This window comes from Pelmatolapia mariae, linkage group LG9, assembly GCF_036321145.2.
Source record: "Pelmatolapia mariae isolate MD_Pm_ZW linkage group LG9, Pm_UMD_F_2, whole genome shotgun sequence".
Taxonomy (NCBI): Eukaryota; Metazoa; Chordata; class Actinopteri; order Cichliformes; family Cichlidae; genus Pelmatolapia; species Pelmatolapia mariae.
Window position 1 is genome coordinate 15104098 of NC_086235.1, and position 288358 is coordinate 15392455.

Genomic DNA, 288358 nt, shown 5'->3' on the forward strand with positions numbered 1-288358 from the left:
GGAATGACAGGGGCGACTGTACTGTTCACTGCAAAATGGAGAAGTTGTATTAAGATTACAGAGTATCTGAAGTGTTTTTGGCTGTAGACAAACACAGGCGGAAAGTAGTGAGGAGCTGAATGTGAGTAAAGTTGTCAGTAAGTTTTTACTAAGCAACCAAATCTCTGCTGATCTCTGCCTACACATGACACAAAGTGCAGGTTATTAAATCCCTTTATGCTCTCAAATTAGTATTTTAATCTTCTCTAATGGAAATAAGGGCTAGCAGTTCTTTTGGAACTAGCCCATCTATATTAAAGGAAAACATTTTAACACTAAACTCCAAGACTTAGGCATTTGGTGGCTACTTGGTTACAAAACTTACAATTCAGTTCTTGACTCCATGCCCAGGCTCTCCCAGGGGTTTATGTCTTTATCATGTTGTACCTAATATAAGAAAATAATCACAAAAAGAGTGAAATTTAAAAATATACATATTATAAAACATGTTGATATTAACCAGTCAAACATCAGTTTTTGCCCATTTTATCATTATAAGAAGAGAACACTGCACTTTCTTGAAAAATATTTAATTGCAGATATTAAAGGGAAAGCAATAAGCCATTAGCAGTGTAGTTTAAGACAAACATCATTCACAGTATATAGTGCCAGCTATTGGGTATGCTATAGGTCCTTTAAAGTATTAGAGTTCAGTGCACTGTTATTCTGTATTGAGGAGCCATATATATCTCAAAAATATAAGCGTATAAAAGCGAAATGTGTGTGTATGGATGCGTACCTTAACTTACAAATGAGCAAAAACACAGATTTCCTTTGCTTTGAGTGGCCTGACCTTTTAACCCGTGACTCCAGAAGCTTAGGATAGTTTGATAAAATCCTGCAAAAATGTTCAAAACTTCTAAAAACTCCCAGAAGAGAAAATCGATCTTGCTTCAGAGTTCCTTTAACAACTCATTTGACTTTGCACAAGATTTTTTTGTAACAAGAAACAGAAAAAGAAGACTTTTTAATCTGTAAACATGAATACCTTATCCCTCATGACTTAATAATTACACATATTTCATTAGTTAAAGGTTAAATTAAAGGTTTGTTTGCCCATATATTTCCTGCCTCGTGTTCCTTCCCTGTGTAGTGTCTGTCTAATAAAGGCCCTAATGGATTTAGTCAAAGTGTTTGCTTTCCTCAAGACCACAAATGTGCCGAACCACAAACGACAGGAGCAATCTGACATCTGCTCTGTTTGCCTGGGAAGATCTGGGGGCCGCAAAGGAGAGCGCCAGCAGCCTCTAATCTAGCGTCAGGAGCATGTTAGTTTGTTCAGAAGTCTCCGCTTTCAGTCGCTCTTTGTGTTGTTGTTTTTCCTGCATTCAGTTTCCTCACATGTCCTGTGCCTGTGCACACTTGTACACTTAGCACACACTTAAATGCAGCACTCCCAAACCCCCCCCACCCTCACACCCATCTTCTCCTCTCAGCATCCCTCCTTTTTCCCCCCTGCCGGAAGGTATCGGGTGGCTTGAGTGGGCCATTAGTGTGAATGACTGATAAGACTCTTAGGCCCCCAATAATCAGGGGGAAAAAAATGATATTTGCAGTTATTTTGAATCCGTCAGAAATAATAAACCCAAAACTATATCCACTTGGGCTACTTAAGCAATTTCCCTGTGATAACATCCCGTGGGGATTTCATGTGGATTCCAAATGACGACATAATAAAACCACGACGCCTGCACCCCCTTATCAGGCTGGATTAAAAGGGAATAATGAAACAGAGAGAGGTTTTTGAGCCTTGTGTGGTATGAATATGATTATCTAATGGACTCCAATGGAAAGGCATGTTAATGCTACTTTAACGCGAGACCTTTCCCAGACTATCTCCTGCCCCTGGCTCCTCCTAAGACCCTGTCTCCCCCCCCCACCCTCCTCTTCCTTTAAGTTTAAATAATCGTTCTGCTATTTCCACAGAAGTCATTATGCCCCGCCGTCTATCTGTGCATGGACGTAGGCATGGGAGTGATAAATCCTCGTTTTTCACACTCTTTTCCAGGCTGATTGGGCTTCGTTGGCCTCTTAACTTTCAGACAAAAGCACTCTAGGCAATTTATCAACATTCCGATTTTTTCCTTTTTTCCTGACGTTGTTGCTTGAAGAATATGGGTCACTTTCATACGAGCTTATAGCAAACTTTCCGAGCATCCAGTCGGATATTACACGATGCTTGCTTTGAATAAGTATTTGAATGCTAGGCCAAAACAGCCTTAGTGTGAATAATCCCCGGCTATTTACAAACAGTTTTCCAACACCGTTATTCAGTTTTAATTGTGCGCTCACTGCATGCACATCTGAAGCTGTTGCACCTTTATTTCAAGGGCAAACAATTACCCATCCATCACCAAATGAAGATTTGCGTTGTGCAGGTTTGCTGTCAAGCTTCTGTTTAGATGTCAGACACATATCAGCGGTGTATGTATTTTGCAATGGGTGCTGACTGATTAAATGCACCTGTTCTTTTGATCAGTAGAAGAAGCCCCTGACCAATTCAGGCCCAGAGTGGGGGGTCATCATCGGGCCCATTAGGGCCGATAACACTCCTTGAGCTCCACGGTCAAGTCTGTTCTCATACAGCCGAGCACGCAGCAGTATTGTGGATCAGTGCACACATCCTGAGAGCAGACTGAGCTCCCACAGGACACAGTTAAAAAAAAGCATCAATATTTCATCAAACTACTCTCTCTTTCTGGTCCAGATCAAAGCCTCGACTCCCACAGTCCTACAGGTAGAGATGGCTCTTTTGTTTTTGCTCCTCAGGTAGAGCAGCAGTCAGACTCTGTTCGCTTTTGGAAATCTTGCAACGCTCAGCCCATCCATCTCGCCGCTTGCTGCCTCGCTTTTGGAAGAGGCGGTAAAAGGCACGAGTAGAGACTGTGAGGGTGAAAACATGTTCCTGAGATGTCCAGAGATTGAACTTCTTGGCCTTGTAGTGCTTTATTATTTCCTGTTTTTTTCCTTTTTCCATTTTTGCCCATAGTGAGACTAATAGTAAAAACAATGCTGTTGTAATTCATCTTTTGGAAAGGCTTCCCAGCTTCGGTACTCACTGATACCTGAACCACCATCCTTTCCACTGTTTTAGTGCATGATTCCTATTGAAAACGCTATAATTACAGGGCTGGCATTTGTAATAAATTACAAAGTTATGCATAACTAATCACATTGGTCCAAAATGCAGTAATGTAACAAGTTACTGTCCTTACTCTTACTTCTCTTTTATTTTTGAGATATATTATAAAGTGCTGCCAGTGCTGGCTTCATTCTCACCAAAATATTTTTATGCAATATTCTCCTTTCTGTTGGATTTGTACAAATTCTTGATTAAAGAGTGCAGCAGAAACATCTTTTGCATGCCCGCCATATGAATATAGAGATTAGTGCTGCTATTTAGGCATGTGTACGGTTTAAAGCTACATAACTGATAATATATCTTCCATAATTTTGGTTTATAGCAAACATAGTTTTACAATCAGATCAGATCAGATGTTTTCAATCAGATGTTTTCCAGATGTTATTGCATGGTGGATCAAAACCGGATGGTGCATTTCTGTATTTATACATCCATCAGTTTTTATCTACTGATGATCTACAACACCGCTGGCTGAAATCCGAACCATGACAGAGCCCCCACCATGTTTTACAGATGGCTCCACAAACACCGATGACAAGTGGAATCCAAATTTTTTCCATAAGACTTGTTGCCACTGATTTTTAGCGCGGTTCTTGTGTAGTTTTGCACACTTCAGCCTTTTCTCCCTGCTCCTCTTCCTTAAGAATGGCTTCCTGACAGCCACCCTCTCACTGAGACGATTTGTTATGAGGCTTCAGTGAACAGCAGATGGATCAACTGAAGAGCCAGATGCATCTCTCAGGTCCTGTGTCAGGTCTTTGCTGGATTTTTCCTCCCTGTTACTTAAGGACATGACTTTCAGATGCTTGTCATCTGCTGCAGATAGTTTTTTTTTAAGGACAGACATTTTTCTTTTGTCTTCCATTTGTCCAATTTCCTCAAACATTTTAAGGACAAACTGCACACCATGCAGAGATATGCCAAGCCTGGGAATCCCCTTATGGGCATTCTTCATGGATTGAGCTAAGGCGATGTGTTTTTCTAACACACTGTCAGTAACAAAATGCCCAAAATACATTTTTTTGTTTCTTTTACTCATCTATTGGTTCATTTGTTGAGTGTAATGCTTTTGTTGTGCTCAAAAGACTCACAACTCAGTGTTGAGTGGTTTAGCAAGGACTGGACTTAAAATGAGATTGCCCAAAGAAAAATGTTGAAGGACTCAGAAAGCCTGGAGAACTACTCCTTAAAAATGACAAGAAAGCCTGAAATGAAAATGAAATATAAAGAAATGAGGGTGGCTCAAGCTAGATGTTTGCACAGCACTGCAGTAATCAAGCATACATGTGCACAAAGTAAAAACTACAAAACGGTTAACTGTACAATTTTATATTTCGACTTTTCTTTTTGTTTAAGACTCAAATGAGACACAAATCGTTGGGTTTGTGTCAGGAAGGTTATACGGCGTAAAAAGCCAAAACAAACATTCAGAGCTACCCCGAGTCATGACTCCTTTGTAAATAAGAGAGCAGTCAAAGTAGCAGCTAAAGTCAGCAGATTCTGATGATAAAGCAAAGAAGTTCACAATTGCACTTGCTGTACTAAATTCTAACCAAACTACAACCTATTTTGTTCTTCAGGGCTAACCCATTACAGTCTGTGTTCATTTTTAATATACATATTCCCCCTGTCCGCAAAAAGAGTGCAAGAGTGAATATTAAAGTGGCAGCTGTTAGAAATGATGTGAAACAGAATCAATGTGTAAAAAAAATGCGTTGGGTTCACACCCAGCACTCTCACAGCAGGCAGCTCTTTTCAGTGAAAATGCTCCAAAACTGTGCTGTTCACCACAGAGGCATCAAACAGCACGCACAGTAGCTAGATAGCTAGATTCTAAATAAAAGCTGTTGTTGTCGCACAAGCGCTTGAAGTTTAAATGAGCACCTGGTTGCTAAGTTCAACACAAAAAGCATTAAATATGTCAATTTTCTGCTTTCAATTTGCACCTGCTGCCTCCAAAAACCCACTTTCAGCTAAACTGGGCCTAAAAAGGTAAACAAAACAGACATGTAAGAGCTGTACTCACTGTATAGTGAGTTTGCCATTCGATAGTATTATCCAAATGTTTAATATTATTAACCTATAAAGTGCACTCAAAGTACCCAACAATGCTTTAAAAAAAGAAGTGTGCTACTAATGGTTACCACCTAAGCACGGTATAGTATCATGTATAACAGAATAAGAAGGAAGAGCGCAGAGCATTACAACACAACCTGCTAGTAAGGAGGTTTTCTTTAATAACTCGAGAAAATATGATTGTTATAATATGTATTTTTTCAATAATTAATGGATATAAGGATATAATATAAGGATAAGTGCAAGAAAATAGAAGGATGAATGTTAGTATTTACTGCTTTTGTCTGTCAGCTTTAAACTGTGTGACAGCAACAATGTTATGAATGGCAAATGCTGGAAAATGACCTCAGTACTGTCTAAAAGTGCTGTTTTTCTTATTTTTCTAATGAGCTCACAGCCATGGTAAAAAGAAACAACATTATTTTTCAATTATAAGATTTTAAGAATATAGGACATAATAAAAAAAATTATTCTGGTCCTTAAAAGGTCTTAAAATGAATGAAATACAACCTCAGATCAACTACAAAACGTTGCATGTGCCTAAATTAAAGCCTCCAAACGCCAAATAAAAGCAAAGTTGTGAAGACTAGTAGGCCAAAAATCCTCCACAATCCTCCATAATGTGAGAGACTGATAAAGTCATACAGACAATCATCGCTTCTTCTGCTAAAGGTGGTTCTACAAGATACTGAATCATGAGCCGTACTGTATGTAGCATGGTTTTTACCATGACTGCTGAAGTCCCTTTATAAGCAGTAGTGAACAATAATTTTTTAAAAAAAACAACTTATTTCAACAAATTCACCTCAGCAAACACAGAAAATGCAACAATTTCAGGCATGAATGCTGGGGCTAGTTGTTATTTATCTAAACAGAAAACAGTTTTTTCAGGGGACACAGCAGATCTGTGTTCTGCGTTTTTTGGTTAACGTCAGATCTTCTGTGCTGTCGCACGTGCTCTTCAGTAGTGGTGAGATCAGAGCTGTGAAATGTACCTAAACACAACTCATCTCTCTCCATACTACCTTTGCTGTGGCAGGTGTTTCGACGTAGACTTGAGCCCAGGTGTAGACACTTACCACATCCTCACTCCATCACTTACACCTTCTGCACGGCAGTGGCCAGCAGCACATGAGCTAGTAACTAAAACGATGACCGAAATGCGTTTATTTTATTCGTGAAATGTCAAATTGCACGTGAAGATGAGGATGTAGGTGTTACCACTGTATATATATAACATATAAAATAAAAGAAGAAGGAAAAGAAAACCTGTCTTTGTTGCACTACAAAATTAGATGTTTATTCCCAGACGCTAAACAGCGGCATGCATTTACACTACAATTTCATTTGTGAGATACTTCTATTATTATTTGAGGAACAGTGGATAGGGTTTCCTCTCCACACAGTGGATAATATCAGAACTTATGTGGTAACAACAACTGGCATGTGCATGAGCCCTCAATATAGACAATCATAAAAATTTACATAGGTGAAGCATTATGACAAAAAAGCTCATTTCTGCAATAACAGGGTGCTAAATATTTTTTGCTGCAGGGCCAGATTTGTTTCCCGCCCCAATGTGGACATAAAATGTTGATTAGAAATCACTATAATAAGGTTCCAGTTGCATTTTATCCTGTAACAACCTTTGCAGCAAGCAAGAGTAATAAAGGAGTCGATACTTAGAGTTAATGCAGAATTTGTTGGATTGTTCCTCCACAGGATTCTGTAAATTTAGGGTGGAAAATATTTAAAATGCACTTAATTAGAAAAATTGGATGTTTATCTCTAAAAACTGAAAATTAACTGTATTTTCTTTCTTAAACCGAAATTTCACTGGTAAAAAAAGAGAGCTTTGTCTTTCCTATTCCTGCATTTTATGTCAGATTATCTGTAAATTAAAATTTTCTCTAGAAAATTAAAATGCTACCAAACAGGTAGATCAGTTATTAAATCGATACATCTAATTTATTATAATAAACAAGTGTAACTGATAGTAATTGTTCACCATTAAAAAGAATGGCAGCTTTTATTTATGAGAGCCAAGAATTATGCAAAGCTTGATTTTGCAAATAAATACACCTTGTTGTGCACTGAATGTCTACACATGGCTTTGTGTTCATCATTATAAGTGTGCAAATGTCTTTCCTCCCCTCCACCCACTCCCACCCCTGCATCAACCCCGGTTTTTCTGTCGTCCCTGAACACACCGGGCCCTCTCCTCCTCTCATCATCAGCGTCAATCTGTGGCTGTCACTCGGAGCCGGACAGTGACTAACGACACTCCCAGTCAGTCAAACACTTATCACCACACAGGTAACACACAGGCCTGGAAATGACTGACATGAAATGGAAACGTCTCTCATTCTGTGGGCCTGGGAGCTGAAGTGAAATATTAGCTGTGGGAGAGATGGCGGATGATAAGCGGCTCCCTGTTTGGGCTGGAATTGCGGAGGTCCAAGTTCTATTACATTTCTTCTTCTTCTTCTTCTTTTTTTCAGAGGTGTGTGAAGCTGCTTCTTGCTTTCCTCATGAACCAGTTTACAGCAACAAGCTTCGAATTTAACAATGAACCTAACTTCCAGCATAAGCTTATTTGTGACTTTCTCTAGCAGTAAATGGAGCTCAGAGCCGGTGGGTCACTGCCGATATGTAAGCCATTGTCCCTGCAGCTTTCGGATGTCCACAAGAAACAGACCGCAGTCTGCTCAGTGTCAGTGGGTCACATATGTTTCCACTGTCTCTCCTATTACTCACAGACTCCACAGTATCCTCCCTCCATCCCTCTTTTTTCTTTCTCACTCACCTCTCCTTTATGCACACACGCACGCAATTCCCCCCTGTGCAGAAAGATGGATGGGATGTTCCCAACCACAGGTGCTGCTCTACTTGTGAGTCTTTTTGCATTCTTCACTGCACGATCCAGTCCTGCTTTTAGAGTTATGTATGGCAGTGCGTTCAGTCTGTTTGTAGCTCAGTGGGAATGGACTGATGTTCAAAAACAAAGAAAAACTCACTGACTTCATATTTAACCCTGCTTTCCCAGACTTGGTCTCCCAACCAAAATCGCCACTAGATGGGGTTGATTTCTTTTCCAACTTGTCTGTTTGCTGTTGACCCTACTGAAACCTAAACTAGGAGCTTTCTGCTGTGCACATCACACCACCTTGTGGCTGAAATTAGTAGCAGTCTGTAATAAAGCAATATAGCAAACCTTTTGCTGTATACACTAGCAGTTTGGTACTTTTATGGCAGTAATTCCCAACAAAAGGCCTGTCCATATAAAGAGTTGAGGGTGTTGTAGTGTTTAGTGTGTTTGTAAGACAAATATATGCACAAATGGGAATATAAATTAGTGTTATTCAGTAGTTCAGTAGGTTTAAGATAACTTAAGATAACTTTTTTCTCTTCTCACACTAACTGGGTGACCCTCTCAGATATATCAGTAAACCATTGGAAGATCAGGGTTTTGCAACATCAACTGGTAAGAATGTGTGAACGCTATGAAGGAAAAAAAGACATGAAGCCTAAAAACATGCAAATCCCTGACAGGCACTCACCAGCTACTTTGTTAGGTACAGCTGTTCAGCTGCTTGTTGACACAAATGTCTAATCATCCATCACATGGCAGCAACTCAGAGTATGTACATATGTAGATGTGGTCGAGACGAGCTGCTGAAACTAAGCTTGAGAATGGGGAAGAAACGTGATTTAAATTACTTTCAGTGTGCTGTGGTTGTTGGTGACAAACTGGTTTATTTCAGAAACTGTTAATCTGCTGGGATTTTCCCACAAAACCATCTCTAGGGTTTAGAGAGAATGGTCCGAAAAAGAGGAAATATCCAGCGACAATTCTCTGGTTGAAAATATCAGGAGAGAGTGATTAGATGACATTGAGCTGATAGGAAGGTAGCAGTAACTCAAATAATCACCTGTTACAACCAAGGTACGCAGAAGAGCATCTTTGAACGCACAACATATAAAACACTGAAGTAGATCGGCTACAGCTGCAGAAGGCCACACCAGGTGCTACTCCTGTCAGCTAAAAACAGGAAACCAAGGCTACAGCAACACAGCCTCAACAAAACTGGACAATGGAAGATTGGAAAAATGTTGCCTGGCCTGTTGAGCCTTGAATTCTGCTACAATATTCAGATGGTGATGGGTTAGAATTTGCTATAAACAACATGCAAGCATGCCTTGCATGAGTAGTTCAGGTGGTGGTGTAATGGTATTGGGGGAAATATTTTCTTTGCACATTTTGACCCCATAGTGTCCACATCTTCTGTTGGCTGTTTCCTCTGGGATAAAGCAGCATGTCACAAAGTTCAAATAATCTCAAACTGGTTTCTGCAACATGACAGTGTGATAACTGGCCTCCAGAGCCATCACAGGTCAATCCAATAGAGCATCTTTGAGATGTGGTGGATCGGGTGATTCACATCATGGATGTGCGGCACCTTTATGAATCTGTGCCAGAATAACCTTACCTTGCAGGGTGTACGTAATAAAGTGGATAGTGAGGGTTGACTAACATGTACAGTCAGCACATCCTATGTTAGCTCTGCAGTTATGTTTAAACCAGTAACAGGAAACTAACACAGGGCATTTAAGCCCATCTAATGCCATTTAATTGTGCGTGTGTATGCATTAAGGGGAGGTTGCTGTTAGATGTTAGCTTAATAAGCCATAACAACTATTTTTCCTTGTAATCCAAAGCCCAATGTAATTTTTCACTGGATCAGTTATGAAATAAAAACACTGATGCAAAAAATCTTCACTTCTCCTTCTAAGACAAACCGTGGGACTGACCCCGACTTGAGAGCAAGAGACTGAAAAACCTATAACGAACCACTTCATCTTACCACAGTGCTGTGCGCCCCTTCGGTTATTGCGTAACATTCCTTTCCCTTGAATTCATATGACCGGGACATTGAGGACATCTGTAGGGAGGCCTCAGCTCTGCATTTAAGCGGGAACATCTTGTTGTTGACTTGACTGATGGTTTCCTGTCGTGAGATGAAGAAACAGCACAAAAGAGGCACTTGAAAGAACGTGTCTGTGGTCTCACCTGAATCCAGCAGGTATGTAACTATGCAGCAGTCTTTGTGGTCACCTTGGTGACCACAAAAACACCTCATATTTTGTTTCCTGCAGCTAACAGGTACTTTGTGGTGTGCTTTGCTTCTACCACCTGTCTCTTGTTTTTGTCTTCCAGCACAGGAATTTGTATTGTATTGGTTTAAAATCGAATTTAAGATCAGGTTATCTGACATCTGCTGCTTCTGATTGTGGTTGCCGGGAAGAGTAAACAAACTTCTCGAAGCTCATCAACAGCAAATTTAAATGCCAGCTTACTGATACTTGAATGACTTGATGTTTTCAGGCCAGATAAGTTAGAAACAAGCACTACTATGCAGGGATTGACTTGCACGTGTCATTAAAAACTACGCATATGTGTATTTAGTGCACCCTGCTGAAACGTTACCGATTGCATGAGAGTAGAGCTGCAGTAGAATTGGGAAGTTTTTCAAGCTGTGACACCTGCCTGCACGGATGTCTGTCACCTGTCTGAGCTACAGCCGTTGTGAGACCGCTGTGGGAAATGTCTTTCATGGCAGTATGAATGGCTAACGTTAGCTTTCACTGTGAAACTGCCAAGTCATACCCAAACAAGGTTCAATCATAAAACAGTGTCAGCAGACAGGATGGCATAGACTTTTAATATGAGGATGTGTACTCAGATCGAAAACAGTGAACTTGCCACATTTAAGTATGTTTTCCACCACACTAAATACGTTATACTAGTGAAAGCATTCAAATACTTCCCCAGGTATAAACTGCTGATCTCATCACTTAGCCCCTGCAGACAGGGGTACTTGAACCGACCGTTGAAGACTCATCCTGTTTGTTATTGTGCGGTGAAGTATTGAACATAAGCAGCATAAACTGGAGTATGAATCATTTTTTTAATGTTTCGTAGTCATTTAAAGCAGTACAGCAAATACATGATGGAACAAATGTTTAAAAAAAATGCAAACAGTATTTACAGTAATGTACAGTTTTTACAGTAAATTCAGATAAAAATGTGCCTGTGACTGTCAGTATGTGGTTGAAATTAATGTAAAGGCTTTTAAAAAAAAATGTTGTTGCTTTTGAAGTTGTATATGCTATTGTTGCTCCTCTAGTGTGGAGTAATGCATGAAGAACATAGTGGAAAACATGAATTGGGCTCAGATCTCAGGTACGGTTAGGGAAAATGGGCAGTTATATGGAAAGGGCAGGAGTAGTATCAGTGTCTGACATGACAGAGGGGCGTTTGGGAACTGCCTGGACTTTACTGAGCCCTCCTTTGCTCACACCTCCAATGCAAGTCCTCACCATCCTGTGCAGGTCCTGTCTGAACCGAACTCCAATGAAGACGTAGAGGAAGGGGTTGAGGCAAGCGTGTGTATATGCCAAACTTTTAGCAATCTGTCCAGCTATATCAAAATTAATTACAGTGCTACAATCTGTGTAAGTCATATTAGTTGCCTGTCTGGCTTCCACAATCAGCAGGCTATTGTAAGGCAGTTGAGAGAGGACAAAAACAAACACCACAGCAAGGATGACACGGAGGGCCTTGTGCTTTTCAAAGCTCTTGGCCTGCATAAGTGTGCGAATGATGACAGAATAACAAAAGAACATGACTAGTAGAGGAATGCAGAAGCCCATGCAAATCTGCAGGGACAGCACGAGGATCTTTGTATGATTGTTTACATTGTTCCAGTAGACCATAGTACAAAATTGCATTTCTTGAGATGTCTTCACCTCGGCGAAGATAAACTCAGGGAGTGTGAGGAGAGCAGAGACAAACCAGACACCAAGGCAAGCAAGTTTGCTGTAGAACAGCCTCTTTTTCTTTAGATTTTGGGCCTTAATAACTTGAACAATAGCAATGTATCGGTCCACACTAATGCAGGTGAGAAGGAACATGCTGCTGAAGAAGTTGATCTTATAGACAGCGGACACTATTTTGCAGAGAGTGATGCCAAAATCCCAGCCTTTAATGGCATCGACTGCCCAGAATGGAAGCATGCACAGGAAAAGGAGATCAGCCACTGCCAGATTTAGCAGATACACATCGGTCATTGTTTTCAGGCGGTTGCGCACAGTGGTGTAGATCCAAACCACCAGCAGGTTACCCACAGCACCCAGGATGAAGATGATCCAGAAGAGCGGCGGCTCGTACTGCCCACGAAACTCCCTGACCCAGGTTCTGTCACACATGCCTGATTCGTCAGTTGGCAGAGAATAGTCCTCGGTCTGCAATCAGAAAGCAGGTTGTCTCGTGAGGTATTAAAGACAACTGTTTGCAACAGATGCACTGTCTTTTTGTCTTGCTTTGAGTTTCCTGTCATGCATTTCTTTTTTCTATCTCTCTCTCTCGTTGAAACCCAACTCACTCTCTCTTGGTTACTCGTTGGCGGTTACATAAGATAACATGTTTACAATGGGAATACAGTGAAATTACATCAAACACTGTCTGTGACATGCAAGCTAACCAGAGTATGCAAAAAAAAAAAAACTGCCGTCAGGTGCAGGTGCCGTGTCTGTACTGGAGAAACCACACTACTGCACAGTTTCCTGCTGCTATCCAACCCTGAGGCGAAGGGGGGGTGCGAACGATCCCGAGGGGCTCCAGAAAGGGGCCCCCTGCAGAACCCAGTACCCCCAGAAGCATGGCATTTAGATATAGGGCAGAGATAAACAGCGGCGTCTTGGTTTTGAGATACAATGGAAAATTTGATGCGAACTACAGCCGTGGCTCTCTGTGGTAATTTAGTATTCTAGAGATGTCTGCTTTAGATAAATCGACTACACTTGGGTCACTAAATGGATTCTTTTACACTTTCATTAAAGATACATAATAGCAAATAAGCAAACTCAGGTCATAAGCGTTATCCTTTTATGTACATACAGATTTTTAAACAGCATCTCAAATTAAGTTTTACAGTATTTTTGAATACTTTAAATACTGCAAAACAATACAAAATGTCACTTAAGCACTCCATGTGTAAGCAGGCAATACTAAGAGTAGCAATTCTACTATATATAGAATACAGACATTAGTGTTTATGAGTTATGTCAAAGAAATACTCACTGGAGAATATGTTGTTTCATTGAAATCACTGTAATCCTCCATGATTGCTACAAAGGAACCAGAAAATGTTCAAATTAAAAACAAGATTCAAAAATAGATTGCAAAAATAAAATAAAAAGTAAAAAAAAATTAAATAAAATAAACATTAAATAGAACAAACTAAATATAACCTGGAGCTGAACTAAATGTTAAATGGAAACCTCCTTTCAGCAGACCAACAAATTACTTACCCACTCAGTGAGGACGTAGTAAGCAACTTCACAGTCACAGGGCTGTCACTTTTACCAAGCCCGACTCATCTTCACTAACTTATATGGTTTCTCTGTAACCACAGAATCACGTGACGATATCAGTTCATTTCCCCTCATTCGACAAGGCCTTTGTTGATGCACGCGCATGTCTATATTACAGCTAGCAGTACTTCAAAAACTAGCATCAGACATGCATGGTTTCAAACACTGACAACGTTGCACCAGTTTAAAGGAGAAGTTGTGATTTTTAGGCTGCACCATCTGAACCCTGACCATCAGGCTGGAACCAAAGCACATTCTCTCCACAGCTGATTAGGTTTGATCGAGTCGTGGCCCATTTTGTACACACAGGTGTGGAGCACTTAGAGCAGGAGATGAGTGATGCGTGAAACTGAAAACCAAAGTGCGATTAAAGCCTAAAGCTAAAAGATCGTCGGCGCTGCTGTTTCTTTGCAGTTTCAATGGTCTGAAATTCAGACGATGTGGGCTTGTGTCAAAATAACAGTATATGTAAGCCTTCTTGTTTCTTATTAAAATGTGCTCTTACTCAGTAAACATCTCAATGTCTGCATGAGAGAAACCGTGATTTCCCTTTGAAGTATGAGGAAATCAAATCTGGGAAGTAAAAAGTTCGTTTAGTAATGCCTGGACTAGGCTAAAGGGAGTTTAATAAAAACATGGTCATGCTGGACGCTGACCACAGTGGTGCAAAACAAATGAAGAAGAAAGTCCCTGACATACCACCTGACATCCAAACAAAACTGAAAACACAAAAAGTCATCTTGTGACCCGGGATGGAAGATGATGATCACACTGTGTCACGAATGAGGCAATACACGCTCACCAACAAGAGCCTGACACACTTTAAATTATTGAAATAGTTCATCTGTTTTTGCTTCCTTATAGCGTTCTCTTCTGGGGCTATTTTGACCTCTCAGAAGGCCCTCCGTATGACTGAGTGTGTTGTATTCTCAAAGTTTCACTTCCTGGCCTGGATCTTTAGCTCTTGAATCAAGAGGATGAGCGTGCGAGCCATTACCTCTTCAAATTTCTACCAATTGCTCACTGGTTGCGTTTCTCGGTTTTGATCGTAGTGAGGCACGAGGAAATGAATATGTCATGATCAGTATTTACCTTCTGGGAACAGACTGTTGAAAGTGTAGCAGCCTGAGAGGTTTCACTCACTACTTGCCATCTACCAACTGCCAAAGTGCGGCTAATTGCATGGCTTTGATCTGTGGGAATGAAAAGCACAATAGCAAAGAGACCATTACATACTGTCAAACAGAAAGTTTCGTTGGTAGGCATCGGTTGATGACAGTGCCACATCAGGTTCCAAATTGAAGATGAGATCACCTTTCTAATCTTTGATGCAGTGGCTTTATTGGGAACTTTCTATGAAAAACAAACCAGTGGGCATAATAAGTGTGTAATCAAAGTTTACTGCCCTTTCAGTATCAGTATCAGGGTCAAAATGGCAAAGTCATACATCGCAATCCATCAATCTCCAATAGCTGTCATAGAGTGAGAGACAGGGTACAGGTAAGGTCAACACAAAGACGCAGACAACCATTAACAAGTGCAGTCAACTTAGCATTGCTAGTTGACCTAACCTACGCGTGTTTTTGGACTGCGGGAGGAAGTGGGAGTAAACAGAGAGAACCCATGTAGATGCATGAAGAACACGTAAACTCTGTGTCATAAATGTTGTTTGACTCAAACTCGGGACCTTTCTGCCTTGATGCAAAACTGCTAACCACTGCGCCACCATATGAACCACAAATCACATACATGAATAATAAAAACAAAAAACTTGCTTTGAGAGTCTTTTCACTCCCCCCAAAAAATGCTGCATAGAATGACAACGCAATCATGTAATGTTTCATGTAGCAAGCTGTTGTAGATTGTAACCACAGTAATGCATATTTAAAGGTGACTAAACGAGGTAATTTACCCAACACGACTCCAGACTGCCGCCTGAATGACACACTTTAAGGCTTCATGCATCTCATGACATCTTATGACATAGCTCTCACTGCTGCTGTAGCCATGGGCGTGCTTTGTGCTTTCGTTGTTGTGTAACACGTGTGTGTGGTGAAGGTTTTGTTCACTGAGGCCCATGCTCTTCAACCTTTGTGGTGTATTGATAGTGATGTCTGTCATAAAGGTACTGTGTGCTGAGCCGTTAGCTGAGGATTACAAGAGCCTTTTAAAATAATAAATGCATCACAGCAAGTTTCCTGATTAATTTAACTGTATTTGTATTTTTTGTGTTTGGACTGAACCAATAAATCAAACTATGTAATGTACATGAAATGCAAAGGAGATTTTTTTTAAAGTCCAGGAAAAAACAATAAAACTAACAGATCTGTTTCTGAACATTAACGATGAATTTCAATGGCACAAAAAATCCAAATTTTATTGTAATAAGAATTATGAACCTTCTCCATGCTCTGTTTTCAGGCTTTAGAAAATCTAACCCGTGACAGCACACTTCGCCCAATCACACATCTTTTCAGCCGTATCAGGTGTGATGTGGTGGCACTGTGGTTCAGGCAGAGGTCTTCCAGCTGTCTGTGTGTGGTGGGGTTTGTTCAGGCCAACCGTCAGTACTGACCTGCTTTTGAAACACACACAAATGGAAAGGAGAAACCTCCAAGGCTGACTTTCAGTGGTGTGCTGAATATAGAAGGAGCAACCAGCAGCTGCCAGCTCAGCCTTACCTGTGCCAATCTGAGCCACTGAGCTGGATTTCTCATCCATGTTTTCACTTGCGGAGCATTTTATCCAAAATGATCAGAGAAACATTTGTGCTTTAGTTTTAGTGAGTGATAAAACTGAAGTTATTCTACTGGGCCCTAAAAATCAGCTTCCAGGCCCCTCTCTTTGGAACCAGCTCCCAGACTGGATTTCAGAGACAGACACTTCTCGACTTTTAAGGCCCAGTCTGCTGGGGGGTTCCCATGAGGCACTGAGTGTTTCTTCTTCACTTACCTTTTTCACTTTCTATTTGTTTACACATTACTCTGCATTTCCTCATTAGTTATTATCCATCTCTGGCTCTCTTCCACAGTGTGCCTTTTTTTCTGTCTTCCTTCCATCACCCCAACTGCTCATGGCTGCCCCTCCTTGGGTCTGGTTCTGCTGGAGGTTTCTTCCAGTTAAAAAGGAGCTTTTACTTCTCACTGTCACCATGCGTTTGCTCATGTGTCTGCGTATTGCACCAATACAGCGCATCACTTCCTCATTCATATGTGGTCACTTGCAATTCCAAACAACAAAAAACCCACATGCCAAAACGCTGAGGCTCTGAGATGTGCCTAGAAGTCAACTGCTGATGTCATGCTGCAGTCTGTGGGATATTCCCATCATCATCTGGCAGGAGAGGCGTAGAACAGAAAACCACACGTTGCATATTCTGCTACCTTTTCTAAATCTCCAACTCTGAAGTTTAAACTTAGATTCTGAAGAATATAAAGCAGGGAAAACACCCTGGAATGACCATGTATACAACCTGAAACAGAAAGATACTAGATCTCTCAACCCAATCATCCCTTGTGGGAATAAAAGACTTTGAACATGTTGTTTTGATACCTATTCATGTCAACATAACAAAAAGGCATGAAAAATCACAGAAAGTCCAGAAACAAAGGATTGTCCCATTTGTAAAAGCAAAGTAAACAGTGTAGTTTCTGTGTTAAGTTTTGTAGTGTGAAATGAATTTCCACTGTGATAGACGAAATCACAAAACATAAGCAACAGATTCATATGACAACCTGACTTCTCTCTGAATGATGGGGGTAGATTAATCACCAGAATGAATAAGAGGGGAAAAAACCTCCCAATCACTTCAGCTAAACCAGGATTATGTGTGTTACACTTACAACTGGAGATCCTCGTAGCACAGAGAGGCAAACTTTGAGTCGTTTTGTGAACTCAGCATGTATGTGCCATTTTATTTCACAGAAAAAGCAAGATAAAAAACAACTGCGTTAAGCAATTATTCTCAGAAGTGACTAAAAGCTGCTTCCAGTATCTCTTTGTCGTCATCTGTGTCATCTCTTAGCAACTGCCAGTTACTGAGTGACATCGAGCAGTCCCGGGAAGCTGAGATATGCAGGCCTAACCTTTTTTACAACAATGTTCCCACAGTGACAGTGAGGCAGCCGGCGTCACAGAGATAAAGGCAGAGACAAAGGATATGAGAGAAGGGAACCAACCTGGAAGCAGCAGTTGATGTAACAATGTCAAATAAAACATACCTACTAGTTCCACGGTGTTATGATTCTGCCACATTATGGTTACTGGGGTGATTCAGAAATCTTGAGAGATGGCAGCGTTGTTGAGTTTGTCTTTTTTTTTTTTAACAAATCCAAGCAACTTGGATGGATTAATGGAGAAATGTAATATCTCAGCTATCAATACACTGCCATACACCTAGGAGAAATAGTGATCAAATATGGCTTGTGATACGTGACTGCTAAATCACACTAGTACAAGTTCAGGGCAAGATTGAACAGGAATGTTACACTGCTCTCTAGTTACTGAATACCATGTGGGTGTAAATATGCCAGCACTAACATCGAAACCCGAGATTAGCGTAGATTGCCGCAGTCTTTTCTTCCCCTAAAAGTCCAACCATCTTTGTTTTAGGACATTTACAGTCTGAAACTCTCCCCACCAGCAACACCAGCACCAGCAAATGCCTGCTTCATGATTCTGTAGAAAACCAGAAGCTTCTGCGTTACTAGTGAAACTGAGAAAACCCCTTTGATGCCTTGTCAGTGAGCAGGAAGCTGTTCTTCACCAGCTTCACTACTCTGAATTTACTATTGCCCCATACTGTGGGAAAGTGCTGTGACTTCTCTCAGCAGCGCAAGAGACTGCTTGGTACATACAAGTCACCACTTCCTGTGCCTGCTGCTGTGATTTATTGTCAGTCTGTTGTACAGCAGCTTAGCTTGTGCATCCTATCCGAACCAACCAGCAGTTCTTAATCCCCGTCTTGTTTACTCTTTAGCTACACCACAAGCACGCAACTACATGCAAATATAGGGCAAGGATTTATTTATTTTTTGCTAAACTCAACTTTCATTCGTTGGTGGAGAAGAAATAATGTGGATGCCATCTTTCTGAATCAGAACACAGCTAATAGGTTTTAAAGCGTCATCACTGTTATGAGTTTACAGCACATATAAGCACGTAGTGTGTTTCTCACCTACTCCCTCCTTCAACACGTATAAAAGGAGGACCACCTCATGTGCATAAGTTCTGTGCAAGATGCATAACTCACATGAGTTTAATTCAGGACACTGTGGCTTTTAAGGGTTTCAGTGAAAACAAAAAGGGTTTGACGGTTGACTTGCTGGTGACCACTGTTTCTTATTTTGGTGCTATCTCGGTCTACTTTGGTTAGGAAAAAAAGGGAAACAAAACACATGTTTCTCAAGATAAGGAAAGCAGATTAGATATGGTAAACTCTACAACAACAGCAATTCTTTTGTGCAAATAATACCAGTCAGCACTATTATTACGAGTATCATCAGAGAGATTTATCTCATGGTCATTTTAACCGAATTAGCATCTAGTCCTACTTACTGGCCTGAAAAAAAATACATGGGTCAACACACAAAACACAATTGCATCTGTAACTTGGAGGAAAAAAAAGAAAGGAAAAAAAATATTTTAAGTACTTGTGAGTAACCAGTGCAGTGACAACAGGCTGCAAAGTCACTGACATCAAGCACCTGTTGCCCAAACTGAGTTTTTTCAAGGTTATGAGATACATTTATTTGTGCATGTTTATTTTTGTATTATAGCATTGTGGCGCCCCCTGGTACAGATTACACAAACGTGCCATGTGTGTGCCACGGCATTCACTACATCGACGTTTTTTAAGTTTTAAATGAATAGTGTGAGTACTTTTAATCAAATACACTCAACTCCCACTTTGTTAGGTGGACCTGTTCAACAGTTTGTTAAGGGGAATCTCTAATCATCAAATCTGATTTTCAGAAACTGTTGATTTACTGGGATTTTTCCACTCAACAATTTTAGAGTTTACAAAGACAAAAACATAACAAGAGAAAATATACAGTGAGCACCAGTCAGACGAAAATTCCCAGATGCCCTTGAGCTGATAGAAGGGCAACAGTTACTCAAATAACCACTTGTTATAACCAAGGTATGTAGAAGAGCATTTCTGAATGCAGCACACATCAAACAACGAAGCAAATGGGCTAAAGTTGGCATTCCTGTTAGCTAAATAACAGAACACCGAGGCTGTAACTGACATAGGCCGACCAAGATTGGACCGCAGAAGAACAGAAAAATGTTGCCTGGTCGGATGATCCTCTACAATATTCGGATGGTGGGGTCATAATTTAACATAAACAACATGAAAGCATGGATCTGACCTACTTGTATCAGTGGTTCAGGCTTCTGGTGGTGGTGTAATGGTGTGGGCGATATTGAATTGGCACACTTTGGGGTCCCTAATATCAACTGAGCATCACTTAGATGCCACAGCCTACCTGAGTATTGTTGCTGACCATGTCGATCCTTTTACGACCACAGACATCAGTGTACCACAAAGCTCCAGCGATCTTAAACTGGTTTATTAAGCGTGACACTGAATTTACTGTCCTTAAATGATTTCCACAGTCACCGGATTTCAATCCAGTGGAGCATCTTTGGGATGTGGTGGAACCAGAAAGTCACATCATGGATATGAACCAAAATCTCTGAGGAATGTTTCCAGCATTGTGCTGAATCTGTGCCATGAAGAATTAGCGCAGTTCTGAAGACGAAAAGAGGGTCAGGTTACTAGTGCACTAGAAACATGTTCATGCAGTAAAGTGTCTGTTTAGTGTATGATATCAGCTGAAGTTGAATGTGAAGAAAAAACTTTCATAAAACCGACGACATATTTTAGTACCAGCTTTTATTACCCCATACTTTGCACAATACAAACAAACGCACATCTAGTGTAATATAGGGTAGATGTGTCATACTCTACAAGAGCATTACTTCATGAACATCATGTAAATAAATTTTTTTTTCCTCTTACACTCCATCGCCCACAGCAATACGAAAAGTACATGGATAAAGATTCCACACAAAAATATTCTATGCAATTTTGAAGGGGAAGTAGGGAAATCACTCTAAATCATTATTTATGTCATTTAATAGGCAAGAGCAGAAAAATAAAAGCTCCGGGTTTTCACAGGAAAAAAACAAACCAAAAAAAAAAACAACACTGTAGGTATTTGGTGTGAAATACTATTAAATGCTTAGGTAACAAATCAGATGAACCGCAACAGATCAAAAAACTTTTTTTTGTGGCTTGGATTTGCTTGAAACTGCATGTAACTCAACAGCGATGCCAAGTTCACTAGAAAATGGGGCTGCTGAGATTAAGACTAATCAGCAGGATATCAGTAATCAATCACCTGATGCATGAATGCCAAATATTTTGACCTATGATCACACAATAATAAGACTGCAAAGCTTCCGGCAGACAAAAACGTATCTGTCAAATTCAGCAAACAGACAAGGCCTCTTCAAACTGGGACGTGTTGGTAATTGCATAGAGCACAGAGGGAAGTCTGCTAGCTACTGTAAGTGAGCTCTGAACTGAGACATGGAAAAAGAAAGCTCGGCCATCACTACTACATTTGTGTGTGTGTGTGTGCTTCCAGCTTCCCGCTCCTACTCTTTACTAAAGCCGATTACTAGTGAAAATGCCAGACAAAGCGTGAATAAAAGTTTCCTTGTGGAAGAGCTTTTTTTTTCTGTCTCTCTTGTCTTACAGCAAAAGATCAGATGGTTTCGTATCCAAACCACAGTCATAAATCTTGGTCCCACTTTATACCCGCAAACATCTGTTAAACCAGCTGTCCGGGGTGGAGCTCACTCATTAGGTTCATATCTGAAACAGAGAGCAAAATCTGAAATTAGTCAAACATAAACAAGAGAAGGAAAATCTCACAGTTGGCTTATTAGTATTATATATTATGACTACACTGGGATGCCGTATGATTTTATTTTCAAGGGTGTTGATTCATTTTTACCTACTAGATTTGGATAATTTCACAATCATCGACTCACCTCTGCAATCGTTTCCTAATCTCTTTGATCTGCTCGTTCTTCTTGGTTAGAATCTCCTTCATATTGCGGTAGGCCGCAGTTTGCTGGAACTTCTTCTCCAGCTCCTGCGCGCAACACACACACACACACACACACACACACACACACACACACACACACACACACACACACACACACACATTCAAACGTGAGAAAAACAGCACAGATTGCTCAGTGCACCTGACCAACTGTCCCAATGGCATCAGGCGGCGAGTACAACATTCAATTGCATGACCTTTTGCTTAGAAACTCATGACAGGAAAGTGAACATGAAAAAACGTTTGCTTCCGCAGTGCCACTTGAAAAATAGGAACTGGCTGGTGAAGAGCAAGGAGAGATTCGTAAACAGCAAGAAAGGCCTTTTGCGTTCGCAGACTTCATGACACCCTCATTGTCTCACAACTTCAATAATAACTGGGTAGAACAGCAACAACAACACTTGACATTTTGTGGGTGTTAACTATATGTTTGCTCGTTACTTTCAATTCCTGGAAGAGACCAAAGTTGCTCACTTTCTCTGCCAAGGCCAGCTGCTCTTGCACTCGCAGAAGCTCATGTTTGGAAGAGATCAGGTTGTCCTGCAAATCTTTCTGGGTTGCCACGTTGGCGCTGAGAGACCTTTCGTAGTCCTCTTTCAGAGCTGCCACTGTGTCCTCTACACTGCTGATTTCCTTGGATTGAGCAGCCACCTTAAAGGGAACGGCAACACCATTACCTCACTTTTTTGAATGAGTTGTGACATCAAGACTAAAAAATCTATTTCTAACGACGACAAAATACACACTTTGACCATGTGGATACATACCATTTAGGTCCAAGTTGGCAGATAAAAGCAAATGGCAGAAAACATTTATATGAAAACGAAAAACTGTAAAGTTAAACAAACGAAAGTAGCGAAATGGAACACAAACCAAGACCCAAAAAAAAAGAAAAAGTGAGAAGATGACACTTGCTGACTGTAAGCCACATTTGGAAACATACCTGCTGTTCACCTTGCACTCTCTGAAGGTCTTTCAGAGCTCTCTCTGCCCTGGATTTCTCATCTAGTGCACTCATGGCCTAAACAATCAAGCAGGAAGAGAATTAACAACACAACTATCGTTATAGAGTACGAGTAAGATAGCACGTTGTTTAAAATGTTATTTGTGTACCTGGGATTCTAAAGTCCGTAGCCTCGCTCTCAGTTTGTCATTTTCCTCTTGTAGTCTCACTATCTCCTGAAGAAGTATTGAAGATACAGTAGCTGTGGTTTACTATGTAAACATACGGACAATCCAACATCCCAGTGAATCTATGGAAGCAATCCATATAATGTACCACATTTCTTTACCTTGTTGAGAAGTTCAGACACTCCACTTTCATTCAGAGGGGCCAACTTGGGTTTGCTTGTTTCTTTGTTTATCTGGGGGATATTTTTAAATAACAAAGATTAGATGGTCAATTGTTCTTTATCTAACAGGTATGTAACTGTAAAAAAAAACAAACAAAAAAAAATCAACACCATTTAGGCAAGTCTTTCACTTTCCCATAAATCTGATGAAGACTAGTGTCATGAAAGAGCAGTTAATTTGTTTGTCATAAAACGGTATGTGATAAAACCACTTGTCAACCTCAGTGATGTGTGAGTAAGTAACCACCAGGCTACTATTGACAGGTACATAAAACTATTTAAAATGCACAGAAGCAGCTGCACGCCTCTCTAGTTACTAACTGTGGGTACAAATACGCTAGGGACACATGATCAATGACGAATATATCAGCGGTAATATTTGAAGCTCTCACACGTGCCAAAACTGCACCTTATGCTCACCTTATCGGTGGTTTTAAAGTCAGTCTTCTCAAATTCAGCTACTTGCTCCAACAGCTCCCTGTACGGGTCAGACGATAACAAAGCATTAGACGATAGAAGCAACATTTATTTATATAGCACTTTTCACAGACATAACAGTCACAAAGTGCTGAACAACAGTAAAGACATGATATTACATAATAAGACCGTGTGTTACATGCAGAGAAAAATTATGAGTTTTGTAAAATGTGACAAATGTAGGGTTACTGTAAACAGCACTTAAATGCTATACTGGGTGCACTGATATGACAATCTGTGTGATCTCCTCACATCAGCTATCTTGTCACCACAATTTCGATGTTTATGTTTTTGAACATTACAGCAATCTACCATCTAAATGTTTGGCAGGGAAACTTAACACCCTGTTTCTTGGTGGCAGTTTAGCACTCATGTTTTAAGATGCACGCTTGTGGTGAGCAGATCAGGCTTCTGAAAAGCTGTAATGTGGTTTTAAATAGCAGATGAAGACACGTAGCCTGTGATATGGGGCGTATTCCTAGCTTTAGACATCGTATAAGTCACGTACAGCTGAGCCCTGTGAAAAAAAGGCTTTGGAGGTTATTCATCCACCCACTGCGCGCATATTACAAAACTACTTTTCCAAAGAACACACACAGTGTGTTAACAAGGTGAAAGGTGAGAAGAGGTCACATTCATTTATGAAGTTCATCAGAGTGTCACAGAAAACAGGCGGTGCGTTTATACTTGTGTATGAGCCATGGGGCGCTGCACTGAGCAACCTGGACCCCGGGTCTCGGTCATTAGGTCATCGTAAGTAGGACATTTGGACAGCAAGCTGATGTTATCTGACTGAGGTAAAGAAAAAAAGTTGCTTTCATATCCTCACTCGTGAAAAAAAGGACCGGTCGACGTGCGATTTGGGCTTAAGCGTGACCATGAAATTTGAATTTTAAATCAAGAGCTTGCTCATTTCAGAAGTGAAGCCTACAACCTGTGGCACTGTCAGTTTTTGCTATCTGAACTTTTTTTTGTTTGTTTGTTTTTTATTTTTTGGAGAGGGATGGAGTGAGGGATGATGGGTGAAGGTTGGGGCCTCTACGGAGGCCCGCAAGGGACATTGGACAAAAAAAAATGAAGATGAACTTTTGCAAGATTTGCAAAAGGTTTTGCGAGATCCCGAGTTACTTTTGTGGTATCTCACAAAAGTAACTCGGGATCTCCCTCGGGAGTAGACATGGAGGAAGATTTAGAGCGTTTCCTGCGGTTAAGAGAGGTCCCACAAGAGGACATCATGCACATGCAACAAGACAAAGTTACGGAGCCCCGCAAGGGACGCTGGAGAAAAAAAAAAATGAAGATGAACTTTTGCGAGGTCTCATAAAAGTTCATCCTTATATCCTTTTTTTTTTTTCTCCAGCGTCCCTTGCGGGGCTCCGTACCATTGTGCACCCTTCATATACCCAATTCTGTTGCTCTGAGATATAGGCATACTTGAGCCAGAAAGCCCTGATACCTTTGTGCCAAAGAGTGCAATATTCTGACTACAGTTCACATGTGATGTAGCTTTGTTTCTGGTATCACATGTGCATGCCCTCATTTCTCCATGTTTGGGCTTGTAATATGAAAAAAAAAAACCATTCTCTGAAGAACATCTGGCACACTTGTTAAAGAAGAACACAAGAATTATCTTTCAGATTTAATTAATACATATGTTATTGTAAGCAAATGGCTTTGTGCCACTTGCTAATGATTATTACTGTCAATAAATATTAACGTTGTAATTTTTGTGAAATTAAAGTAGCAGACTTAAGTAATTCACCAAATCTTTTGGAAATAGTTTCACAGTTTTAAAAAAAAACCCTACAAATATATCTGTATTTGTTTCTGATACTAAACATATCCAGAAATAGCCTTGGAAAAAAGTTTAAATGTTAAAAGGCCTAACGGTCTCCTCTGCAAATTATATAAAAAAAAAAAGTCATGCACTTTTCTGAGGTTGTACGTTTCCATTATGCTTTTTAATATTACTTTTAATGCTAAGGCTTATCTAAATTCACAGCTCAGTTTACCCATACTGCATCGTGCGTGTGCATGTTGTGGTTTTCAGGCTAACTGAACATCCCTGCAAAAAAAACAAACAAAAAAGTGAGAAACAAGCGTAATGGAAAAAAAAGGGTTAAACTGACAGCGAGGGCTGGCAGTGACCTTTTTACCTGGCATGTAACATGTACACGATCTAAATCTGAGCAGCACTGAAAAGGAAGTGGTCTATGATACAGTGTGGTGGAACCTTTCTCTTTAACATGAAGCTTACTTTTTACATTGCTGTGACATGACCCCTATCACATCATTTTAACTACCTCCCGTCTATGTAAAAAGGCCTAACAGCTGAGAGGCTTGTGCAGATAAGCCCGCCACTCAGCACGCAATGATAAATAATCCCACAATAAACATAATAAAAATGTAGACATTAAAAATGTCACAAAGACTATTCTTCCACTATTCTTCTTTTTTTTTTTTAAATTCTCATCTGGTAAATCTAGTCCATTTACTTGAAGAGGGCGTTGTATGTTATCTGTTAGAGAAATCAATTATCAGACAATATATTCAAATTGCTAAAAAAAAATTTTAAAAAAAAGCTGAATTTTTTTGTATCTACTAAGATTTTACTTTTTTTTTAGGCATCTTTCCATTGATGCCTAAAAAAAATGCCATGATCAGGAAGGTTGGCACTGGGAACTACTCTGCTGCCCCCACAGTTAGTGTATGAGAGGAGGGTGTTGAACAAAGACCTCAGAATAATGAATAACATTTCACATCCCCTGCACAACCTAGTGGTCAGACAGAAGAGTGCTTTAAATTAGGAGGCTCTTTCAGCTTCAGTGTAACAAATTTTGGCCCACTGTTCTTTGCAGAATTACTTTAGTTCATCCACACTGGAGAGTTTACCAGCATGGATGACATGTTTAAAGTCATGCAAAAGCATTTCAGTTTGATTTAAGTCCAAACGCTGACTTGGCCAAACCAAGTCGGCGTGTTTGGGATCACTGTCCTGTCGCGTAACTTAAATGTGCTTAAGATTCAGGGCATGAACTGATGGCCAGATATTCTTCTTAAGGATTTTCTGGTAGACAACAGAATTCCATCAATTACAGCAAGTCATGCAGGTCCTGAAGCAGCAAAGCAGCTCCAGACCACCACCACCACTAACATTTTTGACTGTTTGTACAGGTATGATGTTCTTTTTATGAAATGCTGTGTTACTTTTATGCCACACATAATGGCACTCAAACCTTCCAAAAAGTTCAGTTTTTGTCTAATCAGTCCACAGAATGTTGTCATAAATCATCAAGATGTTTTTGGTAAATGTAAGACAAGCCTTTGTTTTTTGGTTGGGTTTTTTTTGGTCAGCGGTGGTTTTCACCTCGGAACTCTCCCATGGATGCCATTTTTGCCCAGCATCTTTCTTATTGTTTAGTAATGAACACTGACCTTAACTGAGGCAAGTAAGGCCTGCAGTACATTTTGTAATTATTCAGGTTATCTTTGTCTAGTATTACAGTTTGTTTGATGATCTGAAACATATAAGTGTGAACAAAAAAAAAAAGAAATCAGGAAGGGGGCAAATATTTTCTCACAGCACTGTATGTCTGTTTGTCTATATATATCTGATAAGCAATTTCTAGATAGACCACCTGTTTTCCAGCTCCGAGATATCACTCTGTAGTCGTAGGTAAAACTTTTCAGCCTGGGAGAAAAGCTGCCTAAGCAGCAGCACATTGGTGTGGGCTGTGTTGATGAGCTCCATCTCTACCTCCCCACGCACCACCGCCTGCAGCTCGTCCAGCATCTCCTTCACCTCGTCCACTGTGAAGGTTTCCTCCACCAGCCTTCACAAAAATGCACGTAAATTGGAAATGTTTCAGGTACATCTGAACCGAAAAGCACTTCATTTTTCCTGCATATCTACTTTACATAGACAACTGCGCGGAAGTAACGTGAGAAAAGAGAAGAAATGACCAGTCACCTGCTATCTTTGAGCTCCTCGAAGCATGAGTCGATAGCTTTGAGCCTTAGAACTCTCTTTGAACGTGCAAATCGCATATAATTGATGATTTCATTCTGATGGTGTTCATTAAATCCAAATTCAGCCTACACGAAGATAAGAGAAATTTGATTTTAAGCAAAGATCGGCACACAGAATAAAAAATGAACACAAATAAGGTGTACATAAACAAGCAGATAATTAGCTAACTTGAAGAGGATTTTCTCTTGCTAATATGCAGCAGGGCCTTTTCACATGGGCTTGCACATCCAGCGTACTATTTATGTATGTAAAGGGTTGCTCGCTAACATTAGCGGTTCACTCGTCTTTTGATTCAGCTTTAGAGCACAGGGCTAGGCGTTTAGCATGCTAAACTCCTAAAAGCGAACAGGTGGCCTGTACAGCAAATCATTTCAGCTACTTACCATGATGGCTGTGCAGCTAACGTTAACGTAACTAAGTTAGCTAGCTTGAAGACTGAGCTGCTCCAAAAGAGGAAAAAATGGGTGTTTCTGGCTCTAATTTAGATCATTCAGTGAGCAGACTGAAAACCAGCGGTGAAATGCTGGAATCGAGTGTTCTTGAAAATCTCTTATAATTACATTCGACGAGGCTAAACAAAGGTTATATGACAGCTATAAGACTATCAAGCAGATTTGCTAGCCTCCTAGCAGCTAGTGTTTGCACTGAGAATGCCTTGGTAACGGAAAAGAGCGTCATCACCTTGGTTACCAGAGGTGCATTCAATGACGCTACGTAAAGATTTGAAACAAAAAGTGAATCCCCAATCAACATTAACTGCCTCATCTTAACAACATTTCATATACACACGTGTGTGATATTCACTATAAGATGTTTTTTTAACTGGTTTTAATTTAAGGGTAATTGTTTAGTCTTGTTGTTGTTCTACGTTAATTCGATCTCAACATAGAACACGCTACCTGCCTTTAACTGCCTCAAAAGTAGTCGATAATCAAGTCATTCAGTTGTCTGCTTTGCAATTCAGTGTTTTGACAAGATTCATCCCAGTCAAAATTCCAGCCCCACTAAAGAACTAGCCCATTTGTGAAAGCCTATAAACACATGAGAAGCAGAGTTTTGGTGTGTGTTCCATATACATATACATCCAGTATACATTCAATTAATGCATGTATACTGTGTCTTAATGTCTTTCTTGGACACACATACACATAATGCACCTCTTATTTTTGGTGCTACTGAATCTAGAGCAGTATTTAGATATCAAACATCTCCCGATCAGGATGATTTTCTAAATGGATGACTATTGACTATCAGACTATTCAGTTTCACCATTTTTTTTGACATCCACATTTCTACCCTTGCTAGTTGCAGACGGGTTTGCACTGAATGTGACTGATGGTCAGTCATAAACTCATTATAAGACTCTGAATTGACAGCGCTACTGTAGCACACCTGATTGAGCACCGGTGTGCTTAGAGTCCTCACTGCAGGGGTCTGAATCTGATCCAGGCCATTCCCTGTGTCATTCCCCTTCACTCTCTCCCTGCCTTGCTGTCTATTGTCTGCACTGTCCTATAAAGGGGAGAGAATGGATTTATGTTCTAACAACTCTCCCCCTTCATCTTTCAAATCTTCTCTCTCATTGAGATTCTCTGAGTAGATAGTATATTCACCATCTTGCTACTTGTGTCTCATCACTGATTTGCAGCTGTGAGAAAATATAGGGTGATTCCCAGAAAACAGAGGATAAAATGTGTGGGACTGTGGGAACAGACAGATGTATGTCATAGAAATGTTGCAATAGTGAAGCCTTATGCTGGAAAAATAGGAACAGAATCACATTACTTCCCCCCCCCCCCCCCCACCCCCACGCGCGCGTGCACACACACACACACACACACACACACACACACACACACACACACACAGAATAAAAGCAGACCATGTAAGAGGAGGACAGTGTGAAGAGACACAGCACCTTCACACTTTTATGAGCCAAACACTACATATGTAGTATAAAAAGTTTTGGAGGCGTTGCACTGAGAACTGAAAATGTCTGACTAACATAAAATTCGCCAGGAAAGCAAGTAAGAGTTTGAAATGCTAATTAATCATTTCAATCATTACATGCAATTTGTTTTTTCCTTTCATTTACTCTCAACTTTATTTTTCTGTCTCTTGTCTTGTGATTGCAAAAAGCCTAAATCGTCATCTTCTGGTTTTTTCCTTTAGGGATCACCACACCGCATTACCTGCCTCCATCTCCACTTATCCCTAGCACACACCCATTAATCCTCTATGTGGACTTCCCGGCAGCTCCATCTTCAACACCCTTTCCCTAGTATATCCACAATCCCTCCTCTGCACATGCCCTAACCATCTGAGCCTTTCTTCTCTAACTTTGTCTCCAAAGCACTCAACCTGAGCTGTCCCTGTGATGTACTCATTTTGCCCAATGAAAATCTTAACATCTTCAATTCTGTCACCTCCAGTTTGGCCTCCTGCCTTTTTGTCAGTGCCACCATATCCAAATCACACATAATATCAGGTCTCACTACCAAAGTAGTTATTATGCAGCAAGTACCTGGCTGAGCTCATTCATTGCACAGTATACAGCAGTAGGTGGCACCATCTGGCTAGAAAAAAAAGTATGACAGGAGCACAAACCACTGCTCCCCTCAGCAATTACCACAGGAACCCTCTCCAGTCTAACCCAGAGGGTTGTAACAACAAAGCCAAACTCTCAGCTATACATTTTTTAAAGACTATTAAAGTTCTAAATATCAGATTTTAATATTTTCAGCAACAGATTGCAGTGCTTTTAATTTTGCATTTACTAGACAGTTAGTCTTTTTGTAGTCTTTCAGATTCAGTTGATCGTCTGGTCTGTTTCTCCATCAGTCAAATGCAGTGGCCATCATGTGAGCCAAATAAAAGCGTCACTGATTGGCACTGTCTTCTCATCCTCAAGAACTTCACCCTCCATTTGACTCCATGGAAAAAGACGGAAATGTTTTTTTTCTCCCCCTCATGTCTCTCTAGCTCTAATTAAATTAGACTAACGGGCAGCGCATGGTTAGTCACCTAATCAGATGGCTTATAACGTGACTGCTGCTCTGCTCAAGTTTAGTTTGCAACATCTGTCAGTAACAGTCAGTAACAGAGGCAAAGATGTTTCCGCTTTACCTGCAGTCACGGTGAGTCACTTAAAAATTCAGACAGGAGTTGAAAAACAGTAAAGTTACACACTAAAGAGTAACAAATTGTTACTTTTTGTTACAGGCCTTTATGATGGTCCTGTTATACATCTCAGTTGTTTCTTTGTAGGCTATTCACAGTTAACAGTGTATTCAGGTAGTTTACTTTGATGGGCAGCTGAAATATGAACAATGTGTCAAAAAGAAATGTAATATTATACGAATGTGAGTCATTTCAAGACCAAATGCATAGAAAGAGAATGGAAAGAGAAAAAAATGAATATGAATGCAAAAAAGTAATGAAATATAATGAGCAATAAAATACGTAAAATGATGTAAAAATAACACAGTGCAGTAGGCAGTATGTAGATTCATGTTAGGATTACTGGGGAAGGATGAAATATACTGTTTTCTACGTGTTTATTTAAAGTTGTTTGAGTGTGCCTGACATATCTGTGTCCTTTATTATGCTCTGGAACTTCTCTGTCAGACACCGATTCAGTCTAGTGTTTTTAAGTGGAGATCCTCATTTAATGTTTCTTCTACTTTAGGAACAGGCTTAACCCATGTGCGGGAAACTGGCTGTATGAATACTATGCCTGAACAAAAGGAATTGCTGCATTGATGGAAAAGTGTCCCTAGGGGGCAGAATAGTTGTATTTATCCCAGGAGTTGCGTTTTATTGAACAGGCTACTGTTCAGAAATATGTTCTTTCCAGCTATTTCTCCTCTCTTTCTGCAAAAAAAAATGTAAGATTAAGAGGTAAATAGTAAAATATAAAGGAATCAGCGAGGTTTAATCTACTGTCCAGTTTACCAAGCATCCCGTCGTCTATCCATCTATTTTCGTCATACATAACTTTGATGAAAAATAAGCAGACACTTTTAGTCATGAAGGTTATTTGGAGTAATAATTATACAACAGGCTACTTGCAAGTAGAGGAGCTTTACTCCGTTTTCATTCCCTGATCATGCATAATTTTGCAAACTACTTATTCTTATTTATACCTCTATACTTGAATTTTCGAGATGTATCTTCACTTCTTTACGTGTGTAATCTGTCTGTGCTCGACTGTTTGGTGAAAAGGGAAACGTAAGTATTATTATGTCTGTGGTCGCATATTCGGTCATTTCTTCTCTAAAAGAAACTAGAGATTTCCAGTAATAAACCCCTTCCGCAGTATATAACATCGCTGAACTGTTCCGAGGTCAGTTTCGAAGGTATGTACCAATTGAAAAATAGAATGATTCAACGTAATAACCGATCTGGTATCAGGTATCTTCACAATGTTGGTTCCTGACAAACCAATCAGCTGACAGCCGCATGACAGGCAGGCCCCACGCTTGCGCAGTAGCACACTTTTGGTATGAGGAATATGGCAGCGTCCTGAGTCAAGTTGGGGGGAATACGGCGTAACTGAGCACCTTCAGCATCACACTGGGAAAACTGAGACGCACCGGGCACAGTCAGAGGAGGGTGGGGGGCTGAGGGACGGCTACGAATAACACCCGTTAGCGATTTTACAGGTAAACGGGGCCGTTAGCGCCTGCCACTGTCTGCTTCTCCAATGTTTGCTTGATTGAACCCCGCCGCTAATGCGACTAGCTAGTTCGTCCATAAAACCTGAGTGATGTGCTAGTTAGCCGTTAGCTGGTGGCTAACCCAAGCACTGGCCTGCCACAGCCCCTTTTTCTGCATTTGTCAAACAGACGCTGATAACAAAGTATATCGGCTGGTCACTGTAGTTAAGTGGAACAGCAAGTGTCGACGTCGCAAAACTATGCCGCCGTGCTTAGCCTGACAGTGAACCGCGTAGGCCTGCTGAAATGAACCAGTCTGGCTAGCTGCTTGGTAACGTTAATGCTGTTTGTCATGGATTTACTTGACAGATCAGGAGCCAGCCACAACCTCCACACAATTTAAGAATTGCTGTTTGCCATTTCAGCCTCTTTCGTGTAACTGTTAGTTTTATATTTCTAGTTAGCTGTTTTTAAAAAAAGAGAGAAGAAATTATATTTTTTGAGAAGGTATTTGCATAAAATCCTTGCACATCCACAGAAGATAATGCAAACTAAGTTCCCGTCTCGGTTTAGAGATTGCTTCATATAGTTGGCTAATGTCGGTGTGTGTTGCAATATATCTGCAGGGCACAAAAAACAAAACAAGTGAAAATAAGATTATTAAACTCATATTATGTGTTTTGCCTGGCCTGGACTAGATGTAAGATTTTATGTGGTTCTGAAGGTCTGCATCCTTCATGTGTTTCCCTACTCGAGCATTGCGCCTTTTAATTTACTTGAGCTTCACTAATATCATTGCAGAGAAGAGAATTTAAACTAAAGGTATTAAAAAACCTGTTAGAGCCATATAGTGATGTCATAGCACATGATATTTTGACCCTTGCACCCACCCTGATGCTAAAGTTTTTCAGCCATCTGCTTTCCAAAGGAAACAGGTGACCTAGTGTTGTAAACTAAATAGTATTTTTATAGTATGTAGAGTACTGAGAGTTACCTGATCAAATTGTTGTGATGGATACAACCTGTGGCTGCAGTCTAGTTGGGTAGTTCCTTGTGAGTAACATGGTATTAGATAAAGATATTTGGTAAAAAGGACACCCCAGTATCCTCTGTGGGATTGCGGAAATTGTTACAGACATCCACATAACAAGACCTTTGATTATTAAAAACTGTATTTGTTAAAGGAAAAGTTGTAAAAATCTGTTTGCATCAAGTTGTCATGTTGAATATGTGCTTTGCTTGCAGTGTGCTGGGTTCGCCTGTCTCATATTTCTTTTTCCTGTTTTGTTAACATGTGTTTGAGGACTGTCCAGGAATAATTTGCTGTTGATAAGGGCAAAAAGGGACAGATGGGTACAGGGAGGGGTAAATCACATGACCCAGCCCTGGAATCTACCTTTTTTTTTTTTTTCTTTTCCACAGTCGTAGCAGCACACTCATCCCAGTAATGTAATAAAACTGCTCTGCTCTGTGCTGCAGCAAAGCACAGTCTATGCAGTCCCTCATGCTAACATCTGCCTGTATGAGATTATACAGTTACATGACTGTATATTTGGAGGGAAATAAATTATTTCTTTATTCCTCCTGAAACAGCGATGTCAAACCTTTAAAACTTTGGAAGATCCTCATCCTGTGTTGCCATACTTAAAATTTGCCTAATATTGTGCCTGGTCCTCGGTAAAAAACAAGAAACTGTGATAAATGCATAGATGAATAATTTTGCTGCTCCCTGCTTTGATTGCACTCCGATCTGGAGAGGAAGGAAAACTGGAGTCAGATTTTTTTTTTCCAGGATCCTGGCAGAGTGCTGACACAGGTTCCCCTTGTCACATTGCAGCCGCTTACAATTTACTGCACTAAGGATAGCAGAGGCAGTTTTTCCCACCTTTTCTCTGTGTTCTGGTGACTGGTTTATCGTTAAACTGTTCGCTACTTAAAGTAATGTTCTGTTTTGTTTTTTTGTCAGCTGGAAAAGCAAATCTGTTAATCCTTGTGCACCTGTCCTGATAGCAGCTAGTCTGGAAGTAAAATTACAGTGATTTATTTTTTCTTCCTATTGTAAATTCAAATTGGGAGCCTGGCCAAAACCCTAAGACACCATCTAACTTCTGTATATTTACATAGCCTCAATTATCCATGCTGGCTTCATGCCAGACTTTATTGACACATGCTCAGTTCGTGAATTGCTGTATTGTTTTTGCACCTATGGTTATCAGCATGGAATGGAGACATTTGCTTCCCCTTTGTTTATGCTGAGCAAGCTGTAATATCCCAGTTGGTTCCTTGGGAGTGTCACTTTTCAAAGCGAATCTGCAAGAATGCAACTATAGAGGTAGAGCATGAAGAGACAGGGTTGTCATAATTTTGAATGTCCCTGCTGTAGCTTATAACCGAAGTAAGAACAGTGAAGAATGACTCAGTCATGGACTCCCAGCTGCGGAAGACTCTTCCCTGTTAATGGATAATCACTGTTTGCACTGTATTAGTTCAGTAGCTGGTGGAAATCTCAGTTAAATCTCAGTCAAAATATGTTCAGAGACTGTGTGACATGTGTGTCACAGTATACTGGAATGTGTGTTATGTAAACATGGTTGTGATTTACAAAAGTCTAGGTTAAGGATTTTGGTAACAGCTGATATGACAACTGGAAATATAATACTTACCCTAAAGAAATGCTTAAACGAACATCTTTAAAACATGTTTTTCCTTGACCTTTGTATTTGTTGAAGTTGAAGAACTTGCTTTTTAAAAAATTCCAGTCATGTTAACTTTCCTTCTGTGTTTTAGGTCCTGTGAAAAGATGAATGTCGTCAAAGAAAACAGAGACCTGGCCTGTTTCTATACTACCAAACACTCCTGGAGGGGAAAGTAAGAATGCAACTTTTGTTTTTCTTTTTTTAGACTCACAAATAGTATTTCAGTGCCTTCGGTATATTTTGTTTCAGATGTTATGCGTATAACTTCACAAAACAGTGGATCTAAAGCGGAAATGTCCCCAAATTATCACTTAGATCTTTCTTTATTTTTGGCTTCTTTATCTTGGGAAAATATAGGGGGTCATGCATGAAAAGCTGCTTTACTAAATGATAGAGCTAGTGTTCCTTTTCTGTCAAACACATTGTAGGTGGTAATGAGTGCCTATCAGGAGATTAAACAACAGTAAACACTGTATTATATCTTGGGTGGGACAAGACATCAAACATTTTTGGTTATGTCAAGAGCCTATTGGAATGGGGAAACATGCCTTCTTTCATGTTTACTACCTACCTTATAAAAATTATAAGCTAATATGTTTTATGTGTGTAGGAAAGTTAAGATACCCAACTGATTTTTATCCTAATTACGCCTTTAGGAAGTAACTGAGCCACTGTATGTTAATGCATTTTTAAAAGGAGATCAAAAACTGTTATGATGTAATACAATACAATGAAGCCAACATACTTATCTGTGAACATGTATCTGATTAGCCCTCGAGTCCATCATACACTGATTTATGGGACATTATATAGCGTATAAGTTCTGTCAGTGTGCAAATTAAACCCTTAAACCGCCAAATGTCTAAAACTAGTAGCTGCCCTGTACTTGGAAGCCCTCAAAGCTAATAGAAAGGACAAGTCCTAGTCTGAGCAGTCAGGAGGTGGGATCACATTACCAATACTTGCTTTCTAAATGCCTTTGTCCCATTAAGGCCTGCTATTGACTTGGGAAACTTAAGCAGGGCTGCAAAGCATTAGCCATCGTCAGAGGTTCATCCGCTAATGCTTCTTGAAGTGTCCGGCAGAAACGCGCGTTGATGTACGATGACCCCTACAGTGAACACATCCAGTGGCTCTTTTATGCTCTATGAGGAATCTTGCTGGTGTGGGAAGGATAATTGAATATCCTATGATTGAGCATTTCTATCCTCATAGTCTCTTCCCATCCTTTTGGGAATGGTTTTCTGAGCAGGGAAAATTTGAATCGTATGTAATGGCCTTTTCATTCATCCCATCTTAGCTGAACATCTATAGGAGACTTGGGACGAATATGTTTGCTAGTGCTCTACACCGCCATCATGAGAAAGCCAGAGCTCAATTTCCCAGACATGATTTAAACCCAGTCCTAGACCAGAGGTCAGCAGCTCTTCTTCTAATAGAAGAATCTGTTAGAAGAGGCTTTTTTTTAAAAGAAAATATTGCCCAGAAAAATTATTTGTGACTGGCCTGTTATGATTATTTGGTACTTTTCATCGCAGCTATGAAATCATAGAAATTTAATAAAATAAGATGTTTACTTTTCTTATGAAACAATTTTGAAGTTGTGGTAAAAAATAAATATGATCATGTTTGGGATTATTTTGAAACGGAGTAACTGTGAAGTTAGGCAGGGCATTTCATGCAAAATGAATGAAATGTATTTGTACTACTCCAATTTGACAGTAAATGCAACATATAGTAGCCAAATTGCTTTAAAACAAAAAATAAAAATAAAAGATGTTTTAGATTTCATATAATTTTGTCAAGCTGCAACTAAAGCATACCAGTGAGCCATAAGCATTGTTGGTTTAAAAAAAATCTGTTTACATGTTCTTAAATGTGTTTTTTTTCCCCTGATTTCACACTTCTTTATGCCTGAGCAACACGAGGATGCAATTTAGGGTCCTTTTAGTGGTTTATCGGACTTGCAAGGCTCACGTCACGACCCTCCTGACCCAAGTTAAATGCAGGTCATTAGGTCAATGCTTTAGTGAACAGGAATTTCTATCCTTATAGTCTCTTCCCATCCATAGGGGAATGGTTTTCTGAGCAGGAAAAGTATGTGAATCACATGTAATGGCATTTGTAAACATAAATTATTGCCGTCAACATTTGAAGGTCACTTTACTGACTCACTGAGGAGAGCGAGAGAAAGTGACAGAAAGTTAAGAGTAGGGCGGCAGAGAATTATGCGAGTGGGTGATCGCAGAGAAATGAAAATGAAACTTGAGCTGGTGCTTGTGTAACCTATTTCCGTGCCTCAGACAGAAAACGTAGACAACCAGAGATTGAGTTGAGCAGTCTCTCTGGTGCAAGTCAAACGCAGTTTAGAGGATCTGCCACACACGCCTTTGATAGATCAGCAGAGAGAAAGATTCTCATCAGGGTACAGGTTTTCATCTTGCTTTATACCAGCTTTATTGTGGGTGGCTTTTGTCTTCAGTGGGTAGTGAGAAATATCTTATACCATTTGGTTTTAACCAACCAATTAAGCACTTTTTTGCCACACCACGAAGCATGCCAAGTAATGATGTTCTTGGTTTTATTTAATTATGCAATTACAATACCCGCAGTATGAGGAAGCTGTTTCAGGTTGCCACAGGAGTGCCTCAGAGTCACACTCTAATGTGTGATAGAGACAGACTTTGTGACATGTCATGTGACATTGCCATGCCGGGCAGTTGCCTTACAGAAGGAATAAAAGGACAAATTGTCAGTTAATCGATTTGTTTTTGCCAAAACATCACAGTTAAGGAAAAAAAATAAAATAAAAAAAAATTTTAATAAAGAAGATATGTGAGTTGTTGCATTTATCTATTTTCAAATGAAACCCTTTTCTTAGAACTTTAATTATTTCTTATAACTTTTAGTTGGTTTTCTATTTTTTGTTTAACTTTTTTTTTTCTTACACTTTACTAAAGCATCTCCATCAACCCATTTTTTAACACTGTGCTACAAACTGACTTCCTACAGACTAAGTTTGCAGAAATAGAGACTTAAGGAAAGTATAAATAAATGGCTCAAATTGTCTGTAAGAGAGCCTTCATGCACTTTACCAATTACAGTAGGACAGCCTTTATGTTTTATTTATAGAACTGCAGTAAATCTACAGCGTAGGCTATGGCTTAGCTCTTTACCATATGCTGTACCTGATGTGTACCTTCCCAGAAATGTAACTGTACATCCCAGTGATGCAGACCTCCACTGTGATTGGTCTGTTTGGTAGTAAACACAGTTTATTGATTAGCACAAAGATGATTTCTCAGTGAAACAAAATGTATTAAGCTATTACTGTATCTATCTTCCTCAACATGCTAATGGAATACTTTGTATTCTGCCAGTGTAGACAGATGGAGGTTTTCCTCATAATAGCTCTAACAGTCCATATACCCAGGGCTGGTTCTTCACAGAGTCTCTCCTTCCTCCATTTCAGTAAAAGTAACTGTTTAAGATTTTCTCAAAGTTCAGTGTGAATGGTTCAGTTTCGCTTGTGATGGCAGAGTGATACAAACACACCAGCACACTAGTATAAATGTCGCTCATTACTTAAGGGATTCAACACGGTACTATAAATCAGGCATTCGCTTTCCAATGTGGACACAGGGATTGGGCGAGAGACAATATTTGTGGTCTTTTCTGCAGGGATGGTGGTGGGAAAATTAAAAAAAAAAAGAAAAGAAAAGGTTTTGTTTCTGTATTTTTGCCCGCTTCCTTTTTTACACATTTCAGATTCAGTTTCAGATTTACTAACAGTGATGAAAATCTCATAGACTTGAGTTAGACTTTAGCCCGAGACACTTTTCTGACAGTTAGTATCACAGTAGACCTGAGCTGTTGCTGCGTTGGCTCACTGTTGCTATAGAGTTTTCCACTGAAATATGCTTGTGAACATGATTTAGTCAAATCTTGTGACTAGTTTTAGAGAGTATTAGATTAAGATGTTTCCCTGACTTTTTACACAAATTGATTTTCTTTTATAGCTTGCTTTATATTTGCAAGTGTAGCACCTCTATTCAGTCTTTTGAAAAACTAGGCTCACCCTTACGGCTTCCATAGGAATTAAAAATTTAAATGTCATCCAGGAGCTGTGTGAGCACCGTTTTGACAGTTTTCTCATTTTGGTGTGTGTTAATACAGTGCCACAATGTCTGTTTTTTGTTATTCAGTTTAAAGCAGTCATTTTTTTATTGCTAGTACAGCTATGCATCTTTTTCACCTTGTTAAAAGTCTGTGTTTATACTTGGGGTTTTGTCATTGCCTCCCTTCATAGTATTATAGTTTTGGAGCGCACTCTATTCACTGCTTTCTGCATCTCTGTTATCCAGTGTTTATGTTGAGTCTTGTACGAAAGATTATTTTGTGTTGCCCTACTAACAACTCTTAAGCTGAGATGTCTTCGTGAGAAATGGAGCACGTTTTGAGGAGAGACGGTTGAGAAGTGTTCGGTCACATACGGTACAGGAAGTTGCCTAATGGGAAGATTATGAAACCTTAGTAATGGAGAGAGGAGAATAGTGATTATATCTGTGGTGTAAACTGTACCTGTTTTTGCTTCTATTACCATGATGGATGGCTAAACACATGATTGTTCCAGGTCTTGGCCAGTTGATTTTCATACCTTTGTATGAATGTAAATCTGAACGTCAGCAGCATATGTTTAAAATGTTTTTAAAGCATTCTTGCAAAAGTGCTTTAAAGGTTGTTTAATATAATAGGATCTCTGCATAGTACTGCATACTAATCATTCTAATAATCTGCTCTCCTAAATTGATATCAGTTGTACTTCATCTTACATTGTGTATTCATTTCTTCCTGTTATTGTATGCTTCATCCTGAAAGTCAGTTCTTGTTAAGTCTTTATTGTTTCATTTAAAATAATGGTATTGACGTTTACTTGGTTATTACGTTACTATGCTGCTTCTTGTTTTAATGCTGCTGGCCTCTGTGAGCTACCAAACAAATTTCGTTCTATAACTACAATGACAATAAAGTTCTTTAAGTTTAAGTTAAGTTTATTTATTAGCAGCTACATTCTATTATTCAACACGGGTTAAATTTAAAGACATTAATTAATTGTTAAATCAGAAAATTAGGCATAAATTTGGCTTTTTTTTCTCCAAGTGTATACCAGATAGAGAGGACTGGATATTGCCTTTGTACCAAGATTATTTTTTTTGTTTTTTTTTTTATCTATCAGCCCACAGAGAATTAATAATTAACGAAGTTTGTGCTGACATCCAATTCAAGCCACCCATTTGGCACCAAGGTCAAGACATGTAGAGAGCCAGAACCCTGAGATCAGGGCAGACTCATGGTTTTAGACTTCATTCCTTAAAATAACATAATGATGCAAAAGAGGCAGTGGTGTCAAGAGAGATGAAGCAATTTATATAGTTTTCTAAGGGTGAAGCTTCCCAAGAAGGACATGACATTGGTATATAAAGGAGAAGAGGTGGGACAGCCTGAGGGATGAGCCTGAGCCTAATGGCATTGCCTAAAGCAACTGCCTGTCAGCTTGTGTTAGTCATTTCATTCATACAGAATTGCAAATGGATTATGTAAAAGTAACCACTAATATGAACTTCCTTTTACTCAGCTTTTTCATTGGACTAGCTCATGTCCAAAAGGAAAGGAACTAAGTCAGCATGTTCAGTCTGCACACTGTACTGTGTACTGTGCAAATATCTTGAGCTACCACTCTTATCTTTACATTTTGGTTCAAAGAAACCAGACTTTCTTGTAATTGTCCTTTTAAAAATTTGATGAAACTGAAAAATTGAGCAAAGACCTGGGCCCTTCAGTTGAGCCATTTACTATTCAGTGAGGCCTAATCAAAGATGCAGAAATGGTCTCAGGTACCTGTCAAGAAGCCGTTTGTAAGGTACAAAAATGATGAGTAAAGGCTAATATATTCCAGATTACACAAGAGCTGGACTTAAAATCAGTGACAACAAATCTTGTGAAGTGATGAATACAAATTTGAAGTTTTTGACTCAAATCCTTGCATATACGTACATAGGAGGTCAGAGAAGCAGTAAGACAGTGAGTATGTGCAGCCATGGGTAAAACACAGTGATGAAAATGGAACAAGGGCAGCCAACATCCAAAGAAGAACTTTGAATGTTCTTCAAGAAACACAGAGAACTATTAAAAGAAAACCAAATTTCCCCTTGTGGGACAATTAAAGGATTATTCTATTCTATTCTATTATTCTTGTTTAAGAGAGTTCAAGCTGGGTTGAAGAATCAAGGTGCTTGTTCCAAATATGGACTTTAAAGGTCATTAGAATTGTACAAACTCTGTTTTTTTCTTATGTGGTGTATTTCCATGTATGTGTGCAGGTTTTAATTAGTCTCTTCACCCATTTCCTGTGTTAAAAGCAAAATATGCAGGAATAAGGGTAGCTCAAGACTTTTGGAAAGCACATCGATACCAGGTACAATTTATATGTAAACACACTGTGTTTGCACTCTAACTTTCTCTTAATAAACACAGCACGAATAACTTAATTTAAAAATGAAAATGTATAAATTGGGCAAAAACAGCTGAAAATGTTGCTGTTGCCAAAAAACTCCAACCAAGCACATATTGATCTGCCACATTTGACATGTGCACACTGTCAGTGTAACATACTAGAATATTGAGAAATCAGAATTCAGCACTTCCTTCCTGTTATGTTAGAAAGCACCACTCATAACTTCTCATGAATTTGTGTTTTCATCACTATTTAACAGTGAGTCATCACAGAATTGCTGAGATACAAAAGGTTGTAACCTTTTGTTGTAATATGTCAGAGACCTATAATATTCCTAGAACAAAAGCGATTTCGGAGGACGTGCACTTAGACGTGACATGCCCTATATCGAGCCCAATCCCTGCATCACAGATTTAAAGAGATTTATCTGGATTTTCCCTTAAAATTTAAATGCATTCTGTGTATTGCCTATGCGCAAACCTGCCCTAAAATTCAATGAATAACCAAAATTTGCCTCACTGTTTTGTATGTAACCTTGATGACTCACACAGACAAATCAAAACCCACTGAAGGCAGTGTGTAAATGTTTGGAAACTACACATTGTTCACGTTCACTGTCGTATAGGGCCAGTGAAGCTTGATACTGTTAGGAGTTAAGGTTTTCCTGTGACTCACAAAACACCTGAAAACAATGTTATGACTATAACTTCCGTTCCCTGAAGGAGTGGAATGAAGTGCAACCCAAATGGTATGGGGAAATCATGCTGCTGTATCCTGTATTCCTATTTGGGGAAAAGGGGAACTGACCTAACCAACCTGAATATGGTTGATGCCGTTAGGTAACCCAGTCTTTATAAAGTTACTTTTGGTTGAGTCGTCATTTGCTTACAGAGGGCCAAAAATAGAGCTTTTCATTTCACATTATTCTAACCCTGTCACATGTAATGGAGTGGGAATTTTAAGATAAGTTAATGTGGTTCTTTTCAAAGCTGTCAAGATTATCAGGATCTCGCATAATAATAAAAAACCACCACACTTTCTCCCTGTTCCCCACACTCTCAGCGAATATTATGTGACTGCCTGGGTTGGTGTAGGTGTTGCTTCGATGTGTGGTTGGTGATGGGTAGGCTATGTTTCTGACTCATTCCATCTCTGTGTTCCAGGTACAAGCGAGTCTTCTCAGTGGGGACACATGGCATTACCACTTACAACCCAACCACGCTAGAAGTAACAAATCAGGTCAGTATGAATGAGAACGCCCTCATGATGTAGGAACCTCTTCTTCTACCACCAGTGCCTCACAGATGCTTGTGGGATGTGCTGCTCTTGGCACTTTGTGGCCCACATTTACTAAACGGTTTAGTATCACAGCTCTGAATATATTTTTCAGTGTTTATCGGTGCACAAAATTTGACCCTGCTGTACTGCTGCATTATTGCATCTTATAAGACATTTATCTTTATGCTTCTTGTACATTTGGAAGTATTTTGAAACTCTTTAAATGTTTGAACTGGTCTTTTGATGCTTTAACATGTGTTTAATCCTGTATTTTCACTGTCTATGTCTGCAGTGGACTTATGGAGACATCTGCGGTATTGGCCCGGTAGGAAAAGGTCAGGGCACAGAGTTCAGCCTCACATTCCGTAAAGGCAGCGGCAAGAAGTCGGAAACGCTCAAGTTTTCAACAGAGCACCGGACAGAGCTGCTCACAGAAGCGCTGGTGAGAATAAACACATGGCTAGTACTATAGTACCTGAATAGACTTTACATCCTGACTGAGGTGTTTTGATGTAGCTTATTGTAGCTGTAGTGTCTTAACAAGGTCACTTAATGTGCAATGCACATTTTTAAGAAATGCAACACTTGGAAGTCACAACGTTTGATGTGCTGTCAGTGTTGTGCAAAGATATGAATCACTGGAACTGTTGTTCTTGTAAAGAATTAAAGTCATTATGCTGAACTAAGCAGCAACAAGTATTTCCTATGGAAGGAGTTGTATTTTTCCATCGTTGAAGTTGTGTTTTACAGTTATTAGTCATTAATGATTCAACAGTTAGCTGTGTAAGGTTGCACACTGTTGACTTCCTTATTATTCTTTTTTCACAGCGATTCAGAACAGAGTTTTCTGAGGGGAAGATAACTGGAAGGGTAAGTATTTATTTTTGTGCTTAAAAATAATAAGAGAAAATAAAGATCAAAATGAAAGTTTGAATATACATTATATGTACAGAAGTATTGGGCCACCCACACATCAAACCTACAGGAGCTTCTCAGCCACTGAAACACATGGCATGAAGCTCCTGGTGCACAATTTATGTGCTTATTTTAATGTCAGAGGAGGTTTGGAACTCTGCAGTTTGCCAACAGAGCGTTGGCGACTTGTACAAATTGTGTACCTCAGCACTCAGTGACCCTAATTTGTAACCTTATGTGGTCTGCCACTTTGAGTTGCTGTGGTTCTTAAATGCCACTAGTTTGCAATAATACCACTTACAGCTGATAATGAAATATCTAAGAAGGAAGAAATTTCACAAAATGACTTTTTGCAACGGTGGCATCCTGTAATAGTACCATGTTCAAATTCAGTGAGCTCTTTGAAACAACCCATTGTTTCACAATTGTTTGTAAAGGCAGAATGCATGAGTAAATTAGCTGCTTGATTTTATGCAGCAGTGGCAATGGGACTCAAAACACCCACAATTCAAAGATTAAGAGTTGTGGCCCAGTTTTGTCCATATAGTGTAGGTGTACCATTGTTGGGTTATTATATTCAGTGTCTTACAACACATGTGCCACATTCTTGGCAGCGCTACAATTGCTACAAGCACCACTGGAGTGACACAAGGAAGCCTGTGAGTTTAGAGGTGACACCAGGCGGCATCGACCAGATCGACCCCCACACTAACCGAGTGGTGTGTTCCTATGATTACCGAAATGTAGAGGGCTTTGTCGAGGTCTCCGATTACCAGGGAGGATTTTGCATCCTTTACGGGGGCTTCAGCAGACTGGTATGTGTTCATAAAGTTTGTGTTTTTGTATATTAAGGTGCTTTTTAAAAATTCATTATTTCTTTAAAAACATATGAGCAAGTTTCTCTTCACCTTCCTTTTCCTTTCTTTCAGCATCTCTTTGCCTCAGAGCATCGAGATGAAATCATCCGCAGTGCCATAGAGCATGCCGGGAACTTTATTGGCATCACTCTTCGATTGAGGAAGGAGGCTCTAACTTTTGAGGGTTTCATGACGGACAGGTTGGGGAAATACAGCTCAGACGAGAGCATAACTTCCCTAGCAGAGTTTGTGGTGCAGAAGATCACCCCTCGACATCCGGTGAGAACGCTCTGCTTTATTTTGCTCTTCTCATTGTTGTAGGGTGGTGGTTGTGAGCATGCTATCCAAAAATTGACTAGGTTTCTGATCTGATTATGTAGTGGATTATTTGAAAAATGTGCTGCTTTTTTGAGAGTATCATTCATGTTAAGATGTTTGTGCTTTTTGTCTCTTCCAGGAGCCCGTTAAGCGCATCCTGGCCCTGACAGAGACGTGTCTAGTGGAGAGAGACCCTGCTTCGTACAACATAGTCACCATCAAACCCTTTGGAGAGGTGAGCCTTAACAAAAAGTCGGAATAATTTTGGCACTAATAGTCACTCACTCACACTCAAAGCATGTTGTGTGCTGCAGTAATGAGAGGTAAATGTTAAATAAACTACTTTTTTTTTTTTTTTGCTTCATTATATATTATTTGGCTAAACTATCCCCTCCCACACTCTTTTGGTCATTCTTGCTCTGTCTCATCTCCCCTCAGATATTTGCTCTCATCTGTGATGTGGAAAATCCTCAGGTGTTTACTGTAGAATTTATCCGAGGTCAGATCAGGAAGTTCTCCTCTACAGAAAGGTACGTTCGACAGTGTTTTTGTCACGCTAAATTTCAGTTGTAATTTTTTTCCTCTTTAACCGTAGTGACACATCGATCAGGCATAACATTATGATCACTTACAGGTGAAGTGAAGAAGTGAATACCATTAATTATCTCTTAATCATAGCACCTTCTAGTGTGTGGGATATATTAGGAAGCAAGTGAATGTTTTTCTTTTTCTTCAAAGCTGATGTGTTAGAAGCCAGAAAAATTGGCAACACTAAGGATTTGTGAGTTTGCCGAGGGCAACATTGTGATGGCTAGATGGCTGGGTCAGAGCATCTCCAAAACTGCAGCTCTTCTGAGGTCTTACCCAGCAGTGAAGGTTGGCCGGTGTGGTCCGATCCAACAGATGACCTTCTGTAGCTCAAATTGTTCCGATAAAAAGGTGGCAGAATAGGAGGACAGCGAGGAGTTTGAAGTGTTGACTTGGCCTCCAAATTCCCCAGATCTCAGTCCAATCGCACATCTGTGGGATGTGCTGGACAAGCGAGTCCGATCCATGGAGGCTCCACCTTAAAGGATATGTGGCTAATATCTTAGTGCTAGATACCACAGCACACTTTCAGGGGTCTGATGGAGTCCATGCCTCGACATTTCAGGACTGTTTTGGCAGCAAAAGTTGGCCCAACACAATATTAAGCAGGTGGCCATGATGTTATGTGTGATCCGTGTATCTCTAAGTTAATGTATTTTTCCGGTGCCACTCCCTCTGATCATTAGTGCATTTTAGTGCATTAGGGCGATCGTGGCTCAAGAGTTGGGAGTTCGCCTTGTAATCGGAAGGTTGCCGGTTCGAGCCCCGGCTCGGACAGTCTCGGTCGTTGTGTCCTTGGGCAAGACACTTCACCCATTGCCTACTGGTGGTGGTCAGAGGGCCCGGTGGCGCCAGTGTCCGGCAGCCTCGCCTCTGTCAGTGCGCCCCAGGGTGGCTGTGGCTACAACGTAGCTTGCCATCACCAGTGCGTGAATGGGTGAATGACTGGATATGTAAAGCGCTTTGGGGTCCTTAGGGACTAGTAAAGCGCTATATAAATACAGGCCATTTACCATTTTACCATTTACCATTTTGCTGAGTCTGTCTGTACGTGCGCTTGTAGGGACTCCCTGTTAGCCAGCTTACTTGATGGAGTCAGAGCATCAGGCAACAGAGATGTGTGTGTCAAGATGGCTCCCACCCAGCGAGGACAGAGATGGGGGCTACTGAGCATGCCTGTGGATGAAGAGGTGGAGAGTTTGCATCTCAGGTTCCTGGCAGCACCTCCCAGTGAGTCAGACCCCTTTGTCTCATAAAATCTGATACAAATTCATGAATCTCTTGTTTTTGATCTGCTTTACAGTCATATTTAAGTGTTAATGTTTTACACAATAGTGTAAGTGGTGCTTCTTCAGTGGCACTGGTGATATTTTCCTCAACCTCTTTGATTCTTATGAAAAATGTAATTGGCATTACATTTTTTCCCCTTAAGTTTTTTTCACTAATTCCTTGTCTCACTAATTTTAACAGAATTATTATACATGATGTTAAAAACCGGCACCACGTGGTGTCTTAAGTACAGCCACACAGACCTTGTAAAACGGTCCCTGACCAAACTGCTTATCACATGCCCCTCCCGTCCCCCACGCCTTTCCAAAATGAGATAGTTGGTTTTGTGTGTGTCACACATTATCTCTAACTTGAACCTGCAACCCTGTATTCACGCTGGCGTCCCACTGTGATTGAGTCCTTTTTATTTCTTTGCTGTTTCTGATCACTTTTATTTGTACAACCAAGGGCGACACTGTTAACATCTCCATGGAGCAATTGTGAGAAAAAGTGCTCTGGTTACTCTTGTTTTCACCCGCCTCTCTATGATCGCCAGCCTTCCAGCGTTGCTGCTGAGATAGACAGACACACTTTTGTTTGGTCAGACAGCACATCCTATTAATTTCTTTAACATTGCTTCCTCCCTTTTCCCTTTGCTTAGATGGAAATTTTGCAGATGCAGTATTCAGATTCAACGCCAACATATCCTACAGCGGAGTGCTGCATGCAGTAACCCAAGATGTGAGTGGATTTATTTTCTGTATGATCAATCTCTATGCATTTGCCTAAACAGGAGTCACAGTAATTTCTTTGTATGTCTCCTTTTTCATTCTATCCAGGGTCTTTTCTCTGAGAACAAAGAGAAGCTCATCAACAATGCCATCCTGGCTCTTTTAAGCCAGGATACAGAGCTGCCGGCTCTTAATGCTGAACTGGAAAGTCATTTTCAGGCCATACGACGCTTGGTGGCATCTAAGGCTGGCTTTCAAGCTTTCACCCAGCTGCCAAAGTAAGATTGTCCATATATGTACTTTTGCCCATCTCCTTTTACTTGCTGAAAGTATACATTTGAGCTGCTGGTAACAGGCATGCTCTGTCATTCCAAGGTCTGGTCAAGGGTCTGGACTCACAGATGCAACGTAAATATGAATCCATACATCTCAGTCTGCCCTTTCTCTGTATTTCATATCCTTCTTGATCTTTTTCCACAGTCTGTCCTAGCTGTCTATCAGCCTTCTTCTTTTATCTTTGTTCTGCTTTCATCTCAGGTTGTACGATGAGCACTTCTAAAGGGAGGTTGTGTTGCTTCACTCTGTTCGGTCGAGCTGTCTGCCTCGATTTGTCTTGACCTTCCACCATCCCCATGTCCTCCTCTCATTTTTGCGCCTTCATCTCTCTCCCTTTATCTGCTTCGGTCATTCTGATCTTTACATTTCTGTATTGCCAGGAGCCTTGCAGTCTTTCGGGGTCACTGAGATGTATGAGAGGAACTGTATTTACTGTTTATTCCTTGTTCCCTGTGAAGCAAATGAGCCAGAATTGGTTATCCTGAAAGATTCATTGCTAGCGTAGCTTGGCGTTTCCCTTCCAGATTCACAATACACACAACGTGCTAAATAAACAATAAACTCTTTCCTAAAAGATGGCTGAAAAGCACAAGAAACAACAAGCCACCTCTGAAGCAATGAATTCTTTGTGTATCCAACCCCAGACCTGTTTTTATAATGTATGTAAAAAACACACAAAACTAATTCTGTTTCTGTTAACTTTACGTTGAATGTTTAGTTGTGTTTTTAAATCTGCTAATTTGTCTGTGTGTTTTAGGTTCAGGGAAAAGTTGGGAGTAAAGACGGTAAAAGCTTTAAAAAGGAACAACAATGGCGTGACACATGCTGCTATAGACATGCTCTGTGCTCTTATGTGTGTAAGTCACCTAAGTATGGAGATGTCAAACATATTTAAACCCATGGTAAAAAGAAAGCACTCGTCTTTCAATTCTAAGGACAAGTTGTTGGACAAGTCCAGACCTTAGCATGATTGAAATGTTGCTGCGGGCCTTTAAGAGAGCTGTGCATACACAAATGCCCGTAAAGCTCATTGAACTGAAACAATGCTATAAAGAAGAGTGAGCAAACATTCCTCCACAACATTTAAATAATTTAAAATTTTGTAAAGACCAGATGATATTTTTTTTTCACTGTGTCCTGGTACATAAAAAAATTAGAGTTGATAGAGGGTGCACTTTCTTTTTGCTATGACTGTACAGGGATATGGAGTTTGCAGTTTGACTGAGATTTTTTTTTCTTTGATCTTTTTCTCCAGCCGATGCATGATGATTATGACCTGAGGCAGGAGCAGCTGAACAAGGCCTCACTGCTATCCTCCAAGAAGTTCCTTGAAAACCTTCTTGAAAAATTCATTACTAATGTGGTACATGTCTTTTTATTGTCAGCAAGCTGTTTTTCTCCCCCTTTTTTTTAAAGCTTAGGCATACAAGGACATTCATAACTTTTTGTATTTAAAAAATCACATCATATATACTATTTTTCTAATGTTATTTCTCTTTTTCCTCATATTTTCCAGGACCATGGAACAGGAGCTTTGGTCATCAGCTCTTTGTTGGACTTTTTAACCTTTGCACTTTGCGCCCCCTACAGTGAAACCACTGAGGGGCAGCAGTTTGACATGCTGCTTGAGATGGTCGCCTCTAATGGGCGAACACTATTCAAACTATTCCAGGTGGGTTACTTGACAAGCAAGAAACTAAATGGAGAGGAAAGTTAATTAGGAATAATGTCAACAATTAGTCTGATTAAGACAAAAATGTAAAATATATTGAATGGTGATGTTCGTTTCTTTAGCATCCTTCTATGGCTATAGTGAAGGGAGCAGGTCTGGTGATGAAAGCTATCATTGAGGTAAGTCTTTTGTAGGTGCTATACAGTGACGTCTGGATGTGTTACGCCTCAGGATTTATGATTATAACCAACTAAGCTTTATTTACATTCAGGAGGGGGACAAGGAAATAGCCACCAAGATGCAGGAGCTGGCCTTGAGTGAAGGGGCACTGCCGAGACATCTGCACACATCTCTGTTCACCATTAGTACAGACCAGCGGATGCTTACCAACAGGTCTGATCTCAGTAAACATGAACACTGACACATAGTAATGTAGTTTTTTTCCTTATCTTTTTGCTGCTGCAGGTTTTTCCTCTACTGTATTTGTATTTCAGTAAATATCTGTGCAGATAAACATCATAGGACAGAATTTTACTTGTTACTGGTGATAAATATCTGCCAATAAATGATGTTTCTCAGGCAACTGAGTCGTCACCTGGTGGGACTGTGGACAGCAGAGAACCCTGTAGCAATAAACCTTCTCAAGAGGATACTGGTAAGCCGATTTCAGACTCTTAGAAAAAACTAATTGATGCTGTTCCAATACTCATGCCAGAAGCTTTTAGTGTGATGATGGTAATAGCCTGTACTTTTTGCTGGCAGCTGAGGTAGCTTGTTTAAAGTCTTCATTTATTTCATTTCGGCTTGTTCATCTCTGTGCTTGTAGCCAACAGGCCTGTTGGCATACCTGGACAGTCCTGACTCTGTCCCAGAGAAAGATGTGGACAGAATGCACGTCCGTGACAACTTGAAAATCGCTACGGTATGTGGACAGACATGCACCTTAATGTAATAGAGTCAGTAAAAAATAAAATGTTTGCCATCTGTAATTGTTTTTATATCTTTGTTTCCCACAGGACCAGCTGAATCGAAACAAGGTGCCTGAATGGCAGCGGATAGCAGGCAAAGCAGCCAAAGAAGTGGAGAAGTTTGCCAAGGAGAAAGCTGATCTCGTGCTGATGCACTGGAGAGATAAAATGGGCATAGCTCAGAAGGAGGTGAGAATGATATCTTTTAATTTGTAAAAAGACTTCATGGCTGTTTAACCTCTGAGCTATCAAAAGAGCTGCTGCTGCAAGTGTGTTCTGCTCAGGTTGCTTTAACTTTCATCTTTTTTTATTCTCGTGCTGATGCTGAATAGTGCTGCAGAATCCAAAGACAAACTCAATGGCAGACTTTCCACTTGCTGCTGGTATTTTGCATGTATGGCAGTTAGAGCTTTGGTGCAATCACATTTGACCTTTCTTTGAAAAATATGTGCCTCGGTTATATGCTCTATACACTGATTATGCTCCTTTCATATGTGTTTGCCATAAATCTTTTATTTAGATATGGAGAAAATTTTGCTTGACTCTTTGTATGGCGAGGTGCAGAATGCGACCAAAGGGTTACCGCTTACTCTTAAGGAAAACCTCTGTTTGGATGCGTGGTGTTTCAGTCTGAACACAAATAGGTGTTTTGTTTTGTTTTTGTACACCCAAAAAAATGTTTGGGTGGGTCAAGATTGGTGGTGACAGCCACCAAGCTATATCAGGTATTGCCTGATCTTTGTGCACCCTAAATCAAGACTCCCTTAAAAATAAAATGAAGTCACGTTTCTTCTCTTTCTGTTTCTCTGGCTGCATGATAATCACCCCAGATTTACTGAACAGAGAAATACAATGATTGGTTTGCTTTCTCTGTGAATCACGGCCACCCTTTTATTTTTTGATCTGTTACTGTTTTTCAAATGAGTATAATTACATAATTAGTCATGCAGTACTACAGAAATCTTGTGTAAAGTCATCTATTAAATCACAGATTTAGTTGTAACTTTTATGTCTCCACTTTGTATATTAGTAGCATCGTGATCTGTGACCCTTTAGCTGCAATTCATCTGTTTGATCTGAGGAACAATAATCTCTCTGTGTGTCTCCACTCCTCCCTCCCCTTGTCTTGTGTGGTTTCTCTGCTGTCAAAATTTGCAGCAGGACAGAAATAACCTGGTAAGTAGGACTGACCAATGGGATCCTTTTTCCATTCTCTCCATGTTCTTTCTCTCGATTAAACCATTTTTCATCTTCACGAGACCCATCAGGCGTGTTTTTGTTTTGTTTCGTGTTATTTAGTCGGGCAGTCGCATATTGACATCCAAAAGGGATTTCCAGGAGTCTTAAAATAGAACCCAGGAAAAAAGTGTGATGAAAGAGCACGTCATGTCTTTTCTTCTCCTTTTGACAACAGAGGGCATGTTCAGGGTGGAGCACAGGCTGAACTGGATCTTTGCAGCTATAAGTATGCTTGTAGCTATATATATAGCTATACCTGCATATTTAGTTATCAATAAATAATGACCACACACAGTCTTTTACCTTAAACAGTAAGGCCTTTACAAATATCCCATGCAGCAGTGTTTTTTAATATCCTTGATGAAATTTCAGAAAAATAGTTGTTATCCTTTCTAGCACCTAAACTACAATGTTTTGTATTCTGAAACTCAGAGTTGGAGGTAGTGCTCTGAAAAGGCACTCATCAAATGCATGAGAACTGTGTTCATAATTTTGAAACCATAAATTAGCTTCACATAGGTATGTAGAGCGTAAACATGCCACAGACCTGGTTCTCCTAGCAAGGATTACTTGAACACACCCAACTTTGGGATCCCACCTTGGTTTTTTGTGTTTGTTTTATTCTGTGTTTGTACGGTTCATTGTTTTGTTTTGTTTTTTAATATTTGTGTTTAATTTTTCTAATATCTGACTTCCTCCATTCTTAAAAAAAAAACCCCAACATGTTATTATCCATTCATTGAATTTCACTTCATTATTCTTTTCTGTCTAAAATGTTGCTCATGTTGTCGCTATCTTTACCACTCTGTGTGCCGTGATGTGACAGAGCAAACACTGAAGTCTGTGAATAATGTGGAATACCTTACAAAGATGTCCCTTTGTGATTTAATTTCAGAATCCAAACCAAAAACCTGTCATCCTGAGAAAGAGGAGGCAGAGGATAAAGATTGAAGCAAACTGGGAGCTCTTCTACTACAGGTAGAAATTTCTAACTCTGGTAACCCAAAATTGCAATCAGATGTGAGTATGGGACCTTCTTTTGCTGTACCAATACTGCACAATAAAGGGGTGCCCACACAGGAAGTAACAAGCAGTAATGTAGAGAAATAACCACTGGCGATGTGAAGTGGGCAGAACTTTCACTGTTGAGTGAAATATCGGTTACACAACCAGAGCTTAGAATGGTTATTAGTGGCCAGCTGTCATCTTTGAAGTGATGAGCAAATAAGTTTATATATGGACACGTTAAAACGTTGTTAGGAACTCCATTTCTTGTATGTAGGCATCATAAAGCTTGGCTTGTTGGTATGATCCGCTTACATTTTTAAAAGGACATGATCAAGCTTCTCGGTCCTGTTTTTTCATTAAGATTCCAGCTTGACCATGCGCGCTCCAACCTCATCTGGAACTTTAAAACAAGGGAGGAACTTCGCGATGCCCTGGAAGGGGAGATGCGTTCCTTCGGCGTGGACCGCGAGCTGGGCAGTGCCACAGTTATCTCCTGGAACCATCAGGAGTTTGAGGTTTGTGCTCAATTACTAGTACGGTTCAGTCTCTGGGCTGTCATTTACTTTAGAAAATTATTATACAGTAAACTTGTGTAATATTTAAATCACAAGAAAACTGTAGATTGTAAGGTAAAACCAGAATATTGTAATCCAGTCTTATTCCAGTGGTATGCAGATAAACATGCCATTATTCAAATCCGTGCTCCTATGTGTCATTTTTTTGTTACAGGTGAAATATGAGTGCCTTTCGGATGAGATAAAAATTGGGGATTATTACTTGCGACTGCTGCTTGAGGAGGATGAAAACGAAGAATCGAGTGCCATCAAGAGATCGTAAGATTTTAACCTCACCTATGTCATTATTCACTCCCAAATCTATAAAGAGGAGTCATGCTTCCCCTTTGTTGTGTTTTCAGATACGAGTTCTTCAACGAACTCTACCACCGCTTTTTGCTCACACCCAAAGTTACAATGAAGTGCCTGTGCCTGCAGGCACTCGCAATAGTCTATGGCAAGTGCTATGAAGAGATTGGCCCCTTCACCGACACAAAATACATTGTGGGGATGCTGGACCGGGTAAATGCTGGCAAACTCATTTCACTCTGCTTTTGTGTTGTTTAATTACTCCTGAAATCTAACACATGTTTGTCACTAAAGTGTACAGACAGACTGGAAAGAGACAGACTCATACTATTCCTCAACAAGCTCATTCTCCACAAGGTAAGCTATACAATTAGTCTCTTTGCGTTACATGCTAATTTAACCCATCGTTTTGTTTTTTCTGTGCATTAATTCCCCTTTCTTCTATAGAAAAACGTGAAGGATGTGATGGACTCAAATGGAGTTCGTATTTTGGTGGACCTGCTCACTTTGGCACATCTGCATACCAGCAGAGCTACCGTGCCGCTACAGGTTAAAAAAAAAAAAAAGAAAAAGAAAGAGGCTAATTGGTTTCTGTTTGTACTTCGTTTTGTTTTTAGATTCTGACTTTTGATGCCACAGTAGTCTTTTTGAGCCAGAAATAACCATATTTAAACAAGAAGGTGGACTAGTTACCACTGTCGAGCATGATTATCAAGCTGCTTGTCTAAATGTATGGGTGTGATGCGCTCATGCACATACATGATTATAAGTGCTCAGTAACAGACTGGCTGTACCACATAAGAAGCTACCTTATTTCTTATAGTTTCAATAAAACGGTCCAAAAAGCAAATGCACAGAGTCGAGGTTTAGTTCCCAGACTTGAGTTAGCAGAAGTTAAGCCTAGCACAGAGGGATTGTCTCCAGCAGGCTTTGTGACACCAGTCAATGAAAGCAGTAGTGCCCCTAACTCCATTATTCCCTTAGAGTTGTTATGAAGGAGGAGAATATCCATAGAGGACAAATATTTTTGTAGCAGGCTGTGAAAAGGCTTTGTAAAAATGCAAATTGGGATTGACTCCATTTTGGAACCATCTACAAGTTGCCTACAGAGAGAATGGCATTTTAGCACTTTAACGTCAGCTTCTTCAGCCCCAGAGGTGAACACTTGGTAAAAACAGGGCTGTAGCATTTTTCTAATTTGTTTGAAAGTGGCAGCTTTGTTGATGAACTCAACTGCACAGCCAGATGTTTTCAGATGAATTGAATCTTGCGTAACTAATGTTTGCGCAGTTTTAAAGGATGTCTTCAATTTCCACAGAGCAACGTGCTGGAGGCAGCACCAGATATGAAGAGGGAAAGCGAGAAAGAGTGGTACTTTGGTAATGCAGACAAGGAGAGAAGAGGACCTTTCAGCTTTGAGGAGGTTTGTAATTAAAAAATAAAACATTAGAATTTTACTTCAAATTTATTTGTAAAGTCATTTTATACAGAGAAGAAAATGCCACAGTATTCAGTGAACTGAAAAACATCCAATCAGTCCAAGTTTTTATCATTTATGTTAAATCAATAAAACAAAGTACAATTATTAAATACATTTAATTTGATGTGACATTTGTGCATTAGCTCAGTTACTGCAGTGTTACATTTTGTTCATTTTTGTTGATCTCATGCAGTTGTCTACATTTATTTCTGTGTGGTTTTGTCTTTGTTTTGAGTTGCTTAGTTTTCAGCTTCTATTTCTGTTCACCATTGTGTTTTATTTCTTTTTCAGATGCAGGAGTTTTGGAATACAGGTGTGCTGACAGCAAAGACACGCTGCTGGGCTCAGGGGATGGATGGATGGCGCCCCCTGCAGGCCATCCCTCAATTGAAGTGGTGCCTCCTGGCCGCAGGGCAGGCAGTGATGAATGAGTCTGACCTGGCCACCCTCATCCTTAACATGCTCATCACGATGTGCTCGTACTATCCCAGCAGGTGGGACTCATTGAAATTGTCTCTATGGTTGTGTGAGCGCCAAATAAACCACCTGTCCTCTTTTACAATTTTATTTTATGTATTATATACAGTAGGATTTATTAATTGTTTTTCTTTACTCAGGGACCAAGACAATGCCATTATCCGTCCTTTACCTAAGATCAAGAGGATGATTGCTGACAATGCCTGTCTCCCACACATTGTCCAGGTAGTTGCACAATTTGTCTTGAAGTTGTGTCACATTACCAGATCATACTCATCAGTGAACTGAATAAAATGCTTACTTTTCATTGCTTGTCTTTGTCCTCTGCAGCTGCTCCTAACCTTTGACCCCATTCTGGTGGAAAAGGTTGCCAATGTTCTGTACCTGGTGATGCAGGACAACCCCAACCTGCAGCGTCTCTATTTGACTGGTATCTTCTTCTTCATCATGATGTACACAGGCTCCAACGTGCTTCCTGTGGCAAGGTGAAAACACGTCACAGTCAGCTGGCAAAATCTTTTCTAGAAAGGAGTTTTATAACAGTTTTGTGTATTTATGTAGTGTTGATACTGATGTCTGTGATCTTTGTCTGATGTCTTCAGATTCCTGAAGTACACTCATCTGAAACAAGCATTCAAATCAGAGGAGGTGAAGTTCCTTATATTTTACAATAGATGATATCCTTTGAATCTTAGATCCTTTTGAAAATGGCATTGACCTGTTGCGCTGTCTTTACAGTCTAAGGGTCAGGACATTGTGCAGCGTAGTGTTCTGGGACCTGTGTTGCCTGAAGCCATGGTGTGTTATCTGGAGAACTACGAGGCCGAGCGATTCTCTGAGATTTTTCTGGGAGAATTTGATACGCCTGAGGCCATTTGGAGCAGTGAGATGAGGTCAGAAGTAGTCTCTGTCTTGCGTAACTAGCTTACTTAAAGACCATGTACAGATAAGTGCAGCAATAAAAGACATTGTCTAGTTTCTGAGAGTTTTAACAGTTTCTTTTTGAATTCTGTTTCAGGCGGATGATGATAGAGAAGATAGCAGCCCATGTTGCTGACTTTAGCCCCAGGCTGCAGAGCAACACGCGGGCCCTTTACCAGTACTGTCCCATCCCAGTCATTAGCTTCCCTCAGCTGGACAATGAGCTCTTCTGCAACATCTACTACCTCAGACATTTGTGTGACAGCACCCGCTTCCCTGACTGGCCTATCCGAGATGCTGTACGTCAATATTGAATATTTTCTACTTTTTCTTTTTTGTGTTTAAAATGTTTGGTTTTTAAAAATATCATGATTTGATTGTCCCTTCAGGTGAAGCTGCTTAAAGACACTCTTGAAGCCTGGAAGAGGGAAGTGGAGAAGAAACCTCCTTCAATGTCTGTGGACGATGCCTATGAAGTCCTCAACCTCCCCAAAGGACAGGGACAGTGAGTGTTGTTGTTTTCAAAGTAGCAGGCGACATGCATTACATTTTTTACTATAATCATAGATGTCTATATATTGATATTTATAGATATAGGTATATAGAGACATGTATAGATATATAGAGAATGCTTTGAATTACTGTCATTAAATGCACCCTCTTTTTTGGCTTTTTGTCTTTAGGCATGAAGAGAGTAAAATCAGGAAAGCCTACTTCAGGCTGGCACAGAAGTACCATCCTGACAAAAACCCAGAGGGCAGAGTGCGTACGGTCATCACCAGCTCTACAAAAATGGCTTTGCTAAGGTTAAAAGTAATTATGAATTTGATTTCAGCAACTTTTTTTTATGTGTTTTAGGATATGTTTGAAAAAGTTAACAAAGCCTATGAGTTCCTCTGCACAAAGACTGCACGAATCGTGGATGGCCCCGACCCAGAAAACATCATTCTCATCCTCAAAGCCCAGAGCATCCTGTTCAACCGGCATAAACAAGGTTTGTTTTTATTGCCATTTATTCTATCTCCTGTAAAACATAGCCTCGCAGTATGCAAGAAGAGAGAGTGAGAGTTCGTTCAGCTGCAGTCCTTCAGCTAATGCTGCTGACTCTTTCACTACTTCCTCAGAACTGGAGCCTTACAAATACGCTGGTTATCCCATGCTCATCAAAACAATCACAATGGAGACGGAAGATAATCAGCTTTTCTCAAAAACGTCCCCTCTTCTCCCGGCTGCTGCTGAACTCGCCTTCCACACTGTAAACTGCTCGGCTCTTAATGCAGAGGAACTGCGACGGGAGAACGGCATTGAGGTATTAAACGTCTTAAAAAGCTGTGAAATATCAAGCAGTTTAAGGGAAATAAAAAATGTACTTCATGTAGTTATGTGTAAGTATACTGGGGCATATGGAGAAACTGTGGTATGTGAATAATGAAATTGTGCTTGTTTTTATTCAGATATTGTTGGAGGCTCTGTCTCGGTGTGTCGCTGTATTAACTGCGTCCAGCAAGCCTGATGACATGGCTGTACAGGTGATGACAAAACACATGATTTCCCTTTCCTTGTAGTCACATTTCTGTATGTGCACATTTTGATCTTGTCATTTTATCATGCTTTCTAAATGCCAATCGTACCACAGGTGTGCGGGCACATCTGTAAGTGCTACAGTGTAGCAGCTCAGTTTGAGGAATGCAGGGAAAAAATCATCGAAATGCCCAATATCATCCGAGACCTCTGTCACATCTTGTACTATGGAAAGGTCAGAGTCTTGCATCTTCTGTGTGTGCTTTATTCTTCTTTTTCTTTTCAGCAGTTTGAACTAAAAATAGCAATTTCCAATTTACACAGTGATTCATTTTCCTCCCCTCGCTTCCTCTCAGGGTCTCTCAAAGACTGCAGCCCTGGCGGTTCAGTGCGTCAGCTCCTTTGCGGTGGATTTCTTCCTACAGACCCATCTGTACCACGCTGGTGTGCTTTGGCACCTGCTGGTCTATCTGTTCAACTACGACTACACTCTAGAGGAGAGTGGCGTGCAGGCTAGTCAGGACACAAACCAGCAGGAGGTCGCTAACAACTTGGCCAAACTCAGCCTCATAGCCCTGAGCCGTCTGGCAGGCTACACACCAACGCCACAAAGCCCTGATGGAAACAACCCTGTTTCAGAGACCAATGGCATAGAGGGTACGCCTCCAGAGAACCCCACTATCCGAAAGAGCTTAGCGGCCATGCTGACTCCATACATCTCAAGGAAGCTGGGCACGACATCTCCCCCTGAGGTCAGTTGAATATGTTGCTAAGTAGACATTAATGGACGTTGCTAAGCATCAGTGAGCAGAGGCCAAATGCTGTGCTCAAAGCAAACTTCTCTTTTTTGCATTCAGGTCTTGAAGTTGCTGAACAGTAACTCGGAGAATCCCTACTTGATCTGGAACAATGGGACACGAGCCGAGCTGCTGGAGTTCCTAGAGAGTCAGCAGGAGGGAAACATCAAAAGAGTAGGAATGACTTACAAGTGCTTTCAGACTGCCTTTCACAATAAATGATCCAAAACTGGAGTGAATCACGCAACTTCTCTGGTTTCTTGGCAGGGAGAAAATGATAAAAGCTTTGGTGCTGAGTTTGTGTTCAGTGATCACAGCAAGGAGCTCATAGTGGGTGAGATTTTTGTCCGAGTCTACAATGAACAGCCATCTTTTCCACTGGAGGTGAGGAGAAGAAAGTATTAGACAATTAGGACCAAATTCAGGTTTGGACTTTTAGCAATCCATAAGTAACTTGTTTTACAATCTCTGTCTTTAGTACCCAAAAGCATTTGCAGCCAGTCTGCTGGACTATGTTGGCTCCCAGGCTCAGTACCTCAACACTCTGCTGGCCATGAGTCAGAGTAACAAGGTAGAGTCCCAGCAGCACGCTGAGAGGCTTCGCTTTGCTGAGATGGCTTTAGAGGCCCTCCGTAATGTCATCAAGAACAACCCTGGTGAGCTATGAGACTGACTGAGGTTATCTTTATTTAAGTGCCGTGAGTTTGGAGCTTCTTTCTAAGTATTTCTCTTGGTGTAATTACAGGATCAGAGTCAGAGTGCATCGGTCACTTCAAGCTGCTCTTCTCCTTGTTGCGGGTTCATGGAGCTGGTAGAGTGCAACAGCTGGTTTTGGAGGTAGAGATCAACAGGTCTTGGGTCCTTACATGTACTTACTGTGAATCCCAGAATCCCTGGATTGTTATCATATCGGTGTCTTCTGCAGGTTGTGAATACAGTGACATCAAATCAAGAGTGTGTGAGCAACATCGCTGAATCTCTGGTGTTGTCCAACCTTCTGGTGCTGCTGCACTCACTTCCTTCCAGTAAGAAGACACAACTGACTGTCATACTCTTTGTCTTTCCTCTTCTCCCTATCCCTGTAATGCATCTTCACACACTGAAATACTCCTTTGTGTCCTTCAGGCAGGCAAATGGTGCTGGAAACCCTCTATGCACTCACGTCTAACACGAAGATCATCAAAGAGGCAATGGCCAAAGGTCAGTGTTCTACTGTTTGTTTGTTTTTGTTGTTGTTTGTTTTTTAGTGATTGCTGGCTACATTTATCTGAATTTTGAATCACAGATGTTTCTGTTAATCTTTATGTCCTGCAGGTGCCCTGATCTATTTGCTGGACCTCTTCTGTAATTGCACACACCCCCAGGTTCGCACACAGACTGCAGAGCTCTTCTCAAAGATGACTTCAGACAAGCTGGTTGGGCCAAAGGTCAGATTGGAGTTAAAAAAATAAATAAAAGACTTAATCACTCTCCTCTCCCTTTTACCTTATGATGCATCGCAACATATCGTCAACTCACTTTTGCTGTTTCATATTCTGCTTTCTCTTTTAGGTGCGTCTAACACTGATGCGTTTCCTCCCTGGTGTATTCATGGATGCCATGCGGGACAATGCTGAGGCAGCAGTTCACATATTTGAGGGAACGCACGAAAACCCTGAGCTCATCTGGAATGACAGCTCAAGGGAGAAAGTGTCTACTACTGTCCGGGAGATGATGCTTGAGTATGTGACAAACGTTGTTTTAACCAGATAAAGAATAGTTAGACAATCTAATAGGATGTTTTATGTCTTGTACTAAATCACTTTAAATCTTTTCCAGGCACTTTAAACAGCAGAAAGATAATCCTGATGTGAACTGGAAAGTAAGTATGAGAAGTCATTATTATAAGTTGGTGTATCTGTAGGAAGTATGAATGTGAAGCTAAACTCGTAATCTGTGTGCTCAGTTGCCAGAAGACTTCACAGTGGCTTATGGAGCCGGACAGGGCGAGCTTGAAGTTGGTGGAGTCTTCTTGCGCATCTTTATTGCTCAGCCTGGGTGGGTGCTACGCAAGCCTCGAGAGTTCCTGGTGTCACTTCTGGAAACCCTGACTGAGCTCCTGGAGAAGAACAATCCCAATGTGAGCTTCCTAACTGAGAAACAACAGTACAAATTTCTAGTGAATGCAGAAGTTAGACTTTTTCTGTCTTATTCTGTTATCTTCTGCAGGGTGAGGCCCTGGAGACGGTTACCACGGCAGCAGTTTGTCTGTTCAGCACACAGTGCCAGCTGGCCGACCAGGTCCCTCCTCTGGGCCACCTGCCTCGGATCTTGGCGGCACTCAACCACAAGAACAATGCCGTGCCTAAGAGCTCCATCCGCCTCATCCATGTACTTTCAGATAATGAGGTAAGAAACTAATTTTAATGCAAGACTACAAAAAATCAGAACCAGCCAGTTTAAATTTTTTATGTAAAAGTGACACCTCACCCACATCAACTAAAATATGCTTTGTTTCGTGTAGCTGTGTGTACGGTCCATGGCTTCTCTGGAGACTATTGGCCCTCTGATGACAGGGATGAAGGTTCGGGCGGACATGGCTGGATTGGCTTGTGAAGCTCTCAACCGCATGTTCCAGAAGGAGCAGACAGACCTAGTTGCCCAGGTGCACTGTCACCCTTGCTGTTATTATCCCTCACTGTGTTTCATGTGTCCTTAATGGAACTTTCTATAACAACTTAACAGGCTCTGAGGGTGGAGCTGGTTCCATACCTCTTGAAATTACTGGAAGGAATCGGCCTGGAGACGTTAGAAAACCCTTCAGCTACTAAGGCTCAGATAGTTAAAGCTCTGAAGTCCATGACTCGTAGTCTACAGTATGGAGAGCAGGTATGATCGAATTATTAAAGTCATTGAATGATTGGTAAGATTGTTTATTTAACAATCAAATATTTGAACTCTTGCTTGTTGTTGTTTTTTTCCATAGGTGAATGAAATTCTTGCAAAGTCTTCAGTATGGAGTGCCTTCAAAGACCAGAAACACGATCTTTTCATCTCAGAGTCTCAGACTGCAGGTTACCTGACAGGTAAAGTTTTCCTTTTTACATATTAGAAGAGTGATTAACCTGAATAACAAGTTAAACTGTTAAAATATAAAGTGCTTTAAAAGGTAAGTCTTCTGCATCTTTGAGCTGATGATGAATCTTAATGCTTTGCTTTACCCTAAAAAGGCAAAACACCTTATGGCTGACTCCTCACTTGTGCTTAAACCCAGCTGTCCTATAACTTCCTGGCTCTGCCCTTCCCTTCCTCTTTTTTCCTCCACATTTCCTCCTCAGGGGTTTCCACTCCTTCTCTCCTGGCCGCCAGCAGCCCACTGCGAGGTGGGCTCTAGACTCCTGAACTGGGCCCTCACAGCCCTCCTCTCTTTTGCTCTGATGCAGGTAGACCGTCCTGGCTCCTACCGTCATTCCTTTCCTCTTTACCTCCATCCTGGCTGCACATGCCATTCTCCATTCCCACCCATTTCATCTTACTCACACTGAAAATAATTCATTACCTCTTAACACCCATTCTGGATCCACAACAGTGTGTTGGAAAACAGCCAGCTTGTGTTATGTATGAAATATGTAGCCAGCATTTAAAGAAATACAGATTTTTTTTCTTTTTTTTAAAAAAGGCTGAAATGTAAAGTTACAAGTGAAAAACATAGAAAATACCTTTAAAAAAAAAGAATCAAATTTTCTAGAAAATTATCCATTACTCGTTTACATAGTAGTCGAACTAAATTAAGCCCATGGAAAACATTAAAGTCCCTGCAAAACATTGTAGCCAGTGTAGCGATCATCCCATCCATGCTTGATGTCTTAGTGTGTAGTACATCATTCTAGCTCCCCATTAGCCCTGCATCTATCCTTTTAATTTACATCTGAACCGTCTCTTCTGCCTTGCTGTCATATGTAGGTCCAGGAGTAGCAGGTTACCTTACAGCAGGAACGGGCACCACAGTAATGCCCAACGTCCCACCCCCTGTGGACAATGACACTGGAGACCAAGGCTGAAGGACACGCACACTGAAAGGCTCAGGCACCCAGAGTGCAGCTTCACGGCCGCAGCTCAGAGAGGGACTGTTCAGCTCCCCACATGGAGGGGATGTTGAGAGGAAAACAAAACAAAAGAAAAAAGAAGAGTGAGAGAGCGGGCCGTCATTGACTGTCACCAAAACCTCTGCGACACCTCCTGCAGCGTCACTCTGCTTTGCCCCTTACAAATGACACTCAAGTCTTCAGAAATGCTTTGTTTTAATGGATGACCACATTTGTTTAGTTTCTGTTCTACTTTTCTTATTTCTTCTAATGACAGAGAAGAGTTTACTTTTTGTATGAATATATTTTTTACTCTTGATTTTTTTTTTTCATTAGACAGCCATGGAAAGACTGAGGCTTCTTTTTTGTTAATTTTTTTTTTCTTTGGCATATCCTGATTGGCTACCTTAACCTTAAATCTCCTCTGAGGCCTCATTTGTGACGAATAAGTGCACAGGACCTATCCACCACTGAAATAAACATTTTGTTTACTTGTCTATATTAACGCATTCTCATGTGGAAAAGAAAAAAAAATCACGGGACATGAAGAAATGGATGTGTATGATTTCTCTGGCCTGTTTCTCCAAAAGAAAATGCCACTTTAACCCCTTAGACTTCTGCTGACCTCTGGTCTGCTTTGATCAGGTCACCTTCAGTCCTCTTCTGTCAAAGATGACACAGAGCTCTCATAATATCGAGCCTTTTTTTTCCTCTGATCTTATTCATACTTCATTCTGCTCTCTCTTTGAAGGCTACCCTTTTCTGCCTCATATTTTTTAAAGTAACTCTCCCCCAGAATGCAAAAAGCACTAGAATATTTATGAGTGAATAATAACCACCTGAAATGAGCTTCTGCTGACATGACGAATGACATTGACTCTGATTACCAATCTATGTGAAAGACTAGTGCAATTTGTGAAATGTTCAATGTAATATTACGTATATAAACTTTATATTGAATGTACATTGAAAAAAAAATCAGTCAACACTTGTACATAAAATTTTAAGAATAAAAGGGAACCCACAGTGTTGTTCTACTTGTCTTTTCTGTTCACAATGTTTATAGATGTTAAGTCTTTGTTGAGAGGGGGGGGGGGGTATATATCAAAATATTTCTCAATCCAATCACTTTTGCAGTAAAATGTTTTTATACAAGAATCAATTTCATATATTTGAGACCTCAGGCAACATGGTTGTTTTGTTATAAATGCAAATGTTTTTGTTTGTTTTTTGTTTTTATTTGAGAACCATAACTTTTCACGGATGTGGATACTGAATTTATAGTGGATTACACCAGCTACATAGATGCCATGAATTAGGGACTAGGTCTCACCTCACAAGCCTGACGGTAAGTCAAGGAAATTCATAAAAACTGTCAATACAGCTGCTATTGAGGGCAATGTGAATAGGGAAAATGTGCTAAACATGAAAACGGTTTTAATATATTTATGTCAGAATTAAAAAAAAAACAGGTCCCTTCAGTGAGGTTTTCAAGTTTCTAATTTTTAACACATTAATATATAGTTTATCACCCCCGATTCGCTTTCTAATGTCTGTAGCGGAACCTTTGAAACGTTCACTCCAGTCGGTCAGATTAGCAGGTAACGCCGGAAGTTGCGCCAAAGGCGCGAACACTATCAACAAAGATCACAATTTATATCTCTAAACTATTACGATTAAATTGTTTTAAAATGTATGTCAGTTAGTTAAACCCATATCTCGGGACTGTTGGTTGGACTTTTGTTTTAAGATAACATGAGCAGTGGTAGTTTTTGGATGTTTTTATGTTGTAACTGAGCTACATGCAGGTTTGAACGTTAGCTCGCAAGTTTATGTTGCGCAGCTAACATACAGTCAGTGTAGGCTTTCTAAAAAGTGACAGCAGACTTCACAAGCTTCAACTCGCTGAGAAGCCGCACTAAGGTAAAACTAGCTCCATGTGACTAATCGGAGTTTATACTGATTCCCGTCGGAATACACAGACTGTCTTTACTGGCGCTCTTGAGCTCTTCTATTAAAGGCAAGTAACTAGTAAGTTATTATTTTAAGCTAATAGCAGGCCAGTGTTGAATGTATGGCGGTGCTTAAGGTGCTTAGTCATAACTTAATCTTTGTAGGTGATCGTTTTTAATTTAGATGCTACTGCTAAGGCCAGCCACAGCCATTATAATAAATGCCAGGTCTTGTCACTGGTACAGGGTCACCATGTCTAAGGCAGAAAAAGAAGCCTTCATTGTGAAGTTTGTGGAAAGTGAAGGATCAAAAAAGGACTGTGCTGCCAAAGCTTATGAGGTAAGCTCTACTGCCTGGTCTAGTCTTTCTTTTAGTATTTACTGTCTCTTTGTTTTACAAATTGGTAATCATGTTTGTCTCCGGTTTATTCAGGCCATTTTGGAGCTGCAGTCTGAAAAATATTTGAAAACCATCACAGAAGATGATGTTTTGCGCATGGATAAGAAGGACAAGTCTCTGTTTGTGTTCACCAGTTTTACATCTCCAGCCTTTCTTCACTGCAAGAAGGTTGAACTCTACACTTTTAAACAGTGAAATGCCACTCCTGAGGCTCTATCAGAGATTGACTCTTGTTTTTTTGATTTCTTGTGCAGCTTGGTTGCAGAATAGTGAGTCCACTGGTGGTGTTGTACTGCCTGCAGCAACAGCGTTGTGTCCCCAAAGCAGAGAAGCCTGTCTATAACATGGCCATGGCTGATGTTACCATTTGCTGCACCAGCATGGACAGAGCAATACGGGTAAGAAATCCGGAGTCTGCTATATACATTTTAATAAAATATGAAGCACTGTGACATGTTTATGTCCATACCTTCTCTCACACTCCAGGAAGAGCTGATGGATCTGGTGCAGCTCATGGGTGGACGGGCCTATTCGGATCTAAACGTATCTGTTACACACCTGATTGCAGAAGAGGTGGGCAGCAAAAAATACCTGGTAGCAGCCAGCCTCGGTAAACCCATCCTGTTGCCTACGTGGGTCAAAGCCTGCTGGGAGAAATCACAGGATAGGTATGTACTGTGATTTACATGGCTACATCTATTAAATACATGAAGACTTGTGTTTCCTGTTTGGTACAAATTCACATTTTAAATCACTGTACACTTACAAAAACATGAATGATGTCTCTTTACTCCTTTTCCAGTCTTTTCAGATATACAGACCTGCCCTTAGAGGACTACCTTTGCCCTGTGCTGCGTGGCTGTAGTGTTTGTGTGACAGGTCTGTCCAGCACAGAGCGCAAAGAAGTACAAAGACTTTGTGAGCAGCATGGGGCCAACTACACCGGTCAGCTCAAAATGAATGAGTGTACACACCTCATTGTTAATGAACCAACAGGTAAGTCACCAGTATTTTAAAAAAAATGATGTAATGCCATAATTTGTGTGTCATTGATTGTCATCGATCGTACTTGGTTGTAGGTCAGAAGTACGAGTGTGCTCGGAAGTGGAATGTGTATTGCGTGTCTTTGCACTGGCTCTTTGACAGCATAGAGAAGGGGTACTGTCAAGATGAGAGCAGGTACACTGTGGAGCGCAATACCTCAAAAACCACTCGGCCACACACTTCTACACCTACTGGTACCAGTAAGAAGGACGGTGAGTCGCATTTGATAAGATGATAAAGGTTTACCACAATAATTCAGAACCTGTTTGTCTTTAATGATTGAAGAGTTATGTTTTTCATCTCCAGAGGGTCCATCACTGTTGGGCTTGAGCAACATTTCTGTGAACACTAGCAGGACAATAAACGACACGGCTCTCACCAATAACAGCACTGTCAGCCACCTGGAAGCTCCAGACCCCATAGAGAGTCTGGATCTTACCGTGTGCCCTGCTGATGATTTATTGGATGGCTGTAAGGTAAGTCGATGGTCTGCAGTTTTCTTTTTATATAGATTTTATGCATTTCCTCTTTCAATTCTGTAGTAGGAGTTAGTTGAGTCTATAAATTATAAACTTGTGGCTTTCTGTCATTTTGTGTTAAATGTCACACAGCTGTATCTGTGTGGCCTGCCAGGGAAGAAACTGGAGAAGTTACGGCGTCTTGTAAATGCTGCAGGAGGTCTGCGCTTCAACCAACCCAGTGAGGAGCTCTCTCATGTGGTCATGGGCGAGCTGGACCAGGACCTCAATAATTTTCTTTCCAAAGCAACTCACAGGTCTGAACTACAGAGCTTTAATAACCTTCACGATATTTATATCCTCTGTATTAATACAATAACTTGGAGATTCTAATGTTTCCTTTCATACCAAAATATGTTTGGTTGGACTGCATAATAATTTAGACTAAAGGCTATTACACACTGAGAAATGGAGATTCTAGGTTTATCCAATTCTCAGGAGAATTCAGCAACAGGGAGAATTGCGTGGTTTGATCCAGGAGTCAAAGCTGGATCGTGGCTGCTTTTTGCCCACTTTAATATCCTTTCTGCATGTATTAAAACAGCAGCTTTATAGTAAAAAAGTCCAGATGCAAATGGGTCCGTCACCCACTGACTCATTATAATACAAAAAGTAAGTCAAAGTAACCATTAAAGAGCTAAAATCTTATATTAAACAAGAATTTGAAACATTTGTCTTTAAAATAGTTGGTCGTCTCAGCTCTTAAACACAGAATGTTGGAAAAAAAGAGTCTTGATGCATGCTCAATCATCCAGGTAAGTAAATCTCCAAAAGTTGATTCTGTTCATCTGGACGTAGCGTTTTGTGGGAGAAACGTTTCGTCACTCATCATCACTCAGGTCAGTTCCTTAATCTTAATCATTAAGGAACTGACCTCCCAGCCTATTATTCCTTCACTGGGCTGGTGTCAGTCATTATGCAAATGTACTGTTTATAAGATTGGGGAAACCTGCAGTCAGCTGAGACTGAAGAAGTCACTTGGATGAGTGAAACGTTTCTCCCACAAAACGCTACGTCCAGATGAACAGAATCAACTTTTGGAGATTGAAAAAAGAGGTAATGTGACTTTTTGTAAGTTGTTGTTGGCCTCATTTAAAACGAGGATTTAAAAGAAGTTTATATTTTATCCGTTTAACATTTCCACACACACTTTTTCAGTTTAGCCTTCAAATCTTTCCCCCATAAAGATGACATTTAATGAGCTTCCCTGTACCCTTAATGACAAGTTTTGTCAGCATAGGTCAATAAAAATGTGGTTTGATGACCATTAGAACAGGGTCTTAAATCTTATCTATCTTCAACTACATCCCAGCTTTTTGGATGTCAGCATTCTCAAAAAAATTTAAAACACAAATATGAAAAAAGAAAGGCAAGGATTAAGACATAATATGGTTAATATATAACTTATGTTCTCTCCTCTGTAATTCACAGGCCCCATGTAGTAACAGTAAAGTGGCTAATAGACAGCTTCTCAAAGGGCACTCTGCTCCCAGAAGCCAGCTACCTCCACCCTGACTGTCTGCCTCCTGCTCCAGCTGATGTAGTGGTGCCGGGTTACCACACTCCCAAATCCCGGATCTCAACTGGTCCACCTGCTGGCAGCCCGAGCACTCCGGGGGGAAAGAAAGCAGACGAGGATCTACTGTCACAGTACATGGATGATGACCCTACAGTGAGTAAGTATCTGTTGCTGACGGTGTTTGTATGGGATCAAGAGTAGGCAGCTGAATGAATAAGATTCAGACTTAGGTTAGTTTTACATATTGGTACAGATGCTCATATCCTTTTGTGTTCCAGTTGATATGCCGCCTCCACCACCAGCAGAGAGTAAAAGCAGGAAGTCCATTAGTACAACTGCAGAGCCCCAACCTGAACCCTGTGTACCAAACCACACTAATGGGACAGAATCCACCCTGCAGGAAGCCAGCGAGGCAGGACTGTTTTTTGGGAAACGTTTCCTTCTTGTGGGGTTTGGTACGGAGGCCGAGGCACAGCTCTCTCTGCTGGTGACAGAACATGGAGGCAAAGTGCTGATGGGCCGCTCCCGGGTTGTAGCAGACTATGCTGTGGTCCCTCTCTTGGGGTGCTCAGTGGAGGCCACAGTGGAAGAGGTGGTCACTGATACCTGGCTGGTAAGTTTGTTAACAGTGCTCCATGTTGTGAGAGTGCCTTATGCTTTTGATTTACCTATTTCTCTCATTAAACCTCAGGTCATGTGTGTGGAGAAGGAGTGTGTCCTGCAGCTGTCCTCCCACCCTTTGTTCACTCCTGTCCCAGTGATGGACGGACAGTTTCCTCTCAAAGATTGCGTCCTCTCTGTCAGCCAGTTCACCGGAGCAGAGAGGGAGTCTTTGGTGGAGCTTGCCAAGCACCTTGGAGCCGAGTATGACTACCTTACATGCACCAGTCGTTATGTTTAGGCATAATATCCATAAACATTAATTACTGCAGGAATATTTGATTAAACTTTTAAATTAGCTGGTATTTGCATTTATTATTATGCATGAATACTCAATGTGAAGCCAGTTGCTTTGTGTTCAGAGCAGTAATGAGGTTGAATTTCTGTCTTCTGTACATTTTTCTATCTGTATGTGCTCCTGAGCAGTAGGATGATAAAGCTGTTTAATAAAAGAAGAAGCAGCCCTGGCCTGTGTGCATTGCTGTAACTTAAATTCACTCGCTCTGCTGCATACTTTATAGCCCAGTCCTGCTGCTCACTAGGAGATATGTGTGTTAAATCTTTAAATTTGTTTTGTGTCTCTTTGCTGCAGCGTCCAGGATTATTTTGTGCGCCTGGCCAACCAGAAGAAAGGCATGCTGGCCAGCACTCATCTGGTGCTGCAGAGCCCCGAGGGCACAAAGTACCAGGCAGCAAAGAAGTGGGGGCTTCCTGCTGTTACCATGCACTGGATACTAGAGTCTGCTCGAACTGGGAAGAGAGCAGAGGAGGGAAGATTTTTAGTTGATCTGCCACCCTCACCAGGTTAGATAACTAACTTTGCTAGATCTGTTTTATGATCTGTAATTCTTAACATACGATTAGAGTTATAAATTACATAAAATTAAACTGTATGATTGAGTTTGGCTGGAGTTTTAAGAGGCATTTATTTATACCATCAGTTTGGCCTGATTGCTAATGACTACCACCAGAGATTTTCCTGGCTAGGGATGGGTCTTCATAAGAACGATAGTTTAGTTTTTATTGGTTTTTAATTTTAGTTTAGTTTTAGTTCCAGTTTGCTTAATTTTTTTTAGCATAATGTAGGAGGTGTTCAGAGAGATGTCAGGGATAGAAGTACAGAAATCTTTCTGTTTTCCTATTGTTTCTGACAACATTGATTAATGCATGTCTGTTATATCCGTTGCCACAAAACAAAACACAATTAACAAAACTGTTTAAAGAAAAATAATCATCTTATTTCAGCATTTGAATTTTTATTTTGGCGTTGGTGTAAACCTTTCTGGTAAGCACCAAAAAATCCCTCCCTCCTTGTCAGCATTTTTCCCAGAATGAGTGCATTATGTTATTAAATGTAATTGTAGACTCAAGTTTGTCTAGTGTGTCATTGCTTCTTTATGAGACTGGCTGTTTTTATTTTGTTCTTCCACAGAGAGGGATGAAGAGAGTTTTGTAGGTGGTTCGCAGAAACAGATTATGCCTCCACCAACTCGCTCCTCTCCAGAAATCCCTTTGTTGGGTCCCCGGAGCGGTAAGGCTGTCACTCCTCTGGATTTAGGCCGCTTTCAGAGCAAAGTGTTTCGATCTGTTTTGGATGAGATGAAGCCCAAAGAGGACATCAGCACCCCAAAACAAAACCAGGAGGGTGGCAGAAGGAACCCACTACAGAACGAGGCCTCCCTGCAGTTGGACACCCCTTCTCGTTTCCTCAACCGAGACCAGCTCTTCAGGCCCTCTTTTAATGTCAAGGTTGGGATTCACTGAGCAGCTTACACTTCTGGCATTTCATGTTTGCTGATATTTGATTAATGTTTCTCTAAATATGTGTATTTATATTATTTAGGATGCACTTGGAGCTATGGAAACTCCGGGTGGGGCATCGAAACCAGGGGAGAGGATTGAGACTCCACTCACTGATGTCATCAACAGGAACCTCAAAGTAGCGCTGGCTAATAGCACCCGCAATAATGTCTCAGAGATGCAAGCAGTCTCTGCCAGTCCCCAGCTTGCAAAGACAGCTGAGAAGGAGGTAAACACTAGTACTGCTATACAAATGTGTTAGAGCCTGGTGGTTACAGAGCCACAGCACATCTTAGTGATTATCAGTGTTAGATTGAAGTACACACAGGTCTTTATTTTCCAGTCACAAACATAACAACTCAAAAGAGAGACAGACAAAAACAATATGGTGTTTGCGTGTTAGAGTCCACGAAAAGAAGCCGGGCCCCTGAATGGTGTTGTGATCTGCGTGGGAAAGAAACTGAGCAAAATGCAGAGTGAACTAAACGCCATCGCTGCCTCGCTTGGAGCCGACTTCAGGTTTGTAAACTTTACTTAAGAGATTTTTATTTTATTTTATTTCATTTTTTAAACCTTTCTTTAACAGTCCTGGTGTTATCTGTCACCACTCTCCCTCTATTTCGAGCTAAGCATGCCTTCCCATTCTCAGCATTTTAAAACCACAGAATGAGAATTAATTTTTGGTTTTACCTGCTTGTTCTCATTTTGTCATCATATGACTTTTAGAAATGACAGTTTTTCACTTTGATTTCCTTCAAGTCTGAGCAATAAATCAATTCCGTAAACTGCGCTTACATAAGGATTATGGCCAAAGTCCAAGTATACTGCTTCTAAATCATCATGACACCTGCACAAAGAATGGGTGAAATGTTTTGCTTACTTTTTGATAATTAGTGATCAGTAACCCATCAATGTTGTAAGAAACTCCTGGAAAGTAACACTTTATCAATTGATTTTATTTTTTGCAAATATGATGCGAACAGTACAAACATATCTTTGCTAACTTCTTTTCAGGTGGGCTTGTGACGACACAGTAACACACTACATTTACCAGGGCCGTGTGGGGGACAACACCCGGGAATACAGAGGAGTGAAGGAGAGAGGGCTCCATGTGGTCTCCCAGTACTGGTTGCAGGCGGTGGGTTTCCCAGTAGTGTAAACATCAGCGTTTTCTCACTGATTTCTAATCATTTGTGACAGCTGATTAAGTCTGCTGTGTGAAAGTGATACTGTGTTCGTGTTATTTGAAGTGATAAAAGGTAGTGTAAAACACACAGTACACTGTTGAAGCCCATCCCAGTATTTAGTGGGTAGGAGGCAGGCATCAGCTGATCTGCAGAAAATTAACACACACACAGGAAACAATTCAGTCTTTAGTTTCTTTCAACCTGAGCACATAAACCATGCCTATAAAAGGATGAAGGCCAAGGTTCAAGCCACATGCTTCTGTTTCCTTTGCTTAAACAAGCATTTAAAGAAATTACGTCTTCATAAAGATTCACAAAGATTAAGATGCAATTGATTTCATTTGGGTATTATTTGTATTCTCCGGCAACATTTCACCCGGGGGAAGCAATTAGCATCTCATCAACAAAAGCAGAATACTAAATGAAAAACGGCTTTGATGTGTAAATTCAGAGGCAGCGTCATTTCAGTGGTGTGTCTCCTCATAATCGTTTTATTTAGTTAAGTTTTGGTGTGTAGATAAATACTGTGCGCAGTAACGTGTCTGTTTTCGTCCTGTGCAGTGCGCTGATGAGCAAAGGCACGTCCCGGAGTCTCTCTATCCTTTCACCTACAACCCTAAGATGAGTTTAAACCTGAGCCAGGTGCCCAGCAACTCTCAGAGGTCACCACCTTTAACACGAACACAACGCAAAGACATCAGGGAGACAAAGGAAGACGAGGTGGGTCTGATTTGAAAGTCAGAGTTAGTGGGGGACCTGTGTTGGTTTAGAATAGAATTTCTCAGGAAAATCAGGATGTATTGTTCAATTAATGCTGGGATGTCTCAATTATCTTTCTTTTCCTGTTTAATTAATCTTTAATTTTCTTTGTCGCAGTTTGTGCACAATCCCACAGAAGAAGCTGCAACCCAACGCCGTGTGAGTGATGGAAGCACAGACCAAGAAGAGATGAATGATAGCACAGAAAGGAGGGGTGAGTGTCTTTTCTGTTGCTGGTAATTAACTCCACTGAGCTTCTGCATGTACTTGAAACGAGTCTAAGACTCTCAAGGCTCACCACCAATCTGCAAATCTGTCCATAACTTTTGGAGTAATCCTGACAAACCAAGCCTGTCACATTAGTAAAAGGTCTTCAGTATACATGGTTGTATATGAGGTTTACATATTTTTTGCTATCCTGATATTTTAGAAACGCTAGAGATGAGAGAAAACCTGCAAAGACAACTGCAGGAGATCATGTCAGCCACTAAACTGACGACAGGGAGGCGTACCTCAGTCAGGCTCGCTAGGATGGGATCCGGAGGGGCAGACTCGGGCCCCCACACACCCGAAGGGAGCAGAGTTGGACGGAGCGGTAACAGACGGACTCTTGAAGCTCTGAGGTATGAAAGAAGCTGCTTATGTTAAAACTAAAAGAAGCTTGAATCTCTAAGGAATCTGGCAGCAGCTCAGGGCGTTTTGCAGAGTCCACTATAAAACATTTAAAGTGCTTTTATTTGTTTTAAAAAAGTGGAAGGTGCTGTATGTATGTTTGGGTACAGAGCTGTGGTGACAGCAGAAGAAATAGTAAATATCATCATTTTACCTACAGAACTATGTTAGCAGTAGGGGCGCATTGAGCTTTGAAAAGTCCTTTTGTGTTAAATTTAGGATCTAAACCATATAAATACCATAGATGGTATTTTTTTGGGTTCACATAGCTGACTGCTCTGTTGTGACTTCAGGGTTCCTCGAGAAGCGGCTATGGACATGAACACAGAGCCATCCCAGAGTGAACAGATAGTTTGGGACGACCCCACAGCCAGAGAAGAGAGGGCCAAGCTCGCTGATAATTTACAGTGGCCTGGAAGCCCATCGCAGCACTCTGAGCCCCTCGCTCCTCCTCCAACTGCAGACAGCGGACCACAGCTAAGGGACTCCATGACGGACTCAGAGCTGGTGGAGATGGGTAAGAAATGAGGATCCAGCTGCAACAACTGTTTGAAAGTGTACAATGGGCTAAATTAATGCGTAGAGGGGTTTACACCTACCTGGACAGATAAAGAAGATTTTGAACTGTGAATCATGCAAATGAAAATGAAAGGTCTAAGCTTTGGAAGGACGTAGAGATACGGTAAAGAAGTGGTGCATCTTAGTATAGAGCTCTCAAGTTAGTCTCAGGTCTATTTAAAGTCTGTGCATGCATATAATAGGGAAACACTGTTTCTGATATGTTGGTAACATTTCACCGTTGTCGCTCCCGCAGCTGCTTGTGACGTCATTGACCAGCACATGAACAAGAAAGTCCTGACGCCTCCTCCCGAGGAGCCAGAGAATGACATCCTCACTCCTAAAGCTCCCAGCATTGCCTTTCCTCTCGCCAACCCCGCAGTAGCACCAGAACCACAGGTGAAGGGTTCAAAATTTGTACTGACAACAACACGTGAAGCTTTAATCTGGTCTAAATGAAATTTAATTGCTCAGCATTGTGTAACACTTCTCTCCACTTTCCTGTGTTACGCAAACAGGTGCATGCTTGTGCTTATTCAGTTACATAATAATGAACTGATCATTTGTACTGCGCAGTGTACAATCTGTACGTCTCTTTCAAGCAAAGTACTAGTGCTAAAAGGTTGTTTGTTTTTCTCAGGAGAAGAAGAAGGAAGAAAAACAGCCACCCAGATTTCAGCTGTCCTCCCTCAGCCCCCAGGAGCGCATTGATTACAGTCACCTCATAGAGGAGCTTGGTGAGTCTCCCATCTAATTAGCGATCTAACGCTGTTTCATCGTGCTGCAGTACAAAAGGCAGCACATCACAGGCTGGAAGTCAGAGGGGCTAATCCCTGATGACTATAACTGAGGATCTGCCTCCAGGATATGGAAGTAGTTCCTCCAGCACTGTTTCCTCTGACAAAAAAAAGCATGAATCAGATCTTCACTGGTCATGACAAGTTATATCATTATTAAAACTTTCACACTGTATTTCTGCCTCAGCGCATCTTACTAGCTTAATAGCTTGACAGCCGTTCATCTGCTAGGCTTTAAACTTGGTGGGTGTATTGCTGGGAACAGAAATAAGTGGAGTGTTGAGTTTGAGGTTGTTAGAATAAACGGTTGTCATATATTGGCTAAAAGTTTACTCCGTTACCAGCATTTCCCCGACAAGGACTGCTACCTGTGTGTGAGGAAGTGACAAACACACCCCTGCACAAACAGACGTGTTTGTTTGGCTGTCTCTGTGAGGTCATTTACTAACAGTAAAGCATTCTCAGTCCTCTTACACATGAGTTTAATCTTCACTAATTATTGGCAAACCCTAAACCAAAACTAAACCTGTTTCAACCAAACAAAAAGTTGCATTCAACCGATGTCTGCTACACTGATAATGTTACATTTACTTCATCAGCCATAAATGCTGAAAAACCAGTCTGTTTCCACTGTTTTTGAGTTGCACATCTTCTCTTCCCATTCTGTATAATATGAAAATACTCACTGGGGTCAGGGATCACATGTGAGGTCATGGAAAATGTGCTGTGATCCAACCTTTCGAGCTCCAAACCAGTTTACCAGTTTAAAATAGGTGCACAGATGGTGACTATATCCATGGTGCTGGAAACATGTTATCAGAGGGTCTGATAGAGTCAGTGGAATAAGGATAAACTTCATATTTATATTGCATTTTCATGCCATTCAGTTATCAGTGTTGTAGCCATAATCCCTGCACAGGCCAAGTGTACCGTGTGTGTAGTTTTCTGTCTCTGTCTGTTGCTGTAGGTGGTGTAGTCTTGGATAAGCAGTCTTTTGACCCCAGCTGCACACACATCATCGTCGGGACACCCCTGCGTAATGAGAAGTACCTGGCAGCGATGGCAGCTGGGAAATGGATCCTGCACCGCTCGTACCTGGAGGCGTGCCGCTCTGTGGGTCTCTTCATTCAGGTCAGAATCCGAAGAGCAATCTTTGCCACAAGTAAATATGATAGAAAGTCTGGGAATGTGGAATATAAGCACTCGGATAACACCAATACCTTCAAGCAGAGTCCTTCATGCAAGTATCACCACACAGCAGTCATCTTAGGCTGTTATTTTAGACTAGACAAGGAACGAGTCACTTCTAATAAAAACCACACAAAAGGTTTTCATGACTTTTCCCCAAAAATCTCCAAATCTGTGATCTAGGAGGAGGAGTTTGAGTGGGGCAATAGCTCCATCCTTGACGCATTGCCCTCCATCACCTCCCAACAAAAGAGATTAGCGTTAGCCGCCATGCGCTGGAGAAAAAGCCTGCAGGGACACTCTGAACACGAGGTACGACCAGGCTCATACACACAATAAAAACCATGGCTCTGAGGCATTTTGTGTTCTATAAACAGGCATTTGTATTTTTCAGGGCGCCTTCAGTGGATGGACAGTCATGCTGAACATCGACCATAGCAGAGAATCGGGATTCAGGCGGTTGCTGCAGTCTGGCGGGGCGAAGGTTTCTCAGTGCTTTTCTTTTATGAGGCACATCCAGCAGTATGCAGTCTTTAGCCAAGATAGATTAGCATCCTAAAAGTGTCTTAAAACAGCAACAGCTTCAGTAATGATATTTATTTTCTGATATAATCTTTAAAAATGTCTGTGATGTAAAATTTGGAATCCTTAATAAAACTGAGCTAGTGAGTCAAAAGAAAGCGAGGAAAAAAAATAAGAGCTAAGAAGACGGGGCTGTTGTTTTAGATGGAGGTAAATAACCATCACAACAGTATGCTGAAGGGGAAAGAATTGTGTTGTTTGCGGGTTTACGTTTGTCTGCTTCATTTGACTTCTTTCCACAAACACAGCAAACACACAGTCTGTCATTTCTCTGCAGGTCCTTCCTGGTCCCTCCCCATCCCTTTACAAAGAGGCCACACATCTTTTTGCAGACTTCAGTCGACTCAAACCCGGAGACTTCAGAGTTGATGTTTCAGAGGCTACCTCACAAGGAGTCACATGCCTGAAGCCAGAATACATTGCAGACTACCTCATGCAGGTTAGCAGGGCTCTTCATTTATATATTCTCTTATGTCAGCTGAGTCTGATGCTGAATTTCTCACTTGAAAGACGTTTGATGTCTTCCATGTTGAAGTCCACACAAAATTGAATGTTAAAGATGGACTTTTTAGCAACAGCCTTTTTTTCCCATCTTTGCTTAAGGAGCCAACACCACCCATCGAGCTGTACCACCTGACTGAAGCTCCCTCTGAAGAAGCTCCAGGCACACCGTCACGTAAACGTAAAGCAGCAGCAGAGACCTCCAGGCTGAAAAAGAGCCGTGTGAACTGAAGTGCAAGTCTTAAATATTTTCAACAATGTGAAAATGATTGTAAAAAAAAAAATCCCTATTTTTTATGACCTGTATGAAAATAAAATAAATGTAGCACCTGTATTGTAATACTGCATTTTTCATAGAGCGCCCTGCAGCTGCTGCTTGCACCGTGAGACTCGGCTTGTGATGGATGAGTTAATGAACGTCTGCAGAAAATGTTGAGTCACGTTTTGTAATTGCATGCGATACTACTCTCTGGCCTGTAGAGGGCAGTAGTGTGTAATTGCATGCCTCAGGTCTGATTTCTCAGCAGCCGAATGTAAACTCAAGTCTCCCAAGTGCTGTTTTAACTTCTATATATTTAATAACTTTACTTATTGTTTACGTTTTTTAGAAGTGTTTCACCCAAGCCTTCTATGATTTTTTTTTTCAAATGTCCTGTTATAATTGTGTATTGTTAACTTTCTTTTGCAAAATAAAACCTGCCTGTGTATTTATTGAGAAATCATCCTGCCTAAAGCAGGTTATTAACTTAGAGTCTCTGGCAGATTTGGTCAAATTGACATGTTTCTTGCCCTTCCGCTGATTATAGCCCATTTGCATCATCTGTCGATCACCCCCCTCCAGTCCAGTAAACACCAGATTTTGTTTAATCTGTTCCTGTAGGCCTCTGGTGCACTGATGTGTTGCTTCATACCAGGGTGCCAGCTGAGGTTCGAGGCCTCTGTTCTCTCCTATAAGATGGTTAAGTGGTTTAACCTCGTAATAGATGGACCAGCTGACTGCCTCCGCACAGATTCAGTATTTAGAAGTGTGGGATTAGAGGAGGAATCTTTACAGGGAATGTGGAGGGAAACATGACTCAGATCCCAGAGGGCAGCCTAAGGTCGCTCACAAAGTTTGGCAAGTTTCAAATTTTACAACCAGCAAATTTTAAAATTTTAATGGCAACAACCAAACCATATTTAATTAAATTGCATATTATAGGGCAAAAGTCCCATTCTTGCACACTGAACATGCCTGTGAGGTGTGAACAAGTTCATCCTTGACTTGCGGATTGTTAAAGTTACTTATTTTTAAAGGTGTGAAAATGTAGTATTTCTGAAAGAAAAAAAATACTGGAGATGGAGTCTGCAGTCTTGTGTTCCCCAGTGAGAGCCACTGAACTGCAGTAAACTTGCATTTTAACCTGTAACACAGTTTTTCCTACAGGCAAGGGTGAAATTATGGCATAACTTGTATTGCTATTATCTATATGCTAGCATAGCCATATCATAGAGAATGTGACTCAGATATCAGATGTATGGAAGATGAAGACTGCCAAAGTAACATGTAAAAAAACAACTAAATAATAAAAAAATGACAAAGCTTAATTATAATGTATGAGGAAGGGATGTATAATGTAGCTTTGCACTGATGTTTAACAACTAATAACATAAATGAATACAAAAGTTTCATTAAAAAAACAATGATAAACATAAGCTGGCAAAAGAGCAACAATAAAGGGGGAAAAAAAATTAAATGTAGAAGCACATATATAAATTATGTACTGCCTACAACTTTTTTTAATATTGCATTTTCATGTTTTGAGTCTTAAGTTAGTTTTGTGAACATGCAAGCTGGGGGAAAATGCCAGTGGAAGTTGAAATATCAGGTTATTATTTCAAAATTTCAATATTTTCATACAATTTTAACCTACTTCTACTTGGGAATCGATCAATTAATAAATAAATAAATGAAAAAAACAATCAGCGTGGGAACAAGCTTCCATAGCCCTCCATAGATGGGGAGCCAGTATAAGTCCTGCACTGAATCACACTTTCAGCAGTGATGGGAAACATTTCAGTGCTTATTTATTAGTTTTATGTATTGTATCAATTTATATCAAATTAATAGTTAGTTATGGTTTCATTAACTAAATGTTCTCACAGAGCTAAATCATGCCTGTAATGTACTTATTTTATCTGTCTGTAAACCATAAAATCATTAAAAAGCAATGTTTGCTAATAAGTCTATTAAATCAGTAATCAAGGCAGCATTTTCAGTGTTTCTTTCTTTTACACTTCGTTCAGGAGTTAACGCATCGTTTCTTAAACCACTGCTATCCCGGAGCTCTGCAGCTGGACACGACAACGATATTAATATTCACAGGTCCCGCTCCAGGAAGTGTGGATGTCTGAAACAGTTTTCCATCAACAGGTGTCCCACAGAGGTGGACTAACGTCCCACTTTGCTGACTGGCAATTGGCCAAGAGTTCAGCTTCACTGACGTTTCACTGCGTCACGCGGTCCTCTTTCTATAAGCTAACTTTAGGGTTTTCCTGTTGGGACGGGGGATTTCAGCGCGACCCTGCGATCAGGGAGGAAAACTCTGCAGCAGTCCTCATTAAAATTCCCCGTCCGTACGCTCACCACGAGAACCTCCTGTGGTGGGTGGCACCGGCGTCCTGCGCGCCTCTTAATTGCGCATCAAGCATTAAGGGGAGATCACGGATCACAGTTCCATTACCCGTGGCCGCGGATTACGCTGCCTTGAGACTGGGAGGGGGTTGCTTCACGTCCCGCTATTTACGGCGTTGGGGCTGAGAGTGGAAAGGTGGACGCAGAGGGTCCAGAGGTCCAGCGAAGGGTGGCGCCCTGCGCATGTTGTAGTCCAGCGCCTGGACGCACAGTGCCGCTTCCCAGGGGCCGGGGGACCCACAGCGACACGGTCGGCTCCTGCAGTCCGCTGCCTGGGCTCCACTGGCTTCTCGCTGCAGCTCATGATTCGGACATTTCTGTGCGGGGACTGGCAACATGTGCGCCCGGATGGTGTGAAGTGTGACACGGCGGCTTTTGGGTTGCATTTCTCTCGGATACGCCGAGCAGGCTGCCCGACGTTACGGCGCACCTTGTGCAGTAGGTAAGTCGGCTACATCTTCATCCCTGTACTTCAGATTACACACATCACCCTCCAGCTGCTCTGCGCATCCGGCGTGTTTTATTGATCGCTCTTACCTCTGCTTATTGATTATGTTAAACGTCCGATTTGTTGAAATCTGCTCAGGGTTTCCGGGCAGTTATGAGCTGACACGAAGGTCTGGGCTTCAAATCACTGTCAGTGCTGCAGAACATGTCACTGCAAGATATCCTCATTCATGCCCTATCAGCTCAGAGCATCAATAATGCATTGCACGATGTGAATATTGATATCAAGACTGGGAAATGCCATCGTCAGAAGTTGAGCTCGTGTTGCTTTCTGGAAGAATCATCATGTAATTGAGGAATAGTTTTTATTTATTTATTTTTATTCTGTGTGATCTTAGCCTTAAAAGGCTTGAAAATCCTCTAAAATGAATGAACATTACCACTTAATAAAACATCCCTCAAAGGTTTCACTGGACTTTTGGTGACACTTAGTTCTTGAAGAGAGTACAGATTGATTTGTCCAGTTTTTTTTCTTGGATAAAGTTTGTGAAGACAATGAAAGCCTTGAGTCTTCCAGCTTGATGATCTCTGTCCCGAGTGCTTTATTTGTCAGGCAACATGGGCAGAAACAAAGGAGATAGTAGAAGAAACTCTCTTAAAATGCCATAGTGCCAAGAACAAACTGCATCACCAAATACACCATTGGAGTGTGGAGGTTCAGCTTTGTTCAAGAACAGTGGGTTCGTGTAGAGAACAGTTTAAAGTGTGTGCTAATTGAACCTGCCGGCCACTCTCCCCATTGTAACGGGAATGTTTGGTTGCTCGTCCTCCACAGAAACCCCCCACTCCTTTGTTCTGGGGGGACAATCCTCCAGTGCCATGTGTGCAATGGTTTGGGGGGGAGGGAGCAGGGTCAGCAGGGGTATTGACATCTGCGGCTGACAGCTTCCTCGGTGCGAGCTGACATGCTGTGATACCATGAATGGGTATTAGGAAACATATGAGCAAAGCACTTAACACTAATGAGGACATTTATTCTTTGTCCACGATGCTTGGGGACCAGTTTTACGTAATACTGCTGTTTTTGTCATTTGTCTAATGTAACTAGAAGTAAGGACAGTTATTCGTGTCACGCGGTCACTCAGTTTAAAGCTTGGCTTCAATTAGCATCAAGAGTTCAGAGACCTTTTATTTTTCAGCATTTTTGGACTTAATTAACTGATTGATTGTAGTTAGAGGTTGATGTTAAAACAACTTCAAGTTTTAGTCACAGTATCCCAAATCTAGTGCTCAAACTGGGTAATTAATTGATCTGTTAACCTTCACATAACCTGAATTATTAGTACAGCATTGTAGTAGATCAACTGTTTGTTGTTTTGAGCAATTTGGGGAACAGTTGTTTAGATATTTGAGCTTTCTTCTTTTTTTTCTTTTCTCCTCGTATTGTCAGGTCTTATAATATTAGAAGTGATCACTGTTGTGAACTGAATTGAGTAAGTGCCTTAAATCTGCATTATTTCTGTTGGCCAATAGAGTGGCGACTACTTTGGTTACAAAAAGCAGTCATTGTTTAGAAGTTTACAGGAAAATTCCTCTGGTATTCACTTGATCAAGACCTCAGGAAACACCTTTCCAGTGAGTTTATGCCATCACAAGTTTGACATCTTATTTAACACAACAGGATATACTTTCTTTTTAAAGTAAAATAGATGATTATTCAACGTACAGTTTTAGGGTTTGAGTAATTCTTATGCTAATATTGCATTGAGTTTGCTCTGTTCTTGGCTGTTCTTGGCTAGGAGGTGATATAGACTTAAAATTATATCCAGGTATTTAAAGGAAATAATGATTTTTATGGTTATGTGGGAAAAAAGGACTGAAGGATGTTTTATCAATGGAGTTATTGTTGCAAACAAAATAAAGTACATTTTCCATTCTTTTACAGTGAGCTACTGTGATTGATGATAGACTACTTAGTAAGTGTGAGTCTATCAAGGTACCAGCAGCAGCATTGTAGTGCAGTAGTAGTGACACAGCATAAGTTTAACAGTAACTAAAGTAGCTTAACCTTGTACATAATGAGGAGATGCACAATATTATCACATAATAAAACAGAAAAAAGGGAAAAGTAAACATATGGCATCGCTACGTCGTTGATGTTGTCACACCTTTATCAATGGTCGTCAAAGATGATAATGATATAGCACAGCCCTGTTTCTCAGTCCGTATCTTTACTCAGAAGACAAAATAGCGATGGCCTGATTGGGGCTCTAAAATCAGAGCCTATAATGGGTAATGTCACAATACATCTTTTATGTACAGTCTTTGCTAAAACACCAAATATTGAGAAGTAAATTTAGCCATTTTTTCCATCTGTTCTCTGTTTTTACTCTATGTCATTCATGTTTCTGTCACATGCGACTGCTCAAAGGTAGAAAGCCTTCAACAACTTGTTCAAATACATAAACTGCAAACAATAGGTTACATGACAGGTTACCGCCCACAAATCCCGCCACTTCTTTCTGATCCCTGTATTATTATGAAGGTCAAAGTGTCGGTCATTTCAACGCCTTTCCACTCCTATCTACTGTCAACTTTAGAAGGAATTTGCAGTGACCAGGAGGTGAAAAGAATCCACAGCTACTTTCTTATCAGAAATGTCAGGAAAAGCCAACATTAACACCGAAAAACAACCAGAAAATATCAGCTATCACATCCAGAGCTGCACACAAATTTATCAGGGAGTTTCCTGGGAAAGGGACATCTGGTTTCTGACTCTTGCAAACTGAAGTCAAACTGATGGGAACGTTTTAAGGGAATGTGGCTATGACGGTGTGAGCTGGTCCTGTACTTGTAAGCAGGCGTCCCTCATGACTGGTAGAGAATGGTACACTATGAGTTGGAATGCAGCCCTCATGGGCCCCCTCACGCTGCACATTATGTGTTCTAAATGGACTTTGCACCTTCCTCCAGTCCGACAAAACAGCAAGTGGCCAAAACAGGATTTTACCTTAGCAAAGGAAGGAAAGCCAGCCAGCTTGCGCCTGTGTTTCTTTTCCTGTGTTCTCTAAATGCCATCCAGTATTAACGAAGGCCCCTTAGCTGCTTTGGAAATTACTTTCATTAAACCGAGAGGGGGTTCATAAACAGGAACTGCAGGGGAAGGTGGCACGCTGAAAGAAACCAAAAGCCGCTCTATTCAACCTAGAAGAAAAATAAAGTTTACCCCAGAGCCGGTTATGATCCTATCAGTTAAAGAGTGCTCCCATAGGACCAGAAGGAGACGGGGCTCGAGAAAAACAGCCTGACTTCTAAATAAAAAAAGAAGAAAGGAAAGAAAAAGCGGCTCTCTTTCAGGGTGTTGACATTTGAAATCCAGCATACTGTATACAGTAGTATCAGAACAGGCTCTATTTGCCCACTGGGGGGTATCAAAGTGAATAATATACCATGTGGTGCCTCAGGTAAACAAAGGGTTTCAGTTCTTGGCAGCAGCAGAAGACCCACCTGCCCACAGCAAGCAGAGGTCACAGGAAATTCAAACAGAATGGTAATGAATAACTAACCATTACGATGATTAAAGGGGGGCGATGGGCACAGGGAGATAAGTGTGTGGGGACTGTCCGAGCATGAGGTGTTTACAAGAGGAATTCCTCGCATTCCCCAGCTGCAGTCATGCCACTCCAATCTGGACCTCCACCCACTGATCCACTGATGGTCACCCTCCATACCAAGAGGGACCCAAGGGGCGGAAAAGGGTCCATAAGCTCTATCAAAGTTAAAAGCTGCTGCGAATGTGTTGTGTAAGAGGGGTTAACGATTTTTTTAGGAGCGTTTGATGGCGTCCGGAGCACTAAAAGCTCCATAAACGAAAAACGACAGAGAGAATAATGCCAAAATCTTTTGTTTTCCACACAGTCAGTCTACTGCAAAATGATGGTGCTTTCAGGGGTTTTAGCTTGATCAACTTTGTTTGATAGCTCTGCATGTTTAACATCCCCAACAGCAAACGTGCTATTTTTAGACCAGCTGTCAGATTGGCTCTAGGGATGAAAATGTTGGTCTGTTTTTCAGTCCACAACAATGCTCAAGACTGAAATATATCCAACACTGTTGTAAGGGTTGTCGTAAAATCTAGTTCAGATATTCAGTGTTCTCAGCAGATGCATGCTAATCACTCTGAAGATGTCCTGATATTTATTCCAGTATTTCTAGTACCTAATGAATTTTGTCATGTATGTCAAAAAATGCTGTAAAGTGCTGTGTCAGATAATCTGTAATAAATGATGGACATAGGTTTTGTGTCTTAAAAAATGAAGCCAGTTCTGAACTTGCTTAAATCTCCATTCTTCTAAACATCCTGCAGGGGATGAAAAAATGAAGTCTAATAGTAAAGAAGCCTAAAGGAAAACAATCATTCCTCTCAGCTGATCCGTAAATATTTTCTGTACGAGTTTTATGATCTCAGTTTTTGGTTTTAAGTCCTGCTGAATGCAACATTATATTCATTTTGCAAAATATGACCTTTTTTAGAGCCACTCCTTAAAGCTAAGAACAGGAAGCTTGGGATACAATTCACGTGGGCTCACCACAATAGGACAATGGAAGAGTGGAAAAGCGTTCCATGGTCTGAAGTGCCTTGATTTCTGCTGTCTCATTCAAATATTATGGTCATAAACAACATGAAAACATGGCTCCATCCTGCCTTGTATCAATGGTTCACATTGCTGGTGGTGTAATGTGTGAGGGATATTTTCTTGGCACACTTTGAGCCCCTTAGTACCACCTGGGGAGTATTGTTGCTCACCATATCCATCCCTTTATGACCACAGTATATCCATCTCCTGGTTTCTTGAACATGACAATGAGTTCACTGTACTCAAAAGGCCTCCACAGTCACCTGATCTCAATCCAGTAGAGCACCTTTGAGATGTGGTGGAACAGGAGACTCTTATTACGGAGGTACAGCAGGCAAATCTTCAACATCTGTGTGATGCTTTCATGTCAACATGGAGCAAAATCTCTGAAGAGCATTTGCAGCATGTTTGCAGAATTAAGAAGGTAAAAAAAAACCCAGTAATAGCAAGCTGTACCTAATAAAGTGGCTGATGAGTGTAGTCTTGTTGGTGTTTCCCCATACTTTGCCACACAGGTTATTTAATATAGATTTAGTCAATATAAAGTTGTAAGAAATCTAAGAAATGAGGCATATTTGTTTATAAGGAGGTCATAATTGATTGGCCTAACTCTGTTCTTTACCCCTGCAGTCTATACGAGTGTTTTATTTTTTCCACAGTCAAGTTCTTTAAACGACGCAGTTGCTCAGCATATTTTGCTCTTACAGAATCCTGTTTGAACAGCGTTTGATTTTCTTCGGTACCATCTGAGAGCCTCTTTAATCCAACTGTCTCTCTGTCACATGCAAAATAAACTAGACGCAGAAGAAGGATCCCACTTTGTTAAACCCACATGTGAAAAGTGAAACATCGAGAGGTGCGATCAAGACGCCGAAGGTTTGTGGTTTAGGATCAATCAGCACATTTTTTTAATGCATTTCAGATGACTGGGGCTAATAGGATTATGAGAAGTCCTGGGGGAGCTGCATGCTACCACTGCAATACCCAGCCTGCTGGCCTGCGTGATGAAGGGGGACAATACTAGAAGGTGTTAGCCCAGTGATTACCAGGTGTGAGGCTCACCTATGAGGATTAGTCAGAACCTCTAATGGATGGCAGGTTGTGACCACAGATAACAAGGAAGCAAATCGCAGCCCTGCCGTTGTGGAAAGTGCTTTTCCATCAGGTTAAAAAAACAAAAAAAAAACAGAGGTTCTAGTTTCCTTGGCAACTTCTTGAATCTGAATATGTCCAAAAGCAGCTCTGAACTTCTTGCACCACCAAAAAGCATAAAGATCCTCTGATTTGGAAATTGCTAACCCGTGTCAGTCTGACTTTGAATTTCTTACATTGTGTGTCCTTTGCTTCTTATCTTCGCCTCAAAGCTTTTGAGCACGTAATCAGTTAAAAGAAACTTTGTCTACCAGCCAGACTCGTCTGATAGAGGCTGCAGATTAAAGTGGCACCATATGCTTGGGAATGAAGTGCCCCCCCCCCCCCCCCCCGCCATGTTAGAGCTTATTACTGGGCCCCTGTGTCACTGTCAGCAGCTAATTGTTCTTGTGGATTGAGGTGATGAGGGGGAACAACTCCCCTGTCTTGTCCTAAATGCCAGGTCATCTTTACTCTTCTTGTTCTGCAAATCAAAGCATTTCCTTGTCCAAACACACAGTATGTGTATTTACAGCCAGCTGCCAGGCCTAGCACTTACACTACCCTTGTTCAAAATGCCTGCATCTACGCAGAGGGAGCCAGGAAAAGAAAAGCTCCAGAGTATATAAAACCGTTGCTTTCTTTCTATGCCCTGACCATGCCCCATATGGCTCATTTCATGGATGCTGGAGAGTCTGATTGAAGGGCTGAAGAGTAGCAGAACTGATGTTCTTTATACACAGTTAGCAAAGTGGGAGCCAAGTCCGGAGCAAGGTCGCATGAGGTAAAAGGAAATATGTAGGAGATAGGAAAATGATTTGTTCGAGTGTAACAGAGTGCACTTTGTGCCAGATTGTACTTCGTAACAAAAGAACAGGAAAGATTTCTTTCCCAAGAAACTCTTAAGGTTATATCAGGGATTTCCACCATTTCATACAAGTACCCCAGGGGGTACCTTTGCAGCAGCTAAGCAGTATATGAAAACATTAAATCAGCTAATCGTAAAATGTGGACCTTGACAAGTTTCAGCAGAAATGTTAACAGTTAACGAAAAACAATGGTAAGTAAAGACAAAAAATTATTAAAATACATGAGTAATACTAGTCAGTACTATTAAAAAAGTTAATACAGTTCTAACACTGGTAACAGTATATCTGTAATCTGTTAAAAAATGAGCGAAGAATTAACTATCAAATGTTTTGGCTATAGATCAGCAAGAGAAGAAGGTGGCTACATTTAATGGTTAAGTACATGAAATACACTGTTGTGCAAAAGTCTTGAGCCACCCCTTGTTTCTTTATATAGGTGCAGCGATTTATTGAAACATGAAATACTGTCAAAAAGGCAAAAACAGAATTTGTACAATTCTAATGAGCCTGAAAGTCAACGTGACCGCCTTTATTCTTCAACACAGCCTGAACTCTTCTAGTCAAGCTTTCTTGTCATTTCTTTATGTAGTTTCAGGAATTGTTCTCCAGACTTCTTGAAGGACATTCAAAGCTCTTTTTTGGATCTTGGCTGTCTTTTGTTCAATTCTCTGTCTGGATGATCCCACACTGCTTCAGTAATCCTAAAGACTCATAGTATTTCATGGTGTTTTTTTCTATCCAGGTATGTACATTTTCTTAAGAACATGTCTTTCAGAATCTGCCACTTATTCAAGTTTTCAAGTAATAGTTTTTTTTTTTTTTCAAATCATCTTCAAAATTACAAAATATACAGTTAAAAATACAATTCAAAATGTAAAACTGTTATATGCTATATGTAGCGACATGACTGGTTTATCCCTTGAATCAGGTGCGTTTTTCACTTTGAAATGATTCACAGGTAAGGATTAAGCAGCTAATCAGACAAAAAAGCATTCTCCTGAAAATGGTCATGTAGAAGCACTGGACTGAAAAAGAGTGGAAAACCATAAAAGACCTTTAAAAAGATTAGGAGAAAGTCTGGCATGTCCTCCTTCTTATAAAGAAATGAGGGGTGGCTCAAGACTTTTTTACAGTTTTGTACAACTGATGAAAATCAGTAAGAATAACACTGGAATTGATTTATACAGACAGCTAACAGTTCAAAATTCGAACAAAACTGGCGAGTATGACTCTGATGTCCTCTTATCCAAAGGTGTCACAGGAGCTGACATTTCATTGTAAGCTAATCATTAACCACCTCTGGGAGAACGCCTCAAATATGAAAATATCAGCACTTGTCACCCACAATTAGACAGAGAGGCTTATACAGTTTCCTTCCATTCTGTCCCCCGTCTGCCTCTCTAGGCTCGGAGATTTGTGTCTTCAGGAGGCTAAAAAGCTGCCTGGTAATCTGAGACAGCATTAATAGAGAATAAGATGGAGCGAGGCGGCCCCACAAATTAATTACTATACACAGAGCGGCAAAAAAAAAAAAAGCTGTCAAGTGACACAGTGGGATTTTGCTTGTTTTGTGTGTGTTTGTTTGTGAATGTGTTTGTGATGCTGGTAACGGTGTCAGGTACATCACCATGGAGACTGTGGCTTTATTGTGTGGGGAGGATGTTGATGCTGGAGTGGCAGGATTGGCAGCAGACAGAAGCAACGTTGTAGCAACAGCAAAATCTGACTGGACAGCAACTGGACAGATATCAGTTTTGTTTTTGTTGTTTTTTTTTATAAACAAGGCCCATTTAAAAAATTGATGTGAGCCTTGTCCGTCTTTCACATTTCCACCCCGACAAATTGAAGGCCCGGGACCGCTTGCCCACAAGATCCATGTTCACACCCAGATTATCTCATATACAGAATAGCAGTGCAGTGAATGAAAGGCAGCACGAACCCAATGAAACTGCCACTGAAGCTGCTGGAATGACTCTCCTCCTCTCATCCCCTCTCCTCCCTCGCAAAAGAGGAGAGTGAGGGTGTCCTTTGGGGAGAAGGGATGACTTGACGTTTTGGGTTTGTCAGAAGCCGCAAATAAATTGGACTCACTGGTCGCTCCACGGGCTGTTTGGGCTGTAAACACACTGCAGCTCGATATGTCAAACATGCTGTAGTAACTGCAGTTATTTTTCTGCTCCCTTTCAGCGCTGTAATGAGAGTTTATGCATCTGCTGCTACTGTAATAACCACATTTTTCTTGTTTCCTCTGCATAATGTGCTCTTGCAGGACCATATGTATGTTTTTGTAAATTTAGGCTCTGTCATTTTATAATTCTAAAATCTCTCTATTGGCTTAGGCAGCACGTGTAAATACAGATAACAAGATATCAACGAGAGATATAAATTTCTTTAGAAATTAATGCATTCGAGTCCCTGTGTGTTGCAAACATCTAATCCATTAACAGTAAGTTAACTGTATAGTACTGTCTTCTGCACTGAGTCTGGATGCTAACTGCTAGTGAATGTGCAATGGGATTTTATTTGAACTGAGTTGCACAGACATACAACAAAAATAACCATATAAACAAGTATTTATATGTATTTATATATATAGAGAGAGACAGGTTTAGACCAGTATTTGACTCCTTCATTTTCATAGTATTCTTACATGACTGTTTCATTTCCAAACATCTGAAGCTCTATGATGTCTCCCATTGGTTAATGAAGTCCTGGTCCGGGCGTTGACAATGACAATTTTAATGACAATTTGTTAGCCAATGAGCAACCCTGTTTTTTCTCCTTCTCTATAGAGATATAGCAGCACAGAAGTTTAAGATGCAATTTTAAAAGGTAAAATTAAAATAAATAATAAATCAGTATGTTATGAGCACACATTCCAACTCCCCTCTAAGCACTTGTGGGAGCAATTTGAAGTAGGAAGAGTTTATCTCAGGTCCCGCCCCCTTTGCGCCGCCAGCAGTTATTTGCCCCGTTGTTGAATGCCATTCGTTTTCTACAGTCTCCGGTCGCTCCGTCACTGTGGATCGCTTCCAGGGTGGATGCTGCTTTGATGTCTCCGGTGGGGACAGAGACAGCATGTTTTATTTAGTAGGACTTTAAACTAGTGAAATGAGCCCAGGAAGTCAGGAAAGTGTTCGCTGAGGTCAAAGAGCAAGGGCCCGAGATCCATTTTCTCATAGACAGCCCGAGTTCTTTTTTGCAACCAATTAATTGGCCATTTAAAAAATGCGTGTTAAAGCCACTCACACAGGCTTCTCCTTTCAGACCAGGAAGACGCAACATTTTTTATACACAGTCTAGGGTCCTAGCCCTCCTCTGAAATGCTATGCTAAAGTTATATTACAAGCATCAAAGTTATAGAACAACCAAGTGTGGGCAGCTACATCATCCCTGGGCTTCTTGTGTGTGAATATTGAAGTATTTGATGGCTGAAGCTTCCTTGCGTCTTTGCACTGCTGAACATAGTTGGTCAGCTGCCCGTTTGTAGCTTCATGTCACTGACTTTATAGAAAATGATTTGAAGCCATTCTGCATTGGTAGTGTGAAGTGGATATTTTCTGTATCCACAAGAATGCGAGGGTCGTGATTAGACTTGTGGACGCCTGCAAGCTCTTCAGCTTTTTGTGACAACACAGTTATACTAAGTAGCATGCTAAGGAGCATAGCAAGGACAAGGTATTATAACAAGAACAACAAAGCACCTGTGGTTTTTGCAGCTGTGTGTGTACACAGCATAATCCCAACCTTAGAGGGTAACTGGCTCACGTGGGAGGCCTGTCAAGTAATTCAGTTCACTCAGGCCTTCCAGGTTATAAAAGCTGGACCATTTCTCTGCCTCCTCTCCTTCCAACTGGGTTTAATTTTTTGTGTTTGCACTCCAAAGTGCAGATGACATTTATTCATCCATTGACTATTTGCATTGCTGATATTGCTGAGGCCGACTTCCACAGCTTAAAAAATGTAAATGTAATTTACAGACTGTAGTGAATGTCTGGAATGTGTAAGAAATTTACAGTTTGGTTTGCATGTTTTAGATTCTGGTTAGCTGTGTTGTTATAGTTATCAACAGAAACAATGTGCAAAAAACCACTGGAATGCTCCTTTAAATTGAGACGCAAACAAAGCTTTGTCATCAGTGGCAAACAATTCCTCTCCCGCACAACTGTCAACACACAAACTCCTAAAATAATGTCCGTGAGGTTTGGTTGCCACCTCTGCCTTCCCCTGGGGACTCGCTCCATTCTTCACTCTTCAACTAATAATAGATGCTACTGCTCATGCCGCCATATTGTCCCATGTCCGGCATCACAGAGAAGAGAGAAGCGGTGGAATGATGGAGGCAGAGACATGGAGACACCTACAAATTTGCTCCCAGCCAGCTCGGTCTCCCCGCGGGGCCAACCATTTGACATTTAACTACGATAGCTGTAAACAGGCCACTGGAATGCCATTGACATTCATTTTGTCTGGAGCAGTTTGTTTGCTTTTGTCACTCTCCTCATTGGTAAGCCCAGGAATTTTCTTCCAAAAAATAATTGCAAGCCGAGAGCAGCTAACAAAGACTAATATCAATCATTTTGTTCACTGGTCATCAAAGTAGTTCACGAGTTATTTTGGTTGTTGTGTACATATTAAGACAAATATATACTGATACTACAATATTCAGCCCTGAAAATATGTGGAGTGAGCTGAACATATTTAAAAAAAACTGTAGATTTGCTGTTTTTATGTCATTGCTTTGGCAGAAATCTTGACCTAACTTAAAATTTCTACTTACAAAATCATTGTTAAAATGAAACAACTGCTGCCTCAGCTCCACTGCATGGATGAAAGGCACTTATGTAAATTTTTTACATAACCTCATCCAAGGTCAGAATGACATCTGAGCAACTCTAAAGGAAAAACGTTAAATTTGCCTAATCAAAAGTGTAAATTGGAGAGTAAGCCAGTACACAGACTAAAGTACTGGCTGTATATGTATCATTTATTAAACTGATACTTTACTAGATTAATTAACTGGCCTATCAATAGTGGAAACTGGATGTCAGAGATCCTGAAGCTGAAGGTCCAGAAAACAAAAAATGTATTGAACTAAATCTTGTGTGGAGGGAAATTACTGTGAAACATATAAATTAGGTTTTGATTCATGTTAACCTGCTTCATCCATTCCAAAGCCAGTTTTGATGTGTGTTTGGGATCATTTTCCTATGGGAAAACCCAACTGTGCCCATTAACCATTTAACTGTTGATTTGAGGTTAAGTTGAAGAATTTGGAGGTAGCCCTCCTTCATTATTCCCTCCACTTTGTGCAATGGTGCAGTACCACTGGCATGATGCTACCACCACCATGCTTAACAGTTGGTACAATGTTCCAGAAGGATCTGACTTGTCCAAACGAGCAGCTGCAAATTTTAGGCAAGCTTGAAGGTATTTTGAAGCAAGATCTTCCTTCTTGGTCCATACTCTACCAGTTCATGGCAGGCTTGAGCCTTGGTGGTTCTTATGTTGTTCACAGTTCGGGTGTTTTTCCAGATCCAAGCTGTCTTTTTGATGACTCCTCATGAAAGTTGCCATTCATGTCCAGCAAACAAACCTTTGAGTTCAAAGTTTAATGACAAATGCATTGCAGTTTCTATAATTTTTTGATTAAAAATCTCGTTTATTCCTCCAGTTACTTAGTTACAGTCGCTTGTTAACTATTTTCGTGTAGATTTTTCTGTAATTTGTCACTCATTCCTTATTTGTCCCCTGATGGGAGTCTTAAAAATTTATGATAATCCCGTGTAATTATCCGATGAAAACAGCAATCATTTTTTAAACACTGTTAATTTTCTCACCTGTTTCATGTAAAAACTAAGAGGCGTGGACCATCTGTGGTTCATCACTTAATCATAAACTGTCTGAAGCACCCACAGTTCTTGCTCCATCCCTTGTTTTTAACCGCTTCTTCATTCATAATAAACACTGCTGACTGTGTGAGCAGGGGTGTTGCAGATATCATCCAAACCACGCAGAGTCTGCCTTGTTCCTCTGCTGTTTACCTATTCATTAATTCAGCCGTGAATAATGGCACGGGAGAACCAAAGCACCTCATCCTCTGGTAATTAAATGTCTATTGGTGAGACATTTTTCTCCTGGAAAGCATTTTTAAAACTGACACACATGCACATACACACACTCTGAGAAGCTGCCGGTGGGTGTCCTGGGCTGGCGTTGGTAATTAGCATGCTGAGTGGTTGCACTGATTGCTTCATTATTTTTCAGATTGGCATCAGCGGGAGATATTTGATGGATATTGTTTGAGTGTAATCCATCCTAAAGCCACTTATACAGTACGTGCATCAATTTCTTCAGTTGTTGATGTTACTTCACACCTATAGGAACAAGCCCATGTATTTAAAAAATGTTCCTCTAAGGCGCTTGCACCCTAATCTTGATCCTCTTGCGTCAGGTTAAATGGAGCTCCAAACCTCAGTGAAAATAACCACCATCATTGTGTTACTCAGCACACGAATCCTGTTATAACTTGTGCTCTCTTGGTCTGGGGTGTTAGAGTTATGAAAGCGAGGCTTATTAGCAAGGCTCAGATCCTGTGTGTTCTGAAGAAAAAATCAAAATGGTTTCAGAATAATTGGCTTGTTTTGTTCACAGCAGTTCAGCCTGACACTGTAAGCAGGACAGCAATTATCAACCCAGTTTCGCAAGGATTATTTTTGTCAACGAAGAAAATAGTGGCTGCGTGTAATTGGACATTTTAGGCACAAAAAATTGAGAATTTATAAGGCGCTAGATGTTTCATGAAGGCTTTAGTGCAGTAAATTTTATGCTTAAGTGTTTGTCTAATAGACTGTTGATCAAAAACAGTCAATTAATAAATGCAAGATAGAAGTTTCTATGGTAACATCACCCATTTATTTGTGGACAACTGTTTTGAAGCCTCAAGGGTGTTATTTTGGCTATTGCAGTATTGTTTTTTGGACCCAGACTTGAACACATTTTAACTTAAAGGTTAAGTATCAAGTTATTAGCTAACGCCAGTTAGCTGGTTAATAAAATGCACAAAGTATGCGTGCAACACAGATAGAAATATCTGCTAACCGGGGATATAATATAGTACTGTGCAAAAGTCTTGAACCACCCTTCATTTCCTTATATTTTGCTTTGGAGAATTGGGAATGTTAAAATGTGCAGACATACAGTATGTAAAGCAAAAACAATGTGTTCACTTCTAACAAGCTTGACAGTCTGTATTTGGAACATTTTTATTCTTTAACACAGCCAGAAATCTCTTAGACAAGCTTTCCTGTCATTTCTTTAAGCAGGCTTCAGAAATATTTCTCCAAGCTTCTTTAAGGACCTTCAAAGCTCTTCTTTCTGGATGTTTCTGTCATTTGTTCTGTTTTCTGTCAAGATGATTCCACACTGCTTCAGTAATGCTGAGGTGCAGACTCTCGGGAGGCCAATCCATGACTGATTTTGTTCCACTTTGTGCTTTTCTCCATTGGCAGTTGTTTTTTGGGGGGGACATTGACATACAAAAAATAAAGCTGTTCCCAGTCAGATGCGTTTGAGATGGTACTGTATGGTGGATCAAACTCTGTTGGTTCTTTTCTGTGTTCATAATTCCAACACCATTGGGTGAAATGCAGCCCCAAGCTATGAAAAAGCCTCCACTGTGTTTTACAAATAGCTGTAGAAACTCATTGTTGTACCTCTCTCCTGACTTCCTCAACATATATGGACAACTACAGATTTCAACCAGATATCTCAAATGTGGATTCATCATTCCATCAGCGCTGTTGCCACTGATTTTCAGTCCAGTTCTTGTATATTATATTGCATATCTGGCATACCTTAAGTTTACTTCCTGTTTCCCTTCTTTAAGATTGGCTTCTTGGAAGCCACCAACTAAGACCATGTCTGATCAGGCTTCAGTGAACAGTAGATGGATCAACTGAACATGACTTTCTGATACTTTTCTGCTGGAGAAATGCCAAGTATTCAGCTAAAAGCTCTTTAGGAATAATTTTGTTGGTAGAAAAACACAATGGTATCCCTGTCAAACTGACTTTTTATGTAGATTCATATAAAGAAATTGGAACAAATTGTGTTTTTGTGAGTAACAAAGTACCTAAAGATACTATTTAAAATGGGTTCTTTGCTAAGTTGTCTTTTATTTGTAGACACAACACTGGTTCATCCCTTGAGTTAGGTACTTTTTTTAAAGAGTGAGTATTTTATAGGTCCGCGTTAAGCAGCTTTCCAACAAAAATATTCCTCTGAAATGGTCAGGAACAAAACTCTGAGAGACCTTCAGAAACCCTGGAGAGCTGCTGCTCGAAAACACTTTTAAAATAACAACAAGAAAGTCTGTCTCCTTGGAAGCAAAGTATAAAGAAATGAGGGGCGGCTCAAGACCTTTGCACACTATTGTACAAATAAAATAAACATTAAATTTCACTCACTAAACAAACTAGAGAACAGACTTATTCCTGTAAGTACAGCAAACCGCACAGCAAGTCATGTGACTCATCAGATAATTGGATAAAAATATTTCTAAAAAGTACAGAGTCGCATCCTGTTGAGAGGTCCAATTTAGTGACATGAATTTTTTAGGTGAAGCCATCTTTCATCCTCTGACAGCTGGGATAGGCGCAAGTCCTCTCATGACCCTGTATCCTTTAAGATTTTATACAGAGTCATGTAAAAAATTAATCCATTTCAGTATGGGAATGGACTGACTCCATTTAGATACAGCTTCAACTGGCCATTCAAGGAACATCTGTTTTTTAAACAACTTGTATATAAACATTTTCTTCCACTTATCTGGGAACGACTCGCAGGAGCAGCAGTCTGTCTGGGGGATCACTAAGAGAGATGTAATGTGTGGGACATGCCCAGAACACGTCACCCAGGAGGTGCCCGGGAAGTATCCTTATCAAATGCCCGAACCACCTAAACTGGCTCCTTTCGATGCGGAGGAGTAGTGGCTCTCCTCTGAGCCCCTCTCAGATGACTGAACTCTTCAGGTAGGTTTTTTAAGGTAGAGGCCAGCCACCCTTCAGAGAAAAATTATTTCCACTGCTTATATCTGCGATCTTGTTCTTTCGGTCACTACCCAGAGCTCGTGACCATAGGTGAGGGATGCAGATCGACCAGTAAATTGAGAGCTTTACTTTTAATGCTCGCCTGCCTTTTCACCATCAGTATCACTGCAGCTGTGCCCCCAAACCGTCTGCCAATCTCTCACCCTCTTCTCCCCTTACTGGCGAACAAGATCGTGAGGTACTTAAACTCCCACACAAACAAATGTGCAGTTAGATAAACTAAGATGGTAAACGTCTTATCCATTTTTCATTATTTGTTAGTGAAAATAGTCATTTATAGCTCATTTGGAAGAAAGACTGATGAATGGATTGCCCCTCATTGTGTACAGATTTCAGTGAAACCTGTACACGATGATCACCTAATGGGCCTTCACTCAAATTGCAAGGTCAGGATCATGTTTGTCATTTTGTGGGCAGAAATCTGCAAACTGTGATGGATCGTGGATCTGCACTTTTCCCATGACTGGAGAGAGAGAAAACACCTGCTTGATACTTTGTCAGTTTCTGCCACTTCTAATTTGTCGTTTGCTGCTTTCCTGATTACAGTGCCCGCTTCATCGGGCGCTTTCTGCTCAGTGATATTGATCCAAATGTTGTGTCAAACATGTTCCCCTCTGACACCTCCTGCACTGCAACCGGACTCCCACTAGACCAGCATCAGCAGGATCTCACTTTAAAATGTCAACCCTGTCAGGCCTCCAAGCCATCATATCATCTGTCATCTCTGAGTGAACATCAGCCCCAGAGCTGCAGGAGATGTTGATTCAAGTCATTACAGCTGCTCTGCTCGCTCCTGTAGTGGCTGGAAGGGAGAGGTCACCCCTGTGAGGACTCTAGGGTGCTCTCAGGGTGAGCCCTTCACGGGCATGTTTGGGTGTTGTGTGCTGCAGTACGCACAGTTTTAGTATTTAATTGCCTTATTAGAGCTTTAGTCTGTTTGGTGAACTGAGCAACCGGGGTGCTCATCCATAAGTAAATTCTCCCGCTTCAGGCCAATTGTCCTGGTCGTGTTGTTGTAGAGCGCATCTGCCTTCGCCTGTCACTCTGAATAACAATAGGTCTAATTGATGCAGTGTCTGTGTGTGTATCAGCATACAGCGAGCCAGACACACTCTACACTAGAAGCTCTTGGAGTTAATCCGTCTCACTAATGGTGGTGGGTGAGGGGGAAGGAGGAGGAGGAGAGAGGAGAACAATGCGACATCTTTCCCTCCGTCTCTCTTGCTGTTTGGGCTCCGGACACGTGGTCATCACCCGGCGGGAAATCTCGGGACCTTGGATGTTCCGTACGGATGTTGCTCCTCTTGTTCGCTCGTCCCAGCTGGCTCTCAGCAATCTCTGCTGCACCACTCAAGGAAACGAGGTACAATACACACCCCAACCCCCCTCCATGCCTCCAAAAAACATCCCTACTGCTTTTCGTTCCTGCCATTGTCATGATACAAGAGGCTGCGTCAAGAGGTAAAATCAGGAATGTGTGTACAGAGCGTGGAAAGTCCTGGAGATTCTGAGGTGTATGCTCTGCTGTTTCTCCTGAAACTGTGTTTGGGGCCCATTAACTGAGACAGGAAGCATTGAGACAGAGTGGAAACAATATGAATTTCCTGCTTTGCGATGCAAATTCTTGGGTACAACACGGACTTGCTGTATCTACTTCACGGACATTCCTAAATGCGCCAAAGGGCCCCGTTTCCTGCTATTCTCCAGACGTAGCTGCTGTGTGGTTCATAGATACTCAGTGTTGGATTATCAGATGATACGTCCACAGGAAAGTGTCACATTTTTACTCACTTACATCTTTAAATTCCAGATTACTGAATAGTACTAGATGAAGAGGATTTCCGAGGTTAGTTATTTCCTTCGGTGGTGACATCACTTTCCTGACTTGCATTCAAGTATCAGTTATGTGGGTTGCAACCCTTAAAAATTCAGCAGTTCTCCATCTGTTAAGCAGCACTGATACCTACATTTATCTTTTGTTTTTTGTCCTCGACCCCCCAGGATGCTGAAATAAGCACAGTGTCCCACCCCGCTACATCTTATGTTTATTTGAAGGGATTAAGCATGTTTATGGTATTATTCCCTCTGTGATGGTAGCTACCCCGAGCCTTTTGTTCTGCGTTAAGTAAAAACTAGAAGAGTAGGAAGTGGCTCATACCCTGAAGGCACAACCCTTGGTTAGTCATCTTGCACCGCTGCATTTTTAATCTGCAAGCCTCAAGGCAAATAAAATAGCTTTCATGTTCATGCATGACACTTGGTTAGATGACACGAATCATTTGGACATAGTAACATCAAACCAAATTGTGTCCTTCTTATATATGAGAGCTGGCTTTTAATAACCAATGTTTTCTGCAGAGGTTGTGTGGACGCGAAGGCAGTTTTTGCTGACGCAGAGGTCGTCGTTTCTTCTGTGGAAAAAGTTTTAAGGCTAGTTTTAAGGCTACAAAGTGTCGTCTCCTCGGAAGCGGCGTCACATCAGGGATTTCTGGTGGGAAGCACTTTGACAAATGGTCCTGCTTAATGTCGCAGCAAGTTGTGCTGCAGTGCACAAAAAAGTGTTTCTGCTGTCGCAGGGCCAAACATTTGTATCAAAGCTTGTGCTCTTGCCTAAATGCTGATTTACCTGCTTAGTATAAAAGGCTAAGGTGCATTCAGGGAGGCCTTGCGGGAAGCGTGATGTCCACTGGGTAGCTGGAGGATAGATGGCGGCTGACAGCACCCTCGGTGTTGCAGCACTACTGCTGTGTCATGCTATTTTGCTCTGTTGTTGGCTTGTCTGTTTGTCTCAATTTTAAATCTCTGGAGAAGTGTCTGCTGTTATTCAATATGTGGAGCTAAAAATACCTTCTGCCTTAACAATCAGAGCAGAAAACAGATGTTACAGTAAGATGTGATTGGATGTTTTGTCCCACGGAGACTGCTAACCGTTTGTCTGACAAGTGCAAAAAGTATCTTTATACATCAAAAACAGGCTTTAAAGTCACACCTTGAAAGTTCATAGTTCATTTGTAGACTTCTCTTACTTTGTAAAGTCTTCATTAGTTTGCATTTTTCATCCTCTTTGCCAGTCATTTTACTCTTTCCTGTTGTTAATGTGATACAAATTTAGCATCATACTCAAATTAAAATCTCAAACACGCATAAGGAGACCGATCAAAACACGACAGAATAAAAAAAGATAGTATGTCATGGTTTAACATAGTTGTAAATACTACCATGCTCTACAGAAAATGTAAAAAATTGTATTAGTATATTAATATCACCAGAATGTTATCGATAACAATACAGAAAGTGTTATGTAAACAACATAATAAGTAAAAGTTTAAGCCACCAAAAGCCACAAAATCCCCCAAAATGAGAAAAATGACTAATTTTTTAATGTAATATAGGAAATACGGTAAGACACAAGAAATGACTGGACTCAGGTCTTTAGTTTCTAGTCTTAAACCTTTAGAGTTCATGAATCTAATACACACACTGGACATATTGTTAGGCACACCATGTTTGCAAAAATACTGAAATATTTTGTGGCATTTCACACTATCCCAAACCAATGACAAAATATTCCACGAATCAGTGTTTTCAGACACTGCAATAATGGCATTTTCCTCAAGAGAACTGCGCTCTCTGGGTATGTTCCCTTTTTCAGATCGTTCTCTGTAAACCCTGGAGATGGCTGTGTGTGGGAAATCCCAGTAGATCAGCAGTTTATGAAATACTCAGACCAGCCCATCTGGCGCCAACAACGACGCCACATTCAAAATCACTTAAATCACCTTTTTTTTCCCATTTCTGATGCTCAGTTTGAGCTTCAACAGGTCGTCTCGACCATGTCTACATAGAACTCCATGCACTGAGATGCTGCCATGTGATTGGCTCATTAGATATTTGTCTAAAGGAGCAGTTAAACAGGTGTACCTTTTTAACAAACCTCTTTTGCCTGCTCTTTTGGAACATAAGATTCATGTTCAGTTGAATCGAAATGCCTTGCCACTGGGGATCTTTCATCTCTATGCCTTGTGTTACTTTTATGTTCAAAGATTCTGATGTTTAAATCTCATTTTCCCTACATGTATTCACCTAAAAGGACATATCGGGCTTTACAAAAGATTCTGCTTTCAATTTTCAACTTCTTTCCAGTGTGGGGATTTTGTCCCTTTCTTCCTTTCATGTGCTGAATTTATTTCAAAAGTTAAGGCAAATGTGCAGGATCGTATTCAGAAAGACCGGCTCTTTTCTCGAACAGCCCTAATGTGGATTTTAAAAAGGTGAATATATGTCCATACAAAAATTCTCTCTTGTATGGTTTGAATAAATTCAAAAGATTGTTTCGGTAAAAAGGTCTAACATTGGGGAAAAAATACTTTATTCTGCCTCCAGCTGAGTCACTCTGTGTCCACCGACGGGTACCTTTTAAACTATGCGAGCTTGCCCTGAAGGGCAGTTTGGCCACCAGCTGGTCTGCCATCACCTTCCCTGACAGACAGTGAAGTGTGACAGGTGTTCGACCTGCTGCAGATGAGCTGTCAGATGGAGGACAACCACGTCTCTGGCATTACAGGAAATCTGATGTAGTGCTAAGCTCCACAGTCACACATACAACCTTGTGCACTCTGACGGATTAGCACTGCCAATCAAAAGTTTTGCACCGCTTTGTCTTAGATAAGAAAAGTGAATAGTTCCAAGTAAAACTTAAAGGGTCAAAAATGCAAAATGCTTTTAAATAATAAAGCTGTGACAGGAATGCTGGCTGCTTTATTTCCAGGAGTTAGACCACACCGATCTTCAAATTCACTCATCATTTGGATCTGACACTACAGCCCACGTCAGTTTCTTTTGAACCGCAGGAACTGCATTACTGTAACTAACAGTGATCCTAATAAACTAAAGTGAATACATCTGTAACCTTTAATTATTGTATCATGCACTGCTATGATGCTATTGTGGTGATAAAATCTTTCCATAGACAGACACACATATACCAGCGAAAGTGCTTTAAGCTGCCTTTGTGTTAGATCTCAGTGGAGGACCCACCAGGACCCCATCTTCCCAGGATGACACACACAGACGAACTCACCTGGTGACAACAATGCCAGCCTTGCTGTTTTTGCCAGTAAAAATGCTTTCTGAGCTGAACGTACAAGAGGCATAGCCTCAAATTAAATTTCTATCCATTTACTGTCTAAGGAGCTTTCCCGGGGAATTCGGGGGACAGTACATGTGCTCAAGGGGAAAGCTAATGCTCTCTTGTACTGCTCTTGAGTCAGCCTTTTGTTATGCAAGCAAAGGACCCTGAATTTTCATCTGATTTAGTTTGTAAATCTCCTGTGGTTCTTCCTGTCTGCTTTTTTTTCCTCTTTAGAGCATTTGATACAACATAAGTTTTGACATTTACCTTTAATTTTTCAGCTGTAATAACACTTTGGCTTTTTTTCTTGTCATCTGACATTTGCAGGATAGCTGTTAATGCAGAATACCTTTGGGTACACATTATATGCCAATCTTCAACATGTCTTACAAAGTAAAAACGGTATTAAAATGTTTTTTTAAAGATGCATTAATGTTTTAGATTATTCCGCTACATGTTCGGCTGTTAAGTATTCCACCAACTACCTGTTAAGTTGCCACTCAAGCTATGTTTTCTTTATCACATCTTTCAATTTCAACAGTTTAAACTAAAAATTACTCCGACAGCAGTGAGAGGAAACCAAAGTGTAAACTGCTCCTCTGAGATCTGAGTGTTAATTCTCAATGGGTTTCCATTTCACATTAATGCCAATTTGATCTACTTTTAATGTTAAAAACTTTCATTTGTACAATTTTAAATGCCATAGTTGAAAATTTCAACTTTTATTTCTTCTCAGCTGAAAAGCCCTGGTTTATTTTCCTGCTGCTACAAAACAATCCAACAGTATATATATATATATATATGTAAACTCAGTTTGTGCACAGGAGAGCACACAGAGCATAAATAAATAAAAATAAAAGTTGTCTCTTCATGTAGATGTTGGATGGAAGTCTTTAAATTATTCCTCATCATTTAAAAAAATAATAAATCCAATTTTCCAGCTTCCAGAGTCGGCTTTAAAACGCCCTCTTTGCTTCAAGGGACTTAGAACAGGAAGCCCAAGTTTGAAGTAAAGATGAGAGAAGGGAAAGAGCAAGATACTTATTTGGATGAAAGCATGACATGACATTAAAGAAGTGGGAAGCAGAAAGAGATGGGAGATGAATGAGGAGAGTGCTTGCAGCTCAGGGTTTATTTTCCCTGATCTTTTACATTTAGGCATGTGTTGAAACTGCTGTTGGAGATCGCTTTACAGACGCGTAACCGCCTCTGACGTCTCCCAGCTTCAAGCACTCAGATGGCTGAAGATGTGTGCCAGAGGACACACAGGTAGGAATGCTATCGCCAGCAAATGGCTTGTCTCAGCTGCCGGGGAGGTAAATTTAAAAAAGCTCAAGTCAAAATCTAAATAATTGTTTTTCTCCATAATTCTTTAGGATTTAGAGAAATGAAAAGTCTTTGGTTGATTAGCTCTCCCTGCTTATTTTCCAGGTATAAATTTAGACAGTCATTACGAGAAGGATTATGTGCTTGTTATCCGTTACTGTGGCCTCACCGAGTGACACAGGTCCAATAATCAATGTGACAGGGCAGGAGAGACAGATTTTACATATCAGTCTGTCTGCTGACCCGACACGTACAGCCACGCTGTGAGATGTAACGGCCTAGAGAGCTGGCTCTGAGACAGAAGGCAAAAACGAGTCTTTGATCAAATGTTTTTCCTCGGGTGTTTTAGATATGAAAGAGAAAAAGGGCAAAGAGTAGCGTTTTAACTCAGTAAGGCAGCCCAGCTCTATATGCAGGTGGTTATTCGCTTATTCTCAAAGCAGCCAATCAGACACCTTGTTATTTTTTTTATACTAGTCAACCTGACATCTGACCTGTCCCATTTTGTCCTTTCTTATTGTTGAAAAAACCAGTAAGCAGCCCTTTTTACTTCATTAGCGCAGAACCTCAAAGGAAAGCATGTAGACGGAAAAAGAAATGTGTTGCAAAGCTTTAAAATTTACTTGAAATCCATCTTTAAGAGTTTATTTAGATGTCTTTCATGTCCTTTTTCATGAATATCAGTCGGATCATTCACATAATCTCGCGTGTGATTAAATATCTACATGCAAGGAGGTGTGTCATTATTTCCTGTGGGGACTTTCTTCATGCATTTCTGTGAGTGTCTGGATTTTGGTCAGACTGAAGCCTCAAACCCCGGATGACTCCGGAAAGTGTCATTATGCATTCAGTAAGTGTGGTGAATTTAACTGTCATCCTAAGCCCTTTGCACCTTTTTTTTTTTTTTTTTGTGCAGCGATGTTACTTTTTGATTCTCTTACCGGTTGTGACAAGCGTAGCGGGACATGACACGTTGTAGTTTCACGTTACTCTTCATCATCAGTGAGCCGCTCGCAGCAGCAATCAGTCAGTCACTCAGTCAGGGGATGGGGGAGTCTGTGGGTCACGTGAGGATGAAAAGAAGAAAGAGAGGAAGAAGAAACGAGCGACGGAGAGGAGGATATTTACGACTCAGACAGTGGCGAGGGTGAGCTGCATCCCAATGTCTGTTCTTTTACTGCCTGGCTCAATAACTCTCAGGAGAGTAGGTATATGCCTGCGCGGAGATTTGCAGGTATTGCAGGTGTCGAGGTCTCCAGGAGTGTGTGTGTCTGAGCACTATAAATAACAAAAAAGCCAAATATCACCCACTGGGGAGATTTTATAGTAGATCAAATCAGCTACTGTGCTATATGCATCATGTTTAGTACACTGAAGTTCTTCGTAATTGACCTTTTTTTTTTGCTGTTATGTTATAAACATCCCATTATCAACCACCCTTTGCACTCCAGAGGGTGTGGTTGATCAAATCAGGTTTTTGTCCCTTGACTCATTTGTATGTAAAGATGTAATATCCAAAAACTTTGGGCACAGAAATGCTGGGGCATCTCTAATAAAGTGTTTCCTCTGCACTGAAGTCTGTCAGGTCTGACTTAATCAAATCCCTCCACTGACAGCGCTCTCAATCATTCCAAGTGCCTTTCAGTCTGCAGTGTCCTTTTTCCAGTGACATAACAAGTCTGTCACAGCTTCTTCCCTGGGGCTCTGTTACCTATCTCACTCTTTGTACCAAGCCCGACCTTAGGTGTGTGTTACACTGTGTGCCGGAGTATGTCAGGCGGGTCTAGCCTTCCCTTAGTTCCCAGCGTGATGCCGTACTGCCTGGGCTGACACCTTCTCTTACAGAATACAGATTATTTAGCTCTACGTGAGTTTTCACTTATTTGAGACGTGAGCTCAGGTTGGATTTATGTGAACAAAATGAGAACTTGAGCTGTTCTGTAGACTTGACTGCTTTGAGATTTAAACTTAATTGAGAAAGAATTTGGAAATATTTTATTTATTGATTTTTAAATAAATGAACAAGACGTGCCAGACACATCATTGAAGATGATGCGACTGGCAGTGTTGACGCTGAGATAACATCACATAAATATAAAATATACAAACAAAATTCGACATCCTACTGGGTGAAGAGAAGAGTAAAGATCACTGGTTGTGAAAGGTAATGACTTGACTCAGGCGTGATTTAATATTTTTAAGACTTTTATACCAAAGGCTTGAATTTGACAATCGGCTACTTTCTTGGCAGCACGGTGGTGCAGTGGTTAGCACTGTTGCCTCACAGCAGCAAGGTCCTGCTAGTTGGTGTTAATAAATTGGCCACAAATGTGAAAGGTTGTCTGACTGGCAACCCATCCAGGGTGTTCCCTGCCTCCAGCACCCCTCTGACCATGAAATAAATGGATTGACAGATTTTCAACTCCAGATTGCCTTTAAGTGTGGAAAATGGGACTTGAGCAAAACTCAAAGTTAAACTTAAACCCTGACTTTGGCGAATCAGGAAGGAAAATGTTGGTTAGTTTGCTGACTTTGCCTATTGTGGGAATTTTCATGGCTTCCTGTGTAGCTTGGATATCCAAATAGCACAGATGAGACATTTGGTCAAAGGTGTCCTGATATGTGGCTGATTTCAGGTTATGAACACACAATAAAAAACAACCCAACTAATTCATCCTCAAATAAACTCGATCCCTCTATCCTCACAGGCTGTGTGCAAAGGGTCTACAAACAGATTCAGACATACTGATAACAAATACTGCATAGTCATGTACAGTAATCTGATTACAAAAGAATTGACCCACTTGAGTATTTAGTCCTGAAAGATCTAACTCGAGATGTTAGACAAGGACACAGTTTAAAAATGGAAGATTAGGATCTGAGAAGCAATTTGGAGAAATAATTACTTGAAGACTTGAGGCTTCAGGCAGCGTAAGTCCCAAAAACAAAGCAGTGGGACTGTATTGTTGCCGGGCTCATTTGACTTGTTTCCTCGAAGACCAGATTTGAGACTTTGACTTGAGCTGAGCCTAACTTATAAAGATTTACAAACTCATTCACCTTGAGTCATGTGAGCCTTGGCTTACTTGACACCTGAGGTTCTGCCTTGGTGAGATCTTGACTTGCACTCTGCTTATGGCTTCAACAACATAAAAAGGCTTTAGCATTCAATGCTAGATGTGCTTTCACAGAGCTGAAGCTTGGTTTGCGTCACCTCCAGGAGAGTAAAAACATCTTTGAGGAGCACAGGAAGCTGATACTGTGAAACATTCTGCTTATAAATGGACTCTGCGGCAGCTGTACAAATCGGCAGGAATTCTGGTTGGCTACCATTTATCTCTTTGTCTGTGTCTCACATGTGTTCACACACCCACAGATAGGGCTCTGGACACGATTCCTCTGATGAATTGCTTTAGTCATTGGTCCAGGCTGTGTGTGCGTGTGTGTTTGTCTGTGTGTGTGCTGAGTAATGAAGAGGCCGGTGATGTTGTTCTACTCCTCCTCAGTTGCCCCTGAGCACAGGTGCTCAGCTCTTTCTGAGTGGGAGTTCTTCAATTTTCAGTTCATTCATCCAGGCGAGAGCTGCAGCGCATTTATTCATTGCTGACGTGAAGCGAGCATGACGCTGACATTCTGTGTGTTTGGCACGCATGACAACGAGGCACAAGAGCAATAACATCTGTGATAACATACCGACAAAGACACGTTTGTGCTGTGCTGCTTTCTATAATAATGATCATTGACAGGCATGTCATCTTTAATGCTATACTGTCCTGGAATTTCAGCTCTGACATATACAGTATGTTAACTTGCAGATGGCTAAGACAAGGATACGAGCTGACAGCTTGCTCACTGAAAACATAAAATCAATGTGCACAATCACAATGCCACATGACATGCAGCGTTTCTGTTGTTGGGCTTTGTTTTTATTTTAGTTCGTAACTGTTCAAACTACTATCAAGAAATGTTGGGGCTTTACAGCTCTTTGTTTATAGCTTAATACTCTTTGGTGTCTGACATTATGATCTTGTCGTGGAGCAGATGGATGTCCAGTACCATTATATTTTATTAAAGAAAAGAAAAAACAGTAAAAGATCTTTTCTGCAATTTAAAAAATAAAGAGTAGTTTATCCAGCAGAGCTGCTCAGACTCTACCATTTGCTGTCTGACAGTGATGTAAAAACAAGCAGTATCTTCACAGTCTGATGGTAAATGTGAAATATACTGCTGAACAACTGGAGAAAACTTCCTCACATGGCCATAAAACTGCTTGTCAGCCAGCTGTCCAGTTACCTTTGAGCATCTAATAATGGGGAACTATGTATACAGATAGCTGTACTTGGGGACCTACAGTCAGGTCCATAAATATTGGGACATCGACACAATTCTAACATTTTTGGCTCTATACACAACCACAATGGATTCCAAATGAAACGAACAAGACATGCTTTAACTGCAGACTGTCAGCTTTTATTTGAGGGTATTTACATCCAAATCAGGTGAACAGTATAGGAATTATGACAGTTTGTATATGTGCCTCCCACTTCTTAAGGGACCAAAAGTAATGGGACAATTGGCTTCTCAGCTGTTCCATGGCCAGGTGTGTATTATTCCCTCATTACCCCAATTACAATGAACAAATAAAAGGTCCAGAGTTCATTTCAAGTGTGCTGTTTGCTTTTTGAACCTGTTGCTGTCAACTGCCAGGGTGAGATCCAAAGAGCTGTCACTACCAGTGAAGCAAGCCATCATTAGGCTGAAAAAACAAAACAAACCCATCAGAGAGATTGCAAAAACATCAGGCGTGGCCAAAACAACTGTTTAGAACATTCCCAAAAAGAAGGAACGCACTGGTGAGCTCAGCAACACCAAAAGACTAGGAAGACCACGGGACACAACTGTGGTGGATGACCAAAGAATCCTTTCCCTGGTGAAGAAAACACCCTTCACAACAGTTGGCTAGATCAAGAACACTCTCTAGGAGGTAGGTGTATGTGCGTCAGAGTCAACAATCAAGAGAAGACTCCACCAGTGTGAATACAGAGGGTTCACCACAAGATGTAAACCTTTGGTGAGCCCCAAAAACAGGCAGGCCAGATTAGAGTTTGCCAAACGACATCTGAAAAAGCCGTCGCAGTTCTGGAACAACATCCTATGGACAGATGAGACCAACATCAACTTGTACCAGAGTGATGGGAAGAGAAGAGTATGGAGAAGGAAAGGAACTGCTCATGATCCTAAGCATACCACCTCATCAGTGAAGCATTGTAGTGGAAGTGTCATGGTGTGGGCATGTATGGCTGCCAGTGGAACTGGTTCTCTTGTATTTATTGATGATGTGACTGCTGACAAAAGCAGCACAATGAATTCTGAAGTGTTTCGGGCAATATTATCTGCTCACATTCAGACAAATGCTTCAAAACTCTGCAAGACTGTTGCAGTAGAGGCCTGGCAGAGCATCACCAGGGATGAAACCCGGCGTCTGGTGATGTCTATGTGTTCCAGACTTCAGGCTGTGATTGACTGTAAAGGATTTGCAACCAAGTATTAAAAAATGAATGTTTGATTTATGGTTCTTATTCTGTCCCATTACTTTTGGTCCCTCAAGAAGTGGGAGGCACATTTGCAAACTGTTGTAATTCCTACACCGTTCACCTGATTTGGATGTAAATACCCTCAAATAAAAGCTGACAGTCTGCAGTTAAAGCATGTCTTGTTCGTTTCATTTGGAATGCATTGTGGTGGTGTATAGAGCCAAAAATGTTAGAATTGTGTCGATGTCCCAATATTTATGGACCTGACTGTAACTGTGTTTGGTGATCCAAAAGATGCTTTTTCTGTAGGTCATAGCACCTGCGTGGCAAAACTGCATAGCGGATGCACCATTTGTGGTAATTTTCACAAAACGAGACGACCGACGACCAAACATGGCAACAACCATCAGAGCAAAACACCAGACCTATTTAAACTGATAAGGAAACAGGAAATGAGGACAGTGATCTAGATATCTAGAAGCAGGCTACTTTAGTTCTGTGCAGAAAATAGAATTTCTTTTTAAAAAATGCATACAGCTGATTTTTAAGTCCACAAAAGATTTTATAAAAACAAACAAAAAAAAAGCAAATAAATGAATAAATGTCAATGAGAGCTTCTCAAACAAAAAAGGGAAGAAACATCTTGTCTCTGGCTTTTTATCCTCAACATGATTCAGATAGTCCAAAAATGTTAGTCTGAGCACGATACATGCATGTTTCTTTTAAAGTTATAACCACGAGACTGGACAGGACGTGGAAGACAGTGTGTTGCTAGTTTACCATCAGGCTGACCGACACGCTGGGAGCCTAATGTTCTTTTAATGGCTGCTGTGTTACTTTATTGTAAGGAGGGCCTGGAGGGAAGTGAATGTGCTGATTGATAACCTGCACAATCTCCGCTAGCCTTCATGACACAGCACCAGCAGCTCATCCTGCCAGGTTCGTCATCCAGAGCCACGACTGGCAGCGCTCATGCACAGCACAGCACAGTGACTCGGCAGTCCGGCAGTGCATTCAGGGATCGAAGGATTAAAAAAGATACCTGGAAATCGGCTCCTTCTGCTGCTTGTATTCAATTTGGGCCTGTTGTTGCCTCCAATCAATACTTGTAATCATTCAGTTGTTGTGCGTATAAAGGCTGGATAATTACGTTTTCAAAGTCCCAGTGGTAAGCCAGTCTCTCGTGTTTTAGTCACTGCCACTGTTATTTTTTTTTAAACTTCTCACTGATGAGTAATAGTTTTATAACAGAACTTGTAATCGCTAATCAGCTTGCACAGTCAGGCTTGAACTCGTGCGAATGCTGGCACGTAGATGGTCATTTTGGTGCCAGTGTGGCATCATCACTTCCGGATTGAAAAGAGCACAAGAAAGAAAACAAAGAATTTATTTAATGCAAAACGAAACAGCATAATTGTTTCATTAGTATCTTTAGTGTTATTACCAGATTTAGCAGAGCAATCTGTTCCATTACTGTGTTACAGAAAAATGTAATTACAGTAACACTCAATAAGGCTTTACTCTCATCACTGCTCCTCAGGCGCAGCCACAGTCTCTGCTGGGGCAATGCAGGAAACACATGAATTCGGCTATCAGGAGCAGTTTGCTGATTTCCATCAAAGGGTAAAACAGCATCAAAGGGAAAAGGGACGCCCTCTGACTGGGCATGACCCCTGGGATGCCTTGGAAGGGCAGGGTGGAGGGGAAGTTGATTTTGCATGACTTAAGATGAAGCTAAACCCGCTGAGATCACACCAAGGAGGAGGTTTGACGCAATGAATTGTACACTGATGTAACCAGACTTTTACATTTTACAACAATGATGATATCTATCTATCTATCTATCTATCTATCTATCTATCTATCTATCTATCTATCTATCTATCTATCTATCTATCTATCTATCTATCTATCTATCTATCTATCTATCTATCTATCTATCTATCTATCTATCTATCTATCTATCTATCTATCTATCTATCTATCTATGAATGTCTTTTTAAGAGGTAGGATCATCTGATTAAGGTGGCAGTAGTGTTGCTGCTTCAGTTGCCAGTATTCCAGCTCTGTATTTTGGTGCTTGCACTTTTTCAATTACTCTCAAACCACAGCTTCCACATTTAGTGTTTGTATCTCTTTCCTGAGCAGAAGCTGTGTGAAAGCTCCCTGCAGTTCACAACAAAGATATAACCCAAACCGTGAGGGTGTAGCATCAAAACTGGAGGGACAAAAAAGGCATCAGTTAGAAGAGTTGTGATTGGAAGTCCTGTTATCAGTTGTCTGAGAGAACCCAACAGTGTGGTTCACACCATCATCATCGACTCCCACACTTCCCTCCCTCCCTCTCCTCCTCCTCATCCCTCCCTCCTCGTGTTGTGGAAAAGCTGCCAGGCTGCAGCCACTGTGGGCAAGCAGCCAGCCTGCTATCACAGCCCCTATACATAACCGCAGAATAGAGGGAAGTCCAAAATTAAAAGCATTGTTATCCCTGCGGCTGGTGGCCACAGTGCAACGGAGTGACAGGTTTATTTCATTGTGCCGTCTCGGGTGACCTTGGCTTTGGCCTCTAGTCTGTACCCCCTCCAGACACACTATTCAGACCTGGCCCTGTCAGCAGGGCTGCAAGCACAAAGCAGAGTCACAGAGACAAGCAGGTTGCTACTGGATTTCTCATTCTACCTGTGGTGAGTGAGAATTTCCAAATCTGACTCTTTTAACATTTTTCCCAATTGTGTTCGAGCCAAAAAATGTCCTTGTGAATGAATTTCAATATAATCTACCATTAGGGTTGCTATGGTGATGGCTGTGTGCATGTCAGTTGCCATGCAACTTTTTTCCCTCTTCAGAGGAAGCACATAGCTAGGTGGCTATGTGCAAAGATCCCAGTGTATATCAGTGAATTGTTTTTGTTGATTTGCTTTTTATTTGTTGAGAATTGGACAAAGATTGTATGTTTCCCCCAATTTCACCAGTTTAGGACACTGGGTTTTTAAACTGGGAATGGATGTTGCTTATCGGATACACATGGAGAGGCATTTTTCATAAACCGATGAAAACATGCTTCACATCAAGGTCCCTACTTGCAGTACTTACAAGGAGTTAGGAGCCTAAAGTGTGTTTTTAGCATAGACTGTAAATAAATGATGGAAGTGATTACGGCAACAATAAGCTCAGCGTTCTGGATGTCACTGTACACGGCACACCATAAACTAAGTTTTTATTAAGCTCATATGTGTCATGGCTGTGTGCAGGCAGGCAGGAAAAAGGACCCAAAATGTGGGACTCAAAACAAACAGCTTTATTGCCAGTTGCAGATTGAACAGGAGACTAACTATACTGGGAAGACATAAACTAACAGGCAAGCAAACAGGTTAACGGAACACACTGAAGGATGATGGTACAATGCAACGACGAGCAGGGGAAGACGCAGACACTAAATACAAGAGGAGATCAGGACTGAGAGGAAACAGCTGGGAGACACAGCTGACGCTGATTACACAGACGAGACAGGGAGAACACAAAACTGAACACACCGACCTTCAAAGTAAAACAGGAAGTACACGAAGAGGTAGACTGGAAAAGGAGAGAGAGAGATCATGAGGAGCACGAGGGAGAGAGGCAGACAGGCTGGAGAAAACAAGATGGCACAAGAACTCACATCACCATAAAAACAGATACACATAGAGGGCAGAGACACAAGGGGAAATGCAAAAAAACTAAACAACCTAGGAAACCATAGAATGAATAATAAAATAACAAAATACAAAAACACAAGAAAACTAAGAACGCTGGGTCAAAATGACCCAGGACCATGACAATATGTCAAGTGAGGATTAGGTTAATTTTCAGCCGTTTTGCAATCAGTGGAGTCACCACCTGTTAGAAAAAGTCCAGGCTTTAAGGCTCTTCTCCACTGTCTTCGCTTTTTAGACCCCAGAATGTACATCCATCCTTTATGTACAGTTTGTGGCTTTCAGTATTGCTTTAAGTAAAAATACAAAAATAAGGTACAGAGTTGGGTTTGGACTAGTCCAATGACATGACACAGCAGAAAGCGCTACTTGTAGCTATGTTCTCTGTGCCAAACCTTTCTGCATACCCACATTAAAAATCTAATCTATGATGTGCCTACAGTTGTTGCAAGCCATTTTGCAACCCACCTCCATCCCAGCTATTTCTTTCATGCAGAGACTCACTGACCAAAATCATGGCTGTTGTCACTGATTGCTGCTCTAGTTTGCCCCATTATTTGGTTCTTGAATTAATTAAAGAGTGATTTAAACCAGACATGCTTTCTTAAGCATACTGTATTCTGCAAACAGATGTTTTTTTTGTTTTTTTGCTTGCATTTGTGACTTACAGCCACCCTGCAATCCCTTCTAATCCCAGCTGCAAAGAAGTCTGAGGTAGTGATATTGAATCCAGGTTGGTGAACGAGTGTTAAGCATTGCAGCATCAAATCTGTCAACAGCTGCCAATGAACCTCTCATCCTGTCTGGGATTTTTGGCAGTGCCGTGACCCCGACTGTCACGCGCTATTATCTTTTACCTGCTGGTGTGCACAGAGCTGAACTATGAGCCAGCTCCACAACAGGAGGCCAGAAGAGCTGAATCGCATTTCAACGAAAACTTCCTCTCCCCTGTGATGACTAGTATACATGAAACACCACCTGGCACTATCTTGTCTCCTCCATCCGCCTACCCATAGCCTCACTACTTGTGCCTTGCAAGTTAAGGATCACCTATATGAGTCTGCACCGGTTTGGCAGCGCTGATGAAGCGTAATTACTGTAGAGAGGCTCAGCTGCTCTCTTTGCACCTTTCCATTGAGCTCATTAGGCCGGGAACGTGACGCTAACAAATTAAAGCACATGAGGGAGTAAAGCTATGGTGGTGAGATGCTGTCAGCATCCTCATGTTCATATGAAAGTGAAGATGGGTTTGGGACTATTGTAGCTAGTTCCATTTCTTCATACGTGTATATCTGAAAAACTCATTTTCTGCTGCTGCTGCTTCTACTACTGTATTCTTGCAGCCCATTACAACCAAGCTCATATCATTATAGTCAAAGCTGTGAGTTAAGAGCAGTGAAGCAGCGAGCGTCTCTGTTTTCATTTTCTAAACATTGCGAAAGAGAGCAAAATTGAGAGTCTATGTCATCTAATGATGTGTCACGATAGCCTGTTTAGTTGCTTATTTTATTATGTTCTTTTTCCCGTCGTTTTAGTCTTTGTTTGTCTTTTGTAACAGGGAAATAGAGCCGGGAGAATTACAGCTTTGCAGTTGTTTTCCTCGTTTGTAATTTGATAGAAGCTTGTCTCCATTATTTCGTGTTTATGACTTCCCCTTGTTAAATTTAACAAGTTACATTTTCCTGCCACGTTTTGTGTGTGGCAGTTGTACCTGCAGGAGCTACTCTTAATCCTCCAGTCTCTTAACAGTACTGGAGTACTAATGCTAAGTGTGTATGTTTTACAATATATATTTATTTTTTGATCCCACATATAGGCTCTATTTAAAACTTTAGCCATACTGCTCCAGCCATTGATTTCTCTTGTTTAGGATTGTTTCTGTAAATGTTGTGCCTGCTAATGTTTAGCTAACACTAGCAGGCTTGGTTAGCAAGCTGTGTCCATCTATACAGGTGCATCACATCTGCTAACTGACGCTAGTTAATACACTAATCAAATAAAACTGAAGCACAGACTTCTTAAACAGTCTGTTAGCAACAGTGACTGCAAGGTAAACCATGCTATTTGTCAGATAATTGCATTAAAAAGACTCAAAATGACACCAACAAACACAGTTAAGATATTACATCTGCTAGCTGTTTGCTAGCCTAGCAGACAGCTAGCAGCACCCGGCTGTCAATCAATATAAGCATCCTTCTAACAACACAGCTGTAATGCAATTTAAATATTTGAATGTCATATAATATATTACAAAAAACATCCATCTATGTATCTATTATTTTATGTATCTGTTGCTTCCTTACCTGTTACTTAACAGTCTTTTTAATAAATTATAAGTTGCATTCAGATTTATGGTCTCCACTAGTTTACAAGCATTAAAATGTTCTCCAGTGACAGCGATAAACTGGATGACTCAGATGTAATGGTTGTCTCTTTTCATTCCTCTGAGTGGGACTACATTTATGGGAAATAAAGTCTTCTGAAAGGATCAGCGCCCTGTGCTTTTGTTATCCGTCCCTCTTATCTCACACGTCTCCCACAGAAGCACAGGTTGCCCGCAACCAGAGCCCTAAACCTGGAGGGGGCATATCCACAAAAGGAGGCAAACATGAACACACGCACACTCCTCCGGGGGTGAATGGAGATATGTGTGTGTATATGGCCTTTTATTTAGCAGAAGGCCATCAGTGAGTCATTCTCCTAAAGAGCGCCCTTGGGTACTGGTCTCGCTGACACACACGCAGTGGCTGTCTCAGAACAAGGCTCACTGGTCAATGTTTAATGCCCCATAATTGGTTTTACTGACCAGCACAGCCTGCAGGATGCCAATGCTGATTTGAAGCCCGACCATTGAGGCTGACCACCACTGCAGTCCTACCTGGATTTGTGAAATATGTAATTCATTTGCTCTCACAGGTGTAACTGCTGGGTGGCAGTCATTACAAGGATTAAGCTGTCAAGGTTAAGCTGGACGATGTTGTCTGCGATCTCGTCCTTTTCCCTGTCTGTTCTGCTAAAAGCTATCCATACATAGTCATGGTTTATCACACTGGCGTTTAACGATCATTTAAATGCGAGTTGATATCCAAGCCCTGAGTTTTATCTCACCTTGCTTTCTTTTTGCTGTGTTTCTCTCAGAGAACCATGAGCACTGTGGAGGAGGAGCCGGATCACATGATACCATGAAGACAAGCCTACAGGTCCTGCGCTGCCAGCTGCTGAGTGAGTAAAGCCTGTGGGGGGTTAAAAGGGAGGCCCAGCAAGCCAGTCGACGTTTCACATGCAAAACAGAAAGATTGGTTGGTTTTGAAGAAAGCAACCATTTTTTAAATTGTTCTAAAACATTCCGGTTATTTATTTGCAGCTTTATCATGCTTGATTTATATGGAGCATTAACACAGAAACATAGAGGTGAAGATAAAATGAAAGCAAAAAATGGTTTGGAGTCAAGCATTAACCTAGAGGACTGAAAAATTAAACCATTTTAAAGCTGCACTTGCTTGAGTGGGCACTAGAGGCTCTCCCTATAGACTCCCAATGTTAACATTTTCAACTTTACAGCAGAAACGCACACTGAATTTTCACAAAAAGACTAATTTATTGAAAGTGTATCAAAGCTTTACAGCCTCTATTAAGTACAGATGGGTATAGCCACTAGCTCTCTGCTCAGTCACATCACCGCTCAAGTGACTGAATTTGACTTCTTCACTATATTTTTGCTGTTGGACCCTTTTGGAGCCTTTTTAATTAAAATAGCATTCAAAATATAATTTTGAATATTTATATCCTACCACCAAGTAGCATACAAAAATCAGAAATCACTCTCAGACTTCTCTGGTCTGCATGTCGAAGCATCCTTGAGCGAGATACTCAATCCTGAGTTGTTGGTTGGCAATTTATGCAAATGCTTGATATGTATATGTCTGTATATGTGTGAGTAGCTGAGTTTGGCTCATAGTCCAAAAGCACTTTGCATGCTCAGTAAGAGTGGAAAAGCATTATGCAAGAAGCAGTCCAGTCCACTAATTAACATGTATTCATTTCTGTGTAATGCCCCTATATAGTCTGGAGTCTGGTGTTAGCAGATAACTTCACCACCACTTCACCCTATCATCCAAATGTGGACTTGTGGACAATGTAGCAAATGCGAATTTACAAAATAAAAATCCTTAAAACTCGAATTCACTAACCAACAGTTAATGTCAAGGGGGCTACGTCCATCTTTGATATACAGTTTATATCTATGCTGCTATTCCCAAATTGGTTATATTGGAGTGTTTAGAGAAAATCTAAGTTTTCCAGATGTTAGCTGTTGTAATGTGGTAATTACCAGAATGCAGCTTTCTTTATCGCTTCCCAGTGAATTATTCCAGTGTTTTCATAATTTCTCTAACTTTAAGTCTTGTGTCTCTTGGCAACCTATCTTCTAAAAGAAAAGAAAATTATTTATATAAATTCCTCTATAGCGGAAAGCCATTCTGTCAGGGATCCCCTGTTTGTGGACATCAGATGCTGTACATACAGTGCTGGACCCCCTTAGTTATTGTCGTAGTTTAGGTCCGTGCTGTTTTAAATTCACAGGATAGGATCAAGGGAGCTGATGTACAAAGTTCTGGCAGGCTACCGCCGCAGAATGTCACATGAATATGGAACATGTTGGTCACACTGAAACCCACCAGGCTCCAGGACTGTTAGCTGAAAGGGCTGATGATATCTGGTATTCACCCCCAAGCTCCACCTCAGGGCGCTGGAGCCCAAGGCTGTCTGACAAATCTGCCTCAATCCCTCAGAAGTGATAAACTTGGACTAGACCGCTGTGAGCTGAGTGCTTTAAGCTGGTGCAGAGGTGGAGGGAGGTCACCCTGCAGCCGTTTAACCTGAAAAGGAGAAGTTTGAGTTGAAGTTGTCGACTAGCTTTGTGTGGATTTTATTTTTGAATTTTCCTGGTAAATCTAAAGCTCAGTTTGCTGTCATGCATTCAGTTGGAGATCGAGTCCAGCCCTGAATTTCCTCGGGCGCATTACTCTTCCATTAGAGTTTCCCCAATCAAGTGTGCAGAGACGAGAGACCCACCTGTATCTGTGCAGTACAGAGAAATTTCTCATTTCTCTCTCTGGATGAGCCATCTGCTGGAGACAGATGTGCCTTAACATCTCAAGGCTCTAGGCCTTGAGGCTGCGGGGATGCTTCAGATAGAGAAGAACTGGGACAGATGATCCCATATTATAACGGGACAGTGTGTGTCGGAGAAGGACGTTTTATCAGCACTACTTACTATGACCATGTTGTACTGAAAGAACACATCTGAAACAACTGAGACTCACAATTTGTTTTAGAAAATTGAGTTTTTGCCTCCAAAGCTAGAATAAATAAAAATTTGAAAAGGCCAGTTGGTGCGATGTGTAAATGAGTACACAGGGTTTGAGAAATCTTCCCATCTGACTTGTTCTTGTCTTGTATTTTTGAAATGTGCTGTTGGATACTTTGTCATCTTTATAAAGCCCCTATCAAAGTGAATATGCCAAAATTCTCTCGAAGACGCTGTCAGTGTCTGTGACTCTAATGGAGTCGTGTAATTGCAGATTTGCTGCTCAGCGCTCTGCCCAGATTCCAGACAACTTCCTGTTTAATCTCTCGTCTTCCTGTCAGGTCCGGTGCTGCTGTCACACTCGACGAAGCTAAATCATTATCCCAGTAAACAGCAAAAGGACCCTTTGTTGTTCTTGTTTTCGCATTCTCTCTCCACCAGATTCTCAGATAAACACGTCCCCGTTCAAAGCTGCTGTAACCTGACAAACAATTCAAATTCAAACAGGAAGCCATTATCCTGTTACCCAAGTTTTGCCGCTTATCTCTGAGCCCACATCTGCAGACCTCCCTGTTCCGCCTCTCCACCGCCCTGCCCATATCGAAGCCTTCTCCAGGACCGTCCCACAGGTCCCAGAGGATGTCCCTCGTCTATCTGCTGGGACACACCCAGAAGCAAACCAAAGGAATTTGGCTCTTTGTGCTACTGTAAAGATGCCACTTTATTTATACGCACGCATATGTCGTTCCAAAATGAAGAACATCAGGATTTTTCTTGTTTTCCAAGTCACGAGTGAGATTAGCAGTTGTAGCAATAAAAACAGCTTCCCAGCAGTACAGTTGAAAGGCCCTTTCACACAGATTCAAACCAACAAGCTAATTCAATGCTCATACTAAGTTTTAGCTTCTATTGTGAGTCACAGAAGTGTTAATTCTAAAATGAGTGGCTTTCCTGATTAACTGAGCAGCTTTAGGCACATGATTGCTCTCATGGCATGTGCCTTTTTTTTGCCTTTGTGTGAAAGTAAGTATCTTGCGGATACAAAGGAGGGCTGCAGAACAAAAAAAACATTTTGAAAACGTCTCAGTGCAACTCTGAATAGAAGTACCATACATATTAAAGGGCAGAAGGAGGTGTAACGGCAGCAGGAGGTGGACTGCAGCATTATTAGTGACAAATAGATGCAGTAAAAGGATATTAGCATTTAGTGAGTATTTCAGCATTTTTTCTCCTTTGGAATTTTATATACTGTGGTGGTTTGTTTTTCTAAAATACCTCCTTGTACTCTGTTTCACTGATTGCAATCTGGTTCCCAGTACAACCCCAATTTCATCTGTCTGCTGAGCCGCTCCACTCATTTATGAAACAGACTTCAGATCGATTTTGATCTTAAGCTTGTCTCCGAGGGGCCTTATTATGTTGATTTCCAGCTCCACTTTGTTATTCTTGGGCTACTCCACTCTCAGCGCTTTGCATAATTCACAGTTCATCCTTTTATAGCCAACTTACTTCTGATTGGCTGCCCCTCGTAAACAAAGCTGGTGGGTGGAGCATCTGTACTTACACTCGGAGCTGTGCGTGTGAGATGGCTATATTAGGGATGTCATCTCTCACTGGGATTATGGAAATAATCTTATCTTATTTGATCCAAGTGATTTCCTGCCGGTTATTACATGTGGTTTGAAGCCTCTGGTGAACGTTCATGACTTCTATATGCGCTAACGAACCTCTTTTCATTGGTTTGTTTGTTATTTGATGTTTTTGCTTGCTTTTCACTTTTTGATGGATGGCAATTCTCGGCTAAACCATAATTTGTGCCGGGATTTTGTCATATGGTAGAATCACAACACGAGTCCAGTCATTTATGAGAAATTCAAGATTTACAAAGATTTAATTCAATTCTATTTTATTTATATAGCGCCAAATCACAACAACAGTTGCCTCAAGGAGCTTTCTATTGTAAGGTGCACCCTACAATAATACATACAGAGAAAAACCCAACAATCATATGACGCCCTATGAGCAAGCACTTTGGCGACAGTGGGAAGGAAAAACTCCCTTTTAACAGGAAGAAACCTCCGGCAGAACCAGGCTCAGGGAGGGGCGGGGCCATCTGCTGCGACCGGTTGGGGCGAGAGAGGAAGACAGGATGAAAGACATGCTGTGGAAGAGAGACAGAGATTAATAAGAAGTGTGATTCAACAGAGAGGTCTATTAACACATAGTGAGTGAGAAAGGTGACTAAAGAAGAAATACTCAGTGCATCATGGGAATCCCCCAGCAGCAAACACCTATTGCTGCATAACTAAGGGAGGATTCAGGTTCACCTGATCCAGACCTAACTATATGCTTTAGCAATACTCATCACAGCTTTTTTATGCTTATTGTCTTCTATTAATATAATGTAAGCACACTTTTGGGAATGATCTTTACTTTTCTTACAACATTTCTGTGAATATATTCTCAATTCTGGAGCTTTCGGCCACTTTTTAACTCCAACTTATTAAACTTCAGAGGCAGCCACTTGGTCAAATTCAAAAGAAGTAATCACAGAGGAGCTGGGGTGTGAAACTTCTTCATAGTTTTACACTCTATTTTATTATTTTTTATTTGTTTTTTATTATTACCAACTATATTAATGCAGATATTGGTGGTATCGTAGGTACAGTAACCAATGGTAGCAGCTGTAGTGGCACACATTGAAGTAGTACCACAGCAGGCCTACTAGAAACTGTTAAAGAAGTGCAGTGGGTCCACTGAAGTCAGTCGGGGCTGATGGCTCGCTGTCCAGGCGAGATAATCAAATCTTAGCAGCACTTAGTCAGACAGCTCTCGGCTGATAAAGAGTTTTGTCCGCCTGAAGCTGATGGATCCGATCTGTTTCTGTGGTTCTGTGACAGCACGTCAAAGCTTTAAATTAAAGGCTTGGACTACCTTTAACAAAACTTTCCTCTTAAGCTTTATGATTACTTTGATTCGGCTCTGTCAGCTTTTATTCCTCAAAAGTTGAGATATGGACTGATTTTATACCGAGGGAGACGAGCCGTGCTGTGTGTGTGCTGGCGTGGTGTGATATGGGCTCATTGGTATTCTGATGAGAGCTGCAGATAAAGCCATCTTCGTTTGCCCCAGAGGATTGAAGGGGAATCCCATAGAGGGCTGTCTGCTACCGTGGAGTGGTTTTTATTAGCATAAATGAGGCTAAATATGATCCACGGAGGGTCGGCTGGGCGGTGAGGAGGACATCTTTAATTATGGGCTGTGGTTTAGTGATTTGGAGCTTCTAAACCAGCGGTTAGGCATGTTTATCCCATTAGACTACGAGACATAATGAACATACAATAATTCCCTTTAGTTCTTGTACATTTGCATATCAGACATTTTGGTTAATGATTTTATTTAGTGAGATCACAAAGAAACAATCTGCTTGTTTATTTATGGTTGTTAATGCAGCACGGGCATTATTTCTGACTAACAACACTTTAAGAAAACCTTTGCCGCACATCTTATAAAGAAAGAGAGATCTCAACCTTTAGTCACTCTTTAGGACACGGAGGTTGTAATAAACTTACTTCATTTACATGTATTAAAAAAAACATTTGAATACAAAAAACAACGGCTCTCTTTTTGCTGCTTGTTCAGCTTGATTGTAAAGAACTTATGATTCCAAGGGAATTGTTCACAAGCGGGTGGAAGTACCAAAAATTGGTACCAATACTCTTTTATCATCACTTTTTGTGTGACTTTTTGTGACTTTCCCTGTGGTTTAGCCTGTTGTTCCTGAGGTGGAACAGGCCATCTACTAATTGGAAAGTTGGCTGTTCTGTCCCAGAGTGCTCCGAGCTCTCCTTGCCTAAGTATCCTTGGGCAAGATACTGAACCCTGTGCTGCTTTCCGATGCATTCATCAGAGTATGAACGTGTGGATGACAGAAAAAAGTGCTTGTGAGGCATGTTATATAAAGTGCTTTAAATTGTTCAAGTAGAGTAGAGAAACGTTATTCAGCAAAGAACTAGCCCATTTACCACTTTTTCAATTAAGTCTAATCAAGATTAATTATCTAGTCTAATCTAGTCTAGTCTAATTATGCACAATCGACTGTAGAAGTCGACTTTAGAATCTGAAATTGCTCTGAAGTTGTTGTTTTTTTGTTTCTTTGTTTGTTTTTGTAAATAAAAATAGGTTAACAGATGTGTGGATAGTGTGCAATAGTGCAAGTAATTCTATTTGTTCCAGCCACAGAGCTCCCACCCATTGCCCCCAAAAGCTTGTCAGTTATGATGGCTTAGAGTTTGGAATGGGTTACCTACTATTAGGAAGGTTGACAGTTCAATCCCCAGCTCCCAAATTCTGTATTAATCAGCACCAAATTTTCAAGAGGGCTACATGCTATAAAAGACCAAGCCAGGAAAAACTCCTTTATACTTTTCTGTGTTTTATCCTCAGTTACTTTGACAGAATGGCCTCTGCTGTGATGCTTGCACTGCTGATGAAGTCTCACAAGTGTCAGCTTTATTTTGATACCAATATAATTTACACAGAGCTTGTAATCGCAGAGAAATAGTTGATTCACTTTGGGCCTGTCATTTTTAAGGAGGAACCTCAGAAACACCCCGGGGCTTCAGGTCAAACGGTCCTTGGACAAGATATTAAACCCCAAGTACCCTCTGATGTTTACCTGGGTGAATACTGGAAATGTGTGTGTGGATTCTGCTTGCAGTGTAAAAAGAGCTTTGGGTTCACAGTGATAGTAAAAGAGCACTGTATAAATTACAGTCCATTTACCTTGGACTAAACTAAGAGAAGGTAGAAAGCAGAGAAGACTAAATAACCTTAATAGTGTAGTTAAATTAACCAATATAACAAATAGCTGTGCAGCACAGTGGTGCGTCAGTTGCCTTACAGCGGAAGCCTCTAGTTTTGAACCTGTCCAAAGATACTTGTCATTGTAACTGGTGATCCTATAGTGGCCGTCGGTGTGACAGTAAATGGTTTCCCATCTTTAATTAATGACAGGAATGAGAGAGGTGAATGAAATCCACTAAACTGGCACTGGATCTAGTTGTGTACATCACAGAGGCATCAAAGGGTAATCCTCACACGTGCACAGCACTGTGCACCTGCACGTGTCATCGGACTGTTGGAGCGACATGTAACATGTCAGCTCAACCTTTTTTATTCTAATTGACACCAAGAAGCTCTGAAGAGGTTTTTATAAAGGAGTAAAACCTTTGAAATGTACCAAGTTCTTGAAATTCTGAAGTAAAACTAAATTATTTTTCTATTGGATAACAGACAGACTGCTTATACAGTTATTTTTAACAGCACCCAAAGCAAAAATAGACAGAAAATGTACTGTCAGGTATTTTATCTTAATGCAGGATTTATCATTGCGCTGCAGTTCGTTTTTTTTATAAACCTGACCTTGGCTAGGTTCTCATTGAATCTAGGCTTTTTGTTCCCTGCGTATACTGTTCTGTTACTCCCCGCTATGCTGCTGAGCAGGGAGGTGACAGAACAGAAGGATTTCAGAAGTACAGCCTGACGAACCACGACTCACGAGCCTTATTGATGGATGATTTTGCAGCTCCTATTTTTGGCTTCCTGTAGAGCCTCCAGTTTGAATAGTGGCACTGGCAGCTGCCCACTGATGATACGGCACAACCAGCCTGCCTCCAGAACCCGCTTCATAGGCAGATTGTCGCCGTACACGTCACAGCCACATCATTCTCCGTTGCACATAGCAGGAGGTGACCCCTGGAAAGAAAGATGAATATCCCAGCCTCCTCTGCGAGTAGCCCCCACCCCCCCTTTAGGATTGATCATGCAGCCAGGCAAGTGCATAAGCACTGATAGCATTCATGCCGCACACTAAGTGCATCAGTATGATTGATTAAGCCAGAAGATTCATGATGCACTGCACCTGAAGATTATTGTTCCATGGGATTGAAGTCTTAGCTTATGAGTGGCTTCACAACATAAGGCAGGATTCCTCAGCTTCAGGAGCAAATGTTAGGTTATCTCAGTGTAACTTTAGATTCGGTGTCAGAGGCTTTGGCCTCTCAATCTAATTGTGAATGAGTAGTGGGACAAAGCCTGCTTTGGATCAGCGCACAGGTGCCTGCTTTGCAACATGATTTATTGATGTCCCTCGTGGCTTCAATGGAGGACTTCAGCGAATGTCACCGGTTTTCCTATGCACTCAAAAGAGCCCTAATTCAGCAGGTTTTCTTGCATAAATTGCCCCTCCCTCCCTCTCTGCCTCTGTACACCCTGCGGTTTGATAATGGTAGACAGGTTGACACCATTAGTCAAATAAACGAGGGCACAGTCTCGCAGTAGTTTTAGCTGGCCGTTATTTGTCTTCATGATATTAGCATGTGCTTTTCTTGATGGTGATCGGCTGAGTGACATAGATAGTGAAGGCAACAGGTTGGTGCGAGTGATAAATGGCCTCCTCCTCGTGAAAGGAGAAAAAGCCTCAGTTCACCAGCGAAGATTCAAACTCCGCAGTCGCCTCCTCACTCCTTCTTTCATCATCGCCACTGAAAGTGGTCTGACTCCTTTTTTGGTTGTTTTGTGCTTGCGAGAAAATATCATGTCTGACTGAAAACAGCCAACATGCACGAGGGTGGGAGGGGGAAAAAAAATATCATGCTGAGTAAACGGGTGCCGCTGACTATGACAAATGCTTCTCTGTGTGCCCCGCTCCAGCTCAGTTTTTCATGTCTAACCTTTTTGCTTTTGTCCACGTCTTAGCGTGATCAAACACACAGGAAAATGTGCACGATCAGGCCCACTCGTGCACATTTTCCACCCTTTTCTCCCTCTTTGCACTCCGTATTCTCATTTTCTTTTCAGTGCTTCTACTCAGTAATGGATGTCTGTGAAGCTCAGGTTACTTCCCTGGTCTTTTCAATAATTTCTCTTGTTAATACCCCGCGCCTCTGCTTCTCCTCTATGTGTCTTTGTGGAGGCCAGGCCAGGCTCTCTGCCTGCTCACACTCTCTCTCCATCAGCCGGACACACAGCCGTCGTGACAAATTACACCCATTTGGCTCAGTGTGCGGCACAGTGTATGTGTAAAAACAAGCAGATACATGTAATCACTGCAGACACAGAAATTCAACAACACAGACTGTACAGGTCAGGAATAGATGGATTTCCTGTTTTCAGAAAAAAATAAAGATGCAGGTGTAGCAGAGGGCAGAAAACACGATAACTCACTTATTATATTATTATATTTCCTGTTTTTAAACACGTAACTTTTCCTGTGCAATCTGGGTTTATGTAAAGCAGATGTCAGAGGGTGCATTGCACATAAAGTCTATTTCAGAGAGAAAGGAGTAAACATACTACCCCGTCACCATCTTCCATTTATTTTATTCCTATTAAATCTGCCCAATAAGTCTAAACCATCAGTTGGAGTGCCGACATTTTCTTTCAGCCGTGCTGTGTCGTTCTGTATGCTTTTATATTTAACTGCTGCTACTTTTAGTCTTCAGCTGAACACAGAAGAGTCAGTTGCAGGGATACAGCAACAAGCAAGACGTTGGAGGTGCTCCTCATCGCATTTCTCAGCTCTTTTTTTTTTTCAAACCACAAACACACCACTGTTTAATAAGAAAGTCGGTTTATGCAGTACTGCATAAAAAAATTAAAAAACATAAAAATCCAAAGCAGTCAACAATGAGGGGACCTGTTGGCTGTCATTTGCTGTGAGGATCACTGCAAACTAACCCTTCAAACTAGCCCGAGCACAGAATGGATTGATGAGTGTGCTGTGGACATCCCCAGATTTAAACTGTATTTGACCGACGTGTTAGGCAGCACAGTCCTCAAAGCGAAATAATGGACTGTATAATGTAAGAATTCCTCCTGCAGAGACCTGCAGATTCAATGATCAGCGCTGAGGTGCAGTAAAGCCTTTCTGGTGGCTGCCCATTGATTTCTTAGTATTACAGTATAATACACCACTAACTTGTTCATAATAATGTATTAATTATGCAGAGGCAAAGCTTCAGCATGGGGGTCTCATAACTGTCTTTACCTTGTGCACACAGGGTTATTTATCAAGGTTAAGGGGACTGCTCCCCACAAAATCAAATATCTGTAATATCCTCTGGCCTCTGGCACTATTTGAATTGTTTTGTTGCTAGCTGTCCAGTTTTGATATTTTTTGGTATCTGGAGATAACAGTTGTGGAGATGCCTGTCTTCTTTTAAATATAATGCCACTAAATTGAAGTTGCCTTGTGGTGTTCAGAAAATGTATTTCAAAGAAACTCAGCAGCAGTGACACTTCATGCAGTCACCCCAAATAAATCTATTTCCTTTCTAGTGAGTTATACTTCTTCTGGTTCGGTGAGAAACTCCACCACGTATCATTTCTCTGCACCATTCAGAGCTCTGATTCTGCCCATCGATGGCTAATTTAGGATCACCAGTTAAACCTAGTTTTCTCTGGACTGTTGGACGAAACCTATGGAGGCAGAGGCAGGGGCGGATCTAGAGAAATTTTCTTAGGGTGGCATGAGGGTGGCAAAGAAATCAAATGGGTTGGCAAAATCAAAGCCCCCCCCCCCCCCCCCCCCCCCCCCCCCCCCACACACACACACACACACTTTAGTTACATAAAACAACCCACTGAGGTCTGAAATACAACTGCCCATTTTTTACCACTTCTGATTTTGTTTCATTTCTGTTTGAAATTGTTTCATTTTAGTTTTTTCCCCTTGCCTTGTTTGGTATCATTCTTTTCAGCTCAACTAAATTTAGTTGTTTTTTTTCACTGACATACTGCATTAGTATTACTGATCTGAAATCACACAAAGAACTTAAAATCCTAGTAGTATTTTTTACTGTAAAAATGGTAAATGGTAAATAGCCTGTATTTGTATAGTGCTTTACTAGTCCCTAAGGACCCCAAAGCGCTTTACACATCCAGTCATCCACCCATTCACACACACATTCACACACTGGTGATGGCAAGCTACATTGTAGCCACAGCCACCCTAGGGCGCACTGACAGAGGCGACAAAAACCCACAGACATGTTGAGTACATTTTTATAACTTGAAATGCAAATATAAATTGTACATTTTGTAAACATATACAACTATTTATCTAAAAATGCAGCCAATACACCTGCCGTTTTTTTTTTTCATTTTGTACAACCATTTAAAAATATTACTAAAACTAAAATGAGAGAACAATCAGGTGTCACAGTAAGATGCCCCACAAATGATGTGTGCCAGTAAAAAAAAGTTTGTCCACCAAAAGACAGAGGAGAACAGCACAGGGATAAACCTGCAGGCCTGACAACAGGAGGTGTATCACTCCGCTGGTTTTCTACTTAGTGACAGTGTTTACACTGCAATGTGCCTTAGTGACATTCATTAGTGCCCTCACTGACACACAAAACAAAACGACTACACAACAGAACAGCTACACAAGACAACACAATACACTAAGTATACACTCCACACTAAACGTCACAAATCTCCCACATCTAAAAGCTCTCTCTCTCTCTCTCTCTCACTCGCTTGCTCTGTCTCGCTGCCGTTACCGTCACTCCCAAAACTCTCCCCTCTTCCTAAACAACCAAATCCCACATGTTGACTTTTTTTTTAATTGGTCAACATGGTACATTTTTCCACCGATAGGAAAGAGGTGGCTTTTTTTCCTTTCTTTACTGTTTTCCCGCTGTCCTTAGAAAACGCTTAAAACACACACACACAAAAACGTGACGACAGTATTTAGTAAAAAGCATGGCTTATATATATTATCATAACTCTGGATTTACTGGCCTGTAATTAAAATTAAAAAACTTTGAAGTCTGAACTTTCAATGTGGGCTGAAATAGAGACTCAGCGTGGCTGCAGCTTGTTGCTATGTCAGCTTAAAATAGTCATGTGATTTGGAGGTGCAGCGTGTCCGTGGACCACAGAGGGTTAATAACACTCACCTTCCTTCCATTTCCAGAGTGTAACATCCGACCACCTGTGTAAAATCCAAAATTCCCATGGTGTTGTTCAAAATGTGCTCTGGCACAATCATAAGCATCGCTTGCTACTGAAAACAAGAAAAAAGCCGGTCCTGCTATGGGCTGAACCATTTGTTAATGGTGGAGGGGGGGGAACACTATCCAATATATTCAGTTTTAGCATTTATATTCAGTGTTGACTGTAACTACGCTCAAACTGTTAATGCTATCTTATTTTAATAAACAACACTGTCATATGCAAAACAGAGGTGGCACTTGCCACCCCATGCCACCCTTCTAGATCCGCCCCTGGGCAGAAGGAGGACATGCAAACCACACAGGAAGGCCACAGACTCAAATCAGGAACCTTCTTGCTGTGAGGCAGTAGTGCTAGCCACTGAAGCACCTTGCCACACAAAACTAATTTCAATTAGAGAGCCTTGAAGGAGTCCTGTAATGTTTTTTTTCTTTCATCTCACATGATCACAGAATTGGAAGGAAGGAGCATGTCTGCTGCCTTCTTTGGCCACCTGATCCATTTAAGCCAACTTTATTTGCCCCTCACTGGAGGACAGAGCTCTGCACCTGACAACGACATTAAGGGAATCCTCTCTTTGACATCATACAGAGCCAAGTGTAGAGTGTTTACAGCAGGTCGGCTTACACTGACCTTAATATTTGAACCTTTAGCCACGTTTAATATGAGAATCCACCAGTGTAAAAGCATACTGGTCCCCAGTAATTATGAAAGTAAATGTCAGGGTTACATCAGAAAGAGCGTCACTCAGAAAAGCTAATAAATCATAAATCTCCACACCTCTAAAACAGAATCTAAAGGTTGACGTTGACCTCATTTTGTGTCCTGCACTAATTAATATTTGGGCAGTCAGACATCAGTGCATGCTAACTTTAAAAAAAAATCAGTTTTGGCCCTTTTCACATTTTAGATGTGATGTTTAATAAAATATAATTCAACTAAACTGCAAAGTCCTAAATGAATATTAATCTCCATGTTGGTTACAGATCAGAGAAGCCCATGTTTTATGCAGGGTTTCTGATTACCTGAACTAGCCGGGAGAATCTGTGCCAGTGCATTTAGTTTGTTCATTTCTGACATAACTTTATAAAAGGACGCTATGTTTTATTCAGCAGCAGAGTGTCAGGTTGCCGGGTTGTGACAGCCAGGCTTGTGTACTGATTGAAGGTATGACTCAAGCCAGACCCCATCATGATAAACATCCTCTCTCTTAATCGGCCTCTGTTACCTCTTTTATCTCCTTATTTAAAGCCTTGTTGCATCTACGTGGTTTCAGTTTGCACGGAGACATCTTACACCTTCCTATCCAAGGAGTCACTATTTAATTCGTCCCGATTCAGTCATTCGGCCTCGTTTCGGAGGTTGATTTTTGTCCTAATATGCACACGATTCACATTACCCAGCATCAGTAAAAGACTAAACACCTTACAGTTGACAGGCTGCATTTTATTCTCCTGCTTAAAAGATAATTTGAGGAAAAATAGAGCATCCATAAATCAACAATGGCCCCGCGTGTTGTCTCCCCAGACATTGGTCTGGAGCGGGCTCTGTGGATTAGAGACGTGACAGACCTGGTTAATGGAAGGCAGTGCCTGGACCCTCTCTCCTGCAAGTCTGTGTGATTGAGTATGGAGGAATATGATTAATGATTCAGAGGCTGAGTTTAAATAGTCAGTGCTTTGGGGTTCTGCCCGAGTGTATTTTAAACCCCTCGTGGAAGAAAATGGAAAAAATATTCCTGTGGCGAATAAATTATACTACTAATAATATTTGATCTCTTACTGCAGTTCTTTGTTGTACGTTCTATCCAGATTTCTGTTTCTGTCTTTTTCCATTGCTCCTTAATGATGGCCATAACCTCTCAGTCATATTAGTACCTCGTGACTGTTTTGAGGTATTTTTTTTAACGAATTAACCTCAAATTTACTTGCTTGAGGGTCTACAGCTCTGCCTGTGTACACATGCTGTTTTCTTTCCCTTTCCATTTTTATTTGTTGAGGTTTTCGTTTGTCATCAGCATGACTATTGCATATTAGTAAGGTTATAATAGACATAAAAATTGAATAAGATTTCAACAGAATAAACATATTGTATTTAAGCCAGTTTTTAATAAAAGATTGTGAATGATTGCACCTTAGTGTAATCAGTCAAATCTGATCCCACTAAAGCCTGATAGAGCTCATTCGCATGTGTCACAGCACTTGATTTCTGTCCATAAACTGGTAAAGCATTCAAATGAGCCACTAAAATAAGCTGACATGCTTTCTTATTAATGACAAAAAACAAAACAACATAAAACCCCACTTTATCAGCAGCAAATAAATATATGGCCTCTATCGAATACACTATTTCTTGAGTGTTCAGTGGTAGTGTTTAGGGAATCTTTCGACATTCCTACTTTGGACATCCACAGACGGAAGGAATGACATTTGACCCAAGTGCCACAGACAGGTCTGAGAAGTTGAAGAGTGATCTCACACTGATAATGGTCTGTTTGTGGCATTTGTTGTCATTAAGATAAATGTTAAGTAATGCTGGTCTTAACCTTGAAGCAATAAGCCAGTGGTTGGTGTCAGACTAACTTAATCGCTTCCCTATTTCAGTAACTGTGACTAAAACACACTAACGTGCAGTCTTTTTAAAAAGAAATCATCCTGTTTCATTCCTAATGATCAAGATATAGTCGATCTAGTCCTTAACAGATTTTAAAATAAGGTAAATAAACCTCAGATGATTAACCACGGATGAATTATCACACCATGTCATATTCATTTAACAATAATGAAGACAAACTGGAGAAGCACTGTGTCAAAAACTAAACACCACTTATGATTCGGTAGTTTGTAGAGGCACCTTTAGCAGAAGTAATTTAAAGTAATTCTTTTTTTGTATTACTTTATCAGTCTCTCACATAGTTGTGGAGGAATTTTGGCCCGCTCTTCTGTACACCATAGCTTCAGTACTTCGCAGGCATTTGTTTATGTACTTTCTACTGTCTCTAAAGTTCCCAGCATTTCAGTCAGGTAGAGGTCTGGACTTTGACTGGCCATTACAGCACTTTGATTCTTTTCTTTTTCATCATTTCTGCAGATTTGCTGCTGTGCATTGTGCATTGGGCCAAGCACACTGTAATTCATTGTTTATATGTCTAAGCACCGTTGCTAATACAGCTACATTGGCTCCCCTTTGAATTCAGAGTCCATTTTGAGATTCTGGTTCTGACTTTTAGAGCTCTTCGTGGACAAGCACCGGCTTACATTACTGAACTTCTACATCCCTATGTCCCTAGCAGGTCCCTGAGGTCATGTGATCAGGGCCTACTTGTTATACAGCATATGAGGCTTTTGCCACTCTGGCCCTCTGGAACTCTCTTTGCTTAGCTTAAGATCTGTGGACTCTGTGGATCTGTGGACTCTGTGGATCTGTGAATTGCATTTGTCTTACTTTTTGTCTGTGTTGTTTTAAATGCCCTGGATTCTTTTTTTTTCTTTCTTTTTTGTGAAACACTTTGTGATTCTTGTCTTGAAAAATTATAAATAATTTTTTGCCTTACTTACTTACTTAACTATATAGAGGACTTCAACTCAATGACTGCAAGGCACCCGGGTCCTGTGGCTGCAAAACAAGCCCAAATCATTACCCCTCCACCACCGTGCTTGACTGTCGGCATTAGGTGTTTGTGCCGATATGCTGTGTTTGGTTTTTGGCTAGTGTGGTGCTGTGCATTATGGCCAGCCATCTCCACATTGGTCTCATCCATCCAAAGGACATTGTTCCAGAAGTCTTGTAGTTTGTTCAGATGCAACTTTGCAAACCTAAGCTGTGCTGCCATGTTCTCAGAAAAAAAGCGGCTTTCTTCTGCCAACCCTTCCTAACCCTTCCTATGCTTCTTTAGTCTTTTCCTAATTGTAATTTCATGAACTTTAACATTTAACACGCTAACTGAGGAATTTAGAATCTGAGATGTAGTTCTTGTGGGTTTTGTTTTTTGTAGTGTCTGGCCTTGGGGTAAATTTGCTGGGATGTGCACTCCTGCAAAGATTGTAAACTGTCTTCAATGTTTCCCACTAGAGCTGGGCGATATGACCCAAAATTCATATCTCGATATTTTTTAGCTGGATGGCGATATAAGATATATATCTCGATATTTTTTTAAAGCCATAAAGTAAGAACAAAAAGAGAGTTCTTAGTCAAAGCTGTGTCCCAGATGTCACACAGGCACTTTTATTAACATGCAGCATAGATGTACATGAAAAAAACTACTCAAAAATAAATTATGAGCATTTATTAAATAATGATGCTCTATAAATAAAAGAAAACTATGTTGTTTTGTGCATAACAAAGAGCTCACAATTGTGCAGTCAAAATGTAAACTAAAAGACGATGAGCATAGACAGATTTCACAGCTGCTCTGTTCCCAACTTCTACTGTGTGACTGACAGCCTGGAGTTTGAAATCCGCTTCGTAACCATGTCTCTGAACAGGTGCCATTTATGGTCCTTATACACACACAATACGGTAATATTACGTTGAAGCACAGTACGTATCACTCCGCGAGGCTCCTCGGTAGCCGTAATGCTCCGACAATCCGTCAAGCGGTGCAGCTCCCTAGCTTACCAAAGTCGAACTAAAACATTTTTGACAGATTGCTGAGCGACGTGTATCACATAAAATCGGTTCGCGGTCATCAAGCACAACCAGAATTCATACAAAAGGCGCGCAGTCAACTTTTGAGAAAATGAAAGGATTTCAGGCCGTGCAGTTAGGCGTTAGCGTGGCTAGCTCGTTAACACGTTGACGCCGTCCAGCCCCACGCACGGGGCGATGCGCAGTAACTTGTTAACGGAGATTTGCCGTGTTCATCTTGTCGCTGCCTGCAGGTGAAGCGATGGGGGAGGAGGGGGAGTTGTGTTCAGTGAAGGAGAGGCGAGGCCGAATAACGTTGCGTAGAGACAAAAGTGGACGAAAGAGAGGCAAACTTGCGGCTCCGCAACTATAATTATAACGTAACATAGACTATATCGATATAAAGGATATTGTCACATCTTATATCTCGTATAAAAATATATCGATATTTTTAAAAAAACTCGATATATCGCCCAGCTCTATTTCCCACTGGTGAATAATCTTTTTCTAACTGTAGAGTCATGGACTTCACATTGTTTGGAAATGGCCTTTTGACCTTTCTCAGATTGATGGGTGGCACCAGTTGCTTCTTTAAGATCATGCCTCCTTAGCATCTGACAAGATGTTCTGCTTTCATAAAGATGCTCACACTTGCTGATTAACAGTTAATCAAGAGCATTTAATTAGCAGCTTCTGGCTTCTACCTAGTCTCTTAATTCCTTTGGAAGTAATGAGGATGTTCTTAGGTTTTTGGAAACTGTTATATGTCTTGTTTTGTAATTTATCTGAGGTTATATTTACCTAATTATAAGACCAGCTAAGGACCAGATGTTTTTTATTATGTCTTGATATGTAAAACCTTCAAATTGAAGACCGTGTTGTGCTTTCTTTGTGCTATGACTGTATACCAGACAAGAATTTAGATGATATTTATTGTTGCGTAGTCTGTTGTCTGAATGTATAGAGTCTGCACAGTGGGGACTCTGCTAATGTGTTGGATTAGTTGTGATTAAGTATAAATAAGGGGTGGAAAGGAGAGAGTTAATGTGGAAATTAATAAGCCCTTTCACATTCCTCCCTCTATGACTTTCTAGCTGTCTAGATAACACTATTCCCCACTGGCACCTGCTAATGTCTTGTCACTACGCAGCCTCCTTACGGGATTGAGCTTGAGAAAGCAAATCTGTCAGGCTCTTAGAGATGGCTTTAGCATTTTAAGTAGGCCATACTGACACTGAGACTGTCATAAATCAATCTACTGTATTAATTGTAGGAAAATCATTAGAAGTCATTATGTCTACTAACAAGACACATTTCACCATCTGACTGTTGACTCAATTTTATGATGACAAAGGACAGTGTAAGAGGTGAACAGAGTAAGCGTTTTTCCTTTATGATAAAATCATCTTTTTCTATTACTATTTTACTATTTTTTTAAATGTCATGTCTAAATATGCAAATGAGACCTTATATATTTAAATGTACCAGAGTGCATAATTTCCCATAAACTTTGGTTAAATTAAGGTTAAAAATTCTAGTTTCAGCTTGTTGACATTCGAAACTCAAAGGTTTGTACAGAGGGGATTTTTTTAATATCTCTTTTTAACACTTCATAAATTAGGAAATAACCAAGTTTTAACTGATGGACTAACTAATATAGATCTGGTTACTCAGGTATTTTGTGCGACTGTCCAATGGTAAATGTGTGAAAAAATAAACTCTAAATGTTGTCTGAAAGGACAAAATAATGACTTACACATGAGAAAACTTGTTTTTTTCCTGATGTCTTGCTTTAAACAAGAACATTTATAGAAACTGGATTGCTAACAATATTATTTGCAGCTATATCTTGCTGTTTTATTACAAGAGAACTGCGTGTCCAAGGAGAGAAGCATCCTCTCCGTCCCAGCTGCCACCTTATCCATGCACAGATACACGCAGTAGCGCTGTTCTAGTGAATAATGCAGTTAATAAAGCAATCTAGTTAAACTAGGTGACTGACACGCATAACGCTTCAGTAGATTAAAGGCTAAGAAGCATAATGAATGCAAGACAATGCCACACGTCTCAACTAAACAGCCGAGCAGTCAGTTATAGCCGCAGGGCTGCAGCTTCATCTAGGTTTGCTAAACAAAATGCACAGGAGAAAAGAGTTTTAAAAAATCAGCTTTACAGGAAACAATCAAGAGTTTGTGAGACTAAAAAGGATTTCTATGTTATTCTGTTTGCTTCTGCAGGTGTTCTAGCATTCCTAGCACTGCCAGCAGGACTGGTGTCATCAGCACAGGAGCTGTACCTCAGCCACACATCCCAGGACTCTGTCTACATGGCAGTCACACACAGCAGCCCCCTGTCCTCACCCAAACCTCCACCCCTAGACTGGCATCAGGAGGGGTCGAGTAGCGGGGAATGGCCACCCAAAGGCATGCAACCCACAAATGCCCTCCTTCCTACGGCTGCTCTTCCCCCTTTACACTTCCATCGGCTTGCCCAAGCTTCCAACTTAGCTCGCGAGGATCCTCCCAGTTATGACAGAGTCACCCCAAACACTGTGAGCACTGGCAGTCATGTGAATCACCCCAAAGAGCCCAGCTCTGATGTTGTAAACAGAAGTCTCATGCACAAATTGGTCAGGGCCCATAACCCAGTTACAGTCAGCACTAACCAGGCCAGCAGCAGCAGCAGTCCTAAATTTCCTAATGCAGAGATGCCAAATATAGATGTGGAATCTGCTGCTATAGGGGCCCCGAACCCCCTGGCACCTCTGTCCAGCTCTGGAGCAGAAAAAGGGGATGCACTCGATGCAAACCACACAGGGCCTCAGAAGCTGAGTGTAGAGGAACTCGGGCAGCGGCATGCTCCACGCCTGCAGCCCCCCTCTTCACTCTCAGTCGATGCTGATGCTGCACGAGGCCTGAAACTCAGGAAGCATGCTGTAGGATCCCCGCACCACGCCATCACCCTTCGCGAGGTGCATGGAGTGGACGAGCCCCCCACTGCTCAGTTGGTTGTCACTGTCAAGAGCTCACCACAGAATCAAACTTTCACTGCGTCCAGCACCCTGTCCACCGAGACGGGCGTCACAACACAGAATTCAACACTCATGCCAGCCACTCGCACTGCAGCGAACGACATCACCACTGTGGAAAGTCAGTCTCAAGGTTCTGTCCAAGGTAACAGCACTGACCTGCTAGGGAATGCAACTGCATATGGGGAGCACTTCTCCAAGAGCACATCAGTCAAGATGGAACAGCAGGCAAACAGCTCAGAGCCCACTTCCACAACCAGCGGGAACTTCCAGATCACACAATTGCCAATCACCACCCCGACACCTGGCCACAACCCAGGCACTGCTATCGACTCCACGTCATCCCAAAAGGACATCTGCTTTAGCAGGATGGCCATCGTGTGGATCGTGCTGGCCATCAGTGTGCTCGTGTCCTCGTGTTGTAAGTAAAACCAGAGCAGCTTGGAAAATAAAGAGAGTCACATTCTCACATTTAAAGAATCTGACTCGTCTGCTTTACTGCAGAGAGTTAAAGGACAAGATTTATACCACCTTCACACTTGTATATTTAATAAGAATCCACGGAAGCCACAGTGTAGTTTCACATAAAGAGTGGAAAGAAAAAGGGAAATGGCCTTAGTTTGATAGGTATATCTAAGTTAGTGGGTTTCCCTTGTTTGGTTGTGGCTTGAGATTCATATTTAACCTCTTTACATTCACCTGCTTGTGGTGACCTGTTTTTTATCGATTTAGCTTCCACCTTCTTTCATCCAATTTAAGCTTACGCATGCCATAGTTAAAACGTTTAAGAAAAACTACATGAAAATCATTTAAAAGTTAACATCTTGTGGGTTTTTTGGTTTTTAATGTGCTTGTGCTCAACCCTAAATGGTTTAGCAGCAGCCTATGTGTTAATCCTCTCATCTCACTATTGGAAAAAAATGACACCGCACCAGGTCACAGTATTTTATATTGTAGATCACATTGTTATAACACATGCATATTTTAACCATTATTAGTAATCTTATTACATTTCTGAAGTGAGTTTAATTCATTCTTAAGTTTTGACTTTTCTTGTCTTCATTTGTCTCAGTCAGCTCCTAGATTTCCCAGAATCCCTTTTGACAGCCTCCAGTTACACTTCAGGGCTGTTCCTTATGAAATTAATTTGGTTTAAAAAGTTTTCACTGGTGAAAAGCCATTCCACCCAAGGCAAAATATAATTTTGTGCACTCCAGTCCGCTGAAAATGAAGTACTTTTACTTTCTGATTCCTGAAAGCCTTCTCGTATATTTTCACCGAACGACTGGCAGCTCAGAATTTGCAGTATTGATTTCCAGCTGCAGCATGTTGTCCTGAAACATGACAGGCTCTTGCTGAGCAGCAGGTGTGGGTGATTTCAGAGGCTTTTTGAAGCAGCAGCTATTCCCGTTTCTGTGCTAAGCCTCGTTTTCTTCCTCTGCCTGCTGTAGCTGTGCTGTTGACTGTGTGCTGCATGAGAAGGAAGAAAAAGTCTTCAAGTCAGGAGAACAACCTCAGTTACTGGAACAACGCCATCACCATGGACTACTTCAGCAGACACGCCGTGGAGCTGCCCAGAGAGATACACACTCTGGAGAGTGAGGTACAAACTACTGAGACTGTTAGGCTGCCTTTCTGTTACTGCTCTGCACCGCACACACTTAAAGAGGCCGCACATTTACTTGATGTTTCGCTATCGGTCAGCAGAATGCGTTTAATGAGTATGGAAACAACAAGAGGATCCATGTCCAATCTCCCCTGTCAGCAAGCCCCAAGGCCTTCTGAAGCCACTTGAGCATGACGCTGTGCCGCTGCGATTAACGAGGATGCTATTTGGAACAAGCAAAAGACAAATTTTTCCTCAGGGCATCTGATTCTTAGACAGTTCTTCATATCAAGTATTCACTTGAATTTACAGCAGCAACTGAATCTCAAAGACTGGCTTCAGTGTCGGTATACTGAGTAGTCTTTACTGATACATTATTAGTAACTTGGTATTAGTAATTAATACACCTCAGCTGAGCGGGTTTAATTACATACAAGACCGCAAACTTTTAGTGAAGCATCATTTTAGTTATATTTATCAATAATATCAGTCTGTGCATGCTCAAAAGATAGAAACCAGTATATAAAAATCCAAAGATTTAAAAATTAAAGTTAATTTTCTGATATTTTTGAGGCATCCAACAAGCATTCATTATATTTAAATCTGTTTAAAAGAAAAGCATTAATAAGCCAAGACCAGTGTTACATAAACATGAGTGGTGGGACCCACTGCAGGTGCTTCAGATTACTGCAGACAAAAAAAAATGTGAATAAAAGACAAAAATCTGTCAAGCATAATCAATAAATAAACCTTAAGAAAGATCAAAGATCTTCAGTCATACTCAGATTTTTAGAAAGATTCATTTAATGATGAAATTTATTGATCGGGTTTTTCACATATGTGTATTTAATAAAATGACACTGAGCTGTTTTTTATAATGTTTTTGGTCTGGTTGAGGATTTTTGACTACATAAAAAAATCTTTGAAGCAATGATGCGTTTATATTATTTTAAAAATTGCTTTAGAGAACAGAAAAACACATTTAGGCTTCATAGACATAGACATAGAATAAAACAGCAGCTGATGAGGTCTGCTTTTTCTTTTTAAAAGTTCTGTATCATCTTCTTGTGGTAAATAACATGTCTTCCATATCTTTCCTTCTCCATCATGTTACGTATTTTATGTTTTGCTGTGAACAACTGGATAATCCAAGCTAAACTTTGCTTTCTTTAATTCTCATGTCGCTTTGAGCTCTGGTAGAAATCTTCTGAACCAAGAAATTCTACTAATTGGCAGCGTTTCCATTTATTCAGTAAAGCTTAATCTTTCAGCACACATGTTCTCACTTATTTTTTGCTGTAAGTAGCTTTGGGATTGGTAAAATCATCTTGTTCCCAACTGTATTATATTATTAGTTTGTTTAAAATAGTGTTCTGGCATGAATTCAGTCTTTATTCATTCCAGACTTATAGTCCATAGAAACAAAACAAATCACATAACACAAGATAAAGACAAACCTGGATTCTTCAGTATTGACCTCACGGCGTCGTCCATAAGCTACATGAAGTTTCCGTAAACTCACTTTCCTATAATTCGTCAGACATTGCCTATAAATATAACAAGATGTCCAACATATTTGACCTAAGATTTTTATCTGACAGTTTAAACTCCTTAAATCCTGTGTATCCTCTTTGCTTCTGCAAATCATTATATCTGATATCACGCTCCACGCCAGAAGCTCCCAGGTTTTTAATAAAGTGATATATGGTTTTTACACTGTAAAATCTGCAAACCAGGTCATTTTTAAGCTACTGTCTCCCACTAATTAGAAATATTCTGCACTTAATGATGATAATTTTACACACATTCCCCTAATCGGTGTGCTTTTTAAAGGGGGCTTGGAAATTTTTAGGCATTTTATTTTATTTTATTTTATTTTTAACTAACCCATTCATATTTATGCAAAACTGAGGAAAACAACCCATAAGGCTTTGTAGGCTCAAGTCCAGCTCAAAGCAGAAAGTGCAATGTGTTGTTTTTAGGTGCATGACAGCGCCATCTGTTGGAAAAGATGGGATATAACAGAGGCATATTATACTCTCTCTGCAAATTCCCCCCTCTATTCTTTTTAACCGTATATTTTTATGCACCATTGCTTGCTCTCTTTGCATGTTTATTATCTTCTCTGTGTGTTTCCTTTATTTTATTCCTCTGCCTCCTCAATTTGCATTCCTTTGCCGCCTGTCGGAGGTGTCAGGAGAGGGATGCTGAGGTTGGACCGTGTGTAGGATGCCCTTGGTGACACCCAGGTGTTGTTTACGGCTTTACATGTGTCCATAGAGCAGAAGCCTCGTACTGTAGCCTCCCTGGTGCTATAGGAAAATGACAGAAATGACTTTAAACCTGATGATGGTGATGGTGATGATGATGGTGTTCCTGTAGTTCGATGTGATTGGATGAAAAAGGCCTTTAAGACTTTTTCAAAACGACCTCCTGCACCACCTCATTACTGCTGACTCACCATCACCCAGCACACTTAGATTAACACCCTCTGCTGCCTTCTTCTGAGTCACCTCTCCCTTTTTGTTCCTCCACTTGTGAGGCTCTTACATCTTCCCCACCACCTCCCCTTTGTATCTCTGATCGCTGAGCTTTTTTCCACATATCTTTGTTCACCATCTCCTTAAAAGCCCTGATGTGCACAAATCCCATATTTTATTCTGTCCTCTTCCACACTAAACTTGCTGCTCGTCGCCTGTAGAGAGACTCAGATACAGTAGAGTGTGCGCTAACGGTGACCCCTGATGCGTGAGTCATGAATTAGAGCTGCTGTTTAACAGTTACACCTACTTTCCTTTTTTTTTCACGACGTCTTATTTTGTGCATGTGCTTTTGCAGGATCATGACACCTGTCTACCCCCTAATGGAGACTACAGCGGCAGCAGCGTGGTCCTGGTTAATCCTTTCTGCCAGGAGACCCTCTTCATCAACAGAGACAAAGCTTCTGCAATATAGAGACACAGAGGGGCGAGAAGCTCTGCGGATCCTCGTCCTCCTCTCCCCCTGCTGTTCTTGTCTATTTTATATATGTGGTAAATATTCAGAGACTTCGACTTTATACTGTATATCACAAACACAAAGAGCAACCTGAAAGAAGAGCGGCGTAAACAGACGCTTATTTACTACGAGGATGCACCTGCGTATTTTTCTGATGTACATTTTCTACAAAAGGCTTAATTGTGATAAAGGTTTTTATTGTCTTTATAAAATTACAGAGTATATGTGATTTTGTTTCTTTGCAGTGGCTTGATGGTGAGTGCACTGTGGATGTTGCCACACAAAATCTGCTTTAGAGAGAGACACATGTGCTATAAAAAAGATTAAAGCTGTTCTTTGTAATTTTAACTTTCCTTTAAAATCAATCCCTGAATACTTACAGCCTGTTGAACTTGAATAAGCACCTAGATAAGTCGGGGGGAGGAGAGGCAGGGATATATGGAGGAATAATGGTTGTGAAATCTGAGCCTGTATTTATCAAACTTACGAAAATGATCATTTAGAACTAAAAGTAAAGACTGGCATTAAAATGACTCAACCCTTAAGAGTGGCTTTCAAATGATCAGTTTGCTCAGATTAGTCAGATACACAGATTGACCCGACAGCTGCACGATTTTACCCAGTACAGCACATTTTAACATTAAAAAAGTATGTTATTTTATCTGGTAATTTTCTAATTAAGAAGATGATTAAACATCCATCTATTTTTTTGGCCATTTATCCAGCGATTCACTGAGAGGTTGGAGCCAGTCAATTACAGGCCTAAAACAGACAGACAAGCTTTGCCAGGCATCGAGGGGACTAGGAGGTCTGAGGGGACGGTGTAAAACTGTAGTGGCATCCCGGTTATTAAACATACATAAAATAAAACATTAAAATTAATTTGCAGAGTCAATACGTTTCTATTCTGAAAGTAAGAATTAAACTTCATGGTTACAGTTTAAGCAAAGCAATAAAAACTCGCTAAAGTGAAAAGATGTTTCTGGGAGCTGGGCCCTTTCTGAATTCACTGATTCAGTTTGTTGTTTTAAAAAATTATTATTCTAAAGGGAAATTTAAACATCAGATGAAATCAGGTATACAGCTGCTATACTTTAAGGTACATCCTAGGAATTATATAGCAGCTAAGGGGCTTTGACGCAGGCAGCAGTGCATGGATGATGATTCCAAACACCTTAGCCTCAGAAAAACAGTCAAAAACAGTGAAGACCTGAGCTGTGGTGTGCAGCAGACAGTGATAGCATGGAAACACACACGTTCACAAAATCCGCAGTTCGTTTTTAGGTGAATTTTATCCCTCGGCAGTTTGATAAATACAGGCTTGGATGTTATCGGTCAGTCTGAGCAGGTCTTTGGGCGATGTGGAGTCCAGCATCCAGCAGTTTTGAATAGCAGCTTTCAGCTCTCAATAAAAAATGGAGCGGACTTAAAATGGCCTTTCCCCCTCATGCGTCACCAGCTTCTCCGAAGAGGGACCACATAGATGTCTTAATTCCTTACGTTGGCCCTTTATATATCAGTATGCGTGTGCATGTAGGTGCACTGAAGCGTGCGTGTGAGCAGGCGAGCTGCGACGTGCCGCCCCCTTTAACCAAATGTCACGGTTACTTTAAAGTTTGATTGAGACTCCGTGCGACGTTCAGCTCAGTTTTTGTGCGTCCGTTCCTGTGTGTGCCTCTGTACGTTTGTCCCGTCTGTTTGTCTCTCGTGTATATCGTGGAGTGGCTACCGGTCATGTGTGAGAAAGAGTTCCTCGCTGCTGTAGGAAACATTTAGACCACCCTTGCTACTGTAAGTGTCTCCCTCCATAGACGGCGTGTTTATCCAGTATTGCAAACCGTGTCAAAGGTTGTGTTAGAGGCAATAAAAACAAAAAATAAAAAAAATATATTGAGACAAATGAAGAATGCTGTGAGCACGTACAGAGGCGATTTAATCAAAAGTGCGTTTGGATATTTAGTTTCACTATTAAATCTGTGGTCCTTCTGTCATTTGTTTTTACTTTTGCATCGCTGCCGTTTTATTCAGTAATCAATGCTGTCTGCCTCTACTGTCGCTGAAGATTCTCCGTATTGTATGATGTTGTTCTGAGATCACCGGGTGAAGAGGTGATGGCGAACAACACAGCTAAACATATTGATATTTCCCGCATTGGATGCTCACAGCCGGGCTTGTTGTTTTTTTGCACGCTCAAAAAGTGGATATTTTACAAAAATGTTCAGTGGCACGGTGGAGCAGTGTTCAACATTATGTATTTTTTGTACTGTCGTATACACACTGTACTTTTTACTGCTGAGCAATAAAACAATGGGGGAAAAACCCATGGATTACTCTGTTTGTCTGATTTGTTCTGACTAGTTAGCTGGCTACCTGTTTGTTGATTATGCAACCCGCACTGTAAACAGTCTTGCCGAGCACAGCACATCCATTGAGGCAGCGAGCTGGATTTTTCTCTTTGTGCACCGGTGCTGCATCTGGTCAAGTGGCCTCTGGCTCGGGATGCTGACGTCAGTTCGGTAATCTGTTTACAAGCCTGCTTTACTGCTGAGAGGAAGCTTATTTTAAAGTCAGTGTTATTCACCCATTCGTTGGCTTTGTAGAAAGTCTTTGTAAATTAATTAATGACGAATTGTTTTGCCATTTTTTTAAAAATATCCTTGTTTTTGAAAGGAAAACACATTATAACTTTAACCATCATTACTGATATTTAATATAAAATTGGGGTTAGAATTTCACATACACATACACATAGGCATTATTTACTACAGCTGGTACTTTCTCTTGGCCAAATAAAAAGGATTTGTTTGACAGCACTCACTGGATTGAGCAATACTGAGATTAATGGGAAAGTCCAAAGAACTCGGAGGAACGTTTAAAAGGTGAGTTATATATTTACACAACTTGGGAAGGTCTCCTGGAGCCAAGTATGTAAATGCAAGTTATTTGGATGTGTCACCACTTTCCCAAAGTCTGGAAGAAGACCCAAACCGTCATCCTTAGATAAGAGGAAACTGGTTGGTATGTTCAGGAACAACCCATGAACCATCAAAGCACAAGTCTGCCATGAACTGGGAACTGCTGGAATACCAGCATCACTGTCCAACCAAGAAAAAAGCCCCTGTTACAAAATTATCACTTTCAAACTTGACTGAAATTTGCAGCTGCCCTCATGAACAAGCCAAATGACTTCTGGAGAAATGTTTTATGGTCAGATAAAGCAAAAATTGAGTTATTTGTCCACAATGGCAGGAATGTATGTTTGGAGGATTAAAGGTGAGGCTTTCAGCTGTTGAGCATGGTGGTGGTAACGTCATGCTCCTGGGCTGTTTTGCTACCAGCTGTACTGGATGTTGGGGGTAGTACTACCTCCAAATTCTTCAACTTCACCCCAAATCAGCAGTTAAACAGTTGAAACTTGGACACTGTTGAGTGAACCACACATAAAAACTGGTTCTGCAATGGATAAAGCAGGCTAACATTAAGCTTCTGGAATAGCCTCCCCAAAGCCCCAGCCTCAACACTATTAAAAATGTGTGGGCTGGTTTTAAAAGCCGGGTCTGTGCCAGAAAAGCAATCAATTTAAATGAACCAATTCTGCCAAGAAGAGTAAAGTCAAGCTAACTTTATTCATAAAGTGCTTTAAAACAGCAAGTACTGACCAAAGGGACAATTAAAAATCAACTCTCACACTCTTGCCAATGAAAAGAGACGAGTTTTAAGAAGTGGAGAGTGAAGAAGCCTGTCTAAGATCCACCACTGTCACAGGCAAAAGCTCTGTTCCTTCTGAGCTTTTGTTGTGTCCTCGGCACACCCAGATAGCTGACCTAAAATCAAGAAATCAATCTCAAATCAAGGGCTCAAAAATATTTAATAACACTTTTTCTGCGTGTATTAAAACAATACAGCTTTTCTTTGTGTTAATGTAAAGAAGTCCAGGTAACAATGGACCCCAATCACCCATTTGACTTAATATAAAACAAAAAGTGAGTCAAAGGAGGACATTTCTTCTCATCTTTCTCATCCGTCGAGAAGCTGAAATCTTATATCAAGCAAGAATTTGAAATCTTTTAACTATAAAATGTTAAAATAAGACACAATGTGACTTTTTTGCAGCTTGTTTTTATTAGTCCTTTATTTATTCAGGTAAAAATCTCATTGAGATTTAAAATCTCATTTCCAAGAGAGACCTGGCATTTGTTGTTGGCAACAAATTCAAAATGAGCCAATTTCTTTAAAATAAACAAGCAAACTTCTAAGTTTATATATTGTCCTTGCAACATTTTTCATTTTTTAATACAAGCTTTAACTAATTCTGCGTTCTGGTTTATTTGTATCTTGAACTGCATCCCAGCTTTTCAGATGCAGCGATTCTCAGTATTCACATCAAATACAAACACACAAAACCTTAAAAAACACTGATGTGAAAGGAAAGGGAACATTTCAAAGCCCCCAAATTACCATAACAATAACTGTAGATATGAATCATAATCATTAATAATTATTCTGCGTAGGCATATCAGAGACCCAGAAACGGTCTTTACTGTTTTCCAGCAGTACACTGTAAAATGTAATATTGTGTTTAATTAAAAATATTAAATAGGTTGAACTCAATTTTTATCAATTTGTTATTAGAACTCAATTTAAATAACTTACCAGTACTTTTTATGCAAAAACGCTGATAAACTCGATTAATTTGAGTTGTCCTAACTTAGAAAAACTAAGTAAGCTGGAAGTTTTGCTTCTCTGGGCGGAAGGATGAAAGATGTGTTTTGAAAATGCCACGTGACTACCGTCCTCCTCCCTCACGGATCAGTCCGCATGTTCACGGTGCCAGCATTTGTTATGGAATATATTGAGCAAACCCGGAGAAGCGTCAGCTCAAGAGACTATTGTTGTCATTACTGTGGATCTTTACTGACTTGGTGAGTAAATGTTTACTCTTATTCAAACTGATTTTGTGGCTTCTCTTAGGTTAGCACCAGGTTTAAATCTTGCTAGCTAGTTAGTGTTAGCCTAGCATTGCTGCTGCCGCTGGGCTCATGTTACTTAAAAATTAACACCACAGCCTTAAAAACCTTACATAAAACTATGTCGGTGAAATTTTCTGTTGATCGTTTGAAATAAATAAGTGAGATAAGAGCCCAGACAAAATTCTTTGGGAGGTGCAGCCGTTAGGGGTGGGATAGGTGTGGGGGGTGGATAACAGAGCTCTCCGAAAACGTGGAAGCACTTTTGCAAATATGTGATATTTTGATAAATTAAGTAGATATTTGAGCATTACACAGCTACATTCTCGCCTGAAAATATCTTAAAAGGTTATTTTGTGATCCAGAAAGGGTAGTCTGGTGAAAAGGAGGATCGCATTTGTCGGCCATGGTTGTCGGAGCCTGTGCGTACTTGTAAGCGCGGCAATGGCGGAGGAGCACGGCTAAAAAACTTATTACTTTTTCTGGGTCACAAAATAAACTTTTAAGATATTTTCAGGCGAGAATGTAGCTGTGTAAAGTTCAAATATCTGCTCGATTTATCAAGACATCACATATTTGCAAAAATGCTCCGACGTTTTCATGCTTTGTGGCAGCTTTAGAACATCTGTGGCATCTATTAATGTCAAATCTAGCCTTTATTTAACAAAATAAGCAAACTCTATGTTACAGTGATTGCACAGCCATTAAAGATCAAATCAGTTTCTGAAAAATGTTCTGTTTTTTCTCCCTCTGCTTGCTTCTTACTGTCTTTGAGGCTCGGACCAGCACTCCTGTTGTTGGACAGAAAGACATCAACTCAGTGGTATTTTGGTTTTCCAATATATTAGCAACTGTCAGTGACATTTATATTAATCAGGCTGAACTTTAATCATACTTTAGATCAGCCTGTTTTACTTATTGTTTTATTTGTGCTTTGGTTTGGGGAAGTTGTTTCTTTACTGATCTTTTCCTGTCTGTTATTAGACTTGAGATATGACTGCACTATGCTGTTGCTGTGACTCCAGTTAATTCTACAAGACATGCTGTGTAAGTAAACAAACAACAACAGTTTGGTCTGCATTTCTTCAAACTTAGTTTAGAGGGTCTACACTGTATATAGTGAAGTCTGCAAGTTTTCGAACAGCAAAATTTGTTTTGTGCCCAAATCATTTTGCACATCATTAGAATGAAAGTTATTGCCCATGTTTGCATAGCCCTTTTTAAAATGATGCTTTCATGACATTATTGTGTGTTGCGTGGTGGTCACGGCTATCCAGACTGACAATTGGGACATTGAATGTCATCTCTCCTGTGGGGAGGGAGCCTGAGATTGTCTAAATTGGAGTCTGTTTTATACCAAATGCAGAAAAAAATGTTTTAAGAAAGCAATTAAGTTCATGTTCCAAAAATATGATTGTTTGCTTGCAGGACAACAGGAGAGATGAGTCCTCCGTCACAGATGGTGTGGTCAGTGAAGATGGTCGCCTGCAGGTTCAAGCTCATTGCATCTCCAACCCACATCCACTGCCACTGTACTTAAGGGAAGTTAAAGACTTTCTTCTGCACCTACATTTGGATCACCTCGATCCATGACAGTCATTCAGGCAGTAATGCCTGGACTGGAAACAAGCCATCCTTAAAATATTACAACATTCCAGCTCCTGTGTTGGAATGAAAAACGAATGTGTTGTTTAAATTAGAGACTGCACTTGTGACAGAACAACAAATATTTTATTTTGATTATATAAGTAATGTAAGTACAAAACAAACTTGTGGTAGGCCTAAACTTATTTTCAGAATAATTACATCTGAGACTTTGTTTTATTGTAAGATTATAACAGTGATGGCAATATAATTTTTTGTTGTTCAGCAGAACAGTGTCCAGTATGTTGGCTGTTGTACTTTGTTGTGTTTGAAAATAAAAGTTGGGCTCATTTTAACATCATTACAAAAATTGTTGTTAATTATTTTTAATCATATTCAGGTTACCACAAATTGTTTTTTCATTTAGTTGAACTTGAAATGTTTGTCAGTAGGTTAACAATTAGTATTGCACAGTCAGAAATATCAAGTTATTCTTAATACTGCAGACTTGCAATGTATAAGTTGTCCTAACAGTCATCTTAAGTAAGCTTTACTTAGTTTTTTTGAGGCAACGAGTTTCCATAATTTTTTTGAGTTCTGGGAACTAACAAGGCTGTACAGTGTACTCAAAATGAGTAAGTTGCCCTAACTTGGTCATCTTACGTAAACTTGATCCAATTTTTTTGAGTTCTGGGAACAAATAAGCTTGTACAGAGTACTCAAAATAAATAAGTTGTCCTAACTTAGTCATTTTTAGCTAAGCTTTACTCAATTTTTTTGAGGCAACGAGTTTCCATAATTTTTTTGAGTTCTGGGAACTAATTAGATTTTACAGTGTAGACTGTGTTACCTAATGCAGGCTCAGCACATTAAAAGACTAATCAATCATTCACCGCTCATGTCAGGCCAGCTGAAAACTGTTGGCTAGTTTAGTTTCTGGAGTAAAGGCCTCTTGGGTTTGTCTTTTTTGCCCACCTTAATCTCTTCCTTTTGTTGGCCAGTCTGGTTGGGCTTTGTCTTTTTAAATATGCCAGTGACTGTATGCATTTTGAAGGTAGCACTTAACAAAGCCAGTTGTGTACTTCTTTAGGGCCTGTTTGTTGTTTTGTTAGTTGGTTTGGTTGGAGCCAGTTTGTGTTGTACTGTGAAGCTGGAATAGCCTCCTTCTTAAAAACACTCTGACAACTTACAGAACAGTTCTCTTATCTGAATTATCTATAACTAAAAGGGACACGACAACATGTTATCTGCATTCAGGACGTGCTTGAAAATGCAGTAATTTTCAGAACAATTAAATCTTCATAACAAAGGAACTGTCATGGTCCCCTCGTCCTCCTGTGCCAACCTACATTTCTCTCTATGTCGCTCTGTGCATGTGGGGGTGTATGTTTGTAATTCTGCTTGTCGGCTTCAGAGGCTGAGTCTTCTTGTGTGTCCTCTGCTGGCAGGGCACACCTGCAAGCTGTTGAGCAATCACTCACCTGTGTGCAATCTGATGATTACTCAGCGACTACTTAAGGTGGAACAGTTCCCAGAAGAAATTGCTGGGTTGCTGCACTTGCTGTGGTAGTGGGAGCACATGAGGCTCAGCATGGGCGGTGTGTTTGATTCTGTGAGAAATTCAGCTTTATCTTTGGGCTTAAATGATTCTCTGCTGTGCAGATGCTCCCTCGCCACGTGTAGGGGAAGTCTGTGTGGGAGAAAGTCTCCGGATATCACCCGCCTGCTTCACTCAGAAAGAAGACACCAAACAACTAACTATTTTATCTTTATTTACTTTTTGTGAGTTTAATAAACCTGTTAAACTTTTACTCCTGTATTTGAGTCCAGATCTGGTTTGGTCCTTGACAAAAACACGCACTTTTATTTTGTCCAAATTATTATTCTGGAAGAAAAAAAAATACAAAATGTTAAAATATACGATCCATTGTGATGTAGTCTCAGTGGAATCATAGCACTACTTGTTTCATTATTTTATTTTCATTTCTAATTTTGCCACTTTCAATTTTCCAGGAATAAATTGCCAATCAGTTTATCCAAGCAAGTTATAATTACTATTATGTGGATACAGTACAGCAAAAATATAAACAGTTTTTTTATATAATAGAAACCAACCAATACAAGCTATTAGAGCCAAAGACATTATAAGAAAGAGACATGATACCCAAGAAGGAAGGAAGGACGGAAGGAAAATGCAGCAAGGAGTTAGCATTGAAATTTGGTGGTGGGGGAAAAAAGCTTTTAAACCTTACTGTAGAACAAAATCATCAAACTTGTTCAAATTTTATCCCAGATATGCAGATTTTATGTTCTGTTAACCAACTGAATTAAAGCTAATTTGGATGGCGTTCAAAATAATTGCCAAATATTTAACCCGAGCTTTTACCAAGATAGCAGCCACGTATTGAGACTTGCTTCTAGAGGAGAGGCCTCTGTTTTATGGGTTGCAGACAGTGCAAGTGAGGGTACTGCAAATAAAAGCTGCGCTGGACAAACTTTGTGGGGTGACCAGATCCCACCAAATTAAATATCGAGCCCTGAGTTTGTTTAAATCATGACATTTTGATATACCTAACTTTAAGGAAAAAAAGAGGTAAACTATTGTGGTTACAGGTCCTACATCACTCAAATGAAGGACAAATAAAAACAATTAAAGCGTTTTTTCCAACTATTGTGATGCCACACTCCACCCTGCTTTCCTATTGGCCTGTTTGTGTGGCCGGTCTCATCTGCAGAGGTGGTGTGGCTCATTTCCAGTTGGTGACAATGGTTAAACCAGGGCTCAGTGAGCCATTGTTCTTTATAAATGCCCTCAGTGCTCAGATGCTGTGTGGCTCCCCTCCCTGAGACATCTTTTGGATTTTGGTGCAAATAAACAACATTGCATACATCATTTCTTCACCCATGCACTTATTTACACCAGTGATTGCATTTGTTACACACACTGTGGTTAGTTTAAGCTCTTTCCTTGCTTCTGGATAACATGTGCTGACATATGAGCCCAGCTCTGCTTTTTATAATTAGGGGAACAGTTGTAAACCTTCCCAGGAGTGAACGCTCTACCAAAGAGTACACTGATGACCCATCCAGGAGATCGCAAAAGACCCTATCTAAAGACCATGCAGCATTTAACAATACAACAATAGAGTTTTATTCAAGAATAAGAAAGAGACTGGGTATCCATGAGAAAGTCCAAAGGAGAAACCCACTGCTGACCAAAAAGAACACAAAGAGTCATCTCACATTTTCCAAAAAATATGTTGACTTTTGTGAAAATATTCAGTGGACTGACACGGCAAAAACTGAACCTTTTACAAGGTTTTCATCCCTTTGCATCTGGAGTAAAACTAACACAGCATTTCATAAAAAGAAATTCATACCAACAGTCAAACATGGTGGTGGCAGTGTGATGGTCTGGGGCTCCTTTGCAGCTTCAGAATTCATGAATTCTGCTCTCTACCATCCCAAAGGAGAATGTCTGGCCAGTTTGTGTTCAAGAGTTCAAGAGTACTTGGGTTATGGTGAAGGACAATGATCAAAAACACACCAGCAAGTTAAAAAAAAAAAAAAAAAGATGATGAAGAAGAAGGTTTTGGAGTGGCCTAAGCAAAGTCTGGACTTAAATGAGATTGAGATGCTTTGGCATGACCTTAAACAGGCTGTTCATGCTGGAAAACCTTCTATTGTAGATGAAGTAAAACAATTCTGCAAAGAAGAGTGGTACAAAATTCATCCACAGTGATGTGAAAGACTCACTGCAAACTCTTAATGCAGTTCTTGCTGCCAGTGGTGGCACAGCCAGTTATTAGGTTTAAGGTACATTTACTTTTCCACACAGGGCCAAGTAGGTTATGGATACTTTTTTCCCATTAATAATAAATCAACAAAATCTTACTTTTAAAACTGCGTTTTGTTTGATCTTAAACGTTCCTAAGTAAGTTGCTGGGCAAGTAGGTGGCGCTAACTCAACTTGTTGCTGTTAACCGCGAAGAAGAAGAAAGCGGAAGCGAGGAGAAGTGCTTCCGGTTGACGGTACAGATTTGTCAAATAGCTTCTGCATGGCATGGTTGACAGGATAGCTAACGATTCAGGCAGAGAACCGGAGTGAACCTTTTTTTTAGTCAGCTTGTAACAGAAGTTAAGCAGTGAGAGGACTCCAGAGTAACTCCTTCTCCTCTGCTCGCTTCACCCGCTGTCCTCTCGGTCTGAGTGCTGATTTTCACGTTTGTCATTGCTCGGTTGTCTGACTGAAGCTAGTTAACGCTGCTCTTTGAAAATGGCGGATGTACCGACTGAGAAGAGCCTGGACGATTTCTTTGCCAAGAGGGATAAAAAGAAGAAGAAAGAGAAGGGGAAGGGGAAGGAGTCCGCCGCGGGGCCCACATCGGCGGCACTGAAGAAGACCAAGAAGGAGAAGGAGAAATCGACTAAAAACGAGAACCAGGACGCTCAGATCGATAAGGTAACCGGCGCTGCTCTGCGATAACTTTTCACATCGCTACCACACGCCGGTGTCCGGCCGGGTGTTTGCTCCCGGATCAGAATTAGAGCCTCTGGAAGAGAAGCCCTGCTTGACGGCAGCCTTTCCTCCCCCTCCCTACGTTGTTTTATGAAGTCGGGGTAATAACGTGAGTGTATTTTCTAGGATGAAGGAAGGAAAAGCCGGCATATGGTTTCCAGTGGCACAACAGTGTGCCACGACGCACGTTTTGAGCTTTTTTTCACGATCTCTGACTTCGAGTGCGATCTTTTAAATATGTTCTGACTTATAAGATTAGATGTAAACATTTTAAATCCACATTATATTCATGTGCCGGCAGGAGGTAAAGCTGTCAGCCCCCCTCTTTGTATCGTGGTTTCTCAACAAGGCCGAGCCGCCATTTGTTATAAGTTGTTAGCAGATCAGCAGCTTTTTAGCACTTAATAACATCAGGATATGATCAGGTGACACAGCTGTGTTCTCGATTAGCTTTGACGACTTGTCACACACACAATGATGACTAGACTACAGTGGTCTTAGAGGGCTGTTAAAGTGTGATTTCACTGTGAGGTGCATGGATTAATGTTTTCCTCTGCCTAGGAGGACGAGGAGTGGAAAGAATTTGAGCACAAAGAAGTGGACTACAGTGGGCTTCGACTCCAGGCTTTGCAGATAAGGTGAGGTTAAAACATGTTTGGTTAAGCTGTGCTTCAGCAGAAGCTTGCAGGAGATAACGCTCCCATACAGATGTTTTTGGGACAGAGGGTGGAAAGAGAACTCAAATTTTCAAGCAACAACAGCGCGTGCTTCCTGTTTTCAATGAATTAATTCATGGATTAAATGCTGATAAACACAAGTTGACCCCCTCAGCTGACCCACAACTGGTCGCAGGAGATGGCTGCCCCTCCCTGAACCTGGTTGAGCTGGAGATTTCTTCCTGTTAAAAGGGGGGTTTTCTCCCCACTGTCGCCAACTGCTTACTCGTCTGATTGTTGTTTTTCTATGTATTATTGTAGGGTCTGTACTTTACATTATAAAACCCCTTAAGACAGCCGTTTTGTGGTTTTTGCTGCTATATAAATAAAATAAAATTTAATTGAACTTATAATAAATTGCCTCTGTAGAACAGAGATGTCATACTATTTTATTACTAAGCCACAAACAGCCGAGTTTGATTTAAAATGGTTCAGACATTTCATAATAACTGATTGTTTATTAGTTCATAAAATTGATGTTAAAACATTATGTCCTAAGAAGAAAAAGTGCCGTTTCAACATTCAGTCAAATGTTATTACAGAAAAATGCTACTGTGGCAACACCAAGAAATCCATCAGAAACTCATTACCTGGAGTTTGTTCTGCAGGTGAAAACAGAAATATTGTGCTAAACTGTCAAAAACATCCTATTTTTTAAAAATAAATAAAAACAAAAATAAATCTGTGACAGATGAAGAGCCGAATCTGTTACTCATATACATTGGTGTAGTATAGCAGGCCATGGCTGGTGTTTGGTAGTAAAACCGATTCTGATTCAGACCTCTGGCTCAGGTTAAATCATCACTTTGGATCACAACGAGATGTAAAGACGACATCTGACGACCTCACCTGTACCCTCAATGGCGAGTTTTGACACCTCAGTATGTATCTCCAAAAGTTGATTCTGTTCATCTGGACATAGCGTTCAGACGCTACGTCCAGATGAACAGAATCAACTTTTGGAGATTTACTTACCTGGATGATTGAGCATGCATCAAGACCTCAGTATATATCGTTAAAGGCGTGGTTTGACGACCACTGGAATAGTTTTTGGGTCTTTCCAGGGGTAACTGCATAGACAGAGACCACCCTCACTAACTTCTGATTCACAGCCAGTTATTTTGTTCTACAAGAAGGTCTGAAAAAATGCCAGTTCAGAAAAGAGCCTCAAGGTTTTCTCCTAGAACACTTTCAAGAAGTAAAGAGTTAAGGCATCCTGCGGGGTGGACTGAACCCCCGCCGGGCTGTTTCTGGGCTCCGGGCCTTGGTTTTGTTTTTTGTTTTGTTTTTTTTAAGAGTTTCTGTTCTGAACCTCCACAGTATAAATAATTTGAGCCATTGAGTGAATAAATAAAAGAACAGCTGTTTTAGCTATGAGGTTAAACAGAGGGAGTGGTGAAAGAAATGCTAATCAGCTGACATGCGCCACTGTCAGTGGCTGATGAGAAACAGAACAGACACACAAAAAAACCTCTCCACTGCCATCCTAATTGTTATTTATTGGTACCAACTTAGAATGTCACAATCGGACTTCCCTGAAATAGGATGGACAAATTTGTCCACACACAAACAGTTCCAAACATTTCACAAGGTGCAACTTTAACCTCAAGATCCAAAAATCATGCCCAATTTAAGTTGACCTTAAAAGGGGATAGCAGGCAATGTCCTTGTGCACCTCTGGACCTCTTCCAGTGTTCCTGCTATTTTTAGATCATTCCCTGGAAGTCCTGTTCTTGCAGCAATGCACACTATGTCTCCTCCACTGTATTAAAACAGCAACTGTTAATCTTCTGTTTCATTTTGAGGAAGAAGACAAAGTCTGGTGAGTAGAGTTGGTCGTAAGCAGTGATTGGGTTGGTCCTACTTCACAGAACAGGCATCCGATGTAACGCTTTTGGGCCTGAGCACGGTCGACACTACCAGCTAACGCTGGAGGTTGCTTGTTGATATGTAGCTGGAGGTCCAGCATCACCAGCGATTAAATATGACAGGTCAGTTTGACACAGAGGTGGAGGTTTCTGCACACTTGAGGCCCCAAGCCAGATGGCCCAGAACAGGACTTTCACAGAGTGATCAAGAAGTATCAATATCCATAGTATTAAAACAGTGTGGGAGGTGCACTGCAGAGGGGATGGTAGCCAAATTTAATGTTTTTTTGTGAGTCTTTGGCTCTGAACCCAAAACTCAACCATGTTTGAATGCTGTCATTCTGGTGATGGAAATAAAAGGAAGCATCTTTGTTTTGCTGTGTAGTAAATGTACAGGGACACACAGGACATGGAGGTTTCTGTCCTAACCTTAGCTGAGTAACTCTGAAGATCAGCTTTGATGCATTCAGTTATATCAGCAGCATGGCACCTGGGCACGTGTTCACCTCTGCTTTACTGCCTCCTGGTTGTTTGTAGTGACGAGAAAGAGGAAGAGGAGTACGAGAAGGAGGAGGTTGGTGAGGATGGAGAGATCATTCTCGTCAGTGGAGAACGAGGTGAAAAAGGTCCCTGGAACAAGTCTGGTGCCGCGCCTCCTCCTGCTCCTGTGGGTGAGTAAACCGATGTAAAATCGACCTTTTTTTCTTCCTGGGGGCCTGAGGGCCTTTATTTGTTAAGGAAACCCTCAAAACCTTTTTTGTTTCAGTCATTTAAATTCAGCTTTTCCATTGTTTTTGAGCACCACAGTGATTTTTGTTTTTTGATGCATTTTATTTCAGCAGTAGAGAATGTAGAGGTACCTGAGGCGAAGCCCGCTGGTGTATATCGCCCTCCGGGAGCTCGACTTACCACCACCAAACGAGGCCCCAGCCAGGGCCCTCCTGAAATCTTCAGTGACACACAGTTCCCCTCCCTACTGGCCACCGCCAAGCACGTTGAGACACGCAAGTAAGCAGAGTTTACAGGGAAACAGTTATAACATAATAACGTATCTGGATGAGCCTAAGGGCAAAAATATTCTTCAGCTCTGGGAACTGTCTTTGTGTGCCACATAATCAATTTTTCTTAACAGTAGTTGTTTTGATTTTCTGGCTTTATTTTATTTGTAATTTTTATTTCCAATATGGTATTTAAATATGTCCTAAAATTTGTTCTTAGGCTTGTCCTGATGCTTTAATTATTGGACACATGGCCTCACGTTTAGAATACTGTGGTATTTAGACAAGTTCATGGTTACTCACAGTCTGAAAAACAAGCCCAAATCATCACCCCTTCACCACTGTGCTTGACAGTTACTGTGAGCCATTTGTGCTGATTAGCCAAACGTGGCTCTGTGCACTTTGTCATAACAACATTGTTCCAGAAGTCTTGTGGTTTGTTCACTTGCAACCTTCCAAACAAGTCAGACGTGTTCAGTCTTTGTGCTCTCATGAACTTTGACTTTTAACATGCTAAGTGAGGTGCTCACACTTACTGATGATCAGTTGATCAAAGTCATTTGATTAGCAGCAGCCGGCTGCTACTGATCTTCTCGATAGCTACGAAAGTAGTAAGGGGGTACTTAGTTTTTCACTGGACATAAAGCGTCTAAAGGCTCAGTTATGCAGGAATGATTATACTATGGTACCACCATAATTACAGTAAGTAATGTTGTCTCATCTCTGCTTTCGCTCCTTGAATGACCTGATGTTTGTGTTTCAGGGACAGAGAAATGGAGAAGACCTTCGAGGTTGTGAAACACAGGAACCGTGGCAGAGAGGAGACCGGTGGCGCTTCTATGCAGCACTTGCAGCTCGACAACCAGTACGCCATCCTGGGGGATAAGTAGAGCGGCGTCCCTCTGTCCCCTGGCCCCTCCAGCACGGTCCTGCCCAGCCCCTTTGAAGGAAGCTGATCCCAAAGCTGTGTGGACTGCAGTCCTGACAGAGCTCACGGTGCCACCATCACCACACACAACACACAGCCCCATATATACACACACACACACACACACACACACAACACCCCACCCCACCACTGCAGCACATACAGTGACACGCCCTTTAAAAAGATCAGTAAACACACTTCACATACATTTGGTTGGCAAAACTGAAGGACTGCATCTGAAGGGGCTGAAAGAGGGAACCACCGAAATGGAATTAGGAAATGCACCCAAACGTACGACACTGCAGCAGCAACAAAAAGGCGACGTAGGTGTCCTTTGTGGATTGTACTCAGAGCAGCGGTTGTGTGGCGCAACTTCTCTCTGGACTTGCTTTGAGAAAAGCCACAGAGGATCGAAGATGACTTTAGGCAAGATGATTTTACAAACTTATGTGAGAATATCTATTTTTTTGCAAGATCGCTATAACCCGCGGTTATTTTGAGGTGTATTTTTGTTCTTTTTTTCTTGAGTTGCGGTTGGGACTTTGAGAGCGGGGATACTACCTCAGCAGCATAGCTGGTGGTGACCATGTGGACTGAGCTTCTTTTTTTTTTTTTTTTCCTACCCTCACTGTGGTGGAGATGGGAAGGGGGGAGGGGCGAACACCAACCTCCCCCCACCCCCTTCCCCTCCCTCTGCTTACAAGCTGACCATCAGGCTCTTTAATTTAGAAACTTGAAACATTGTTCTTTTTCTTCTTCTCTTTTCCTTTTAAATTCACGATGACAACACTCTGCAGAGAGCAATGGACAAGAAGCGATAGGTTGCGGTCCTCATTTAGATGTTTCTTTATAAAGTGGCCTTACTGGTAGAGAGAAACTGCAATGTCATCTGAAGTGAAGTGCTGTCTCAACGGGCTGTTGCCTGCCTCCGGATCTCACCACTTTGCTAAAAAAAAAAGACAAAAAAAACATGCAAAAGAAAAACAAACTCAAGAATGTAGTGCTGTTTTAGTTTGCCTGATGATTACAACTACTAACTGTCTTTCATATCCACTGTTTGATTCTGCTGCCCTTTTTCTCATTGAGCATCAGACGAGTCATTAAAGCTTGTTTCTAATCTGAAACCAGCCTTTTGGTAACAAATGCTTTCCTGTGGTCTGAGTGATTGGAAACCACTTTCAAATGCTGATTTCTTGATGATGTTTGACCATACTGACTAAACCCCCCCGATTTTTAAGGCTTTTGTGTTTTTTCCTCACAGGTAATCCAAAAATCGCAGTCCTCATGTAAAACAGGTAGCTTGTGCAGCTGTGCGACACCCAGTTAATATCCAGTGGGCTTTAAAGCAGTGTGTTTAGAAACATAAAGAAATGAAGTTATGTTGTGTATGTTCTTCCCATGAATATGTTAGGGAGCATTGATTCCTGCTGGGACATCCTGCTGGGTAATATTTGTGATGAAAAAGACCCTCAACACAGAAAAAAAAATAAAGTGATCCTTGTGAATTTAGTCTTGTCTGAATCCTTGAAGCTGTAAACCCCTGACTTGTTAATCTGATGTCCCCTCGATAATTGATTCCTATGTTGTCTCATTTTGTCAGAGTAGATGTTTTTTGTCTGTTCAGACACAAAAGTTCCAGCTCTTGGGTGAAAAACACATTTTAAATGACCTTATACATGCATAACAACAAATAAGAGAAACGTCTTCTTTTTTTTTATACAGCCTTTTAATGTTTATTCAGAGAAGGCAGTAAAACTAACAGAAAATTGGTGGTCTGTCTCTGGGAGGTTTCATGTTTTCATCTTTTTAGCGTCTCTTGGATACGTCTTCTTTCGCTGTTGCTTCCAATGACATGTTGTGATGAACAGTCTATAAAGTATACAGAGGAAAAAAATTAAATAAAATGATTTCAGTTAATTGCCACACAGTCTCAGTTGTCTTGTCCATGTTATTTCAGATAAAATGCTGTTGTAAGACGATCCTATGAGGAAACGCCTCATAGGATCGTGCATCCCCTGACAGCCAAATGACTCAACTGACTTTCAAAATTTAAAAGAACCCACCCACCACCAAACACACTCAGGGTCTGGCTTGTATTTCTGGATTTGACATACAAATCGAACATTTTACAGTATTTTCTGAAAACCTCCTTTGTCTCATTTCCTAATAACATTCAAGTTTACAGTAATGGATGACACAGCAATGGAGAATACATTTCATTACATTAATGTCTCTCTGAAAGTGCTGTAACTAAATTTAAAGATATAATTCTTCTACTCTAATCCTTTTCAATGCCATGTGCCATCACAGTGCAAAGCAGCTACCTAAATTCTCCTCCCACAGAGGTTGATTGTCTTTTTAATACTTTTACATCTACACTGCCTATGACTCTGGATGACTCTGAAAGAAAAAATCAAACAAAGCAAAACCTTAAATCAGACATACTTGACTCCCTAGTATAACTCTTAAATTTGCATTTTAAAGCAGATGACTCGTAAGCTGCTGTGGAAATGGCATGTCATTAATTTGTTTTATTTGTATTTTTGTAAAAAGCCCTCCATAAAGCTAGAACATCTTGCTACTCATCACCGATTGAAGAAAATAAAAACAACTCTGAGCGAAGCATTCATTTAACCTTAACTATTAATGACTTGATGAATTTATTTGCAAATAAAATTTTAAAAGAAAATGTTTATAGAAAAAATGATTCATAACCTCAGTCTCTCAGAAGTAACATTATCTACTGCTACTTTCAATACCATTAATATTTATTTAGTCTTTTTCTCCAATTGATCTTTCTGAGTTAACTTCAGTAATTATTCCTCCAAACCGTCAACGTGTCTTTTAGACCCCATTCCTACAAGACTCCGCAAAGAAGTCCTGCCATTAATTAATGCTTCAATTTTAAATATGACCAACCTATCTCTAATAATTGGCTATGTACCACAGGCCTTCAAGCTCACAGTAATTAAGCCTCTACTTAAAAAGCCATCACTTGCCTCAGCTGTTTTAGCTAATTATAGGCCAATCTCCAACCTTCCTTTCATATCAAAAATCCTTGAAAGAGTAGTTATCAAACAGCTAACAGATCATCTGCAGAGGAATGGCTTATTTGAAGAGTTTCAGTCAGGTTTCAGAGCTCATCACAGCACAGAAACAGCTTTAGTGAAGGTTACAAATGATCTTCTTATGGCCTCTGACAGTGGACTCATCTCTGTGCTTGTCCTGCTAGACCTCAGTGCAGCGTTCGATATTGTCAACCGTAATATTTTATTACAGATTAGAACATGCTGTCGGTATTACAGGTACTGCACTGCACTGATTAGAATCATTTCTATCTAATAGACTCCAATTTGTTCATGTAAATGAGGAGTCCTCTTCACACGCTAAGGTTAATTATGGAGTACCACAGGGTTCCCTGCGCGGACCATTTCTGTTTACCATTTACATGCTTCCCTTAGGCAGCAGCATTTGAAGGCATAGCGTACATTTTCACTTCTATCCAGGTGACACCCAACTTTATTTATCCCTAAAGCCACATAACACGCACCAGTTAGTTAAACTGCAGGAATGTCTATTAACATAACATAACATAAAGATCTGGATGTCCTCTAATTTCATGCTTCTAAATCCAGTTAAAACAGACGTTATTGTAACTTTCTAGTTATGGTATCTAACCAGAAATTTACTCTGGATAGTATTACTTTGGCCTCCAGTAACATTGTGAGGATTCATATAGTTAGGGCTGGATCAGATAACCCTGAATCCTCTTTTAGTTACCCTAGGCTGCTGGGGGTCTTCCAGTGATGCATTGAGTTTTTCTTTTTCACTCACCTTGTGTTTATACACTACTCTGCATTTAATCTTTAGTTATTATTAATCTCTGGCTCAGTTCCACAGCATATTTTTGTCCTGTCTTCCTCCCCTACACTCCAAACTTGTGGCGGCAGATCTCCACCCCTTCCCAATCCTGGGTATGTCGCAGGTTCCTCGCTGTTAAAGGGGAGTTTTTTTCTTATCACTGTTGCCAAAGTACTTGCTCACCTGGTTGTCCGATGACCAGATGTTCCCACCAGATCTTTTGTTTTTTTCTGTTTTCTCTGTATTATTCTAGAGTCTTTACAGTATAAAGTGCCATCAGGGAACTGCTGTAATTTGGCACTAAATAACAGAAAAATAAATAAAACTGAATTTGGTCAGAGCAGGTGTTTTTTTTGTTGTTGTTCCATCTGTTAAGTAACAAATAGACTTTTCATGACCTTATACAAAGCATAATAACAAATAAGAGAAACTTTTTAATTACAGATTTTTAATGTGAATTCAGAGAAGATGATACCATCAAACGAACGGTGTCTTTCTTTGTGAAGTTTTTAGAGCACATTTGTTGCGTCTTCTTTCACTGTTGGTCGAACTGTTGCTTCCACTGTATTGTTGTGATGAATGGCCTATATAATATACAGGAGGAAAATAAAGAAATTATTTGCCACACGTTCTCAGCTGTCTTGTCAGTGTTATTTCAGATTAAATGTTGTTGTAAGACATTATGAAAGCTGTGTTGATGGTGTTTTACCTGGGTACCATTTCTAGGTGATGAACGAGTATTATTAGAGGATAGAGAATGCCAGAAAGAGGTGGGTATTTTCTGAAATGCATTGGATTACATTAGTTACAGGCTTTTAAACTTAACCTTTCCCCCAACATCTAAATCAAATCTAATCTACAAATAGTTTTACACATCATCAAACCAAGATATGTCAAGTTTTGTAATATTTTAACAATTTGTCAGGGTACTTTTGGTAATCTTTACTTAAACCAATAAACATGAAAATATAAAACATTAGAAATACTTGTTTGTTTCTGATGTTTTATTTATGTAGTACTTACGGTAGGTGTAGCTCCAGCTGTAACACCCGCGTGCTAGAATGACAAAGAACAACTTTAAGTCTTCTTAAAATAAACCATTTGATGTTTAAGAAGAAGAAACATTTTAATAAAATGAAACAAAAAATAATAACTATGGAAGCTGAACAAAAAAAGGTGGAAATAAAAAGATTTCATATTTTTCTCTCTTTCTGGACACTGATGACACTGAAGTTGAAAATGTAAGATGTAAAAACTAAAGGGACAAAGATTTAATATTAAAATAGCTATAGCCTATGTTTTTTAAGGATCTGTATATGACCTATATAAAATCACACCATCCATGTCAAATAATAAATTAAGATGACTTTAAGCTGGCAAAAAGTCCTTATTTTTGTGCTGAGTTTATCTACTTCTGTTTTGCTCATTTTAGAGGCTGTGATTGGGTGATGTTGTTTCTTAAAGATTGTATTAAGATGTAATGACAAGTGTTTGTATTTACTACTGGATAAAACCTAAAAACAGAAAAATGTTAGACAGATCCAAAATTCAGTGCTAGAGGGTTGGGTTTTTTTTTTTTTTGCCTCTTTCTTTTCCCTCAGTGCTGAAAGGTCATTGACATTTCAAAGCAAACAAAGCAGCATGAATCACTCCAGCTGATTCTTGGTGAAAAAATATATTTAATTCAAACTTATGTTTAAATCTGGAGTCGAACTTACCAGTTAAACAATAGCTTTACAACGATAAAACTACAAAAATATAAAATGACATCTAAATATTTATGAAGACTATAATTTGCTATTGGCTCAGTGAGACCATTAGTTCCTTTCAACCATTTAAATTTCTTCCTTTCATTTAATCCATGAAGATCAAACAGGGATATAAATGTTCTTACCGAAGCTGTGAGAATAAATCCCACCAAACAGAGCAGTGTGAGTCCTCTCATCGTGGATGTGATCAGCGTCCTGTCTACGCACAGACCTCCTGTTTTATAATGCAAGTGTTTGTAGGTGGAGACTCTTTCAGCTCTTGTTTAACATCAAAGTTCAACTTTGTTAGCAAATGCAAATATGTTTGCACTCACAAAGTCTGCTTTATTCTTCAGAAAACAACATTTTGTATTAATTTAATTCAGGCCTTTTTAACTTACTGTTTCTTTCTTTTTCTTTTCTTTTTTGCTTCTTTCTTAAGTGTTATGTTTGGTTAAAAATGCTCATTTTATTCATTTTTTAAACCATTTTATTAATGATTTTTTGAACTGGAATAATCCAAATGTAAACTAATAGTGTTAAAAAAGACCAAAACCAGCTTTAGTCTTTGTTTAGACAGGTGTTGTCATGTCGAGTTAGTTTGTATTGGGCTGAATTTGCAGGTTCTCGGCTCTAAAACCATAATGTAGAGGTCTGGGCATTCCTCTCTACACTGTACCGTTAAGTTTGTGTTTAGGAGTTTTGACTCCTAAACAAAACTTTACATTGGAGAGACCAAACAGCTACTTCATAAACGCATGGCACAACATAGAAGAGCCACCTCCACGGGACAAGACTCGGCTGTCCATCTGCATCTAAAGGACAAAGGTCACTCTTTTGAGGATGCCAATGTTCATATTTTGGACAGAGAGGACAGATGGTTTGAAAGAGGAGTGAAAGAAGCCATCTATGTCCACTGTGAATGATCATCTTTGAACAGAGGCGGTGGCTTACGACACCAACTGTCTGCCATCTATAATCCAGTTTTGAGATCCCTTCCCAGACGTCTTAACGCACACTCACATCCTGGGCCATCTGACCTCAGGAAATCACATAGGGTAGGGCAATGGGTTCACTATGGGTTCACCCGAAACCTTGGCTGATTGTGACTTGGCTGATACTCAGCTCAGCAGGGGTGGGTCTAAAAGGGTGGCATGGGGTGGCACCACCCTTTCTAGACCCACCCTTCTAGACCCCTCTTGGAATCTGATTGCCTACCCTCTAACTCCCACCGTCATTGGTTTAGAAAGCTGTAATTTTATGTAAAGCTTGTGGTTTGTGAGGGAACAAAGCACTGTAATCAAAGTAACTGCATTTCAAAGTCTAAACATTACAAGCTGAGGACATTCAATTTAAGAGCACCCCCCCGCCGTCTTGTTAAGACAGTCCTAGAAACGCCCCTACAGCTCCGACTCTGATGTAATGCATTCAGTTTCTTAGACCTTAAATAACCAGGGAGTGCTTAATTGTTAATGAAATATGATTAACGTGAAAATTTAACGTCAGTTATTAATTCCTATGTTAGAGTAGGTCTTTTTTTTCCATCTCTTGAAAAACACATTTTAAAAGACCTTTTATTAAGCTTAATAAATAAAGAAAACTTTTCCCACAACATAGTTTTAGTGTTTATTCAGAGAAGACGGTAACACCAGCAGGATAATGGTCGTCTGTCTCTGTGAAGATTCACGCTTCAACATTTTTAGCATCACTCGGGTGCGTCTTATTTCACTGCTGCTGCAGCTGTGTTGTTGTGATGAACCTATAAAGTGTAAAGAGAAAATAAAAGGATTTCAATAAATTGCCACATATTCTCTGTTCTCTTGTCAGTGCTATTCCAGATTAAATGCTGTTGTCCGACATTATAAAAGCTGTGCTGATGGTGTTTTACCTCTGTGGCATTTCCAGCATGAGTAGAATTATCTGGATGCAAGGTCCCATTCTGAAATGTGTTGGATTACATTAGTTACAAATCTTTAAACTCAATTAATGAAATATGACTTGCTCAAATGATTTTATACATCACTGGTGTATGAACATATTTAAAGAAAGGGCAGTGCTAATTAAAATTGTTCTCAAATTTTTTTTAAAGTCATGTTACTGTACAGCTCTGCTGCTCCAGGCAGTCGGGTTGAGCAGTTGCACAGATCTTTTTTTGTTTTTTAAACCTATCAGCTCATCTGTGGCTGGGACTGTCAGCTTTATTGTTCTTATGTTTTTCTCTGAGTGACACTACACTGATAATAAAAACTATTCAAATGTGGTTTTTTTTGACTGAACAAAAACTTTACAGAGTCTAGAAACTGTAGCTCGACTCGTGGTGGCTGTAGCTCAGGAGGTAGAGCAGGTCATCGGCTAACTGAGAGTGGATTGAGAGTCTATCTTAGCTGTCATGATGCAAAGGGCAGATTACGCTCTCAATACATCACCAGCCTGTCACAGACAACCATTCATGCTAACATTCACATCTACGGCCAAATTAAAATATAAAATTATAAGACATAAATACTGGTCATGTTTCTGGTGTTGTACCTCTGCAGTACTTACGCTTGTTGGTTCAGTTGGAAAAGAAAGAGGATTTTCAAGAGGGTGCCAGTGTGTGGCCTAAAATAGAAAATATATACAATAAGCTAATAAGAAGCTTGAGCTTGCTCTTTTACAAAAATCCTTTCAAGTGTGAAAAGAGACAAAAATAAGTGCAGGCAGAAGTTGACACAAAAAAGAAAGAAATTGTAACATTTTGCATCTTCTTTTTGGATTCTGAGAACTGAAACTGAATATGTAAATTATGAGACAAAGGTTTAAAACTAACAATAGCTATAACCTCTGTGTGCAACTGTTTCATTATCTGTACTCTAACTTCGTAAAACTGAATTGTTTCTGTCAAATAATGACTTTACATACTTTTTTATTTACGGCTTCTTTAGTCGTGCATAATAGTATTTGTTTTAAAAGTTACAAAAACACTTTTTGCTTGTGCTTCCTGGGCTTCCTTCAGCAACTGTAATGAAAATGGATCAATTTTATACATAATGATAATATACAAAACCAAAGTTAAAAGATGGAGGTTTTTAATCATTTTTATTTTATTACCTCAGTGCTGGAAGGTCATTGACATTTCAAAGCAAATAATTAATCAGTAAATCTCAGATAGTCAGCAGCAGCATGAGACACACTCCAGCTAAGTCGTGGTGAAAAAAATCACATTTAAGTCCAACTTGTGTTTAAATCTGAAGTCTAACTTAACTGTTAGACTAACTGTTAGGCAGTAAATCAGTTCATTAAAGGAAGCTCAAACAGGTGCATGATATTTTCTTACCGAAGCTGTGAGAATAAATCCCACCAAACAGAGCAGTGTGAGTCCTCTCATCATGGATGTGATCAGCCTCCTGTCTGCACACAGACCTCCTGTTTTATAATACAAGTGTTTGTAGGTGGAGACTCTTTCAGCTCTTGTTTAATATCAAAGTTCAGCTTTGTTTGTTTGTTAGCAAATGTAAATATGTTTGCAGTCTTTACTCTTCTTTATTCTCTACAACATTTTGTACTAGTTTAGTTCAGGCCTTTCTTTCTTGTTTATTTCTGAAGTGTTATGTTTGGTGAAAAACATTCATTTTATTAATGAATTTTTGAAATTGAATAACCCAAATATAAACTAATAGTGTTAAAAAGACCAAAACCAGCTTTAGTCTTTGTTCAGACAGGCGTTGTCATGTTAGTTTGTCAGGGGCTGAATGTGTAGGTTCTGTGGAGACCTTCAGCTTTCAAACTTCAGTCTTGAAATAAATTATTTAATGACCGACAAGAAGAAACACTCTGATTTTCTTTTTAAAAGAAGAAAGAAATAATTACAGATGGAAGTTAACATCTGTTTAAAAAAATGGAAAAGGAAAAAAAGAGATTTTAAACCTTTTCTTTCTTCTTTCTGGATACTGAAAACTGAAACCAAATAAGTGAATTATGAAGATCAAAAAGGGGACAAATATTTAATATTAACAACAGGTTTGTATTTGACATACGTAAAACTGCATCATCCCTGTCAAATAAGGACTTGAAATTATTTTAACATGGACAGAAGCATACACTGCAAACCTGCGATGGATGTTAAAGATCAAAAAAGCTTCAAGAATTGGTAAATTTACAGTTACATATGCAAAAGTCAAAAACATCCATCAGTAATGGGGGACATTTAAAAGTTGATGTGTACCATAAATCAACAAATACAGATCAGTATTTAAGGTTTGAGTCTCATCATCCACTGGAGCGCAAACTGGGTGACACCAGGACGCTGCGGCACAGAGCGAAAACCATCCCCACAGACACAGTGGCCAGGGAAGCAGAAGAACATCATATCAAGAAGGCCCTGAGTAAATGTGGTTATCCCAGTTGGGAAGGCACCCAAAGAAAGCTCCAGGCGATCCAGGAGAGGACAACTGCCGCCTAAGCGAAAACCCTTAGTGATCTCTTAAGTGTCAGGAGTATCAGAATAGTTAACCCCCCCCCCCAAAAAAAAAAACTGCGCCAAAAATTGGTCCACCACAAGGATCGGGTCCCCCGACACAAATGGAGTAACATAGTGTACGCTGTTAAGTGCCAGGAGGATATCCATGATTTATACATCGGGGAAACCAAACAACCTCTGGTGAAGCAGATGGCACAACACAGAAGAGCTACCTCGTCAGGCCAGGACTCTGCAGTCTATTTACACCTACAGGCCAGTGGACACTCTTTCAATGATGAGGATGTACACATGCTGGACAGGGAGAGACCATCTCTGAATCGAGGAGGGGGCCTAAGGGTACATCTGTCACCATCTTACAATGCTGTGATTGCAGCCTTTCCCCAACTCTCTGTGAATGGTACTCGTGGCCACTGATCAGTGGTTGTTGATCAAAGGTCATGACAATTTGCATATTAATGATGAAGGAGTTGACCTCCCAGCCCATTGTTCATCAGTGGTGCTAGTTTCAGTCATTATGCAAATGTACTGTTTATAAGGTTGAGGAAACCTGCCGTCAGCTGAGACTGAAGAAGTCACCTGGATGAGTGACGAAATGTTTCTCCCACTGAAAACTCTACGTCCAGATGAACAGAATCAACCTTTACTTACCTGGATGACTGAGCGTGAAACAAGATAGTCAAAAACGTTATTGTATTTAGTTTTGTTTCGATTATTTTAGCTTTTATAATTGTCTGATTTTCACCCCCAAGTTAAGGTACACAACCTTAACTGTTTTACTTTAGTGGTGAATAACGGCACTTGTCTCAAAAGTTATCATAAACACTTTTTTGCCTTCGCTCTTTTTTTTTTTTTTTTAATTAAGTTATTTGTTGCTGGTGCTTCCTTCATGCAACTAAAATGAAAATGGATAAAACTTAAGTAGAATAATAATATACAAAGTTCAATGATGGAGGTTTTTAGTTTTACCCTTTTTTTTATTCTTTACCTCAGTGCTGGAAGCACTTTCTGACATGTTAAACCAAACAAAACAGCAAAGTAATTATTCATCAAATCTTAGAGACTCAGCAGCATGAGACGCACTCCAGCCGATTCTTGGTGAAAAAATATATTTAAGTAAAGCTTGTGTTTACATCTGGTCCAAAAATTATAAAACTACAAAGATCTAGATATATATGCATTTAATTTGTTCTGTTCAGTAACTCTGTGAACATCCATCAGTGACATGAGTTTCTTTGCGATGCTGTGAGAATAAATTCCACCAAACAGTGCAGTGCAAGTCAGGTTATTTTGTATTAAAGGTGGAAATTTGTAAAAGGGAGCAGCTCCCTGTAGCACACAGGTGTTGTCATGTCGAGTTAGTTTGTCACAAACTTTTTTTGTGGATTTGGTGTTTAAAACAGCAAAAGGACAAAGGGTAGGTGTTTAAATCAACTACTGTGCTGATGCTCCTGAAGAAGCAAGACAGCAGAGTGTCAGTACGGCACTGACTCATTTTGTCAGAGAAGGTGTTTTATGTGTGTTTGGACATGAACATTCAAGATCTTAAATGTGTTTAAAAACACATTTTAAATGATCCTATACGATACATGTTAACAAATAAGAAAATCTTTTTCTCACACCATAATTTTAGTGTTTATTCAGAGAAGGCAGTAAGAATCACAGTCGTCTGTCTCTGTGAAGATTCATGTTTCCACATTTTTAGCATCACGCGTCTTCTTTCACTGTTGCTGCAGCTGTATTGTTGTGATGAACAACCTATAAAGTGTAAAGAGAAATAAAAAGACTTCAATGAACTGCCACATATTCTCTGTTCTCTCGTCAGTGCTATTTCAGATTAAATGCTGTCGTCCGACATTATAAAAGCTGTGCTGATGGTGTTTTACCTCTGTGGCATTTCCAGCGTGAGTAGAATTATCTGGATGCAAGGTCCCGTTCTGAAATGTGTTGGATTACATTAGTTACAGATCTTTAAACCCAACCCTTCCCCAACATCTAAATAAAATATAACCTGCAAAAATAAACAAATAATTTTATACATTTTTATCATTTTACACCTTGCAGGACACGCATGGACATATAAATATTGCTTATTTTTGTGGTGCTTACTGACATGAGTTGGAGCAGCTGGAAAACTGCCAGTGTTTTCAAGAGGATGCCAGTTGCCACCTTTCTAAAATAAAAAAAAATTAAACACACTCACACATTTATATATAATATTATATATAAAGTTATAATTACTGGTGAATAATGCCACTCGTGTCAACAGGTTGTTTTCTTTTGTTTTTCTAACTTACATCCGATGATGGTGCTCCGCCTCCTTCATGCAGCTGAAAAGAAAATGGATAACGCTTTAATAGAATAACAATATACAGATTTTAGTGTTGGAGGTTTTTATTTTTGCCTTTTTCCCCTCAGTGCTGGAAGGTCATTGACATTTCAAAGCTAACAAAGCAGCATTAATCAATTAATCTCAGCGAGTCAGCAGCATGAGACACACTCCAGCTGATTCTTAGTAAAAATAAATAAATAAATGAAATTAAAAACATACTGGACTCTAACTTACCTGTTAGTTAAACAACAGTCCTACAATGTTAAAGATCTAAACATTTATGTAGATTATCACTTGCTATAAGCTCAGTGAGACTGTTAATTCTATTTAATCATTTAATTTCTTCCTTTCAGGAAATCCATGAAGATCAAACAGGTGCATGATATTTTCTTACCGAAGCTGTGAGAATAAATCCCACCAAACAGAGCAGTGTGAGTCCTCTCATCGTGGATGTGATCAGCCTCCTGTCTGCACACAGACCTCCTGTTTTATAATACAAGTGTTTGTAGGTGGAGACTCTTTCACTTCAGCGCTTGTTTAACATCAAAGTTCAACTGTGTTTGTTAGCAAATGCAAATATGTTTGCACTCACAAAGTCTGCATTATTCTTCAGAAAACAACATTTTTAGTTTAATTTAGACTTTCAACAGCAGTGAAGGTTTAAACATCCCCTGTGACACCTGCTGTCCCAGGTGTCATGTTTACAAGAAAAGGCTGATAATATTTATGCATTTGTAAAAATGTATTCTTACTTCCTGATTGCCTCATCCTGTCCTTGTGCACCCAGTCAGTTTATTTTGTATTGAAGGTGTCATTTTGTAAGAGTCAGCATGTCCCTGTAACAAGCAGGGAGACAGACAAAAGACACCTTATATATTCTGCTATAACCCAAAGGTGTCAAAAATAAGGCCTGGGGGCCAGAATCGGCCTGGCAAACACTCCAGAAAATATGAGGAAGTGCATAAATCGTTGGACAGCTTTTCCTGCTGATAACAGCCGTTCATTCTACACCAAAGAAGTTAAGTAATAGATAAATAGTTAAATGACAGAAAAGTGTAGACAGTGTTTTTCACTGTCTACCATTATAACAATGGTAGACAGTTTGCAACAATGGTTTGTGCAAACATCAGACAATCTGGGCAGTGAGCTACCAGAACTGTAATTTTACACTTTTATCATAGAAACACTGAGATGTGGTGTTGAACTTGCAGATCTTTATCTTATTTTACGAAATGAAGGCAAGATGGCTGCTAGGGTGCAGACACACAGCTTGGCAGGTCCTGTGCTTTTGCCAAAAAACCCACCTAAAAAACCATCTAAAAACCCCTGGATCTTGACATCAACTTGTCTTGTTTTTATACATTTTTATCTTCTGTGGAGTTCGACATGTCCAAGAAAGCTGGATAATTATACCACTTTCCCAGCCAAATGGAGTCAACATCTTTTGTTCACAAGATTCTTGGATCAATCAAATATACCACAACTGTCGCTGGAGATTCTGAAACTTGTTCTGATGCTACTTTTGGCTGGTGATATAGAACTAAATCCTGGACCTAATTCAAACATCAGTGATTTGGACTGGCTACAACTAATTAGCCTAGTTAGCCTATGGGCACAGCTATCTCTGCATTGCTTTCCACCTCAACTAACTGTGCTCCAACCACCGTCCCAGTTAGTAAGGCTACACCTGCAGCTAATAGTGTTTACCCCCCTGTTGTCCGGGCCTCCACTTCTGCTGTTTGGGTTACCACCTCAGCTGCTCGGGCCTCCGCCTCAATTGCCTGGGTTTCTGCCTCAGCTGCCTGGGCCTCCATTTCAGCTGCCTGGGCCTCCACCTCAGCTGCCTGGGCCTACACCTCAGCTGCCTGGGCCTACACCTCAGCTGCCTGGGCCTCCATTTCAGCTGCCTGGGTTTCCACTGTGGTTGCCTGGGCCTCCACCTCAGCTTCGTGGGCCTCCACCTCAGCTGCCTGGGCCTCCACCTCAGCTGTCTGGGCCTTCACCTCAGCTGCCTGGGCCTACACCTCAGCTGCTCAGACCTCCTCCTCAGCTGCCTGGGCCTCCACCTCAGCTGCCTGGGCCTACATCTCAGCTAGCTGGGCTTCCACCTCGGCTGCCTGGGTCTCCACCTCGGCTGCCTGGGTCTCCACCTCGGGTGCCTGGGTCTCCACCTCGGCTGCCTGGGCCTCCACCTCAGCTGCCTGGGCCTCCACCTCGGCTGCCTGGGTCTCCACCTCGGCTGCCTGGGTCTCCACCTCGGCTGCCTGGGCTTCCACCTCAGCTGCTCGGACTTCCACCTCGGCTGCCTGGGTCTCCGCCTCAGCTGCCTTGGCCCCCAACGCAGCTGCCTGGGCCCCCATCTCGGCTGCCTGGGCCCCCACCTGCTGTACCCAAACTACAGTCTCCGGTAAAGGGTTTTTCATCATTAAATGCTCATAGCATTGTCAACAAAAGGACAAGAAATCCTGCTATTAAAAGTTATAGAGGAACAAAGATCTGCAAGACATTTAATCAGGCTAAAGTAATCTGGGACACTAAAAATAAACCAAAGGGGCTTCTATGCGGACACATTAACATTCGCAGTATGTTACCAAAGCATGAGCAACTGGAACATATTCTAAGCAATTCCAATATTTCTATTTTGGGTATCTCTGAATCTTGGCTCACAAGTTCTTCTCCTGAGTCTGCGGTTGTCTTTCCAGAGTACACAGTATTCAGAAGGGATAGAATTGGAACAAGAGGAGGAGGAATACTTGTGTATGTAAAAAAACACCTGGATTGCTCTTTACTTAGTTCACCAATAGATGTCGAAATAGAACATATTTCTGTTAAAATCACTCTTTCCCCAGAAATGTCATTTACGTTGATCTGTTTATATCGCCCTCCTTCCGCAAAGAATATTTTTTATGAACAACTACAGATATTACTTAAATATCATACTATAAATAATAAGTCTAATGAAATAATTGTAATGGGAGATTTTAATGTCAACTGGGACTGTGAAAAGGACAGAAAAACACTCAAGGACATAATGGAGACTTTGAACTTTACTCAACACATTGAACAACCCACAAGAATAACGAGACACTCTAAAACTAAAATAGATCTGGTTTTCAGTAATAAGCCTGAGCGAATTATTAAATCCTATAATTTTATCACTGGTATTTCAGATCACAATTTCATATTATTTTCTAGAAAACTTATAAAATCACGGGTTAAGAATCACTTTCAAAGTTCATCTAATAGGAGATCCTTTTATGAATTTATACCAAGAAGTCAGCGACAAAATGTAGCAGAAGCATTAGCATCAGTTAACTGGGAGCCTTTATTGTGTAGTGATGATCCACAATTTTGCAGCAGTCATTTCACTGACATTGTCAAGGATGTTATATCAACATACTCCATTAGAGGTCGACAAAAAATAAAGACATCTAATTTGCCCTGGTTAAACAAAGAGTGCAAGAATCTAATGAAAACAAGAGATCAGTTACTAAAACAGTTCCTGAAAACAGGTCTAACTCTGGATAGACAGAGATTTACTTCAATGCGGAACAAAGTAACAAGAAGTTTGAGACAGGCCAAAGCAAATTTTTTTATAAATATAATTGAAAGAGCCAAAGGTAATGGTAAAATTATCTGGCAACACTTAAATAAATTACTTGACCGTCATTCAAAGAAAAGTAAAAATACAATTGAACTTTATGTAAATAACTCTATTGTTAGAGAGCCTCTATCTATTGCCAGTAGCTTAAATACTTTCTTTATTTCATCTGTTAAGGAGATCAGTCAGAGCTTTGACTCAGTCGTCTGCTCTGATAATGTGAATGATGTTGGTCAAAATTTGTTCACCATCACTCATATTTCAGACACTGAAGTTGCTAAACTAATTACAGGTTTAAAACAATCAAAAGCACTTGATGTATATGGTATTAACACAAATTTCCTAAAGGAACATATGGATTTGCTTGTACGTCCAACCACTCATGTTTTGAATATGTCTTTCGAACACTCCATTGTTCCAACAGATCAGTTTATTTGCAGTTACACCAATTTTCAAAGCAGGTGTGAAGACTGACATGTCTAATTATCGCCCCATAAGCATACTCCCGGTCGTATCTAAAATAGCTGAGAAGTGGGTGGTTAAACTCCTCACTGCTCACCTAGAAAACACCCAACCCTCATTACATCCATTGCAGTTTGGGTTTCGGGCACATCACTCCACAGATACTGCCCTGTGTATGTTAGTGGAGAACTTGAAGAGCTTGCTGGACAAGAGTCCCTGTGTTGGAGCTGTATTTTTAGATCTGAAGAAGGCTTTCGACTCTGTAAATCATCAGATATTGTTGTCCAGATTGACTCAGTTTAATATCTCCAGTCAGGCTCTTCAGTGGTTTGCCTCATATCTCTCACACAGGAAACAGTGTGTGGTGTTGGATGGGGTTAAATCTCCATATTTAGACTGTGATACAGGGGTTCCTCAAGGATCTGTTCTTGGGCCCTTATTGTTCTCTCTTTTTATCAATAACTTACCTGAAGTCTGTCCAAATATATTTGCTCAGATGTATGCGGATGATGCAGTTATATATACGCAAGCAAATAGTGTCCAGCAGGTGGCAAAAGATCTTACAGCTGCTTTAGCATTAATGCATAGCTGGCTGGAGGACTCATGCCTAATGTTGAATACCTCAAAAACTGTCTGCATGTATTTTTCAAAACGCCCCTTAAACTTGAAGCAGTCAAACATATTCCTGGATGGAGTAGAGCTTGATCTAGCACCAGAATTTAAATATCTTGGGGTCATTCTAGACCCAACATTATCCTTCAAGAGTCACATAAATAAAGTGTCCCAGGTACTTAAATTTAATAATCGAAATTTTAATCATATACGTAATAATTTAAATATGAATGTTGCAAAAACTTATTTTTACTCAATGATCATCTCTCATATGGACTATTGTTTGACGTCCTGGTCACTTGCTTGTCCAACAACACTTAAAACTATTGAAAACATTTATAAAAGAAGTTTAAAACTACTTGACAAAAAACCGACTTCCCACCACCACTGTCATGTGTTAAAAAAGCATAAATTACTGAACTTCAATAACTTAATGAAACTTAAAAGAGTGTGTTCAATATATAAAGTCTTACACTCCCTTGCTCCACCACCACTAAAGCAGTTCATTAGGCATAAAGAAAGCTCAGACAGGACCACTCGAGCTACAATCCGAGGAGACTTGTTTATACCTCACAGACGGACAGCATTTGGGCAGAACGTCCTCTCTGTCAAGGGTGGCCATCTGTGGAACAGTCTTCCTCAACCCATTAGAGAATGCTCGACTTTCAATTTGTTTAAGGCAAAGCTTAAAAACTGGTTATGGACAAATCAAGTGTGAGATCATGTATGAGTTGTATAGTTTTATTGTTTTATTTGGGAACAGAATGGTGTGTATGTGTAAGTTTGGTGATGGAGTTTTTATTATGAATGAATGATGAATTTTTATGAATTATTATGTCTATTTTTTATGTTTAAGGACAACAGATGGAAATTAGCCTTTGGCTATAATCTGGCATGTTTACATTCATGTAATTTGTTTTTACATTTATGTTCATTAGCATGCACTGTCCTAAATAAATAAATAAATAAATGAAATCTCAGGGATTAAATGTGGAGTTAAACACCTTTACACGGACAGAAAGTGGAGTTTCACTAGTCTGGCCCACTCAAGTCATAGTGGACTGTTCGTGGCCGTCAGTGTGAAAGGAGTTTGACCTCACTGCTATAACCTCTCTGTACATCTGTTTCATTAGTACTTGACTTCTGTAAAACTGCCTAATCCCTGTCAAATGATAAATTTTAATCACATTTACATAGACAAAAGTAGAAAGTGGAAACCTGTGATGGATGTTATAGATTATAATGTTTCAAGAACTGGTTACTTTACACAGATACAGTCAAAGTTACTCTATTTTGTTGAATTTGCTCATTTTAGATGCAGTACTTAGGTGTTAACCCTCAAATGTAATAAAGATATACAAATTCAAAGTTCAGTGCTGGTTTTTTTTGTTCTCTAACAACAGTGTGTGAGAAACACTCCAGCTGATTTATGGTGGAAAAATACATTTATATCAAACCTAAGTTTAAATCTGCAGTCTCATTTATCTGGTAGTTAAACAACAGTCCTACAATGATAAAACCGCAAAGAAATAAATACATATATAATGATTGCTGGAAAATTTTAGCTTCACATATTAGAGTACCATCGGATTAAACTTTATACGGATGTTTTTGTTTTGTGGTGCAACGGCTCAAATTTGATCAATCCAGCATGAAAGTTGAATGAATTTGGTGTTTTCTTAATTTTTATGACTAAGAATGCTTTGTTTTGCAGTATTGTAAAATTCAACCATAAACCATTAAGAAATTTAAAAAGACAATAAGTGACAGTTTTTTACTAGTGTGTGCTCAAAAATGGGAGTTTGCAGGACTTGCTGGACTTAACAAGTCAAAAACTAGTTAACTAATTAACTAGTAAACTAGTTCACTAGTTTTAATGTATCTGTCCCAAATGAGAGATCCTGATAAGAAAGACCAGTGAAAATTTCAAGCTATAGTATTTGATCTGTGAAGCTAAAATTTCCCTACACTCATTACATATATTCACACTTTGTATGATAGAAGTTTTATTGAAACCAGCACAAAAAGTTTTAAAAATTGTCTAATTTGCCAGTATGATGTTTTGTTTTGTTTAACTGAAGCTGTGAGAGTAAATCCCACCAAACAGAGCAGTGTGAGTCGTCTCACCTCGGATATGATCAGCCTCCTGTCTGCACTTAAAACTGTTTTATAATCCAAGTGTTTGTAGGTGAAGCCTCTTTGACTTCAGCTCTTGTTTAACATCAAAGTTCATCTTTGTTTGTTAGCAAATGAAAAAATGCTTACAAAGGCAAAGTCTACTTTATTCTCTTCAAAACTGAATTTGTTATTAATGTAATTCAGACTTTTCCACATACTTATGAATCCGCTGTTCTCTCTTTCGTAAAATGCCATATTTAAAAGAAAAAGTTTATTTTATTTGTAATTTTTCTCAATGTTAATTATTAAGAAAAATGCCCGTAGCAGGCAGGTGTCATGTTAGTTAGTTTATCAGGAACTGTTTTTATTTGCTTATTAAAAAAGCAGCAGGACAAAGTGTGATCATTAACTACAGTTAGGAGTTCATAGCAACGATGGCACACGTCAGCTCACGTGCATTTGTTATAACAGGCCTGAAATAAACAGCCACTGCCTTTGTGTTAGTAAAATATGATAAAGTGAGTTTTGTAAATTCACCGTCTCTTTAAAGAAAATGTTCTTTTTGTCTTCATTTGTGTCAGCCTGCGCTCCCCTCGATAATTAATTCCTGTGTTGTCTCATTTTGTCAGAGTAGGTGTTTTTTTGTGTGTCTGGCAGATAATTTGTCAAAAGTTCCATCTCTACATTTCTAAATGACCTTGGAAAAAGCACATAACAACAAATAAGAGACGCTTAACAAATAAAGGAAACTTTTCTCACAACAGACTTTTAATGATTATTTAGGTAAGACGGTTACACGAGCAGAATCGTGGTCGTCCACTGTTGCTTCCACTGAAATGTTCTGATGAATGGTCTGTAAATTACACAGAGGAAAAAAAATCAAATGATTTCACTTAACTGTCACAAAATCACACCTATGGCCAGGTTTTTGTGATACTTTTATCTTTTTTAAGACATTTGTTTCGAAATACAATTTTTCAAGGCACTTTGGTAATTTTCTTTTAAGTGAAATTATGACAAATTATAGATGTGTAAATATAGTGTTGTTGATGGTGTTTTACCTGTGTGTCATTTCCCTCGGCTGATTCGGTTGCATCACGTGTACCTTCAAAGGGTGTCCAGCACCCATGGCACAACTCACTTTGCTATCAACATTGAAATAAAATATAATCTACAATAATATACATTTATACATGAAATATGCATATAAATAATTATGTAAAGACAAAGAAATTCTAAGTCAAGTTTTAAGGTAATATACAGTACATCTGTGTCACTGTAGCATAAAATTGAAATAAGCAGTTTGAGCTAGTTGTGTTAGTAAAAATGCTTTTAGGAGTCAATATAAAACAGAATTCACACAATTTGTGTAGATATTTGGCGACACAAAGTACTTGTTGATGCGGATGATAGATTGAATGATCTTAAATATAAATATTAAAAAATATTAAAAATGAATATTAGTCTAATTTTACTCAGTAATAGATGATCAACTCTGAAGCAAGTCATAGATCTGTTTATTTTCTTGGTATTTCAAGGCCCGGGGCAAAGATTATATCTGTAAAAGGGGTTACAGATATAATTCCACACACCCCGTCATGGGGCAATTGATATTTATTGTTGGGGTTTTTTTCAGTTTAAAAAAACAAAAATCTCATGATGATAAGAATTATGTCTCAGTTATATGTTAGTTAATAAAGTCCAGATTGACCTCTTTAATAGTGAAAAATATTAAGTCTTTGTTGTGAAAGTTGAATATAGTTTGGTAGTTTTTTTAAGATTTTATTTAATTTTTATCTTACCGATGGGTTTTTTGGGGGCTCTTTTGAGTTGCTTTCATTATGGACCTGAAATGAAAGTGGGTGACATTTATAATAACATATAAAGCTCAAAATTTAATATGGCAGATTTGTAGTATATATTTTCAATGTTTACATTTTATCCCAGCGCTGGAACAGGTAAAAAAACCAAAATAAAATATAATCAGTAATTCTTTTCTTTCTTTCTTTTTTTATGTATTTATTTTGACTTACATTATTCTCTGCTGGTGCTGTGCTTCCTTCATGCAGCTGAAATTAAAAAGGATAAAACTTTCAGAACACTTTCCTAGAATCCTACAATATGAAGCCAAAACGCAGCGCTGGAGGTTTTAATTTCTGCCTCTTTTTTTAAAATAATGTTTTTCACTCCATGTTTGAAGATCATTTCAAATCAAACAACGCAGCAAAAATAATAATACAGTTAATCTCAGTGAGTCAGCAGCAGCATGAGAAACACTTCAGCTGATTCTTGGTGATAAATATGTCTAAATAAATATTTATGTAGACTGTCATTTGTTATAAGCTTTCAACATATCTGTGAACATCAAACAGTGATATATTTTCTTACCGAAGCTGTGAGAATAAATCCCACCAAACAGAGCAGTGTGAGTCCTCTCATTTTGTGATCAGCTTCCAGTGAGCGCTTAGGCCTGTTTTATAATGCATGTGTTTGTAGGTGGAGGCTGTTTTACTTCAGCTCTTGTTTAACATCAAAGTTCAAATTTGTTCAGATTTGTTTGCTTACCTGCTCAAAGTCTGTTTTATTCTCAACAACAGGGCAGATGTTAATTTGGTGAGGCTGGTTGCTCTCATGGGCGTCCCCTCCAATAATGACTTTTTTAAGTTTAAGTTTCTGTAAATATTATATACATATACACATACATACACACACACCTTTATACAGACACATATACATATACATGCACACACATATATGTATATATGTATGTATATATATATATATATATGTGTGTGTGTATATATATATATATATATGTGTGTGTGTATGTATGTATGTATATATATATATATATATATATGTGTGTGTGTATGTATGTATATATATATATATATATATATATATATATATATATATATATATATATATATGTGTGTGTGTGTGTGTGTGTGTATGTATGTATGTATATATACATATAATTACTATAACTCACAGAAGTTTTCCTAAAGACATTTCCTTTGTTTGAAAACAGTACATTGTCTTGTATTCATATGCAGAGTGTAAGCAGGTATTGGTAATGTAAAGCAGTACTGTGATTTTTTTGGTTCCACATTTTCATATTTGTGTCTTAAACCAATAAAACACCAAGTTGTTTGGTTTTCTGTCATATTTCAAAAAGAAAAGCAGCAACTGCTCACACTAAGAAGTTAAGATTTACTGTAAAGGGCAATGACAAGGAAAAACACAAAATAAAGTGCCCTGTGTGAATGTCTTCAGATTGCTTTGAACAACAACAACAACTGACAAAGTCAATTTAATTTATTTATACAGCACCAAATCACAATAACAGTCACCTCAGGGCATTTTATATTGTAAGGTAGTCCCTACAATAATACAACAGAGAAAACCCCAACAATTACACAAACCCCTATGAGCAAGTGCTTTGGTGACAGTGGGAAAAACTCCTGTTTAACAGGAACAAAAAAAAGGCTTCACAGGCTTCATTTGGATTTTGGACTTTGGAGCTGGAGAAACTGCCTTCACATTTCTGTGGTAAATATTAAAGCTTTTGTTTGTTTGTTTTTTAATTAAAATAATGTTTTTCAAAAGACTAAATAAAATAAAGTTTTTCAAAGTTTAACATGACTTAAGCTTCCCATTTTAGTTAATATTAAAGTTATTTGTCGTTATGATACCACCAATTTTGCCCCCCAGTGTCTGGACCTTTTTTCATAAATACTATAGTTAGCTGTCTGCTTCTCTCAGGGTTTTACACAGCTGTGACTGCCAGCTAGCTAATTAGCTAAAGTTAGAGATGTAGATAACTGGGAAAAGTGAAAACCTCATGGTTCTACTGACAAGAATAAAAGAGTAGCTTTGTTTTATGCCCAGTGTGTTACTCCTGCCTCTGGATTTATGTTGCTTTATTATTGGACCATCAGTAAAGATTTGTTACATTTAGTTCATTGCAGCACAATATTAGTTGCGACACAGTGATAGATGACCACACATGCTCATATTCACACCTGCATGTCTTTGTGGGGAAACATGAGTATCCCCACACATACACAGAGAAAAGCTATGGCCAGTCAGCAGGTTCAAACCCACCTTCTTCCTGTGAGGCCACAGTGCTAACCACTATACCACTCACATCAACCACATTAGAAAAAAAACGAAATTTTCACACAGTATTTTTTTTTTTTTTTTTGAATTCACAATTAAAATAAGCAGCAGCAGAATGAATAAATGGCATGGGCTTCTTCATGTTGGCAGTATTTCTCCTTCAGGACTTCAGATGTGTTTGCTCTGTTGAGTTGAACCATCTACTGCGTGTGTTCACTTTTGTGTGTTTCCCTGGAAAAGATCATATAAGTTATATTTAATATGAAATTCAAGCACACCTATGAATACACACAATGAGAATAAGTTGTTGTTCTTGGGTTTAATGGCTGGTTTTCAGATTCATTTCCATGTTACTCTAACAGCAGCGGATGTCAGCAGTATTTAAAGGTCTTTATTTTGCTGCAGTTTCTTACTTCGGTGTCCTTCTGGGGGCTCTGTTTGAGGGGCTCTGTAGGAGGGAACCCAAAACCACTTTCCACTCCCCTAATGGTGCCGTTCCACTGATGGGATTAAAAAGGAAGTCAGCCAAACTTTACGTTAATGTGAGTAAGATGATAAATGCATCTTCATCCTCTTGTATTTCAACACTTTTCACGTGTCAGTCATTACTTTGCTTTATGAAACATACCTGCACAACAACTTTATTTTCTGCGGTTTTCTCTTGTGGCTAAAATAAGAGCACATTTGAACTTTCATGAGGAAACAGGTTCCAATGTTTGTAATCATGTGTTTGTTTATTCCTGCAAGGTCATCGACTTTGGACTTCAAATAAAACAGAAAAATAATCAAAACCTAACCCGTCCCTTAGAAATAGCAGCAATTAGCACACTTTACAATTGAAAACTACAATTATATAATTAAAAAAATCCCGTAACAAAGACATTTTTACTGAGAATAATTAAATTAAGAATTCTACTCATATTTGAGCAGCACTGCTTATATTTGTAAAAATCGAATTTGATTTTAAGTTTCACCTAAACAGATTAAAACATGAAACACTCAAAGTTCACACACCTCTGTTGAGTTGGACGTTGAGTTGGACGTCCCGTTTGTACTTTCCATTGGCCTCATATGTAAATATCCAGCCTAAAAAATATATATTTAAAGCAGCTTTAGTTATAACGTGTTCACTTCCATTTGGCAGATCATGTAAAGGACTTTTTTTTGTCTTAAACATTCCAATGCTTAACAGAATGAGCCTGAAAAAATCCATTTCTGTCACTTAACTGACATAATGTGATCAAGCAGACAGACTTTTACCAATCAATTTATCATCTAAAAAATAGAAAATATTTAGATCTAAAAACATATTATTTAGAAAATATTCAGACCGAAAACCCAGCAGCGATTACACATTTGTTTAATTATTTATATATTTTCATTATTAAGCTTGCAGGAGTGATTAAATGCATTAGTTAGCTGTGTATTTGTTTGCAGTTTGAGCAACAAAACAATTTATTGCTTACACACATGCGGTCTGCAACTTAATATTTATCTTAATAGACATTTAAGCTGAGTAAAAACTTTGAATGAGCATAATTGATTTTGCAATCATATAAAAATGATTTTATTTTCATTACCTTACAGAACAGTGGCATTTAGCATTTTTTTTTCTTACCTCTGCAAATGAAAAGTCTGTCAAAGGCAGATGTGTCAGTGCTGCCAGAATAATTCCCACCAAAAGCAGTGTGAGTCCCCTCATCTTAAAAACAAATCAGCCTCCTGTGTGCACGATGTCTGCTTTGCAGTCCCAGTAAGAGGAGTTTGAATTTATGGCTTCACTTGTAGGTTAAAGTCCAACTCTGAGTTTATTTTGTGTTATTTTCCTCGCCTTCCCTCGTGACGCTTTCTATGTTTAGTTTGAGTTTGTTAGTCAAACTGCTTTCCTGTTTTATTTTGACAGCTGGTTGTCTTCTGTATCTTTTTCTGCAGCTGATTAATCTTCAGTCTCTTGTATGTTAACATATTTTTCTCCCACAAAACTCCAACGTATATTAATCATTAGTTTGCTTTATGAAATTTTAGTCCACCTACTTGCTCAACAGCATTTTCACTGCTTTGGTTTGGCACCTGAAGTAAGAGGAGGGTGCACTTTAATAAGAAAACTCGTACCAGTGTTTGTAATCACATGGTTGATTTCTGCAAATAATCAAAAAGCTAACCTCTCCCACAGAACAACTGAAAATAACAATTATTGAATTACTTGTATTTAACATTTTTCATGTGCAAAACTAAGACTAACAGGATGGGAACAGAAAACACAGAAAAATGCACTTAAATGCGTTGTTACAGTCACAGCTAGATTACAATAAAAACTGAAGATTCAGGTCTGGAAACTAAAATTCAAATTACATTAAAAATGCTAAAAAAAAATTTAAAAAAATTCAGCTTCATTTATAATGAAACATTAATAAAGCAACAATGAATGATTCTTTTTCTTGTAATACTGATTTGAGACAGATTTCACCACTGGTGAATTTGTTCTTCCCTTTAAGCCACCACAGGAGGCTCAACCAGGCATTTATGTTTTCAAATAACATGAAAATTGATATTTAACTTGATATGATCTGTTCATGTAAGTTAGCCTAATGATAAACCCGAGTAAAGTGGAGCTAGACTCTGATGTCTTCTCCAGAGACCTGAACTCTGGATCTGCATCCATCTGACAGCCAGACTGCTCTTCATCCAGAAATAGTGGCAATTATACACATGTCCATCTTTAGACAGAATAGTGACAAATAGACACAAAAAAGCATTTGCAGGAAGAGAGACACAGCAAAGGGCCCGTGGTCAGACACCTGGCCTCTGCATTGAGCCATGTGGTGAATGGTCACCTGCTCAACTGGGCGAGCTAAACTTGCACCCTTTAGTCATTTTTTTTCATATAGTTAGTGATACGAACCCATTAACATTACTGCACTCTTTGCAAGCTTTCACAAGACTGTTCTGCAGGCAGCATCCATCTGCCAGTTCTGTGCAAATAAGCACACTTACCGTATTTCTCCCAATCTGGCTTCTCTTCATCAGCTCCCTGTTAAATCCCAAAGTAAATGTAAAATCCCTCTAATCACATACAAGGTGTTAAATAATCAGGCCCCATCTCATCTTATAGGCCTTATAGTCCCGTATCACCCCAACAGAGCACTTCGCTCTCAGACTGCTGGTTTACTTGTAGTTCGTAGAGTTTTTAAAAGTAGAATGGGACGCTGAGCTTTCAGCTTTCAGTCCCTTCTTCTGTGGGCCCAGCTCCCAGTTCGGATTAGGGAGTCTGACACCCTCTACTTTTAAGATTAGACTCAAGACTTTCCTTTCAGATAAAGCATGTAGTTAAGGCTGGATCAGGTGACCCTAAATCGTCCCTTAGTTATGATGCAATAGGTCTAGAGTGCTCCCATCATGCACTGTTTCTTCTTCACTAGCTACACCACTGATTTTATCATTAATTATTATTAATCTCTGGCTGTCTGCCACAGCCATCTTTATCCCGTCTTCCTCCCATCACCCCAACTGGTCATGGCAGATAGCCCCTCCCTGAGCCAGGTTCTGCCGGAGGTGTCTTCCTGTTAAAAGGGAGTTTTTTTCTTCACGTTATCACCGATTGTTTAGTCATAGGGGAGCGTTTGATTTTTAAGGTTTTCTCTGGATTACTGGAAGATCTTTACCTTACAATATAAAGCACCTTGAGGTCACTGCTGTTGTAGTTTGGTGATATATAAATAAAGCTGAAAATCTGGCCATCATCTCTCACAAGCCGTGCCCTCTACTTTATGGTTATGTTCATGTCTCATATGTATTCCTAACATCATTACACATTTTAGTGTCTTGCAGCCTCTTGCTTGTTCTTTGTTCTTCCTGCATGTTAACCCAGCACACAACACATGACAGAGTCAGTCAGCTTTTTACATGGAAAGTAAAATTTATTATTCCTGAACCACAAAATAGACTTCTTTGGTTGTACAAATTCACTAGTTACAGTCTTGTATGAGCTATAACCCTCAACCCTAGGACATGTGACCCTTTTCCCCTCCAGCCTATTGGCAAGTAAAAGCCCCCGAAGAGAACTCAAGACGAAAAGAATTAAACACAGAAACTCGAAACACTGCATCAAAAATGTAGTGAACCCCATCTGGAAAAAAAAGATTTATCTACTAAAAGTTTTTTTTTTTTTTTTTAAAGATATTAGCTGTTGCGAATGTTATCAAACTGAATTTCAGTCAGTGAGAGCAACATGGAAAGCTTTAATTAGAAGACACTACATTAAATTAACACAAAATGCTACGATGCTGTGATTCTGCAGAAATACCCGTCACTGACACTGTGTCGAGCTGTAAGCTGAAGAGTCTGAGTGAGATCAATGTCTTGAGAGGGATTTCCTAACTGGTTCTGCCTCTCAGGGCTCTCCCATTAGCAAACCAATATACATGCAGAGAGCATCCCAGCGCCAAGCCTGCCTGAACCTAGATGCATCAGCAGTCCACGTGTTTAGTGTAGGTCCAAGACTGGCTCAGTTTCACACCCCGAATTTTGCTTTTCCTCTCAGTATTTGTACATTATTCACACGATAAATGATTTTCAGTGGCGTCAGATTTAAATTAACCATAGACAGAAAAAAACAACAAAAAAATAAAAACAACAAAAACACACACCTGCTACCTTCACATCACTGTGGCAAACCTCATAACGCAAGGAAAGTGGTGATTCACATTAATTAAAAAAAACAAACAAACAACTATTACCCTTAACAGGGCAGGATAAGTACCATTAATATTAAAATGATGCCAAAATGCATGCTCCCAAACTGCCTGCTCCATGCTGCTTCCTCCATTGTAGTCAGTTATACTCTCTACAGAGGAATGTGACGTTGCTAAAGGCCCCGTGAAGTGGATTTGAAACAACTTAGGCAATTGAATTTGTAAATATGGCTGTCTCAAACAAAACTGATGAGTTAAAAGCGAAGATAAAATGAAGTGATATGCAAATAATGGGCTGAAAGCTGTAATTTTGTGACTCATTAACAGATGGCGAGTCGCATTATCAGCTGGCCTCCAGGCCGAGATAGGGTGAAGGAATAAGTTCTTTAAAAAGCGGACCAGTGGCAGTGCAAAAATGATATGTACTCTTTTAAAAAAAAAAAAAAAAAAAAAAAGCTCACCACATTTTGTGACAGTGAAGGTAGCAGGATGTTCCCTACTCGTTTAATATATATATGTGTATGTATATATATACACATACACACTCCTGTCGGCCGAAGAAAACACTGAAAGCCTATGAATGTCTCTCAAGAAGTTAGTATAGCTATGACCCATTTCTTTTCTGTGTTTGTCTTCCAGTATGTTTTGTTTAAAAGCATCAAAAATCACTGAAGGCGTAGAAATTTAAATTAAAAAAACCCTAAAAGCTTTGATCTCTAGTTAAAATAGATCTGATTCTACGAGGCAAACTGAATGCTAAATGGAAAGAAATAAAAAAATAAGTAGCAACCCTAGCTAACAACGCTAGCGCTTTCTTGCCGCTGAGGGGCCGTTGAGCAACTGGCCCTCAGACTGGAAAGGCAAGACTGGCACGCGGGCTCTAAGTGTCTGTGTGGCGACTATCAGCGTCGTAGACTTTGCAGTGGTTACATACGGCAGAGTAAATCTCGCTCTACTGACAGCATGTGTAGTGTTTGGTGAATCTGCACCTCCTGTGGACGCACGCCCCTCTGAGGCCAGTGCTCCACAGTGTTTGTAAAGTTGTGTATGTTTGCGTGACGTCTGCAGGGTTTTTCTTCAGTTGGTGAGGTGTTATGTGGGCACGGCGGTTTCCAGGCTGCGGCGGCCCTGCCTCAGTTTGCGCTTGTTGCTGTACAGAGCCATCTCCTCCAGGGCGGAGGTGGCAGGCAGCGGGGTGACGTCGGGGCTCGCGGCGGTTCCTGGGAGGGGAAAAAAGAAAAGAGAGAGAAAATGCATGTGAGCTGCTGCAATTTCTCATCTTTTCTTGTGACAGTATCTGCTGCAGAAAAGATCAGAGCGACAGGACAGAAGATCCCTGTGAATCCCGTGACCCTGCGAGAGACACCCCACATTTAGAGCAGCAGCTGGAAACGAGCAGGAAACAGATGCGTCCAGTTTCTGTGCTAAACTCAAACCCATGACTTCAGTATTCCTTAAGTGTTTTCACTGCCAAGTCCTTGTTTTAAACATCCTTTCACTTGCAGTGGTCACCCTTCTCTACTATAGTGATTGTTCCTGCTGATCATGTAAATAAAAAAAAAAAAACAAAGGAAGCACATAACCATCATGTAGCTAAGTTTTTACATGTGTGCAGGGCAAAGAGATAGGCCAAAGCTTTGCTGAGCCAGCTGAGCAGGAGGATAAAAGCAATGAACACAGTTGTGATGAGATGTTTACGTACACTCGCCATAGGCGTAAATGTCATGGTAGTTTCAGGTGGTTTCTTTGAACTGTTCTTTTTGCACGCTGGAACGATCGTATAGGTCCAACAATTAGTCTTTTAAATTGACAAGGCCCAGTAGCTTCTAGTTAGTGATCATGACTAAGTGCTGCTGGTAGTTTCTCTTTGCAGAATAAAAAGCTTGTTTGACAGCACTCATTGGATTGACACATACTAGGAACACTGGAGACCCAAACCAGCGCCAGTGTCCACAGTGAAGCCGGTTTTAAAATCGCCATGGACCGAGTGGGTGCCAACCATCAAAGAAGCCCCTGCTCCAAAATCAACACCTTCAAGCTCGACTCAAATTTGGAGTTGCCCTCTTGGACAAACCAAATGCCTTCTGGAGAAAAGTTTGATGGCCAGTCGAGACAAAGGCTGAGCTATTTGTCCGCAATAATAAGAGGCACAATTGGAGGAATAAAGGTGCAGCTTTCAACCGTCGAGTATGGTGGTGGTAGCATTATGCTCTGGGGCTGTTTTGCTACTGGTGGTACTGGTACATTGCACAAAGTGGATGGTATAGGATAAAACTTGGATGTTCCAGCAGGACAATGATCCCGATCCACAACTGATTTAGGAATGGATAAAGGCAGCTAACATTAAATTTCTCGAAACGGCCTAACCCAGGCTCGGCCAACTCCAGGCCTCGAGGGCCGGTGTCCTGCAGGTTTTAGATCTCACCCTGGGTCTACACACCTGAATCAAATGAGTATTTCATTACCAGGCCTCTGGAGAACTTTAAGATGTTGAGGAGGTAATTTAGCCATTTAAATCAGCTGTGATGAATTAAGGACACATCTAAAACCTGCAGGACACCGGCCCCCGAGGCCTGGGTTTGGACACCACTGGCCTACCCAAAGACCTGAACGCAATCCTGCTTTTAAAGCCAGGTTAAAGCCAGAAACAAACCAATTTACCAAACAATTCAAAGAGTGGTAAAATAAGGGACATTTAACCAAATATTAGTGGTTATATTATATCTATGTATACATTTCACCCTGTGTGGACTAGAAAAAAGGCAAAATAAATTCAAACTTATGCCCCCGGTTCTTGTTTTTTAAAGTAATTAAAGATAGATGTGATCATTCCACCCCAGAAAAAAAAAAAAACAGTTCAAAGAAATAATTATAAACCCCAAATTACCAAGACACTCATGGCCATGATGACTGTAAACTTCTGACCACAACTGTACTTAACCAGTTTTAATAAGCAAATCATGCTTTCAAAATAAAGCAAATAAGTTTCTGATTAGATTTTAGCGCACACATGTGGTTTCTCTGGTGCACGTCTTTATATTCAAAACAAATCCATGCACAAATCAAAGGACTGTGGTTAAATTGATCCTTTACACATAAAACGTCCCTTCGAATCAGTAGCTGCTTCCTGTCTGGTGGGGAGCAGATGACAAAGCACACCCAGGTGGACACACCCATCTTATACCCAAACCCCCAACTGTGCCACACAAACAGCAGGTTAGAGTGTAAATGTACAACCCGACACACACCCCGACAAACGCTCCTCGCATACACACACACACACAGAGCGACAAACACATGCACACAGGATCCTACCAATAGGAGCCGCTTATCCCAGGTAGGCACCTGAATCAAAGGGGACAGAAGAGGTTGAGGTACAACTTCCTTTTCCTTTCACTTCACCTGTTTGTGAAGCTTTTTTTAATTTAGATTTTTAAGTGAAACCAAAAAATAAAATAAAATAAAAGCAGGAGTGTATACTCCATCTGTACCAGAAACCTTTATTTGTTCTACACATGTGAGAAGTTTCTTGCCACGTTTTCTTGGCGGTGTTGGATTAAAATGACTGTACTATCATTATGTGACATCAGAATATTACGGTCACATCAATATCTTTGTTATACAGAAATAAAAACTATATATTTTGCTTGATACCTCAAAGAAGTCTGCTTTTATCTTACAGCTGATTACTGTGGCACACTCTTTTCAATACACTGGTAAGGCAGCTTGTTTCTGACACTGAAAACAATCATTTTGTGTTTCATAAGTAAAAGTTTGGAGTTATTGTCTCAATATTTTTACTTATTTGAAGTTATTTTCTAAATTTTTAGTGTTCTTCTTAGAAGTAAATCCAAAGACAAGACTTTTTTTAAATCTTGTTATCTGCCAATTTTTTTTGACATAAGCTCTTTTTTTCAGTTGTTTATCAGCAAGAATTCCCGCTACTACTGCAAGACTACAGTAGTCACACTCTGTGGCAAAGATTTTTATTTTGAAAGTCAGAAACAGGAAGAAGCCCATGCATACAAATAAATGAGGTTTCTGGTACAGTTCAGGGCGTAACAATCAGCACCACGTACCTGGGTTACTGGAGCCGTCATCGATGAACTTTAAGTCTGTGTCAGTTGTGTCTGGGGACTGAAAGAAATAAAAAGAGACTCTTATTAACAGGGACTGACTCTGCAGGGGTTTAATAACCTGTAGCCCAGGGGAAGCCTTCACCAGGTGAGTAGTGGGGCTGGCAAGGTAGGAGACTGTCAGGAAACATGTCAGCTGCTCTCTGCAGTTTAGCAGGCAGCACTGAAGCTCCTAATCTGTCAGAGCCACAAAGCCAGAGTACATCTACTCAACTACTCCCCCAGGAGAAACGGGCGTGTTAAAGAAGAGGGCGTCGATTAAGTCATTGGCGTCGAGGTTTCTTGTGTCAGGTGGACACACCCACAAAAGAGAGGACAAACAGAGAAACAGCACTAATGCATCGATGCACAACGGGGAAAAAAACAAACAAAAAAAACAAGCAGCACTGTAAGGAGTCATCTGTTGCTTAATTTGGATTAAATTGATCATGCTTGGAAGTGATTTATCTATTTATTTAGTCTACACAAAGAATTTAACGTGTCACTCAACTGAAGCCGACACACATGACAGGCTCAGACGTTTTTCAGATGATGCACAAACACAGACTTAGCTGTGGTTGGAGTTATTCCATGATACGAGCTGTGAAGGGTTCCCTTTATATCTCCACTCCACTTTAGGAGGCGGGGGACTCAACCAATCAGTGTACAACGCATTCTTCTGTTCAGGGGCCGGATAACACGCTTGACTTATATACAGCTGCGACGTAGATGTCATGTAAATTTCATTTTAAAAGCTACTGAATTTGTCTGCAGGGATCGAAGACAGTATACACTGATCAGAGATAATATTATGATATAGAAGCAGGAAAGATGGGCAAATGTAAGGATTTGAGTGAGTTTGAAAGGACAAAATTTTGCTGGCTAACCGACCGGGTCAGAGGATCTCTAAAGCTGCAGCTATTGTCGGGTGTTCCCGGTCTGCAAGGTCGTGGGCAGCAAAGTCTCACTGATGCACGTGGGGAGCATAGGCCTGTCAGATCCAACCCTCATCTGTGACATCTTGTTTCAAAAAAGGTAAAAATCATTGCCTGACACTTCAAAATGGGAATTTGCCTTATATTAAGTATATATATATTATATACTGCAGTGGAGGGGTCAGTTCACAGCCACTATAAAGTCAAGGAATAACTACAACTGCGAATAATTTGTTCTCTGTGAAGATTGAAGATAGGTTTGGAGGAAAAAGAAAAGAAAAGAAAAGTCCTCAAACCCCCGAAGGCTTAAACGACCGTGCAGGAAACAAACAAGCTGAAACTTTTCATAATATCCATAAATATCCCAGAATCCCAGACAGTGTAAACTGACGGTGTCACAGACGACGGATACTCGACTCAGAAATAAACGACCACTTGCAAACAAGCGCTGCTGCTCCACCTCTACTCCGAGATTCCCCTGCTTCCCCCTTCTCTTCCTCCACACGGGAGGAAATTAACTCTTCCCCAAACAGACGGATACAAACTGAACCGTTATCCTCTTGAGAGCACAGAAGATCAGCGGATGAGATGAGATGAGCGCAGATGAGAGGAAATGTCAAGAAGGACATGTCATTCTTCTGCATGATGTTCAACCCATGCGTGGAACAAGACAACTGATGGCAGTGAGTGTGAGAGTGAATAAGATGCAGAGTTTTCCACCCAGGTTAGTGGGATCAAAGACCTGTCTGCATCCCAGCAGCTGGTGAGCGTTAATGTTTGCGACCGATTAGTTGGCTGCGAGATAGATAGATGTGAATGGATACAGCTAAAGATGCTGTTACATTTGTGAGTCACAGGTGTGAGGCAGAGGGAGGGAGGGAGGCTGATGTGGTGTGCTGTTATTTAGATTAAAAGTCCGCCTTCATTGTGCAGGTGAGAGTTAGTGAGCCACACCACGAATAGGAGAGAGAGCACGGATCGATGACTGAGCGACAACCTAGACTGCAGTCACAGGGAGGCCTCCTGATTAACAGAAACTAGAGGGAAGAGGCAGCACGGGAAAGCCAGGGAAGGGAGGGAGGGAGGAGGAGGAGGCTTGATGCCCCCGGAGATCGGCATGCAGCCAATACCTGGATGTCGTATACGGGTTTGGAAGAAGGAATGGCAGCAAACTGTCGGTAGTCAAACTTCTTTGTTGACACGGACTAGAAGGATAGCAAACAGGAATGAGCAGAGGGAGAAGAGGGGAAATAAGGAAAACAAAAGAGAGGAAAATGGAGGAAGTGGGACAAAGTATAGAAAGGAGAAAACACAGCGGAAGAGGGGAAAAAGTCAGGGAATAAGAGGAAAAGACAGAATAAAATGGAAGAGGGAGAGTGGAGGGCAGAGAGGCAAATGGGTGATTTAAACAGCCAGCTGTGGCATTGATGGGAGAGCAGTGTGTGTGTTTTCAGCTCTGATTGGATAGAGTGGCAATGAGCAAGATGGTGGATTCATGTCAATGTATTTTGATGCAAATGTACCTCTTCCAGCTTGTGAACAAAAGAGCCTGACGATTTTCCTTTATTCAATTAAATCACACTGTAAAGTAAGTGTTACAGCTTTTTTTTTAATATTATGATGACTCAAGCTCTCCAAGTCAGTACAAACTAGCAAGTGGGGGAAAAAACAACAACAATTAAATCAGTCAATAAGAAACTGAAATTCAGGATTAAATCTTACCAGCCTGCCGGGCGAGGTTAATCCTCGAGGACTGAGCTCTGCCAAACAGACAAAAAAATGTGCTTAAGCAGGTAGAAAAAAAAGGGTGGAAAATGAGCTTTTTAGGTGAAAAAACAAACATAAAAAACAAGATGCCGTTTCCTTTAGCGGCTGCTTCTTACCCTCCATAGGAGTGGGAGAGGGTGTTGGTGCAGGCGAAGGTGACTCTGTCAGTTGATCTAGCGTCCCACGTTTCTTCCCGTCCCGAGACTTGGCGATGACCATCTGAGCCTTCAGTGCATCCTGCTCCAGAGACTTCATTCTGCAGGAGGAAAGACCGCAATCAAAAAAATATTCAAAGGCATTTAATAAAGTCCAACGTTTACAGAAATAGGGAGACAAAAAACTGACACCGTCTTTCTCTCACACACACATATGCACACCACTACGGGTGGGTGCAGGCCAATCACTGCTATTTTTGGGGTGTTCCTTGTCCTGGTTTGCTGGGATTAAAAAAAATAAAATAAAATAAATGTAATTTCAAAGCAAAAATTAAGGATGCACTCCAGGAAAAGGGACTACCTACTGCTAGTAGGCGTACCCTCAGCTCACAGAAAGCTTGCGTACTTACTGCGGATCACGTGTTAGTAACAGTACAAAAAGAACAGCAAGGCACAAATGAAAACGAAGAGTTCTGCAGAACGAGGGTGGAAGACAAGACAGAGAAAAGAAAAGAGAGGCGGGAACCAAAAGGAGCTGGAGATGGGAAACAGCAGAGACGTGCAGAAGCAGTACGGCACTGGAAAGGCAGCGGAAGCACTGTCAGTGTTGCTGCGAGTGCTTGCTTGGACCTTTCCAAACTCGGCCTCTAGCAAAGTACCCCAAATATCAAAGCACCCCAGCACAACCCCACGATGCCGTGCATCTGGCCCTGGCGGCCGGGGCCGAGGAGCAGACCTGAGCTGGGAGGCTGCAGAGGAGGAGGTAGAGGAGGAAGTGGGGGGCTGGGGTGCCGCGGCCGTGCCCTGAGATGCCCTCACTCGGGCCTGGTAGAGCCTCTTAGCCAGGTCCTGCTCATACTGCCTAACATCCTCCTCTAGGCCATAGGGCCTGTGCCCCACAAGGTCACGGAGAGAGGGAGGGAGTGGAATAAAAAAAGTGTACGCCAGGATGACGGAGGAATGTGGAGGAGGACAGGAAGAAAGGCACACAGACAAAGAGAAGAAAACCAAAGAATGGAAGGTAAAACACCAATATAAGTAGGAGAGCCAGAAATGATAAATAAGACAATTTTTAGACACAGTAACAGTGAGACAGAGACACAGACTGACCACACACGCAGGATAGTCACTAAACTAAATCTACCGAGAATTTACGTTTGCGTGGACATAAAGTAACTTCTTGAAGCCTTTTATTTACTAGCTTGACAAACTGTAACAGTAAATGTGGGACAGAAGTGTCTCTAACCTTCTCAAACCAATCTCAATGTTTCAGAACATTGGAATTTAAAGAAGTCATTAAAAAAAAAAAAGGCTGATCTGATCCTTGGTTTCCTTCAGTATGCGTTTTCTTTGCGTGTGGATGCTGCCGTCTGCCAAAGTTACCATCCATGTTACTCAAAGACTGCCGAAATAAATCCATAAATCGAGGTTTAGCCCTGAAAGCATTTTATTATCCTTGCTTAACGTGTGGCATGGTTGTATTACCGTGCTGCCCTCCACATTGCTCTCTTCTCGGCTTCCAGGGCTCGTTTCTCTGCAGGGGACAGGTCCTTATCAGGTGCCACGGCCAGCTCGGGGCTCTGCATACGAAGTCTCTCTTGGTGTCTGCGCTCTGCTTTGGCTGTTCGGATGGGAGCTGCTGACTCCCCGGGGTAGGCTGGGATGAGACTGACGGGATAGATGGGTGCAGTTAGTTTGGTTTCTAGGCTTTGAACTCTGAGCTCACTCAGTCATCAGAGGGAGAAACTGAAAATTCTGCAGCTTAAACTGACCACCGCACTGGGAGGATGACGCGAGGAGTGTGATCAGTGGCTAACAGCAGGTAAACATGTTGTCCTGTGTGTTGTCATTACCCAGTCATTGAGTTGGGCCTCTGCTCCAGCCTGAAGCTGTCCTCCAATGAATTCCTCTGAGAGTCTCCCTTGCCATCTACTGAAGAAGGCCTTCATGCAAAACGAACAATTAGTCTTCAGTGTGCGGAAGAAAGTATAAAGAAAAATAGATTCGTCTAACACAGCTTCTCACCCTGAGCTGTAGTTTGGCGGTGTGGTGCAGTGCTGGGATGGGGTGGACACTGGCTCCACTTTGTACTCCACTCCATCCAGCAACACCTTTCCGGTGGCCTTCATCTGTGCCACCTGCTTGGCCAGGTCCTCCTCATCCTCATCCTCATCGTCATCATCCAGTAAGTACTCCCGCGCTCGCTGTTCAAACTTCCTCTCTGGTAACAGATTATGATGTAAACACACTCCACTGATTTGAACACATTCCTTAGATACGAGCTGCATGTGACTAAGAAGGACACTCAGGAAACAAACCTTCTTCCTCCCTCATTTTCTTGAGGTCATCCTCCCCGACGAGGGAGACTCGAGGCTTGGGTTTTTCTGGCGTCTGTTGCTTCACGTCGATCTCAAAGTACTTCTGTCTGTCCCTGAAAGAGCGCTGCTCTGGGCTGTGCTTACCACCAAATACTGGGCTCTGTGGCATCAAAATCAGGACAAAATGAACAAAATTAGAAGCGAGAAATGCTGAAATTAGAGCGCTTGCATTTTTCCCTACTGAAAAATTATATATTATAATAACATTCGTATAGTGCTGCAGATTGAATGCTGAAGTCTGCACGAGTCAGCATTGTTGCACATCAGGTTCCTTCGTCTCTAAATCTATAAAGGTTTTTGGTTAGACGCTTGAAATAAGATGTCTGTTTAACGTCACAGTTCCACAGATTTTATTCTAAAATATACAACACCCCAGTAAATATTCCACAGAGAAGTGGCTAAATGAGACGACAAGGACTTTTACAGTTATCACAATGAACACAGGAGGTGGTTAGTGGTGGTGGTGAAATTCGGGTCATGCAGCTGTGGTTTAGTTCCCTTCCACCCCATGTTGGCACTTTAAGTTGTTGCAATTGCATTTATGCTTCAAAAATCATAACAGTGGTGTCTACTTGTGGAAAATTATCCTGCTGAACAGAACAAATGTTAGAGTTCGTTTTCTGTGATAACGCAAAAGCACAAGGAAAACAAAACAAAACAAAAAAAACCCTCTGGTGTCCGGGAAGATGTTAAATGCAGGATCATCTACACATAGAAAGTCCTCGCAGCACTAATTCCGACTAATTAAAGCTGCAGAGACATTCGCAAGAAGATCAAAAGATGTCGTTAAAGATGCAAGAAAAGCATCTCAGACCAAGGAGGACGAAAAAAGAACAGCCATAAAATATAACCCAGCACCATTAAGCTGCGTCACATCAAATAACTGACGCTCCCAATTCCTGACAGAAGTAGCATAGTTGTCTCCCAACCTGTAGGAGCACAGACCCCACCACCGGTCAAGCCAAGCACATGAGCACAGGGATGCTCTAGCTGTGTTGGAGGCGGTGGGTACCTGCAGGTCCATGGAAGGCGTGGAGCGGCGCGGCACTGCTGCAAAGCTCATATACTCACGACGGTCTGATAAGAGGGGTTGCCGAGGGGAGACCTTGCAGGTCAGACCCTCGCCAGCTCCCTCCCGACCATCGGTGTCATCAAACACCTCGTTGTTCAAATCAGGCTGAAAAGGCCACACAGGTCATCACCAGATGATCAGTGCAGCACGCTTTGAGCAGATGTGCAAAGCTACAGCTTCAATACTCACTTCTTAAACACCATATTGACCCAAATATAATGAAACTGTAGAGGGGGACTTTTAGAAACTAAATGTCTAGAAACAATTGCTGTCTTTATGTTCTGGTCAACGTGGTACAGCAGACACCTGTGATGTGTTTACTCACCTCTGGAGAAGGTTGCTTTGGTTGGAAGTTGTTCCTTGTGCCATAAAGGTCCTGTTGGTAGTGCAAGAAATGAGTGTTAGCAACATGAAGGACACAAAAATGACTCAGGACAGAAATGGCTACAGAGGACAGGCAGACTGATTAACAGATACACAGTACATACAGAAGTCAGCACACCCCCCTGCAATATCACGTCAAATGACTGAAAAGTGTTACTACATTGCTAATAAGATGAACAATGAAAAGCAAACACAGTAGAGTGTGGTCGCTGAGACAGAACTCAGCACACCTGGGATTTTTAAGGAAGTGAAAACCTTGCTGTCCACTTTGATCACAAGGTGATGCCACAGGTTTCCTCTCACTAGGCCCTGATGGGAGGCAACCTGTCTCCAGAACAATTGCTATAGTCACAAAGCCTGGTGAAGGTTTGCAAATAACTGTCAACCGATTTCTAAATACAGACAGCAACTACAGAAAATGTTCTACAAAAATCCCACAATGGTGTACATTTGTACATTTGACAGTTCAACTGAGTACTGAACAGCAACCTTATAACTGCGTTCAATGTGTGCTCGTTTGTTGACATTTAGTGTTTGCATGCTAGGTTAATTATGCCACATATTTTCAACAAGACAAAGTTTGGGTGACCTTAATCCCATGAGGCACTTTATGAAGCACCCTGCTGGGTATTAAACCTTCTCTATGTACAATTCATCATTAATGTTACAATATATATTTATATTAATTTAGTTTGCAAACCACGACTGGCAAAAACTATTCAGTTAATTTCAATTTAATTTATATATCATCACATCACAACAATAGTTGCCTCAAGGTGTTTTATATTGCAAGTTAAAGACCCTCCAATAATACAAAGAAAACGGACAAAACCCCAACAATCATATGACCTATAAGGCGCTCATAGACCACCTATAAGCAAGCGGTTTGGCAACAGTGGGAAGGAAAAACTCCCTTTTAACAGGGAGAAATTTCCAGCACAACCAGGCTCAGGGAGGCAATGAGTTGGGGATAAAAAAATACTTTGCTAAAGGACAGAGACAATGCACTTTTTAATCATTTGACATTTAAGCGATATTGCACAGGGGTGTAATATATTTTTAAATATGTGACTGAATATTAGTACACGAGTCACACATGAACGGATGGATGGATCGAGAGTCAACACCAATGCGACAGATGATGGCAACGAAGGCATTCCACACGTCACAGCACGTCACAGGCCCCCCCAACAAGGTGCAGGCTTCACTTAGCGCAGCCTGCTCCAGTCAGGAGGATGCGGCACGAGACCAACCAGGCAGCACAGCATGCTTGTGTTGTTGTAGTGACCCGGTCGAGTCCGGACAGCACGGCCTACCTGCGGCGGCTCCAGCACTGCCAGTGAGCGAGGCACGGCGGCAAACGCCTTGTATGCCTGCTTGACATTCATGGGAAACTCGTCGGGCGAGGAGGGGGAGGGGGCGCGAGGCTGCAGCGTGGGGAGGGGGTCACGGAGGGAGGGTGGGGGAGGTCGATATGGTAAAGGAGGCGGGGGGGAGGACAGACAGACAGAGACATGGAGGAGAGGACAGACTATGAAAAAAAACCAGCAACGTTGAAGAAGACTGTGGAGGAGAACAGGTGAAGAGCATGGCAGCTGGTTTCATGTGAGAGAGGAGGGAGTATGCCAAAAAAGACAGACAGTAGGGCTTGGAGAGTTCAAAGCAATGGAAGATTTTTCCCGTCAATGAGCAACTTTATAAAACAATCAGGAAGACGTGAGATGAAATCATAGATTCATCAGTATTTTCTGATCCACTTGAGCTACTTGCCGATAGAATGAAATGAGCGAATGTTTCAAAAGGCGGTTAACTTTTAGGAGTTATCCTGGGTCGAGTCTTCAGGTAGAGCTCAAATAATTACAACCTCAAGATGTGCCCGGGGCTGAACACACTCAGCTCCCCTGTGCACTCAAACACTTCAGATTTGGTTTTAACTTCTTTGGAACCTCATTTGTGTGCCATAATCATCTGTAACTGCTGCACTTTTTTTAGTATTATTACTATTATTATTTTTTAGGCTGTGTAGTCACAGCATGGCGTACGGACGCCAACAGCAGAGAGAGAGAACAGCCCTATGTGGTGGTGAGGGGTCTTACAGAGGTCTGGGAGTTGAAGGGGGAGGGGCCATGCTGGAAGGGGTTGGGGCTGTGGCCGTCTGGCGTGGCGGGCGAGTTGCTGGGCCGAACACGCCCCACTGGCTGGATGGCACCTGGTCGCGTCTGGAAGGAAAACAAATATTCATAGTAAAATATAATTGAACCGTTTCTTAAGTTGATGAAGTTTAATTAGAATGAATGGAATGTGGGTGGAGTTGATGAGTGAAATGCATCTGAGCATGTCTGCAGATTTTATAGAATATAATTAACATCAAGCTCTGCCTCCTCCAGAGCTAATTCAGGTGTGGCGATTATGAGCACTTAAAGAGGCTTTAAGGGTCTGTTTAGCACTTTAGCATGCAATACTGGCTAGACTGTATGTATGAAATATATATTTTAAGATACTAAATGAGACTGGAGCCAGACTCCAAGAGTTTTCTGACACAGTTTTCACACGTGCACTGTAGGGCTGAACTTTTTGAAAGAAATGTTTAGATTTTAGACTTTATTTAACTGTTCCTGGGAAATCTGGCACCCACCTGTATAGTAACCAGTAGGCTATCAAATACAAGACCATAAATAGCTTCATATATGTGGTTAAACTGACGCAAACTGGGCTCTGCTCTTATACTGCAAAATACATCATCCTAAAACAGCTATTTCTGAGCTCTGGAGACACTCACTGATGATGAGGTGTTGTCCTTGACAGTGGGAGTGGAGGTGTAATGAATATTTGCCTGCAACGAAAATTAAAACAAAGCCATGACAATGACACAGAAATGCATGGATCAGCAGCACAGTGAATAAAATCACTAAATGTAAACTTTAGGGGCTTTTTTAGGATTATGCCAGGCCACATAAAGACACTCTTCAGAAAACTCGAAGCTACCAGAGTTTACCTTGAGCTAATATGATCACCAAATGTGGGACAGTGGTCATAATATGCAACGCAGATTGATAGAGCTCAAGGGGGGAACAAAAAGGATCACCCAGTGAGAAAATATTAAGCCATAGCTGGTCAGTAGATCTATTTCTCCAGTCTGCATGAGGCAAACCATCAGTAATCAGCTGGCTGCGGAGAAGCAGTCACATGCTTTTCAGACCACTCAGCTAGTTATGTTTTACTGTCAGAGAGCTCAGAGCAGCGTGAGCTAAAAGAGAAATCCAGGCCAGCGCTGAAAGGGCCACATGCCCCACTTACGAAGCGGGTCTCCCTGCCTGCACACAGGGAGCTGTTGGAGGAGTGGTGGCTGGGCTAAGGGTGGGAGGAGAGGTCAAAGTGTCAAATACCTCCTCTAAAGAGCTACAAGTGACTCATGGAAAAAGGATAAAAAAAAATAAATTAAAAAAATTGGTATGAGAGCAGGCGATAAATATTAGAAGAGAGCTGGGTTTAAGAGCCGCTTACCGGTTGAATAGTAGGAGAGTAAGGAGCTTCCCTGATTGGGCTTTCCGTCCTGGTGAAATCAGAGGAAGGCGCCTGGAAAAACAAAACGTAAGGACACAAATTTAACAGCCGCTCAGTTTCACTGAAAACACAGAGCAGAAAACAAAACAAAAACAAAAAACTGTTTAGTCCAGCTGTGAATTTACGCCTCCCTAAACATGCGCTTTTCTGTGCAGGCCGTGCTCCTTCGTGACCCTCCTCCTCCTCACAGCTGTCGGCTCAGACATTCCAGTCGATCCTGATCACAGACTCACAAATACCTCACGAGGTGCCACAAGCTCTGCGCTCACAGTAAAAACATGCAACCGAGCTGGTTATTATTAAAACAGGATTAATATGCATGAACTGGCCAAAGAGCATCCTAGAGAGAAAAAAAATGCTTTCACATGAACCATCCAACTGAGAGTATTTATCTCAGAGTGCAGCTTTCTGTTAACACACCATGCTGCCTCCACACCACACTCAGGCGGGCGTCTCTCTTGCCTTGCTGAACAGCCAGGGCTGCAGCTGCCCCTGTCTGCCGTAGCCCACCGGAGGCCCCGACAGGATCTGCTCTCCGGGAGGAAGACCTTTTCCTTTGCGATTAGCCACCAAGAAAGGGTTCTCGCTGAAGCAGATCGACTGAGAGTCCACCAGGCACTCCTCTTCTTCAGGTGCAAGAGATGAATTAAGAGGTGTCGTGGAGCCAGTACTCTGGGGGGTGGAGGTCCCATCAGGGGAGAAATGGGATCCTTGAAGATAGCTGGGGTCCGAGTTCAGACTGGAGCTGGACTCAGGATCCAAGTGGCTGAGGGACTTAGAGGGTTCATCTAAACCAAAGCCTAGGGGCTTTAAAGGAGTTGTGTACTGGGCCTGCACGGGGGCCTCCATAGGATCAGTCAGAGTGACAGAAAACTGCACAGCAGCAGAGGAAAGAGGGAGGACAGACAGACAGTAAACCAGTGACAGGAAAAGCTAAAGAACTCCAGAATACAGAGAAGAAAGGAAGCTGCTCTCAGTTAGACTAAACGACAAAAGTTGATTACCACTTCAATCCCCTCCTCACAGGTTTGGCTGTTCTCACTAAAGTCACTGCAGAGACCAAGGGGCACCAATTTCAGCAGCAGAAAACTAAATTTGTAACTCTAAAATTTTAACTGTATGCGATCTCAGGTACACTCACTGAAAGCCCCCCCCCTCCTTGCACAGGCTAACTGGTTTTTGCAGGTACTGGAAGTGCAATGATCTTCTCTTCATCTTTAATTTCCCTCCAATAGAAGTGCCAACTTAGCAGCTCCATAAAAAACATTAGTGGCCTGTTTGTAGGACTTCAACTATTATTTTCAAAATATTACAGATTAATCAATCTTCCAGTTACAGGTACACCAGATGGGTCATGACTGGTTTATAAATAATAATAAAAATGTCAGTTTTTAAAATTTTAAATGCGTAACTTTTGATAAGATTAAACTTACAGGATAAGATGCACTTATATTGATCAATTCTAACCCTTAAAGCCGCCAATCAAATAGATTTTTCTATTAAATATTTGCTATTAAACCCTAAAAGGACTTTGAATTAGGGCTTAGTCATTTAAGCCCTGCTTTTGATCCTGAACTCATCGTTAGTTAGAAAGAACTGGATGAAGATGCTGTTTATGGTGAATGACCCAACAGGCCAGTCGTTAGAAGATTAAACTGAGTGAAAACACAAAGAAACACATAATTTTCTGCTTGTGTAATGAGATATATATATTATATTCATTGTGCTTAAATAGAAGGTTGCATGAATGACTCATTTGTCATCAAAATATTTTAACATTATGACCACAAAATAAATTAATAAAGATACTAAAACTCGCTTTTTAGAGTCAGCTTGAAACTAATTAAGCACAATCAATACAAATATCTGGACACTGAATACGTACATTCATGTAGTATCTGATACATTCTCTAAAACGTGAGAGGGCGTTTCTGTCACAGAGAAAAAAGGAGAAGCTCGACAGAGAAGCGTCTTGGTGCTAAAAAGAGTCCCTCGCGTCACTAAATCTTTCCCGAAGCCTTTAAGATACGTTTCCCAGCGGCCATCATTCAAGACTCACCGCAGCCCACGCTCATCTGCTTTAAATAAACATTATCAGACCAGTGAGACATTCAGGCTCCAGCACACCTTCAGCTCCTCCTGTACTTAACAGTGACGACTTCTGCTCATGTCACAGCTGAGAGAATATGCAGCTTTTAAACCAACGTGTTCTGTTTCACATACTTAAGACCTTAAAATTGTTAAAAATCTTCAGATCAGCCCAGACAAACTGCAGTGGAATTTATCCCACATGGCCTTGACATGTCTGGTGATAATCGAAATAGCCACACTAAGAATACAGCGAGCATTGTGAGGCAGCAAGGCAGCTCTGTACTATCAGAGTCGGCGCTGCGATGAGGGTCAGCGAGGTGGAATGTGAACGAGTGCCCTTTTGGCACCGACACCGAGTGCGAGGGACAGCTGGGGCCCCGCTGTGACAGAGCAAAGTCAGGCTGCTCGTTCGCCGGCATGCCAACGTGCTGAGCTGTCTGGGAAGACCAAAGCAACCTGGGAACTGAAGCGTTTAAACACTTCAGTCACGGCTTTAAGTGAATGCCATGAATCAGTAACAGAAAGCACAGTCTGAAGTGCCAGAACAAAATTTATGGAAAATGTTTTCTGCGTAAAATTAAATGATAGCTCCATTAATCAGGATTTGGGATGTCCTTAAAAACCAAATACATATTTACCAATAAAAGGTTTTACTAACAGAAAGTATCAGATGATCTTAAATGACATCTGAATGGGTCTAACACATTTTCAGTCAGGAATTTCTGGAGTACAACACTACTAGTTTTCCCTACTCTAAAAATTTGGATCGGTTAGGGCCGTTAATAGGATACATTAGGCAACATCACATAAAACTGATGTAAAATACGTCATCAGACAGTTAGCGTGAGTAAAGTAACATAACAGGAAAAAACAGGACAGGACAAGTTTTCTCTTGTTCTATAAAACTAGGGCGCTACCTTGTTAAGCACTTTGGTTACCCTGTGTTGTTTTTAAATGTGCTTATAAATAAATTCACTTAACTACAATTGTAAGAACAATGACTGATTTTTAAACCGATACTGACATTTGGCAATTTTAAAAATGTGGTATTCTGATATATTGGTTGATATCATTTTTTTCCCCCAGACACTTGCAACATTATCTAAAATTTGTTATAAGGACTCGATTTGCCTGGCCTTGCTCGGAGAAAATTAAAAGTAATTTATTGCAAAATTCATATTTAATTTCTTTCTTTTTAATTTGTCAGAAGGTTTTATAAATATTCTCAGTTTTGGCAACTATTTCATAGTTCAGGCTTTACAGAGTTAAGATGATCCTCATTTAACACGCTATTAAGAAAGTCGTAAGTTGTTTCAAACATCAAAATTCAATCTTGCCCTTTGTAAACATGAGTTAAAAATCAGGATAAACTTCTTGGAAAATTCTAAGAATTTTTGCTAAACCACCCTTTTTTATTTTTATATTTATTTTAGAAAGGTTTTATAATGAAGGAACAGTAGAGAGAGGATGGCAAAGCTGATTTAAACACCAACAAATGGGAGATACAACCCTGTCCTATCTTCACACTCAGTTCCAATAAAACAAGGCCCTTTATGCATTTATCTATTGGCAGTTTAGCAGGTTGCTCTCAGGTCTGAATCCATCTCAACTTCTTATAAATCACATCTTGTATCACTAATATTTAAGCAACACCTGTTCTTTTGTTTAAACATTTTTACAACAAAGCAGTGCTATGAAGCACACCAACTTGTGTTTCACCATCAAAATCAGGGCTTATGACATGCTAACCCCTTTAATTTAAAATATTGGTCCACTATGAGTGTAACTAACCAACAAGCTGTTCTTACAGTACAGTCTGAACAGGACCACGTGTGCAGAGCAGCTCTAGCACACAGAGCAGGAACAGCTGCAGACGATATGTAGGTTAAGTTCTACGCTCACAGGTTACTGAGAAAAAGCCTGTACTGCTGCTAATTTACAACTTTCACACATAGCTGCATTATTAATGCGAATTATTTCACATTTGCTGTTTAAAAATGTTTTTAAACAACCATATTACAAACAAAATTGGATTAAAATAAGACTGACGAGAGAACAGACAGGACAGAAAGCAGAAAAACAGAAAACAGAGTCGCTTTAAATCTTTAAACTTCCTCCAGTTAAACTCGTTATACTCACTGTAGGACGGTAAAAACACAGAGCTCTATGTTCACTCAAACGTATTCCCCTTAAGACTGGGAACTCAAACCGAAACACTTGTCTTTTCCTATTAGACGACACGCCCCGTCCGCCAGCATCCCACCCACCCGGGAGACTCCATCCAATTCAGAGCCAGATGCAGGTTTAAAATATCACAGAGGATAGGCCAGTTGATAGTGGACAGCTGTCCCCTTTCCAGTATCTCACCAGCTCCCCCTCTCACACTTGCAGAATACAAAGACTGACTTCAGGCTTTGCCTTTTTCCATTCCCAAAATCTTCTGCACTATATGCAGTTTTTCCTTTTAGCCTTTCGTCTGTGATTCTTCCCGGATTAGTTTAGTCTTCCCGTAAGACTCTTCATTTACTTCTGCTCTTGTTTACTGGACTCAGTTACGTCGCACTGACGGTATGTGTAGTCAAGGTTTAGTCTTCAGCAATGTTGACTTGCGGTGAAGATCATGGAGGTGTTAAGTGCTCATAGAGGTCCAGCTGACTGACGCTGGGTCTATTCTGAGCTTTTAAAGCGATTTCCTGCATGGGCCGCTCCCAAAATGCTGACTCAAGAAGACCGCTTTCTTTTTACAAACTCTGAAAAGTAAAAATCAGTCAAACATGAAGTAAAACTCACCCTGCTGACCTTCTGCAGACTCGTGGTGGGCAGCGCAGCTAGTGTTTTGTAGTCGAGCTTTAGCGGTCCAGTGCCAATGCTCTGATGGGAAATAAACAGACCCAGAGGTAAGACAGTCTGCACTGAGGTTTAGTTTACAAAGAGCAGGTGGGCACGTAACAAATACAAGAAATCAAGCGAAAGATCAATACTTGCACTTCGCACGTCTGAGCTGACTGTGAGTGATTTTCCTACTCTGCAGTCTTAAAAGTTTTCCAGCTGTGCATGACAATTTAAACACATGGAATTGATGTCTAATATCAAAGGAAACCTCAGGGTTGTTGCATAATCTATCATTATATGTAGACTAGACGATCAAATATGTTTAGCTGAAATAGCAGCTGTAAAATTCGGTCACAGTTTTATAAAGCTTAAATAAGCCTTCAAATCTGTGGATTGGGTTATTGTTTGATCAGTACGTGAACTAGCACAGCCCCACAAATAATTTTTATCTCGTTGAGCAAACATCCAGATGGTGTATAAAGGTGGTGTATGTTAACGGCTATAATATCCTTCTGCGGAAAAAGGTAGCAACCCTCAGACTAGTATCAGCCTTTTAGAGCTGAAACAGCTTCTTATAAGAGTTTTATTTCCATTAAATTTGCTTTTTTTAATAGCAATACTTTTTTTCATTTCATAACACTACATCTCTTCTTTCTGAGAGATTTCTTGTTGGATTTCCAGTGTGATTAAAGTCATTTACCTTACCTAGAGTTCAATTTAATGAGTGGGCAACAGCTGCTCAGTCCCTCATACCAAAAAGTGCTTCACAGTCAGTATTTGACCTCACTCACAGTAGATTTTCCTTAAAGTGAAACGCTTTAGTTTAAATGTTTAGAGATCTTTTTTAAAGCGCTTTTTTAGAGATGCTGAAGAGCAAAGAGAAATCCAGAACTCAGATAAGGTTTAATAAGCCTAATTCCACTTATCAGAGGGTTTTTAAATCACCTGCACCAATCTGGAACTCCTGACTCTAAATGTATAAATGTGAAAGTTTCATAAATCTAAGCGTGGTTTTTCCATGAGACTGAGTTGTGTTTAAGGATTTAAATTTTTTAAAAATTGAAACTAAAAGTCAAAAAGGAGACTGGGAGTTTCCCCTTTTTTCCTTTAGGAGCTGCTTAAATTATGATTTAAGTGTTTGTACCCTTTGTTTGGTTACATTTGCAGGTGGACACTTATCAGGGCACCTCCAGCACAACTATTCCAAATTTAAATTGGGTCCCTTAAAAAAAGAAAATGTATAAAAGTTTAAGACACATTTATTTAGCATTTGTGTCTAAACTGCAGACAGGAAGTTCACCCGAGGACCTGCCGATGAGGAGTATCTCACCTCAGTCTCCTCTTCTAGCAGGCGAGTTGCCTCCTCACGCTCCAAGCGCATTCGCTCCTTCACCAAGAGAGGAAGGGGAGGAAGAGGAAAAGTACAGAGGGGAAGACACACAGTCACACACAGCCACACAGTAATGCGATGAGGGTTGAAATAAAGAGGAAGATGTGGAAAGTAGTGTTAGAGAGAAAGAAACAACAGTGCGGAAAGTGGTATGGAGATGGAATGATTGGATGATTTTGGATCACACATAACGCACCGAAGGTAGAGGATAGGTGAGGAAAACAAAAAAAGAAACAGAAGGGAAAGAAAGGATAGAACCCACACACATTAAAAAGTACTCTATTCATCAGCTATAGGAGCAGAAAAAGCATGCAAGGTGGGACATTGCAGGAACAGTTCTGTCAAACATGATGCCCACACAGGGTGCAGAGGGGAAGCTTCATTCACCCGGTAACAGGCAAACGTGAGGATGTGACTAACTCCACCCTGCAGACCCAGTATAATTTCTTTTCAGCTATACTGGCAAAGAAAAACTGTGTTTTCTTGCATTGATTCATCTTCATCAATCTGCTCTCTACCTTTCCCAAAACAAATGATTTTCAATTTCACTTACCACTTTCTCCATCTCTTCTCGCTCCCACTGTGATGTCTCTCTCACCATCTCAGACTCCTGACGAAGACCAACATTTAACCTTACAATGCTAAAAGCTACTGTCCATCATGTAAAGCTCAGCAGAGGCAAATCAGTTTCTGTAAATAAGCCCTGGCAGACGTGGTTACGGCTAAACGTGTGCAGAGAAACAGCAGAAACATGGCATTCAATAAACCAGCAGACCCTGCATTCCTTTAGAATGGGCAGCCTCCCAAAAACTAATCTGGACAAAATAAACAACTGGGCTGGCGCATTCTGGCCGCTCCGATAGAAAGATGGGTACGTGCAGCGTGCATGCCCGGAATGAGTAAATCTGTACAACTCCACTTGCTAACACCAAACTGCTGTGGAAGCACTGTGCTGGTGTGGCAGAATTGCTGAATAAAACATCCGATTCACAGGTTGAGCTGAACGGCAGTGGCTTTGGTTAGTACACCAGCTTTGCACTGCACTTATGTGGATCTGCTGGATCTTCAAGGAGCCTCAAAAGTGCATTCTGCATGTTAAAATCAATACCATCAGTACCTGACCTTAAGTACATCAGTGATAGTGATGTAATGAAAAAATGAAGCTCATGCACAAGTGAAAAAATCTGCAGCTTCTCAAGCAGCAAAATGAACTTCAAATCATAGACCATATATAAAAGAATGAAGCCACTGTGTTGCCACCAGTTGGTTGGTGAATCCTGCTGCGAAGCCGCAGGCTGAACATCTTAATGTTTTGAAGCTGGAGTTAAAGAGTGAGTCGAAACTGAGGGACACTGCACGGTTATAACGTAGCAATGCATCTGAAGCATGTCCTGCTTCATTATCCTAATTTATGATTCTATTGGAAGCATAATTTGGTAGGTGCGCATTATTCGCCATTGCCTGTTTATTCATCACAGAGTATTTGGAGACAAGTGTGTGTCTTCTATGCAAACTAGAGGCAACCACACCAATCTGGTAGTGACTAAAACTATAACAAGAAAGTTAAAGGTTTTGTTCAATGCCCTCTTTGAAACCGATTTCACATGGCATAAGCCATAACCTCCAGCAACTAGTCACCAACTACCAACTCTAGATCTGAGTGACTGTGGTCTTAGCAGATAACACTCTGCCCTCTCATCCATATAAGTTCACTTTTAGATTCACCAGCTAAACTGCTAAACTTTGAGCGTAAGGAGTCCAAAAATCAATGTTGTGGTGGCCATCTTTTATATACAGTTTATGTATAGAAGTTAAAATGTACACTTGTAGTAAAAACACACCTTCTGTATTATTTCCATCTCCTCTGGGCTCAGGTCTCGGTCTATAGAAGAGATGCTCTCCATACTGTTCTTTCGCACAATACCGGTTGCAAATGGGTTGGCAATGATACCCGGAGATGCCTGAAAACCAACACAGAGTACAGTTTAAACCTTTGAAAATGGAGATGTTTTTAACTGAAAGCTATAGTTCTACTTCAACACTCAAGCCAGGTACATGATAAAAAGGAATATACATTAGCTAATATAAAGACAGAACGATTAGGTTCATGCTGTACATAATAAACTGTACATAAATTTTTATCCAAATCTGACTTTTCATGTCATCTCACCTCCACTGCAGCCACTTTGCGAGGGTCAAAGCCATCACAAACCAGCATGACCAGAGAGTCCCCGACAGCACGGAGCACTCGCACCGCCTCCGTGTGCGTCATCCCCAGCAGGCTGTGGTTGTTCACCTCGAGAATTCGCATGCCAACCTGCAGTCGCCCGTCCCTTGCTGCTGCGCCAGTCGAACTCACCTGCAGATAACAAAAAATGTGAGCATGTTCACATTTCTCATGTTGATAATAACCTCAAAGCTGAGTCATGCCAAGATGTGTTGCTTTGGATTGCTAAAGAACCTTTGAGATGAAGATGCCCTCATCTGTGGGGTCGAAAGGATTTCCAGCATGACCCTTGGCCCCTCCGCGAATGCTGATACCAAGCTTCTCTCCAGGCTGCTTCTGGATCATGATTTCCTGCATTCCCGGCGGTGAAGGGTCCCGCCGTACCAACATACGGATCTCCTGCTTGTTGGCCAGCAAGGCCCGCACAGCTTCCTGGTGTGTGGCATGTCGCAGGTCAATGCTGTTCACCTCTAATATCCGGTCGCCAACACGGAGCCCACATTGACTTGCCAACCCATGAGGAATCACCTGAAGAAATGAGGTGAAGTCACGGAGTCATGCAACATATTCAGGAGATGAAAATGTAAGAATACACCTGTTTTACAGTAATACCTTTGAGATGAACACCCCAGGTTCATTGATACCAAAAGGGTGGCTGGCGTGGTCGCTGCCTCCTACAATACTCAGGCCTAGAGGGCCTCCAGACTTCACCAGGGTAACTTCCTGTTAGGGTTAGGTTAGATTGGCTTCAGCAGAAGATTTGAAAAATAATTTAAAGCCTGAATGTAAAGACGACGACTCAAACATCACAAGTCAAATCTACATCTGTTATAGTCTAATAAATATCAAAACAACTTTCTATTTAACCACACCATTAGTGCTTTACTGACAGCTACTAACTACTCAAGCCTTCATACCATACACCATCTTCTCTGGAACTGGACAGCAATAAGGATAAGGCGGGGCCACATAAACAAGCATTAACACCGAGTGCTTCAATGACGTTTCTACAGCAATGGCTACTAAAACGACTAAACAAAAACCCAAACTATTCAACACACAAGTCAGTCCTCGAATTCTCACCTCGATGGGATACTCGTCCTCCATCCGGCTCAGATGGTTCCCGAGGCTTTCCTCGTCCTGGTCTGGAGAATCTGATGGTTCTGGGGGTGGAGGGGAGTGGGCTCGTGCCCGGGTCTGACCTGGAGAGCCCCCTGGTGCATTCAAGTCACGCTCCACCAGGAGGGCGATGGTGGGGGAGGTGCCGGTAAGGAGCGCTACTGCCTGGTCATGCCTGGCCTCTGTCATGTCTACACCATTGATCTGGATTGACAGTAAAACCAACCACGGAGGGTGTCAGCCCACCAGGACGCTCCCACTGGTCATTTGCTACTCATAGGATGAATATTTGACAACAAACCAAGCCTGCCAACAGTCATTTCTCATCCCTCTCTCCATTCATTACCCAAAATGAAAACTGAATGCTTAAGTTCTAAACCGATCTGATTTTTAATTCTGAGATTTTTCAAGTTCACCAAAGCGAGTAGTTATTTAAAGAAGAACCAAACACCTACACAAAGCAGCAGGATCTTATACGGAAAGTGAGGGGTGCTGCAGGCAATTTAAGATGGCAGAGCGTCCCTGAGGGAGAAAAGCTGCAAGCAAGCAGAACTATTTTTCATCAAACTCCCTGAAGTGAGCTCATGAATGCCCATGCTGCTATCTTTTCATGTAATCAGTTCAGCATTTCTTGCCTTTGTTTACTTAAAACTTCAGTGGAAGTGTGTAGCTTCTCCAAAAATGATCTTAAGTCCACAAAGGCAACAAGAAGTCGTCAGACACCACAGATTAACCATTTCATTACTGTTTATGTGTGTTTTAGGATCAAATAAATAGGGGTAGCTTTTAGGCATGCAGTCTAGTCCAAAGTGACAAGCAGAGGTCGGCACAGACCCGACAGTACCAGCTCTTACCACGGGCTGATACACTGCAACTGCTGCTGTTGCGGTAACTCGTGTTCCACAAAATCAGCAGAGCAACAGGCTCAGCCCACTCCACCCCCAACACCATACCCACCACCAAGCAGGCAAGGAGATGTACTCAATGCATTAGTGAGCATGCACAACAGGAGAGCGTGAGAGAGGAAAAGAGAACCAAAGAGAAGCCAATGAAAGAAAAGAGGAAACCCAGAAAGAAGGCAAAGAGGACCATTCAGGAAGCTTTTCTGTGATTACAGAGAGCAGGAAGTGCAGTAAAGAAACAGATCTGGTCATCATCAGTTCATTCACAGTAAATAACAAAGTGTGCAAATGTGCATGTGACTGGACAAAAACATGCGACAGAAGAGTTGCTAATACGCAGAAAGATACGGGAGCACAAAGCAAAGCTTGGAGTGGGATGAAAAGAAATTTAAAAGCTAAGAAAGTTCATGCAAAGGCTAAATGTTTTAATATTTAACTAAAGCAAATAAAAAATCTTCATCGAATCCAAATAGAAAATGGCTTTAATATGAGGACCGTATCACTAACTCATGGACGTGATGTGTGAGATTTTGATGAAATAACTTATTATTCATATGCTCAGGATGGAAACACCATCTCAGTCAAACAAAGCCTAAAACTGACTGATGAAAGCAGTGATGCTGGCACAACTGACACAATAAAAATGGAACAAAATGCAACAAAAATGCCAAAAAGTAAATGCCTCATTTACCAGATATAGGAAAAGTTTTGTATCGCTGTTATTCTCACAACACAAAAATGATACCTAATTCTTTGGGATTCATGTCTAAATTTTTTCTGGAATAAACGTGTTCCTGTTTGTAAAGAAAGCCCTGCTTTGATCACAGTCAACACTACAGTGTCCAGATGGAGAAGGATGGTAGTACTCACAGAGATCACCCTGTCGCCCACACGCAGCGTGCTGTCTTTGTGGGCCGCTCCGCCCTCTGCGATTCGAGAGATGTAGATTCCCTAAAACAAAACAAGACAAGCACGACTACTGATTTAAACATTTCTGCACATTTGTGGATAACTTATTTTTTACTCACACTTTCTCATATACTGCAACTAACAATGGCATCATTGCGAACGATGGCTACAACAAACCACAGGCCTATATGTAAACGCTCGCACTGAAAGAAAAACTGAATTTGTTTTCATGACTGCTGCAAAATTGACATAGTGCGACACATTAGCAGCCCACACTGCCAGACAACACACAAACAACCTCTACATATAACTGATTAACAGGTCAGCGCCAAATAGTTAAAACGCATTAAAAGCCTCGACTGCCAGCAGCTCGTTACAAAGTACGAGCGCTGAAACGCTGTCCCCTTTGCTCAGACACATTACACCGCTTGTACACCAATAAAAACCCAGCCTAGCTGCTAGCCTGTCCCACATGAACAAAATGTGTAAACAAATGCATGTGCAAAGTCTAGTGCACCAATTCACATCCACCAGGTGAGTCACTGCATCCACTTCAAAAGGCTTCTTGAAAGGGAGGAAAGACTTACAGTCAGACCCGCTTAAATCTTATGTTTATGACTCCTTCCCTCCTTGTGGGCTCCTGGAGCTGCTCGAGCTGCAGAGCAGCAGTGTGCTGGCCCAAATATACATGTCGCCCTGTCCAAATTACAGCAGGCCTATCGAGTGTCAAGGCTGGCTATTCATATCGGCGTCTCCCGGGAGATGACTGTAAGCGCTGTGGCCAGAATAGACGGCGTTAAAAGACAGATTCGCTCTGACTGAGACTGTTACTGCAAACATGTGACTTCACTTCCTAACTTTCAAACCACACTTTTTGAAAACCCTTTTACTGATAGTATGAGGCACTGTCTGCAGCTTTGGATGTTTTTTTCTTAAGTCTTTTTCCTCTATTCCCTTCTTCATTCCCCAGATTTGGACGTTGACAGAAGGTTGCATAAATCACACGAGTAAAATAAAGCAGCCACCACATCTGAATCTGAACTAAACAACTCCCTCAAAGAACTGACTCAGTTCAATGAAGTATTGTGTTAAATCATCTAAAGATGAATGACAGGAATACTTCTGTAATGCCATTTAACTGATTCAAACAGGACGCTCTGCTTGGATGTTTACACAAACTTGCATAATGAACTACAACATGATACAGATCTCAGATAAACATCTGTCCCTTGTGCTGCTTATTTTAACATCAGACATGACACTGTGATCTGATAGTCTTGTAAAGAGGTGCCTGTCTCCTATCAGGCTAAATAAAACTCAGTTAAATATAAATTACTCTTACTTTTAAGGTTTACTTAACTATAATTTCAGTGGGCAGGTCAACTATGAGGGAGGTGTTTGATATGGGAGCAAAAGATGCTGCAGGGTGGAAAATGATGGGATGAGAAAAAGGTGGATAGGCTTTCCCTTAGTGATAGGGTGAGGAGTTCAGTCGTTTGGGAGGGGTTCAGAGTCGAGCCGCGGCTCCTCCACATCGAAAGGAGCCAGCTGAGGCTCTTTTTTTTTTTTTCTTTCCTCACCGTGTCCCCTGTGCGGTACGGCGTGGAGCCTTTCCCCCCTGCAATGCTGAATCCCAGCCCCTTGTCATTACGGATGAGGCAGGTGGAGAACCGCTGCCTCGGCCCGCTTGGACTGTTCTCCAAGTTAAAGGCAAGGCCGCTGCTCCGCCTCTCCCGTGGGAAGTAGTCATCCTCGGGCCTAAGCGGTGTGGTGGTGATGGCGTTCTCTGGTTCCACCATGCGCTCCCGCAGCACTGTCATGGAAACTGTAGCACCGGAGCTGCGGAGAGCTTCCACTGCTGTGTGATGCTCAGCTTCGTGGAGGTCCACTCCATTTACCTGAGACAAGGAGATTGTTTTGTTAAACAGAAAACAAACAAACAAAACACTCTTCTAGTCACCCTCCCTGTCACACACAGACATGCAGATGTTTACCTCCAGCAGTTTGTCTCCCACTTTAACTCCAGCTCTGGCTGCAGGACCCTCTTCAGACACTCTGGAGATGAAGATTCCCTAAAAGCAACCAAACATTAACAGTCAGTCTGTGACCTCAAATACTTTCAAACCTAAACAAACCCCAGGTACCCAGCCCTACCTCATCATCTCCTTTGTAAGGCGTGGATCCTTTTCCACCAGCAATGCTGATGCCCAGGCCGCCTGTTTGTCGCACGATGGTGAGGGTGTGCTGCAAGTTGAGGACGGGGGAATCAACAATACTGGGAGTGAAAACCCATAAAAAGCCTACTCATCTTAGGGCAGATTAAGAGGAAAACGAGCCCACAGCGATTTACTTTGTTTTGGGTTTATACAGGGTGTATCAAAAAGAATTATCTGATTTTGAAAGGCTACATTTTTTAAGTAATGGACGGGGAAAGAACTATGTGGTAAATTTTTAAAATACATGAATATAAAGTTTTATGCAAAGCTTGCAGTGTCAAGTGCTCAATGTGCCTCCCTCCGGACGCATGGTAAATGTCCATGAGATAGCCAAACTCCTTCCATACTTTAGTGAGCATGTCTGGAGTCAGTGCTGTTGTTATGCTACCTACCGGCAACCACATGAAACTCACGAATGTGCTCTTACTCACGGTACGTGTTTCGATAGTTGATCGGTGAACAGCTGCAGGATCAAAGCACTTTAAAATTGGATGATTCTTTTTGATGAACCCTGTATTTTAAGTCGTGGGTAACCTCTTTCAGCCAGAAGGTGGCGTCAATCAGTGCTGCACCCTTTGTTTGTGCTGATGGATGTGTGGAAGCAGATAAACGCTGACTTCAGTGTCAGTTTATGGGCCTATGCCAGTTTAAATGGGAGGCAGATGGCTTTGTGTTTGCCTGAATTTGATTTAAAGCACGAACAAAAAGTTTGACCCAAATCATCCACCAATTAACCAATGAACTGACATGGGACATGAATTCTAACACACTGTGTAAAAAATGCTTCGGCTGGACTCAGTGAGACCAACATTTTTCCCTAAACAAAGTGTATTATGTATGAATTGGAGTGTAGACTTGTGTACATTATGCATACTTGCAGGCCATGCAAAAAGGGGAGGAATGGAGACAAATGAGGTACAGATGGAAGGAAGTAACAGACAACAGTTTTAAGTGCCCTAAAGGTGGAGTCTTTGCTTTGAGACTCCAGTGTTGCTCAGTGTGACTAGAGCGAAAACAAATGTTTCTTGCAAATTTTCATCACCCACACTAAACATACTAAATGCACCGATATACAGTGAATCATGCAAAAGAAAAAAAATGTAGATGGAGGGAATAAACAAAAACAAAAGCAAATCTGAAACAAGCTCTTTCTTGCACTTGAAATAACAGCCATGTGTTACAGATTTACACAATCAAAAATCGACTTTGTCATCCATCCACCGGTTATCCTGTTTAGAAGCTGGATTAAAACCTGGAGGAAGTTGGGAAAGTGGCTTTGCCTCATCAGAGTGTAACCAGCCCATTCATTCCAGGGTGACAAGGCACTGGACGGGATGAAAAAGGAGCAAAGCAGCAGAAGCAGAGGAGAGGCAGGGGAGAGGCAGAGTGTGCCAGAACCTGGACTGACTGAATATCTGCAAACTTAAATCTTTATGGCACTAACCCTTATAAGAATACCGACTCCTCGCTGAGAACCTGTTCTCTGCGTTTTCCTCACACTGTTTATTTAACAGAGGAACTGGTGGTATATATTTTTTCCTCTTTGGTGTGTATACTGAGGGGGCGGGGTTAATTAATCACCAGTTAATGATGACTACCTCATTTTGAGGTGGAAGTAACAATCTTACTATGGTTACAAAGAAAAAAAAACATAATTTATTCACTGAGTTCAGGTATCTATTAAACAAATGCTGTTTTAAAGGTATGACCTGTGATTGGTTTATAATAAAACCCAGAAGGGAAGGATCAATGGAAAACCACAAATGTTGTGTTTAAAGGGCCAAAAATTAAATTAAAAGTTAAATGTTATCAAGTGCCTGGCCCTCTGCTTTAGACTCCAAAAAGCACAAAATGCTGAGAATGAAACTCTCACTCCATGTTTATAATCACAGGGTTAAAGTGTCCACACTCCAGCTGTCCAGTAAGAAGAAGGAAGAAATAAATAGTGTCCGTTTCAGTCCTGTATTCAGGTTCTGCCACACTGGCCCCTCCTGTGAATGAGCTGGGATTAGAGGGGTGCCCTAGCGATCGGCTCGGATTAACCGTGGATTTCTGTGGGAAGTTTTCTCCATTTCTGAGTATGGGTGGACAAATGAATGGGTGAGTGAGGGACGGAAAGACAAGAGTGGATGGGAAAGAGTAGGTACAGACCTCTTCCTCCTCAATTCGAGCAGGTTCAATCAGCAGATTATTGACTTGATCAAATGACACCCCCTGTTAGGACAGGAACCAGCAAGAGGCATGCGGATTAGTCAGGCCAAAATAAAAATATGCACACAGACAGACACACCCAAAAAAACCAAAACAGAACAAAAAAAATATAAAAACCTCCAGACACACCAGACACTCAACACGCCACTGTCTGCTTGCAGGTTGTGAAGCAGAAGTGAATCCACACTCACTCCCCAGCCACCAAAAGCAAAATACAGGCAGAGGTGGAAAGACAAGACCAAGGAGCTGAGCCAGAATGCAAAAAATACAGTGCAGAGAGAGTGGACAAAAGAAGGCAAAAGCTCCCAAACCACAACAAGCCCAGCCTCCACACCATCAACAGCAATTTCCTCCAGGAGCAAGACTTAAATTTAGGTGAAAAAGTCAGTTTCAGGCTAAAAAAATATAAACATAGCTAAACGATTCACAGAAAGTACAAAAGAAATGATGCAGAAACAGATTTACTAGAAGAACAAAGTCCCTAAAAAAACCCAGTGAAAGAAAATACGACCATGTGACACAAGCCAGGCTCATTCGATGTCGTGTTCCAGCTCTGCCAGTACATGTTCTGGTTGGTCCGAGTTCAGTCACCCACACGCACGCACACATCCATACCCACACACCAAATAGATTCATGATGATGTTTGATCATTAGGTTAAAAAGGATTTCTACAATTAGCGTGACACAAATCAACAGATTTCAATTTAATAAGTCTAATGATCAATAAGGACATTCATTGATAAGCAGCTCCCGAGCATCCTTCACTCGTTTCATTCATACTTTACAAGCATACAATGTTACAAAAGCAGTGTGCAAGTGTCAATATTCAATTAAATCAGCAGGTAACTGATGATAAGGAGCGCCAGTGTTGAGCAAGAAAGGCTGAATTTATCCACAAAGGAAAAAAAAGGTTTAGACAAAGATCTGAATGCAGTCTTGTATGGAAACAAGGGATCACAATGGCCTGTGGCTGATTTATGCCGACTATGTCTGCATGCTTTCTGTGGGGGAACAGGCTAGGAGAGGCAAAATCTGAGGGGGCCAGATGAGGCTGTTGGTGAGTTTGCGATGAATGTAATGCATCACCCTGGATTTATAGCACAAGGGCAGGGCGGCTTCATCTCAGGAATGACCCTGCATGCAACGCCACATCCATCTTAAGTGAATGCAGCTTGCAAGGTGGCAAAGGCTCTCCATGCATACAACATCAACTGTTTGCAAAGAGGCAACAAACAAGGAAAAATATATATGTAAAGTGTTAAAGCCTAAAATATGCTGACTTGGTGTGTACTGCATGTCCTGCTGTGATGATACATAACACTTTCTGCATTCCTGAACTGCACCCTGCCAGTGTTTGGATCTCTCTTTTACCTTTACTTGGCTGGAGTTGACCTGATGCCGGCTGTCCTCTGCCTCCTCCACTCTGTGGCGGTGCTGAGGAGTGCCATCACTCTGCTCTTCCTCCTCATCCTCCTCATCCTCCTCGTCCTCGGCAGCCTGAGTAGAAGAGTTGAGGGCGTCGGGACTGAAGCCCTGCAGCAGAGCGGCCACAGCCTCGGGTTTGGGCAGCTTGGTGATTTTGAAGTGCTTCTTGTAGTGTGGCGTGTCCTTTCGTATCAGACGCTTCTCCATGGGCCTCTTGTCTTCCTCGTCACTCCTCTCGCCGTCCTCGCCGTCCTCTTCGTGGTCCTCGTCCCCACCTCGGATGATGGGTTCTTCTGCAAAGTGCACAGTGGGCTGGAGAAATGAAAGGGAGAGGATTTTAGAGTCTAACAGAAACAAAGATTGAATCCATGAAATGAGGAGAAAACCTATTCACCATTTACCTCAACGTACTCCACCTCCATCTCATCAAGGTCATCCTCATCCTGAGGGGAAGGGCCGTCCAAACGGTTCTCCATGTGAGAGGCCTCAGTCACATTTTGTCTGTCCTCATGGGAGGTGGCCGACAGCGTGCTGTTAGACACCTGCGAGTCATGGCTCTGATTGGAGAGGTCACTGAGCCTTTTTTCCTAAAAGCAATGACATCATTTTTATTATATCAGCATGTACCACACCAGCAGCTAGTCAGAAAGTATTAGAGCTAAATTTGAGTTTAGTTGTTTGTAATACTGGAGCTTAGCAGCAAGAAATGAAATGCTATTTGCTTATTTTTATTTATTTATTTATTTTAATTTGGTGGTGACCACATTTCTGACCGTTTTCATTAATCATTATTAGACGTTATGTACCTGTGGGTCCAGGGACTGATCCTCGTCCTGTCTGGATGTGTAGGCTTCATTTCTCCTCTCTTCAATCCCTTTCTTCATTTCCTTCAGCTCACTGGGATGCGGTGTGGCTCTGCGCTGAAGGCCCTGAAGAAGAAGAAGAAAAAAAGCAATTTTATCTGATTTTCCTTTAAGCACGACATTATTCTTTTCTTTTTTTTAGCTTTTGTGCTGATGGGTCAGGTTTGCATTGTTTAGTTTTTACTCACTCTACGCTCTGCAGCAGCCTCATCATCCTCATCCACCTCAGCCTTGGTCTCCTCCTGGAACTGGATGACCGAAACTCTGTTCAGGTTGCTGTCTGTCCAGCTACCATCTACACTGTTCTGCAGCAGGTTCTCTGCAGATAAAGAGAGAGGGCAGAAGAAAGAGTGTGCCAGTTAAAATAAATATAATCTATACATGCTTCTAACAGGTCTGAATACTCAAATGCTTATTTAAAGCATGTTGCTTACCTAGGCTTGGGGAAGGCTGCTGGGGTAGCAAATAGCAGGTTAACACTTTCTCTCCTGTTCGCTCATCGTCCTCTGTCTGGAACTTGAGCATTGGCTGAGACTGGTTCTCTGCGAGCCACATGGCCTTCAGGTTGAGGTTTGTCAGGGCGAAAGGCAAGTTTTGTAATCTGGATAAAAGTAAGGTCGGGACAGATAGATGAGCTTAAAATTTCTAAGATTTTTAAGGTGGATCTATTATTTATTTCCTTCTTTCCTGTCAGTACACTCAGAACAGCACATCAGCTGGGCTGGCGTCTTTGTGAGACGAATCTGAATTTCTTTCAACATGCCTGTCAGAGCCAATGAGACTGCAGCAGGCATGGGAGACATGCAGCCCAGTCTCATCTCATTAATCTATTTGCACTTTTCCTCACATACTGTGGTCTACAGGACCACTGTCATGGTTAAATGGCACTTTCCTACTCTACTTAAGCACACAACATGCCTCATTCACCTACTCGCACGCATTTAGAAAACAACTTGCCCGAGGATACTTTGGGATGCAGACTTGAACAGCCAGGGATCAAATCACCAACCTTCTGATTAGTAAATTACCTCCTGGTGACCGGTTGTTCACACCCCACCCCAGTTTGACAACCCTTGCTGTAAGGCCACTCTCTCGTTAAAACAGTGAAATGAGGGGGCAGCACGCACCAGTACGAGACTAGCTAGGATTATTTTGACTTGCAAAGAGACTGTAGGAGAATGTAAGAATAAAAGTCTCTGAAATAACACTTTGACAGCGATAATTATGCTTCAGATCATTCTAGTAACAAACAATTTGCACAAAGTCATACCTGTGATGAAATTACGAACTAAAAGGGCAAAAGTGTCGGTGCAACATCTTTGTTTTATCTATTTTGGCAAAGACATTCTCTTCAGGTCTTCAACCTTTGCTGTGAAAGCTGCTGTGCATTATTAACGGTCTACGGTGTTAAGTAAGGGTACCTGTTTCCAGCTACATCCAGCACATGCAGCTCCGTGGCATCTGCAAGCTCAGCAGGCAGTTTGCCCAGGCGATTGTCTCTCAGTGAGAGGACGTTGAGGCTGGCACAGCCGCCCAGCTCTTTGGGCACGCTGCCCAGCCGGTTGCGGTCTACATTCAGGTTGGTCAGCTTCTTCAACTTGCCCAGCGAGCGAGGAAGTGACTTTGAAAGCAAAAGGGAGGGAGACGAAAGCCATTAATAACCATTGGAATCAGTGATTCAACATAATTATTGTTAATGGGACTTAGTTATTAATGGGTGTGCATGAACCCCTAATAGGTCAAATGCAGGGCTGCAGGAAGCAGTTTATACTGTGCATCCCTACCTGTAGCAGGTTCTCCGTCAGGACAAGTTCTGTGAGGTTTTCACACTCGCCTATTGAATCAGTCAGATGGGTCAGTCTGTTCTGGTCCACCTTCAGGATGGACAGCTGTTTCAGAGACCCTGCAGACAAATCACGGTAACATTTAGCAAATTGCAACGTCATACACAACATCGTACACTTCACTACTGGGCTGCACTATTTTTCATTCAGATCACATATGTGTTTCTTAATATATCTGTGTGTGGACGTGTGTGATTTTGAGCAAGGGTTTTATGCAGAAAAGCGTAAATGAAAAACAAAGACAGAGGCTGCAGTGGGCAGTTCTCATTATTTTTAAAATCTGTTTTACTTCACTACTAAGAAATTATTTGTATTCTTTCCACAGCAAGGGCAAAGAAGAAGGAACAGCAGAAGCACAGACTTAGCCCACATTACAGCTTATTTATGATGCACCATCTAAGCTGCAATATGTAGCTTAGATGGTGTAGTTTGCAAGACACACGGACAGCATACTGTAAAATATGTTAATCTAATTAGTCCTTGCATGTAAACACATATCTGTGCTTCATTGGCATTATTTTTCCAGTAGGGGGCAGTGCTGTTCTTGTTTAAGATCACACTAGAGCCATATCCCAATGTATACTTAATCAATATGGTTTCATGATTAGGTGCAAAAACTTTCACTGACAAGATAACACACACTTAGTTTACAGGAAGAACATTATTGAATTATTATTGAATTATTGAGTTAGTTACAAAACAAAGGTAATAAACACCAACACAGAATAATGTTGGTGTTTATTACCAATCTGTGTGTAATAACACAGAATGTGTTATTACCAACATAAACACCAACACAGGAAAAAAAAACCTGTCCCTTCCCCTGGTGTTTCTCACCTATGCTGTCCGGGACGACCTCCAGCAGGTTCTGTGTGAGCAGCAGGTCTGTGAGAGCCAGGAGGCCGTTCAGCTCTGAGGGGAGCTCCTCCAGACGATTCTCCGACACATCCAGACACACCAACCTTCGAAGGTTTCCCAGCTCCTACACACACACACACACACACACACACACACACACACACACACACACACACACACACAAATTACCACTTACAGTGAGCTATAGAGACACAATACAATCCAGCAAACACAAAAAGAAGAAAACTGCTAGTGGGAGTAAATTCTGCATGAAAGCAACAGTTTGGAACTTCATGAAAATCAGGACATTAAAAAAAACAAAACAAAACAAAAAAGCTGTACTTACTGGTGGTAATGAGGACAATTGGTTACGGTCCAGCCACAGCTCCCTTAGGTTGGGGAGAGCGCCGAGGGTATCCGGCTAAAGGAAAGTAGGGGAGAAAAGACAGAGTGAGTGGCCATATTTTTAATGTAAAATCTAATTTGTGTTAAAACTGCATGTTGTGCAGATCGTGCTTCATTTGAAATCTGTAAGAGGGGCTGAGAATTTGGAAAACAGAAATCATGTGACATCTGTGGATGACTGTTACAGAAAGATCTGATGTCAGCCTCAGTTATACCACAAACTGCTTCAGCTGCTTGAAGCTGAAATCAGCGCTGACTAGCACGACTCCCACCGGATTCTGACTTTCAGTTTGACTTTTCTGACACATCAGTACCAGGTGTGCTTTCTTACCATCTGTCTTCTCTGACACACACACACACACACACACACACACACACACACACACACACACACACACACACACACACACACACACACACACACACACAAAGTGTCGACACAGCCTCGCCTCACCAACAGTGCCGTCTTCTTCTTGTCACTCATCTCATTCACGTCGGTGAAATACGACGGCACTTTTGTTTTATTTGGTCATTGTTGCACTTCACTTGAGTCCTGGCCATCTGGCAGGTTGTCAAAAAAGTTCACTAGCTCAAGAGGTTCTGTTGTCCTGTGTTGTCCCCGTCACATGGGAAATCATATAAAAAAACCATTCCCATAAACCTCCCTCTCGCCAGGCACCTCCTCCAGTTCTATCTGGGGAATGGTGAGGTGTTCCCAAGACAGCTAAGAAGCATAATCTGGTCTCCTCCCAGTCAGATGTACCCAAAGGTGCCTTATCAACTTCCAGAAGACATCTTAGTCAGATGTTTGTAACACCTCAACTGGCTGCTTTGGATACAGAAGAGTAAAGGCTCTACTCCAAGTCTCTCCTAAAGAAGAGTTCCTCAACTTATCCCTAAAGGTGAGCCCAGAAACCCTTCAGAGGAATCCACCCACAGCCATGGATATGGTTGAGGGTACTTAACCAGTAGGCTCAATTAGCTAAAGTACTGCTTCAGCTTTGCCTTTACTTCTGTTTTCACCAGCTAGACCAGTAAAATTACTTCAAATCTCCAACTCTACACTTTCCCCGAGTTGGAAAAATATGCCTTTGATACTCCAGGCAACAATTCCCACAAACCTGTAGAGGACAATTCAAACTTTGAAACAGAAGCTTAAATAAAAATTAAAGGTGATCCTATTATGCTTTTCCTTGGTTTATATCAAGTATGTAAATTTACAATGGTAATAATGAGGTCAGTAAATGTACAAGTAAAACTCAGATCTCATAGATGCACAGGGGCTGCACAAAAATCCAACATAAGATAAATACGGATTGAACCATTCAAGGCTATGACAGGTGAGTACAAGAATCAGCACAAAAGCTCTCCTTTAAATATGCATATGATCTTTCCCATGGTGTATTAGTGTAATGAAACAGAAATTTCAGGACTTTCAGAGATTTCTAGTCTGACACCGTTTTCGCAAAATTGTCCTATTTTTTTTATCTACTGTTGGTAAATCAGATTCTGATTTTAGGGGAAAAAAAGTCAACTGAAGGATCTTGAAATGAGCTCAAATTTAAAATATGAAATAATTAAGGAGCATGTAAGATGGCTGAGCGATGATCTATGACAGGCATGCAGGCAAGGTTTCATCATGATGTCAACTGTTTGTTCAGCCTCCGCCCTCGTCAGGACATGAGACATTGTTTGCTCTGTCCTACAGAGACAGGTGGGTGTTCCCGGGCTAAAACCGGCACTCACTCTGGGGTAGTGCAGGCAGGGCTTCACTTCTTTCAGACTGGCTGGGCTGTGTTTGGTGAAGTAAACATGTGGTCTGGATCATAATTACTGTGGTGGGACTGTGAGAGGGATATTTGTGATACGTGTCAATTTGAGAGTGTGTGCGTGTGTGTATGTCTGTTCTACTGGTTGTGCGAAAATGAAAAATATTATTTTAAGACACAATCAAGGGTGTTGTCTGAGCACGATGATGATGATTTAAGGGGATGAGACACTGACTTACCAAAACTTCCAGTTCATTGCTGCCCAGGTCCAGCTGTTCCAGTTTCACCAGGAAAGAGAGCGACCTGTATCAAAGCACAACCGGTTACGTCACACAAATATATGCACTCAAAGAACAAAGAGCTCCGACTCGAACGGGTAACAGCATACCATTCATTCACATGTAGTGATGTACGTTCATAAACCTGCTGTTACAAGTAACTCGTGGTGTGTGTCTTTCCCGAAACTTCTACAGTAATTGACAGGTAAAAGTAGCAGTGACAAAACACGCCAATGAAAAATGTGGAGAGTGAAATATGTATGTGTGGTATGAGAAGAGATGAAAAACTTACGTGGGCAGAGATTTCAACAGGTTCTCCCTGAGCTCCAACGTCACCAGGTTGGCCAAACTACAAAAGCAGGAATGGCAGAGAACACGAGGCACATAAATGAAGAGAAACAAAAAAAATGAGGGGCAGGAGTTGGCAGGTGAGGAGAATAAAGGATGGGGGAGGAAGAGAAGGGAGAGGAGAGGCAGGCTGGTTAGTCAGATGGCGGGTCTGTTCGTCTGGGCTGCCAGGCGTGGTGAGGGACTCTTCCATCTGTCTGAGAACAGCAGTGGCCCGCAGCCTGGAGACCAGCCTCCTCAGAGCACATCGGTGGTACTCGAGAACCTGCACGCTCGCTTTATTCGTGCACATGTGTAAATCTCAGTGGCCACAGGCTACAGTTGCCCCTTTTTGAAACCTTTAAGCACTTAGGTTCTCAATCTTAAGCCTGTGAATTGTCACTAAAGTGTGCACAGCGACTGCTGCACCCTCTGCTTTTGGCACAAAATAAGGAAATCTGATGCCAAAGACAGATATCAGTAGAGATGTGTGAGGCGCCTCAAATCTTAAAAAAAACCCAAAAAAACCAAAAAAACAAAACAAAACTGTGCAAGACCAAATATAAAAGATATGAAGACTCATTACTTTGCTGAAACATCAGGATTTCTTTCCTCCTTCTTTTGTTTAGAAATGGATTGTTAAGCTGGCTTTATGGTAGAATATAGGCAGCCCTGTAATCAGACAGGTTTTACACTTGATGTGACCAAGTGAGGTCACTTTTAATCCCAGCAGTTTATTTATATATGTAGTTACAATATTTTAATGATAAAAATGTCTGAGTCTACTTTTCCTACAACTTTTTACAGTGTTTTGTTCTTCATCTCATTACACAATTGTCCCAATTCTAATTACTACCACTGTAATGTTTTGCAGTGAACCATGGCTAGCATTGCTTTAACAAGATTTATAACTGCAGGAGCCTTGAGGTGGATAAGTTTATGCTCAAAAAGTATTCATGTATAATAAATTAAACTCTCTGTCATTTTAGTCATTAAAACTGTTTGGTCGCCTTAGAGCCTAAATGGATCATAGTAAGAATGCTCTGTATTTAACGTCAAATTAAAGCGTGTCATGTCTGGCCCCTCGTGGGATTGTCATTTTCCAACATGGAAACCAAGTTTGATGGTTTCCATGCAGTGCTGGTGCCTGTGCGAAGCCAGTTCGGCCTGACTTCTGAGAACTGGTCCCACATTGCAGCAGGTCTGAGAACTAAATGTGATACAGCAAAATTTGGGGTAATATTGAAAGAAAGTAATTGTGGACAGATCCTTCAGGCTTCAGTGATTTCTTGGGGAACCCTTCCTGTTGCCACTGACATGGCCCCAGTTCATCCTGAACACAAGAATATTTGGTTTTGGTTTCAATTTAATTTAGTCTTCCCCAAAGGGAAGCTCTCCAGGCTTGTACTAATACTATAACTATTGTGATCTTTTAAGTTTGGTTTCATTTCCTTTTGCATAAAATACATTTTTCTTTATCTAATAACCAGCAATGGCAGAAAAATGCGCACTTACATGAAGTACAGTAACACAGCACTCACTGTCAACTATTGGCGCAACCAATCATGCATACATTCACAGCCACCCCTCATTCCCAAAAGCCAATTTTAAGCCAGGAAATACCCTGATCTGTGGTTCCAACTTTCCATTCATGAGTTTTTTTGTGCTTTGCCAACTACCAGCTTGTTGGCACTGGTTGTTTTTCAGTAAAAAAGGAATGAACCTGGCTCTAGATTAGGCACCGGCCTCGGCACAGTGCTGGAAAGAGGACAAAGGGGCCTTTCACAACGTCCCAGACCAGGAGCAAAGTTTTTCATTTACAATGAGATAAAAGATAGCCAATGCTCCCACTTGCGTCAGTGTTGCTTTTATTTTTTTCTTAATCTAACCAAGAGGAAAAACTGAAAAAAACTAAACAAAAACAACCCTTTTAACTTATCAGATTGTCTTCTATGAGCCATAATGAGCGTGTACATACTTTCCAACGTCGTTGGGCAACGTCTGTAATGACACATCATTGAGGGCCAGGTGAGCAAGCGCTCGGAGTTGAGTGAAACCATCCGGCAATCTGAAGCAGAGAGAGAGAGGAAAATGGTGTGTCTGTTAGGTTTTTGTTTTAATGGCAACAGCCAACTCACACACCGACTACTAGCCCTCCACATCTGTTAAAGAAATCAGGATCAAAGTTTCTGCCAGCTGTTCAATCGCTTTTCCATAGTAGGAACGGAGAGATATTGATGACAGGGGGTAAGAAGATGATGAAGGTGAACGGAGTTATAATGGGAATTAACTGGTATCCTGGTTAAGTCAAGCGGTAGTAAGCACGCAAAACAATGATCAGCTCCAGACATGTGTTCATTTACTGTTCCTAATCCTTACTTAGCAGTGAAACGAGCGTCACACTCCACAAACTCGATATACTGTTTACATGCACACACACGAACAATTACAATATTTAAAAGTTCAGTTCACTGCACACTTAGCAAAGTAATTAGAGCAAACAAATGACACTCACGCTTCGTTTCGTCTGTCAAAACAGTGTTGCCCCCACAACTCTGCTCTTGTTACTGTATCTGGGAATACCCCGTTCTTATATTTTCCCACACTGATCATAAAAAATGATGGGCTGTTGAAAGGCACTTACCTGGAGAGGGGGTTTCCACTGAAGTCTGCAATCTCCAAGGCCCTGCAAAACTTAATGCTCTCTGGGATCTCAGAAATATCTGCAGGAGAAAAAGAGAAGGAGGAGGAGTCAGCGTTGTGGATGCACAGATGTGGATCGTGAAACGAGCTGATGCTATAGAGCGAATGATTTTAAAAAGTTCCTCATAAACACAACCAGATGCCAAAGAGCAGAGAAGTCAGAGAAAAGAAAATGAGAGAAAAATGAGATTTTTTTTGCAGAGGTCAAAGTGCAGTAGTACATCTTGATTTTCTCAGGGATGCACTGACTGTGAAGATCTGGGCCAATAGTGGTGAATAAAGACATATGTACATATGTGTGTTTCAGCTAATTCACGTGATTTTTGTTCTTATTAATGACCATTTAGAGTCAGAGAACCAAATAATTATTCATTATGAAATAATATCTATCCTTTTTCAAAGTCTTTCAGCTCTTCATCGCATGAGCTTTAAAAATTGAGTGCAAAATTAATTTAACCTAACAGCTCATTCAACAGGGCTGATATCAGTGCCAGTTCTAATAGTGTGGTATAATTTTAATTTTTATATTTGCCATTATCATTTTGTTTTCACTTTCCTTTTTCAATTAATTTTAGTTTCATTAGGTTTCAAAACTAGATTTGCTTGTTTCAGTTTCAGTTTTCAGTCATGTTTTATTGCTTAATATTTAGCCTTTATTCTTTTATTAAACTTTTTATGATTTTGATATAATAAGCACTTGTCAAAGGAAACACCTTTTCAAAGCAAGTGACTTATGTTTACACAGAGATCTCAGTCTCAAGATAATCAAAAACACTTCTTTTGGTGGCAAAAATAACCAAATGAATATAAATTAAAACTAAGGTGAGCACACAAAACCATATCAGTTATGGCTCAGTCACACTAAAAGACCTCTGTGTGGCTAGGGTAAAAATCTGTGGTTGTCCAAAGACTGCATTTAATGTTTGAGATTGTGTATAAGTAGTTGCGGTGACCAACTTGTTGCCCACAGGCTGAGTGTGCAACACCCACGAGCAGAATCTGGACGAACACTTTTGATACACAGGTGTTTGCGATCCTATTCAGACTAACTGCAATCACTCATAGATTCTTAAGGGTTTGCAAATTATTTTTGTCTAATTCCTAAACGCAGACAGGTCAGCAGCATGGTGTAATCAATCCGAGCCAGCCTCCGCCAATCAGTGCAACTTGTCTGGGACGTCTCTGTGTGATGGAGACTTTAGCCAGCTGATTGAAACTGGTTTATTTTTTATTATATTCCTATATAAAAACAAGACTGCCGAGTGCCTTTTTTGAATTAGTTTCAAACCTATGAGATTCTGGCAAGACTTTAAATGCAAGACGTAACTATGAGTTTTTGTGTGTGCAGAGAGCAACAGATTTGCAATTTTCACCAGTTTATTACACTTACTCGCCGTATTTAACAATTTACATGTAACTGCCAAAGACTGACTCTTTCTTATTGTCATTTTATCTGTCTAAACACACCAGCTCTGAAGAAGGCAACTGACTGTGCATGGCCACAAACCTGTTCCCCATCTTCAGAGCAACATTTAAAGTCCATCACACACAGCTGCAAAAAATTTAGTTCAATAATTTGAGTTACATCAGTTACATTTGATACATACATCTGAATCTAACTGCATTATATTTTCTGAGTATAAAGACAGAGAGCATTGTGTAATACTATGAAAACCACACCCCCAACAAGGGAAAACAATCAACATGCAACTATGGGCTGAAACACTAACAAAACGCCTTAAGCTGACTAAAAACATTAAGTCAGAGGATTATTTTAGTAGCCTATGTTTAGTACAATACAGTCAGTGGAAAGCCACAAACGTTTTCCCCTGGGGTGTGGGTGGGTGGGACTTGATTGCAGCCCATCTCTCTAGTAAAATGCATGACCAAAGATAAAGAAGGAATTAAAGACAGACAAAATTATATAAAATAAAGTTGCAGCCAGATGGTGTGCACGCTTCTATTGCCGTATATAGACTGGACTTAGTATCTAAGGTATCACGCAAAGTAAAAAAATAAATAAATAAATAATAGTATTTTATGATTAAAACAATGGTTCTTCGTGTAAATACTATGTTCAACGGATGCCAAAAAGCATGTCATGTTTCGTACCAACACAGAGCATGTCCACCATTGGAGTCAGCGTGTGTAGTAAACTGGCTGAAATAAATGCTCAGGTGTGAGTCATCAAACCGACTGTTCACAGTTTAAACGTGAATGAAAGAGAGCCGTTCACCTGCTCCCATCCACCCGAGGTCTTACACAGCTAACCACCTCTCTCGATACCAACAGCAAGACTGCAACAACAGTTATTTTAAGGTTTCAGTTACTAAACCTTTTGCAGATTTGTAGTAGTAAGCTAAAATAGAAGTCTACTAATAATTATGCTGTAATATGATGAACTAAGTTAGAAGTATATAATCATATTAATTTTGGGGCAAATGATTAAAACTTTACATGGGACCAGCAGAAAGTCTCATCTCCTGGACACTGTAGTTGCCTGGCACCCTGAGAGTATGTCACAGCCCTGCTGAAATTAGTGCCTTCCAGAAGGCAGGTAAACGACGCCACCTTACCTTGATATTAAGAGGTAGCAAAATAGTTTGTACAGTGCCAAACAGCTTAAATGTTTACTTTACTCTTGGTTGCTTAGTCTAGTGCACATATAAAAAGGCAGGGAAGGAAATATGACCTAGTGGCATCATTGCAAAGTGTATTTTCACTACTGGATGCTGCAGGTGCACACTCAGAAATCCCTACAGAGCCAAGCAGCCAATCACATTTATCTGGCTCAGCACTGTCCTGCAGCAGTAGTGGGGAAGCAGACAGGCAGACAGATGGGAAAGGCCCTCACAGGCCACTGCACACTGCCTCCCCCCAGCACTTGATGCAGTGTGTAGCAGGGCAGATGTCTCCTATCTAACACAGAGACCTTTCTGCCACTACCACGGTGTTTGTGTATGTGAAGTATTCAAGGACGTGGAAAGGGCAAGGTATTTGTGCGCATTACAGCAGAAAATAATATCGCTGGGCAAACTCAGATGTGGGTTTCACCTTACCTTTTTGACCGAGGGCAAAATCAGCCGTTTGATTTGGATGGTTTAGTGAGAAATTTTGTTGTTTCCTCGTCATTTAGGCGTACATTTATAGATGGCTATCTGAATCTGGCACAGAGGGCTAGCTAATATTTAACTGATTTGGCCATGCTCTCCTTACACTGGGGTGCAAAAATGTGTTTCCACTGCATGCTGCAGGTATTGCAGTGACAACGAAAGACTGCTGTCAAACTTAAAAATGTAAAATGCAAATATAAAGATCATGGGAAACTACTCCAGCAATTAATCTGCATACAGGCAGGTTTTATTTCTAAAATCTTCGTCATCGTGTTAAATAAAGTGGTAGTTTATGGGAGAAGCTGAAGAGACACTTTTCTTCATGTCTAACCTTGTGGAACAGGTGATTTGATAAAGTGCTACTACTGGCTTTTTACCCTCACTGGTTTTATTATGATTATTATGATTAGAGTAACAAGGGCTGCTGTTGTGAAGTCTAGAAAAGTGTTTTCTTTGACTTTACCTGGGTTCGCCGTCTCAGGCACAGAGGCGCCTCTTCACAACAGTGTGTCAGAGAAAAGAGGCTTCGGCACGAGGCTGGACCGCTGATATGAAAAATAGATGCTTCTGGGCTTTAACCCTGTATTCTTTTTATTTCTACACATACTTGTGGTATGTTTTACCGTCGTCATGCATCGATTTTTAGTCACCGATGCGAATGAAGCGCTTGTGCTGTCTGGCCATGTACAGCATTGGCTTCATGTTGTCTTTGCAACCCCAATAAGACTAACCGCTTTATTTCACTAACCTCACACACCCTGACCCCAATTTTATACCATAAAGCTTAACTTAACTAAAGCCAATGTGACCCCTGCATCAGTACTTTCTGCATGTATAAAGAGCACACATCGTGTCATACTCTGGAAGCTACATTCAGTGACGGGTAAAAACTGTCAGTCCCATTGATATGAAGATGAGTTTAGTTTTTTAAAACCATCAGATTTGGACCTTTTAAGTCAAAGTCGCTTCATTTAATGTGAAAATAAGTGGGTGGCAGCATAAAAAGATAAATGTTTGTTAGCGAGGGGTTTCACGGGTGAACACAACTGTCACTGGTGGAAACCTCATTACACAGTTGGCCAATGAACTTGCCCAATATGCAGTTCTTATTGGTCCTGGGCGATCAAGACACTGGTTATGTCCTTATACTTCATAATGTGTTCTATACTTTGCTAAACAGTGGTGACTTTATTGTTTTATGCTGTAAACTAAAGCCACTATCCCCATATGAGGACATACTTTTAAAAAAAATGTGTCAAAGGGTGGTTTTGAGTTATGACAGATGGTTCACAGTGAGTTTGTACCGTTCCTGGAGATGTCCAGTTCCACCAGTTGCATGAAGTTAGCCACCTCAGGCGGGAGTCTCTGGATCTCATTGTCGCTCAGGCCGAGTTTCCGGAGGTTCAGTAGTCTGAAGAAAGGCTGTAAACACACATTAAACAACATTAGTCAGAATAACTCTTTCAATCAGGCTCGGCTTAATGCACAAGCAGCAGGATGATAGCATTTGAGAATTAATGATCAAAAAAATCTCCTCACGATTTCAGTCCCTGGATTAACTGATGTACAAGTTGTTTCAGCTTTATTAATGTTCCTTTTTAGACCAGGAGAAGTAAGAGCAATGCGATCTCACATAAAATTAAGAGCTGACAATGGTCCACATGCAGCCTCAGGCATATCCACAATTTAGTTATGATTACAGGGCGCAATTAAGGATTCCTTTGCTTATTGATTAATTCTACCGATTATATCAACAAGGTCAAAGGTCTGGAAGCAATCCCAAAAATAATACTGCCTCTCTTCAAGGAAGTGTTAACCTTCCCTGAAGGATGGTAATAAAAATATTTTCCAACCAGTTTTTGTTTTTAAAATGGAGTTGCGTTTTTGATTATCAAATTACAGGAAAATGCAGAAACTTCTGTTAAATAAGGTAACACAGACTCTTTAATTTAACTATACCCCCACAAAGGTACATTATGAGAAAGGAAAACCCTGTGTGGTGATACAAAACAAAAGATAAGCAGATTAGTGTTTTTCTGGCACAAAAATTGACACACAAGATAAGTAAATGACTCCAACAAACCCCTAATAGATAAATCAGTTCATTGTTTTGGTCAAAAGTCCTACAAATGATTTCAGTTGTGTTTCTCAAGTGTTGTTGACATTCCTCAACCATAAATTCAACATGAAACATCCTTTATGTGCAAAAGAGGGCAGCATCTAAACAACTGGTTTAAAAAAAAGGGGGGGGGGATTAAAATCCATCCTTATATTCTCGAAAAAAAAAAAAATTTCCTCCACACCATGGCAACGGCAGCCAAACAAAGTGGCTTTCGTTCGCAGAGCTGGGAAGAGTGCTGCGGCTGTGGCCGTGCCAAGTGCTTTCACAAGAGCCCGGTTGTTGGAGAGGCGAGCGTTCAGAAACATTCCTCCGCCAGCCGCACTATGTGCGTGTCATCTGCTGCTCAGATGGACAGACAAGACAAGCTGGCGAGGAGCAGCAAGAGTAACAGGACAGAACTATGCAGTTATTAACCCCTCAATAAGACCCGGATTGTGCGGCCCACAGAGGATCCACTGTCCACCCTGTCAACAGTCCCATCAACTGCTCGGACACTTTAAGGGAGGAACAGTCTTCAGGAACTTGCCGACTAAAGCATTCTGGAGAAGGAATTTGTATAAAGTTATTCTTCGGGGATGTTTTTCTGAACATAGAGTGCACTCACGTCCGCAAAATTGGAGCCTCGACCTTAATTCAAATTAAACCTCAAGCCATCAGCAGCATCTTTTGCTGAAAACAACTTTTGTGTTTCAATCACCAATGATTCATTTACTAAACTGAAAAATCCAAACAATTTCTAAGCTCTTCCTTCTCCACTGTGGATTAAAGATTTTTAAAAACCTGCTTACGCTACAGCTTCCAAACCGTTGCATAAACATGAAATAAAACAGATAGCGCCAAATCTTCTTTTATGTGTATTATGAGGATTTTGTCTGACATAAGTGTAAAAACAAACATCCCGAGAGAAAGCTCTGTGTTTAAGCTTGTGTTCAGCTCCACTGATTTCCTCAATGACAGACATTTCCTGATAACTAGCGATGCGTTTTGTTTGGCAGGGGTTAAAAGGCATTTATACCCCAAAAATTTGGCTCGTCTTTTGCTGGCAGCGCAACGACGGGCTCGTCGGTACTTTCCAAAATTCTGATTGGAAGTTCCCCACCTGATGGCAAGTGAAATGGGAGGAGAATATAAACAGAGAAAATAAACAGAGAGTGGGCGTTGGCTCATTGAGGAGCAGGTGAGAGGGATCAAATGGCAGAAACAAGGAACAGGAGCTGAGAGGTGATCATGTGAACAGGTAACCATGTGCAGGAGCCAGGTGGGAACCAGCCTCTGGGAAGGGAGGAGGAAACCTTACTGGGCAGAACAGGTGAAACTTAAAGATGAAAAACCCCTCAGGGTGGTGTTAGAACCCCCACACTTGAACCGGAGTTTTTAAGCTCCTGGAGGGAGACGACACTACGACTACTGGTTTGGAGCTTTTTTCTCCACACTTGTTACCCAGAATTTGATCAATAAGGAGAGCGTAAGTGCCAACACTCCAACGCCCTTCTGTTTTGCCATTACTCCCAGGAAACTCCTGGGATTTGCATTGGTCTCAGTGTTTATTTTGAATAATTGGAACACACGCATCAACAGGTCTCGTGCATTTACCTCACATTACCTAAGTCACCAGAGTTCCCAATGAATCCAGTCTACATACACAGTCCATACCCTCTGTGCAATATTACCCCATCTCTCACTGCAACCACATCAGGATGAATAACTAAATAAAATGTTGTAAACAAAAACAATAACAAGAACAACAATAAAATCTGCTCTTGAATGCATCCAATTTCAGAACAGCTAATAAATGTCAGCTCCTTCAATGAGACCCGGGTCTGATGTCTCTGACGCTTCCACCATGACTGATCTATTTTCAAATCAAACACTGGAAAACAAGCTGTGTCATACGGGTCAATGGGTCATCAGGAATTACATGTTGTGTACCCACGCTGTTGTGTATCCACGCCGTCTCTTCAGCGCAGCGTGGCAGTCTGTTCAGTCACTTCAGTGGGATTCGCAGGACTGCAAATATGTACGTGACGGTAACTATTTCTAGAGCGAGATGACACACTGGTGACAACGAGACCAGTGTGATGCTTTTCTTTTACGACTTTGCAACCAGAGTGTTTTAATGAGGAACTGACAAGAGCTGTTTGTGCAAGGAAGAGAGTGAAGCTGTGAACAGGAGGATGTTTTACTGCATTGCAGCAGGCAGTGAAGGGGGGCAGACCACAGGCGTCAGCAGAGGGCAGTGTGGCAGTGTGGGGTGTCAGAACACTTATAGTAATATGCAGCATATCAGTCAATACAGCCCACTTTCAAGTTTCACTTGTGCCTACAGAAAAACATTAAAACTAGAAACAGTAGCCAAGCCTAACAAACGCAGAAGGTTAAATATTTGTTTGATCAGGACGTCTCGTTCAGCAGACAGGGTGTTTTTATTGGAGGCATAAAGTCACAAACACAAAATAGAAGGTAAATGAAACAGGAACAGAAGGTAAACTACACATGCTGGACTTCATCAGTTATGAAACAAACACATGCATGCATTTAGGTTTAATTGACTTTTGATCAGCCTTAAAAAAAAACCTCTTGCCTCCCCTTTCACCTAAAACCTGAAGGCGAGGTTCCTCTCTGTCATGGTTTGTTTTGTTTTTTCCCTTTTGTGGGTTTTATGCTTTGCATTTATATTTTTGCACCCACTTGTCTCGACAGGAAAGCACGTTTGGTCAGCCCCTGTTTTTAAATATGCTATATAGATAAAAAGTGACCCGACTGCATGCAAGTCAGTTATGAGAACTGACACAGCTGCACAGATGCAGTTGGATTCTGGTAAGATTTCACTAGTGGGAGGACTGGGTCTGTTTAACTTGGGTAAAATGTTTTGTGTGCAGTGTGTACTTATTCAGGAAATTCCTCATTCGTATAGAGTAAAATCAAGCCTGATCACCCTGCCTGCTATAGAGAGCAATGTATCTAACAAAAACAAACACTAAGCTAAAGGCATGCTGCCCTTCAGTGCATGGAAACTCCCAAGATGCTTCGTCCTGTTTAGGTTGGATTGCACTCAGATGAGGGCTATGTGCCTCAGGATGTGTTTGCACACATGCTTGTTCATCACAGTCATCCTTTAGGCATACCAAAGGAGATCCTGCTTTGTAGGTCTTTAACTCAGAGCACATGAATGTTTGCAGAGTATTATAGTCTTCAACACCGGTGTTGTTCACACGGACTCTACATGGGCGAGTCACCCAGGATTATTTGGCAACTAATTTTAGCATTTTTACATTTTTCAGAACAATTTCACTTCTTTTTAAAGTTTTTAAAAGTTCAGTCCCAGCAAGTCAGTGCCCTGGTGGTCTTCTCTATCATTCAGCTGCTTCGGTGTCTTGTCCCAAACTGCACTCCACCATATTGCACTGCAAATGGCAATGATAGTCATTGTCCTCATCTGGAGAGCCACTCCAGCTACTGTCTAGGATGGTGGAGCTAATTAGTTTGATCCTTTATTTTTTGGGTCACAAAGTACTTGGCAAATAACTTATTTGCAGGGGAAAAATAATTACATAATTTATTTAAGAAGGAATAGCCCCATTGCCACAGTGCCCAAATCTGTGGAAACACCTCACACTCCCAAGTTAAAGTCCTCTGCTTAACCCATGCACCACTGCACAGACTCTGTCTACACAGCTATGATGTGATCTGAGGAAACACCTGCAATTGGTGAAGTCTCCCATTCCAAGCTATATTTTCTAAATCCTGAGAGTCCAGGAGTCCACTTCACTCTCAGACCACTCCAATTACAACATGCTTAGAGGTTATTATGAATTTCTTTTGTCTAATACTGTCAAAAATGTGTTGCATATTCCAGCTTCAGAACTCCGGCTACAGTAGTAAGACTATCTGGGCATTAAGGCAGCAGCCATGTGCACTGAAGACGTCTTAAATCTACATGTAGAAATGTTTGTCAACCTCACTTAACTCCAAAGTAACCAATTAAAATGTGGCTACTTATACCATGAGGAAATCTGGGTGGACTGTATGTGCTTTGTATTAGTGTCGTTCCACCGTTAGACCAGGCCTGATGTTTACAGAGGCTGCAGTGTTCCAATCAAGTGATTCCAGTTAGCTTTTAGTTTCCCTCCAATCCTGCCATCTGACTAGAGACGGAGCAAGCCGATCTACAAGCACGCACGCAAAAACTTAATTCAACATTCCTCTTTTCTTTTCTTTTTTTCCCCTTTCTTTTTTTTAAACAAAGGGTATTTGCACCGGATCAGGGAGAAACTTCAATCTAAAAAAAAAAAAATCGGTTTATCGACTAAAAGCTACTTTTTAAAAACATATTTCAAGAAATTTATTGTATTTCAGACTGAAGAAAAGTTAAGTAACAATCCAAGTCTTCAAAGCTGTGCTGAGGTCATTAAATTGGCTTCCAATTAGTTTTTGACTTAGTTTAAAACTTTAATATCAGTTTTTTATGCTTTGCGTGGTTGGGGACGTCAATATGTTCTTAAGCTATGAAGCAACTCGACCCATCAGATTATCTGGACCCGGCCGCCTGGTTTTAAGCCCCTTTAACTTTTATGCTCCAAGTTGGTGGAATGATCTTCTGAATCCTGTTAAACCTATAACATTATGACTATTTAATTCAAAAATAAAAGCATACTTCTTTAGTCTTTCTGTAGCCAAGTTGCTGGTCTTAAGTAATCATTTTAATGTTTGCTTTTAATAACTCTCTTACTGAGTCTCTGTTTCTTTAATGGATTTAACTTTTACTTTCATTATTTTTACTACACTATTGTTCCTTTTGTGTTGTTTTTTTCCATCAGTATGAAGCATTTATAAAAAGTGCTATACAGTGTAATGCTAAAGCTTTGTGGCAGCTCATTGTGCTTAAACTTTTTCTGACTTAGTGCTAACTGAAACAAAAACTATGCAACTGAACCCACTGGATCAGGTCTTAACTTGCTTTAAAAAGGCACTTAATCAATGGATGCACATACGAAATCAACCCAAGTGTGCCAGAAAGAGGGAAATTACATACGGTCATTAAAATTCTCTTTAATGCACAACTGAAATTCCTATCCAAACATTCCTGAGCCCCCTAATCTCATGCCAAATCTGCCCTGTCAGCCTAGTCCTTATGTCCCCACTCTTCCAAACAGCCATTCCCTCTCAGCACACAAACATACACACAAAATCGGGTGAGGGGCTCAAAGAGAAGGGAGGGAAAAGCCCATGCTTTTGTGCTTTCCTGAACTCTTTCAGTGTCCGGGGAAATAAAAAGCTGAGAGGATCTGGTTGACTGAGTAACTTGGTCGGTCACCCGAGAGAGGCTCATTACTGGACGCTTGTCTCTACAGACAGCGGTGGCCATTGTTGTGGTATAAACTCAGTCAGTACATGAGTGGCTACAGACAGAAGGCCGCTCTCTAGCTCTCGTCCTCCTCATATGTTTAGAGCTATATGAAGCTAAAAGCACCAACACCAGCAGGATTTCAATCTCGGTCATTTCAAGGCCAGTGCTAATGGAGCACATGGAGCAACGTTTGGGCTGCTCTGCAGGAAAAGGGGGAGGCAAGGCTTTGGCCAAAACTTCTGCACATGAATGACGCCCTAACTGGTCTTTCTTCCCTCCGCCTTCCCACTGTTCCACCTCTCTGGGTTCCCTCCATTTTCCTTGGCAGAGGGACAAAGGCCAAACAGCCAGTCCCACACAGGGCTGTCAGTCACAGTCCAGCTCTAGCTGCTCCCCCCCTCTTCCTCCAGCCCAGCCTGGGGATTCCTTCATTGTCCGAGAGGGCACCACAGAGAAGAAGAGGAGGGGGTGAAGACTTTAAAGAAGAAAGTGCTGAAAGATAACAAAAGAAAGGAATGACTAAGAAGGATAGAGAAGGCGTGTGGGGAGAACAGCACAAGGAGAAAAGGAAGATTGTGTGCAAAGTGGAGAGGAGAGAGCCGAGAGAAAGGGAGTGACGGTGGATTATTAATGAAGAATGGAGGGTAAACAATAGAGCCCCACAGTGCTCCGGACAGCCTGCACAACTAAGTGGGACAAAGACTTCAGCTACTGACCAAAAACATAATTCCAACGGACTACAGACATGCATCCTTTATCTCACAAATGAGTAATGGCATTTATTATGCAGTTTAGACTAGTCCACTCCGGTCTAAACACAGTGTGGAGTTTAATGCTCCCAGTGGCCTCGCCAGAAAACCCACACACGCATCAGCCAACAATACAACCATCCACCTACTCACAACTATAAACTATCATTCCACTTCCTCTGCTCTCACCCGCCATCTCCCACTCTGCGTGTGTCTGCGTGTGTCCCTCTGCATGTGTGAGAGACTGAAGCAAAATACACAAACACACCAGCACTACGCTGCAAATTTCATCTATGAGTGGTCATGTGCATTTCATTTAAGACGGTACATCTAATTCTATTAACTCTCACAGAATCTGCAGGGAGCACAGAGAAAAGCAGGCGCATGTATACATACGCCTTTGTTTGGCGTCATTTTAAAAACGGTCTGCATATGCGCTTGAGTGTTTGTGCTCCACTTAAGTGGTACTTTGAGCCATGACTACCCTTATCCGGTTCCAGCAGCTCCCCCGGGAGGGCTGAAAAGGCCACACAGAGAGAAGGGCGTGGTGACGGTGGTGTGGCTGACAGCATGACTGCCATCTACAGCTCTTACACCTGTCTAAGTGACTTTGATCAGTGTGGAGCGCAAACGCAACTGAAAGCCAGGGCAAGACATACCTGAGCCTGTCACCACTTACCAGCAGCTCTGAGTTAGTCATAAATAAACAGGTAAAAATTCCTCTCAATAAAAACTGCTTGGTCATAGAGCAAATAATATAGTGACGGTATCTGGGATGTCCTGGATCAAATATACAAATAAGGCCAATAAATATTTTCTTATTCATATCAATGTTCATTCTTTTTTGTGTGCTGGGCCCATTAAAGCTGTTTAAACATTGCTGTAATCTGTATTTCATAATCTCTTATTTGTCTTGCATCTTATTTATGTACTGTTGATTACTAACATGGAACAAACCTATATTAACCTCCCGCCCCCGTTTAATACAAAGGCCTGTGAAGCTGTGTAAAGGTCTCCATAGTGACTGTGGACTACCAACCATGCTGGGCGCTTAAGCCGTTTTCACACATCAACCCCAGATAATGCCATAATAATGAGATTGGGACATGGTTGCTCTTTCAGCAGAAGAAAGTTTGCCTCAGATGTGTTCTCCTTAGTGGAAACGCTCCTTTTGATTTAGAGGAGGGAGCTGCCTGGACAGAACAAGAAATGGCACCCACGCCCTCACCGTGAGTTCACATGACAATCACCTGTGTTATTATCACATGGGAGCAACTGGACTCTGAACTAACATCAGGCAGGTTAAAGACGTCTGAATTGAGGACGTTTGCTCTTGCATGTGAAGTATTCAAAAGAAAACGATGATTCACAAATGCCAAATATTTATTATGTAATAAGAGCGTGATATGCTTCCAAGTAAAAGCAAGAAATTTAAAATCAAACTTTAAAATTATTTAAAATGTCTTTTTAAAAAGCTGCTCCTAGGCGTATTCTGTTCCACTTTATTTAAAGCTCAGCGGACACCAGGGAAGGTTTTGGTGATCAATTTTCTAGGCATTTAATAAGAGAGAAAACAAAAATGGAGTTGCCTAGCCTTAAGATAAAAAATACAAGAGAAAAAAAAGAGTCAAAACTGAGCACAATTTAATGGTCAATGTTAAATACTGGCCGTAGAAAAAGGAGTATGTATTTCTATTTGAATCCGTTTCCAATTTTGACATGTGCAGCCGTCTTTCCTGGTGTCACACATCACTACAGTCAAGCGGCTGTATGTCACAGTTCCCCATTAGAAGTACAAATTTCAACTGCCCTGATTTTGACCTGGTTTGTTTACTTCTCATAGCAGAGAGAGTGACACAGCGGCCCCACATGACATTTTAACAGATTATCCTGTTTATTAATCCTTTAACAGGTTAAAAGGATGTTAAAAGATTCATTAATTTAAACTAACTACTATTTCTGGTGCCTGCCAACAAGGTCAGGAATATTTACTTGTCGCCTTTACTTTCTGAATCCTTAAGCTTTCTTTATAAATTCTGCAAGACTACCAAACTACTAACTCTATGTCCCAAACTAATATCTTGGCATTGATCGTAATTTCTCTCTTCTTCCATCTGTCCTGTAGACAAAAAGTTCTGCTCCTTTTGCTGCCATGTTTTCTTCAGTGAGGACGAGTCAGTACAGACTCAGTGAGAGATGGACGGATGGGCGCAGCTGCCGGGGTTAGGGCTCGGAGGTAGTGCATGTACACAGTTTATGCAAGTGCGTTTCGTTGCGTGTATACAAGTAAAGTTGTGTATTAATGCTTTCTGCGTCACTGCTTCCTTTGCCTGTACAAACAGGAGGGAACAGCGCAGGAGGAAAGAGGAACCCTCAACTGAAACAATGATCATGTGGCCCAACGTAAGCGCTCAACCCCTCTGCGTAGTAACAGCGCAGCCTGATGAGGTTTCTGCAAAGCTACTGTGAGTGCAAAGGATTCTCCACAGTTTACATGGTAATAAATAACAGTGACGACAGGAGCTTTCCCCCCTTTGCCTCTGGGGAGAGCGGTTTAGTTTTGCCGAGTTTACACAGGACTTACGTCTGTGAGGATTGGCCTGGAGAGGACCAAATGTTCAGCACTTAGTTTCCTATTAGCCAGCTGTTTCTGCCATCTCATAGCATCAACTGGTAATCTGAGAAATCTCTGTCCGTATGTGTATCTCAACAGCACTCAAACTTGACATTTGTATTGCTGGGGACATGCACAAGTACAGTGTAGTTTGACGTCGCAGGGATAAACTCTTCTCATACTTTAGCTAAAAGTCATTCTCTGTTATCAGACCTCTGCGTGTATGAAACAGACACACGCACTCAGAGTTTGTTTGTCTATCTTTGTGAGCATATTCAATTGCAATAATGCATTCCTAAGCCTCTTACGCCCAAATTTAACCATTTCAACTAAGTCACAAAGCATATCCTAAACCTTATTCTAACTATAAGCTAAACTATAAAGCAAGGTCTTAAACTTAAATATTAACAATATCGTTATTCTTTGCAAGACAGCATATGGCTCGACTTAAACACTGCTTTGTAGCTATGTAAAAATACACTGTTGTTTAGCTTCGCCTGAGAAACTCAAGTGTAGGGAAATAATAAATAAAACAGCATGACACCACATTATGTTACTGTAGCTTACAGATAAGTGTTACACCAACAATGAGAGTCAGTGTGTGAGAGAGAGGGGGGGTGGGGGGGGGGGGGTCACTACCAACTCACTTGCCCACAGTTTGAAGTCAAATCTTTTCTTTTGCAAACCTACAAAGAAAAGATGTTCTTGTAGCTCATGTGAAATACTTCCAAGCGGTGACCACTTTGCTATTTTCTGGATCCGTGCTACATAAGCATGGCCTTGAATTGAACATACCAACCAACAGATCAGCAGATTTTTATTTAATCTCTTATATTTTGTTGTTTCCTGTGACTAGTGGCTTAAAGTCATATTTGTACAGACGAGCATTTCTCAAGGAAGTTGCAACCCACAATGTGCCCATTCTACACAGCATTCACAATCATGCAAACACAGACGTTTTATTCAGTGCATCCTCATAGCCTTTTATAGCAACTGTATGACTGCCTGCATGTGATGCAATTTACAGATTAAGAGTCATCTGTAAATTGCAGCTATAAAAAAAAACAAAAACAAAAACAAAAAACATGAAGGCAAAGACTCCAATCTGGTTCACGGGACAACTTTAGAAAATTAAAAAGAGTGCATAGATTTTGATGAGCCTTTTCTCATGTAAATTTTGATTTGTGATACTATATTCATTTTATTAAACTAGTTTGACTTTTCAAACTAGTAATTTCCTCAACTCCCAGGATAAATATAGCCTATATCTCATCTTTATCTTGTAACAGCTTCTGTCAACTGATGTAGACACAGAACTAAAGGAGGAACAGGTGGATGTGACATTGTGTGACTAAGAGGCTCCTCCACACGAATACACACAGATGCCTGCATTTCACTCGGACTATATTCTTGTTTTAACTGTAGAGAAAATCATTTAAAAGTAGTTTTATACCATGTATGTAAGGAATTACAAATAAAGTGAAGAGGTGGGGGGCACTCTAGTACCATTTCATCTTTTTTCCGAAGACACATGTATAATGATGGGAAACAATGTGGCATGTGGCTCTCTTGGTCATGATTGCTTGGTGCAGCAAAGCGATTTCCAGTCGGCAGTATTTTTAAAAATAGACAAGTAATCCCTCCAGTGTTGCTGTATTGGTGGGCTAATTACCGCTTTGGTTGCTAAAAGTGTCGCAGTGATAGAAAAGCTTCCACCAGCAGCTTTGGAACAACATGTGCACAACTTTATTAAAACAAACAGAAATAGAAGGAACAAGAGTCCCGGTGCAGATTTGCAACCCAAACTCAAATTCAAAGCAGCAGCCAGCGTGAAAGCTTCAAACTTGGTCAGAGTGCTACAGCTTGCTTTCATTAGAGGCTTCATACAGCTCCTCTTCTACCAGACTGAACCAATCAATCATCACACTAATGCAAAACAGTCAATAACCTTATCGACAACATCCCACTTCTACATTACAGAAAGCAGGAAGCAATACCACAACTTTAAAGTATAAAGTGCTATGTACCAGAGGGAATGAGGAAACAGCTCCTCTAATGATGAGCCAAAACTAAAGGGTGTGGCTCCGTCAGCACCACGACAGCCTAGAAATGTAAATGATGGCTGGTAGCGCCAGTTCCCGGGGAGGTCAGAGCAAATCACAACAACAGAGTCAAAGCAAAGCTAATAGGGTTGCTACCATTTTGTATTTTCCAATTTGTTTAGTTTAAATTCATGTAGTCATTGTCTTCCTAATTATTATAACATGTCAGGTACGAATTTGTGAAGTTTAGAGATATATTACAATCAAGACAACTTTTTCTGACATCCCTTCCTCTGTCTAGTCGCAGGCTGTTCTTCATGATGACTGATGAGAGAGGGCTGTCAGATGATGCAGTTCACACGAGCGTCCAAGCTATAAAAGCTGGCAAAGATGAAGCACTCGCACTCTCTGGCCCCCTCCACCTCGTCTTTAAATGAATTCTCTTTTGTTCAAGTAAACCTGTGTGGACTCCCTCTGATATTCTGAGCATTCTCAATCATCATCTCCAGTAACATCTCCATGTTAGATCCATCCAAGGTTTTGATCCTGGGATGGGCCTAACTGACCATCACTCAAAGACGCTGGATGATGATCATGCTCTCCCAATATCTTACAAAGACATTTGGGGAAAAACAAAACAAAACAAAAAAAACAACACCTTATTCATATGCTGCTTCTTCCTCGATTAATTTATAGTAGAGAATGAAAGTGTCAGATTTGGTCACATCTGAGAGAAAGTCATCTTAAATTTGCAATTAAACTCATCTGAATCTGTACTTTTATGTTCCCAATTTGCTATTGCACTCGTTTTAGATGCATTCACTCCCTTCATCACATTTTCAAATCACTCTTGAAAAGGTTCTTTTTTTTTTTTTTTTTAACCTCAACAAGACTTTTCTCCAGATAATAAAGAATATTTGGTGAATTATTGTCAGCATTTTGCTCCTCACTTGAAGTAATCGTCTGAGATCCTCCACTATGCTCTCACACTGTAGGAATGAATGAGCACACAAGCAGATCAGTAGAGCCACCACCTCCACTCCCCTTTCCCTGACTTCATCACATGCTCTCTCATTTTCTCTGTGTTCCCACAAACATGACACAAAAAAACCAGAAGCCCTATTGTTTATAGTCCACAGAGGACGTTTGGGTCTTTCCTGGATGGGCAGGATCCGGTATGCGCTGCCTGTCTGCGTGCCAGCTCTCAGCTTGTCCCACAGTGGAGCTGTGCTTCAGCGGGGAGCATCAAGACAGCCGGCATCTCCGGTCCTGCACGGTCGAGGTGTTGTGTATACAAGTAATGTTCTGGCTTGTTAGTATACTGTCAATACTTGCCACGAGCAAACCCTCATATCTTAAATGTATCTCAAAAGAAAAACTTCCTGTAGCTGATTGATTCACAGTGGAAGATATGTGGAAACAGTAAAAGAAACCTGTTCAGGAAGAAAATGCCTGACTTATGTAGTGTAACAAGTTACTGGAAAACAGGACAATGAAAAATACTTCCTCAACACTCAGTAACTACAAGCAGCTCCTTAAGATTACTGCGACTGGGATAACATAGAGTACTACTCCTTTAAAAACTTAGTGTCAGTGTGCAGGAACAGCTTCGGTACAATTGACTCATTGTGTGTGTCCAGGTTGTGGCCTCCCTGACAGTATCATGTGGCTCGGCGTCTATCGTTTTCCGGTAACAGTCTGGCTAGTCTCCCTCTCTCAACACATCTCTTTCAGGAATGTTCCCTGAGCATTTCAAACAGTGTTAATTTATTGTTCTGTATATCTAGTTGCCCGGCTTTACAAGTTGCTACTGCCGTTGCTAGTTGGCATGCAAAAAAATAAAAAAATAAAAAAATTAGACTATTCGGCTTTTACTAACATGCAACCCCAGTTAGCTGCTGTCTCTGATGCCTGCAACGTACTAGGGCTACAGCCCTGACAGACGGCAGCACCTCTCTCTTTGTGACAGAAAGTTGTGAACAAGTAATTTTGTAAATTGCTTGCAAGTTTCTCACACCAGAGCAGACAGACACATTAACCACTCGACCAGAGCAATGCATAACCACATTCTGCAGTGGCCTGCGGATGTTAACCTGATTCTACCACCACTGCTAATTTTAGCCACATATTGCATGCGATAATTACGTGTGCAGTGTTACACAGTGCAAAGTGCAAAGAGCCACACATTTCAGCTAGCTTTTAAATATACACACATGCAAACACACAGTACTTGTATTGACAATGTTTAAGTTCATCCATTAGATTGGGATCAATTCTGACCATTTTTGTTTTGGGCTAGTTAGCAATTCAGATTTTTAGCCCTTGTAAATGTTCTCTTTATTTTAATTTAGTTGACGAAACAAGAGTTTTCCATCAAAACAGCCACTACTAGCAAACGATGTGTAAATAAGGCACTAAAAATTATACGTAAACATCCATTTTCAACTGTTCGTCCAGTTAAGATGTTTGATCCTATTCCAGCTGTTTTGGTGCAAAAGGTGGGGTACAACCTAGTGAGGTCACCAGTGTATCACAGCACTAACACAGAAAGATGGACAATCCATCGTGCTCACATTCACACACATTTAAGTATAACCACTTAACCTAACGTGCATTTCTTTAGACTGTGGAAAGAAATTGGAGTACTCACACATGCACAGAGATGCCCTATATGTACACACTAAAAAGAGATCACCCTCATTTCACTTTCATATTTCATCTTTCGAAGAGACAAGCCCCATTTGCCATTAGTCTCCTCGTAGCCATTGCCTTGCCCTTATTTTGAAAGTGCAGTTGCTGCTAACCAGCTAGCCCGGTCCCCACTTGCTCACTTGCTTGGTTGATAAAGTTGCAGTTCTTGATGTCAGTTAGCCATTTCCACAGCGAGTTTCTCATCTATGGTGTCCAAGTGTCCTATTTTATGTGAGAGTTCACATTTATACCCTTTTTACTCTGTCCTACATATCAAGTCAATCTCCCATATTTTGATAGAGTTTAAAATGCAAAAGTTAACATAACTCTCACAACAACTGTGCCTCAAAAAGATGTGCTTATCTCTAGATTTCTTGCCTACTGAAAGTCAAAGATGATTAGCAGACAGCAAAGTGAAATAAAGTGTACACAGCTTACCTGGTAAGATCATTAAAAAAAAAGGTTTACTTTTAATTTATGTCAATTGTATTTACTTAGTGAGGGAGCCAGGGAAATTGGCTTCATATAAAACACAACAGCTTATATTTATCTTTTACACGATCATCCCTAACCCTCTAATATGAAACCTACATGCAAACCAGTTTTTCCTATCCATCCATCACCATTTTATTGTGCTTATTCAAGGCTGGGTCACGAGGGCAGCAGTTTTTTAAAGTACCAAAATTTCAGACAACCTCTAAGCATTAGACAAATGTCCCTCAAAGTCCCAAATTTAGTTAGTTAGGATCTAAGCAACCTGGATCTCATCTCATGGTTGTACACTCTCCACTTCTCTGTGCTCCACCTGTCCTGAAAATCAACTTTGAATCAGAACCTGCAGCACCTGGAGTACTAATCCATGTGCCACTGCACTGAGCTCACTGAGGCTGCAGCACAGAACAAGGACCTGCAGTCCATGACGGTGACCGAATGACCCAAACCACAGTTTTCCTCATGTACAGTCACTTTGCTCTTATTTTGAAAGTTCAGTCGCTACCAGCCAGTGAACTCCAGCCCAGCTTGCTGGCCAGGCATTTTTATCCCTTGTCCACCCATCCCACATCCTGAGACAATGTCACACATTGCGGTTCTGTCAGACAACCACAGGATTAGACTCTCACTGGAGAAGCAGCTGATTTATTGTACAGTTATTCACCGTCACAAAGTACTTGGCTTATAAAATATTTCCAGAGTAGAAACTTATGAAAGGAATTATTCTATAAATGAATATAACAAAACCTCAGCTGCACATGCATGCATGCACATGCCCCTCACTGGCAACAAATAGCATCTAAATCTGTGGGAAACATTGCAGTATCGCTCAGTTTCCTGGAATCAAGTGAAAGGACTTTGAAACCCAGCAGCCAAATTTAATCAGATATCTAAAAAGAAATCTAGATTGCACAACATCTCCCACCATTTTCTTACCTATTTACTAACAAACACGGCTTGGTCTGGCTCGAAATAGGTCTGTGCAGAGTGAGCATGCATGTAACCACAAATACAAAGAGCCTGTGTTCTCTCACTTAAAAGAAGTCTGTGCATTATTGAGTTATTTTTTCACCATTTGACAAACAAAAATGTGTTTTACACTTACGTAATTTAACCAAACTTAAAAACAACTGTTAAGAATATTTTTATCATCACTGCCCTAGCGATTTTCCTCTAGGGGACGGCAAAAAAAACAAAACAAAAAAAAAACGTACTAAGTGAAAAGGTCAAAATGACAAACATGAACTTCACCACACAGAATACACAGAGTTCTGTTCTTAATCTACTCTCCTTTAATGCCCCGTGTCATGTATTTAAATTATAGACGTATACAATGGCAACACTGATTGTGTAGATATTCAGAAAAGGTACAAAAGTTCAAAAAGTGGTTTACAAGAGCAGCACAAAGTCATCTCTATGTCGTTCGTCCATCTAGCCTTCCACCCCCAGTGGAAAAATAACTGCTCCACTTTAGGTGTTGCTGTAACGTGTCTCTGACTTGCTGCTGTAGCTTCTTCACAGACCCAAAGACCAAATGCGGCTCTGAAACAAGCCCATTTGTTTTCTCTTTCTCTTCTTCTGTTTGACAGTTTCAGCTCAGGCAAACAGAGGCCAAGGTTGCTCTGATAAAAGCAGTTTTGGACTAGAGACGGCCTCTGTGTGCACACGCAGCTAGAGCAGGTCTGCGTCTGGGACGCCCCAGCCAATCTGGTGGCTCTCCCTGACAACACAGGATAAATGTGCCCCCGCATCAGGCAAGCTGCTGGCCTGGGAGATCCATCACCTTGGAGACCAGCGTTTGTTCAGCGAAAAAGCCCGGGGGAATCGAGGAAGCAGAAACCTTCCTAGTGACGATAAAACGAAAACTGAGCACCGCTTCATTCAGACACATTATCGGCCCAAAGATGGCAGCATGTGAACCTCTGCACCACTTAAGCAGGACAAACATCACTGTGACGACTTCATACTAATTACAATTTTATTACTGATTTTTCTGCATATACATTAAGCCACAGCCACAGTTTACCACACATTGTTACCTTCCGTACAAGATGCAAGAAAAGGATGTTGTTACATAGGATTACAAGCCAAACCCTATTAGTATGTCATGTAGACAGTGTAATTACAGAGTTGTCTACAATCCACTCCCACATGACTCCAGAGAGGATCAACGTCAGGAGCGACCAAAACATGAGCTCTAAGCCCACAGGCACTCACACGCCGACTCCCATTGGCTGCCTGAAACACGCTCCTCTACACGTCCTGTGTTGTGAACTTTGATTATAATAACCGATCTAAAAATACAATACTGGCGGACCCGATGATGCACGTAAGAAAGATTAATAGAAAAAGAAGGGAAAAACAAAGAAAAAAGCAAGACACATCATTCTTTAGAGCACTGATTGCATTGTACCGTTGCCAATGAGCTGTGTCTTATGAAGTATGAGTTCAGCCAACAAGGGTACAAGTATCAGTATGTGCTTGATCTTATCTGACATGTTTTTGTGTCAAACCAGAGGCATCTAGTGGCGCGTGCGCACACACGCACACACACACTTTACAAACAAAAATGCTCCTGTGTCAACAGGGGAACTTGCTCTAGAGACTAAGAATTTTTAAAATCCAATGATATAAGGAGCAGCATCAAGGCTCAGAGCTTGTTAACCATCATCTTCCTTTCCACCAAAGGAACTTGGAGCAGGCACGAGGTTGCTAGAATGAACCACTTACTGTTGTGCTTTTTCTTACTTTTAAAACTGGTTTGTACCAAGCGGAGAGGCTGCAGATTAGATTGTGCGAGCAGGCGACTCACCGCAGGCATTCCTATGATACATCAATATAAATTCTTTGGTGGCACAGAGGTTAAGTATTGCAGCAATGTGTAAAGATGATTCGACAGAAATCCTTCCCACTTCTTCCATTCACCCATCCATCCATCCAATTAATTTATGTTTATCTGGGTAATGTGGGCAGCAGTTAAAGCCCAGAACTCATACTGCCAGGGCAACATCTCCGTCTCTTCTGTGAGAGCACCGGCATTCCCAAGCTGGCCAAGAAATGTAATCAGTATTAATTCACATTCCTGCGACGAGCACTATTTTTTCTTATTTGCAACACCTATCGTTTAGGAGAAAGCTGCAGCAAGGTACACGTAGCTGAAGGAAAAGTATATTTGGTTATACTTGTTGACCATAACCGTTGCATCATTAGCGGCAATGCAGGATCCAGGGGGTTTACTAACTTTAACCAAGATGTCAACTCCAAACATAGCAGAACAATGAAAGTTTTAATCGTTAATTTGAGATCGGGATAGCAAATTTTTAGCTGCTGATGGTGACTTTTGAGAGAGCAACAGTCCACTATTTTTTTTTGTTTGTTTGTTTGTTTTGCAACTTATAGATTGTTAATTTTTTTTAAATGGTCCTCATCAAATTGAACCAATCTGCATCAAACTTTGCGCTGTAGTTTTTCCAAGAGTCTCTCAGATTTACTGTCCCTGGAGTAGGTACAGAAAGATGCCAAATTCTGCTGTTAAAACACATCCACCCACTAACCCCCCCCCCCACACCACACACACACACACACACACACACACACACACACACACACACACACACACACACACACAAAACAAGGCTTTATAGGGGAAGACAGTTTTAAAAAAAAAACCACACATCTCAACAGAAGACAACCATATGGTTTGCCTTTTTTTTGTTAAGGTTATCATTCTATTTTAGTGCATGCAAAACTTGCATAGTAAAACAGCCATCACTTTTAAATATACAAATCATAAAATAACAACAAGAACAATGACAACATTTTCTTTAGAGCTTCTTTAGATTACAGCAAAAACAAATAAATTGCTGAGGGACCTTTTAGTTTCTCTGAAAGCTCCATGACTTCAATTCCTGGAACTAAACACTCCAGGGACTTTTAGCAGAAACTCGGCTAATTACACTCAGCACCATCCTTCCTTCTGCAGTTCTTAAGTCCTCGCTAGCAGTCAATGCTCAATGCGGCAGGTTATCACAGCACGTCCACCCTATGGGTTTATTTCCGATTTTCAGCCTGAAGAGAACGAGCATAGGCGATGGATGTTACCGTATACCGTAATTGCTGACCATAATCTAGACTACTAAAATGATATTAAATCATAACATTGGAATGGTTCTTTTTCTCCTCCTTGCACCTAGAAAACCATTAACTAGTTCAGTGTTTGCATGTAAAAAATGGCTCTCCACAAAGAGTCTTAACAACACACACATCCAGAAAGAGACGACTATGAATCAATGCAGCTATGGCCCACATGCATACTCATATCAAGAGGGAAGAGGTGCTAGCATTAAATGTTTTGTAAGACAAAACTATTAACCATTATGAATCTAAGAGTAAATTTAGACCTTGACTGGAATCTTATCGGCAATCACTCACAGATGATGATCCGTCAGATCACTCTACATTGGTGCAACCTTTTTATTTTAGCATTTCTTACACAACCTATAACTAAAAAACATATCTATCCATCTGCAGACATCACCGTCACTTGTTGGGCTTTAATCTGAAAAAAAATCTACATCTAAAGACCAGCTGAAACTGAATTTTCAGCTTATTCTTCAAGTTCAGCTTCTGCACAGTGCTCCCAGTTGTGTTTCAAGTCCCAGAAGAACATAGGCTAGGTTAATTAAAACTCTACTCGATTAAAGGAAGCTCACAGTTAACAAGGAGACTAAAATTAAGCTTGATTAGCTTGAGAATTGAACTGAAGCATGTTGTGCGTATCAGCCAAGCTGCAGCGCTGAGCGAAGTGTCTGTGTGTGGGCTTTTCCAGCAGGAATGTGAAATCAGTGCGTTCAAGTGTGTGTGAGGGTGAGGGGAGAGTCCGTTCAGCTTCCAGAGGGTAGGGCAAACTCCTGGAGATTCCAGACATGCCTGAATTTCCTAGGAAGTCACGTTCTGCAGTGCAAACACAGCTACGCTCAGTTAATTACACAGAACACACCGAGCTACTCACAACGTCTCAGCAAAACCATTATTATAGGAGAGCTGAGGCAAATCTGCTTAAAAATGACCCCTAATCATAAAACTGTATCAAAACAGGAGTAAATGGTCCAGCCTTTTATAAGAAAAGATGTAAAAGGGCACCCTGAGTTCAAAAGATTCCCATTTTCTGGAAAGCTGCAGAAGTCTATAAATGATTTGTCAAGTTTGCCTGGTGGGAGAAGTATTATTAGAAAGCCACCCTCTGAGAAAATGAGCACAAAGAGTTGTATTGTGAAATGCTGTGACGGCTCAAGTTAAAATAACTGACCTTTTACTGTAAACAATGCCATGTCTATCAACACTTACTGCATCAGTCATCAGATTTGGCGGCTCTGTTGTGACCACATCAAGTCACTTCAAAGCTAAGAGGTCTACACAAGAAAAAGGAAAGGAAAGGCTTAAGTGCTAAGACAAACGCATTTCTTTAGAAAAAGTAGCACTGGAGATGAACAGATATGTGCTCGGGGGGGCTGCTGATGTGCACGCACCCATAGAGGACAAAGCGTCACTGCGTCCTACACAAACCCGTCACGGCCTCGTTCATTATTCATCAGCGGCAAGAGCATGGCACATATATGCGTGCATGCTGCTTTGTCATCTCCGAAGATCCCTGCTGTGCTTTTTTCTATTGACCTCTTGCACTCATTCTTCCTGCATTACACACAAACATTTACCCATCAGCACCTCTCTATTAGAGGCCTGAAAGTGTGGCATCACCCAGCCTGTGCCACATTGTGTTTGCTTAAAAACTAATAAACCAACCATGACCACAGTAACAAGACCTTTTCCACACAGATGGGCCTTACATTTTTAGAGAGAACAATAAATATACCTTCTTTGTTTGAATGTTTTTTCCCTGTGCCAAAGCACACATAGAAATAGTAAATACTACCAATCCTACACAAAAATGGACAAAAAATAAAACTAAAGTCAATTCAAGTCAATACAACAACGGAAAACAATCCACCAAACGAAACATCCATATGCTCCTTCCACCCTCTACTCAAAAGTAGAAAGTTTGCACTTCCAGAAAGTTTTGTAATATATTAGTTAAAGACAAGCTGAATAATGTTTCACAGAGCTCATCAGTGCAGAAAAACAGAAGATGCTGTGCAAACATGGGTAAAATAAATATGATAAATGCCATACAAAACTGCCAATGGTAAATAAAGATGTATTAGCTGATTTATCTAAGGATCGTTAGATGGTCAGAACACTGGCTGCAAAACCCACTCATGATACCAGATAATGGGAGGGAAAATCAATACTGTGATCAATAAGGAAGAGAAGCAGGCAATTTAGATAAGTTGTTAATGATTGTTCAGTCAGTGATAGCTTTAATGTTAAGGAAATCCTGAACTCTGAGAACATCCTTGATATTGCACAGAAGTACACAAATGGTTTGTTTTAATAAATCTGCATGCACAGACACTAATTTGCTTCGGGAATGAATGCATCTGCAGACGAGATTTACCTTTCTGTGTTTCACAAAGCAAAAGCAGCTAAACCACATACGGACAGTATAAAGGACGGACGTAGCTGCTCGCCCACTTATATACAGTCTACAGTGCAGAAAGTGTGTGACATCAATGAGTGTCTAACATTAGGTAAAGAGCACTGAAGTAGTATGTAGACATGGGCATCATAGTAAAAAACACTGCTGTAGTTGTAATACTGTCAGGGCTGAACGTAGCAGATGGGAGGGAGAATGCAAGGGTTTCATCAACATCTGCAATGGGAAGGTAAAAATATGCAAGGTTCAGTCTATGGCTTGGAAACAATATTCACTCAAAATTTGGGTTAAGGTGAAAAGTATTGGTTTTGAACCAGTGTGGCTGAATGGCAGTAACATCAAGTGATGAAGAGTTAAACTGGTGTGTAGACAATGCCATCAAAGTAGTAAGCACTGCTGTGGTTGTGTTATTTATGCTTCTTTATCGTTACTCTTGAGATCTCAAGCTTAACATTCCTTCATGGTTCATGCTACATTGTTTAGGATTACAAAGAAACAAGGTGCTTAACGTCCTTTATCAGAAACACCATCAGTTATGCACTGTGAGCATCTGAGCATGTATATGGAAGACAGAGGGAGAGCGAGAGCGGGAGGAGCAGGGGCAGGAAACAAACAGAAACAATGCCGTGCTTGGAGGAGCACTGAAGCAAACAGCATTAAAACATAACCCAATTTTTCTAAAACGCTGCGTTTTCTAAATGCTCTAAAAAAAACAAGGTCCAGATTCAAGATGGTCACACAAAAACAGTGCATTCCACGACTAACTTAATTAATCCCACTTCCTGCTCACAGAGACGCTCCCAACAAAAAGGAATCAACAAGAAAAAACACAGGCGTTAAAAGATCTGACCGGCCTGAACTTGAGGCGCTTTTATGCTCGATGTGTCGATTGTGTCTGATGATGATTTTCACATCACATCCTGTGACACCGGCCAGTCATGTCACTCTTGATTTTTGCAACCTGGTGCTTTGCGAGTGGCCGTCGTAGTTGGGTCAAAGATACTAGTGTACGATCGTGACAGTTTTCAACCGCATTTTTAACAATAATGTTACACAGAAGCTCACAGAGTTGTTCCAAATGTTTGAAAACGTGAGTTTGTGGAAACAATTTTGACTTCTTCTCCTCCTTATCAACACTTATTCCATGATGCTGTCTGAGTGGCGACATCTATTGTTTAGGAGAACACAGCAGTTTCTTGCTCCTTAACGGCAGGTGTAAATGGCTCCATCAGTCTGATAACGGCACAGCTGTTAGGGAATGTTAGGGAATAAATCCACACAGTTCAAGCTCTTTCTCTTCCCCTCATTCACACTGTGGCTGTAAATAATCTGCATTATTGAACTTAACCTGGTTTAACCTGGGAGTGGAGCGGGTAAGATGACTGAGGAAATTAACCTGCACTGATAACAATGAACTTCTCTTATAAATGACTCGAGGTCAGGTGAACTGACCTAGGGTGCTCCATAAGATTACAAAATGTATCTACTCATCATATTGTCACCACAGATATCACTCATGCCTGAGCCTAATTCTGCATGCATCATAACTACAGCTTTTATGCAAATCAGCCAGGTTTCTTCAACTATTAAAACTAAATTAGACTGAGATAAGGAGGCTTAAGATAAAGGGCGGCAATCCATTCACAAACCACTGGTACAGACAGTACACTGGGCAGAGGATGTGAGGCCTATCACTTTTCAGAGTGATAGGCCTTCAGTGATTGTGTGTGGCCTACAGATAAAGGGCAGCGTTTGTTTGTGGTTGGTTTTAATGCCATCCTGGATGACCTATTCCCCCCACGGGGACATCGACACCCTGACAGATTAGCCTCAAAGGGCCACTTGTGTGACTGGGAGTGCTGCCCCTGAGCTTCTGTACGATCAGAAAGTTCAGAAACAGCATCCTTTCATGAAGAAATGTCACAGCTGAATTGAAACGCTCCAAACTTCATATGCTCATTGACAGCAGTGATTTTCTTCCTCCGTTTGGAGTCTGTAGCCTAAACATAACCTGTTGAAGACGTGCAAATGCCATAGACAGTTTACTCACGCAGAATAAACATCATTCCTAGAGACAAGTAGCCCTATGCCTTTCTGATGTTTCTAAACCGACTGTTTACAGGATAACATCAACACATAAATACAGAGGGACAAAAAAAATGGTGTCACCTTACATCATGTCTGTCTGTAGCCAACACCAGGTATCCTTCCTATCTCAGTGCACCAGCAGCTACAGACTCTCCCTACTGCAAACAGCTGCCACTGCCACCACAGCCATCAATTATTCACCAGAGCTTTGCCTCTGTGTTTACCTTTGAGGCAGAGTGCACGGGAGAGTGGTGTGAGACAGCAACACACAGACCAGCATCTACTCCGAATCACACTGAAGACACAGGATCATTTGATGAGCACTGTGCTACTGTGCTCAAAGTCAATTTAAACACACAGGATCGGACTCGGATCATATTATAACGAGGCTACAAGTTGTAGATTCTGTTTATTCTCCAAATCAAGGTGACTTGCAAGCAATACTCATTCAGATTATCAATTATCATCCATTAGTAATTGCTAAATTTGAAGAGCAACTCACAAGTCAAGCATTTCAGCTGCTGGATTCAGAAAATGTTCAGCATTGTATTCTGAGAAAAAACCTGAAGTGAAACACTCATCTCAGGTCAAAAGATAAAGATATAATCTCTCCTGACACAGAGCAATATGTCAGGGGTATATACACTTTCCAAGTACATGTGGACCAACAGCCCACATGTACTTGGAAAGTACCCATTTAGATATAGAACTAGGCTGTTATTCAAATGTTAATATCAGTTACCATTTTGCCTTCTCTTCATAAGTACAAAACACATTATGAATAAGATGAAACACATGTCACACTACAACCTGTTTCACTATTATGGTGCTCTTTTGTCTTTAGGCACACTTCTTCCAAATGCTGTCCCTCCCAGTTCAGTTCCTATTTGTTTGGATTTTTTTTAATTAAGTTTAACTCATGAATCTACCATTAATGAGTCTAAGTAATCATATAAAAAAAATTTCTCATTGAGATTTTTGCCATAATCGAGCAGCAGTAACATGCACCGAGTCAGATGTGTGTTTATGCATGCCTTACAGAAGCAACGTGTTGCACTCTAACTATGTAAAGAGAATCATAAACGCTGCCACTTCCCAGAAAGAAGGTCTTAAAATGCCAAACGGTCTCATGCCGGCTCGTGGAATCCTCACAACCTCAAATCTAATGTTTCGTGTTTCTCAGCACAATTTTTTCAGAGGGTTTTTTCCGTGTTCCTTCTGTCTCAGTTCCACTTTTATAAAGGGCAAAAAAAAAAGCCCAGATCTGGAGGCGAGAGCTGCTTTTTAAAATATGATGTATGAATAAAATTAGCCTAACCCCACTATTAATTGAAAATACATAATCTGATTTGGACAGGTATAGGCAAAGAAAAAAAATTGAAAAACAACTCTGTTAATGACATAACCAATATTATATTTCAATCTGAATGTAATTTACTTATAAGATTGGTGCATAATACACCCTGATCATGACTGCAAACAAAAAAAAAAATTACTTTACCATCCCTTTTTAAGATTTTTCTGATACTGGGCTTTAAAATGAAATGGGGGCGGGAAGGAGACTGCACACCTGTAGCTGTGTAATGCAGATCTGGGATCTGTGACCACTTCGCAGACTTCTTCTTTCCCACCTGACACTGCACGTCATAGACTGATGAATGACCCCACCAGACCCCCAGAGGAGTGAGGATGAGTGGAGCTCAGCTCAACTCACAGAACACTTCCTCTTGTGGAGGTGCCAAACCCCCCTAGTCCTGTTAATCCATCTCCGGAATAACCCCCTCCAATCACCACTATATACTCACTCTCTCGCTCAGACATACACCTCCCATTACCCCTCTGTCCCACTAGATTGAGGGGGAGGGGCAGGCAGGATGTGAGACCAGCTGGTCATCAGCTCAGACAAAGAAACCTGCTGAATGAGCTTGTGCATCAAAAAGAAACCGACCTCTCACATTGCTCTTTCTTCATAGTCTCACCAGCTCTGGATGTGTTTTCAATTTTAAGCGGGGTGGTGATCATGTTGATGATAACAGTGATTGCAAAATATTACTTCTGCTTTCTCACAACCACAGTGGGGTGGGTCAATTTCACAAAGAGGTGATATTACTGTTTGTCTTAAGATGAGGACACGTTTACACTGTGTGGACAACAGCACCGCCGGCTTTACCCTACGTTATGAACAGCAGGAAAAGCAGAAGAGCCAGATGTCGTTTTACCGCAGAGAGGCCGCCGGCAGGTGCAATTTATCTTTGGCCCTAGCCTACTTCAGCTAGTCGCAGGGGAGAGACAAACCAGGACTCCACTGTAAAGTTAACTGGAAACTCGGGGAGGCGAGACAGAATGCATAACTCAAGAGGACACAGGGTGAAATATACACGTCCTAGATTATGACACTAAAACTTAGTGAGCATCCCACTTCAGGCTATAAATTCCAGTCAGGGTGATGTTCTCTTATACCTTTATTAGGGATTACACAGAAGATGGGTACAACCGCTTTTCCATAAGATACACTTGTCCATTCAAACTCGTGTAAACTGATTCACATTCAGTCAAGGTTAAGTGAATAGGCCACTTTGGGTTTCATTTGACCGAAGGCCAAATAAACACAAGGGAGTCAGGAGAATGGCGCTCAAGATGTTTATCAATGCATTTTACATTCGCAAAGTGGCAAAGAAGCAGATACCACAGGAAGTGTGCGCAGAGGCGCGCCGACTTGCATGCAGGGGTCACAACTGTTGCCCTGCGGGGCTTTTTCATGGCCGGGTGAAGCCCTAATCTGCCCTTTAGCCACAGATCTGTCAGCACATAGAGAGAGGGTGACAGCTGAGGATTTAAAAGACTACAACGTCACCCTTCCTATTTAACAAGCATGTTTACATCCTGTCTCCATTCAAAACTAAATATCTGCACTCATAACTTTACCAAGTTAAAATAAAACCTTACAAGTTTATTCAGTCAAGGACATAAACAAGAAAGCAGTGCATTCACAGCAATGCCAGACAACTAAATAATGCACTTATTTAATAACATATTTGTCATACAACTGGTTTTGAGCAGTGTTGAGTAGGGCTGAACGATATATCGCACTTGCGATAATATCGCGACATGATCAAGTGCAATTTTCTAACCGCAAAGGCTGCGATTATACTCTGTTTACGTGACATGCGCGAGTAAAACATGTGATATGATCAAACGGGATTAGCTGTGTCCCAAAACGTCGGCTGCATCCTCCATTGTCTAACCACAGAGGCTGCACTCTGGTCACGTGACACGGGGAGCAAAGTTTTGAAACAGTCTACCGAGAGTGAACTAGCAAGCAAAGCTGTAGCCTACACAATGGCCTCAGGTTCAACAGAACCAGAGCCTGCGGGGATGCTAGTACCAAAGAGGAACTGCACATCAGCCGTGTGGGAATATTTTGGGTTTAAAAGAGATGATGTCGCACAGAGTCAGGTACTGTGTAAAACCTGTCTTGGTAGAGTTTCTACATCTCGGGGAAACACTACGAATTTGTACCAGCACCTTAAGACTCACCACAAAACAGAGTATGATAGATGTATGGCTAAAAAATCTAGTAGTGTGCAGAATAAACCTAGTAACGTTACTCGGCAAGGATCACTGACCGAACTGTTTGAAGGTGTTACGCCATATGAACGCACTTCAAAACGGCACGTGGAAATCACCAAAGCAGTAACCCACTGCATCGCGAAAGACATGATGCCCGTCAATACGGTGACCAAGCCTGGATTCAATAATTTGGTAACTACACTGGATAAGAGGTACAGAATGCCCTCCCGCACGTATTTCAGTCAGACTGCAATACCCGAGCTACATATGCAATGTAGGCGGAGGGTTGCAGCGGAGTTAAAGGCTGTTGAGTTTTTTGCGGCGACAACAGACATGTGGTCAAGCCGTACAGCAGAGCCCTATCAAAGTCTGACGGTGCATTACATTACCGAAGACCTTCACCTCGAAGCTCGCAGCCTACAAACGGCCTACTTCCCCGAAGACCACACAGGGGAAAACATTGCTGCTGGCCTGAGAGAGGGGCTTGCGTGTTGGGATCTCCCTGAAGACAACCTTGTCTGCATAACGACGGACAACGCGTCAAATATGGTGAAAGCAGCACAGCTGAACGAATGGACCAGGCTCCAGTGTTTCGGACACAGATTACATCTTGCTATTGGTAAGTTACTGCCGTGAGAGAGAGAGAGAGAGTGTGTGTGTGTGTGCGTGCGCATGCGCGAGCCTGTGTATCACTCTCTCCCACAAACACACCACACTATTTTTTATCTTGTTCTTTACTGCTGTTAATTCTAGATATGTTATGTCAACCCCACACTGATGTACCCACCTCTTCTTATGTATTTTCTTTTTTGTTTTTGTCTTATGGTCTTATGTTCTTGTATGTCATGATGTATGTAACAATAGCTTTGGCAACACTGTTCCCATAGTCATGCTAATAAAGCAACTTTGAATTTGAGAGAGAGAGAGAAATGGTGAAACCTTGCATCATAACTGCAATTGTATGTCTAACACTAATTTTACTTTTTACTTTTTTTTCCCTCCAGAAAATGCAATCAAAGATGGTAGAGTATCAAGAGCAATTGGGCTGTGCAAGAAGTTGGTGGGGCACTTCTCACACAGTTGGAAGAAAAAGGCAGCACTCACTGAGGCACAGAAGGAGCTTAAGCTTCCTGAGCACTCTCTCATTACTGAGTGCCCTACAAGATGGGGGTCCAAAGAGAAAATGATTGCCAGAGTGCTGGAACAGATGAAAGCCATATCACAGGTATTGACAGGTGACCGACATGCACGCTCCCTCATCCCAACCTGGCAGGATGCTGAAGTGTTGGAGTCCATTCATAAGGCACTGCATCCTCTCTCCGAATTTACTGATGCTCTTTCTGGAGAAGAGTATGTGAGCATCTCCTACCTCAAGCCAGTTCTCCATCTTCTGGCAACATCAGTCTTGGCTGAAGATGCTGAGGACACTGATCTGACTAGATCAATTAAAACCAAGGTCCTGGCATACCTCAACGACAAGTATAGTGACCTCAACACCCAGGAGCTTTTGGATGTTGCGTCGTTCATGGACCCTAGGTTCAAAACGCAATACATCAGCGCAGACAACCTTCCTGCCATTAAGGCCCGACTGAAGACAGAAATGGTGGAATCGGCTAGACGTACACATATTCAGGTAAATACTTGAAAATTATATTTCCACAAACACATAATATTTATATATAAGCTAACTGCAAAACTAATGTCTCTCTTCCCATCTGGCAGGAGAAGAGGTCTCGCACTGAAACTGCTCAAAATTCTCCAAGTGCACAGGCCTCTGGGGGAAAGGCAAAGAAGACTCTTGGTAGTCTTTTTAAAACCAGTGCGGCCTCTTCAGCTTTGCCTCTGCCACTTGAAGATGTCGTGGAGGCAGAGTTGAATAGTTACCTGTTGACCCCTGTCATTGACGGAGAGGATGATCCCTTAGCCTGGTGGAAGGTGCACAACATTCACTTTCCACGACTGTGCAAGATGGCCCGCAAATATCTGTGTGTGCCAGCCACAAGTGCCCCCTCAGAGCGTCTGTTCAGCACTGGAGGGAATATAGTGACCTGCACTCGCTCATCCTTAAAGCCAGCAAAAGTAGATATGCTGGTCTTCCTAGCAAAAAACCTGTGAGCTAGGATGATTATGGCTAGCTGAGCCATACTCATTGTGCACTTTAGTTTGTGCTGTGTTGCTGTTACTTACTGCAGATAATCAAGATGTTCAGCCAGTTTTAATTTAAAGGCGTGTTTGTGTGTGTGTTTATACAATTGCTATTATGTTTGCACTTTATGTGTAATGTTACTGACTGCAGAGATCAGTAAGATGTGTGTATTTTTTATTTATTAGTTTTATTTATTTAATATTATTTTTTAATTTAATGACTGTCTAGTAGTTCACAGATGTCGAAAAACTGAGTGTGGTAAAGCCACTGATTTTTTTATGTATATTTCTGCAATCTGCACATTGTACTGACTTTCATTTTAATGTTTACACCAGGGTTCCTTGTCAGCACTTTATGCTCAGATGTTTGTAAGCTAAAAATAAACTATTGTGTATGTTCAAATATACTGTTGTGATTGAAGAAGTTAAATAAAAATGTCAGTCATCAATTCATGCATCACCTCATGTCATCATAACAGAGGTCTGTCTTCCAGGAAAGAACAGTTTAAAATTAATGTAATATAGTATTGGCCATACTATATGATGTATTGCTTGTCTTTGTTTAATAATACAGAAGACAAAAACCTTAAAAAATAATCGCATATCGCATCGCAATATTGGGGCAAAAAAAATCGCAATTAGATTATTTTCCATAATCGTTCAGCCCTAGTGTTGAGACAGCAAATCATATAAATTATTGTACCATTTACCTTCAGTTGTACCTGGAAGGCCCTATTAGGCAACAACACCGGCAGTGACATGCATAAAACCTGTTTGGCAAAGTCTTACCGGGACACACCCAGTTAGGATTTGTTCCCTAGTTCAACAATAGAAAAGCAAGAGCAAGAGCAAGAGCAAGTGCATATATTGAAAAGCTGCAAACAGCAGCAACCTGCTGTTTGATTTTGGCAGGTGTAACTGACACACACACACACACATATACACACACACAATCTTAAAATTGATCATTTGAATCATGATATGCTTGCAGATTTAGTGTAAGCCTGGTGAAGGCCAACACAGAGCACACAGGAAACATGAAGAGCTATGACATTGGATATGGGAGGAAATCAGATGGGTGAATGGACTTCTTTGTAACCTGTCATGGGACTTGAGAGTGGCTAAAAAGATTATTCCCTCTTCCTCCATATGATATTCCAGCCTAGGCTAGTTTTTCAAAGCGGCTAAAAAGAAATTCAGACAGCAAACATCCTTGCTGAGAATACAGAGCTGAAAGTAGAGAGACTACTACACTTCATTTTACAATTTATGACTTTTATTAAACTTTAATTAAGATCAATGATTTCTCTAGCATTGCTTTGGATTCAGGAGAATTGGGCCTTTTATACATTGGGTTTTCCTAGAGGTTTTCTGCAGACAAATCCAGCTTACATGTGTAGTCACCCACCAAAGGCCCGTCTTAAGTCAGGAAAACCCTGACAGTCACACTACATGGTAATTTACACAATAAGGAACCCAGCAGCAAAACAAATGCATGATTAAGGACTCCCTGTCATGAGAAAGAGAGTGGCATTAACAACTAAGGATGTATGAACATGTGGGGAATCCCCATCCAGTGGTTGACTTAAAAGGCTGTCTAAACCCAGTCCACACACACATAAGTCAAACTTAATGCTATTACTGTTCTACATAAAATAATCAGGGCCCGGATAAGATGCTCTTGATGTAGGAAATGGGAGACATCGTCACCAGAGATAACAGCGAGCAGTGCGGTGGGGGCCGAGTCATAGCAAACTTAAGAAACTGTCAGGATGGGGCGTGCAAATCTCCCATCTGTTCACGCCGTTAAACCCCTACCAACAGCATCCAGATCCATGCACACCCAGCATGACACTAATTACTGCTACATCTTGACTGCTTTATTCTTCACTACCAATTTAAAAGCAGTTAACTGCATTTCAGCATCTATAGTATGTGAAAAGGTGCTTGAATCTTTTTCAATACGTTACCTATCACATACACACACACACCTGGCCAGCGCGTCTTTGCTAATTTAATTACTATGTATATTACTTCGTTAGAGTTATCCGATACTATGTCTAGCACTATCCTACTGTATATTACTGTACACTACTATTCTTATTGTATATATTGTATATCTTATTTATCTGTTCCTCTGTCTCTCCTGCTGCTTTGAGCATGTACATGACAAAAGAATTTCCCTCGGGATAAATAAAGTTGTTCTTCTTCTTCTTCTTAAGAGAAGTGACAGTTTGCAGAGGTGTCACCCCCTGAGCCGATTATTCTCCATCTATGCACATGTTGTACATGGTGGTGCAGGAAAAAAGCAGGCCAGGCTGTCCAGGCTGTTTGTCATATGAAAGGCTGGCTCGTTCACAGACGCACATGATGAACTGATGAGCAACAGAAGAAAAAAAAAAAAAAACAAACAACTAGGATGTGAGACTGAGTCTAAAAATAGCTGAAGACTGACTAGTAGGTCCACAGAGTCATCTCTGACTTGAATACATAGTGACAGGGCAGGAGCACAGAACTGCACAGAGGCACTCAGCTGTGAGCTCATAGTGGCAACGCCATTCATCATACAGTCAGTGTCCTTGTTTCCAACCCTGTATTGACCTGACCCCCTCGCGCCGCTTCCTCGCTGAAGCCCCGCTGATTCTGAGGACCACAGAGCACCCAGATGCTTCGTGTCTGCACGCTACGCATTTACCGTGACCACAGGAGACATTCTGTCACCACACATTTATGTCTCTCGATTGAAGCCAGCGCCACGCAGACAGGCTCAGTCTGTTAGCCGTCTGTGCCGGAGTATTTGGGTGTATCTGCCACTCTGTGTTTCAGAGGACAGGAAACAGGTACACCGTGGATGTCTGTCAGGTACGAAGTCGAGGAAAAGCACTCTGTCTGCCAGTGAACCTGATCAGGCAAACTAAGCTAAGATAGTTCAGCTGATTTTTTTCTTCATGCACAATAGAAAACCTACAAGATTTTAATTCCTAAGGCAGTAAGAGCGTAGTTTAAAAAAACTAAGGGAAAAAAAGGAAATAAAATACAAAAATTGCCCAAATAAGTCTACACCTGTAGTTCTCAGATTGTGGGGTGGAACAGAAAAATTTTAAGGTTTTTGGGGGGGGGTTTACCTTATTTATGTAAAGTTTAACTTGGATCCTTGATGACTGATTACAGCGAGACAGTGATAGGCTATCTCTCTGTTTGCAAGAGACAGCCAATCACAAAAAGCTGGCTCTGACTGGATAGTAAAGGAAACTAAAGCGGCTTATTTCAAACAGTTACAATCTCATGGGCAGCACCAATGCACAGTGTAAGATAAATGTGGATTATTTTAAACTTTCAATCATGCAAAGCTACTTTATATGAAAATATGATAATGGTTGTCCCCTTTTTCTAGTCTTGAATATCAATTTTATTTACCAAAAGACTGTAAATGGTCAACAGTGGTTCCTGCAATGAATGTGTATCTACTGCTCTGAGAAAATAACAAAAAGCTCTATTGTGTTTTGATTCCCAGGTGGTCCAGTGCCAGCACTTCAGCCTCGGTTGACCTTGAGTTGTTAACAATCTTTATCAGTGAATATGCCACTCGTCCCTTTCACCACTAAAGCTAAAGTTGTGAAATAGAGACAGACAATGTCTATTCATACATACTCCCAGCAACGTCACAATCACGATAATCACTGGTCTTACCAATGAACATTTTCAACTAAACACTTGAGAGGCAAGAAGCAAGTGTTTTGTTCCGCATGTCTGAAGAAATCATACCGACAGCAGTCCTGCTCCCCTTAAAATAAACTGAGCAGTGCAAAGAGAACTTTTGTCATATTTCAAATCGTGGGAGTGTGGGTGGGGATGGCTTTGCAAGTCATTCCACGCATGCCTTCAAGAGGCTGCATCCAATCCAACTGGCCAATGCTACAGGCAACACTGTGCGTGCCAGCTGTTTTGATCCGAGCTAGTCCATCTACCCTCTATACTCTTCTTAACAGACAATAACACCCCAGTATTTACGCCATACTCTACTTTTTCTTCTATTGTTTTGTTTTTTAACTCTGGCTTATCAGCGCTCTACTGTTCTTGAAAAAAAAACACACATAAATGATACTGGATTGCTTCTTTTTTTTTTTTAACTTAGGATTTAATTCACTTATATACTTAAAAAAAATAGAAAAGCCAGGATAAATCCATTGCAAATAAGGTAACACCGACTAATGGCTTTGACTGTAGAAGGACTGATTACTGGCCCCACTATCCACTAACATATGTGCAGCACAACTTTGTAATGAATGTGTTGTTACAACACTGCAACTCATTTCCAAGCAAGGAATGAGGCAGCACTGATAAGGAGGAAGTACCTGAGCAGCTGACATTATGCAAACTGCTTTATTGGTTATGTCACCTTTTTCTCTACAACAGGTGAGTGATTCTCAACTTTTAGCAAATGTGGATTTGGCGCAGTGACATGTACTGACTCACCCTCTGGGTATTGCTATATGGGTGTTTTAAATTCTTTGCATACCTTTGGTAGCTCTTTGAGTTGGTTGGCATCAAGGAGAAGCTCCTCCAAACTGCGGCTGTATCGAAATATTTCATCAGGAACCGTCTGCAAGTTGCAATGCCGCTTGTCCACCGACTCGACGTGGCGGTTGCAGCGCCACAGGGGGATACACTTCAGCATGTCCGGCCGCCGGAGGGGAGGGGGGTCTGGTTGCCGGTGCTACTGCAATCTCCGCATCGGAGGGTGAAGCTGTGGGGGTAAAAGGTCGCTCTAGGAGAGAGGGTATTTTTGCTGGAGGGTCAAACACTTGCTGTGCTCACACGAAGATCCTTAACAAGAGGCCGAAATCCACTTAAGGGACACAAAATAATCCTTTCGATCTGTTAGCGATATTCCCCGTTTCAGTTCAGCCGTGTCCAGTGATTGTCAGGTCCGCGTCAGCGTCATCCAGCCCGGGATCACGATCAACGTAAACAACAACGAAAAAAAGAAAGAATGAACGAAAAAAAGAAAACGAGAACTCCCACTCGGATCAAGTGTTTCCTCACTTCTTCGTACTGACGAGAGTATCGTTAGCTTGTTTTTCTACTGCCACCACATCCCCCGAATCAGACCCGAGCTCTGCTGCGGCTAGCTGGAAAACATGCACCACGAAACAAGCCCGCTACGCAGAAACGCTGCTCCAAGTGTCGCACTCATGAGTGGCGACTGCAAAAAACACACACAGCCACTTGACTTGTGGTACAGATAAAACGGCTACAACGAAACAGCTAACGCAGCACAGAGAGCGAGTCAGCAGAGATTAACCCGAGTATGATAGTAGGATGTCCTCAAGCTAGTTAGTTAGCCAACATCGGCTAGTATAGATGACTGCACGTCTTTGTGCCTAGCTGCCGTTGGCTAATACTGATATAATAAAACCTATGGAAAACGCCGGCCTTTGGGGTATATTAGTGACATCTCAAAATTATCCAAATAAACTTCCCAGTTAGTTTTCTTTTAGTCCGACGTGCGTGAAAATGCCAGTAGCAAGTGCTGGAGCTCCGTGCGCAGCCGCGCTTACCTCCCCTGTTGAACCGAGGCAGGCCGGTTTGCCGTGTGGGGGGCTGGGCTCGGTTGAGCTAGAACATCGCCGCTTTGCGCCTCTGTAACGGAGGCCACGACTTGCTTTATTACGCCACCCAGCGGTATTTCTCAGCAAGGTTAAGGAGAAAAGCTTTTCAAACATTGAATGCTAGTAAAAAAAAAAAAAAAATTACATTTTCATCTAATGGTCATGATGGTCAAAATGGTCATAATGCTTATAGGCTTTTTACTATTTAACTTAGGCTTTAGTTTTATTTTAAACTGCAATAATGCATATATCTGCAAGAATCCTTGTATGGCTCAGATTTTTACACATAAAGCATGAACAGGAATATACAACGAATATACAATTTTTATACCATAAAACTGACATAGCACATTTTTACAAAGAAGTAAAATATAAGTTAAAACACACACACACACACACAAAGAGAGTTAAATGTAGAGCTTTTAACATAAAACATTTCTGAGTCTGTGTTTAAATGTATGCAGAGATCAGGTCAGCACGCAGCTTGTTCCAGTAAACAGGACCACAATAACTAAAAGCATCATCAGCACACTTAGATCTAATTCTGGCAGCAGTTAAAAGATTGGACTTGGTGACCTGAAAGGTCTAGTAGGGTTATGGACACTGAGCAAGTCATCGATGTACTGTTGGGCCAAATCACTGAGTGCTTAATGAACTAGTAGAAGGATTTTAAAGGTAATTTTGTGTTGAACTGGGATCAAACAGATAATACTGTCAAATATGCATCTGTTTGGGTTCTCTCAGGGTACTCTGGCTTCCTCCCACACCCCAAAGACATCTGGGTAATGGGGTTAGGTTAACTACCAACTCTAAACTGGCTGTAGGTGTGAATGTGCGAATATTTGCCTGTCTCTCTCTGTTAGCCCTGTGATAGACTGGCAACCTGTCCAGGGTATACCCTGCCCCATGGCAGCTGGGATAGGCTGCAGTGCTGTCTCCCTGTGACCCTGAACTGGAAAAGTGGAAGAAAATGGATGGGTGGACATATCGTCTATGACTTGCTCAGTGTCTAAAACCCTACTAAACCTGTCAGGTCTTCAAGTGCAGATCTTTTAAATGGAGGGTAACTTTTCCATGTGTGTGTAAGGACTGTGGCTGCTGCATTCCGAACGAGTTGAAGTCATCCTACTGATGATTTGGATAGTCCTCCAAATTAAACAGTTTCTCGGAAGTCAGTTAGAGAAACGAATTATCTAAGTTTTGTTTTTTTCTAAGTTAAAGCCATTAACTTAGAAACTTCTAAGTTAATGGCCATTAACTTCTTTCTGATAGTACCATGCAAAACATGTAAAGGTTAAAGAGTACTGGACCAAGAGCAGATCCCTGAGGAACCCCTGACTGAATCTTTATTTCTCCAGATCTAACTGAAGGTACTAACTGGACCATAAACACTTCTATGCTTTAGATATGATGAAAACCAACCAAATCACAAAGCATTTGAATTAAAATGTCATGATCAGCATTGAAAGTAATATATAGGCTTTAATATATCTTGTGTAATTCATACTTCTACTTTGATACCTCATATTTACAGTGGGATGCAAAAGTTTGGGCAACCTAGTTAATAGTCATTATTTTCCTGTATAAATCGTTGGTTGTTACAATAAAAAATGTCAGTTAAATATATCATATAGGAGACACACACAGTGATATTTGAGAAGTGAAATTAAGTTTATTGGATTTACAGAAAGTGTGCAATAATTGTTTAAACGAAATCAGGCAGGTGCATAAATTTGGGCACCACAAAAAAAAAAAAAAAAAAAAAAAAAAAAAATGAAATCAATATTTAGTAGATCCGCCTTTTGCAAAAATTACAGCCTCTAAACGCTTCCTGTAGGTCCCAATGAAAGTCTGGATTGTGGTTGAAGGTATTTTGGACCATTCCTCTTTACAAAACATCTCTAGTTCATTCAGGTTTGATGGCTTCCGAGCATGGACAGCTCTCTTTAACTCACACCACAGATTTTCAATAATATTCAGGTCTGGGGACTAAGATGGCCATTCCAGAACGTTGTACTTGTTCCTCTGCATGAATGCCTTAGTAGATTTTGAGCAGTGTTTCGGGTCGTTGTCTTGTTGAAAGATCCAGCCCCGGTGCAGCTTCAGCTTTGTCACCGATTCCTGGACATTGGTCTCCAAAATCTGCTGATACTGAGTGAAATCCATGTGTCCCACAACTTTGACAAGATTCCCAGTCCCTGCACTGGCCACACAGCCCCACAGCATGATGGAACCACGACCATATTTTACTGTAGGTAGCAGGTGTTTTTCTTGGAATGCTGTGTTTTTTTTCCTCCATGCATAACGCCCCTTGTTATGCCCAAATAACTCAATTTTAGTTTCATCAATCCACAGCACCTTATTCCAGAATGAAGCTGGCTTGTCCAAATGTGCTTTAGCATACCTCAAGCGACTTTGTTTGTGCTGTGGGGAGAGAAAAGGCTTCCTCTGCATCACTCTCGCATACAGCATCTCCTTGTGTAAAGTGCGCCGAATGGTTGAACGATGCACAGTGACTCCATCTGCTGCAAGATGATGTTGTATGTCTTTGGTGGTGGTGTGTGGGTTAACTCTGACTGTTCTCACCATTCGTCGCTTCTGTCTATCCGAGATTTTTCTTGACCTGCCACTTCGAGCCTTAACTTGAACTGAGCCTGTGGTCTTCCATTTTCTCAATATGTTCCTAACTGTGGAAACAGACAGCTTAAATCTCTCAGACAGCTTTCTGTGTCCTTCCCCTAAACCATGATGGTGAACAATCTTTGTCTTTAGGTCATTTGAGAGTTGCTTTGAGACCCCCATGTTGCTACTCTTCAGAGAAAATTAAAAGAGGAGGGAAACTTAAAATTGACCCCCTTAAATACTCTTTCTCATTATTGGATTCACCTGTGTATGTAGGTCAGGGGTCACTGAGCTTACCAAGCCAATTTGAGTTCCGATAATTAGTTCTAAAGGTTTTGGAATCAATAAAATGACAACAGTGCCCAAATTTATGCACCTGCCTGATTTTGTTTAAACAGTTATTGTACACTTTCTGTAAATCCAATAAACTTCATTTCACTTCTCAAATATCACTGTGTGTGTCTCCTATATGATATATTTAACTGACATTTTTTATTGTAACAACCAACGATTTATACAGGAAAATAATGACTATTAACAAGGGTGCCCAAACTTTTGCATCCCACTGTATTTTATGTCATATTGTTACAGCTTTCTATTTTATTTTATTATTCATTCTTTCTAGTTACACACAGTACAACTACATGATATTTTGATCCTGTGTTTGATCTGTACATATCGCAGAACTGCTTTGGTGACTCTACAGGAAACAGCTGAAAGAAGAAGAAAAAGACTTGAAATATATCTGCACAGTGATTTAGATTGAGGCCTACCTATCAAGATATCATTGGACTATCATGCAGATGTAGATATGTACAGTTTCAATAACCAAAGAAGTAATCTTTAAAGACCCCCTTTATTTTCACTTCATGCTCAAAACCTTTTGTCCAAACCACTTATCGCTGACATAATGAAAGACTTCTTCACACCGTTATACACAAGATTTCTAAAGCTAATAATCTTGCTTCCGTTTTCCATCATGTTCTCTTGAAACTATGTGTTAGAAAAGGAAGCCCAACCTTAAATTGATGCCTGGCAATGACTTCCACGCCCTCATTCATGAAACGTTTACTGGACATGGGGCTGCCTGAGGGCAATTCTGAGCAATAAAACGTTAATATTGCGCAATTTTACAACTAACGAGTCTTATTTCTATCCCCAAACAATTTAACCATGGCATCATGTGAAATCACACACCCTTTCCTGAAAACACCAAAAAGATTGTACTACTCTCTAATCCTGTGTTTTTCAGGTCTGAAAACCAACCACTACTGTAGGCCCATGATGCCACCAGGGGCCACAACCAGCCTGTCAAAGTTCAGTTCAGCCCACTGGATGGTTTTTCAATTGGAGAAAATTGCACAAAGTCACTAACTACTCCAGTTTAAAATTCAATAAATAAATATAAAATGTTATTCCTTTTACACAGATGCCAGTCTCACTACACGAGTGAAAAAGTCTAGTAGAGTTAAAAGTATTTCTAGATCTAGAAAAGGTTTTTGAATCTTAGAATTTTAAATACAGTTTTTGCTTACTTGCAAAATCTCTGCACATATTTTTTATGGCTTTTTACTGATGTAGGTCTGACTATGACTACTTCTTTATACTAAAGAAAGCAGAAAATATCTTGTGCAGTGGTTTTATTGACCTGGCCAAACTGAGATCAGTTTAGGCAGCATGTGGCTCATAAAGTAATATGAATGGGGAAAAAAGTCAATCCAGCTAAAGCTTAGCTAGCTTGACAGAACCCCCAAATAAAAAATATTCTAGTAAAAAGAAATAAACCCCTACATATTACTTAAATATGTATTGTGTATTGTAAATAAAATTAATGTAAATGTGGCATTGGAATCAAATTTTAGACCCAAATCTGAACATAACCTACTCTGAACCAGGTTATATGGTCAGCATGGGTTACCATAGTGATCGAGCCCTTGAAAACAAAGCCACCTTCCAGCTTTGAACTTGACTTAGCTGACATAATGTATCTTGCTAATAATTAATATATAATTACATAATTAATCTTGCTTCATTTAGACCAGCAGTTGCAGCTGCCTTTTTGTACTTAATGGCTTAATGAGCAACTGAATAAGAAATTATTCATACATCTAAATAAACTGAAGAGTTACTCTGCTATAAGATTATAAACGCCACACTTTTTGTGGACAAACAATAACCTTTATTGTACAAAGAAAAAGTGTTTTACATGTTCGGCAATTTCATGAAAGAAAATAAAAGGGGCTAAAAGCAAGAAAACAAAAACTAATTTTTTTTTAAACTTATACCAGATTGGATTACAAAAATTCAAAACTTGCACCAAAAGGGAGTCTTCACAGATCACAAAGCAAAAAAAAAAGAAAAAGAAAAAAAAAAAATCTGACACAGAAATATCTTAATGAATCTCCCAAATGGAGCTTTTAACATTAATATCAACAGCAATTTTAAAAAACAAAAACAAAAAAACAAAAACAAAGAGGAGAACATAATAGGTTTCAGAGGCCCGCATCTTTAGCTGCAGTGACTGTGGCTGAGATGGGTTTGGGGCGACAGTTATGGGAGATGGGTGCTGGTGAGCCATTTCCGACACTTTATGCAGAGAGGTCACTGCTGTTGAAACGGTCTTGGTCATACACTTCGGCGACAACTTTGCGACCCCCGAACCAGCGGTCGTTGAGTGCCTGGATAGCTTTGTTCATCTCAGAGGCCATGGAAAACTCTACAAAGATTTTGACAATGATATCGGCATCCTCCTCTTCTCCTTGCTTTTCCTGGTATATGATGACTCTGTTCACGGAGCCGAACTTCCCGCACTCTTCTGTCACCTCGCCCTCCAGGTCATCATCAATGTCCTCTGGTCCGACCATATTTCGAAGCACCATCACTGTGGACTGCAGAGTGGAAGGACAGGAATAAAGTAAACACAAGTGATGATAAGGAAGTAAATAAGTGTTCCTAGATTAAAAAAATAAATTAAAAAATAAATCACCTCTGATTTTCGAAGCAGTTTCTGCATCACCATGTGTCTCGCACTGCTGCCTGAGATGCTCATGTGCTCCTGATCACTCAGCATCTCCTGCCCTGTACCATCCTGAAGCGTCTCTTCTTTCTCCTCTTTCTTCTCTTGTTGGTTGGAGCCACCAGCCTGATTAGACAGCACTGGTGGTGACGCGAGCACGGGGTTCACAAGACCGACCTGGGGAACCATTGGTATGGTAGGACGCACTGGAGTCACACCTTGTCAGGGAAGGCAGACACAGTCAGTGACAATGGGCGGGTCCACAGTACAACTATTAGTCCTGGATAAGACAATCCCATCATCTATAACGTCAACTCCTTTACTGATGTGCCAAAAAAACTCCAAAACAAAAAATTACAAACAGTACCAAGTCACCAGAGTAGAGGTGCCAGACTTTTGATTAATGAAATGTGGTTCATTTATTGAAATTTCTACCACAAAATTAGTGCTGTCGGCGTTAATCTCGTTAAAATGACGTTAAACACCATAAAGTTCAGTTAGCAAGTTAGGGCGGATCACCCCGTGCGTGGGGCTGGACGGCGTCAATGAGCTAACCGTGCTAACACGTTGACGCTAACTCGCTAACGGAGATTAGCTGTGTTAATGCGGTTATGGTGTTAACATCATTTTAATGAGATTAATGCTGACATCACTACACAAAATCTATCATCTGCAAATTTAACGTGCCGTTCTCCTTTAGTCCACTTGATTGAAGGAGCTTCAACCCTCATTTTTGTGACTGCGGTAACAGAGTCACTTATACAGGAATACTTGTATATTCCTGTTTAAATTATGGTCTTATTTGAATTATAAAATTTATTAGATCATCTGTTAAAGAAAACAAAAACCCTATGAATTATTATAGGCGTTTCACCCTTTCATCCTTCTGTTTTAAAATATTTTATGCAGAAAAGCTCAGAGCTCAAAATACTTAAAATGCCCAATTAGGAGGTCACAAACGACCTCACACAATTTTCCATTATCCGTATTACACCAATGAGCCAATTCCTGTAAAGTATAAAAAGTTATAGGAGAAACAGATTAATAAATTCATGGCAGGAAATACTGTCATGACTAAAAATATTACAAAGGCACAAATAAACAAGGCTGATGCCACTGGGTCACTTGAAGTTCAAGTGTAGGTGAGACATGAAGTCACTAAGATAACTCACACAGGAAAGCAAGTTTACACCCACTTCTGATTTTCTCATTTTCCAGATGCCGTACAGTTAAAAGTGCTCAAACTAACAGTGTGTTCACTGTCTTTAAAGCTGTTTAATTTAACTAAATTGTGCTGTTAAAAACAAAACCCTTTCTTTAGCACAAAAAAAAGGACTTGCTCATGTCTTGGTGCATACCTGTGATGACCCCTGGTGCCTGGGCAGCCATAACAGCCTGAGGTATTCCCATTTGCTGACTGAGAAGTTGAGGTGCAGTTAACGCTCCTAAGACTGACGCGCCAGCTACAGCCTCCTTAAAAGAGGGGGGGCCGAAGACATTAGGCAAAGGAAACACACAGAACACAACACAAGGCAGCACAGTCAACAATCACACAACATGGCAAACAATCAACTCAACATTGCCTCTCTTCAATGAGAATCGAGGTTACAAAGTAATTAAGTATTCTTAGCAAGTCAAAAATATCTAAGCAGTGATGCTAAACTTTTAAAATTATGACATTATACAAGGAAGAGCTGTGCTAATCAGTAAAGGTGAGGAACTTTCACCACTCAGGTTAACATATATACAGCATATAAAAACAAATGAGTCTTTCACCGTGTTTATAGGTTCTGTTTGAGTTTTGAAGACGTCAAACTGCATTAAAATAAGGTTACATTTTAAATTTTTAATAATACCAATAGTAAACTGACAACAAAGTGGCCTTCTCTAAGTATAAATGCTAATGTTATCTGTACTGGTGTCATAGCTAGCTAGTTCTGTGTCATATTTACCTGGAAGGCCATTAAATCCCTTTGGAAGGGATTCATACTTGCCTGGGCTGTTATTTTAGCAGTGGCTGCCGCTGCAGCCACAGCTGCAGCAGGTGGCAAACCACCTGGGGTCGTGGGGGTCAGTAAGGGCATGGGAGGCGTTACTGCTTTGCCCACCCGCAGGTACTGACCACCCAGGTCAAACAGGTTCATAGAAGACACGGCGTCCAGGGCTGACTGAGGCTTTTCATACTCTGTAAAGGAAATAAAAACCGCAGTTAGTAGCAGATTTATAGCAACACGAAAGTACGAGAGAATGCAAGCCCCCCCCAAGCTCACCAATGAAGCCAAAGCCTCTGTGTCGCCCTGTGGTGGGGTCTCTGGCTAATGTGCATGACTTGATCCTTCCAAAGGCCTCAAACACACTCTTGATGTCGTCATCTGACAGATCAGGGTGGACGGACGCCACGTAGATCCTGTTATAAGCACGCGCCTCTTCTGCCAGCTGGTCGATGATGGGTTGCGCCTGACCGATGTTACTTGGCCGCCCAACCTATAGCACAGATCAAACCACCAGGGCTACTGAGTAAAGCCTTTACTGCATTACCTGAGAACGCACCTACCACAAAGCTCTATGTCCCTGCAAGGCTCACTTTCACCAGCCACCATGCTCAGTCAAAGCCACTCGTCTCTTCTAATAAGTGTTTTTTAAATTACAAAACACTATAGCATTTTCCCAACAGGAGAAAATTTCAAGGATAAAATACTGATTACATTAATCATTAGACAAAAGAATAACAAAATAAAACTTAACTCTCTCTCTCTTCCTTTAAAAGCCAAATATTAAAAAAAAAGACATCTACCAGCTGAGGATCAATAATTAAAAAGAACCTGACTATAAGGGTGTCAAATATCAACTCATTTACAATGCAAATGCAAAGCCGGTCCTGTAAATAGCTGTAATACTATTAAAGAGAAACTACACTTTGTATTAAAAACAACATTTCTGCAGTCTGAGCTAGTGGCTAAAGGAACGCATTGAATATTTGGTGCTAGCGCTGCACAGACTCGTTACATTCTCTCCTTTGCAAAAGAACTGAGCTCCCCGAGTAAGACGAGCATCTGAGGGAGACTAGGATCTGTACTACAGATGGGGCGGCCAAGTAACACCAACCAGACGCAACCCATCATCAGCAGTCCATGGGCACAGAGCGATGTTATCTGCTGCTAGGCATCCCACTGGTCACTTGGTCACTAATACAAGCCTTGATGGCATCATGGAAGGCCAACACACACTTGTGCACTCACACACACAAAAAACAAACAAAAAAACTACACACGCATCTTCATTCATACAACACGCACCTGAAAATTAACAGAAACACAAGCACAATCACAAATTAGTGTCTTCACTTAAATAAAGTGACTTTGATTATACATTTAAGCAATTTTGCATATCAGGACTTCATATTCCTAATGGCAGGAAGTAATCTAAATACCAGTAGGGTTCCCACCAGTGTATTACCCGACCGGCGGGCCATCAGTCCTAAAAACAGCTTGGGAAAAAACTATGAAGTTATGAAAGAATGAAAAAAATAAAATAAACACATGGAAATGTTGAGTCTAGATACACTTTTACCTGTTCACTTATAACTAGGGTTGCAACAATACAATCAGACATTGGTCCGATCCAGACCTGTTCTTCATGAAGGAAGCTAACAGTAAAGCCAAACACCCTTCTTTCCCTGCAAGTTTTTTTTTTTTTTTTTTGCTTAACTGCAATATATATATGCATTAAAATAAAAAAATGTCTGGATATTGATAACCATGTGTATCGATAAGAGGAGCAGTCTTTTTTGTCTTGCTTTCTTAATGTTTCAAAATATTCATAAAGATACTGCTGTATAGCTACTGGATCTTAACAGCTTTTACGACAGAAATCCTGCTAAGGTGTATCCAACTATTCAAACTCTGTCCACCTGATCTTAAGCACTTGAGAGATGTTTTTCTCCACACCAACATACCTTAATGTTTCGTCCTCCCAGCATGACTGAGTTCATCTGCTCCAGGGCCAGCTGAGCAGCCTCTGGTACATCATACTCCACAAAGGCAAATCCCTGCATTGTCAGACAAAGGTCAAGAATAACCTGCACACACTTTCTTTGCAATCTACGCCACGTCTCAAGTCAAAGTTCAACACTGACCTTGTGTTTCATTGTAACCGAATCCCAAGACATGTCAATGCTCTTGATTGGACCAAACGGGGCAAAAGCCTGTCTGATGGTGTCCTCACCAAGCTCATAGTATATGGAGCCCACATACACCCGACACATGATCGCTAGAGCGCGCTGCCTCTGAGCTGCCACCTACCAACCAAGGGAAACAAGACATAATAAGCATTAGAGAGTAAAAGAAAGGAGGAGAAACAAACACACATACACACACACAGAAAGAATATATGTGTATTTTCTACTGTGCTTGCTTTCCCCAAAATTGTTAGAGGCCAATTCCAAGTAAAGGGGGGTCTGGACAGGTAAATAGGGTAATAATGGGATACTGCAATGGACAGAACTTTGTGGGAAAAATATTAACATTTATAAAAAGAAAACAAAAACAAAAAAAACACTGATGTCATCAGAGGCGATTACAGTATGTCCTCTATTCTGTTACTACTGAACAGACATATGGAGGAAAACACATTGATGTGATTGACATGCACAGCCCTCACAAAAATTTTGGCTTCAGTAACTGACCTGTAGTCCGGGGATGCAAGTAAGGTAACAAAAGTAATCGTGGAGTTCAAACGAAATCCATACAAAGTCTTGATGAAAGCATTTGAAACTTTCTTCTCAAGTCTAAGGTGAGGGGCGCTTTAATCCCCGAAAGCTGCTCTGTTTTACTGACGCCTTTACTGCTTCTCTTAACTTTCACTGTGTCACCAACAAAAATAAGTTCGTAAAGTATAACATCGAGGGAAGATGACTTGTTCATTTAACAGAAAAAAAAAAAAGAGCTTGACTTTGAGATGGCCAAAAAATAGCCCTGTCCCACAATTTCTCTCATTTTGGTCCATTAAAGGGATTGCTATCCCTCTTTTGTCCCATGCCAAGAGCTTTGCTTTTTTTGTTTTGTAAAACGAGCAAATGCATATTTTTCAAAAAGACGTGACTTTTCTCACATTTACAAACCTCCAATAAAGTCCTATAAAAGCCATTTAAAGTGTTTTAAACAGCCTTTATTCTATCTTCTTCTTAAAAAAATAAATAAATAAAAAATACACAAACAAAATATCCCACTGCAACGCAAGAAAGCAAAGGAAGCGCTTCGACGATTAACAACAGCCAGTCATCTCAGAAGAGATTGCAGTAAAGTCGCAGGTACGTTAGGTGTAGAAAGCCAAGTTTTCTTATAAAATATGCATTCTTTGGTTAGGAAAAAAGGCAGGGACTGTTGCTATTGCAACAGTAAAAGAAGGGTAACAGTCCTTTCCATTGGGAATGCGCACAGAAAAAAAAAAATTTAATAATCTATTGACCGATTGTAAAGGTGAGAGAGGATCTCCAAAGCCCATTGTCACTGCTGCCATCTGAAAGACAGTAAAGATGAAAAAAGTGCTGAAAAGTAGGTTAGATATCCCTTAGCTTTGCTTTTCTTTCTTTCTTTTTTTTAAAAGGTCATTGCTTTGCTAAATAGACAAAAGCAGTAAGGCTTACACTATAATCAGACCCTCCCTCTAAACAATATACAGTGAGGATTTACCTCCTTTAGCTAAATTATAGCTCACCACACAGCAATAAACAAATACAAGCAAGTTCCCTTTAAAAGTGCAAAGCATTTAACATGATAACCAAAGCCTTCATGATGATCGTCTCCATCTGAAAGAGAACAGAGGCAAAAGCAAAGGGCAAAAGGTCTACACATGCGTTCTTTTTCACAGCACGTGGTAGAAGAAAGGCAAGACTTCCCAAAGAGCTAAGCCCAAACCGACTTGTGACAGTAGAGATGGCTGAATTACCAGTGCGAGAAAAGACTATGATATTCTGTCTACAGTCAAGACTCACAGGTGACACATGCACAACAAAGATTTTGTTTGGCAGATTACCAAATAGTTTCACACATCTCACCTGGAGGTTGGTGAGCTGTTGCTGCTGATGGGCGATGGTCTGCTTCACCAACACACTCTTAATACTTTGCTCCATGGCATACTTCTTAGCCTGGGAGAGGAGAAGAGAAATTATATGTAAATTCCACAGATGAATAAAAGATCAGTTCATCTATGTGACACGGCTAGGCTAAAATCCAAACTTTCATTTAATCCTAAATTTTTAAAAAGTCTATAATAAGAGGAAAAAAACAAAACCCCCCAAAACAAAACAGGATTTCTCATATAATAAACTAATTATTTGCAGTTTATGCATTAGAAACAGTTGAATAACTGCAGGTTTTGGGAGATATTTGCAGATGGTGCAGTTAAGATAAATACTTGAAATGCTGGAAAGTCTGGTTGTTCTTGATGTTTCATTGTTCACTGGCATATTTGACTTCTAGAAACTTCTTTTTGCAAATTTTAGTCAGATTTGGGGATAAATCATTTTAAATACGGGGATGTAAAGCTACTTTTTCTACTTTCAGTCTTGGATATTAATATGCATACAGTTAAAAAGCACATTAAACACTTTGGTATCGGCCATGTGTAGCTCTTTCAGACACACCTTTACATTACAGCCACTATTTCCTATAAGTCACTACAGGAACCCTTAGTAAAAGAGCCAATAACAGGTGTATCACTTCAAGTCTGACTGCATACTGCTTGATCTTGAAACCGCAGCAAAATCAATGGCTCCTAACTGACGTGCCTTAAGATTTCAGGTAGATTGGCACATGTTTAACCACGAAGAACAACAGCTGTAACTTCATTAATATCTTATTTAAAATTAGCCAAAAGAAGAAGACTGACATTCCTTTAAGAACCAACAGGATCTGACTTGAGTCATTAAACTAAAACCTAATTCATTACAGGTCTTTTGGTGTATTGTGGTTTGTCCCATTAAGTTTGTAGCACTGTCTGAATTCAGTCATGTTAACAGACAGATGAAGCCCGCACGGTTATGCATTCAACATCTGAAAGGGGCTTCTAATCCCCTACTAAAAGTTATGAAAGGAGGGTTTTATATATATGTGACATAAAAGAAATAAAAGTATAACAAGTAGACATATCCCTGTGCTCAATGTGGTATATTTGAGGTAATTAAAAAAAAAAAAAAAAAATCTAAAATTTTCATAACCAGTGTTAATAAATTTCAAATTAATAGCACATTACCTGTTGCTAACTGCAAGTTACTGGTTTGGTTTAATAACTGGTTTATGGCAAGTTTCACATCAAAAGAAACGTTACAGAAGGAAAGAGGCTGTTAAACATTAGAAGATTAAGGCCAAGAATGACGTGTTTTTCCTCTATAAAAATGATAATAACACAACAGCAGTAAAGAATTAAGTTAAAAATTAATTCTAGTATTTTCTGCTGCTCCTGTCCACTAACTTTTATTTGACAAAGTGATAAAGGTGGTGAATTAAGAACAAGATGAAAATAAAACTCTGATGCAAGCTGACAGCAGCGATCTCATCGACGGCACCATGCAGCGATGAGTCTAGGGGGTGTAATGAACTAATTAAAAGCTTAAGTGATTGATTACTTTGCAGATGAGGTTTTGTTTCCTTTTGTGCCTGTAAAAATATATTTAAAGGGCCAGTAAATCTGGTTCAGGGGGCGAGTAGTGGAAAAGGAAAAACAACATTGGACTAGGTTTTTTCCATAATATATGATCTGGGATAATACGGGTTTAAAATTTTCCACAATATAAAAAAAAAAAAAGTGTCATATCGCAATATGATTGCTGTACGAATGTCATTCATTTATGTCCCCTTGTGCGCCTCGCAAAGTAACAATCTGACAAATAAAACTTGCAGCACTATCTGCTGTTTGACCCCTTGTGAATATGGAAATTACAAAATGGAAATTACAGATGCAGTTACATTGCGTAAAAGGATAGCTTTAAACAGCTGGTTAAAAAGCTCGACCAAAGATACACCCCAGACAGAAACAATTTTTCACTTTTATTATGTGCCAATGTTGTGCAGCTCCTGATGAGTTACAAGATTAAGTTCCTTTAGTTATTGTTAAAATATGGAGTTCAGCAGTTATTTTATTTTCTACTTTTGTGTTTACATTTGACTTATGCTGTGTCATTACTGTTGCACTATAATGCTGCCACTGGCACCTTGTTTCAATAGATTCACGCTTCAAATGAGGAAGTGTGTCATCAGTGACTGAAGCTTCATTGGAAAAGAAGAATGAAAAATACACTGCTTTTGTTTCTTTCATCATAAGAACCAGTACTGAAAATATTGTGATTTAATTTTGAGGCTCTAGCGCCCACCCCTACATCGGACATTTGTTTATAACATGATCACCAGCAGATAGTTTAATGTCTTACCCTCTGAAGTGCCTCCTGCTGCTCTGGGGTGAGAGGCGGCAGGCCAAGCTTGGAGCCCGTGCCCTGTCCATTCTCCATCGTCAGAGCTTCACCACCCTGCAGTCGAGAGAACAGAGCATTTTAAACAAAACACTGAGAAACAAGAGCATAAACCCCTGCACGTGTACACTGTTCATTCGCACTTAATTTCAATGAGAAATTACATCATCTCAAAATGAACAGGATATCGCTAAATGGGTCAACATTTAAAGGACATACACCCGGATTTTTTTTTTAAAGCAGGCGGGACTGGATGGGCTCCTTACCTACGCAACCCGCTAATCGCTGGGTCCACCAGACTGAGGCGGAAAAGCCCCCAAGGGGATGAGCACTGATGGGGAAGCTTTAACAAGTCAACAATTTCTAGGGGAAATAAAAAACGTCTTCAGACTAACAATAACAAAAGCAGGGCGCTAGCATCATTTTACAATGAACTCCATATATAAGCAGCCGTCTTTGATCAGATCTTTAGTGAGCCAGGGTAATGCGCATGAACGCTAGCCTCGCGTTGTGTATACGTTAGCTGAGTGAAGTAGTAGTAAGTGGGCTAAAGTTCAACCTTTCCCTAAGAACTTTTTAACTGAGGAATATATAAATCTTAACTGCAACCTCTTTGTTGCACTTGGATGACCTTACAATGGCACAATCAGTACAAGAAGCTCCGCATTGATTAGCAAGGCCTGGTCTCTATTCAGATAGCGTTATCTTTGCTGCTAGCTGATATTAGCTAATGCTAGGCATTCATTGCTATGGCGCGTGAATCAATCTGCACGTTCCCCACAAGGATACGCTGTCAAATTTAAAGAACACACGGTGCACCTAAATACTAAGATACATCGCATTTTACTTACGTAGCGACCGCTACAGCTGAAATCTGTTAATGTGCCTCTTTATCAAGGAAATTATTTACCGCAGTGTCCGTAACTGCCATGAAGCACACCTTCTCGTAGAGGCCCGCACGTCAACGCTCGCGAGAATTGTCTGTTTTCAATGAAAGATATCGCGAGAACACTATTTCTCGCGATGTTGGGGGGCGGGAGTTAATGCGCATTTTTATCCATGCAACCTTCAGGCTATATTTATTAGTTTCTGTGACATTATTCATAATTTCATGTATCATATCATTCCAATTGTGTTGTTTTCAATCAGTTACTCTAGCTAGATAGCACTAGAATGACCAGATCCCAGAAAACCTAGAGAATAAATACTATTTTGCCAGTCCTGTATATCCAGGTTAGAGGACTGACATTCATTGTGTAAGGGTCAAATCACTATCTCCTTAAATTAAACACAATAAACATAATTTGTAAGTTTATTTTTTTTTAATATTCTTATACACTCCTGCATTTCTATTACACTAACTGTTACATCAGTTGCTTCTCTGTCCGATGATCTATCCGGTAAACCTTTAGGCAGGGGTGATTCTAGGATCAGAGCTTTGGGGGTGCTTAGCACCCAGAGAGCTGCCCAGCCAGGCAAGATAAACTTTACTCATCACGACGAGACTTCTTCCCTGTCTCTGTGAGTCCCTGCATCCTTAAATTTCTCCAGTTGTCCCGAGTTCCCTCTGACTGTCTCCTTGGTGCATTTAAACCCCTGTTCCTCCCTGTCCTCGTCATCTGTTGTCTTCATCTCCGTTATCAGTCATCATAATTTTACCTGTGCAAGTCTGCAAATTTCTTTATTAAATCATAAGATTCTTAAATTCATCAAGTCTCTCTCTGCCTGGGTCCTCGTCACAAAACATGACATCATTGTTTTGTACATTTTAACACAATCCCCACATTTGTGAAAGAAAGGCAAAACACTTTTTTTAAAGTCTGTAACAAAACCATCAAATCTGATAAAGGTTATTTAAATGCTGCAAAAGAAGAATGGATTGGAATTAAAAAAAAAATACATATCGTAACCTTAATTACTGGGGGAAAATGATGAATGATGATCATAGTGAGTAAGAAGTAAACTGAGTGCATTTTTTGGACAGAGATTCACTTTTAATATGTATGTATAATGCAACAGATACATAAAAATACACTCCAAAAATAGAGTCCTTTAAATGTACAAAATATTGATAAAAATAATTATAAAAATGGAGGCAACTTTGCCCATGGTACAATGTATACAATGTATGAAAAGATCTTTACTGCAGATACTACTATGGCTCTGCAGATTTTTTCTTTTATTTTAACCTATGTCGCCTCACCTTGAGATTGGCAAATCACTTTTGGTGGTCAACTCTCTCAAGCAGTTTAACAGTTTCTGTTTTGCCTGTCACTATTCCCTCTCTGTTTCCTTACCTGGTTCTTCCTGACCTTGTACTTTCTCCTCACGTTCCCCTCTTTCCTCTCTCCCTCTTTGGACTGACAATCATACACAAATAGATTGTATTCAATTGAATGAAAAAATTACATTAATATGAAAAAATAAATACTATTAAGATCACTAATAAAAAAGTCCTCTCTCAGTGTACTTTCAAACAAAAGGCAAATAACCAAACCACATGTACATCTAATAAAAGATATAAATATTGAAACACTGATCCAACATTATCCTTTATTGACAGATCATTTGATTTTACACTTTTACCTGAATGTGGCTCCAGGGTTTAATATCGGCACATGCACATATGACAAAAATAACCAGCTTCTCTCATTCCATTTCAAACGGGACAGTGGTAACAACAGTAGGCTACGGACAATTTTAAGTTTTAGATTTTAAATAGGCTATATAAATTTCAATGGGAGCAACAGGACGGTCAAATGTGGCTGATTTTACTACACGAGGAGGAATTGTAGGGTAGCAAACATCGTCGGAAAACACGTTTTCAACACTGCAGGTTACCTGGGTGTAATGTTTTTCAGCTAAAAAGAAACATGGTCTGACTCCTACCTAACTATATAAAGAGTAACTGAAGGTTAAATGCAGCTAATATGTCCTGTTTTAAGCCAGGCACTTCCACCTCCGCTCCGCTGCATCTCAGCCACCATGGCTCTGGCAGAAAGGGCGCTAGAGCCAGAGTAGGGGAGAGCCGAGCTGGAACAAACCATTTTGGGAGGGGAGGGGTTATCTATACTTTTGTTGTTAAAATGTTCCATCTCAATTAAGTACTGTATGCTTTTTATATTTTAGTAGTGTGTCACACAAACAGCAAATATTGTCAAAAAAAGTAAGAAATCTTTGGGGGTGCTGAAGCACCCCCAAAAATGGGCTAAAATCGCCCCTGCCTTTAGGTTTCACTAGGGATGTATCCATAGATCAGTGTAGCTGCTTTCAGTTACAGGTTTCTGGGTCAATCTACAGTCGGGGGACAATTTAGGTTTCAAATTGTGAAAAGCAAACAACCCACCCCTGAGGGAGGTAAGATCAGATAAATATAAACTTTATCCTGCTCCTTTTCGAGCATGTAAATTCTGTGGTATACAGAAATATGCATGGCTTTATTTTATTTTATTTTTTGTTTGCAATGTATTTTGTTGTTATTTTAGCTCTATGTTTGAAATAAAACAGTCAATCAATCAAAATCCTTTATTTTATAATGTTCTTTTATGAATTTAGGAAACAAATGATAACAAAATGAAACGATCATTTATTTTTGATCGGGCTTAATTTATAGTAAACAACTTCTGAAATACACCATGTCTAACTTTTCACTAGTCAACTTTTGTTTTTTTCCAGTAATTTCAGCATTTATTTTCTAATCTTTGCTCACTATTCATATAAAAACTTTAACTATTAAACAGACAACAGATAAAACCCTTGCAACCTAACAGCTAAAAACATTTGTAATTACCTTTTTAGTCAATAATTATACGCTGAATGAGTTAAAATTAGAGTAACATGATTGAATTTAGCAACAATGTTAAAAACGTCACTACCACAAATCTGTTATTCTTAATAAATCATATTGTATCCTGATATTATGCATATAAAATGTTTTGTACCCTGTCTTAACGTGTCATGTCAACCCAAGACACTAAATAACTACTAAATCAAATTCACCATTCCTCGTTCCTTATTTAAATAATTCTTTAGTAATGCATGCATGGAAATATCAAAACACACGCAGCATATTACATCTTGTTTATTGTCATGTATTTAATTGCAGTAGCTACAATATTTACCAAAGGTTTAAGTAGAACACATCTGAAGGCAAGTTTTATTCAACAGAGTCACAGAAATAAAAAAAGAAAAAGAAGAAGTCATTTGACGTAAAATAAGACTGATATGGAAGGGTTTGGTTTTTTCCATGTTTGCACAGTCTAAACATTCATTTTCATGGTCAGGTCCTCTCTGGAACTGAACTGTGACTGACAAAGGCAAAATGCAGTTCTGGACGGTTGCAGGCTTTTAAGACATGCAGCTTACTAGGATCAAACAAGAGCAATAGTGGCACTGCTTTGTGTTGTCCAACATACACCTCTTTCGATAGCCACAAACAAATATGTACACCACAGCCTGTAGCAGGTGACTGTCTGGGAGGCTTCAGGGCTCCTGTCTTCAGAGACGTACTGATAAGTAGGCTCGACATAGAGTATAGTAAGTAGTGTAGGCAATGACTGTACAGCAGTGTAACTGTTATGAAACTGCAACCTCACAGACCCATAAAACAAATGACGCAGAGCTATGTAAAACGTGACAACAGTATTTTGCTGATGATCACTACTGTTTTTTACTACAGTTTTATTAAGGAGTAATCCACCCAAATTGCAGCTTTTTATGTTTCAGAGACCAGGTTCTTGATCAAAAATAAATAAATAAAAAAAAATCAGGCACTGATGCACAGCCAGCTCTATTTTTGTCTTTGTGTGGGTTGCAGTGCCATCGTTTTCACATTTCACACCAGAACTGTGTGAAATAAAACTAGAGTAGATGTGGTTCTGGGAAATAAAAACATGCAAAGGAAAATAATTCAGTCACTCATCACCTGCTGTAGCATCTGGAGTCCATGAAAACCTCACAGGAAAAACGAATTCTCATGATTTGGGTGGATTTCACCTTTGAAAGACCTACGGAAATATTTACAAAACAAAATTCATGTACTAATATTTTCAAATGGTTTGGGAAATACAATAATAGTAACTATAGCAGTAATATTAATGAACAAAATGGCAAATTTTTAATAATTAATTTTAACATCAGATAGTCACAGCTTTGCTCCTGTTTAAGTAAGACTACGCTTTCAAATCACACGTTGATTTATTCCAATTTTTGTACACAGGCTACTAATATTGACGGCAGCAGAGACCATAACCATCGTATCCATAAGTCCAATAAAAAAGGCTGCAGCTCTTAATCAAGCTTCCATTACTCAGCCTCGACTTCCTCTTCACTTCCACACAGGCTGAATTTGTGGACTAATAATAAAGAATTGGAAAGTTGATCTTGTTTTAAGACTAAAGTCAACCTGAACGTGTTAATTGCTAAGTTGTGGGTGATGCCATTTCACTGCCATAACAGGCACTTTGCAAGTCTTTGGCTTTCACGGGGGAAAACCTGTAAGAGCACTACAGGCTAAAACAGAGAGGCATCATCTCATTACTTATCACCTCATTCAGGCGTGGCATGTTTAGCTGTGTGGAGATAGCTTTCAATCGGAGAGTGCAGTGAGGTGTGTCACTTTGAAGGTGTAGAACAAAGAAAAAAAAGATTTGTGCAATGCATGTACTGTTCACAGTTAAACAGAAGAAAAAAAAAGTCAGCTGAATGAGTATCAACAGTGCACATAGGACGGGATCTTAAATTCCCTAAAACTCTTGTGAACTGAAGGTTCTGGCTTGTGAGGGAGAGGGAGGTTTATCACCAATAAAAGTGTGCAAATGAGGCTTTGAGGAACAAAATGTCCGTTTGTGTGTAGTAGTATGTAATTGCTGCATCTGTGAGTATAACATATCTGCTCTGGATAGTGGCATTATGGAAAACCTAAGATTGTAAGATATCTTAAGGCATGATAGCCCTTTTAGGCAGGGAGTTTGTCAATCTTCCTCTGCTCTGTGGGGTTGCTGGACGCAGCCGTGATTCCTCTGGTCCTCCAACCAGAGGCGCCTTCGGTTTCACTCTCACTGTTGGCATTTTTCATTCCTTCTCACTGGGATGATTTACTGTCTGTCAAGGTGCAGCATCCATCTGTGTTTGTCCCTTTTTTTATTCCCCATTGGGTCAGCTCCCTGTTCTTCCTCAGGTCCACGGCTGTCTCGTCCTACCCGCTGCCCTCTCTCGCTCTCTCTCCATCTGAGTGATCAATGCCCCGGGACCCTCCATCTGGGCCAGAGCCTGTCGGGACCCCTCCTCACTGCATGCTCCCAGAAGCGAGCGCTCGGACCCGGTGTTGTTTGATGGCATTCTCCAGGAACCCCGCCACCTTCTCACTGTCCTCCTACAAAGCCACCAAGACGCGGTCAAAGTTTATTTGGGAAAAAAGTGTTAAAACTCTTCAAAAAACAAAAGAGAAAAGAAAAGAAAAAAGAATAAATTACTGCTGTACCTGTTCCCAGATCATTAAAATGTAAAAACAAAGAAGCTTTTCCGTCTACCTCATTTATGAAGGCGTAGTGAACAAGTTCACTGGCGAGGTCTTTGGAGGTGTCAGCTGAAAGTTTCATACAAAATAATTCAGTTAGAAAAATATACAAGAAAAATAAAACAACAGGTGTCTTTTTTCAAATAAAAAGACAAAACGGTTATCTAGGTCAATCTATACAAACAAGTGCTTTGAATGGACTCATAGTATCAATTTAAAAGTCCCACGTCGCCTTGTTCTTAAGTTATCGTATTCACAAATCATGACAATAACCCATCAGCAATTTATGTCTGATGGGTTAAAACAAACAAACACAAAAACCAAAACATAAATAAATATGTCAAACTGATTCACTGCCTCACATGGAAATTCATTAGAGTGAGTTATGAAGTTGATCTGGCTATTACATTTGTTTATGTTTGTTAGCTGGATCACTCTGAAAATAATGGACAAATTTGCATGAAAACTGCAACCAGATGTGAAGTTTGGGCTTGAATCAATCTGGATGATGATCTACGAACACTCACACTGTTGTGATATTTCAGAAATGTCAACTTACTTGGAAGGATGTCGCAGCTGAGCTGCCTGTGAAGTTTATCATCCATCTTTAGAAACAAAGAGAGCTAAGGAGACACCAAAAGGCTCAATTAAAGTCAAACTGAATTCATATTTATTCATTCTGACTGACTGAAATGCAGAGCTGCTAAAGCAATGCTGCAGTAGGATTCATCTTTAAGGAGCCCAGGTTTTTACACTGAAATGGGCAAAGTACCTGTAACACTATGTGACTCACATGAGTTTTGGTCCCTTCTTCATTTGACTCCAAATTACAGTGCATCTGAACTACCTGCAATGACAACAGAGTAAGAAGCACTGAAACAGGAAGGCAAAGCAAAGTATTAAATATTTAAAGTGTTTGGAGTGATAATAAATAGTTATTATTACAATAATAGAGAGACATGCATAGACACGTGCATGTGCTTGTCCTACACAAGCAACACACACAACAACTTAAAGGGCAGCAGAAAGCTTTTGTAATCCAACTTTTGCTAACACTTTCCCAACATATCTGGCACTGATACACGTGATGCTAAGCAGGGACACCATCTAAGGTAATAACCTAAAACATATTAAACTAGACATTTTTTATTGATATTCAGATAGGCTCGTGCTCATATGCTGTGCTCTGAAATAATCAAAAGTAATCTTAATCAAAGACACACAAGTTGATACTGTCACACCGTGATGTGACAGTGTTTTGCAGGTCTGAGCTGCTGTTCACATAAGCGCAATGTCTAACACTGCCCTGTTGCTTAATTTGGTTAATTTAAAAAGTTGCTCCTGATGCATTCTTAGTATTGGATTTAAATGCAAGCAGTCAGCTTTGATTCACAGTGAGACCTCTCACACCAAAATTTGTTCCCCTTCAAAGCTGACTGCATGGAGACGGTCTCACTGAAATCAGATGCGGGCAACAACAAATATGAGGAGATTTCCATGTGTAAATATCTCATGTGTTGCAACATCCCAGACATACTGCTGAAAGTGTACCGTAAACACAGAGTCATTCTCTAGAGATGTAGCCAGCAGAGATGTGCAGCCAGCAAGTCTGTGCATTTAACACTACTGTTGTTCAATCTAAGGTGCCGACCTTCCTTGTCTCTGTCTCCTGGGGTTCAGGAGTCGGCGTCTTGACCGTTTCAACCTGCTCCTGAGACAAGGAGAGCGCTCGGGGGACGGGATGAGGCCGCGTTGAGGCAAAATTCATCAATGGGTAGATTCCATTCCTGAAGAGAGGAAAGGCCAAGATGTTAAACTTGAGAAAGTAAACTGAGAAAGTAAAGCACTGCAGTAACACTCACTTGACATCCTCTAGAAACTTGTCAAGTTCCAATGGGGACACGTGGGAATACCTGCAGAGGGGACACAAAAGAGAACAGAGAGCAATGATCTTGACTTGTCATGCTTTCTGGCAGACAGTGGAAGATTCGAGGTGGGTATATGATTTTACTTGAGCTGAACTCCCTGTCTGTCTTCATGTTTAATCTCTGCCATGACAGCATTGGGGTCAAATGACTTGGTTTTCTCCTCCACACAGTTCTCTGGAAGCAAGTCTGTAGATGCAACACAAGTGTGGCCATTACTAAAGAAATCTGATGCACACAAGTAGCTGCAGTGCACATAAGAGAGAAACTCACACTGGTTGTTGATGAGGCAATGGGCGGCGAGCAGTTTGAGCGAGTGGACTTCGAACAAGACTCGGTGGAACAAGAGGTCGTGAGCTGTAGGACGGAGCTTGGAGTCGTGATGCAAACAAGACTGGGTGAACTCCTGCAGGAGCAATAAGGAAGTAAATCCAACACATAACCATGCAACTGTAAAGTGTGACCCAGTTTACTGAGCATCACTGTGTTTTTTCTGGCATATTTAACTGACGGAGCCCCGCTGTGCAGTCTGAATAAACCTAGAGGGATGGCAGTGTGAGTAAGCGTTGCTAGAGTAGTGCAGGACAGTTTGTCTTTTCTACATGTTTCTGCAGCTGTTCTTGCATATATTTCAGGGCATAAAGTATTTTTGAGACTTACTCTCATGAGAGGGTCTTCCAGAGATTGACCCGCATTGACTATGGCCTCCTTGGACACAGCGCTATCTCCATTGGCCTGGATCTCCAGCACAGCCATCTGTAAGGGTACAAATAATCTGTCAAGAAAAACAGCCACACACACAGAAAGATGGAAATCGGCAGATTTACTTCTCTTTTACCTCCAGAGCACAGATTCCAAAGGAGAAGATGTCTATGGCGTAACCATCTTCGCCAGCTGGAAATGATTGAAGAGAAGCAGGGTGACAAGAGGGTAAAAATAGGAAAACTTAACGAAAAAGCTTACCCCAAATTAAAAAGGTAGCAATGTGCAATCAAAAAAAAAATCAATTTGAAAAGGGGAAGAAGGTAAATCGTTTATCCTCATTACAAAGGGATTAATCTATCCTTTTGTCTTTTTGGCAGCTGCAAAATCAGTACAAACAATCTACTAAATGTCTTGAAGTAATTTGTGTCTCATCCATTTCACTTTGGCAGTACTAATTCCAACGTTTACCTCATTATCTACAATAATTACAGACAACAGGTCACAAAATACCCAGAGCTATCTGATAGAAGGTTCCGTTTGGTGCTTCTGGCATACAGATTACTGACAACTAGTCTTTTTCTCAGCGGTTTCCATTTCATACAACGTGCAAATATCTTCATGTGTAGTAACTGAGGTCTGGAGCTACATTAAACTGTGAACATAAAGACTGAATTTTTACTCTGCAGGTCAAACAGTCAGGTAGGAATCAATGTAGACCGATTAAATAAAAGCAACGTCACAGAAAGCTGGATGGAAATGCCACTTACCTCCATATTCTGGAGCAAAGAAATGAAGATTTCTCTGCTCATCGCGATGTTGCCTCCCTTTGCTATGAACACTTGCATCTGGGAAAACTGGCAAGAGAAGGCAGAGCACAAATATATTAGATATTAAATATTAGATAAAACTAATGAATTGATATTAAACCACTAAACAAAAAAGGTCCCTTACCATTAACAAATAGCCGATGCCACACTGTGGGAAGACAGTTAATACAATTTAGATATTAATGCCATGAAAATAAAATTTTAATTGATTTTGTATTTTACTGTACTGTTATTTAGTGTAAGATAAGCTGTATGTGTCCCTTTGACTGACTATGCTAAAACATAATATGGGAAAAAATGCTGTGACTTGTGTTTAGAGCAGTTCCCTCCTGATTATCCACTGAAACTCGGTGATTCAGACCCTGTAAGGACCTTGAAAAACTTTTTCTGTGCCTAAAGTTGTTTGATTATTGTGGTATGACCAATCTAACTTAAAGAACACGTGGCGATCGAGGAGATTTCAAAGCCGTGAGCTGTACTCACAAGTATTAAAATGTACTTATGCTGGAAATGGTTTTGACACAGAAGAAAGTTATAGTTAAGATGAATATGGTGTTAAAATGTGGGTAAGATTTGACCGGATTACAGCCCTGCATGACACTAAAGCTTAAAGTTTGGTGTTTTTCAGTCCTAAAAATCAAATATTCATATCTTCCTTACTTTAGAAGTTATGAGGGTTTAGGTGGAAAAAACATAGCATGAATTTAAAGCAGAGGCTTCATTAGTCATAATAAAGTTATTGTACAAAAAAAAGAAAACCAGCTGATCAACTACTTGCAGTAACATTAAAGTCCCTGCTGGGAGCAGACCTGAGCCAATCTTGATGAGGCCGTTGTGCTGGATGAAGATGGTGTCACAAGTCAGGTTTCCATGGATTATCGGTGGATCGCAAGAGTGCAGATAACTGCCAGCAAACAATAAAGCATGTTATTAATGCTCACACTGAGACAACAGACACGATTATATCACACAGAATAAATAAGTCAGTACCTAAGCGCAGAGAGAATCTGTGTGCACCATCTCTTCCAGGCCTGAAACAAAGGGGAACAGAGAAAGATGAAGAGCTACACCTCTAAACTAACAGACACAAGTAATATGGAAACATATGCGCTGTCATAAAATGCACTAATTTCATATGTGCATGAAAATACCAAAAGCTAAATAAAGTTAAATAACATGAACTTTCTCTACAATTTATTTAAAAAAAGGAAGATATTGTGAATAAACCACATGTATGTTTGAAATCCACCAGGTTACAAGGATAAGATGCATGTCTGAGCAGACTGAGCCACAGCGGTGTCGTGTTACGTAATCTCTAATCCTGCTGGAAAAATGGATCTGAATAGCGATGGGACTGCAGTACCCTGAGCTGCCACCGTGAGACTCAGTATGTGACCAGAGTAAAAACACTGACCTTCACATTCATAGTCTTGTGGTTTTTCTTGGTTTTCTTCAGGAACTGCTTGAGGCTGCCTGACGACATGTATTCAGTGATGAATATAACCTGTGTGCCACAGACAGAGGAGAGAAAAACCTGTTCATGCACCAGCGTTTGTGTGCGTGAAAAAGAGGAAGTAAGTTGAAAATCTTACTCGAGCCTGGCTCTCCTTCATGTCCAGCCAGTACTTGTGGAACTTGACAATGTTGGGGTGTTCGACCTGCATCAGGTTCTCAAACATCTC

At 40.7% G+C, this 288358-nt stretch overlaps 10 protein-coding genes and 2 long non-coding RNA genes across 37 annotated transcripts in view; 6 read left to right on the forward strand and 6 right to left on the reverse strand.

Annotated features, from left to right (window-relative positions):
• Nucleotides 1-11239: 11239 nt before the first annotated feature.
• On the reverse strand, nt 11240-13675 carry ccr9b (chemokine (C-C motif) receptor 9b). The gene is made up of 3 exons (XM_063483812.1): nt 13631-13675; nt 13401-13447; nt 11240-12562 (listed from the first exon to the last, which is right to left on the reverse strand). The coding sequence occupies exons 2-3, from the start codon at nt 13440-13442 to the stop codon at nt 11525-11527; spliced, it is 1080 nt and encodes a 359-aa protein (XP_063339882.1). The 5' UTR covers nt 13443-13447; nt 13631-13675; the 3' UTR covers nt 11240-11524.
• A 6915-nt stretch (nt 13676-20590) lies between these two features.
• lztfl1 (leucine zipper transcription factor-like 1) lies at nt 20591-28341 on the reverse strand. 2 transcript variants are annotated; one of them, XM_063484325.1, is made up of 10 exons: nt 28080-28341; nt 27637-27761; nt 27305-27499; nt 23610-23667; nt 23130-23201; nt 22951-23016; nt 22781-22858; nt 22312-22470; nt 21761-21864; nt 20591-21581 (listed from the first exon to the last, which is right to left on the reverse strand). In XM_063484325.1, exons 1-10 carry the CDS (start codon nt 28080-28082, stop codon nt 21563-21565), a joined length of 879 nt encoding a protein of 292 aa, XP_063340395.1. In that variant the 5' UTR covers nt 28083-28341; the 3' UTR covers nt 20591-21562. The 2 variants fall into 2 exon arrangements, with proteins under 2 accessions (XP_063340395.1, XP_063340393.1); XM_063484323.1 differs by having other exon boundaries at nt 22312-22488.
• Nucleotides 28342-32210: 3869 nt separating this feature from the next.
• On the forward strand, nt 32211-63885 carry LOC134634255 (dnaJ homolog subfamily C member 13). 4 transcript variants are annotated; one of them, XM_063483351.1, is made up of 58 exons: nt 32211-32360; nt 35142-35222; nt 42728-42803; nt 43135-43284; nt 43671-43712; nt 44372-44572; nt 44687-44893; nt 45072-45167; nt 45371-45462; nt 46584-46750; nt 47451-47530; nt 47629-47798; nt 47896-47928; nt 48614-48713; nt 49112-49219; nt 49373-49528; nt 49651-49707; nt 49800-49921; nt 50108-50183; nt 50355-50450; nt 50545-50685; nt 51655-51672; nt 52631-52713; nt 53105-53258; nt 53473-53576; nt 53660-53819; nt 53901-53963; nt 54054-54155; nt 54925-55029; nt 55378-55580; nt 55704-55788; nt 55894-56048; nt 56166-56211; nt 56302-56456; nt 56582-56783; nt 56874-56989; nt 57168-57246; nt 57343-57478; nt 57609-57793; nt 57939-58013; nt 58121-58240; nt 58362-58757; nt 58863-58976; nt 59070-59186; nt 59281-59458; nt 59548-59639; nt 59728-59827; nt 59928-60002; nt 60117-60229; nt 60354-60523; nt 60621-60663; nt 60748-60921; nt 61011-61190; nt 61306-61446; nt 61527-61670; nt 61768-61867; nt 62120-62224; nt 62745-62853. In XM_063483351.1, exons 2-57 carry the CDS (start codon nt 35155-35157, stop codon nt 62173-62175), a joined length of 6777 nt encoding a protein of 2258 aa, XP_063339421.1. In that variant the 5' UTR covers nt 32211-32360; nt 35142-35154; the 3' UTR covers nt 62176-62224; nt 62745-62853. The 4 variants fall into 4 exon arrangements, with proteins under 4 accessions (XP_063339421.1, XP_063339418.1, XP_063339419.1 ...); XM_063483348.1 differs by lacking the exon at nt 62120-62224 and having other exon boundaries at nt 62745-63885; XM_063483349.1 differs by lacking the exons at nt 51655-51672; nt 62120-62224 and having other exon boundaries at nt 62745-63885.
• A 594-nt stretch (nt 63886-64479) lies between these two features.
• Nucleotides 64480-79092, forward strand: topbp1 (DNA topoisomerase II binding protein 1). Its single transcript, XM_063483398.1, has 28 exons — nt 64480-64886; nt 65065-65158; nt 65252-65386; nt 65473-65616; nt 65705-65886; nt 66021-66214; nt 66298-66474; nt 66569-66738; nt 66874-67037; nt 68212-68456; nt 68578-68912; nt 68991-69163; nt 69552-69763; nt 70392-70708; nt 70803-70988; nt 71163-71278; nt 71774-71897; nt 72508-72666; nt 72823-72919; nt 73136-73328; nt 73671-73894; nt 74192-74334; nt 74576-74672; nt 75700-75863; nt 76104-76232; nt 76315-76404; nt 76780-76941; nt 77106-79092. Exons 2-28 carry the CDS (start codon nt 65072-65074, stop codon nt 77232-77234), a joined length of 4548 nt encoding a protein of 1515 aa, XP_063339468.1. The 5' UTR covers nt 64480-64886; nt 65065-65071; the 3' UTR covers nt 77235-79092.
• Nucleotides 79093-79679: 587 nt separating this feature from the next.
• tmem108 (transmembrane protein 108) lies at nt 79680-141460 on the forward strand. 4 transcript variants are annotated; one of them, XM_063483402.1, is made up of 6 exons: nt 79680-80119; nt 114693-114776; nt 133746-134957; nt 135988-136139; nt 138333-138391; nt 138981-139089. In XM_063483402.1, exons 2-5 carry the CDS (start codon nt 114737-114739, stop codon nt 138351-138353), a joined length of 1425 nt encoding a protein of 474 aa, XP_063339472.1. In that variant the 5' UTR covers nt 79680-80119; nt 114693-114736; the 3' UTR covers nt 138354-138391; nt 138981-139089. The 4 variants fall into 4 exon arrangements, with proteins under 4 accessions (XP_063339472.1, XP_063339471.1, XP_063339469.1 ...); XM_063483401.1 differs by having other exon boundaries at nt 138340-138391; XM_063483399.1 differs by lacking the exon at nt 138333-138391 and having other exon boundaries at nt 79685-80119; nt 138981-141460.
• Nucleotides 141461-143811: 2351 nt separating this feature from the next.
• Nucleotides 143812-145547, forward strand: LOC134634622 (uncharacterized). The gene is made up of 4 exons (XR_010094854.1): nt 143812-144061; nt 144882-144929; nt 145091-145153; nt 145535-145547. It is a non-coding gene; the product is annotated as an uncharacterized LOC134634622 (long non-coding RNA).
• A 4156-nt stretch (nt 145548-149703) lies between these two features.
• On the forward strand, nt 149704-156646 carry cdv3 (carnitine deficiency-associated gene expressed in ventricle 3). 3 transcript variants are annotated; one of them, XM_063484002.1, is made up of 5 exons: nt 149704-150152; nt 150771-150847; nt 153331-153464; nt 153636-153801; nt 154555-156646. In XM_063484002.1, exons 1-5 carry the CDS (start codon nt 149967-149969, stop codon nt 154679-154681), a joined length of 690 nt encoding a protein of 229 aa, XP_063340072.1. In that variant the 5' UTR covers nt 149704-149966; the 3' UTR covers nt 154682-156646. The 3 variants fall into 3 exon arrangements, with proteins under 3 accessions (XP_063340072.1, XP_063340073.1, XP_063340071.1); XM_063484003.1 differs by having other exon boundaries at nt 150774-150847; nt 153633-153801; XM_063484001.1 differs by having other exon boundaries at nt 149705-150152; nt 153633-153801.
• A 5385-nt stretch (nt 156647-162031) lies between these two features.
• Nucleotides 162032-162921, reverse strand: LOC134634918 (uncharacterized). Its single transcript, XR_010094905.1, has 3 exons — nt 162873-162921; nt 162217-162267; nt 162032-162087 (listed from the first exon to the last, which is right to left on the reverse strand). It is a non-coding gene; the product is annotated as an uncharacterized LOC134634918 (long non-coding RNA).
• A 20236-nt stretch (nt 162922-183157) lies between these two features.
• Nucleotides 183158-262572, reverse strand: scrib (scribble planar cell polarity protein). Of its 10 annotated transcripts, XM_063483369.1 has the most exons (42): nt 261508-262572; nt 227880-227997; nt 223404-223482; nt 222738-222827; nt 220725-220781; nt 220394-220457; nt 218327-218401; nt 217960-218104; nt 217063-217181; nt 216700-216899; nt 215713-215879; nt 215467-215597; nt 215222-215344; nt 214817-215002; nt 214362-214727; nt 212930-212992; nt 210717-210806; nt 210557-210634; nt 210143-210460; nt 208524-208604; nt 206716-206955; nt 206245-206355; nt 205867-206160; nt 205576-205764; nt 205247-205366; nt 203959-204015; nt 203346-203402; nt 201974-202054; nt 197033-197104; nt 196308-196361; nt 195625-195747; nt 193470-193520; nt 192013-192172; nt 191720-191915; nt 191548-191637; nt 191180-191362; nt 189656-189795; nt 189495-189532; nt 188903-188977; nt 186802-186859; nt 186038-186067; nt 183833-183942 (listed from the first exon to the last, which is right to left on the reverse strand). In XM_063483369.1, exons 1-41 carry the CDS (start codon nt 261664-261666, stop codon nt 186051-186053), a joined length of 5115 nt encoding a protein of 1704 aa, XP_063339439.1. In that variant the 5' UTR covers nt 261667-262572; the 3' UTR covers nt 183833-183942; nt 186038-186050. The 10 variants fall into 10 exon arrangements, with proteins under 10 accessions (XP_063339432.1, XP_063339431.1, XP_063339435.1 ...); XM_063483362.1 differs by lacking the exon at nt 186038-186067 and having other exon boundaries at nt 183158-183942; nt 201983-202054; XM_063483361.1 differs by lacking the exon at nt 186038-186067 and having other exon boundaries at nt 183158-183942.
• On the forward strand, nt 255922-257536 carry LOC134634789 (E3 SUMO-protein ligase ZBED1-like). The gene is made up of 2 exons (XM_063484166.1): nt 255922-256476; nt 256566-257536. Exons 1-2 carry the CDS (start codon nt 256027-256029, stop codon nt 256956-256958), a joined length of 843 nt encoding a protein of 280 aa, XP_063340236.1. The 5' UTR covers nt 255922-256026; the 3' UTR covers nt 256959-257536.
• A 4812-nt stretch (nt 262573-267384) lies between the features above and the next one.
• LOC134634265 (poly(U)-binding-splicing factor PUF60-like) lies at nt 267385-277715 on the reverse strand. 7 transcript variants are annotated; one of them, XM_063483377.1, is made up of 12 exons: nt 277613-277715; nt 276969-277065; nt 276664-276759; nt 274294-274383; nt 273705-273755; nt 272374-272535; nt 272194-272286; nt 270509-270722; nt 270191-270423; nt 269597-269711; nt 268209-268456; nt 267385-268110 (listed from the first exon to the last, which is right to left on the reverse strand). In XM_063483377.1, the coding sequence occupies exons 3-12, from the start codon at nt 276739-276741 to the stop codon at nt 267811-267813; spliced, it is 1584 nt and encodes a 527-aa protein (XP_063339447.1). In that variant the 5' UTR covers nt 276742-276759; nt 276969-277065; nt 277613-277715; the 3' UTR covers nt 267385-267810. The 7 variants fall into 7 exon arrangements, with proteins under 7 accessions (XP_063339447.1, XP_063339445.1, XP_063339448.1 ...); XM_063483375.1 differs by having other exon boundaries at nt 277554-277680; XM_063483378.1 differs by lacking the exon at nt 276969-277065 and having other exon boundaries at nt 270233-270423; nt 277613-277692.
• A 3038-nt stretch (nt 277716-280753) lies between these two features.
• The window catches only part of nrbp2b (nuclear receptor binding protein 2b), a 44420-nt gene continuing 36815 nt past the window's right edge, over nt 280754-288358 (reverse strand). The window contains exons 3-18 of one of the 2 annotated variants that reach the window (XM_063483383.1): nt 288269-288358; nt 288091-288180; nt 287667-287707; nt 287486-287580; nt 286801-286824; nt 286617-286703; nt 285983-286038; nt 285805-285900; nt 285418-285550; nt 285231-285333; nt 285082-285132; nt 284871-285006; nt 284013-284066; nt 283779-283842; nt 283184-283288; nt 280754-283075 (exon numbers count right to left, since the gene is read on the reverse strand). The exon at nt 288269-288358 is cut by the window's right edge and continues 12 nt beyond it. In XM_063483383.1, coding sequence (XP_063339453.1) covers nt 283065-283075; nt 283184-283288; nt 283779-283842; nt 284013-284066; nt 284871-285006; nt 285082-285132; nt 285231-285333; nt 285418-285550; nt 285805-285900; nt 285983-286038; nt 286617-286703; nt 286801-286824; nt 287486-287580; nt 287667-287707; nt 288091-288180; nt 288269-288358 — 1236 coding nt within the window. In that variant the 3' untranslated portion in view covers nt 280754-283064. The remainder of the gene's footprint in view (nt 283076-283183; nt 283289-283778; nt 283843-284012; nt 284067-284870; nt 285007-285081; nt 285133-285230; nt 285334-285417; nt 285551-285804; nt 285901-285982; nt 286039-286616; nt 286704-286800; nt 286825-287485; nt 287581-287666; nt 287708-288090; nt 288181-288268) is intronic. The other variant, XM_063483381.1, reaches the window with a different exon arrangement.

Coding starts and splice junctions, on each gene's coding strand:
- ccr9b (XM_063483812.1), bottom strand. CDS start 13,442: ATGGAGGATTACAGTGATTTCAATGAAACAACATATTCTCCA. Junction 12,563..13,400: donor ATGAAACAACATATTCTCCA/GTGAGTATTTCT, acceptor TTCTGATTGCAG/ACCGAGGACTATTCTCTGCC.
- cdv3 (XM_063484001.1), top strand. CDS start 149,967: ATGGCGGATGTACCGACTGAGAAGAGCCTGGACGATTTCTTTGCCAAG. Junction 150,153..150,770: donor AGGACGCTCAGATCGATAAG/GTAACCGGCGCT, acceptor TCCTCTGCCTAG/GAGGACGAGGAGTGGAAAGA. Junction 153,465..153,632: donor GCCTCCTCCTGCTCCTGTGG/GTGAGTAAACCG, acceptor ATTTTATTTCAG/CAGTAGAGAATGTAGAGGTA.
- topbp1 (XM_063483398.1), top strand. CDS start 65,072: ATGTCTAAGGCAGAAAAAGAAGCCTTCATTGTGAAGTTTGTGGAAAGT. Junction 72,667..72,822: donor GGGAGACAAAGGAAGACGAG/GTGGGTCTGATT, acceptor TCTTTGTCGCAG/TTTGTGCACAATCCCACAGA. Junction 73,895..74,191: donor CTCAGAGCTGGTGGAGATGG/GTAAGAAATGAG, acceptor TCGCTCCCGCAG/CTGCTTGTGACGTCATTGAC.
- LOC134634255 (XM_063483348.1), top strand. CDS start 35,155: ATGAATGTCGTCAAAGAAAACAGAGACCTGGCCTGTTTCTATACTACC. Junction 57,479..57,608: donor GTTCAACCGGCATAAACAAG/GTTTGTTTTTAT, acceptor CTACTTCCTCAG/AACTGGAGCCTTACAAATAC. Junction 59,187..59,280: donor AGCCATCTTTTCCACTGGAG/GTGAGGAGAAGA, acceptor CTCTGTCTTTAG/TACCCAAAAGCATTTGCAGC.
- LOC134634789 (XM_063484166.1), top strand. CDS start 256,027: ATGATTGCCAGAGTGCTGGAACAGATGAAAGCCATATCACAGGTATTG. Junction 256,477..256,565: donor CTAGACGTACACATATTCAG/GTAAATACTTGA, acceptor CCCATCTGGCAG/GAGAAGAGGTCTCGCACTGA.
- tmem108 (XM_063483399.1), top strand. CDS start 114,737: ATGAAGACAAGCCTACAGGTCCTGCGCTGCCAGCTGCTGA. Junction 114,777..133,745: donor CCTGCGCTGCCAGCTGCTGA/GTGAGTAAAGCC, acceptor TTGCTTCTGCAG/GTGTTCTAGCATTCCTAGCA. Junction 134,958..135,987: donor TGTGCTCGTGTCCTCGTGTT/GTAAGTAAAACC, acceptor TGCCTGCTGTAG/CTGTGCTGTTGACTGTGTGC.
- lztfl1 (XM_063484323.1), bottom strand. Junction 23,668..27,304: donor ATCTCGGAGCTGGAAAACAG/GTGGTCTATCTA, acceptor TGACCCGTACAG/GGAGCTGTTGGAGCAAGTAG. Junction 21,865..22,311: donor AGCTGGCCTTGGCAGAGAAA/GTGAGCAACTTT, acceptor TGTTGCGCGCAG/GAGCTGGAGAAGAAGTTCCA.
- LOC134634265 (XM_063483374.1), bottom strand. CDS start 277,633: ATGGCAGTTACGGACACTGCG. Junction 272,287..272,373: donor CGGTTACAATGAAACACAAG/GTCAGTGTTGAA, acceptor CTGACAATGCAG/GGATTTGCCTTTGTGGAGTA. Junction 268,111..268,208: donor AACTGCTTCGAAAATCAGAG/GTGATTTATTTT, acceptor TCCACTCTGCAG/TCCACAGTGATGGTGCTTCG.
- scrib (XM_063483361.1), bottom strand. CDS start 261,666: ATGCTGAAGTGTATCCCCCTGTGGCGCTGCAACCGCCACGTCGAGTCG. Junction 220,782..222,737: donor TTGCCCAACGACGTTGGAAA/GTATGTACACGC, acceptor CTGCTTTTGTAG/TTTGGCCAACCTGGTGACGT. Junction 208,605..210,142: donor CGTACCGCACAGGGGACACG/GTGAGGAAAGAA, acceptor GTTTTGTTTTAG/GGAATCTACATCTCTCGAAT.